The 255750-nt window shown below is 39.5% G+C and overlaps 4 protein-coding genes across 7 annotated transcripts; 3 read left to right on the top strand and 1 right to left on the bottom strand.

The window, feature by feature from the left end:
• Nucleotides 1-23179: 23179 nt before the first annotated feature.
• On the bottom strand, nt 23180-34946 carry tmem53 (transmembrane protein 53). 2 transcript variants are annotated; one of them, XM_073062989.1, is made up of 3 exons: nt 34811-34946; nt 29343-29434; nt 23180-24396 (listed from the first exon to the last, which is right to left on the bottom strand). In XM_073062989.1, exons 1-3 carry the CDS (start codon nt 34863-34865, stop codon nt 23707-23709), a joined length of 837 nt encoding a protein of 278 aa, XP_072919090.1. In that variant the 5' UTR covers nt 34866-34946; the 3' UTR covers nt 23180-23706. The 2 variants fall into 2 exon arrangements, with proteins under 2 accessions (XP_072919090.1, XP_072919091.1); XM_073062990.1 differs by lacking the exon at nt 34811-34946 and adding an exon at nt 33053-34779.
• A 96-nt stretch (nt 34947-35042) lies between these two features.
• On the top strand, nt 35043-84650 carry LOC140736941 (armadillo-like helical domain containing protein 1). Its single transcript, XM_073062988.1, has 12 exons — nt 35043-35167; nt 36999-37215; nt 40014-40082; nt 52393-52559; nt 53642-53838; nt 54235-54319; nt 61871-61990; nt 65045-65117; nt 69698-69827; nt 78550-78627; nt 84117-84198; nt 84300-84650. Exons 1-12 carry the CDS (start codon nt 35083-35085, stop codon nt 84320-84322), a joined length of 1326 nt encoding a protein of 441 aa, XP_072919089.1. The 5' UTR covers nt 35043-35082; the 3' UTR covers nt 84323-84650.
• A 7840-nt stretch (nt 84651-92490) lies between these two features.
• On the top strand, nt 92491-217353 carry ipo13b (importin 13b). 2 transcript variants are annotated; one of them, XM_073062986.1, is made up of 20 exons: nt 92491-92955; nt 113382-114115; nt 131509-131649; nt 132700-132841; nt 138864-139030; nt 143574-143694; nt 143858-144005; nt 145148-145329; nt 146135-146161; nt 148614-148748; nt 173882-174025; nt 174196-174276; nt 183432-183569; nt 186376-186472; nt 194369-194421; nt 195533-195599; nt 199487-199545; nt 201720-201809; nt 207199-207380; nt 215986-217353. In XM_073062986.1, exons 1-20 carry the CDS (start codon nt 92893-92895, stop codon nt 216080-216082), a joined length of 2868 nt encoding a protein of 955 aa, XP_072919087.1. In that variant the 5' UTR covers nt 92491-92892; the 3' UTR covers nt 216083-217353. The 2 variants fall into 2 exon arrangements, with proteins under 2 accessions (XP_072919087.1, XP_072919088.1); XM_073062987.1 differs by lacking the exon at nt 173882-174025.
• An 8272-nt stretch (nt 217354-225625) lies between these two features.
• On the top strand, nt 225626-252550 carry LOC140736938 (AP-1 complex subunit mu-1-like). 2 transcript variants are annotated; one of them, XM_073062984.1, is made up of 12 exons: nt 225626-225799; nt 227071-227227; nt 227333-227400; nt 235352-235482; nt 238016-238163; nt 241800-241932; nt 243618-243757; nt 244256-244327; nt 246864-247022; nt 250473-250598; nt 251573-251648; nt 252220-252550. In XM_073062984.1, the coding sequence occupies exons 1-12, from the start codon at nt 225758-225760 to the stop codon at nt 252237-252239; spliced, it is 1272 nt and encodes a 423-aa protein (XP_072919085.1). In that variant the 5' UTR covers nt 225626-225757; the 3' UTR covers nt 252240-252550. The 2 variants fall into 2 exon arrangements, with proteins under 2 accessions (XP_072919085.1, XP_072919086.1); XM_073062985.1 differs by lacking the exons at nt 227071-227227; nt 227333-227400.
• The last annotated feature ends 3200 nt before the right edge of the window (nt 252551-255750 follow it).

Genomic DNA, 255750 nt, shown 5'->3' with positions numbered 1-255750 from the left:
AAATTACATAAAGACAGACCGTGCTGGCTACATTCCGGAGACCAAACAGCACTTGTGGGAGGAGAGGTAGTTTATCTACAACTCAGTACTATTTATTTTTTATTTACACAAATTGTCTTTTGCACATTGCTTGTCTGTCAATCTTTGTTTAGATAGTTATTTTAAAAAATTCTATCGTATTTCTTTATTTTCCTGTAAATGCCTGCAAGAAAATGAATCTCAAGGTAGTTAATGACAACAAATTTTACTTTGACTTAACTAACCAAGCCTCACCCTTATGAGAATATTTACTTTATCTGGAAGGAAAATAGTGGAATTCACCAGAATCCGGAAGAAAGAGAAAAGATCTCATATAAAATGATACAAATCTTACAGAACTAGGCTACATGATATATGAACATGTTCCTGATGACTAAGGAGTCCAGAACCAAGGTCACAGTCTCAGGGCAGAGGGCGATGTCTTTGTGAAGGACAAGAGCAAATTCTACATAAGAGGGTGGTAAACCTGTGGAATTCTCTACTAAGGAGAAGACAGCGGAAGCTAAGTCATTAAATATATTCAAGAAAGAGGCAGATATTTCTGAACAGTAAGATGTTCAGGAGGAATTGGGAGAAAGTAAGAATGTATATGATAAGACCATAAAACAGGAGCAGAATTAGGCCATCTGGCCCATTGACTCTGCTCTGTCATTTGATCATGGTTCTTTTAATATTTCCTCTCAACCCCATTCTACTGCCTATTCCCTTTAATCTTTGACTCCACTACTAATCAAGAACCTATCAACCTCTGCTTTAAATAAACCCTGTGGCCTCCACAGCAATCTGTGGAAATTAATTTCATAGATTTACCACTTTTTGGCTAAAGAAATTCCTCCTCATCTCTGTTCTAAAAGGATGTCCTTTCATTCTGAAGCTGTGCCATTTGGCCCTAGATTCTACCACTATTGGAAATAACCTTTTCACATTTACTCCATCGGCCGTTTCAATATTTGCTAGGTTTCAAAGAGATTCCCCTCTCATCTTTTTGAACTCCTGCATTTGTAGCTCCAGAGCAGTCAGGTGTCTGACATGTTCCTTGAATGTTAACTATTTCATCCCTGGGATCATTTTCATACACCTCCATGAGACCCTCTCCAATGTGAACATATCTTTCTTAAATAAGGGCACAAAATTGCTCTCAATACTCTAAATGTAGTCCGACAAATCCTATAAAGCATCCAGCATTACATCAGTTTACATTCTAGTACTCTAAAAATGATGGTAACATTGCATTTGCCTGCCTAACCACTGACTCAACCTGCAAGTTAACCTTGAGGGTAGGGTTTCCAAACCTATAGCACACATGCCCAAGATGGCATGTGCAAAAGTTTTGGCATGTGGCACGCTGTTCCACCATAATAAAAAGGTACATAATTATACCTTTACCGCCAAATGGAGCAGCAAATTATATTTTTTGAAGAGCAGCGAGATATTTTAGATGGTTATGTTATGTGTGAGCAAACCATGGGGAGATGGGGTCCAGAGTTGACCCCCCTGCGAACTATGTTGCTAACGAGAGAGAGAGAGAGATAAAGAGGGAGAGAGGCACCATGCTGCACATGTTGATAATGAGAGAGAGAGACAAGGATTTATAGTTATGGCTTCTTCGCTAATTGTTGACTTTACTTCCAAGCACTTTGCCTGCTTGTGTGAATCCCTGCTGACACAGCAGAGTGGTACCAGGTGCCTGCTGAGACAGCAAGGAGTGGCCCAGTTTGATGGACGTGGACATGGTCAGTTGATGGATGGCTGTTACCCTGGCAGGGGAGATAAAAAGCAGGTCTGTTCAGACACAGGCAGACACACCACTGGACACTGAAAGAGTGTTGTGCACCCACAGGAAGGTGGGGGCTTGGAGGATCGATTTGGGGGAATCGGTCAGAGGCTCACAGTGTGTGAAGGCAGGCCGGTGGGGGCTTGTGTGTGTATGTCCACCCTGTCCTGAGTGACAAGCTCATCACTGAAGAACGGTCTGGCCTGGAATGGAGGGGTCATAATCGGTGACCACAACGGCACAACGGAACAAGAAGACAACGGAAGGTTTGCCTGCTGCAGCTGCTCATCTCTCTCTCTCTCTCTCTCTCTCTCTCCCTCTCGCTCTCTCTCTCTCTCTCCCCCCCCCCCCCCAACGGTACCACAGCAACTACCTCGACTTAAACCGAACTGAACTGAACTCTGCATCATCTTAAAACTATTCATTTACCCCTAGACTTTGATAGAGCTTAGTTTTGATTCTTATTTCTATACTTCTGTATTTATCATTGCTAACCTGTTTTATATGTATATTTGCATTTTTGATACTGGATTCCTTAGTTTACTAATAAACACTTTTAGCTACAGTACCACCAGACTCCAACGTATTATTCCATTTCTGCTGGTTTGGTAACCCGGTCACGGGGTACGTGACAGTTACAAGTACATGTGACGTTGGATGATACATTTTGAAATCCTTGCTGACCGGATGTTTGTATCAGTATTTTGATAGTAAATGGCAGGGCCAGTTGGCATTTGCTTCACTCTGCTTGTTGCTTCTTCTGTAGTTTGTGAGTGAACACTGGATATTCAGTGATAATAACAGTACCTACTGTACTCTGTGTAGTTTAGTGCACCATGAATATTCATGAGTCATTATTTTCAGTCAAGTTCAGTTATAGGGGTAGACTTACTGATGAAACAAGCGCTACATACATAGTTCTCAAAACAACCAAATACAATCCAAATATAAAATAATTGCGAACAGTATAGCAACAGAAGTTTCACTGGGAATAAAGTGTATTTATGTTCCTGTCTTTAGTGGATATATATATACACACACACACACACACACACACACAGTACGAGGTACAATAACAAATATTTTAAAATGATGTTTTTCCATTGTCTTTTTTAAAAGGATTGGTACTAATAATTTCTCACCAGGTTTTCTAGGATGCTTCATGTATTTCAATCTGTCTCTAATATACTTTTATTAATAGCAAAACAATAAATGCACATAAATAACCAACAGGACTCATACATTTTCCTTGAAGCCTTCCAGTTTAAGATGGCACTGGTGATACCCAACAACTACTAATCAGCTGTCAAAGAAACAAAATAAAGAAAATTACTAAAATACATTAATAACAATCTCTAACAATGGAGAGGTGAGTAGTAGTAGTGGCTGAGGTAAGCAAAAGTGGAGGCGGGGTTGAAGTGGAGTTGTGGGGTCCCCGAGAGTGAGGAAAGTCCCGAAATCTGATTGATTTAAGCACTGGGCCAAACTGGAGAGGTTGGGTACGGACTGAACTGTGGCTGCAGGATTCAGACCCCAGAGTAGTCTGAGACCAAGGTATGACCCGATGTTTGGACACTTTTAAGCACCAGGCCAGATTGAAAAGGTCAGGGAATCTGGACCAGAGGTGAGGCAAGGGCTGATTCTACCCCGTTCTACTCGCTGCTCTGTGTTGTTTACTGAGCTCCTCACTAAGCTAAGGCCGTGGCTTGCTCCAGCTGCAGTGGAAACCTGGCTTCACATCTGCAGTCTCACAACCTTTACTCGGCTTTGTGATGAACTGAGGCTGTGGTCTGCTCTGGCTGCAGTGATGCCTGGCTTCGTGTCTTTTGTAAAACTTCAGTTCTGAAGTTATTTGCTTACTTTTATTGTTTGCACAATTTGTAAAAAAAATTGTGCATTGGGTGTTTGATAGTCTTTTTTAAAATGAGTTCTTTTGAAGTTTCTTTGTTTTGTGAGTGCCTGTAAAGAGACGAATCTTAAGGTTGTATAATGTATTCATACTTAGATAATAAATGTACTTGGAACTTTGAATATTATAAGTTATTCATTAACATAGGACAACAAAGATTTTGCTTCCTGAATACTTTTGTGTGTATCTTATGCGAAGTCACCATGACATTTTTCTGTCACACACCATTTTTTGAAATAGCCTATGTTTGTTATTTCTATTCATAATTCAAGTCAGAATAACTGATGCCAAGATTAAGGAGGCATTTTTGTTGGTCCAGAAATGAACAGGTCATCAATGACAGGCAATTCAAAGAACTTCTAGTGGGTCCAGAGAAAATCACATGAAAGGCATTCAAGGATGTTGTTGAAAATTTTCTTGGCAACTACAGAGCACCAAACTATGTGAAGCCGGTTGACAACATGCTTCAAGCATACAAAACAATAAAGTGCAACATGTCACTAAAGATTCATTTTCTACATTCCTGCATCTTGGCACTGTTAGTCACGAACATGGTGAAAGGTTTCACCAGGACATTGCGGTCATGGAGAAACGGTATCAGGGCAACTGGAATCCATCAATGCTGGCTGATTATTATTGGACACTTAAGTGAGAAGCCTCAGACAGTACTGAGTACAAATGAAAATCATCAGCAAAACAATTTTAGCTTAGTTGAACTATTGCAAAGCGTCAGCAGCATTACACAATTAAACACATTATTCTGAATAAAAGTTAATTTCTTCTTACCCCAACTTTCTACATGTTACAAGTAGTCTGAAATTATATTAGTGTTCAGTTTTAAGTGGTCTATCATGAACAAAATGAAAATTCTGAGGAAGCAACACTTGAAAAAATTGTTGTACTGTGTAATTGATGATAATCTATTCTCAAAATTACCATGGCATGTGAGAGAATTTTTAAAGAAAATTATCGCTAATTTGGGTACATACTCTCAAGAAGGTTCACTACCCCTGCTTTAGGGAATCCTGCACTAGATCTCCTGGATCCCTTGGGAGTCCTAGAGTGCAGTATGATCAGCCATGGTCGTGTTGAATGGTGGAGCAGCCCCAAAGGACTGAATGGCGTATTTATGTTCCTACTTTCTGTTTCTATGTTAATATTTCAAATTGAAGGCCCTTTATTAGAACTAGAAGAGTAGAAAAATAAGTTTGTTTCAAGTTGGAGAGAGGGTGAGGGTAGAGGTGGATAGGATAAAGGAACATCTCCATTAGTGCAGAGTAGGGTGGTTGTGATAACGTTTACCAATCTGTACAGTTGCTAGGTTAATGAAGTATGTGGTGAGGAAAAAAGCAGACAGATAGAAGCTGTGAACTACTGATGAGAGCCACAGCAGAACATTGAAACCATTGCTTCCACCCTTCCCTTTCTCTCCTTTTTCAGTCCCTATTCTAGTTACCCTCTCACCTCTTCTGTTCTCCTCACCTGCTCATCACCTCTCTCTGGTTCTCATCTTTCCCTTTCTTCCATGGCACTCTGCCCTCTACCATTAGATTCTTTCTTCTGCAGCCCTTTACCTCTTCCATCTATCACCTCCCAGCTTCTTATTTCATCTCTCCTCCCTCACTCACCCACCCACCTTCCCTCTCATCGAATGTCACCTGCCAACTTGCAGTTCCTCCTCACCTTTTTATTCTGGATTCAGGCTTCTGTCCCCTCTTGATGAAGGATCTCAGCCTGTGACGTCAACTGTTAATTCTTGTCCATAGATGCTGCCTGGCCTGTTGAGTCCCTCCAGCATTTTGTGTTTGTTGCTCACGATTTCCAGCATCTGCAGAAACTCTTGCTTCAGCAAGTCTCATCTACTTCCTGTGCCTATATTCTTGGTCCCGCTGCTCCCAGGTAGAGCAAGGATAGAGTTCTCTGGTCCTCATTTTCCAACTCACTAATGTACAAATTCTTCAGAGCATCCTTCACGATTTCTGCAGGCTTCAATGTGTTTCAATACTAGGCACACCTACTCCAGCCTACCCCTTTCAATATTCCCATGGACCCTTCTCTTTTCAACTCTGGTATGTTTTTCTATGTGTCAATGTCTAGCCTTCTTAAGGCATTTTCCATGAAAATACAGATAGTGTCACAACTATGCTTTTACCTATTCCCTTCCCATCATCCAGTGTTTTAAATAGTCCTTTCCATTGAAGCAGCAATTAATTTGCCCTTCTTCCATTCCAACTAAATGTTCATGGTGCTTCCCCTACATTAGAGAAAGCAATTACAGATTGGGCAACTGCATTGATCAATTTGAAATGGTGTCTCCTGAGTTATCCATTACAAAATTCTGCCTTAAATATACACACAGACTTGGTCTCCACTGCAGTGGGTGGCAGAGCATTCCACAGATTTCCTACTCACTGGCTAAAAAATTCTTCCTTGCCTTTGTTCTAAAGGATCGCCCCTCAATTTTGAGTCTGTGCCCTCTAGTTCTGTATACTCCCACCATAGGAAACATCCTCTCCATATCCACCCTATCTAGTCCTTTCAACATTCCGTAGGTTTCAATGAGATCCCCCCCACATTCTTCTAAATTCCAGTGAGTACAGGCCCAAAGCTGCCAAATGCTCCTCGTATGTTATCCCCTTCATTCCCAGAATCATCCTCATGAACCTCCTCTGGACTCTCTATAATGACAACACATCCTTTCTGAGATATGGGGCCCAAGGCTGTTGACAGTACTCCAAGTGTGGCCTGACTAGTGCCTTATAAAACCTCAGCATTATCTCCTTGCTTTTATATTCTATTCCCCTTGAAATAAATGCCAACATTGCATTTGCCTTCTTGATCACGGACTCAACCTGTAAATTAACCTTCTGGGAATCTTGCATGAGGACTCCTAAGTCCCACTACACCTCTGATATTTGATGAGCTGTCACCCTATTTAGATAATAGTTAATACTATTGTTCCTTTTACCAAAATGCATTATCATGCATTTCCCAACACTATATTCATTCTGTCACTTTCTTTCCTATTTTTCCAAATTTGGCTAGGTCCTGCTGCAATCGCATTGCTTCCTCAGCACTACCTACCCCTCCACCTATCTTCACATCATCCACAAACTTTGCCACAAAGTCATCAATTCCATTATCTAAATCATTGACAACATGAAAAGTAGCAGTCCCAATACTGACCCCTGAGGAACACCACTAGTCACTGGCAGCCAACCAGAAAAGGCCCCTTTTATTCCCACTCACTCCCTTCTGCCTGTCAGCAAATCTACTATCCACGCCAGTATCTTTCCTGTAACACCATAGGATTTTATCTTGTTAAGCAGCCTCACGTGTGGCACCTTGTCAAGTGCCTTATGAAAATCCAAGTAAGTGACATCCACTGCCTCTCCTTTGTTCACCCTGCTTGTTGCTTCCTCGAAGAACTCAAACAGATGTGTCAGGCAAGATTTCCCTTTACAGAAACTATGCAGACTTTGACTCATTTTCTCATTAGTCTCCAAGTATCCTAAAACCTCATCCTTAATAATAAACTCCAACACATCCCAACCACTGAGGTTTGGCTAACTGGCTTATAATTTCCTTTCTTTTCCTTTCTCCCTTCTTAAAGAATGGAGTTACATTTGCAATCTTCCAGTCTTACGGGACCATGCCAGAATCAAGTGATTCTTGAAATATCATGACCAATACATCTGCTAACTCTTCAGCAACCCCTCTCTGGATTCTGGGATGTAGTCCATCTGGTCCAGGTGACTTATCCACCCTCAGACCTTTGAGTTTGCCTAGCACTTTTTCCTTTGTAATGGCAATGGCACTCACTGCTGCTCCCTGACAGTCACAGACCTCTGACACACTGCTAGTGTCTTCCACAGTGAACACAAGTGCAAAGTACCGGTTATGTTCATCTACCATTTCTTTGTCCCCCATTACAACCTCACCAGCATCATTTTCCAGTAGTCCAATATCAACTCTCACCTCCCTTTTACTCTATATATAACTGAAAAAACGTTTGGTGTCCTGCTATCGAATATTGGCTAGTTTTCCCTCATATTTCATCTTTTCCTTTCTTATGGCTTTTTAGTTGCCTTTTGTTGGATTTTAAAAGCTTCTCAATTATCCAACTTCCCACTGACTTTTGCTACATTATATGCCCTTTCCTTGGCTTTTATGTAGTCCTTAACTCCCTTGTCAGCCATGGTTGCCTACCCCTGCCATTTGAGAACAACAACTTCTATGGGACGTAGCTATCCTGCTCCTTGTGAACTACTCTCAGAAACTTCAGCCATCTCTGTCCTGCCGTCATCCTCACCGGTATCCTCCTCCAACCCACCTGGGCAAGCTCCTCTCTCATGCCTCTGCAATTCTCTTTATTCCATTATGATATTGATACATGTGAATTATGCTTCTCCTCTCAAATTGCAGTATCAATTCAATCATATTATGATCACTGCCTTCTAAGGGTTACTTTACATTAAGGTCCCTAATAAGATCTTGGTTATTACACAACACCCAGTCTAAGATAGCCTTTCACTGAGTAGGCTCAAGCACAAGCTGCTATAAAAAGCCATCTCATAGGCATTCAACAAATTCCCTCTCTTGTAATCAGACACCATCCTGATTTTCCCAATCCCCTTGCTTACTGAAATCCCCCATTACAATTGTGTTATTGACCTTATTACATGCCTTTTCCAGCTCCCTTTGCAATCTCAACTCCACATCTTGGCTACTATTTGGAAGCCTATATATGATTCCCATAATGGTTTCTTTACCCTTGCAATTTTCTTAACTCCACCCACAAAGATTCAACATTCTCTGGCCCCATGTCTCCCTTCTAAAGATGCAATTTCTTCTCTTACCAAAGGTCACATCATCACCTATGCCTTCCTGCATGTCCTTTTGATACAAAGCATATCCTTTCATGTTATAGAAGAAAAACAGTAAGACATTGTGACAAATGTTAAGGGGTTAATGACCTACTTCTAGTATGTGAATTCAAAGTCTGTAATCACTTATCTGTGACTAATGTACACTGTGTGACTGAAATGTCCTTCGTAGATGGGATGGGAAAATAACTATGTCTGTGCTTCCATGTTCTAAGAATCATCACATGTCTGCGCTTGGGAAAGCCTGATATACTGTCCTGAGAACTAACACTTAAGAAAATGTACAACCGCTCAAGGACATATAGTGCATCTTCGCTACTCTAACAAGTTGTAGTTGAAGTTCCCTCCTTTTTCAGATTTAAGTGCTTCTTGTCACGTACACCTGGGGTATAAATAAGAGTGTAATCCATTGTTGAGCAGTCTCAGAACTCCGCTTTAGGTGTCTGGGCTCTCCGTGATATCATGTAATAAAACCCTTTAGTCTCTGAATCAGCCTGATCTATTCTGCTGCTCCTGAGATTTTTTTTCCACAACACATGTTAATCTCCCAATGATGGCCTTCTTTCAGCCACGACTCAGTGATGCCCACAACGTCATACCGACCAATCTCTAATTGCTCCATGAGTTTGTTCACCTTATTCCGAATACTACGTGCTTTAAATACTGCACCTTCAGCCCTGCATTCTTCTCCCTTTTGAATTTTGCCTTTGTGGTACAATTTAACTTTTTGTTCTGTCTGCATTTGTACCCAATCATTGGCTTGTCCTTCCTTACATTCATGTTACACCCATCATCTACTTGTAAACCTGCTGGCTCATTTAATGCTCTACCATACTGGTTCTCATTGCCCCACCATATTAGTTTAAACCACTTTGTTTAAATGTACCCAAGACAGTTTCACATAATGCTGCCAAGAATCATTCTACCTTAGTCTGTTGTAGCTTGGCAAACAAAAACAAATATTTTTAAAGTGAAACCATTCACACTGTACTGCTGTCAAATAGCAAATGATAATATATTAGGGGAGTATATCAGAATTAAATGTAATGCAAACTTAATCTCGCTATCCGAAAATGTTACAAGTAATCAGTTACAAAAATAATTAATCATAAGGAACGGAGGAGGATAAGAGGTGACTTGATAGAGGTGTATAAGAAGGTAAGAGGAATAGAGTGAGTGGACAGAGACTTTTACCCAGAGCAGTACTGGCTAATATGAGGAGACATTACTAGGGTGATTGGAGAAAAGTATAGGGGAATGTCGGAGGTAGTTGTTTTTTTCAGAGAGTGGTGAGTATGTGGAATGTGCTTGGCAGGGTTGGTGGTAGAGTAAGGACATTTAAGAAACTCTTATAAAGCCATATAGATGAAAGAAAAAGTGGAGGTCTATTGCAATCTATGGATCTATTTCTTTCAGAGCAATGATCCTTAGCATTACGTATTAATCCGTCGTCCATGCATACGCTTTGTTTTCTCGCTGTGATGTGAGTACTTAAATTAAAGCCGTCCCCCACGTGTGTGCTTTTATTTAATTGATATTTTAGTTGTGTACAGACACAACTACCATGTAGGAGGGAAGGGTGATACTGATCTTGGAGTAGGTTAAAAGGTCAACACAATATCATGAACTAAAGGGCACATACTGTGCTATATTCCTCCCACCCCCCAAAAATAATTGTTCATGCAACAGCTGCTAAAGTTATCTAACTGTCCAAGATGCATCTCTGAAAAATTAAGGACACGCTGCGCTATCAGAGAATACATTGCAAGAAAAAGATTGTGAACCCTCTGCAATGTCCATTTTAAGTATTAATGGTTTGAGAGAGCTCTAGGTTTTTGATTTTATCTTGCTGAATGCTATAAAGTGGTTGTAATTCAAGAGACTTGGCATGCAGTTTGCATGTAGCCAGTTCCGACAAACATCAACATAATATTACAGAAGAATAATAGAACAGCTCTGATAATTGGAAATTAAAAGAGAATAATGGAATACTCGGGATGAGAAAGGAATTCATATTTCATGATAATCTGTTTTTAGTGGTATTTATGAACATTTAAATATTAGCCAGGAATTACTCCCTTGGGAAGTACAGTAGCAGGATTCCTCACCAAACAGGCTGTAGGTGCATTATAAAGAAAACTATTACTTTCAACAAAATAGATACCTAAAAGGTAGAGGGAAGGTTTCCTCCTGCATTGCTGTGACACACTTTAACAAGATTTTAACTACTAATGGGTTTAACAATGAATTATTTGCTTAAGGTGATTTAAAAACAGATAAAAAATTATTCTAATTTCTGTATCAGGACTTGAAGCAGAACAAAGTCCACACACAGAACAGAAATACTGATCACCAAATGTTTAGTTCCTGTTTAAAATTCGGGACATTTAAGATACCAAAGCTAGCGGACCTCAAATAGCAGCAGCTAAGGGAGTTAATAATAATTAATTAAAATGCTAAACATTAAAAGCAACACAAAATAGTAAAAAAAATCAAAGCACTGGTATTGACATAAAGGTCGGTTGAAAAACAAAATCAAGATGCCTTTCATCAAGATTGATGAAATTATATGATTTTAGTTATGTGCTAAAAGTTTGATGAATGCTTCTAAGTTATTCAGAATCAGAACAAAAATAACAACTTGCATTGGTATTGTGATTAACATTGAAAAACATCTCAAGTCATTTTACAGAAAAAATAAACTAAAATCAGCTATAGGTATTAGGATATTGAACTTATGGTAATGCCACCCCCCCCCCCCCCACCATTCCCCATCCTCTTTTCCTTCTCTTACCTTATCAGCTTGCCTGCCCATCACCTCCCTCTGGTGCTCCCCCCCCCCTTTTTCTTTCTTCAATGGCCTTTTGTCCTCTCCTATTATACTCCCCATTCTCCAGTGAATTGCTTTCACTAATCAACTTCCTAGCTCCTTACTTCACCCCCACCTGCCATTTTCACTTATCACCTTGTCTTTCCCTCCTTCTCCGTTACCCCACCTTTTAAATCTACTCCCCATCTTTTTTTCTCCAGGCCTGCTGAAGGTTCTTGGCCCGAAATGTCAACGGTACTATTTTCCATAGGTGCTGCTTTGCCTTGTGAGTGTTTTGCATGTGTTGCTTAGATATTAGGATTAGTGACCTAAAGCCTAGCCATATATTTAAAAAAATGTTTCACTTACCAGCTTATGAAGAGATTGAGAATTCCAGAGCAAAAGCAGCTTAAAGCACAATTTAAGATGGTAGGGGTATCAAAAAGATGCCAGGATCAGCCAAATGTACATGCTACAGGTGTGATAAAAATGGAGCTGAGACATGCATTTGTGATCAGGGAGAACATCACAGAAGTGCTTCAGGAGGATATTCTTGGGGGATCATTCAGTAAGGGCATCTGGGTGGAACTCAGAAATAATAGAGGATGAGTAGTCTGCTAGGGTTGTATTTTAGGGTTGTAATAGTAGGTAACTTTAACTTCCCTTATATTGACTGGAATTGCCAATTGTATAAAGAACTTGGATGTTGCAGAATTTATTAAATGTGTCTAGAAATGTTTTTGAAAACAATATGTATATTCACTCTTAATAAATTGGGGGGGAATATGGGACCTCCTACTGTAAAATGAGGGAGGGTAAGTGACTTAAATGTTGGTATGGGAGCACTTGGGATGAATGATCATAATGCTATTAATTTTTAAATTGTTACAGATTTAAGAGCTCAATTAAGAGGAAAATCAGAAGGGCAAAAAGACATGAGATAGCCCTAGTAAACAAGTTAAAGGAGAATCCTAAGAGATTCTACAAACAAAAAGGTTGTGGAATCACAAGGGAAGAGTGAGAATATAAATTAATATTTGTCATCTGTATTTACTGTGGAGAAGATAATAGAAGCTAAAGAGTTAAAGGATATGAATAGTGATGTTTTGGAACATATTCACATGACAAAACAGGAGTTGCAGGCAGACTTAAAGGGCCAAATGTATGCTAGGATTTTGTGGGAAGCTAGAAAAGAAATTACAAGGATCCTGGTAGAGATATTTGTATTTTTCTCAGTTGGGGGAGGTACTGGAAGACAGGAGTGCGCTAAAGTTGTGCCTTTTTACAAGAAAGGCTGTAAGGACAAGCTGGGAAAGTAAAGGCCGTTGAGCCTATTATCAGTGGTGGGAAAGTTATTGGAGGGAATTCTGAGACAAAGGATCTAGTATCTGAATTGGAAAGGCAAGAACTGATTAGGGATAGTCAACATGGTTCTATGCATGGGGAAATTAAGTCTCATAAATTTGACTGAAGAAGGAAAAAAGATGACTGATGAAGGCAGGATGGTAGACATGGTCTGCATGGGTTTTATCAAAGTTTTTGACAAGAAAGATTTCACGAGGTATACTGGTCTGGAAAGTTAGATAACAGAGCCAGTTAGATACAAAATTGGTTTGGTGGACAGATTCAGTAGGTGGGACTGAATGGTTGTTTTTCAGATTGGATGCCTGTAGCCAGCAGTGTCTACCATGGACTGATGCTCAGCCTTTTGTTGTTTGTCATCAATTTGGATGACAATGTTATCTATGTGGTAAGTTTCTGGATGACATCAAAATTGGTGGTGTAGTGAACAGTAAAGAGGACTATCCAAGTCTACAAAGGGTTGAAGACCCACTTGGGAAGTGGGTCAATGAAATTTGATTTGGAAAAATGAAAAATGTTGTACTTTGCTAAGTTAAACCAAGGTAAGGCTTAAACAGTAAATGGCACGGCCCTGGGAAGTATTGTAGAACAGCGGGACCTAGGAGTACAGATACATAGCTCCCTCAAAGTAGAGACACAGACAGTAAGGTGAAGAAGGCATTTGGCATGCTTGCCTTCATAGGAAGGACACTGAATTCAAGAGTTGGGATATCATGATGAGTTGGGGTACATATTGTATCATGTACAAGACATTGGTAAGGCCGCAATTGGAATACTTGCACAGTTTTTGTCTTGGCAGTAAATCAAGTTGGAAAGGGTGCAGAAGATATGAAGAAGGACTGGAGGATAAGCTGTAAGCAGAGACTGGATAGGCTAGGACTTTTTAATCTGGGGTGCAGGAGGTTGAGAGGTGACCTTAAAAGAGATTTATAAAATCATGAGGCGCACAATGAAGAGAATGGTCACAGCCTTCCCCCCCACCCCCCACAGGTTTAAGGAGAGGAAAGATTTAAAAAGGATCTGAAGATGGTGGTCATGTGTAATGAGCTGCAAGGGGAAGTGGTAGGGATATGAAAGAGACGGACAGCTGTCTAAATGTCTTACATGGATTAGAGGAATGTGAGCCAATCGTGGGAAAATGTGGCAAACTCCAGATAATCTAGTTGGCATGGATAAATTGAGCTGTAGGACCTGTTTCTGTTCTATGTAACTCATTAACTCAGTAACAAAGGGTTGAATGACTTCAGGAAGCTACTCACAATATGATTTGAGTAAGAAAAAAACATTGAATGACAATCAATCTGCAGACTACTTCAGTATCTCACCACAGCTATATTCACAGACATATTAAAATCCCTAACTTCCACTAGAACAATGAAAAGCAGGATATAGCAACTACATAGCATGATCTTGCATCTTCTCCAGTTCATACTTTTTTTTTCTGCTTTGGCATTCATTGCTAGGTTAAATTTTTGAAAATGCCAACCTGCCAACAAAGTAGGAGCACAGATTGCAGCACAGGGTTTGTAGTGGTCTGGGGGAAAAGACAAACCATCATATTCCCAATCATAGATAACAGTAACTGCTAATCTTGCTATCTTCACAAGTAGGGAATTAATTAGTTAGAAACCTCCTCAGTCTATGAATGATTCAGAATATTGAACTATTATTTTTACACAATATTAAATTATTCCTGCCTCAGAGAGTGATATATCTCTGGAATTCTCTGTCCCAATGGGTTGTGGAAGCTGGATCATTAGATGTATTTAAAGTGGATAGTTTTGCGATGAGGGCATGGAGAAATGGCACATTTAGGAGTTGAGGCCAGTAGAGATCATCTGGAGTCATATTAAACGATAGGGCAGGCTCGATGTGCCTAATGGCCTATTCTTGCCTCCATTTACTTCTGGCCTTGTGTGTAAACAAAAATAAGCTAATGCTTGGTTTACCATGTATATTCAGAGCATAAACTACATCAAATTCAGAGTGCTTGTTTGATCCGACTTCAAAAAACACTTACATGTTTCAAAATATTTGGGTACTAAAAATCATTACAATACAGGTATGAAGATGGCTTACAAAGAGGAGGTGAAAGAGCTAAGCCTTGGTGCCAGGAAAATAAACTCTTCCTCAATGTCAAAAAGACAAAGGCTATGGTTATCGACTTCAGAAGAACTCACACCCCTCCCCCCCTTTATTTTGATGACACAGCAGAGGAAACTGCATGCAGTTTCAAAATCCTGGGAATGCACATCTCACACAACCTCTCATAGTCCCAGAACACATCCTACACAGTCAGGAAAGCTCAACAACACCTCTACTTTCTGATATTGTGGAGAGCTGGACTATGCATGGCCATACTCATTGTCACTAACAGATGTGCAGTGGAAAGCATCCAAACAAGCTACATCACTGTGCAGTGGGCCAGTGAGTGAGTGGGTCAGTGAAGGAGTGGAGCTTTGAGGCTTTGGCTCGAGAAGTTTTGGCAGTTGGTTTGGGCAATCAAGTCAATCAAGATTTGAATAGCTCAGACTCAGCAGAAAGCAGACGATTGAGCAATCGAGGTCAGGTGACCAAGCAGTTTGATTGGGCAATCGAAAATTGAAAAGCTCAAACAAATAAAAAGAGGGGTAGCTCAAGCAGAGTGCCCAGTGAAGAAGTGGAGCTTTGACTTGAGAGGCTTCAGTGAGAAGAGGCAGAGGATGAGCTTGCTCCCACAGAGGTAAGGCCGGGTAAGTTTCTTTAATTAACTTAGGAGTTGGTAATGGAGGCAGTAGATAGGGAAGTCCAGTGCTCCGATTGTAGGATGTGGTAAGTCAGGGACAGCACAATTATCTCTGATGACTACACCTGCAAAAGGTGCATCCAGCTACAGTTCCTGTCAAACCAAGTTAGGGAGCTGGAGCTGGATGAACTTCGGATCATTCAGGAGGCAGAGGCAGTAATAGGTCGGAGTTTCAGGGAGACAGTCACCCCTAAAAGTCAGGAGACAGGTAACTGGGTGACTGTCAGGAGAGGGAAGGGGAATAGACAGAATGAGCAGAGCATCGCTGTGGCCGTTCCCATCAACAATAAGTATACTGTTTTGGATACTATTGGTGGGGATGACCTACCAGGGGCAAGTTGTAGTGATCAAGTCTCTGGCACTGAGACTGGACCCTCAGCTCAGAAAGGAAGGAGGGAAAAGAGGACAGCAGTAGTGATAGGGGATTTGATAGTTAGGGGGACAGATAAGAGGTTTGGTGGGAGAGATCGAGAATCCCGGATGGTCTGTTGCCTCCCTGGTGCCAGGGTCTGCGATATCGTGGATCGAGTTCTCGGTATTCTCAAGAGAGAGGGTCAGCAGCCAGATGTCGTGGTCCACGTGAGGACCAATGACATAGACAGGAGTAGGGATGAGGTCCTGAAGAAGGAATATAGAGAGTTAGGAAAGAAGTTAAAAAGCAGGACCTCAAAGGTGGTAATCTCAGGATTGCTGCCTGTGCCATGAGACAGAGCGGGTAGGAACAGGAAGTTATGGCAGATGAATGCATGGCTGAAGAGTTGGTGTAGGGGGCAGGGGTTCAGATTTCTGTATCATTGGGATCTCTTCTGGGGACGGTCTGACCTGTACAGAAAGGACGGGCTGCACCTGAATTGGAAAGGGACAATATCCTAGCGGGCAGGTTTGCTGGAGCTGTTGGGGAGGGTTTAAACTAGTTTGGCAGGGAGGTGGGAATCAGAATGAGAGTGCAGAGGTTAGGGTAGAAGGACAAGGGCATGATGCTATGTGTTCAGAGTTGGTGAGGAAGGGCAGGGACAAAACATAAATGTAGCCAGTTAAGAGGGGTTGAAATGTGTCTATTTCAACGCTAGGAGTATTAGGAATAAAGGGGATGAACTTAGAGCATGGATCAGTACATGGAACTGCATAGTGGCAGACAGGAAGACTCTGTAGTGGGTAGTAAAAACTGCCGGGACTTCCAGTAAGATGGCGATTGTTTAGTCGCTTCAAACTTTTGCTCCGTTATACTTCCTATCTTTGCACTATATGTCTCCCTTTTTAAACCTTAGTTTGTTATTTTATTAGTTTTCTTTTATCTGCCTGCGAATACATCTATCTCATAATGGCTACAAAAGGTACTAAAATTGGGAAAAAATAGAAACTTCCATGGCTCTGTCGGCTGAGATTCTCGCTATTTTGGAACAACATCGACAAGATACTTTAACGAATATCAAAACTGAATTTAGAACTTCTATCAATCAGCTGGAATCAAAATTGGATCAGATTAATGCCAGAGTGGATGACCATGCTGAACATTTATCTCGCATCAACCTAACCTCTGAAGATTTAGAACGCCGTGTTCAACATCTCGAAACTTTCTGCTCTAACCTAGTGGAGAAGAACAGTAAACTTACTTCCAAAATGGTGGATCTTGAAAATCGGAGCAGACGTTGCAATCTACAAATTCTTGGTTTGCCAGAGGCCACCGGAAAGGGCTCTTCCGTTGAATTTTTCTCTTCTTTTCTCTGTGAGATTTTCGGGAAAGAATTTCTTCCGACTCCACCTGAGCTAGAAAGGGCTCACAGGATTTATGTTCCTCGCGTAATTTTGGGTTCTCGTCCACGGCCAATTATTTTATGCTTTCATCGATACTAGGTGAAAAACTGTTTGATTATGGAGGCACGCCGCAAAGGTACTTTTGCTTTTCAAAACACGAATATTCGTTTTGTGGAAGATTATGCCCCCCAGGTTCTGAAGATGCGTGCTGAGTTTAAAGGCATAATGGAAGTGCTTTTCGATCGTGGATTCAGACCTTCTCTTCGAAATCCAGCCGATCTTCGAATTACGCTTACTACTGGAGAATATAAGTGGTTTAAATCAGTGAAGGAGGCTGAGTTGTTTGTTGGAAATCTTCCAGCCATCTTGCCTTCTTCGGAACCGGTCTGACTTTCTAAAATGGCTGATAAGTACTTTTCGAAGTAAAGTTCTTTTTTCCGAACTCAGACTTTACTTGCATAATTCAGACATTAACTATTGAGATTCTAAGGGCTCTAGTTAATCTCTCCCTGGACTTGGTGCGTTTTTCCTAAATAGATGATTTAAGTTTAATGTTTCCCTGCGGACTTTTAGATTTTACCTGTGTAATTTATTTTACTTCTGTATAACTTTATCTATAGAGAACTACAATTGATCTTAATTTGTTTTGGAGGCTTGGAGTTTTTTATTGAAGGCCTCCCTGTTGGTTGATTTATAATATAAGATTTGCTTTTTTTTGTAAACGGCTGATAAGTACTCTCTTTAAATTTATAATTTCCCCTTTTCTCCCCCCCTTTAAAATTTTTTTTTTCTTTCAATCTTTCATAGTTTCACGGGTAGGTTAGTTTTCTTTTCTGATTTTTTTTGTATTTGTTTTATACCTTTTCTGATGAAGTTGTTCCTATTTGTAATTTTGCTCTCTAGTGCATAAATTAGCTATTATTTGCTATATTATATATATGGAACCTTTGTTAACGATACGGAACTGGAAGTCATTTTTGGGTTAATATTTTTTGTAGAGCTAGCTGCTTTTTTGGGTAGCCGTCTAGTTTTGGGTTGCGAGGATGGGGTGGGTTCTCCAGTTCCAACACTACTCACTTTTCTTTTGTTTTCCCTTGTTATTCAGGACATGTCTCTGTCCTGATTCTACTGATTTATGTTTACATTTTTGCTCCCAGACTGTTATTGTACTGTTTGATTTTTTATATGCCTGCTACCTTCTATTGATAATGGTTAATACACTTAAATTTGTGAGCTGGAATGTAAAGGGATTGAATCATCCTGTTAAAAGAAGAAAGGTCTTCTCTCATATTAAACAACTCAAAGCTGACATTGCTTTCCTTCAAGAAACTCATATTCGTAGTTTTGATAATTCTTGGCTTTTATCAAAGTGGGTGGGTCAACATTTTCATTCATCCTTTGCCGCCAAAGCTAGGGGGGTTTCCATCCTTATTAATTCAAATATTCCTTTTGAACTCCATAAGATATCTGATACAAATGGCCATTTTATTATCGTTTCTGGTAAATTATATAATACTAAAGTTGTACTAGCAAACCTGTATGCTCCCAATTTTGATTATGTTAATTTTTTTGAAAGTTTTTTCTCCTCACTACCAGATTTAAACTCATATTCTCTTATACTGGGTGGCGACTTTAATTGTTGGTTAGATCCTAATTTGGATCAATCGTCCTCTGTTACTAGATCACCTACTAAATCTGCTTTAGCTATTCACTCTTTTTTTTCTAATTATGGTATCTCAGATATATGGCGTTTCCTTCATCCCACTGAGAGAGATTATTCTTTTTTTTTCACATGTTCACCATACCTTTACTAGAATTGACTATTTTTTACTTGATAATCATTTTATTCCATTTGTCTATTCTTGTGATTATCAGAGTATACTGATTTCTGATCATGCCCCAATTACTTTGTCTTTAAACTTTCCTGGTCTCCCTCAGAGGAATAAACACTGGCGTTTTAACTCGACTTTATTATCCGATGATGATTTTCTAAAATTTATTAAGGATCAGATAACTTTTTATTTTAACACTAATACATCATCTGAAATGTCATCCCAGATTGTCTGGGATGCCATGAAAGCATATTTGAGGGGTCAAATAATCTCTTATACAGCAAATCTTAATAGAAAGTCCCGTATAGATCGATTAGACCTAATTAATCAGATTAAAGAATTAGATCAATTGTCTGCTCAAACTACCGTAATAATCCTGAATTATACAAGAAGCATGTAGAACTTCAAACTAAATTTGATCTTCTGTCTACTCAACCTGTTGAACACCAACTTCTTGAAAGTAAGAGTCACTTTTATATTCATGGTGACAAATCTGGTAAATTTCTAGTTAATCAGCTGAGGCATTCTAAAGCTAAACAACATATTACAAAGATCCGGAAGGAGAATGGGGATTTTACATCGGATCACTTAGAAATCAATGACATATTTAAAAATTTTTACTCTCGGCTTTATTCCTCTGAATCTCTGAATGAGAATATTTCTGTTGATCTTTTCTTAAATAATCTGAATATTCCTTCGCTTTCATCTGATTTTAAAGCAAAACTTAATGAGCCTATATCATCAGAAGAAATATCTTTTGCAATTTCTGCATTGTCTTCAGGAAAATCTCCTGGACCTGATGGGTTCCCTGTAGAATTTTATAAATCATTCTCTTCACTCCTTTCTCCTCAGTTACTCTCAGTACTATCTGACTCGTTTAATTATGGTAAATTGCCACCCTCTTTTAATGAGGCATCTATTATTCTTTTATTAAAAAAGGGTAAAGACCCAACAGAGTGTTCCTCGTACAGGCTGATTTCTTTGCTTAATGTTGATGTTAAAATCTTGGCCAAAGTTTTGGCTCATAGATTAGAAACAGTTATTCCCTCTATTATTTCTGATGATCAAACTGGTTTTATTAAAAACCGTCTTCCTTTTTTTAACATTTGGCGTTTATTTAACATTTTATATTCACCTTCAACTGGGATTCCTGAATGCGTTATTTCTCTTGATGCGGAGAAGGCATTTGATCGTATAGAGTGGAACTACCTCTTTGCAGTTTTAGAAAAATTTGACTTTGGTCAAAGTTTTATCTCTTGGATCAAATTGCTGTATCTGTGTCCTACCACCTCTGTTTTGACTAATTTTCAGCAATCCCAGTTATTTAACCTCAAACGTGGCACCCGTCAAGGATGACCTTTAAGTCCCTTTCTCTTTGATTTGGCTATAGAACCTCTGGCGATAGCATTCCGAAGCTGTCCTGAACTGACCGGGATCTGGAGGGGGGGGGGGGGGGTGTTGAGCATAAAGTTTCTCTTTATGCTGATGATTTATTACTTTTTCTTTCAAATCCATCCACGTCCTTACCTCCAATGTTTTCACTTCTTGATCAGTTTAGCCAGTTTTCTGGCTATAAATTTAATTTACATAAGAGTGAACTTTTCCCAATTAATAAAGAAGCACAAGAATTAGCATTTCGTGACCTCCCCTTTAAAGTAGTTCATAATCAATTTACTTACCTTGGGATTACAGTTACAAGGAAGTTTAAAGATCTTTTTCGTGAAAATTTTGCCAATCTTTTATATACTACAAAACAGAGTCTGTCACAATGGTCACCTCTATCTATGTCCTTGGTAGGTCGTATTAATGTTGTTAAAATGTATGTTCTCCCTAAATTTTTATATTTATTTCAATCTATCCTAATTTTTATTCCTAAAACCTTTTTTGATTCCTTAGACTCTATTATTTTGTCATATCTGTGGAAGAATAAGCATTCTAGAATTAATAAAGTTTATCTTCAGAAATCTAAAAAAGAGGGTGGCATGGCCTTACCTAACTTTCGTTTATATTACTGGGCAGCTAACATGCGTTGTACTACCTTTTGGTCTTTTTTTCATAGCCAACCCGAGTGCCCTAATTGGGTGGCAATGGAGTTGAATTCCACTAAAGATTTATCTATTTGTGCACTTCTTGGCTCTGCACTCCCTAGTAGTTTGTCTAGACTAATTGTTAATCCTCTTGTCAGACACACTTTGCGAATATGGGCCCAGTTTAGGAAATTTTATGGTTTTTATGGTTTTTCCCTTTCTAGTCCTATCTTACATAATCACCTTTTTTTACCTACTATGTATGACTCAACATTCTATGATTGGTATAGGAAGGGCATTAGACATTTTGAAGATCTTTTTATCGATAATCGCTTCGCATCCTTTTAACAGCTCTCTGCTAAGTTCAATCTGCCTAATGCCCATTTTTTTAGATATCTCCAAATTAGACACTTTAGCAATCCTTTAATTCCTAACTTCCCTGAAATGCCCGAGAAAAATGTTATGGATTTATTTCTTTCTATTAATCCACTGGGTAAAGGTTTAATATCATTTATTCACGATAAATTAGCATTCTTACGGCGTGCCCCTGTGGATATAATTAGAATGGCTTGGGAGCATGATTTAAATATCTCTTTATCTGATGAGATTTGGGACTCCATTCTCAAATCGGTTAATTCAACCTCTCTTTGTGCTCGCCATTGCCTTTTACAGTTTAAGATTGTTCATAGAGCCCATATGTCCAAATCTAAATTATCTCGATTTTACCGATATTAATCCTCTTTGTGATAAATGCAAAAGGGGCGAGGCTTCTCTTATTCATATGTACTGGTCCTGTCCTAGTTTAGAGAAATTTTGGAAAGATGTTTTTATAACTTTATTCTGTATTCTGAATCACCACTTAGAACCTAACCCTTTAATTGCTCTGTTTGGTTTTTTGGGTGAGACAGATATACGTTTGAGTTCGACTAAGTGTCGAATATTATCTTTTGCTTCTCTCCTGGCTAGACGTCTAATCCTCCTTAGATGGAGAGATGTTGCCCCACCCACACATGCTCAATGGCTTAATGATATTATGTCCTGTTTAGACCTTGAAAAAATTCATTATTCAATTCTTAATTCGGATATAAAGTTTCATAAGGTCTGGGGACCTTTTATTGAGTACTTTCATAACTTTCCTCTTAATTAAGGTTTTTTTTTCATTCCCTTACTTTCAGCTCTTTTTTTTTTGGTAGTAGGCATTATTATCTTCTGTTTTCAAGTGTATTTACAGTTTTGGGGTTTGAATGTCCTGATTTATATTCTCTATATTGTGTTGTGGTTGGTCTGGAGTTTTTTTTGTTGTTGTGGGGCTTGGGGAGGATACTAACTTTACATGACTTCAATTTGGGTGCTTTCTCAATGATCTTTTTTGTATTATATTATTGTATGTTTATTTTGCACTGTATTAATTTTTTATTTTGGTTTGGGTTTTTTTAAAATTTGTAGTATTGTAGAAAATGCATTAAAAAAATCAATAATAATTTAAAAAAACTGCCCAGTACATCAGCGGCACCAGTCTACCTGCCGTCAGGATATGTATACAGAAAGGTGCTGGGAAAGGACTAGTATCATGATGAATCCCACCTACTCTACACATGGACTGTTTGTCCCACTTCCATCAGAGAGGAGGCTACACGGCATCCATGTCAGGACCACCAGACTGAAAAACAGTTACTTTCCCCAAGCAGCATGGTTGATTGACACCTCCGCCCACTAAACCACCCCTCCATGCACCCAACCACCACTACTTTATCATCTTTTGTCAGTTACCTTATGGACACACAATCGATCTATGTATACAAGCTATCTTATATATTTGTTTATTGTGTTCTTTATCTTATTGTGATTTTTTTTTGTGCTGCATCGGATCCAGAGTAACAATTATTTCATTCGACTTTTCACTTACGTACAGGAAGTGGTATTAAACCATCTTAAATTGACATATCTGAGCCAAGAGCTGTTGAGAACTGATGCACCATCAATAACTCTCGGAGACGTGTGGCGAGATATAGGCTTTTATTGGCTGGAAGAAAGAACAAGCAGCAATTGACCACCACACTACACCCTGGAGACTGAGGCCGGGGCTGTGTCTCCAATCGCCTTTCTACCGGGGTCCGTGGGAGGAGCCACAGGAGCAGTCAGCAGGGGTGGGGGGGGCGTGTCCAGACAGGTATATGTAGTCCACCACAAGAACTGAGAAGAACTTTAGTCTACCTCACTTTGTCACCCAATTCTTGAAGATGCTGACAAGCTGGCTGGGTGCTGAGAGCCTCCAAAACCTTAATAAAATAGCTTTTGTAAATCAGAATCAAAACAATAAACATCAGCAGCTTGATAAATTTGTTAAAATTAACATGGGAATGTTCCAGCAAATGTTAAGTAACAATTCTGGTATAGGACACTGATCTATATCATATCCTTTCTTTCTCCTTCCCTCTTGTGCCAACCCAACACCCCCACCCACCCACAAACCAAATGCACTGAAGCCAATTGGAACAACGTATTTGCTGCATTGGGCTATGACTTTCTCATTGCATTAAATTCTTTCTCAAAGAATCAATCAAATGTAGCTGAATGCATCTCTTAAAGAAACTGATGCACTTGCTGGAATACTTATCAGGAAACATTTTAAAATGGCTTACATGCTGTGAAGTGATAAAATCCATAGATTGCACTTCAATATTTAACAACTTTCTAGCTTTGATCATTCTCTCGATATCTTTGTAAGAAATTATTTCATCTGCTTTTGAATACAAGAAAAGTTGAGGCCATCTTGAAGGTTCTGCTTTCAAAGCATCATAGAACGACAGGGAAATAAATCGCGTGACTGGATAGAACAAAACCCGAAAGAATGCAGTCGATGTGAAAATAAGAATAGCAAAGCACCTTACAAAAATGTTGATGGAAGGACTCAAAACTGTATTCAGAGCACGAATACCACCTAGCAAGTTCTTATCTCCAGGTGCACTATCAAAAATAGCCCCTACAACATTTAACGTCGCATACTTAGTTTCAGTTTGGTTAAAAAGTTCAACAATCTGGCAATATAGCATGCTACCAGCATTACTAAAAACATGGAACAAAATCGGATGCTCTTCTATGCCGATGTCAAACAGAAGATCTAGTAGTTTTCTTGCTGTGTAATGGAGATTTTTACTGAGGATTCCAGGGAAAAATATCTGTTGCCATGGAGTAGGATACCTGAGAACTACACAGCCCTGCAACAAAAGTTTAAAAAAATATTTCAATAGATGACATAGAAAACATCCATTACAATTTCTTGGTGAATATGTTGTTTAAGAGATGAAAAGATGACACAACTTCATAATAACCAAGGATTTTCAATATCTCAGAAATAAAGCAAAAACGGAATGTTCATTGGTTTAAAATGCTCTAAGATTGAGCCTCTCAGATGCAGCTTGGAGAGTGGTGGGGGGGGGGTGGAAATAATAATGTGGTAAATAACTAATTTTTTTATTGTTGAAAAACAATTGAAAATAACTCCCACCATAAATAGCCTAATGAAAGAGTCATATCTGTTATACTATGGATAGTTTTATTCAAGTGATCAGCATCTTCAGTCATAGAATCATTGTGTTATATGGATAGAAATAGGTCTTTCAGCCCACCACTGACTATTTTGTCCATTTACACTAATCGCATTTGCCCACACTAGACCTGTATCATTTAAGGTTCGATCTAAGTGTCTCTTAACTGTGATGACTGTATCTGACACCACCACCTGCACTGAAAGCAAGTTCCAGATACCAACTATTTACTATATTTTTAAAAAATTCTCCTTAAATCATCTTCAAAGCTCCTTCTCACCTTAACCCATGTCCAATTGTTTTTGACACCACTATTGTAAATGGTAAAAATGATTCTACCTAACCTTTCTGTGCCTTGTATAATACATCAATCACTATCAGATCTCTCCTCAGCTCCTTGCCTCCAAGGAAACATACCCAGCTTCTCCATCTGTCTCCATAAATGAAGTTCTCCATTCTAGGATACATGCTGGTGAATTGCCACTGCACACTCTCCAGTTCACCACATCTTCCTATAGTGTGGTGACTGGAACTTCACACATTACTTCAAGTACAGTCTAACTGTGGATTGTAAAGTTGCAACATAACAATTTTTATACTTTATGTCATAAACTAGTAACTTGAAACCTAAAGTCTCTCTTTTCATCAACATTCTTTAGCACCTGACCATTTACTGCACATCTACCCTATGAGAGTTCCAAAATTTCATCACCTAACTTTTGTCAGGTTTTAATTACATCTGCAATGCTCCACCCAACTTTCCATCTGATCAATATCCTTGTCCTTGGCCAACCTTCCTCACTGTCCATAACATCCCTACCTTCCGTGTCATTGCAGACTTACTAATCATACCTCCTACGTTCACAAACAAGTCATTAATACAAACAATACACATGCAGAGTTCCAGCACAGCTTCTTTTGCAAGAACAGTGACCACAGACTTCTAATCAGAAAAGCATCTTCCCGCCACCCTCTGTCATCTATCACCATGCAAATTTTGGCTCCATTTAGCCAGCTCATCTTGAATTCCATCTGCCTTTATTCCTAGACCAACCTACTATTTGGAATCATGTTAAATGCCTTACTAAAGTCCATATGGACAATGCTTATTGCCCTGCCTTCATCATCTCAATAAAAGTGGAGTCAGGTGAATCTTTTAACAAGCCTCCTGGCAAATTTCTGGGACACAGATTGCTTTCCAATCTTCTGAGAAAACCAATTTCTAAATAGCAGACCAAAAGATGAAGAACTAGTTTAGAAACTTAGGTGCAAAAGGTCAGCTCTTGTTTTTATAAGATCTTTGGGGAAAACATAACATGGATAATGGGGAATGTTACGTTTTGAGGAGAGTTGCGATCAGGTGGATAAAAAATAAAATGAACAGGACTAAGAACATAAACATTAGAAGCAGGAGAAGATCATAGAGAAGCCCTTTGAACCTGTCTACTATTCTTTACAGCCTTTGCCTGGTTTTCTATGTCACTGCCATTTTCCTGTTTTCTTCACGTCCCTTGATTTCCATAATATTCAGAAATCTACACAAACCTTGTTTGAATGAATTCAATAACAGAGCCTTCACAGTCCTTCAGTGTAGAGAATTCCAAAGACTTGCCCATCTTCTCAATGAAGAAATTTCTTATCATCTCTGTCCCAATTGCCTATCTTTTCTCTAAGTGACTTACTGTTTCAGAACTCATCCTTCCTGCAAAATTTTTAATAGGTTTCCATAGCATCTCCTCTATAGAAGGTACACCTCTGTTGAAAGAATGTCCAGTAAATAAAAGAATTTCTGGAACCAGTCCAATGACTCTTTTGCTACTCTTCTATGGAAAATATATCCTTTTTAAGAAAAAACCCAAAACCGTAACAGTTAAATTCTTCCTCTTCTAATGTCCCTATTTTCCTTTGCAGGGTGGCTGGAGACCTGTTGGGGTATTTGATCTACAGTGACACTCAAACTGCGGTCCTGCATGATGACACGTTTCCGTACTTCTTGCTTGCCGATCAGCAGCGTTTTTCGATATGTCCAGGTTTGGCCTGAAGTCAGGCACCTTTGGGGCGCAGACTTGTGTGGCCCTATGGACATGAATTCTTGTTGGTGTCTTGAACTGAAGTATAGTGGGAGCTGGAACATGGAAGACAGTGTGAGCAGCTTTTGGAGGCCTTTGCACGTGATCTCTCTCTCCCTCTCACACACACACTCAATGGTGAGTAAGAGTTTGCTGCTGATTCTCAAGTTGGGAAGCTTGAAACAAAAACAATGCTTCAGACGACTGTAACATTGAAAGAGTGACTGCTCGTCCCCCCTCTTGATGCGGAAGGAGATATCTGCCTCTCCATCGTTAGTGAGAGAGAGAGAGACAGCGCCTATGGGATGCTGAAATGTTGGAGCGAACAGTTAGTTTTAATGTAATGTAGACCATGGTCTCTCTTTGGGGGCTTTGCTGTTGTATGCATGGTGGGTGGTGTGCATGCTGATGCTTGATACTAGAACAAGTGGGGGCAGGAGAAGGGGGACAATTGATGCTGCTTGTGCATGGGATGGGGTAGGGGTCTTTGGAGTTCTTATGGTTTTTTTGTCTGTCATTCATTCTGTTTAGAGGATGTCTGTGGAGAGTGAGAGTTTCAGGAGACCGAGAATGTATACTGTATACATTATATTAAATATATTAAACTACACTCCACCAAACCAAACCCCTTTACAGTTAGAGTATGACATCTTCATTCCTGCTACTTTCTCAATTACTACTAGAAAACTATGAGATAGGGGTACACATAATATAATTGAACAATCGTACTCCACAAAACAAAACAAAAATAAGTCAAAGTTAATGTCTCTGCTTTGATATTCCTCTATTTTCCCCTCAAAGCATATTATTGGATCTGCCTCATGGCAAAACATTTTATGCACCAATAACTGCCTAATATAAACATTAATGCACCTCCTCTTTCTGCATAACTGATTTCCATATGTAACCATCCTTGTGATTCTATCATAAAAGTACCTTAAGAATCTACCTTAAATGAGCAAGAACTTCAAATTACAGAGCAGGAGCAATATTAAAGGTTAGAATAATCCTACTTTTTTTGAAGAGGTTCCTTAAGGTTATCGTAGCTGGGGTTGGGGAGGGGGGAATGGAATAAGCTCCCACTACATATTAAATACTCCCAATAGCAGGTGTCTCAAATAGCCTCTGGCAGCCACACCCAGCTCCTGACATTCACGTTTTAGCTACTAAGCCCAGCAGAACTATTTCTACTGACATGCAACAGGTAATGATGGGTTACTGGCACCTTAAACCCAGTCGCTCAGGCAGATGAGGCTTGTCAGTTGTGCTTGGCAGCATTTAGGAGTGAGAAAACTCTGACCTCAAACCTCTACTGCCTTGTGGCTATACCCATTCATGGAGGAAGTTTTGGGAGTAAAGACAAGGAAAAATCCAGAGCTGCAGTCCTCAAGACAGTCCTACATTGGGTTGAATGCTGACTGGCATCTCTTGCTGATGCAAAACTGTATCAGCCTCTGCTGTTCCGTTGGATTCATCAGCTGCATGGAGAGGGGGAGGCCGCTGCATGGGTAGCTGATTGTCCTCAATATTGTACTGCCGAGTCTGCACACTGTCTTCTATATCGATTGATGGTGTTGCACCAACAACATACACAACTAGGACGTAACATTGATAGTTGACCAACCTATGGAAGACCTCATTTATGTAGAACAGCTGTAATTTGGAATTGAGCTCTATTTAAAGTGATACTCCAAATATAATCCAGTGAGGAATGGTTCACTCACAACAGCATAGTAAAAGTACAGAAAATGAAAATTTTGACATATGGTACCAAACTGTGAGCTGTCAGAATCAAATGAACACAGCAAACAAACATAATAAGTGTTTCAGTTGACTGTCAGTCTCTAGAAACTAAGGGCAAAATTCTGGTTGAAAATAACAGAAAAAAGCTGTAAATTCTTAGAATATTAATAATTTCAAATAATAACCTGAACTGCTTCCTTCCAATATTGAAAATATTATACCAGCACATAAAAATCAGTAAGATATCTTAATACCCCAAAATAGAGTAAATAAGGAGAGAGGGGTTATTTCCAAGTGGCTGTAAACAGAGGACACCAATTTAATTTAATTAGATAAAGAAACCGTGAAAACCTTTTGTGGAAACTTTACATAGTGGGAATGTGAATGATATACTCAATTCCTCTTCCTTATATCCCTAAAAAGGAAGCTGCTGCAGATGTTGGAACTGAAATGAAAACAGATAAACTGCAAATATTTAGCAGATTAGATTATATTGTGATGAGTGAAAAACAGGGTTAATGCTCCAGATTGATAACTACCCAGCTAACCAGTCACTGCCAGAGAATTTGCCATACATTACACTCATCACAGATTTTAACTGTTTGTTAGGGATTTCTGGAAATTTTGTTTGAATGTCAACAGTCATTGTAGGAAGGAAAAATGGATGTCTGTCTTACTTACTCTGAGGATTCAAATGTCTTACTTAGCTTTAAAATGTATACACATACGATCTGAAAAATATTGTCATACTAACTACAGGTGTACCTTGAACAATTTTGAAAAAACATAATCCACAACACCAACCTGATTTTTGTAGATATAGCTGTATTTTGCTAAATGCTTGTCTTGGCAGCCAGCCCAACCCAACAGAATTGTCACTGGGTCTTCTTTTAGGTCTAAAATACACAAAATCATATATTCTCTTTTCAACAATACAGGTATTAAAAAATGGAATCTGAATAGGTCTAGGTTTGTTAAAATGGACTGATACAGAAAATGTAATAGTAATCAATTGGTTACAATATTCTCTTCTCATTTTAAGCATTCAAACTGCAGTTGAACTTTTACTGGAATGAAAGTCTGTCCTGCTAATTGCAGGCTTTTGAAAGATATACTTGTATATTCTGTAACACTGTGCAAAGCAATCCATAATCAAAACAATCAAAAGGGTAGAAAGTAATAGAGAAATAGAGAGATATTGATTTAAAAAAACTAGATTGTGTTCAAATAGAGTACATACTCAAAAATTCTGTTTTGCCAAATCCTAATTTTTGTTAACTATCATATTACAAGGTGGTCAGGTAAGAAATACGAAAATGCAGTATCTGGAGCGAATGGATTGCTCAACTGACAAGGAAATTAGCAATAAGTACAAGATAAATCAAAGGGCACTACAAAAGGCAGAAAGTTTCTACATCTATGGAATGCTCTGCCACAGACTGCAGTGGAGGCCAAGTCCGTACATATATTTAAGGTGGAAGTTGATCGTTTCCTGATCAGTCAGGGGATCAAAGGATATGGCGAGAGGGCAGGTGAATGGGGTTGCGTGGGATCCAGGATCAGCCAAGATGGAATGGCAGAGCAGACTCAATGGGCTGAATGGCCTAATTCTGCTCCTATGTCTTATGGTCTAAGTGTACTGAACCATGCAATTTTTGTCCTGACAGTGAATCATTAGAAAATTAAAATGGATTGGATGGTGGAAATCCAAATTATATCCTGAAATTGCTGGAAATACTCAGCTATCTGCTTCAGTGAAGTTTACGTTTCAGCTCATTGATTTTTGTTAGTAGAATCTTAGTAATCAGGAGTTCCTGGCACAGGACCGTGAGGGTAGTTAAGATCTCTAGTCACCAGTTAGATCCGGTAACAGGAGCAGAATCAGCTGTACATCAGATTCTGGGAGGTCTAACACCTTTCCCTAAATGACTGCTTTTTCATCTGTTGGAACCCAGGCCTGTGATGGTGTAGTTGGTCATCTAGAATATAAGTTATGTAATTTTGTCTATACAGGATAATTTTCCCCCCAGTAAAATTCCATTATGCTAAATATATTGTTTCCTAAGTTGAATGCTTGAAACTTGGTGTAAGCTGAGCAGGCCATCGGTGAAACTGTTCAACATCACATCCATTTCCTCCAGACTCAGTTCAGTATTCGACTGAGGGGCCACTTGAATATACTAGAAGCTGAAGTCAAAGTCAAGATGGTTGTCATATGCAAAAGTACTGTACATGTAAAATTTTAACTTGTAGCTGCATGACAGGCACAGAGCATTAGACACAACAATCACAAGATAAACACAGATTAAACACTATATACAATTTTTAGAAGAAAGGCAATAATAAGAACAAAAAAATGACAAAGTCCACTGTATGCAAAGTGGTCAATGGGTTATGGTATTGCTATACTGGAACAGTGATTAGGGTTGTGCACATTGTTTCAAGAGCTGAATGACTGAAGGGAATTAACTGCGCTTGAATCTGGTGGCGTGGGACTTCAAGTTTCTATACGTCCTGCCTGATGATAGCTGCTAGAAGATGGCATGGCCTGGATGAGGTAGTATTAATCTGGTCTGCAAGCTTTCTTGGATTAAATAACTTAACTAGTGTTGTCTGGTTTGAAACCGGCCAATTAACATAACATTTCAACCAGCCCTGCGCTGTGGGCTAATAGTCTATGCTCTATAGAGTGCTGTTTATTTGCAAAGCTATCCTTTTAACTTCAGACTGACTATTGCTTGTCATTTATACTAAGAACTGAAGACTGGTTTCCATTTATGACAAGACACTGAACAAAGAATATTGTTTGGAAGTTTTAACTACTCAAAACAACCCTGATCTGTTGAAGCTCACAGCTACCGTGTTACAAAGCTGAGCTTGGCAAAAAGGCTCCCTGGCCCTGGACAATGAACTACATCTCCACATCCTGCTCAGTCAGCATTGGTGTGCCACAGGGGTGTGTTCTCTCCCCTCCTGTTTTCTCTACATGCTAATAAACATCTCTGTTGAACAATCAGTTATACTGATCAAGTTTGCAGACAATATCACTGTTACTGGACTAAAAACTTGGAGCTGAATGCCCTCAAAACCATGGAGATACATTTTGACTTTAAGAGAAATGTATCTCCTCTGCACCCACTCATCAACAGCTGTACAGTTAGCACTGTTTCAACATTCAGGTTCCTGACCATTATTATTTTGCAGGACCTCACATGGGAGAATGATATCTCCTTCATTAACAAAAAGGTTTAGCAGGGGATGTACTTTTTTGTGGCAGTTGGTAAAATTCTATCTTCCCCAGAATATATTAATTCAATTCTACACTGCCACCACAGAGAGCATCCTCACATCTGCCATTACTGTCTGGTTTGGTACAGCATCCTCTGACAATATACAAAACTACAGCAAACTGTCAGGTCAGCAGAAGAGGTCATGGGCTTTAGGTGCCATCACTGTAGGACTTGTATGTGTCCAAGGTAAAGAATTAGACAGGAAAAAAATTGCATACACTACCCACCTGGCAAACTACCTTTTCTAAAAGCTCCCTTATGGAAAGTACTATACAGCTATTCATCCAAAAACTTCATGGCATCTTAAATGTGTCTTCCCCCAGGCAGGTAATCTGATCAACCGTTCTAGTTACCCCCATTCCCCTCTAGCTATAACCTCAGTCACAACATGCAAACACTTTTTACAAGTGCTATTTTTGTATTTATACAAATATTATTCCTTTAGCCTCAAACTTCATTTTTATATAATTCTTTATTTTTTATAATTGTTGAATGTTGTGCCAACACTACTGCAAAATCCTAAAACATGTAAACGTATTTTGCAAATAAAAGTCTATCCTTGATCCTTGACTCTTGATTCATCTGGTAGGGCCGGGCTACTGCAGAAAATCGAAGTAAGTTGCAGAAACGTGTAAATTTAGTCAGCTCCATCAGTGAGTCAGCCTCCTTAGTATCTAATGACATCTTCAAGGAGTGGTGCCTTAGGAAGGCAGTATCCATCATTAAGGATTCCCATCACCCAGGATATATCCTCTTTCCACTTGTACCGTCAGAAAGGAGGTACAAAAGCCTGAAAGCACACACTCAGTGATTCAGTAAGTTTCTTCCCCTCTGCCATCTGACTTCTAAATGCACATTGAACTCATGAACACTACCTCACTACTTGTTTATTTTTTTTGCACTACTTATTTTAAATTTAACTATTTAATAAAAAGGTTCAAAAGTTCATTTATTATCAAAGTATACCACTCTGAAATTCTTCTTTTCCAGATAGCCGCAAAACCAAGAAAAGAATGGCAGCACAATCATCAACACCCAAATCCCCCTTCCCTGTGTATATATACACACACACACACACACACACACACACACACACACACACACACACACACACACACACACACACACACACAAAGATCGAGCAAAAAACACAGTATATTAAAAAAAACTAAATTACTGAAAAAAAGTCTAATATTCCAAGTCCATATCCAAAATGCAGAAAACCTGGATAACATTCTCTGGGCATAGCAGTTGGCCTTTCCCTCCGCGGCAGCAGGGCAATCTCCCAGCTATTAAAAGGCAGTCTCCCCTCTCCACAGCAGAACGATCCCACCGGCGATCAAAAGGCAGTCTCTCCTCTCCATGGTAGTGCGATCCCACCAGCGATCAAAAGGCAGTCTCCCCTCTCCATGGTAGTGCGATCCCACCGGCGATCAAAAGGCAGTTTCCCCTCTCCATGGTAGTGCGATCCCACCGGCGATCAAAAGGCAGTCTCCCCTCTCCACAGCAGAACGATCCCACCGGCAATCAAAAGGCAGTTTCCCCTCTCCATGGTAATGGGATCCCACCGGCGATCAAAAGGCAGTTTCCCCTCTCCATGGTAGTGGGATCCCACCGGTGATCAAAAGGCGGTTTCCCCTCTCTATGGTAGTGGGATCCCACCGGTGATCAAAAGGCAGTTTCCCCTCTCCATGGTAGTGGGATCCCACCGGTGATCAAAAGGCAGTTTCCCCTCTCCATGGTAGTGGGATCCCACCGGTGATCAAAAGGCAGTTTCCCCTCTCCATGGTAGTGCGATCCCACCGGCGATCAAAAGGCAGTCTCCCCTCTCCATGGTAGTGCGATCCCACCGGCGATCAAAAGGCAGTCTCCCCTCTCCACAGCAGAACGATCCCACCGGCAATCAAAAGGCAGTTTCCCCTCTCCATGGTAATGGGATCCCACCGGCGATCAAAAGGCAGTTTCCCCTCTCCACAGCAGAACGATCCCACCGGCGATCAAAAGGCAGTTTCCCCTCTCCATGGTAGTGCGATCCCACCGGCGATCAAAAGGCAGTTTCCCCTCTCCATGGTAGTGGGATCCCACCGGTGATCAAAAGGCGGTTTCCCCTCTCTATGGTAGTGGGATCCCACCGGTGATCAAAAGGCAGTTTCCCCTCTCCATGGTAATGGGATCCCACCGGTGATCAAAAGGCAGTTTCCCCTCTCCATGGTAGTGGGATCCCACCGGTGATCAAAAGGCAGTTTCCCCTCTCCATGGTAGTGGGATCCCACCGGTGATCAAAAGGCAGTTTCCCCTCTCCATGGTAGTGGGATCCCACCGGTGATCAAAAGGCAGTTTCCCCTCTCTATGGTAGTGCGATCCCACTGGCGATCAAAAGGCAGTTTCCCCTCTCCATGGTAGTGGGATCCCACCGGCGATCAAAAGGCAGTTTCCCCTCTCCATGGTAGTGGGATCCCACCGGCGATCAAAAGGCAGTCTCCCCTCTCTGACAGCGGAGTGATCAAAGGGCGGGCACCAACGTTCAGCTAAGCGGCTCACGCCCATCCTGCGGTCTTCTTGCCCTGAGTTTCGCTCACGTAGCCTCTGCCTCTCGGAATTCTCTTGGGAGACTACGGAGCGCTGTAATAGTCTCCAAACTTCAAATCACGGGGCTCCAACAGTTCCGGAAACACATTCAAGATGAAAGACAAACGTAAAAGACACAAAAGAAGTGAAATACATGGTTTCATTATCTATCTAGCGGATGTCGGCCGAAGGAACGTTGTACCCAGGCGCCATCTTGACCGTTGGTGTAAACTTAATGTAATTCAAATTTTCACTCGGCTGCTGCCATAAAGTTAACGAGTTTCACCAGATGCGCCGGTGATATTAAATCTGATTCCGATCCTTGATTAGCCTAAGGCTACTCTCTGTTTCGGCAAAACGCCGCATGAGGAGGTTCCCTTGTGAAAAAGATCTAAGTGAATCAGGCTGAATTACCTGAGACGGTGGGATCGGGAAAGACGATGGTGTACTCCAGCTCCGAGTCGCCCATGGTTGAACGGGAGGCCTGAAACGACAGTCAACCTGAAACGACCCAATTCTGACAGAAAGGGCTTCCGCTACTTCCTTAACGACAACTTCAAACAGACTCGTCAGCCATCAGGTCGCCGGTCACGCCCCACCCCCTCAGCTGATTGGTTTATTCCAGCCCAGCCCTCTAACGTCCTGCAGCCATTGGCTAATACAAGTGCCTGTCCATCTCCCCCTTCATGGTCGCTTGCACTTTTCCCTATCAACGGAATTGTGGAAATAAAATAAAAGCCATCTTTTTAAAATTATCAGCTTCTGAGTCAGGTAAACGTTTTCTCGAAACAGTTGCTTAATATCGGGAACGACGCTAACTAACATGAGAATTGTGTTGAGTTGTTTCAGGATTTTATTTGTATTTAGTTCATTAGTCCCTCTCGTTTTCAGTGTTAACATGGCATGGTATTCAAGCGAAATAACTGATAGTAAACAATTTTATGTACTGTACTACACTTTTTTACATAAATACTGGGAAGAGAGGATTGATCATTTAAACATATTCAAACATAAGTCAATGATCTGCCCGTAGCATCGTTTGTGCACATTTAAGTGACCATAAGTGTGTGTGTGTGTGTGTGTGTGTGTGTGTGTGTGTGTGTGTGTGTGTGTGTGTGTGTGTGTGTGTGTGGTGGTGGTGGTGGGGGGGGGTTTCTGAGGATTTACTGTTGTTGCTCTTCATGTTCCGAACAAGAAACATTCTTTCTGCCTAGATCTTTAGGTGTTAGTTTTTCTTTCCTCTGCTAACCAATCTAACCACCCCCCAACCAAGTTTATTGCTCTATTCTTCATGCATAAAGATGCTGTTTTTGCTGATTCTGTGCGTACCAGTGACCCTGAGATAACAGCAGGGAGAATTCCCGCTCTCCAGGTGCGGAGAACAGTAGTACTGTATACTGAACTGTCCGTGGATCGGTCTTCGTCAAAACTAGTTAAAATAGCAAATGTAATCATCGGCAAAATAGCAAATAATCTCTACTGTTTTTGTTCAGATTTGTATTTTTTTATTTAGGGAATTGCCGTGTTACTAATTCAGGTGAAACTTTTGTCTTTCAACGACTTTAGCTTGAGCTGGGTGGAGGTGGGGCAGGGCGGGGCTGGGAAAATCAAGATCAATTATCTATTAGTTTCAGTAGTTTGAACATCCTCCAGTTGAATATTGAGGTGGGCAGTGGGAAAGGCTGACGGATGGGTTGTCTGCTTATACAGTAAAATTTATGGGCATTATCATTAGTCTGCAAAGGGTTGAAAAAAGTTAAGCCAAACAAAGTTGCCTCGATACTGCAGAATTTGGAATCGAAGCGTTTAAGGAGACCTGATCTGTTGGTGGAAGTGTATTATAATCTCTAAATTCTGTAGATGGCGGGAATAGTAGTACAGTTTTGCTAGGTACTTGAGTTTGTGGGTGTATCGGATAATGAAAAGGCAAATGTTACAGCAAAACGGGCACCTACTAAGTCTGAGGTAGATATTATAGTTAATATGAGAAAGTATGAAGACAATTTTTTTGTATTGGGTTGGCTGGGATTGGGAAATGGTGGAAATAGTGGTATAAGAGCGGAACAGGGAGGCGCCCTTGGGGAGGGAAATGTATGGTTGGTGAGACTAGGGTTTGGTCGTACGGGTTTGCCTCCACTTCGGCGTTTGTTGGCAATCGTGCGACTGGGTGGGGTGACTTCTGTAAGGTCCCAGAGTTGATTGAACATGCTGTGCCACAGATATTCATTGGAATGTGGGAAGCTGTTTAGGCAATGATTGGGTAGATCTGGAGTGCCTAGTTTGCAGGATATTCTGGGACCCGAGGTAGGGACAGTTTAAGTCGTGTAGGGCCCTGGTGTGAACTTTTTAATTAAAGTAAGTTTGGGAGGATCCCCCGTCATGGCTCCACTTCATTAGGTGGCGGTACTGCAGCTTCCAGACAGGTAGCCCAAAAGAAAAAGTATTTTAGCTCCGACCTGTCGCTGTTATCGCAGAACTTTCAGATTCTGTTAATTAGCAAAACGGATTACTCTTTTCTCCTTTGATTTTAAGCTATAGTTTTCTGGGTTATGGACGTGTGAATTTAAAATACCCTTTTCCTCACCCCCCCCCCCCCCCCCAGCTGCTTGGAAAATGGCCTCATCAAAAGAGCAAGTAGAAATTTTCAAATTTATGGAGTTTTTGCAGAACTGGGACCATGGCTCCAAAGCTACCCGACAACATATACTGAATGATTTTATAAATACGAGTAGAGGTAAAACGAGTCCAGAGCTGGAGTTACAATTTGCTCAAGGAGCTAGTTTATTTCTCACTAGGTTGACGGCATGGCTCAGAATAACGTATCCTTTCCTTTAAACCGAGATTTGATAACTGTCTTGCCAAGGGAATATTTCATTGTTAACACTTAATTGTTTGGAATTAATCAATTAAATTTAAAATCAGAAGCAAAAGCGTAAATCCTGCTGAAGGGACTCGCCCAAAATGTCGGGTGTTTATTCCTCTCCAGTGGAGCCCTATGCTTGACCTGTTGAGTTCCTCCAGCATTTTGTGCTTGTTGCTCTGAATTGTTCGGCATCTGTGGAATCTCGTGTGAATGAGTCTTTATATTTTTGTTCCATATTTTAATTATTTGTTTAAATATATAGCCTCTGTTTCCAGACATACCACATCACTTCCTAAAAGTTCGTGCAGGCATATTTAAAAGTAGATTTCCAGCAGAAACAAAAGAAAATCTTAGGAATCTATGCTATTTGATTTTAAACACTGGCCTCAGCTGAGTGTTGTGTTCATTTTCTGGTTGGCACGTTATAGGAAAGCTGTGAGAGAGGGTCCTGAGATCTCACACGATCATTGACAGGATAGATCAGTGAGACAGAGGCTGCTTCCTTTAAAAGAAAAGGTTAAGGATTTGCTACACACATCTAAAATAATGAGGTGTCTGGTCAGAGTGGATAGTAAGAGCTGGCTCCTTTTAGCTTTGTGGTTAAGGTAGGTAAGTGAAGAAAATCATTAGTGGTATAGGGGAAGCATTTTACAGAGCATGTCAATGCACTGCCTGTAGACTTGGTGCAGGATTGTCCGACAGTGTCTTTCAAAAACTAACTGGGTAGATATACGGTGATGCAAAATGTGCAATACTACAGAGAAAAGGCTGGGTGTAGAACTAGGGAGCTACTCAGAGAGCTAGCATGGACAAGAGCTAATTGACTTTTCCTCCTTTGGTACTGATACTGGTTTATTGTTGTCATGTGTACCAAGATGCAGTGCATAGAGATAAATTCATCACACTGTGCTCCGAAATAGAACATGGTAAAACAACAAGAATGCAGAATAAAATGAGCGTGCAGTGCAGGTAAACGACAAGGTCATAACGAGGTAGATTGTGAGGGCCAGAGTCCGTCTTTTTGACCATGAGATGCATTCAGGGGTCTGACGAGAGGTGGATGGACCATCCTGTAATTTTACAATTGCTGTAACCATTCTATGGTTGATAGGGCTCTGGGTGAAGAGCAGATATATCAGTATGATTGTAGAGTTCCTTCAAAGGGCCAGAAAAGGATGAATGGACTACTCAAGCGCTGTGTAATTTCGTAGTAAGCAGATAGATGGTCTGCAGATAAGGGTGGGTGTCCATAAACGGTCAAAATGTTAGTCTTTGTAAGAGATTGCTAAAGGAAGTGGTGAGGTGATATGGTTTGGGCTGTGAATTCTTGAACATTGAGCCAAATGAATAGGATGAGTGATGGTATGCTGGAAGGGAATGCACAAGAGGAACCTGAATTCTTGTAGAACTCTAAATTATTATAGAAATGCTATGAGGTCAGCAAAAGAAATCTGAATTCAGAGAGAAACATTTAAATTTGAGGCCTTTGGACAGAGCTGCAGGATGCCATAGTATCAGGAGGCTGATTATGAAATTTGATAGCATTGTTCGTCTTGAATTGTGGAATATTAGTGGAGTGTAGGGAAATTCCAGAGTTTATGGTGGTGACAGAAACAGAGGAGAATGTAACCCAACTTGGTCCAGGGTTTGAAATACAAAATCCATTGCTACTGTGTTTCCTCCATCTCCCCCAAGCCTACTGTATGTCCTCTAGTTTTATCTGCTTCTGATATGAAGATGGCTTTCCCTGCATTCTACCCTGTCTATGCCCATCACAATTTTATATACTTCCTTGTTGATCTCCTCTGCATCCTCCCCAGTTCTGTTGTATCATTTCTAAACCTTAAACCCGAGAGATTCTGCAGATCCGGTGTAACACCGGAAGAACTCAGCAAGTCACGCAGCATTTCTAACCATTAGTGTTCTGAACTGCACACAGGAATCCATTTGGCAAGGTCTATAAAGATGATGTATGATATCTCTCTTCTGATGTCCCAACTAACTAAGGCTAGTACACATTCATAACCACACTGTCTATCTGTGCTGCCATTTTCAAGGATCTCTGGACTTGTGCTCACTTTTTTCCTCATTACACTCTAGGACCCTACCATTCATAGTGTGTGTCTTAGTCTCATTTATGCTCCCAAAATTGTTCACCTCACATTTGTCTGGGTTTAGCTCTGTCTGCTGTTTTTCAGTCCATTTCACCAAAACATGATAACTCTCTCCAACCTATGACTACCTACCACCAACAACTCGTTCAATCTTTATGTCATCCCACTTCTGCATCGAAGTCGACAACAAAGGTCCAGCACCAATCCTAGTCATTGGTACCAACTTGCGTAATTACTCTTTTTTTAAAATCTTGCACTCCAATTTTCCCATTATGTTGTCAATTTTTAAATTAATAAATTACTTTAATTTTGAGCAATGGTGTGAGAAGAATCTGGTCAGGCATTGTGAACTGTGAGAAATAGTTACTATGAGAGATTCTTCTACCTGTCATTTTGTTTTGCTTTCTTTCCCACTTTGTGTTGGGAAGGCTTGAGTACATAAATTAGAATGTCTTCATCAGTAAAATGACTTTTTTAATGGCAATAGTTATGTTTAGTAATAGTTTTAATTTTTCTGAGGTAACTAAGATAATTTTGTTCATATACATTATGTATTTTATGTGTTAGTGTGAATGGAAGTAATGTCCTGTATGTCATAAAGTTAAAGAATAATAAGTATTTTCTTAACATCTTTAAACAGTTACATGGTTGGTACCTGTGTAACAGAGCAATTACAGGCCATTGGTATATTTTTATCAGCAGCAAGTGGGTAAGTATTAATTTAATTATAGCAATTTAAAAATTAATTATATGAATATGTCTGGTTGCTTTGTATGGGCAAGGAAAACCTCACAGTTTAAGAACCATGAAGACTATCTTGAGCTGCTGCTTGGTGGTAAGAACTCCCATTACACAGGTTTTCCACGTTTACAGAAAGGTGCGCCCCCAAGCTTCTGCATGTATAGTAAGTACAACTTCTGAGAATTCAGAACAATCATTAATCAAATTTGCAGCTTCCAGAGTCTTGGTACAACATCTTCAAAATGGTTCTAATTCTTGTAAATTGAACAATAATTATGGCAACTCTTCATATATAGAGTCAATGTTAAGATAGTTCTATCTACTTTCATTGTTAAATTATAACCCATTTTTGTAATTTAATAGCAGAATACTATAGATACTTGAAATCTGAATATTCCAGAAATGTTCAACAGGTCAGTTAGCATCTATGGAGGAAGTAGTATTTCAATTTGGTGACATTTCATGAGAAGTGGGATAATTTAGAAATAAAATAAAACTGAAGCAGTTGAACGCTTTTGTGGATAAATGATAGACAGCAGACAGAAACATGGGAAGATGGAAGCATGTATTGAATGACACATGATTGTGGCAGTGCTGAATTAGTACAGTGAAGCAATGTCTGGAGGATGACGTGTAAATAGGAGCTGACAAATGACATTTGAAATGTCTGAAGAGGAAAACAAAACTGCTGGAAATGTGAAGTACAAGACAGGAAAGGCTGATCATCTGGAACACTCGAATTCAAGCTCCTATGCTGATCAAAGGATACTGCGCTGTTCTTTGAGTGTACATTTAGCCCTGTTCGAACAGTGTGGGAGCCCCAAGACGGAGAGTCTAGTGTGGCAGTGGATGGAGAATTAAAGCAACAGGCAAAAAATCGGTCACCTTTGCAGACTGGATGGTGATGTCCCCAAAGTGTCTACTTAATCTACCTTTAACTTCCTCCGTTGTAGAGGAGACCATATCATGAGCACCAAATGCAACTTGCTAAATTTGAAATACAATAAGTAAGTTAATGCTTCACCTGTACAACATTTCCTAATGAAGAAAAGTGAGAAAGCTACGTGGATGTATGAGGAAGTGTTGTAATAAGGGAAATAGGGACCAGAGTATTTAGGGGAAGAACAGATTCCTGAGGAAAGGAAGATGCATTTAATGTTAACATCACATTGGAGGTGTTGGAGATTATGAAGTTTGGTCTTTAAGACTATAAGATATCGGTGAATTCAGCCCAATCGAGTCTCCTCTGCGATCCCATCATGGCTGATTTATTATCCCTCTCAATCCCATTGTTCTGCATTCTCCCCATAATCTTTGGTCCCCTGACTAATCAAGAACCTATCAACCTTCTCCTTAAGTATACTCAATGACCTGCCCTTTGAATTATGCAGATTCACCACCCTCTGGCTGAAGAAATTCCTCAGTGCATGTCTCTCTATTCTGAGTCTGTGACCTTTGGTCCTGGATTCACCCACTGCAGGACACATCCTCTCCACATCCACTCTATCTAGGCCTTTCAATGTTTGACAGCTTTCAACAAGATACCCTCTCCTCCTTCGAAACATCAGTAAGGATAGGCTCACAGCCATCAAATGCTCCTCATATGTTAACCTTTCATTCCCAGAATGACCCTCTCCAATGCCAGCACATCTTATCTTGGATCAGGCGTCCAAAGCTGCTCCCCAGTGCAGTCTGACCAATGGCTTATAAAGCCTCAGCATTACATCCTTGCTCTTGGATTCCAGCCCCCTCAAAATGAATGCTAATGCTAAAAGTGTGAATCTTAAAAATAAACTTGATTACAAATCAAGTCAGAAGTAAAGAATTTAGTTGATGTTATTGACTCTGAACCAAATTTCAAATCACATATTACCCATGTTATTAAGACTGCATTCTATTTCATGTACATCAAGATGCAGAAAGAATTGATACATGCTTTTGTTTTTAGCCGATTAGTCTACTGTAATGCACTCTTTTCTGGACTGACTAAGAAAGATATAAATCATAGAAACATAGAAAATAGGTGCAGGAGTAGGCCATTCAGCCCTTTGAGTCTACACCGCCATTCAGAATGATCATGGCTGATCATCCAACTCAGAACCCTGTACCTGCTTTCTCTCCATACCCCCGATCCCTTTAGCCACAAGGGCCATATCTAACTTCCTCTTAACTATAGCCAATGAACCGGCCTCAACTGTTTCCTGTGGCAGAGAATTCCACAGATTCACCACTCTCTGTGTGAAGAAGTTTTTCCTCATCTCGGTCCTAAAAGGCTTCCCCTTTATCCTTAAACTGTGACCCCCTCGTTCTGGACTTCCCCAACATCGGAAACAATCTTCCTGCATCTAGCCTGTCCAATCCCTTTAGAATTTTATATGTTTCAATAAGATCCCCCCTCAATCTTCTAAATTCCAGTGAGTATAAGCCTAGTCGATCCAGTCTTTCTTCATATGAAAGTCCTGCCATCCCAGGAATCAATCTGGTGAACCTTCTCTGCACTCCCTCTATGGCAAGAATGTCTTTCCTCAGATTAGGGGACCAAATCTGCACACAATACTCTAGGTGCGGTCTCACCAAGGCCTTGTACAACTGCAGTAGAACCTCCCTGCTCCTGTACTCAAATCCTTTTGCTATGAATGCCAACATACAATTTGCCTTTTTCACCGCCTGCTGTACCTGCATGCCCACCTTCAATGACTGGTGTACAATGACACCCAGGTCTCGTTGCATCTCCCCTTTTCCTAATCGGCCACCGTTCAGATAATAATCTGTTTTCCTGTTCTTGCAACCAAAGTGGATAACCTCACATTTATCCACATTAAATTGCATCTGCCATGAATTTGCCCACTCACCTAACCTATCCAAGTCACCCTGCATCCTCTTAGCATCCTCCTCACAGCTAACACCGCCGCCCAGCTTCGTGTCATCCGCAAACTTGGAGATGCTGCATTTAATTCCCTCGTCTAAATCATTAATATATATTGTAAACAACTGGGGTCCCAGCACTGAGCCTTGCGGTACCCCACTAGTCACTGCCTGCCATTCTGAAAAGGTCCCATTTACTCCCACTCTTTGCTTCCTGTCTGCCAACCAATTCTCTAACCACATCAATACCATACCCCCAATACCATGTGCTTTAAGTTTGCACACTAATCTCCTGTGTGGGACCTTGTCAAAAGCCTTTTGAAATCTAAATATACCACATCCACTGGCTCTCCCCATCCACTCTACTAGTTACATCTTCAAAAAATTCTATAAGATTTGTCAGACATGATTTTCCTTTCACAAATCCATGCTGACTTTGTCCGATGATTTCACCTCTTTTCAAATGAGCTGTTATCACATCTTTGATAACTGACTCTAGCATTTTCCCCACCACCGATGTCAGACTAACCGGTCTATAATTCCCTGGTTTCTCTCTCCCTTTTTTAAAAAGTGGGGTTACATTAGCCACCCTCCAATCCTCAGGAACTAATCCAGAATTTAAGGAGTTTTGATAAATTATCACTAATGCATCCACTATTTCTTGGGCTACTTCCTTAAGCACTCTGGGATGCAGACCATCTGGCCCTGGGGATTTATCTGCCTTTAATCCCTTCAATTTACCTAACACCACTTCCCTACTAACATGTGTTTCCCTCAGTTCCTCCATCTCACTAGTCCCTGGGTCCCTTACTATTTCCGGAAGATTATTTATGTCCTCCTTAGTGAAGACAGAACCAAAGTAGTTATTCAATTGGTCTGCCATGTCTTTGTTCCCTATGATCAATTCACCTGTTTCTGACTGTAAAGGACCTACATTTGACTTGACCAATCTTTTTCTTTTCACATATCTATAAAAGTGTTTACAGTCAGTTTTTATGTTCCCTGCCAGCTTTCTCTCATAATCTTTTTTCCCTTTCCTAATTAAGCCCTTTGTCCTCCTCTGCTGATCCCTGAATTTCTCCCAGTCCTCAGGTGTGCCGCTTTTTTTTTGCTAATTTATATGTTTCTTCTTTGGACTTGATACTATCCCTAATTTCCCTTGTCAGCCATGGGTGCACTACCTTCCCTGGTTAATTGTTTTGCCAAACTGGGATGAACAATTGTTGTAGTTCATCCATGCGATCTTTAAATGCTTGCCATTGCATATCCACTGTCAACCCTTTAAGTATCATTTGCCAGTCTATCTTAGCTAATTCACGTCTTATACCTTCAAAGTTACCCTTTAAGTTCAGAACCTTTGTTTCTGAATTAACTATGTCACTCTCCATCTTAATGAAGAATTCCACCATATTACGGTCACTCTTACCCAAGGGGCCTCGCACGACAAGATTGCTAACTAACCCTTCCTCATTACTCAATACCTAATCTAGAATGGCCTGCTCTCTAGTTGGTTCCTCGACATGTTGGTTCAGAAAACCATCCCGCATACATTCCAATAAATCCTCTTCCTCAGCACCCTTACCAATTTGGTTCACCCAATCTATATGTAGATTGAAGTCACCCATTATAACTACTGTTCCTTTATTGCACGCATTTCTAATTTCCTGTTTAATGCCATCCCCAACCTCACTACTACTGTTAGGTGGCCTGTACACAACTCCCACCAGTGTTTTCTGCCCCTTAGTGTTATGCAGCTCTACCCATATCGATTCCACATCTTCCAGGCTAATGTCCTTCCTTTCTATTGCGTTAATCTCCTCTCTAACCAGCAATGCTACCCCACCTCCTTTTCTTTCCTGTCTATCCGTGCTGAGTATTGAATATCCCTGGATGTTGAGCTCTCATCCTTGGTCACCCTGGAGCCATGTCTCTGTGATCCCAACTAGATCATATTCATTAATAACTATCTGCACATTCAATTCATCCACCTGCTTTCTCAATCGACTGCAGTTTGTTCAAAATGCAGCAGCAAAAATCTTAACCAAAACAGAAATTTCTGTCTGAGCACATATCACCATTTTTGGCATCATTACACTGACTGTCTGTGTCCTTTAGGATCAATTTTTAAATACTCCTAATTGTATATATGGCTCTGAATAATCCAGCCCCTCCATATATTTTGGTGGTCTATCACCTTACATTCCTTATTGTAATCTTAAATCTGCAAATACAAGTTTGCTTTGTGTTTCCAGAACCGAGAGCTGGTGATGTGACTTTTTGCTCTTATACACCAAAAATCTGGAATATTCTACTGACTGACATATGCCAGGCTAATACTGTGGAATGATTCAAAACACTTGTGAAAACCTACTTTTTAAAAATATGGCTACTTATAGGATTACATGATGCCTGCTGATGTTTATATAATTTGGTATATTGGATTACTTTTTATTCTATAAAATGCTTGTCTTTACTTAAGTAGAACAGTCAATGTTTGAAGCCTTCCCCATTTATGCTCCCAACTCTTCCTCCACGACAGTGACAACTGCATTAAGGCTGCTTCATGCACCCAAGCTGAGCTCGTCAGTTTTATCAACTTTGCCTCCACCCTGTCCATAAATTCACTTGGTCCATTTCTGACACCTCTCTCTGCTTTCTCAATCTCTCTTTATCCATCTCTGGAGATAAATTGTCAACTGACATCTTTTATAAACCTACTGATTCCCACATTTATCTTGACTATACCTCTTCCCACCCCACCTTTTGTCAAAATGCTATTTCCATTTCTCAGTTTCTTTAGCTCTGTGGCTTTCCATTCCAGGACATCGGAGATGTCCTCAGGACAGGTTTCCCTCTGTCTTTTATTGATACTGTCCTCTTCTGTTTCCCGTTTATCCACGCTCACCCCATCTTCCCACTGCCTTCATACTGTCCTCTTCCTTTTCCTGTTTATCCACGCTCACCCCATCTTCCCACTGCCTTCATACTGTCCTCTTCCTTTTCCCGTTTATCCACGCTCACCCCGTCTTCCCACTGCCTTCAAACTGCCCTCTTCCGTTTCCTGTTTATCCACGCTCACCCCGTCTTCCCACTGCCTTCAAACTGCTCTCTTCCGTTTCCCGTTTATCCACGCTCACCCCGTCTTCCCACTGCCTTCAAACTGCCCTCTTCCGTTTCCCGTTTATCCACGCTCACCCCGTCTTCCCACTGCCTTCAAACTGCTCTCTTCCGTTTCCCGTTTATCCACGCTCACCCCGTCTTCCCACTGCCTTCAAACTGCCCTCTTCCGTTTCCCGTTTATCCACGCTCACCCCGTCTTCCCACTGCCTTCAAACTGCTCTCTTCCGTTTCCCGTTTATCCACGCTCACCCCGTCTTCCCACTGCCTTCATACTGCCCTCTTCCATTTCCCGTTTATCCACGCTCACCCCGTCTTCCCACTGCCTTCATACTGCCCTCTTCCGTTTCCCGTTTATCCACGCTCACCCCGTCTTCCTACTGCCTTCATACTGCCCTCTTCCGTTTCCTGTTTATCCACGCTCACCCCGTCTTCCCACTGCCTTCATACTGCCCTCTTCCGTTTCCCGTTTATCCACGCTCACCCCGTCTTCCCACTGCCTTCATAGGGATTCAGTTGCTCTACCACCCCATCCCCTCCACATCCAACACATTATCCTTTGCAGCTTTCACCATCTCCAAAGGGATCCTACCACTAAACATCACCTTCTCCCCACCACCCCCTGCTTTCCCAGGAATCACTCCCTCTGCGATTCCCTTGTCCATTCGTTCCCCCCCCCCCCATTAACCCATTAATCCCCCTCCAACCTGAAAGTTGTTAAATGCTACACCTGCATGTTGACCACCTCCTCACCTTCATTCAGGGCCCCAGAGAGTCCTTTCAGGTGAGGCAACATTCCACCTGTCTGAGGTGTCCGGTGCTCCTGATGCAGCCTCTTCTCCACTGGTGAGGCCTGTGGTAAATTGGGGGTCTGCTTCATCGAGCACCTTTGCACCATCCTCCACAAACGGACTTCCCAGCGGCTAGACATTATAATTCTGATTCCTATTCCCATTCTGAGACGTCGGTCCTTGGCCCCTTCTTGTGCCAAGGTGAGGCCACACTTTTGCTGGAGGAGCAACTCCTTGTATTCCATCTGGGTAGCCTCCAACCTGATGGCATGAATATCATTTTCTCTGTCTGTAAAAGAATTATTTCTTCCCCATTCCCCACACTGTACTTTTACCTCTTCTCATCAGCATTACACTCCCCCGGGTCCCCTCCTCATTCCATTTCTCCTCTGGTCCACTCCTCTCCTAGCAGATTCTTTCTTCTCCAGTCCTTGAACCTCCTCTTCCGCCCCCCCCCCCTACCCATGTTCACCTATCATCTGCCAGCTACTGTGAGGTATTCACCTCCCACCTGGAAAGTTTTCATGTTTTATTGTTTTACAACATTGAATCACAGTGGATTTCATTTAGCTTTTTTGACACTGATCAACAGAAAAAGACTCTTTCATGTCAAAGTGAAATCAAATTTCTACAAACTGATCTAAATTTATTACAATTATTAAACGCAATTGATTGCATAATAGATCCTCCCCTATTTTTCTGCATTCATTTTATCCTCTACCTTCACAAGCTTTCCAGGGCCTGCTGCAGTGAAGCATCCCCACAGCATGATGCAGCCACCACTGTGCTTCATGGTAGGGATGGTGTGTTTTTGATGATATGCAGTGTTTGGCTTACACAAAACACAGGGTTTAGTCTGATGGCCAAAAAGCTCAATTTTGTTTTCATCAGACCATAGAACCTTCTTCCAGCTGAATTCAGAGTGTCCCACATGCCTTCTGGGAAACTCTAGCCAAGATTTCATGTGAGTTTTTCTCAACAGTGGCTTTCTCTTTGCCACTCTCCCATAAAGCTGCAACTGGTGAAGCACCCGGGGAACAGTTGTATGTGCTGTCTCTCCCATGTCAGCCACTGAAGTTTGTAACTGCTCCAGAATTGTCATAGGTCTCTTGGTGGCCTCCCTCACTATCCCTTTCTTGCACAGTCACTCGGTCTTTGAGGACGGCCTGCTCTAGGTAGATTTACAGCTGTGCCATATTCTTTCCATTTCTTGATGATTGAATCCAAGGGATATTCAGTGACTTGGAAATTTTCTTGTATCCATCTCCTGACTTGTGCTTTTCAATAACTTTTTTTGTGGAGTTATGTGAAATGTTCGTTTGTCCTCATGGTGCAGCTTTTGCCAGGATACTGATTCGCCAGCATTTGGACCTTCCATTATACAGGTGTATTTTTACTGCAGTCAATTGAAACACCTCGACTGCATACAGGTCTCCAAAAACAGATCTCCATTTAACTAATGATGTGACTTCTAAAACCAATTAGCTGCGCCAGTTATAGTTTGGTATGTCATATGAAAGGAAGTGAGTACTAAACGCAATAAACTATTTTGTGTTTTATATTTGTTATTGATTTAGATCACTTTGTAGAGATCTGTTTTCACCTTGATATGAAAGAGTATCTTCTGTTGATCAGTGTCAAAAAGAGCCAAATTCAATCCACTGTGATTCAATGTTATAAAATAATAAAACATGAAAACTTCAAGGCGGTGGGGGAGGGGTTGAATACTTCTATAGGCACTGTATCTTCCTCTTCCCCACCCCCAACCTTTTTATTCTGGTATCTTCCCCTTTCCTCTCAGTACTGAAGAAGGGTCTCGGCCTGAACCGTCATAGCATAGCTGCTGCCTGACCTGCTGAGTTCCTTGTATGTGTTGCTTTGAATTTCCAGCATCTGCAGACTTCCTCATGTTTGTGTTAAAATTGGTTGTTTTTATGCTTTTAATAAGGTATTAGTTGAATTCATAAGGTTTTCATAAGATTAAAGTTGTGGCTTTTACCAACACACAATTTATATTTTTTTAATTGCCTTATGTTTTTCGCAATTTGTGGTAATTGTCGCCACCTACTGGCATAGAAGTGGTATAGCAGTTACATGATAGTTTGTCACCTTTTCATTTTTCATTGGCTAAGTGTTAGCACATTACACACGTGCTGTGACAGTTTATCTTTTAATTGGTCCTTCATTTATCTCAGAAATTTGTCTCATCTCTGTACCAAGTTATCAGTCTCTGCAAAAATCAGCATCTTGTCCTTGTCTTAGATTATTTATCTTTAGTTTCATATACTCTGCATTTGGTCCTTTGTCTAAGCTTTAAAATAAACGATTGTGAAACTATTTTTCACTCATTCTTGAACTCCTTTTAAAAAAAAAAATCTGGGAATTGCAATATTTCTAGATCCCATACATATGATTTTTAATTTGGTCTAATTTTTATATCTTTACAAGCTATGCAAAACACTTTTTGAGCCTGTATGTTAATGCATGAAAGGTGCTATATAAATAAAGTTATTATTATTAACATTGCATTTGCCTTCCTTACAACCGACTCATCCTGCAAGTTAACCTTTAGGGAATCATGCTCAAAAATTCCCAAGTTTCTTTGCACCTCTGATTTTTGAATTTTCTCCCTATTAAGAAAATAGTCTATGCCTTTATTCCTTCTATTAAAGTGCATGACCATACACCTCCCTACAATATATTCCAGCTGCCACTTTTTGCCCATTCTCCCAATCTAAGTCCCTTCTTCAGTCTCCCTGCTTCCTCAGCACTACCTCCTCCTCCACCCAATTTCATATCGTCTGCAAACTTGGTCACAAAGCCATTAATTCCATCTTCCAAATAACAGTGACATATAACATGAAAAGAATAGGTCCCAATACCAACCTCTACGGAACACCACTAGCCACTGACAGCCAACTAGAAAAATCCTTCTTCATTGCCACTTTTTGCCTCCTACCAACCAATTAATCTACAAACGTTTGTAATATCTATGCTGGTATCTTTCCTGTAGTACAAAGGGATCTTACTTTGTAAGCAGTCTAATATGCAGCACCTTGTCAAAGGCCTTCTGAAAACCCAGGTACACAACATCAACCAATTCTCCTTTGTTCATCTTGTCTGTTATTTCCAACAATTTCCAAAGAGTTCCAACAGATTTATAAGACAAGATTTTCCCTTATGGAAACCATGCTGATTTTGGCCTATTTTGTCATGTGCCCCCAAGTACCATGAAACCTCATCCTTAATAATGGTCTCCAACTTTTTCCCAACTACTGAAGTCAAGCTCTCTGGAGGATAATTTCCTTTCTTCTGCCTCCCTCCCTTCTCAAAGAGTGACGTGACATTTGCAATTTTTCTGTCCCCCAGAACCATTCCAGAATCTATTGATTCTTGAAAGATTGTTATTAATGCCTCCACAATCTCTTCAGCTACCTTTTTCAGAACCCTGGAGAATAGTCCATCTGGTCCAGGTGACTTTATACATCTTCAGCTCTTTCAGCTTTCCCAATCACCTTCTCCTTTGTAATAGCAATTCCTAAGACCGAAAAGCAAAACGCATAGAAACTACAAATCTGGAATGAAAACTGAAAACAACAGAATTTTTAACTCCCACTCCCACTTTGACATTCCTGCCTTTTGGCATTCCACATTGTTCCAGTGAAATTGAACATCAGCTCAAGGTATAGCATCTTACCTTTCATCTTGGCATATTGTAGCCTTCTAGATTCAATGATGAATTCAGCAATTTCAAAGGATCATCCATTCTAATCTGGCAACTCATATTTCCGGTCTCCACCTTCCTCTCTCGGGAGTTTAGATTTCATTTGTCATCTCCTATTTAGATCTCCACCAGACATTCTGTAAGAGAACTGACTGAACCAGCAACACCACTTGTGTCATTCGGACTATCCTGGTCTTCACTCAGTCATTGACCTTCCTACTTGTTTGATCACTTCCTCTGCAACTTAGTACTTATTTCATTTTCGACTTGTCCTAGTTCCGTTGAAGATGATGCAGCTGCTTTGCAGTCTGCTTTGCACAGTTTGATTTGCTGCTGTACAGTGTATGCGGAGATTGATCATTCTCTCTGTGGTAATGTGTGTTTTCTTCCGTTTCTTACAAAAACAGTGATAAGTTGGTTGGTAAATTACTTAGTTTAAATTAACTCCTGTGCATGCAGGTACAGGAAAAATCATCCAGGGAAGGATAAGTTGTAGGGAAATTAGTGAGGGAATGGGTTTGATCGGAGTGCTCTAGGAACTGACATTGACTTGATGGATGCAATAGCCACCTTCTATATCAAAAGAAAATGTAAAAATAAAATTAAGCAGAAAAAGTAGAAAAACCTGAAATGTCATCTAGTTCTCTCTGAACAGATGTCACCAGATCTGTTTTGTATTTCTTGTATTTTCCACTTTGAAGTCTGCGATTACAGTTATTTGGGAGCTTGTATGTTAATTGGCCTAATTTACACCTGCTGATAGACTCTGAGGGGAGTTGATGGGAAAGTTCAAATAAATAAAACGGGATTAGTGTGGGATCAGTATGAATGGGAATCTCTTGGCTGGTGAGGATTCAATGTGCCAATGGGCCTGTTTTCCAGCAGTCTGACTAGATTACTTTCTGGTTCCATTACTTTTCTGTTTTATCTTTGAATTCAGCACACCTAATAATTTCTATATATTAATTTTAAAATTCTATTCATTAATAGAATAATATTACATTCTATGTAATAATTTCTATTCAAAATGAAATTCAATAAAATCTGAAGTAATGGGAAAAACGTGTAGGGATCTGGAAAAAGAGGGGAGTGGAATAAACGAGATTACTCTAAGCAGATCATTTGAAAGGCCCCATTTTGTGTTTAACATTATATAATTTTATTATATCATTTCATATATATCTGAAAAATGGTGCCACAACAAGTTTTCTCAGATTTATGTTTTGAATTGATCTGCAGACACGAGACTCCTACCGATCCTCGCCTGGTCATCACATTTCCTTTTCCATTCCTCCCTCCAGCCTCAGCCTATCACTCTCAATACCCCCTGCCTATCCTGGTTCCACCCATCTTCCTCACCCACTGGAACCCCTTCGTCACCTGTTTCTATCTGCCCATCTTTGCCTTGAATGGTTTTCCTTATCACTTGCCTCGCAATCAGAATACAGCAGCCTTGTATCCCTGAATATCCACCCGCTGGCCTGTCTCACCCCTTTGTCCCTTCTCTTTATGCCAGCTTCCTTTTGTCTGCATCCTCATTATTGCTGCAGGGTCTCAGCCTAAGATGTCTACAATACCTTTCCCTCCACAGATGTTGTTCCTCCAGCACTTCGTTCTTTGTCTTTGAATTAATCTGTTTATTTTTGGATTGTGCAAATTTCATGGCTGCTTCCTCTACATTTACTGTTTACTATTTTTAATATCTTTATGAATATTATCTAAAATGTGGATTAGCCAATTATGCTGCATTTGACTGTCTTAATTTTTAATTCTCTTTCAAGTCATCGATATCTGGTAGAAGTTTTAGAAGTCGGCGGCCTTTTGACACTTCTGGAGATTCTGAGACTGAAACAATTGCAAGAGGATGCCAAACAAGAAGCATTAAAATTGCTTCAGATTATTGCAAATGCTGGAAGAAAATACAAAGAAATAATCTGTGAAAGCTATGGTAATCTGATTTATACTAGCACTGATTTTTGTCAGATATTGGCTGCACCTGCCCACATGATCAAACCTATGTGTATAGAGTGACAGGGATTCATTAACACAGTTTGATGCAGTTCTCAATATGTAATGCATGATCTCGAAAATCAGCCACTAACAGCCACTGAAAGATCAATTATATTTCCAGGGGTGGAATCTGTGAACAAAAGGCGGGCAGTGGAAATGAGCAAAAAAAAAATTGAGACCTCACCTGAGATATCTAGTCCAATTGCAGGCCATGCCGTTGAAGATGAATTTAAATGCTCCATTTATATTACAGAAAATTTTAAAGTTAATTTTCTGGGATTAAAAAAAAATCATGTATAATTTGCGCATGATTTTCAGGGTAGGAAGCTGGCACTTAATGTCCCTTAGTTTGTACATTAACCTAAAACCGTCTCTATCCTGCATAATTCTAAACAAATCAATATGTAAAGCAATAGTATATTTCAAGATGATGCATACTGGGATTGATGGCATGAGTTTGAGCAGAAAATAATGTTTAATACCTTTAAGTAATTTAAAGAGTTATACTTCTCTTGTAGGAACTTTGATGGTTTTAGCTGAAAGTGTCAAAGGTTCAAATTGAAAGTCCTACTGATAAGACAAGATTGCAATACATGAAATGAATGATAGAATCAATCTGCAGATGTACGTATGGGAGGCAAATCCTAAAGAATAATAGACAGTCTTCAAAACAAATCATGGAGCAGTTGGAGTATCTTTTTCACAGAGTACAAGAAAATGAATGAGTTGAATTATATAGGCCTCCATGATAAATTTGAGGACAACTACTAAATAGGTTATCCATAGGGAAGTGAACTGAGGTGGGGAAAATCAGTATTAATTATCTTCACAGTACTGGAATCACTGACTTGCTATCAATGGCAAACAGAAGTCATTTACCATCCTTCGGCAATAGTATCTTTGAATGCCAAGGTAGTCCATTATGACATGGTCTCACCTGTACAAATACTGCTCAATGCAATCTACAATAATGGTGGCAATAAATAATAATTTGGTATTACCTTCAAAACTTTTTTAAAGGTGTCAGAAACATTGCAGAATGTTTAGCCAACTCAAAAGTGGAAAAGACCCAAGAACAGGCTCAGATCTTATTAGAACAATTAGCTCAAGGCAATCCAAAATATCAACTGCAAGTTTACAAAGGACTAGTGGCATTATTGCCCTGCACCTCCCCGAAAGTTCAACAAATGGCTCTTCAAGCACTGAGGACTTTACAGGTGGGAACAAATAGTAATAATTATTTGGAATGTTATTATGAATAATAAGAACAGAAAATGAGTACTCTCTTCCAGGGTATCTCAAATGGACTTTGATTTAAAATTGGGTTCAGCTTTTGTATTTGCCAATATAATTCAATTTAACCAATTTGAATTAGGTGGAAATTCCAATAGAGAAAAGCTCCCAAGTTATTTAACTTACTTTTAAAAGTAACACAAGGGAAGTGGTCTGTACTGTAATGCTGAGTGGCCGGCTATTGTGCATTTACTGGAGAAGGGTGCATGATGGCACTTCACGTTGATAATGGAGAACCTTGGGATAAGTACAGTATTTTCTAAATTAACACTGTATTAAACTTGCAACTTAACTATATGCTAACACGTGCTCTTGTTTAGAGTGTTGTGAAGATGGTGCATCCTTGTATTGTGGAACCACTCTTGGACGTACTGCGATCCATACATTATGAAGTACAATATGAAGGTAAAATACTATTCATCTGAGAAAAGAATCTTCTCCCCTCCGCACCCCCCACCACGCACCAACCCCGCTGTGCATGCACAATCCCCACCGCTGGGCGCGTGCGCGTGCGCACGCACACACACTCTTTGTCCCATGTTACTACCTCTCCAGCATTATTTTAAAGCAGTCTAATACCCATTCTCGTCTCTCTTTTACACTTTACATATTTGGAAAAAATTTTTGGTATCCTCTGTTATATTATTGGCTAGCTTTCCTTCATATTTCATCTTCTCTCTCCTTTCTGCTTTTTTGGTTACCTTCTCTTGGCTTTTAAAAGCTTCACAATCCTCTGTTTCCAGTTATTGTTGCTATATTGTATGTCCTCTCCTTTGCTTTTACGCTGTCTTTGGCTTCCCTTTTCAGCCATTTTGCCTCATCCTCCCTTTAGAATATTTCTTCATCTTTGGGATGTACCTTCCCTGTGCTTTCCAAATTTTATTTATATATAAATTTCCAGAATTGCCTTTACCCTACTGTGCTGAAGCACAAGCTGCTTTGAAAAGCTATCTATTGGGCATTCTACAAATCCCTCTCTTGGGATCCAGCACCAACCTGACTTTCTCAATCTACCTGCGTATTGAAATCCTCCATGACTATATTAACATTGCCCTTTTTACATTCTTTTTAATCTTCTGTTTTATTTGTATCTCATATCCTAGCTGATATACGGAGGCCTGTATGCAACTCCCATCAGGGTGTTTTTAAAAACCTTGCAGTTTCTTAACTCTATCCAGAGGGATTCTACATCTTCCTATCCTATGTTACCTTTTCCTAAGGATTTGATTTCATTTTTACCAACAGAGCCACCCACCCCTCTGCCTACCTGCTTGACTTTCCGATACAAGGTGTATCATTGAATGTCAAGCTCCCAACTACCAGCCTTTCAGCCATGACTCCATGATGCTCGCATTGTCATACTGCCGATTTCTAACTGTGCTCCAAGATCATCTACATTATTCTGTATACTGTATAATATGACACCTTCAGTCCTGTGTTCATCACCCTTTTTGATTTTTACCCCCATGTTACATTTAACCTCATCCCACTGACAGCACAGTCCTTCCTCTCAGTCTCACTACAGACTGCATCTAGACTGATGGTTTTATTGAGGCAACAAGAGAAGTGGACAGTCCATGGAGGAGAGGCTGGTTTCTGTGATATGCTGTACTGTGTCCTCAACCCTTCAGCTTCTTGTAGCCATTGGCAGTTACCAAGCTGTGATAAATCCAGATGGGACACTTTCTGTGGTGCATTGACAAAACATTTATAAGGGGCAATGGGGACTTTCCAAATTTCTTTAGCCTCCTGGGAAAGTAGAGGCATTGGTGAGCTTTCTTGCCTGTGCCATCTCTGTGGTTGGACCAGGTGATGTCACTCCTAGGAACTTGGAACTCTCAAACCTTTCGACTTCAGCACTGTTGATGTAGACAGGAGCATCTGCCCCCTGCCCCCTTCTTGAATTTACTGACCGGTTCTTTTGTTCTGCTGACATTGAGGGAAGAGTTGTTGCCGTGACACTATGTTATTAAGCTCTATCTCCATTCATACTCCGACTCATCTGCAAATTTGTGGATGGAGTCAGAGCAGAATCTGGCCACCCAGTTTTGAGTGTGTAAGGAGCAGCTGAGGATGCAGCCTTGCAGAGCATCAGAGCTGAGAGTAATCGTGGTGGTGTTCCTGCCTATCCTTACTGAAGGTGGCCAGTTGGTCAGGAAGTTAAGGATCCAGTTGCAGAGGGTGATATGACTCCCAGGTCTTGGAGTTTTGTGATGAGCTTACTTGGAATTACAGTATTGAAGATGGACTGCAGTCAATAAACGATAGTCTAATTTAGGTGCATGTATTGTCCAGATGTTCCTGAGGTGAATGTAGGTCCAGAGAGATGGCATCTGTTGTAGACCTGTTTGGTGGTTGGCAAATTACAGTAGGGTTAGGTTTGCTGAGAGGCTGGATTTAATGTGTCAGCTTCATGGTGGTGGATGTCATGCCACTGGGAAATAATTACTCAGGCATATTACCTTGTTTTCCTTGGGTTCCAGGATATAATGGTCTTCTTAAAGCAGCTGAGAACAGGAAGCAAGGAGGTGTTAAAATATCTGCAATAACTCCACCAGCTGATCTGCATTGGACCTAAGGATATGGCCAGAGATACCATCTGGGCCAGATGCTTTCTGTGGATTCACTCTCTGGAAATCTGATGGAAAGCTTTCCCATTAAGTCAAGGCTACCCAGAGTCTGCTGTTTAGTTTGTGTGTTGAATTGAGCCTTCTGCTGAATCCATCAGGAACAATGCTGACATAGAGCGTTGGCGATGTGGGCATTTAAGCTAATCCTTCGGAGACGGATGATATCACCATCTTCTATTTGGAGCCATTATTGATCCACTAATTAATCACCATTTGCAACAGCCTGAACTAGGCTTGTGGGAAAGAATCTGGCCATCAGGTTCGAGGTTCTCTCCATCTTGCTGTGCATAAGCACGTGTGAGGCATATGTAGCTTCTGCATTGTGGCCCTCAACTGCATCACTTCTGTTTTATCTGGCCAGCTAGAAGACTGCATTTGTCACATTGTGCTATTCAGTTGTGCATAGAGTTGAATTACACCCGGACTAAGAGTCACAGAATGCTGGAGTTCTGCCTGTCCTCGGTGTCTTGATAGGTAGGTTTGGCCTCTTTGCTGCACAATGTTTCTTTCAATTGCACCTTGCTGCACCACCTGCCCTTTGCAGAAAAGTTCCTGTTTCTGGGGAGCTGGCCACGCCACTGACATTGTCCCACAAGTAAAGGGAAATTGGAAGGTGAACTGCACGTCGACATCAACCAACAGTTGTTGACCCCGTAAGATAGTTTTGCTTCTCTGTGCTTCATTTTAAGGTAAATTTCTGTGTGTGGCCTCCAAGCAGCAAAAAAATGAGCATTTTCAGATAAGTTTCTTGAACAGGTAAAAGGCATTTCATTATTTATGTATGAAAACTGAATGGCCATTTAAAGCAGAGCCAGACATCTGATTATACTGAATATTACAATCCTGATGGATTCAATGTCAACTTTCACCATTTGCTTGACCCACAGAGTTCTGTATAATATTCATATAACTGGCAGAGGAGTTAGTGACATGAGAGCTTCAAGTATTTGCAAACAATTCTCATTATCAAGAATTCCAGAACATATACTTAGTGGCCACTTTATTAGGTACACCTGTACACTTAATTAATACGAGTATCTAATCAGACAACTCGATGCAAAAAGGCGTGCAGACGTGGTCAGGAGGTTCAGCTGTTGTTCAGACCAAACATCCGAATAAGGAAGCAAGGTGATCTAAGTGATTTTGACTGTGGAATGATTGTTGGTGCCAGTCAAAGTGGTTCAGAAACTGCTGATCTCCTGAGATTTTCATGCATACCCTGTCTCTAGAGTTCACAGAGAATGGTGCAAATTTTATTTTTAAATCCAGAGAGCGGCACTCTTGTGGACAAAATAACTCTGTTAATGAGAGATATCAGGGGTGAACGGTAAGGCTCGTTCAAGCTGACAGGAAGGCTACAGATACTCAAGTAACTGTGTTGCAACAGGCCATCACTGAACATACGACTGATTGAATCTGGAAGTGGGTGGGCTACCGCAGCAGAAGGCCACAAGCACACATTTAGTGGTCACTTTATCAGACACAGGAGGTACCTAATAAAATGACCACTGAGTGTGCCTTATGGTTTGCTGCAGGACGCGTAACTGAGCTTTTAATGCATAAAAGCGTAATCCTAAAGATGCTGAAAATCTGAGATAGATACTGTTGGATATGCCTGGCTTGTCAAGTGGTGCCTGTGGGGAGTGACTAGCATTTCAGGAAAATTACAAAGGAAGTACGTAAGTAAAGAAGTTTAAGATGCTGCGAGAGGGGTCAGGTGGGAAGAGAACAGGGAATAGACCAGATGCCTGGTAACAGACCAGGTATGCAGAAAAGAGAGAATTACTGAAAGTATGTGTAAGGTGAAAGAGAGTGGTAATTGGACATCAGCAGATCAAAAGATGTAAAGCACAGGAGCAAAATTACCATCTTTTTCAAAAGAAATTTTAACGTAGCTGCATGCTCCAGATTTTGGGACTCTTACAAAATTAATACATGCTCCTTAGGTTCCCCAGACTTTGGGGAAATCTGCTTGCTAAAAAGTGGCTGACAGCACTGTGTTAAAGGGACAAATGTTTTTCCAGGGTGTGGTAGTCTTGGCCTTTTCATTCAAGGGTTCAAAATCAATTTATTATCAAAGTAAATATATGTTGCTTCATGCATTTTCTTGCGGGCATTCACAATACATGCAAAGAAACGCAACAGAATCAGTGAGAAACTGCATTCAAGGCGGGGAACAAACTGTGCAAATACAAAAAGAAAAAAATAAACAGTAATAATAAAGAAATAAGCGATAGATATGGGGAACACGAGATGAGGAGTCTTTGAAAGTGAGTTCATAGTCTGTGGATGCTCTTCTGCACACCACTGTTGTAACTCACAGTTATTTGAGTTACTCTCACCTTCCTCTCACCTTGAATGAGTCTTGCCATTCATCTCTGTTATCTCTCATTTTGTTCGCAAGAGTGCCACTCGTTGGATTTTAAAAACATTTTTGCACCATTCTCTGTAAACTAGAGACTGGTATGCATGGGAAATACCAGGAAAGTACAGCAACTACTTTCAAAATGAAGTTGGTCTGGATTGGAAAGGCTCAGAAGAATGAGAGGGGATCTTATAGAAACATACAAAATTTTGAAAGGGATAGATAAGATAGAAGTAGAAAGGTTAGATAGATAGATAGATAGATACTTTATTCATCCCCATGGGGAAATTCAACTTTTTTTCCAATGTCCCATACACTTGTTGTAGCAAAACTAATTACATACAATACTTAACTCAGTAAAAAAATATGATATGCATCTAAATCACCATCTCAAAAAGCATTAATAATAGCTTTTAAAAAGTTCTTAAGTCCTGGCGGTAGAATTGTAAAGCCTAATGGCATTGGGGAGTATTGACCTCTTCATCCTGTCTGAGGAGCATTGCATCGATAGTAACCTGTCACTGAAACTGCTTCTCTGTCTCTGGATGGTGCTATGTAGAGGATGTTCAGAGTTTTCCATAATTGACCGTAGCCTACTCAGCGCCCTTCGCTCAGCTACCGATGTTAAACTCTCCAGTACTTTGCCCACGACAGAGCCCGCCTTCCTTACCAGCTTATTAAGACGTGAGGCGTCCCTCTTCCATTGGTAGATGAGACTAGAACTAGGGGACATTGCCTCAAGATTCAGGCAAGAAGATTTAGGACAGAGATGAGGAGAAACTGTTTTTCTCAGTGAGTGATGAATCTGTGGAATTCTCTGCCCAGGGAAGCAGTTGAGGCTTCTTCACTAAATATATTTAAGATACAGTTAGATAGGTTTTTACATAGTAGGGGAATTAAGGGTTATGGGGAAAAGGCAGGTAGATAGAGCTGAGTTTACAGACAGATCTGCCATGATCTTATTGAATGGTGGGGCAGGCTCGATGGGCCGGATGGCCTACTCCTGCTCCTTTTTCTTATGTTCTAGAAGGTGAATGAAATGCTGGCAAATAGTCCTAACAGGGTTGGGCCAAAGGGCCTGTTTCCCTGCGGTATTCTTATTATTACAAGACCATAAGATACAAGAGCAAATTAGGCCATTTGGCCCATCTAGTCTGCTCCACCATTTCATCATGGTTGATCTATATTCCTTCTCACCCCCAATCTCCTGCTTTCTCCATGTATCCTTCCATGCCCAGGCTAATCAGGAATTTATCAACCTCTGCTTTAAATATACTTACTATCTTTCCTTTTGGTTAGTCCTGACGAAGGGTCTCGGCCCGAAACGTCGACAGCGCTTCTCCCTATAGATGCTGCCTAGCCTGCTGTGTTCTACCAGCATTTTGTGTGTGTGTTGTTGTTTAAATATACTCAATGACTTGGCCTCTATTGCCGCTCATGGCAATGGATTCCACAGATTCACTACTCGCTGGCAAAAGAAATTCCTCCTCATTTCCGTTCTAAAAGGACACCCCTTTATTCTCAAGCTGTGTACTCTGGTCTTAGACTCCCCCATCAGAGGGAGCATCCTTTCTGCATCCAGACTATCGAGGCCTTTCAACATTTGATATGTTTCAATACGATCACTCCTCATCCTTCTGAATTCCAGTAGCAGAGGCCCAGGCCCATCGAACACTCCTCATATGACAAGCCTTTAAATCTCAGGATCATTTTTGTAAACCTTCTTTTGAGCCCTCTCTAACAGCAGCACATCTCTTCTTAGATAAGGGGCCTAAAACTGCTCTCAATGTTCCAAGTGAGGCCTCACCAATGCTTTATAAAGCCTCAGCTTTATATTCTCGTCTTCTCAAATTTAAAGCTAACGTTGCATTTGCCTTCCTCACCACCGACTCAACCTTCAAATGAACCTTTAGGGAATCTTGCACAAGAACTCTCAAGTCCCTTTGCACCTCAGATTTTTGTATTTCTCTCCATTTAGAAAATAGTCTATGCTTTTATTTGTCCTACCAAAGTTCTTGGCTATACTCTCCCTGACACTGTATTTTATCTGCCACTTCTTTCCCCATTCTCCTAATCTGTCTAAATCCATCTGTAGCCTCTCTACTTCCTCAAAACTACCTCCACCTCCACCTATCTTTGTATCATCCGCAAACTTGGCCACAAAGCCATCGTTCTGTCATCCACATCATTGACATATAAAGTAAAAGGAAGTGGTCCCAACACAGACAGCTGTGGAACACCACTAGTCACTGGCAGCCAACTAGAAAAGGTTCCCTTTTTTCCCACTCTTTGCCTCCTGCCAATCGGCCAATGCGCTATCCTTGCTACAACCTTTCCTGTAATACCCTGGGCTTTTAACTTGTTAAGTAGCTTCACGTGTGGCATCTTGTTAAAGGCCTTCTGAAAATCTAAGTACACAATGTCCACTAATTCTCCTTTGTCTACCCTGCTCACTTTGTCTTACTCTATGACTATGACTCACTGTTTTTGTTCTAGATTCCAGCACTTGCTGCCTCTTTTGTCTGAATACTATTTGACCAAATTGACATCAGATGGATGGCAAAAGCAAAACATTCACCTACAGTATTATCTATTTCCCCTCTGATTTTTACAATAGTAAAATGGGGGGTGAGGGTGGAGGCCCATTATTGTTTCGAGCTGTCTTAAGAGCTCAGAATGTTATCCATGTACAATTTAAGTTGTATGAAAGAAATGGCTGTGTTTTGTCAATGTTAAGGATGTTGTCATTTTTTTGCCATGCAATATAAAACCTGGAGGCATTTAATCTTCTCATTTGTAAAGAGCTGCATTATATCATGGCTTTTTCATGTTTGAGAGGTGATGTTTCCAAAGATGATATGAGAATTCAAGATTAAACACAAACACTATATACCCTAATGTCACAAATCAGCAAAACATCAGAAAATATGTTATTATGCTGTAATAATTTCTGTCCTTTAGTAATTGAATTCATCAAGATACTCCTGAATTATAAAGTACGTCCAGCTTTGCTTGAAGGATTAGTTGCACGACTAACTCCATCAATGGACAACATAAAGAATCGACCAAAAATTCTTTACGGTAAGAAAGAAAAAATAAAATGCCTAATTGTATAAGTGTTGAATCATAGTTAAACAAATATTAATCAATTTCATTTGTTCCATGTGTTAGCTAGTACTGGAATGTGTGGTGTTGCTCCCTATGCAGCCTTGTGAGCTAGCATGAAATAAAACTGACATGAGACCAGGGCTGTATTCAGTCAAAAAAAACTTGCAAGATTATTGTCAAATAGTCTTTATTAGTATTTAAACATTTATTGTAGCATTTCAAAAATGCAGCAACATACTATGCAGTTTTTTGATACGTTTAGTTTTGTTTAGTATTAGCCTTTCCAATTGAGTTATCCATTCATTGCTATTGACCCTAGCCAAAATCTTGAACATATTCCAGTTGAAATGAGATGTTCAGCTAGTTCTCCATTTCCTGTGATGATTTGTATAAAAATAACTGTTATTGACTGTTCCAATAAATAGTGTAACATTAATCAACAACTTAGTTTTACCTCCTATTCACAGTTTCTGCTGGCTCTGCAAACATCCTTGAGCTCACTTAAAACAGCCTATACACTGTCAGACTTTATCTTCCTTCATTATCAACTAGCCCTCAATAGGCATTTTAACATATTGCCGTCTCTTTCTTCCTTCAGTTAGGTAAATATCTTACTTAAGCCTTCAACAAGAACACATAATTCATAGTGAATCAAAAGCAGACTACGTTGCCTGACTCAGAATGCTGTGGGGAATCTGGGGCTGTGTTGAACTTTTTAAACTAGCTGTAAACTGGAAAGGCAACCCTGAAGAACTTACTGATGCAAACTTGAGCTTCTCTTCTGGATTCCTGGAATATAACAATGTCACCAAAGTCATTGCATAGAAAGCAAGTTTGCTGTAAAATCTGCCCTTACAGGCAAGTATAAATATCAAGAGAAATACTCATAAACAATTTTAAATGATTGACAATGGTTGGACAGCAAATATTTCTCGATTGGACAAATAAGGAGAGAAAGCATAATCAAAAGATCAAATTGTCACTGGTGATATTTTTGAATTCAAAGTAAAGAGAGAGGGGAAACCTGTTGACGGAGCATGATGAGTGATGACTATGGTGACCTCTGTTTATAATCACTAGCATCAAAGATGAAATAATATTTGGAGTTAAAGGGTGGTCTGCGAGGGGATCTGCAGACAGATTGACCACCCGACAAAGGAAGAGATTCCAGGTGTTACAGTTATGGGTTAACATGTGGAAGGTGCAGAACACACAAATCCTTTTGCAGTAGAACAGTATAGAGTATTTTATATCTTGTGTCTTGTGTCATTGTTAGTGTTTAGTTGGCATTTTAATAAACTTTTTTAAAGAGTACTGGGATATGTTGCTCTGTGAGCCTCAATTAATTTTCTCCATTCAGACAGGCTGAAGCAAAACTCAAAGAATAACTGTAAACTTTGATTCTTCTCTACACTTTCTAGTTCACCTTTTCCTTCCTTTTACAAGTTCATCCAAAAAACAAAATCAGCTCTGCCTCTTCTATCTTAATGGCTCTCATCGTCACCTGGGCTCATTGTTCAATCATGTATTCAAATTTTTCACATTTGGAGTAGCTGAGGATTACAAATGGTGGAGGTTTGTAAATGTCAGGATAACATTACTCATTAATTCAAAATGGCAGACATATGGATGAGGAACTCATCAAAAGATTTGATAAAGCACAGTTGGACATGTACATGATAAAAGATAGACACGGGAAGACCTTGAGAGCCGCAAACAAGAGAAAATCTGCAGATGCTGGAAATCCGAGCAGCACACAAAACGCTGGAGGAACTCAGTAGGCCAGGCAACATCTGTGGGGAAAAAAGTATAGTTGATGTTTGGAACCAAACCCTTCGGCAGGACTGGAGAAAAAGCTGAGGAGTAGATTTGAAAGGTGGGGGGAGGGGAGAGAGAAACACAGGGCAATCGGTGAAATTTGGAGGGAGAGGAATGAAGCAAAGAGCTAGGAAGTTGAATTGTGAAAGAGACAGAAGGCCATGGAAGAAAGAAAAAAAGGGGGGAGGAGCACCGGAGGGAGGCGATGGGTGGGCAAGGAGTCAAGGTGAGAGAGGGACAAGGGGGATGGGAAATGGAGAAGCAGGGAATGGGTGGGTGAGGGCATTACTGGAAGTTTAAGAAATTGACGTTAATGCCATCAGGTTGGAGGCTACCCATACGGAATATAAGGTGTTGTTCCTCCAACCTAAGTGTGGCCTCATCACGACAGTGGAGCAGGCCATGGATGAACATATGGGAATGGGAAGTGGAATTAGAATGGGTGTCCACTTTGAGAAGGATGTGGAGGTGAGTTCAGCATAAATGTGATGTTGCCAAGATGAAGCATGGAGTAGTGATAGATCCTGGTGGTACCTGGGTAGCAATGATTTGGGGGAGTCATTACTTGACTCTGACTAGTAAGATTCGAACTTAATCAGCCTAATGAATTGATTGACAGAGGCACTGGACGAGTGATGTAGTCGACTGTCACCAAGTTCTGAAGCCTGTAGCATTGCTGACCAAGAAGGTCAGGGAGAAGTAGTGCACCATGGTCACGTAAACAGGGAATATAAATTGTGACTTTTGACCAATGACATTTCAAAGCTCTGTTAAGGACAGAAATCTGCTTGGAGATATTTGTAGCAGTAATCACCAAAACCATGCAACTGCAGATAGGATTCTATCATGCAAGAAGTGCCTCTGTTCAGACATCTGCATGTTTCAGCAGAATTCACTGGGAACTCTGATGTATTCTTGCCTGATTAAATAATACTCAGGTGAATTATATTCCCCTACTCAGTTCCACAAATTCAATGTAAAATCTGGGATCTACCAGTCTTTGTAGCTCATTATTTTTCTCAGCTGAGCCATATAGGCTGTAATATGCTGATAGCTGGCTGCAGAGAACTGTAGCTAGTTCTAATGACTAACACATAAATTTAATTTACTTCAAGTTATATATTAAGACCATTTAAAATATCAATATATGTAATGTTATTATTAAATAAAAGCATCTAAACTTTCCTAACAGTTTTGTTTTACATTTAGATGAACCCACATCAAACCTTCTGGAATCCTCACCGTTATACGTACAACAGGCTGCAGCAGCAAAAGTTATAGGGTAAGTCATGTGGCAACTTATTTTGTTCAATGACAAAATCCAGAAGTGGATCTTGGTATTTCTAATAATTAGATTTTCAGAAGGCCTTTGACAAGGTGCCACACATGAGGCTGCTGAGCAAGGTAAGAGCCCATGGTATTACAGGAAAGATGATAGTATCATGGATAGAAATCTGACTGACTGGAAGGAGGCAAAGAGCGGGAATAAAGGGGGAAGGGGACGTTTCTGTTTGGATGCTGCTCTTCAGGGTTCTGTGTTGGGACTGGTTCTACTTTCACTGCTGAGTTGTTAATTAACTGCACTTCCCTTCGAGCACGCAGTGGATCCTCGTGCGGTTTGTTAATCAGGGTACGTCCTCCTCCTGTTTGATCAGCAGAAACCTGTGAGAAGCAGACTGTTCAGACTGGGTTCATTTCACACAATAGTTACCTGAACTGCCTGCTGTAATATGTAAATCAGCCTCTCAGAGACAAAGCTGTGACATAGGATGCCCCTTATCACCTCAGGTAGATTTAGTCTAGTTTTTTAGTTACTGTTTCTAGTAATGTTTCAGTATCCTTGACACTTTAGTGGAGAAATGTATTTCACTTGTAAGTGTAAAAATGGACCAGGTGGGACAAGAGCGCTTAGTTGTTGTAGCTGCTGCAAGATTAATTTTCTGGCGTCGTCATGCATCTTTCAAGCATTTGTCAAGCTTGTGCCCTGAACTTTGGATTCCACCATCACTGTGAGAATCTGTTGATCACCTTTTGCACTCCAATGTGCCTTTGGGAATGTATTAGCTGTGCCATATGATCTTGAAGTTCGTTTGTGATGCAGAGTTCTTCTTCATTTCCAGTTGTTGGGTTCACTGGTGCTTTTACTCTTTGCTGTGCTGCCTGTTTTGCGATTTCGTCTACAGCTGCATCTGTGCATTGTATTCATTTTGGAGTGGTTTTTACATTTTACTACAGCAACTTCTAATGGCAGGCTTATGACATTCTAACTCCTTGGACTAGTTGGCCATTCTTGATTGGGTTTCCTGCAGCTGTAAGAAATCCTCTATGGCTCCATTAGTTTCTAAAATGATGAACAACTCCAAAAGCATATTGAAAATCCGTGTAGATATTAGTTTATCTTCCTTTTGCCAATTTACGGGCTCAAGTTAAAGCTATTATTTCTGCCTGTTGTTTAGAGGTAACAGGAGCCGCGCTTGCTGAAGCCAGCAGTTCAGTTCCAGAGATCTCCACCCATCCAACCATTTGAATTCCTCTCTCAGTCATTGAGGAGGCTTCAGTGCACAGACCTTCGGCAGAGTAATAACCAACAGGACGCTGTCAGTCACCATGTTCTTGAGTTAAGACTGCCATAGGGTGTTTCTCATTGACAAACAGGATAAATGGTTTATTTGTATCAGGGATTCTTAATGCAGGTGCAGAATACAATGTTACCTTTAAAGTTTGAATACTTTCAGTTGTTCTTCGTTAAGAGTCGCAGAGTTATCTGAGCACTCCCTGCCTTTCAGCACAGTGTAGAATGGTTGAGCAATAGTTGATGAATCTGTCACTAAGCTGTCAATACATCGATTAGCAATGGTTTCATCTTCAGTCCTGCCTGTCTTCCAAGTCCCAAAACTTAGTAATCACACTCACCAACTATGCCTGTTGTTGGATTCTGGTGTTTTTTTGATCCAGGGTTCTTTCAGAAGTCAGGAAAGAGGTACAAAACTTGATGTATCACTATTGTTTTATTAAGTGTTGATGGAACAAAGGAAACAGAAGCAGAAGGTTTAAAGACAAAAAAGGTTCAATGGTTCATTTTATTGTCAAAGTTTGCATGTAGAATAAAACTCTGATATTTTTCTACTCCTGCTAGCCATTAAATACGGAGAGACCCTGGGTGGGAATGAAAGCAAAATTATCAACTACCCCAGTGGCACAAAAAAGAAAAGAAACAGAACTCTCGGACTCCAAAGTCCCTCCTCCCCCACAGCAAATGAACAGCCCTTGACCCCCTCAGTCACAGAAAAGAACAGTGACAGTGGTACCAAACCCCCAACCCCCACCACCACACACAAGAATTAACAGATCAACCACCTGCCAATCACCCACAAGAAAGAAAACACCGCAAACTGAAGGAAACCAAGTTACAGTCCAATAATCATATAAATGTCAGACTATGGGAAATGGCTTTTTGTCTGCATATAAGGAGACCAGCCACACAAACTCAGAACAAAAAACTGAAATAATAAGAAATTAGCACAACTCTGTGAGCTATTTTATACCCATCGATAAGGAAAATTTCTATTCAAATTTATAAATAAAAGTTAACCAATTAGAAAGTCATTATTCAGAAAATGCAGTAGAAAGAAACTTGCAGAGCTTTCCAGAATTGTACTTTGTGCAGCCACTAGAGGCATATTAAATCGTTGTATGCATACAAGAACTACTTAAAATACAGGCAGATAATTAAATGTTAAACTTCAAAGAAAATGACAATTAAACAGTCTAATCAAAGAATTAAACAGTCGGTTCCAACAGCACCTTATACAAGTAGTTCATAGTGAAAGCTAATAGCACAGTGTATATTTGAATTAATTTGTGGCAGGAAGCACAGTGGTAAATGGTCACATTATGTATTGGAGCAGTGTGGGGAGGTTAGTTTTACATTCAGTCTAGTTAACAAAGAAGTCATTTCCCCAAGCAATCTAAAATAGATGAGCTGTTTCACTCAGATTTTTAACTATGTGTTCTCTCTATGTCTTTTCACATTTCACAGAAGCAGTTCCCTCCTATCAAACATGGCAGTATTTATTAATCTGAACAAGCTGTAGAAAAAGGGATATGGTTAAACTTCCTGGCACCAAGATTCTTGGTAGGAAATGAATAGGAAATGTCAACACATGTGGTAGGAATCAAAACCAGGTTTAATATCACCTGAATGATAGACACCGCCTTCCTGAGACACTGCTCCTTGAAGGTGTCCTGATACCTGTGTATCAGGAAGGTGTGTCAGGAATGGACAGGCGGAAGAGTATAGGAAACTGATACAGGACTTTGTGATATGGTGCAACTCAAACTACCTGCGTCTCAATATCACCAAGACCAAGGAGATGGTGGTGGACTTTAGGAGATCTAGGCCTCATATGGAGCCAGTGATCATTAATGGAGAATGTGTGGAGCAGGTTAAGACCTACAAGTATCTGGGAGTGCAGTTAGACGAGAAGCTAGACTGGACTGCCAACACAGATGCCTTGTGCAGGAAGGCACAGAGTCGACTGTACTTCCTTAGAAGGTTGGCGTCATTCAATGTTTGTAGTGAGATGCTGAAGATGTTCTATAGGTCAGTTGTGGAGAGCGCCCTCTTCTTTGTGGTGGCGTGTTGGGGAGGCAGCATTAAGAAGAGGGACACCTCACGTCTTAATAAGCTGGTAAGGAAGGCGGGCTCTGTTGTGGGCACAGAACTGGAGAGTATGACATCGGTAGCAGAGCGAAGGGCGCTGAGTAGGCTACGGTCAATCATGGAAAACCCTGAACATCCTCTGCATAGCACCATCCAGAGACAGAGAAGCAGCTTCAGCGGCAGGTTGCTATCGATGCAATGCTCCTCAGACAGGATGAAGAGATCATTACTCCCCAATGCCATTCGGCTTTACAATTCAACCGCCAGGGGCAAGATATGTTAAAGTGCCGGGGTTAGGACTGAGCTTAAGTTACCATTCAAAATATTTTAGTAAACTATTTAAGAACTTTTTAAAAGCTATTTATTAATTTTTTTTGAGAGGGTGATTTTAGATGCATATCATATTTATACTGAGTTAAGTATTGTATGTAATTAGTTTTGCTACAATAAGTGTATGGGACACTGGAAAAAATGTTGAATTTCCCCATGGGGATGAATAAAGTATCTATCTATCTATCTACCCATGATGGAGCTGACTAATTTAGCAACTTCCTGCACCTTACTTCGATCCTGTGCAATAGCCCCCTCCCCTCTACCCCCCCCCCCCCCCCACCCCATGGCAGACAGTGATGCAACCAGTCAGAATACTCTCCATGGTACATTGTAGAAATTTTTGAGTGTATTTGTTGTCAAACCAAATCTCAAATTCATAATGAAATATAGCCATTGTCTTGCCTTCTTTATAGCTGCACCAATATAGGTCCAGGTTAGGTCCTCAGAGATATAGATACCCAGGAACTTGAAACTGCTCACTCTCTCCACTTCTGATCCCTCTATGAGGATTGGTTTGTGTTCCCTCATTCTACACTATCAGTTTGTTGGTCTTACTGATATTGAGTGCAAGGTTGTTGCTATGGCGCTACTCAGCTAGCTGGTATATCTCGCCCAAAACTAAGCTAGCAATAATTTGATACTAATCAATGCAACTGTTAGATTGAATGAAATGGATTGGAAAAAAAAACACCACTGCTCTTTTAATGCTTTTGCTGTGTTGCTCTGCCTGTGATTTAGAATGCACGATCACGGCCACTAGAGTACACTATCTCTCAGCTTTGACATCTGGATAAAAACCTTTTCAATTTGTTACAGTGCCAGAGTTTGTGGCTGACTTTTCTGTCACTTTCCTTTGACTTTCACAGCATAATAATGAAAGAATCTACTGAGACAGCCGAGGAACTGCTGCATCTGCGAGTGGTACACCGCCTCTTGATTGCCATGGGGAACCTGGAATATGCAGACAGCCAGAAACAAGCTTGCTTGGCGTTGGAAGTACGTATTTATGGGAACAGATTTTCAAGTCTATGCTGTACACAGAATGACTTATCAGTTTGGATAATCCCAAGAAGCAAGCCTAATGCTGGGCAAAGGTCATTGCCACTGTAGTGAAATCAGTGGTGGTTTAGTGTTGAAGTGATGCTGTGTTCAGTAGTTGTACATAATTATCTTCATTCATGGTAAAATGTTTTATGGCTACGCAGTACTGTTTGAAAAATTATGGAATCCAAAGACTGCCAGTATGCATGCTGCAGGAGGAATCGACAACACAGGCAAAAACAACACCTAGGTTTAAGGAAACCTGTTTATAATGGCATCATCCCAGCTTCATTGGGTCACAGACTCAGATTCAAGATGGTCATCTTTGAAATGCACGTTTAAAGAATGGAAGCCATTATGGTTGATAAGTACATTTCATTTGCACAGTTGTACGTGTGTGTAAGCACCTATAATCTTAACAATTTGATCCAACATTTCCTCCATTCTCCATTTCCTGGTCATCCACCCTCATCCCATCTTCTCTCCACCGTTACAGTGATAGAGTTCCACCTATCACCCCACGAGCTTCCGCATCCAGCAAATCATTCTCCACAACTTCCGCCACCTTCGGTGGTGCCTTACCACTAAACACATCTTTAGCACAGCACCCCCCCTTCACTCTCCACTTTCCGCAAGGATCACTCCCTCCATGTCTCCCTTGTCCTTTCATCCCTCCCCATTAATCTCCCTCCTGGCATTTATCCATGCAAGCCGAGGAAGTGCTACACCTGCCCGTTCACCTCCTCTCTCAGACCCTTCCAGGTGAAGCTACACTTCCCGGTGTGGCCCCCTCTATGTTGGTGAGACCCGACGTACAATGGGGAACTGCTTTGTCATCCGCCTTCACTCCATCCACAAAAAGCAGGATTTCCCTACGACTAACTATTTTAATTCCAATCCTCATTTCTGTTCCGAAATATCAGTCAAGTCGTCTTCTGCCACGATTCACCACTCTCAGGTTGGAGGTGCACCATCCCATATTCCGTATGGATAGCCTCTAACCTGATGGCATGAACATTTCCAACTTCCCGTAATTCTTTCCTCTTCCCCCTTCCCTCTTCAATTCCTCACTCTGATCTCTTGCCTCTTCTCCTCACCTGCCTATCACTACCCACTGGTGCCCCTCCTCCTTCCCCTTTTCCCAGGGTCCACTCTCCTCTCCTATCAGATTCCTCCTTCTCCAGCCCTTTATGAATGAATGAATGAAATTAATTTATTTCTGTCAGTACAAATATAACAAAAAGCATCAATTGCAATGATGATTTCATAATGATAAGTTCATAGGTCAAAATTACAACAAAAAATAGATATTCTTTAAAACAGACTGTAGGCTGAAGCTACAGCTTATTACACCCACCCCTCTTACTTATAAACAACATATTTGGCGTCAATCATCACATCAAAAATGAAAACTTTCAAAATCTTTTAACACAAAATCCAATTCCAAATATCATTTATTTACATTACTCCCATTCATTTTAAGTCATGTATTTTATATTTGTTCATTAAATAATTTTAAATAATTTTTTAAACCTGTTAAGTGTAGTGCATGTTTTTAAATTCTTACTACAACTGTTCCTTAGATTCACCCTCTGACTGAAATATAATGGTTTTTTACATTTGTTCTTATCCTTTGTGTTTGAAATATACATGTTCCTCTCAAATCATGTTGACTTTCTCTCATTTTAAACAACCTTTGGATACTTTGTGGTAACTGTCCATTTTTTACTTTATACATGTATTATCTTTTCCACCTCTAACCTTCCAGCTTCTAACTTTATTACCCCCCCCCCCCCCCAACACCCACTTGGGTTCACCTATCTCCTTCTATCTTGTACTACTTCCCTTACCACCACCAGCACCTTCTTCAGGCGTCTTCCCCCTTCCTGTCCAGTCCTGATGAAGGGTCTCAGCCTGAAACATCAACTGTTTATTTATTTCCATAGATGTTGCCTGACCTGCTGAGTTCCTCCAACACTTTGTATGTGTTCAAGTCAAATCAAGTCAAGTCACTTTTTATTGTCATTTCGACCATAACTGCTGGTACAGTACACAGTAAAAATGAGACAATGTTTTTCAGGACCACGGTGCTACATGAAACAGTACAAAAACTACACTGAACTACTTAAAAACAACACAGAAATAAAACTACACTAGACTACAGACCTACCCAGGACTGCATAAAGTGCACAAAACAGTGCAGACATTACAATAAATAATAAACAGGACAATAGGGCAGTAAGTTGGTGTCAGTCCAGCTCTGGGTATTGAGGAGTCTGATGGCTTGGGGGAAGAAACTGTTCAATAGTCTAGTCGTGAGAGCCCGAATGCTTTGGTGCCTTTTCCCAGATGGCAGGATAGAGAAGAGTTTGTATGAGGGGTTCATAATGCTGTTTGCTTTGCGGATGCAGCATGTAGTGTAAATGTCTGTAATGGTGGGAAGAGAGACTCAGGTGATCTTCTCAGCTGTCCTCACTATCCGCTGCAGGGTCTTGTGATCTGAGATGATGCAATTTCTGAACCAGGCAGTGATGCAGCTGCTCAGGATGCTCTCAATACAACCCCTGTAGAATGTGGTGAGAATGGGTGGGAGATGGACTTTCCTCAGCCTTCGCAGAAAGTAGAGATGCTGCTGGGCTTTCTTTGCTATGGGGCTGGAGTTGAGGGATCAGGTGAGATTCTCCGCCAGGTGAACCCCAAGAAATTTGGTGCTCTTAACGATCTCTACTGAGGAGCCGATGTTCAGCAGGGAGTGGTCACTCCGTGCCCTCCTGAAGTCAACAACCATCTTTTTTGTTTTGTTCACATTCACAGACAGGTTGTTGGCTCTGCACCAGTCAGTTAGCCGCTGCACCTCCACTCTGAATGCTGACTTCCCTGGACTTTCAGCATCTGCAGAATGCCTTATATTTATAACCTTAACAATCCTGGGATAGGTAGCAATTTGAAAAAAAAATGAGTACTCAATCTTTTTTTTCCTGGTGCAGGGTTATCAAAAGCAAAGCATATAGGTTTAAGGTGAGAGGAAGGAGTCTTGGGGATTTGAGGGGTAGGTTTTTATACAGAGAGTGATATGAAAGAATAGATGCATGTTAAATTTTAGGATGGAGACAACACACCGTCCTAACAGTTTCAAAAAGCAGTCAGTGTAATCATCAACACACACAAAAAATGCTGATGGAACACAGCAAGCCAGGCAGTATCTATAGGGAGAAGCGCTGTTGATGTTTCGGGCCGAGACCCTTCGTCAGGACTAACCGAAAGGAAAGACAATAAGTATATTTAAAGCAGAGGTTGATAAATTCCTGATTAGCCTGGGCATGGAAGGATACATGGAGAAAGCAGGAGATTGGGGGTGAGAAGGAATATAGATCAACCATGATGAAATGGTGGAGCAGACTAGATGGGCCAAATGGCCTAATTTGCTCTTGTATCTTACGGTCTTGTAATAATAGTGTTATGAACCCAGTAACTGGGTTACTTACCAGCAAAGATAGAGACATCCGTTGAAGTCTGATGATACTATTTTTAACAGTATTTATTAGTAAAAATACACAAAAATAATATCAATGCAAATATACAGATAATATACGTTGTCAATACTAAATCTAAAAATGCGGGTATAATAATAATCAATAAGAAATAAGCTCTATCGTTGTCTAGGGGATAATGAATTGTCCGATGGAAATATACAGTTCACTGCAGTTCCACAAGCTGCCATCTTTTGGTTGTCGCTGTGTTGTACTTTGTTGGAGAGAGAGAGAGAAATAGGCATAGAATGGGAACAGTTACCGCTGCGGGTTTTCCAACCTTTATGATTTCGATCCGTCAGGTGTCTCTTTGTCGTGGCCGTTCAATGGTAACCTCTCCTTTAGCTAAACTGTTCTTCCGTGGTGAGCCCGCCACCCCAGGCAAGGGAGGACGCACATGAGCCCCCACCGGCTTTCGCTATCAAACGCTGTCACAGGATTTCTAGCGTTTCTCCTGGTGCGTCTAAAGGGGTTGTTCCCCAGACCCCTCTTTTATCCTTACTCACGGGGTCTCAGATGTCAATCAGGTTGGGATGATGCAATCCTTCAACCAGACCACTCTGGTTGTCCCCTGAGGGGTTTCAATGAATAGTACAGTACTCAATACACAATTCCTTCTCCAAGAAACAATGGCCGTTATCAGTGGTTCTGTTCCGATGAGGTCAGGACACATTCCAAACCTTGTGTATTCTGAGTGTCTCTCTCTCATTTCCTGGGTCCCAGACCCGAATTAATAGCGATCTTGCAATTCTCAAAAAGGAGGGGGCGACTTTGTACCCTTCGGCCCCTCAGAGTTGCTACACATTCATAACACCACCCTATCAATTTGCATGGCAAATTTGAGGAATCTGTAGTCATGGATTCCAAGGTCCCTCTGTTTTCTACACTGCTAGGAATCCTGCCATTATCCTTGTACTCAGCTTTCTAGTCTGGCCTTCCTCTCTGGATTGAACTGCATATGCTACTTCTCAGCCCAGCTCTGCATCCTATCAATGTTCTGTTATAACTTATGATAACCTTTTACACTATCTTCTGCATCACCAAACTTTAACTATGATTATTTCTGTATCCCTTCTAACCAATCTAATCTTGAATGCTAACTCTGTGTGCCTTAGCCATTAACTATCAAAGTGAATTTTGAAGTTTTACAATAGAAGATTGATTCTTGGTTTCTGTTATAAACTGTTTAGTCACAAAATTTTATTTCTCAATTAGAATCAATCCGCTTACATTTACTCTGCAACATTTTGGTCAAATTTAAATGTCATCATATTGTTCCTGAATCTATCTTGTTCCAACAAAGACACTCAACTTCATAAAGTCTTCCCATTTACACTCTCAGTATTCACACTTTCTTTCCTCCCGTACAGAATAATGTGGCCACTCAGTGCACGTTCGTGGTCTTCTGCTGCTAACATTTCAAGGTTTGACTTATGCGATCACTTATGGTGGAGGCAGATACGTTATGATAGGGTCTCTTAAGAGACTCCTGGATAGGTACATGGAGCTTAGAAAAATAGAGGGTTATGGGTAACCCTGGGTAATTTCTAAAGAAAGCACATGTTCGGCACAGCTTCGTGGGCTGAAGGGCCTGTATTGTGCTGTAGGTTTTCTATGTTTCTAAATGCTCTTCTGCACACCTCTGTTGCAACGCCTGGTTATTTGAGTTAATGTCACCTTCCTGGCCATTCTCCTCTGACCTCTCTCATTAACAAGGTATTTTTGCCCACAGAACTGTCACTCACTGGATGTTTTTTTTTACTTTTTGTACCATTCTCTGTAAAACTCTAGAGATGGTTGTGCATGAAAATCCTAGGAGATCAGCAGTTTCAGAGATACTCAAACCACCCTGCCTGGCACCAACACACATTCCATGGTTAAAGTCACATTGATCACATTTCTTGCCCACTCTGATGTTTGGTCTGAACAACAATAACCTCTTGACCATGTCTACATGCTTTTATGTATTGGGTTGTATTTAGTTGGACCCAGCAAGTAAGTGTCATTACAAAGAAAACAAGGTAGCACCTCTACTTTCTTAGAAGTTTGCAAAGATTTGGCATGTCATCTAAAACTTTGTCAAATTTCTATAGATGTGCAGAGGAGAGTATATTGACTGGTTGCATCACGACCAAGGGTGGAAACACCAATGCCCTTGAATAGAAAAGCCTACAAAAAGTACAAACGTTTGTAGTTACCTATTTTGTCTTTCTTTATTTGTTTCTATATTCTTTAAATTTTGACATCAGAATTTTCTTAAATAATTTTTATAGCTTAAAGTAAGGTACTTCAGTTTTATTTGTAATTATATCCCCAAAGACTTCCACAGTAATATCAATTGGTTTATTTTTATAGCTTGTGTCTAATTTGCTTAAGCTATAAAAATAATCTAATAGACGTTATCATTGAATTCCATCCTGTGCTGCTGTAATTCTTTTCCTCATTTCATAACTATACCTTTGTCGTGTTTGATCTAAAGTGTAAGCTATTTTATGCTGTCATGGTATTGTATGTAAATTTTCACATTCTCCTTGTTTATACATAAACATGATTTTTTTATATGGTAAGAATTAGTTACTGTAAAACTTACAAGCACTGTTAAAAAAAAACCTGTCCTTTTTTTGTCATTTTGTCTCTTTGGTCCATTTTAAAAGTCTAGATATTATCCTCTTTTCAATTCTACATTTGTTGACTTTCTCTCTAGTAATGTCACTTGGTATCTACATCAAGCATCACTAGTTTAGAAATTAAAGTTGGCTGGTTGGAACTAATTTTCTCTCCATTTTGGTACAGACAAAAATTCATTCTTTAAAGAGGCAATTGGTAAAGAAACTGGCCTGTAACTATAGAGACAGGCTCAGCTTCTCCTTATAAGATTATTTACAATATTTAAGCTTTCTCTGGCAGTAGTAGTCTTCGGGCAACAGACTACTGAAATATAGATTTATTAATTTTCTTTGGATTCAAGGGGATATAGGCAGGCTAAGTGAATGGACAAGGAGTTTACAGATAAAATATAATGTGGGAAAAATGCAAGTTCATCCACTTCAGTAGAAAAGTAGATAGGCAGAATGGTTTTAAATCTTGAGAGACTGAAAAGTATTGGTGTTTAGAGGGATCTGGGTGTCATTATGCACAAATCACAAAGTTATTGTGCAGGTATGACAAGCAATTTAGGGTTTTATTGCAAAAACTAAATCTGAATATTAAAGTAAATACATCCTACTGCAATTGCATAGTGCCCTGGTGAGACTGCATTTTAAATATTGTATATTGATTTAATGTCCACATCGAGGGAACAATGTACTTACGACAGGAAAAGTGCAACAAAGGTTCACCAGCTTAATTCCTATGATGTGGTATTTGTTCTTTGAAAAGTGATTGATCAGACTCAGCCTTGCTCCCTGAATTTTGTACCAGTAAAAAAATGTTATCTTTGAGAAGTACAACGTTTTTACATTGTTTGACATGTATTTCAGTAGTCTGTTGCCAGAAGACTACTACTGCCAGAGAAAGCTTAAATATTGTAAATAATCTTATAAGGAGAAGCTGAGCCTGTCTCTATAGTTACAGGCCAGTTTCTTTACCAATTGCCTCTTTAAAGAATGAATTTTTGTCTGTACCAAAATGGAGAGAAAATTAGTTCCAACCAATCAACTTTAATTTCTAAACTAGTGATGCTTGATGTAGATACCAAGTGACATTACTAGAGACAAAGTCAACAAATGCAGAATTGAGAAGAGGATAATATCTAGACTTTTAAAATGGACCAGAGACAAAATGACAAAAAAAGGACAGTTTTTTTTTACAGTGCCTGTAAGTTTTACAGTAACTAATTCTTACCATATAAAAAAATCATGGTTATGTATAAACAAGGAGAATGTGAAAATTTACATACAAGGATGGGGAAAGTTTATGCTGGATGAGGTCTCTAAAATTAGTACCGGTAATATAAATTATCCAAGTAAAGGTTTGGCTATTTAGGACAAAGGTGAGAAGAAATTTCTTTATTCAGATGATTATGAATTTTCGATATTCTTGACATGAGAGCCCAAGAGCTTGGTCATTGAGTTAAGTTAATAGTGATTGACAGATGTTTAGATGTTCAGAGAATCAATGAATATAAGACCATAAAACCAGAAGATATAGGAGCAGAATTAGGCCATTTTGCCCAGTGAGTCTGCTCTTCCATTTCATCATTGCTGATCCATTTTTTCTCTCAGCCCCAAACTCCTAACTTCTCCCTGTATACCTTCATGTCCTAACCAATCAAGAACCTATCAATCTCTGCCTTAAAGATCAGGCCTCTACAGCTGCCTGTGGCAAAGAATTCCACAGATTTACTATCCTGTTGTTTAAAAAAAAAATTCTTTAAAGGTGTAATTGGTAAAAGTAACTGGCCTGTAACTATAGACACCATTCTAAAAGGGCGCTTTCTATTCTGAGTCTGTATCTCATGGTCTTGGACTATCCCACCATAGGAAACATCCTCTCCACATCTACTCTATCAAGGCCTTTCACCATTCAATAGGTTTCAATGAGACCCCACCCCTCATTCTTCTGAATTTGAGGCCCAGAGCCATCAAATGCTCTTCATATGACAAGCTATTCAATCCTGGAATCATTTTTGTGAACCTCCTTTGAACCCTCTCCAGTTTCCATATGTGGTTATACTTTAAAAATGTACTGAAGTAAAAGATAAGCCATGATCTTATTGACTTTCAGAGCAAGTACAAGAGTCTGAATAGCCTACTGATATTTCTTACGTAGTCTTGAATAAAGAGTAAGAAAAAGGTAAATTGGAATTCCAATTGGAAGATTAGTTGATTGAAGGATGTTCTGAATTATTATCAATTTTACTCCTTGTCCCTCTCAGTTGCACAGTTCATACTAACCTTAAAATGCCCAAGAAATTTCTGGTGCAATTAATTTGTGAAGTCATAAAAAAAGGCCATAGGAGAAACAATCACAGCAAAGTAAATGCTCTTAAGAACACAGCAAAATGAATTTCATTCTTTTGAAAAGAAGCATTTACAAATGTGCAATCGTCCAATGAAGCATGATAGAGGGAGTTTCCATGAAGTGGTTTTAAAAATAATTTCATTGTGTTTGCAAAATAATGAAAAATTATTGCATTTCATTTTCAGTACCTGATTCATACATTTCCAGTCGTGGAAGAACATGTACGAAAAGCAATGGGAGAGTCACTGTATGAATTATATATGGTAATTCTTTAATCAACTTTATTATATTAACATGACAGTAATAGATGATTTTTGCCGACTATGGTTAAAATATAAAAAATATATAAGAAATTTACTACCATCCAGTGAATAAGCTGTTTTATAAATAGCAACTGTTTTCAAGATTTCATTTGTAATGTGTATCTTGTTGACTCCCCCTTGGCTTAACTATTTCTAAATCGGTGAATGATCGGGGACAGGATGGCATGACTGCAGAAGAAGCAAGTAGAGAGATCCAGAGGATAGTTTCAATGGAACCTCAATCCTTAAACTTGTCAATAGATATGAGGTTCTTGCAGTGGAAATACTATTAAATAGCTGTGAGCTGACATTTGATGAGGAGAAGATATACTGTATATCAGTTTTACTCAGTTCTATGAGGGACAATATAGTAAAGGATCTTTAATCATTTTGTCATACGTTTTGCTCCAGATCAAGTATCTTTGTCTCTCTTTCCTCAACGTTTGCTCAATCCCTTCAAAAGCCCCTGCTGTTGACCTAAAGGTCTTCCTAATTGCCTGAGATCTTCCACAAGAGTCCCTAGTTTTAGCCTGTGCTGGGTTTCTATGACCACCATCAACCACATTCCTTCCATACTGGGCTGTTAACTTGAGCAGTGGGAATGGAACAAAAAGGTCAAGGGCTTACTGTAAAGCAGGGGTGTCAAACTCATTTTAGGTCACGGGCCGGATTGAGCAAAATGCAGCTTCATGCGGGCCGGATCAGTCGGACGCGTGCGAACGCAGCTTTTGTTGCCTCTGTTTTTTCAGCCTGCTCTCATGTGTCGCAGTCTCTGCTATAACTACAAAGTGTTTCACTTTACAAATTCCGTTTCTTATGAAGAAGACTGCCGAGCAAGACTGCCGAATAAACACTAAAAACCCTGAAAACCTGGTACCTGAATAAACTCAGCATTAGCCATATCATACGCCATAGGCGCTTCGATTACTGGGGCCAGCTTTAATAGTAATTAGATATTATCTCGCGGGCCAAAGATAATTCCACCGCGGGCCGGATTTGGCCCGCCGGCCTTGAGTTTGACATATATGTTGTAAAGGTTTGTAGGACCTGCACATCCCTTATCATTGTTTTTCCCCCCTGAGTCTTAACCTTAAAAAAAAACTACAATGTTGACACACAAAATGATAGAGGAACTCAGCAGGCCAGGCAGCATCTATAGGAAAGAGAAAACAGTCAATGTTTTGGGCCCAGATATTTAAGGAAAGGGAGAAGTCAGAGCAAGAAGGTGCGGGCAGGGAGGAAGAAGTACAAGCTGGCAGGTGACAAGTGAAACTGGGTGATGGGAAGGGGGTGAAGTAAAGAGCTGGGAAGGTGATTGGTGAAACAGTTGCTGAGTCATCCGAGAATTTCTGCAGATGAGATGACTCAGTGTTGTATCTAGAGTACAGTACAAGGTGTACTGGGTAAACAGGAAGGGAGCCATTACAGTGCTGCTTATGGCCACGTTTGACACACAGCTCTGAAGTCGTACATACTGTGATCTGCCAGTCAGATAGTCCATTATCCTGGATACAACGGAAGTGCCAATCTGTGCTGAACAGAGCTTTTCCCCCAGCACGGAGAGCTGAGTGATATTGAAGGCTCTTCAGAAATCAAAAGACATGATCCTCACAGTGCTGTCCTGCTTATCCAAACGGGAGTAGACTGTGTTCAGCACGTAGATGACAGCATCATCGACTCCAATGTGCTCCTGGTAGGCAAGCTGCAGGGGATCAGGAGTTGATCTGACCTCGAAGGAGAGCCAGGACCAGCCTCTCTTAGATTCTTTGGGCAGATGTTGGCGAAATGGAAGAGATGCGGGTGTAGCAGTGTTGATGGTGGAGGATGTCCCAGTAGTTCTGGAATGAAAAGCTTTATCCTGAGAGCAGATGTGGTGGAGGTGGAGGAACTCAGAGAAGGGGGATGGCATTTTTACAAGTGACATGGTGGAAAGAGGTATAGTCCAGAATATTGAGATTGTTCTTTTTGTGGAGAAACAGTTTTAAACTTGCCTCCCTATAAATATTAGGAATCAGGACATGGAAGGAAAACCTAACCAAACTACATATATAATCCAAAATTACTCAATGAAGAATGGATGAAATAATAAAGCCATATTGAAAAGAAAGAGGGAGATCAATTTCAGTAAACTGAACTCTGCTGATAAATTACAGCATCCTCATAAATATAATTTTTTACTACACTTAATGCAATACTATTGTATGTCTGGGGAACACTGGGACTGGAATAAAATAATGAGTGAGGAGGCCAAATTTTGAAAACATGCAACCATGATTTAACAACATATTGCCTGCAGGCACTATATTTTAGTATTGGCAAGAGAAATCCAGTGGAAATTTTATTTTCATTTAACCTATTGTAAATGTATTGTTACGAATGTGCCACAACTCTGAGGGGCCGAAGGGTACAAAGTAGCCTCCTCCTTCTTGAGAATCGCAAGATCGCTATTAATTCAGGTCTGGGACCCAGGAAATGAGAGAGAGACACGCAGAATCCACAAGGGTTTGGAATGCGTCCTGGCCCCCAGAAAGCGGAACCATTGATAACAACCATTGTCTCTTGGAGACGGAATTGTGTATTGAGTACTGTACTATTCATTGAAGCCCTCAGGGAATGACCAGAGTGGGCTGGTTGAGGGATTGCTTCATCCCAACCTGATTGACATCTGAGACCCCGTGAGTAAGGATAAAAGAGGGTTTGGGGAACAACCCCTTTAGACGCACCAGGAGAAACGTATGAGACCGGTGGGGGCTTGTGAGTGTCCATACTTGCCTGGATGACAAGTCTTCCATGGAACGGCCTCGCTAAAGGACAAATACGGATCAAGATCGGATAAAGGAAAGCTGGCAAGTTTCAAAAATCTGTCTCTTTCTCCAACCAAAAAGCTGCAGCCTGAATGAACTGAGTGACTTTTATATTTCCATCAGACAATACATTATCCCCTAGACAACGATAGAGCTTATTTCTTATTGATTATTATTATACCTGCACTTTTAGATTTAGTATTGACGACGTATAGTACCTGTATGTTTGCATTGATATTATTTTTGTGTATTTTTACCAATAAATACTGTTAAAAATAGTACCATCAGACTTCAACAGACCTCTCTATCTTTGCTGGTAAGTGATCCAGTTACGGGGTTCGTAACAGTATAAAATGCAGCATTTATTCTATCAACTAAAGTTACTGTACATACTTTTCTGACAATACAAATTTCATACCCTATTGGATTTGTGATTATAATCCCAAAATTCCAGGAACCAATGAGATATTTGGCCTCTTCACTCATTATCCAGTGACACTCAGCACCGAGTGTAGCCACAGATCCCTTACATTTGGTGTTGGTGAGGATCAACATTTGAAAATCAGTTTCTTGAATAAAATTGATTGCAGTATAGTTTAATGTGTTTTACGCCAATTGTAAAGTCCCTGAACACCATGCATGGGCATGAAGTACTTCTAGCTAGCACAGTGCCTAGAGATGATGTTTCTTTAACTGAGTGCATTGGATATCAGGAATAATAACAGATAACAAAATAACTTGTAATATGTAATAGCAACTGCTCAATCAGTGGGCAAACTCATTAACATGAAATCATAGTAATAAACACCGTGAAGAATAATGAGTTTAAAAATAGGGCATAGCATAGTGTATAAGATTAATTCTGAACCTAACCTGAGAATTCAGTATTTTGTCTGTACCCAACTATCACCATAAACAGAACAATTTCAACACTTTGGTCACTTTTTTCATATTCATTCACGAGATGCAACCTTCATGAGCTGAACCAGCAATTAAAGCCCCCATCCCTAGCTTCTCCTGAGGTGGTGGTGGTGAGCTGCCACCTTGAGGTGTGGGAATACCCAAGATGCTGTGAGAGAGCTGCAGGATTTTAACCCAGGTCAGGATGGTGTGTAACTTGGAAAGCAAATTTCAGCTGTGGTGTTCTTGTGCTTTTGATGCCCTTGTGGTCTGGCAGGTGCTGTCTAATGAACCTTGGTGAGTGCATGCTTTACTGGTACAAATTGCTGCCATTGTGCATCAGTGGTGGAGTGAGTGAATGATTGTGGGTATGGTGCTTATCAAGCTGGGTGTTAGGTCCTATGAAGTGAAGAAGCTGCTTCGGAGTTATTGAAGCAGAACTCGTCAGGCAAGTGAGGGGTACTACCTCACATTGCTGACTTGTGTACTTTAGATGCTGAACAGGCTTCAAGGCATTAGGAGATAAGATCACTTGTGTTTCTAGCCTCTGACCTACTTCAGTTCTGTTTTTAGTCAATAGTAACCCATGATATCGATGGTCATGAATTCAGTAATAGTAATGCCATTAAAAGTGAGGAATTCAATTCAATGGCATTATTGAATTGATGCTATTGATGTTGTGGTAATTTTATGCTGCTTCCCCTCTGCTATCAGATTTTGGAATGGACAATGAACCTATAAATTCTACATCACTTCTTTTCCCCTCTTTTGTGCACTACTTATTTAATTTACAGTAATTTTAGTTTTTATTATTGGGCATTGTAATGTACTGCTGTCGCAAAACAAGAGATTTCATGACATATACCAGTGATATTAAACCTGATTCTGATTCTGAATCATATCATTCTGGCAACATCAAGCATATTAATAGAAATGAATTTTTTTATTGAATGTACCTGAACCTAACCTTATGACATGTATGTTTGGGTCCAGATGGAACCAATTCAAAAGCCAGACATTCAGCAGTGTGGTGCTAATGATAGTACACGTCAATTAAATGTCAGAAACTTGGACAAATTAGCATATTCTTAAATATTTGCAGTGCATGAAAACCTAGTGAAACAAAATGGTAGGTTTGAGTTGCGTTTCAAATATGATATCATGTTTTAGATCTGACTGAACTATATACCGTTCAAACTGCCCAAGGAACCATTCTAATCTAAAAATTGAGTCTAGATTGATTAGATTAGATTAGATTCAACTTTATTGTCATTGTGCCGAGTACAGATACAAAGCCAAATGAAATGCAGTTAGCATCTAACCAGAAATGCAAAGAATATTGCTATTTACAAAATAACTGCAAATAAAAAGTAAGTGCTACAGCACACAAATATAAAAGTACTGAGACAGTCCAATACTGCTTAGCGCTGTGATGTGAGGTTCAGCAGGGTCACAGCCTCAGGGAAGAAGCTCTTCCTGAGCCTGCTGGTGCAGGAGTGGAGGCTCCTGTAGCACCTACCGGATGGGAGGAGAGTAAAAAGTCCATGGTTAGGGTGAGATGCATCCTTGATAATGCTTTTCACCCTGCCCAGGCAGTGTTTATGGTAGATGTTCTCAATGGTGGGCAATTGATTTATATATTTCTTGAAAATACAAATCCATCTTTATAAAACAGTTGAGATATGCAACCATAACCAAGATCTAATTTTTTGTATTTTATAATTTGTACTTTTCAAATTAATACAGAAAAATCCGGAGGATTTGTACTTGAAAATGGACTCGATCCAAGCTGTTGTTTTAGTTGACAACAAAGTCAATATTCCAGCATGTAAGACAGTGCTAATTTTACACTTTAGAAATACTGAAAATTTAATTTACATTTTTATCATTTAAATGATTGCTTTAGCACAATGTAATGTTTTATCTCAGCAGTTGAAGGAGAAACAGAATAACCAAGTTGTCTGCAGCAACACAATAAGATGAAGCTATTTTTAAGCAAAATAAAAATGTTCTGAATTTACATTTTCAAACAAACATCAGAGACAAAGAGTTGTAGTGCTTGGACTATTTCAAGATATTTTCTGTTCCATTGTAAAACTCCATTTTATTGACAAGACAATGCATGATCAACTATCAAGCTACGGCTGTTGAACTGTTTTTAACAATGTGAAAATTCATCAATGGTCTAAATCCACATCTCTTCACAAACAGATTTGTCTATTAATAAAAAACACTATTTTTGCAAAATGTATAAATATATTGTCTGACTTCTCTAAACATCACATGATTCCTGTATTGCAACTTGCTAATAAAATTGAGCAATCTTTGGTGAATCTTGACATCAATCCTGCCTTCTGAATTGCACATAACCTTTAGAAAAACAAATAATTTATTCATGGCTTGTAATTTTTCAAATCATTTCTGGCTGAGGAAGTAGTTGTACCCTCTAAAATGCCTAGTTGCTGAAATCAGAGTTGTACTGCATAAGTTAAGGAGAAAGGCAGACTTGATGAGGAAATTGCACATTCAATGTACATTTTGGAGTTGAAAGTACTTCTGTTCCTTGCAGCTTTCAATTAATTAAAAAATGACAATGTTACTGTCCACAGTTCTACTCAAAAAGATTATTTCAAGTTCAGTTGCCATCCTTGAAAATTGAGTATGAAATTTTGTCGGAAATTCTAGTGTAGTTCTGAGGGAATGATGGATTTTAAACCAAGATTCTCGCTGCTTTCACATCATTTTGAAAATCCATGTGTTTGGCAATCAGTATTATTGAAAGCAGTTGTACTGTGTATCATTTGAGTATAACAAGTTTATTTGTGCCGACAAATCTAGTTCAAATGAATTCCTGTGCCATGAACTCCAAGATGCTCAAAGAGCTGCAGTTAAGAACATCTTCGAAGTTCTTCCAGCAAATGTTGACTACTTCATTATCCTTGATGAGTATACTCAAGTGTTAGCCCTCAGTGGAGTGAAGCCTTGGGTATCTGGACCATCACTGTTAGCAAGTTGCCGAGGCTTCTATGCTCTCTATTCACAATCTGTGTTTTTCTGTTTTGCTGGATGACTGTTCACTACTACTGCTTCACCCTGGAACTATGCTAGAGTTTCCACACCAGGAATGCCTCATATTTGCAGTTTACTAGCTACCACAATATTTACATCATTTCATTAAACTAGTCCAGATTCTTCTTTGCTGAGAAGCCAAGTGTTTCTTACCGAGGGTCAATTTTGGGGTACTTTAGGGCAGCCTATAAATAGTTCTATACTCAGTTGCCACTTTATTAGGTATGCCTGCACACCTGCTTATTAATGTAAATATCTAATCACCCAATCACATGGCAGCAACTCAAAGCATAAAAGCGTGCAGACGTGGTCAAGAGGATTAGTTATTGTTCAGACCAAACATTAGAATGGGCAAGAAATGTGATCTAAGTGACTTTGACTGTGATAGTTCAAAGTTCAAGATACATTTATTATCTAAGTACGTATTTGTCATCATCTGCCATTATGGACATATTTAATAAATCTATAGAATAATAACCAAGACATAATTGGCAAAAGATTGCCCAACTAGGGTGTTAAACCAGAGCGCAGAAGACAACAAACTGCAAATACAAAAGCAAAGAAATAATAATAATAAATAAATAAGCAATAAATATCCAGAACATGAGATGAAGAGTCCACGAAAGTGACAAACATGAGAAAATGATGATAACTCCATGGAAGTGAGTCCATAGGTTGTGGAAACATTTCAATTATGGGGCAAATGAAGTTACCCCCTTTGGTTCAAGAGCATGATAGTTGAGGTTTAGTAACTGTTCCAGAATCTGATAGTGTGAGTCTTGAGGCTCCTGTACCATCTTCCTGATGGCAGCAGCAAGAAGAGAGCATGTTCTGGACTGTGGAAGTCCCTGATGTTGGACGCTGCTTTCCTGCGACAGTGTTTCATGTAGATGCGCTCAGTGGTGGGGAGGGCTTTACCTGTGATGGACTGGGCCATTTTTGTAGGATTTTCTGTTCAAGGACATTGGTGTTTCCATATTGGGCTATGATGCAGCCAGTCAATATACGCTCTACTACATGGGTATAGGTTCATCAAGTTTTTAGGTGTCACGCCAAGCTCTGCAAACCCCTAAGAAAGTAGAGGTTTCTTTATGTGCTTTATTTGTAATTGCAGTTATGTGCTGGGTCCAGGACATGTCCTGCGAAATAATAACACTGAGGAATTTAAAGTTGCTCACCCTCTCCACCTTGATCGTTTGATGAGGACTAGCTCCTGGACCCCAGCCTTGAAGTGGATGGGCTACAGCAGTAGAAGATCTCACCAGGTTCCACTCCTGTTGTCTTGGTATTGTCTGGGAAGGGCTGTCTGTTTGTTTGTTGGGAGCTTTGATCGTCTTCTGGTAATGTGTTTGTCGACTTGCATGTTTTGGAGCCAGATTTATAGAGACAATAGATTTGCATAGGCAGTGACTAATCCATCAGTCAGTAGTGCCTGTCGTGGTGTGAGTGATGTGAAGATACTTGTATCTCCTTACTAGAATATAAATCATCCCAGGTTACAGCAGGGTTTCATTCCTGTGTACTATTTGTAACCTGGATGGTTTGCAAGTCAGAAGCTCAGCCATAAATTGAGTTCCCAAATGGCAGATATCTGCGGCACCCTAACTGCTGGCAAATAATCCCATCAGGAAAGGATCTTCAGAGGAAACATGGGTAGTGGGACTAGCTGGATTGTTCTTAAATGGAACAAGAATGCACTCAACAGGCTGACTGGTCACCTTCCATGTTGTAACCATTCTACGATTCTGCAAACACTTAGGTGTTATGGTCGAGGATGTTTCAGAGCGGCTGCAGAACATTCTCAAGGGAGATGGTGAGCAACCAAATGTTGCGGTGCACATTGGCACCGATGATATAGGGAGAAAGGGGGAAGAAGTGTTGGGCAGTGAGGATAGGGAGTTCGGACCTCGAAGGAGGTAATCTCTGGATTACTCCCAGTGCCATATACTAGTCAGGACAGGAATGGAAAGATAGAACAGATGAATGAGTGGCTGACGAGCTGTTGCAGGGGGCAGGGCTTCAGGTCCTTGGATAATTGGAACCTTTTTGGGGGAGGGTGATCTGTACAAGATGGCTTGCACCTTATCTAAAGGGGAGTCAATATCCTGGTCAGAAGGCTATTCAGGAGGGTTTAAACTTTTGGCAGAGGAATGGGAAGCAGAGCACTAGATCAGGTGTGTTTGTATGAAGTGTGTGTATTTTAATGCTCGGAATATTATGCACAAGGGTGATGAACCTGGGGCATGGATCTGTACATGGAACTATGCTATTGCGGCCATAACAAAGACTTGTTTGAAAGAGGAATAGGATTGGATGCTCAGTGTTCCAGGGCTTTGATGTTTTAGAAAAGATAGATAGGGAGACAAAGTGGAAGTGAGGTTGGGAGGTACACTATTAATCAGAGACAATATCACAGCTGGACTCAGAGGGGACTGTGTTTATATGGGTAGAACTCAAAAGTACCCACCAGGAATGGATGTGAAAGCAGAGTAGATAATTGTTTTTTACGCCAAGCGGAGAGTGCCTGGAATAGGCTGTGTGTGAGCAGATATGAGAGTGACAATTAAGGAGTACTAGCTAGAATATGTTGGGAATGGATGGATATGGATCATGTACAGGCAGAGGGGATTGTTCAATGCAGCATCATGTTTGGCATCGATGTTGAGTACCAAAGGGAATGTGGTGTACTATGTTTTAGACGGGTAAGAAAGGAATTGAAAACAAAGCAAGAGCTCAATCAAACCAGATCATGATTTCACCCTTTACTTCATAACATAACAAACGAGCAGGCTCAGCTTTGCCATCTTCTCTCTGCATGTGGAAACTATTGTGGACTTCAGGGCAGTCCGGATTAAGAGTTTATCCAGTGCTTAGGTAGGGGCTGTTGGCGTGAGGTTGTCGGTTTGACTTTGCTGGCAAAACAGGGTTTTGATACGAAAAGACAGCCCTTCAAATATTTTGACAGAAGGATTATATTGGCATTTACTTTTTGGATTCCCTTCTTACTGCTCACAGCTTGCCAGAAGATGGTGTCTTTTCTGACTCTGGCATTGAAGTTGCCTGGGAGAACTTGTTTGTTTCTCTGGGGACATGACAAGGTATTTTTGAAGGTTGTAATATAAATTCCCCTAGGTATGTTTTAAATCTTCCATTGTTGGGGTATAAGCATTGATGGTCATGTTATGGTATTCCCATGCTGCAGTAAACTGGAGGATCACAAGAAGCTTATTTATCCCACAGTGATATCATTGAGACACTAGACTAGTACATTATTCAAGGTAAAGCACAGTCTGTGAAGTTTTGCTCCCTGTGTGCCATTCAGAAGAATATCAAAATGTCTGAGTTTGTGGACTATGATAATGTAACGATGTTCTGGTCTGGCACTGTTGGCCCTTTTCAAGAGGGAGGATGTCTCCGAGTTCTCGGATAGAGTCATGTGATTCATCCGGAAGTGCATCGAAGATGTTGTCCCCCAGATGTCGGTCAGGATCTTCCCAAACCAGAAACCCTTGATCAATAGTTCTGTACGAGCAGCACTTGCCACGCCACACGGAGCTTATGCTGCTGGCAATCAGCAGGAACGCAAGAAAATCAGCAACGATCAAGGCAGCGAAACAATACAGGGACAAGATTGAGTCAAGATTCACAACAAATAGCACACGTGACTTGTGGCAAGGGTTGCATACTATTGCAGGCTTCAAGGACAAACGTAGTGGTGCCGCCAACATCGTGGTCTCTCTCCCAGATGAGTTCAATCACTTTTACGCTCGGTTCAATGTCACTAACTCTGAGCCTCCGAGCAAAGCCATCGCTACAACCTGCAACCTGGTCATCTCTGAGGCTGAGGTACGCAGATGTTTCCAACGAGTGGACAGTCACAAGGCTGCGGGACTGGACGGCATCCCAGGGTGGGTACTCAGGATGTGTGCAGGTGTGTTTACTGACATTTCTAATCACTCTCTTCCCCCAGTGCAGGGTGCCCTCCTGCTTCAAATTATCCACCATTGTCCCTATACCAAAAAAGACGAAGGTAACATATCTGAATGACTGGCATCCTATCGCACTCACCTAAATTGTAAGCAAATGCTTTGAGAGGCTGGTCAAAGACTACATCTGCAGCATGCCTCTACACAAACTGGACCCCCTACAATTCACCTACTGACACAACCGATCAACAGACGACACAATAGCCACTGCTCTCCACACTGTCCTTACATATCTGGAGAAGAAAGATGCTAATGTGAGAATGCTGTTCTTGGACTACAGTTCAGCATTCAACACCATAGTTCCATCCAGGCTCGACAAGAAGCTCAGAGATCTCGGCCTTCACCCTGCCTTGCGCAGCTGGATCCTGACCTTCCTGTCAGATTGCTGGCAGTCGGTAAGAGTGGACTCCCTCACCTCCATCCCTGACTCTCAACACAGGAGCCCCTCAGGGCTGTGTCCTAAGTCCCCTCCTTTATTCTCTGTATACCCATGACTTGTGTCGCCACCCACAGCTCTAATCTGCTAAATAAATTTGCCAACGACACTACATTGATTGGCCTAATCTCAAACAATAAAGAGGTGGCCTACAGGGAAGAAGTCATCACCCTGACACAGTGGTGTCAAGAAAACAACCTCTCCCTCAATGTTACAAAATCAAAGGAGCTGTTTGTGAATTACAGGAGGAATGAAGTTGGGCTAACCCCTATCAACATCAATGGATCTGGGGTTGAGAGGGTAAACAGCTTTAAGTTCCTCGGCATCCACATCACTGAGGACCTCACGTAGTCTATGCACACCAGCTGTGTGGTGAAAAAGGCACAACAGCACCTCTTTCACCTCAGACAGTTGAGGAAGTTTGATATGGGCCCCCAAATCCCAAGAACTTTCTACAGGGGCACAATTGAGAGTATTCTGACTGGCTGCATCACTACCTGGTATGGGAACTGAGCCTCCCTTAATCGCAGGATTCTGCAGAGAATGGTGTGGACAGCCCAGCGCATCTGTAGTTGTGTACTTCCCATGATTCAGGACATTTACAAAGACAGGTGTGTAAAAAGGTGTGTAGGATCATTGGGGACCCGAGACACCCCAACCACAATTTACTCCAGCTGCTACCATCTGGGAAACGATACTGTAGCATAAAAGCCAGGACCAACAGACTTCGGGACAGCTTCTTCCACCAGGCCATCAGACTGATTAACTCACACTGATTTGAGTGTATTTCTATATTACATCGACTGTTCTATTTATTATAAATTATTATAATTACTATGATTGCACATTGCACAATTAGACAGAGGTGTAACGTAAAGGTTTTTACTCCTCATGTATGTGAAGGATGTAAGAAATAAAGTCAATTCAATTCAATTCTTTGAGGTCCTGAACTTCACACTGAACAATAAATGTTTCCATACATGGTTTCTTTCAATTGTATACAGATATGGATTTAAATCAGAATGACTGAATTTGTGAAGCATTGAATGATTTGCTGCAGGTAATATCCAAAAGGAAAACATGTGAAGGGCACATATTATACAAATATTTAACTGTCATCTGCTTTTGTGTATAATAAATTATATCACCCAGAAATCTAGAGAGCCAACATCATCCAAAATATTGGACCAGTAGACCACATCTTCTAGTTTGTGTGCAGTTTTGGATGCCATACTACAGGAAGGATGTGAATGCACTGGTGAGAGTGCAGAGGAGATTCACCAGATTGTTATCTCAATTAGTCCTAATGTGGGTAAGTGGTTTTAAATGTCAACTGTTTATTCATTTCCAAAGATGCTGCCTGACCTGTTGAATTCCTTCAGCATTTTATGTGTGTTGCTCTAGATTAAAGGAGTTTTATTATAGGACGAGATTGGATGGGGGAGGGGGTTATTTTCTCTGGAACAAAGGAGATTGAGGAGAAATTGAATGGAAGTATATACCATGGAGAGATGCTTTATCTCCATAGTAGGAGTATCAAAATATATTTATTAATTTAAAATGAGGGGAAGGAGGTTTAAAGGGATTCTGAGGAGTTTTTTTTTACACAGATGTTGACATTTGGAAAGTACTGCCAGAGGAGGTGGTAGAATCTGTGCAATTACTACATTTAATAGGCATTAAGACATATTCTTAACCTGGCCAGGATGGGAAAGGTATATTCCTAATGCGGCAAATGGGATTAGTGTAGATGGGTAAAAAGGATGGCCTGGGTTTGGTGGGCTGAAGGGACATTTCTGTGCTGTATGGCTCTGTGAGCATACAGGGAGGCCATCAGTCTACGACATCCAGAACAAAGGGAGGAGACAAAGTTGGTTGTGAGTGAAATCCAATGATGACAGTGGAACCTGTGTGGGAGAGTTTTTAAAGTGGAAAAGCCATTGCACCAGGATAGTGCACTCTTGACCTCATAAGTCTGGGTCCAGCAGATGTCACAACTGGGGTCTTCCTTGGATGTAGTGGATAATGTCCCTATCTCACTGGAGTTCAGCGTGCCTTTTGAAGCGGTGTACTGGGATGTGGTCTCTGTCACACGCAAAAAGCTACTTGGAGTCACAGGTGAGAGCTGAGTGTCCGGTGGGGCCCAAAGTGAGTGAGCTGCCCCAGAACGGACACAAGCTCCTTCACCAGAGGTTCTATCCCTCCTTGAAGAGGTCAGGAGACTACATCAAACAACATATGAGGCTAACAGACCACAATATCCAGAATACTGGGACTCCAGCTGTCTCTCTCCTCTGGGATGCTAGCAGACTACATGTACTTCATCTAGCATACTGGGAGGCCAATAGACTACGTCATTGAGCACGCTAGGAGGCAAATAAGAACTACATTACCCAGAATGCTGGGAGGCCCAGTGAAGAATTACGTCACTTAGGTGGCCAATCGCTTTCTGTGGCAACGCCCAAAAAGTAACTCTGAAATCTGATATCGTTGCACTGCTTCGTAAGGTCGACTGATAGATGTGTTATTGGAAGTGATTAAAAAAAACTTGTTACAGAATACAGAAAACTTGTTACAGCTTCATTCATTGATTTGTTTAAAAGGTCATTTAAAGCCGGCGGTTGCACGGCCGCCTTGAAGTGGCAAAGACCCGCGGACCTGTCACTGGAGGCCTGCGGTGTCTGCAAGAAATCTGGAGCGGGAGCGACGCCGTCTGTGCAGCTCCGAGCCTCCCGAGCACCGCCATCATTATCGTTAATGTGTGCGTGAGATTTTTAAAGGTGAAAGATGGGTCGCTCTCTTGCAATTTAGCGTAAAGTGGGAACGGGTGATCGAGGTTGTGAGGACGAGGAGGCGGACACAAAGGAGACTGGAGAGAGCTGTTATCCTGAGTTGGAGGGAAGCGAGAGCTGGAACAGGGTCATCCTGACTGTCATCAACCCCTCCATCTCCAGCTCTACAGGGCTATTTCTAAACTGAAGAAAGAGAGAGAGCAACAATAGTGATATTTTTCTTTCAAAGCCCGGTTAAGATGGATCGTGAAAGAGGAGAGAGCGAGGATAATTTGGATTACTCAGTTGCAAATGTAGAAAAGGTAAGGTTACACAACATTTTCATTTATTTATAACGCTGTACCTTTCGTCATCCTATTTTGATTTCAGTGATCTCGCCGAGACGCAAGAGCATCATTTGCTGCCAAACATACAATCTATCAGTGGTTGTCATTAAATGAATAATATAAATAATAATTGTGTTTGACATTATTAGAAATGAAAATGGATTGCAACCTTTTGTGAGTATTTTGTAAGTTAACATGCATTTTTTCAGTTTATCAGAGAAATGGTGGGTTATGCCTAATAAACCAGATAAAATTCTTCGGAGAGATAGTGACAGGTATGTTTATAGATATAATTTAGCTGGATATACAGACTAAAGACTGTTACTAAGTGATTGCAAGCAAGAGTTGAAACTTGCAGCTTTGAGTTTTTAAAAATCATTGTGGAACATTGGTTGAATTGCAGAACACAAGGAATAGTGCCAAGGACAGCTCAAAAGTGGGCACCCCTATAAGGCACTGTAGATCATCAGCAGCAGAAATAAACACCTCCACAATAAGTAACTCCATGGCCTGGCATATCCTTCACTCAACTTTTAGTATATTAAACTGTGAATCAATTCTAGCTTAGTGATGAGTGCAGATGGTCATGTTGGGATCAGGACGTGGCATACCAAAAAGTGGGTATGACTGATTTTTTTTCTGAAACTACAAAACCTTTTTTATCATCTAAAAGGCACAAAGGTGGGTTCAACTCCAAGAAGGTTGACCATACGCTATCCAGGACAAAGCAGTTTGCTTGAATTGGTACTCCCAACAATAACCTTAAGCATTAACTCCATGTGCACAGTGCCTGCAAAGTATATGATCAACAAAATGAACTGCTATTACTCCAATAGATTACTGCAGTTTCTTCTACCATCAAAAGCAACAGGTGCATGGGAACACCAACATATGCAATTGCCCTTTTAAAGTTTCACACCATCCTAATTTTGAAATGGTGCCATTCCTCCTTTTATATTACAAGTCCTAACAATAGCACAGTGGGAACATCAGTCAGACAGACTGCAAGGGTTCAAGAAGGCAGCTCACTACTGGCCTCACAGAGCATTTGTAATGAACAATGAATGGCAGTTTTGCTAGTGACATCTGAGGGTCCAAAACTAGAAATTAAATTTTCAAAAAGCTGCATTACTTTACATTTTTGTGTAAAAGATGCCACAGTTTGCTGATTGCAAGTGTTGGGATATAAAATCAATCATTCAGATTTGTTACGTGTACAAGTGGTATAGAAGCATCATTAAAGGAACCATTAGATAATATCTTTTAAGGCTAATAGTTTCTTTAATTCTGTTCATATAGCCACTTGTGCTACTTTAATAAGTGCATGGGCAAAGTTGTGGTAAGAATGAAGTCATCCATTTTGTATGTAAACAGGATATACTGTGTACTTTCTAAAAGGTGGAGGGATAGAAGCAGTATCACAGAGGATTTGCAATCCATGCATACAGAGCAACAAAATGCCATTGAGAAATGATAGCAATCACCTGTTAATAGAACAAAGCCCTTTTATATTTGGAAGACTGAAATATAAGGGGTAAAAATTATGATACAGGTTTATAAATTCTGAAACCAGTCTGTGCATTATAGCTTAGAAAATATATTATTCTCAGAGAGAATTTAGTATTTGGCCTTTGAAGGATTGGTATATGGGAGATTGCACAATTGGAGTTGTATTTCAGGAATGAGGAATATTCATATATTAAGGAAAACAAAATAATTACATTGCTTGTTGATGAGTGACGTAGAGTCTGAAAAGTGAGCAAGCCTGCAAAAGTAGCAACAGAAATTTAGAACTTCCATTTTGAAATGTACATCTGGTGCTAAATCAATTGCTGATTTTAAGGTTGAAGTTTAAATATTGATGTTGTTAAGAAATTTAAAAGTGGTTAGACAGGTATTGGATCTCAGAAAATGAATGATAAATGCATTGAGATGGTTAACTTGCATTCTCATGTTATTATTAATGGCATTGCAATCTTACTTCAGTTTATTATTGGAACAATTATTGCAACTAATTTAGGTAAAACAAAAGTTCTAAAAAATTTTGTTCCACTTTATTACAATGATAAAACTTTATATATTGTTAGTATTTTTTCTAATGCTTGTATGAGTTTCAGGCTGGGGCTAAAACACTTAGCCTGGTTTACCTGAGGAGAAAATACATATTTGCCCCTTTCTTAGAAAAACAACATTTTTTTTGTAAAGGGACAATGCACAGTAATTGTTGATTTGTATGCCTGTGCATAGATCAAAACATATTAAATATATTGAACGGTGGGCTATTCTTTAAGATATGAATTGATTTGTCAATTTCACTAGCACTTTTTGTGAATTGATCCACTTCCAGTTTATAAGTTAAAATAAAATCACTTGAATTTTATGATTGCTGACAATGTTCTCCAAAATCAAAGGAATTTTATTAGCTTAGATGGCATGGTCTTACAGCCACTCAGAAAATTGTAAAAGCAGAAAATGGGGTAAATGTGATCCAGGCCAGGGGATGTGAAGCAGTGGGAAATTGAGTTCTGGTATGTTTTTAAAATTGGGAAAGTATACTGAGGCCAGAATGAATTTTAAATCCCTCTCAAGTGTCTACAACTTCCCTTTGATCATCATTCTACACTTCTGTTTGGTGCTCGGACTGTTGAACTGAGTAGGCTTGCTTTAGAATTGCACTTGAATTCAGAGTCTGAATAGAATGAAATAAAAATTGTAAATACTCAGCCGGTAAAGCAGCATTTGCAGTGAGAAGCAGATTTCTTGTTTTTGGTCAAAGTACCGTAAATATTGGTCAGCTGAAACTCTGTTTAAGGAGAGTCTTTAGAATTGACCTGTGGAAGTGTTTAGCAAGGGAGCTCCAGAGTGTAAGTGGCTGAAGGCATTTAGGAGGGATTGAGGCTAGTGTTACAAGAGCAATTTTTTGTGGTGTGTACATATTGGGTAGATATACATGTTTACAGGCTGTTGGGTTCTTTGGAAGTCTCTGTTGGGAATGCAGCCAATTTGATTATACATTTATGACTCGGTTTTGGATAAAAACTTTCAGATTTGTGAAACACATTAGGGAATATGGCATTTCATGAGGATTTATGATCTAGATTAAATGACATACAACTAAAAAGATTTTCATGTTCAAGTTCAGGTTTTATTTAGATAAGGTAAATATAAGGAAGCTTTTCCCAGTAGCAGTTATTTCAAGGATTGGAAGGTTGGGCAGCCAGGCAGTATGTGGAGAAAGAGTAGTTGTGATCTGGAATACACTGACTGTGGAACTGATGGAGGCAGAATCCTTCCATTCAGAAAAAACTATATGATTCTATGACTTTTGGATCCAGTTTCATTTAGTCTGATACTAAGCCCATTGTGATTGTGTTGAATAGCAAAGCTAATTCAGTCCTGTTTCCTGGACTAAACTATTGGAACTACAATCTGCATATTCTTCAATACCAAGCCATCCAGTGTCCCTTTTCAAAACCTCAGTATTGTTCTCTCAAGGCTAGTTTTTCTCTAAACTAGACTGCTTTACAGAGCACCTATATTCTGTACAGAATGGCCATCTCAAGCTCCCAGTTGAATGCTATTTCAACTCCCCATTTTCACATTGATCTACCTATCCTCAGTCTCCTCCCTTGTTAGGGTGAGGTCAAATGCAAGCGAGAAGAATAACACTTCATATTCCAACTGTGTAGCAATGGTGTGGATGTTGAATTTTCCAATTATAGGTAACCGACAGTCTCTATGTTGCTTTCTTCCTCTCTTCTTGTATGCCAGATGGCACCAGGGGACCGACGGCGGAGCTTTGCAGAGAGCTCACAAAATTACTGGATATACTTCTGAACTGCGATTGCTGTAGTTTGCAGCCTGTAATTTCCCTTTTAAAGATGTACTTTGAACCAACCAAATGATCTGGCACTTTTGCGATCTCCTGGGGGATACGGTGAATTAGATTCCCAATGTTGGGGGTGGATACTGCTTCATGGCCTCATAGTGGAAGATGAACCTTGGTCAGCTCCATTATTCCATGCAAATTAAAGCCTTGAGCAAGATTAAAATCATCAAGGACAGGAACAGAAAAGGAACAGGTGTTTGGTGCCATCTGCCAGTGTTTGACCTGCCTCACTCTTCTCGCAGTACTATTGGATGGGAGGTGCAGGACTCTTGTGTCCCATGCTGCCAGGTTTGGAAGCAGTTGTTGCCCTGTGGCCATCGGCCACCTGGACAGGCTTCACTCGGCGCTGACCGGGCTCTGCAGCTGAGGACTCACTTCCGGGGACTCTGCAGTTCATGTTCCATCTGTTCTTGTTTACTTTTTGCGCTATTTATCCTCTTGCAAATTGGGTACGTAGCAGTCGTGTGTGTTTTTAGTGAATTCTTTCTTTTGTGTGTCTGCAAAAAGATGTATCTCAGGGCTGTATATGGTATATATACTTTGATAATAAATTTGAACTTTGATTCACTTAAATTCTCTCAGCTTTCCTCCTCCTCTTGCTTCTATCTACCCATTGCCTATATACTTTATCGACTGGATCTTCTGGCTCCTTCACTGACAAACTCCATCTGCCCATCATCCCTCCTTATCTAGGTCCCCTTTCCTTATTCCAGCTACTTGACCTCTATCCTTTCCATCTATCCCCCCTTTTCTCTTTTGTTCTTGTCTATTTCTAGCTACAGCCACCTGTTATTATCTCCCAACTGTGCCTCTCCCCCTCCACATTCCTTCAGCAGGTTCTGCCATCATCTCCCTCCTCAATTGGTTCTACCTGTTGCCTGCCAGTCCCTGCCTTATCCCCTCTGTACCAGTTAAACGATTATAAAATCAAAACAAAGCGATTGCTGCTGGCCTGCGACTGCCACACAGAGCTGCACGTGACATGCATGTGACTGATGTTAGTTAGAAAATATTCGGCAACAGTATCCTGCCCAATTAAGCAACATTGTGCCCCAAATAAGCAAAGGGAATCCTGGCTACTTCCTTAGTTTGTTTTTGTTGTTGAAGAGTTGTCCCAAATAAGCAGCTGCCCTGACTAATCACTGACCCAGTTAACCAGAATCCATGTTTAATTTGCAGAGAGGCATCTCGGGTGTAGAGCACAAACATCTTGTGATAAAGTGGTTACCAGGAAGGACAGGATAAAGTAGTTTCCCAACTTTTGATGAAGTGGTTATTAGGCTTTGAGGCAGTTGATAGGTTTGTGGAAAAGATCAAAATGAGAGGTGTGGGGTTAGAACATAGAACAGTACAGCACAGGAACAGGCTGTTCAGCCCACAGTGTTGTGCTGTACCAGCTGAAAAGAAAATCAAACACCCAAACACTAATCCCTCCTATCTACACAATGTCCATTATCCTTTCATCCTCCTTGCATCTATGTGCTTATCAAAACTTCTCTTAGAAACCTCTAATGCATTTGACTCTACCGCCATAGCAGGTAGTGTGTTCCAGGCACCCACGACTCTGAGTAAAAAAAAAACAACTTGCCCTTCTCATCTGCCTTGAACCTGTCCCCGCTCACCTTCAATGCATGTCATCTGGTAATAGATATTTCAAACCTGGGAAACAAGTACTCCCTGTTTACTCTATCTATGCCTCTCATAATCTTATAAACCTCTATCATGTTTCCCTCGGCCTCTGGCGCATTGGAGAAAACAACTTAACTTTATCCTGGCTCTCATCATAGCACATGCCCTCTAAACCAGGCAGCATCCTGGTAAGCCTCTTCTGCACCTTCTCCAAAACCTCAACATCCTTCCTATTATGGGGGTGATCAGAACTCTAGACAATATTCCAGATATAGTCTAACCAGTTTTATAAAGTTGCAACATAACTACTTTGCCTTTCAACTCAATGTCTTGACTCAAAAAAAATCAAGCATTCCATAAGCCTTCCTAATTACCTTACTGACCTGTGTAGCCACTTTCAAGGACCTTGCCCTTAACTGTTTACTGTCTCCTTACAAGGAGCCAATCCTCATATTTATCTTGGTTAAACACCATTTGCCGTTCCTCTGTCCATATCTGCAACTGATCTATATTGTGCTGTATTCTTTGCCAGTCTTGTACACTCTCTACAACTCCACCAATCTTGGTATCATGCACAAGTTTACTAATCCACCCATCTACATTTTCGTCCAGGTCACTGATATACATGACAAACAGCAGAGATCCCAGCACAGATCCCTGCGGAACACCACTCATTACAGACCTTCAGTTCCTACCCACTGTCTTCTATGCATAAGCCAGTTCTGAATCCAAACAGCTAATTTGCCACAGATCCCATGAATCTTAATCTTCTGGATTAGCCTCCCATGAGGGACTTTGTCAAGTGCCTTACTAAAAATCCATGTAGACAGCATCCACTGCCCTACCCTCATCAATCTCTCTCGTCATCTTGTCAAAAAACTCAAATCAGTTTGGTAAGACATGACCTACCCTGCACAAAGCCATGCTGGGTCTCTAATTAGGCCATGAGTTTCCAAATGCTCATATCCTATCCCTAAGAATTTTCCCTAGTAATTTCCCCACAACTGACACGGGACTCATCGGTCCATAGTTGCCAGGATTTTTCTTTGTTCCCTTTTTAAACAGAGACACAACATCAGCCACTCACCAGTAGCTAGAGAGGAGATGAAGATACTGGTCACATAATAATGTTGGTTGGACTGTGTGATACAGACATATTGTAGTGGAAATTGTCAGCAGATTGGGCTGTATCTGTGGAGGATGAAATTTTAATTAACTGCTCAAGTCAATCAATGACCTTGCATAGAAATGGCCTGTTCTCATAGAAATAGTAAAGGTTTGAGTTCGACAATTTTGATTGATCAGTATGAATAATAATATTGGAAGAAGAGATACTGAAAATATGCTAGAAGTCAGAGTGAGATGGAGAGTAAATGACTGGTTAAAAATCTACCTTGCATACTAAATGTAAGCATTTTGCAAACTACAGGCTGTCCCCGGGTTACGAACGAGTTCCGTTCCTGAGTCCGTCTTTAAGTCGGATTTGTACTTTAAGTCAGAACAAGTACATCCGGTATTATTTAGTGTCAGTTAGTCAAATGTTTGTCTCAGTATATAGTATATATTTTACTTTTCTTTGCATATAAAACACTTAAGAAATGTATGTATTCCACTAATTAAACCACTGTGTGCTTAGTAATAATTGTAGCTTTCATCGGGGCAGGGCCTTTCACATGCTCCATTATTCTCACTTTATCCTTTAAAATTGTTCCGATTGTTGACCAACTGTAGCCTAATGCTTTTCCAATGACCGATGGCATTTCACCTCTTTCTAAACACTATTATTTCCACTTTCTTTTCAATCACGATCGCTTCCCATCAATGGAACGGAAACACTGTGGGCAGTGGGTCCCGACCTCCGCCGGCTCCCAAGGTCCGCTGGGTCCTAAGGACCATTGCACTGAATTCCCCGGGTCCTAAAGTCCACCACATTGAGACAGGTTAAATGGGACAAGTGGGGGCTGTGCTAGGTTCGCGTATTTGATCCTCCACAATATTCCGTGTAGGAATTTAAACTGGAGGTGGCAGTGTTTTTTTTACAAGGTCGAGTTGCGAGCTCGACATCAATCCGGCATGGATGGTACGGGAGTCACTGGATTGACATCAACCTGGCACGGGAGCGGTCTGTCACTGGATAGAACTTGGGAACCTCCGTTCTTGAACCCGGCGCTGATCTCACTGCACCACCAGCTGACCGGAACGGGGGGAGGGGGCGGGGTCAGGGTGAATCTTGCTAAGAAAAATTTAAACCAAATACAAAGTTGCACACTCAACACAGTGTCAACGGCAACGACTTAAAATGGTGGATGGCGTTCTCCTTCTTCAGTTCGTAAGTACGAGTTGTCTGTAAGTCGGACGTTCGTAACTCGGGGACTACCTGTATTTGTCCAATTTATGTTTGTTTTCTTCAATCTTGAGATGACCATATTGTGACTTGGATCTGCTATGCTAAATTGGAATTTATAGAAATGTAGATTCCTGCTTCACCAGGAAGGACTTCTCTAAAATAGGAATAAGGTTCTTTTGCCTTCACATTTCAACTGAGCACTCTATATTTTCAAGAATGATTATCTTTAATTTCTGTTCCTTAGGACAAATTTTGCTTTGCCTCTTCAGCAATATGAAGGGTCTCTTCCTCTGTAATTTCCTGGTGCATCATCTCCATCGGCCACTCTTTTCACAGCATTTTTGAGATGCCACACATGCCCTTTTGTCTCTTTTTTATCACTATCCAAATTATTTGTATATTTAAAACATGGTACACTTTGTTAACCGTGTGGAACACCATCCTTTGGTTTGAAATGCAACAATTTGCAACAGCTGACCTGGTGCTGTTGATTTTATCCTGTCCTCATGCCGTTTTTAATTCAAGCTGTTGCCAATTAAACTCAATTAAATGCAGCATATAAGAAACCACACCAGGCTAACTGTGTTTCTTTATTAATTGTGTTGAATTTCAACAACTCAAAAGTTTCACTATGTAGTGCCAAAAGTAAACTTAATGAACTCTATAGTTACACAACTCTTTTAGTGAGTTTCAACAGTTTCTAAAACTCTCTAATTGTATTCAGATGATACTCTGGATGAATCTGGCCAAAGTAAAATGTGGCAAGTACTTCTGAGTTAGAGACTTGGGGGTCACCTTGTGCAGTTGTTGGTTTTTGAAGTTATTGCTATCAGTCATCTCACGGGGCATCTTTTTATATTTTTGTAAACTTTACAGATTTAAGATTTAAAATCCAGTTATATAGCTTTAAGTCAGCTCCTTTTCCATGCAAGTAATTGTTGTTTTGATATATATCTATTCCTTCTGGTTTCCATAATCAACTTAGTCTTCTGGTTCATAATTATCAGAGAGATTAAATTTACATGGTACTGTCCCTGGTATACAGTATCTCAAAATCCTTTGTGTTTCTTAGTATCAGAAACAGTGGGGTGGAGGTGTAAAGCTTTCTCAGGTGGAAAATAATTGCTTCTACATTCTCACAGTGACACTAACCAGATGTCTCTATCCAACAGGACCCCACTTCACATGGTCTAAGTCTTTCTTGTTGATTTCAGTTCTTCCATTTAACTCTTTCTTCTCTCCTTAACTGTCCACAAAGCTGAGAATGACTTTCTTATTTCATGGGACACAGTTTTGTAAACCTTTTATGAAGTACTTGGTCAAATACTTCATTAGAATCTGTATAGGCAATGGTACTTTGGATTCTGAACTTTTGCCCAGCTTTCTGTGATAATTCATATTTTGGAAAGATTTGAAGATTATGGGAAGAACCTTGTTATTTCCACTCCTCTTCTCTATTTAGGATCCAATTCTAAACCAAGTGAGACCCATTTTAATTGTGCCAAACCTATCTATTGCCATCTCAGGATTGGGAACCACAGCAAGAGAGCAGCAGGAGGTAGGGTTGAGAGCATGAAATATGGAATGGTAAGTAAGACTGAAAGGAATGATAGCTAGGGGTAAGCTAATAGACAATAGACAGTAGGTGCAGGAGTAGGCCATTCGGCCCTTCTAGCCAGCACCGCCATTCATTGTGATCATGGCTGATCATACACAATCAGTACCCTGTTCCTGCCCTCTCCCCATATCCCTTGACCCCGCTATCTATAAGAGCTCTATCTAACTCTCTCTTGAATGCATCCAGAGACTTGGCCTCCACTGCCTTCTGGGGCAGAGCATTCCACATATCCACCACTCTCTGGGTGAAAAAGTTTTTCCGCATCTTTGTTCTAAATGGCCTACCCCTTATTCTTAAACTGTGGCCTCTAGTTCTGGACTCACCCATCACCGGGAACTTGCTTCCTGCCTCCAGTGTGTCCAATCCCTTAATAATCTTATATGTTTCAATCAGATCCCCTCTCATCCTTCTAAATTCCAGTGTATACAAGCCCAGTCACTCCAATCTTTCAACATATGACAGTCCCTCCATTCCAGGAATTAACCTTGTGAACCTACGCTGCACTCCCTCAATAGCAAGAATGTCCTTCCTCAAATTTGGAGACCAAAACTGCACACAATATTCCAGGTGGGGTCTCACCAGGGCCCTGTACAGCTGCAGAAGGACCTCTTTACTCCTATACGCATTCCTCTTGTTATAAAAGCCAGCATGCCATTAGCTTTCTTCACTGCCTGCTGTACCTGCATGCTTGCTTTCATTGACTGATGTACAAGAACACCTATATCTCGTTGTACTTCCCCTTTTCCTAACTTGACTCCATTTAGATAGTAATCTGCCTTCCTGTTCTTGCCACCAAAGTGGATAACCTCACATTTATCCACATTAAACTGCATCTGCCATACATTTGCCCACTCACCCAACCTGTCCAAGTCACCCTGCATTCTCATAACATCCTCCTGACATTTCACACTGCCACCCAGCTTTGTGTCATCAGCAATTTGCTAATGTTACTTTTAATCCCTTCATCTAAATCATTAATGTATATTGTAAACAGCTGTGGTCCCAGCACCGAACCTCGCAGTACCCCACTGGTCACAGCCTGCCATTCCGAAAGGGACCCGTTAATCACAACTCTTTGTTTCCAGTCAGCCAGCCAATTTTCAACCCATGTCAGTACTCTGCCTCCAATACCATGTGCCCTAATTTTGCCCACCAATCTCCTATGTGGGACTTTATCAAAAGCTTTCTGGAAGTCCAGGTACACTATATCCACTGGCTCTCCCTTGTCCATTTTCATAGTTACATCCTCAAAAAACTCCAGAAGATTAGTCAAGCATGATTTTCCCTTCATAAATCTGTGCTGACTCGGACTGATCCTTCTACTGCTATCCAAATATGTCGTAATTTCCTCTTTTATAATTGACTCCAGCATCTTTCCCACCAATGACGACAGGCTAACCGGTCTATAATTCCCTGTTTTCTCTCTCCCTCTTTTCTTGAAAAGTGGGACAACATTAGCCACCCTCCAATCAGCAGGAACTGTTTCTGAATCTGTAGAACATTGGAAAATGATTACCAATGCGTCCATGATTTCTAGAGCCACCTCTTTAAGTACCCTGGGATGCAGACCATCAGGTCCCGGGGACTTATCAGCCTTCAGACTCAACAGTCTATCCAACACCATTTCTTGCCTAATATAAATTTCCTTCAGTTCATCCTTTACCCTAGTTCCTTTGGCCACTATTACATCTGGGAGATTGTTTGTGTCTTCCCTAGTGAAGACAGATCCAAAGTACCTGTTCAACTCATCTGCCATTTCCTTGTTCCCCATAATAAATTCACCCGTTTCTGTCTTCAATGGCCCAATTTTGGTCTTAACTATTTTTTTGCTATTCACATACCTAAAGAAGCTTTTACTATCCTTCTTTATATTCTTGGCTAGTTTACCTACGTACCTTCATTTTTTCTTGGCGTATTGCCTTTTTTGTTATCTTCTGTTGCTCTTTAAAAGCTTCCCAGTCCTCCAGTTTCCCGCTCATCTTTGCTATGTTATACTTCTTCTCTTTTATTTTTATACTGCCCTTTACTTCCCTCATCAGCCACGGCCGCCCCTTACTCCCCTTAGGATCTTTCTTCCTCTTTGGAATGAACCGATCCTGCACTTTCTGCATTATTCCCAGAACTACCTGCCATTTTTGTTCCACTGTTTTCCCTGCTAGGGTATTGTTCCATTGAACTTTGGCTAGCTCCTCCCTCATAGCTCCATAGTTCCCTTTGTTCAACTGTAATACTGACACATCCGATTTTCCCTTCTCCTTCTCAAATTGTAGGTTAAAACATCATATTATGGTCACTACCTCCTAATGGTTCCTTTACCTCGAGGTCCCTGATCAAATCCGGTTCATTGCACAACACTAAATCTAGAATTGCCTTCTCCCTGGTAGGCTCCAGTACAAGCTGTTCTAAGAATCCATCTCGGAGGCATTCCACAAACTCCCTTTCTTGGGGTCCAGTACCATTCTGATTCTCCCAGTCTACCTGCATGTTGAAATCCCCCATGACAACTATCATTAACACAGTGGGACAGATGGGCTGTTTATTTAAATACTGAAGGTATTATGGGTAAGAAGGATATACATAGAGCATGAATCAGTACATGGAATTATGATTTTGCCATGAAAGAGACCTGTTTGCATGAAGATATAGGACTAGCAATTCAGTGTTCCTAGGTTTTGTTGTTTTAGATGTGATAGAGACAGGAGGGAGAACGTTACTGTCATAGTCAAATTGGACACACTGGAAGGCTTTTCCACAGAAGCAATTTGGGTGGAGCTCCAAATTTATAAAAGGCACAATTATGATGGCATTAGACTAAGACCCCCAGTAAACACTGAGCGATAGAGGAACAGATATGTAGAAAGACTATGGAAGCAACGGGGTAACAACAGGGTTGCCCAATATTGATTAGAACTTCCTTAATACAAGAGACTTTGAGTAGGATTTCTTCAGTGCACCTAACAGGTGTTCTTGAAACAGTATGGGTAGAGTCCATCTAGAAGAGAAAGCATACTGGACCTGGTTTTGGGAATTGATCCAGGCCAGGTGACTGATCTGATAGTGAGTGAACATTTTGGGAATAGTGACCATAACTCATCATGCTTTAAGATGTTGTAGTCATAAGTAAAGATAAAATTGGATAGTTACTAAATAGGAGGAGGGAAAAATTATGATAGGATAAGATGTTCTAAGCAACATAGATTGGTGCAGCTGCTGCCAGACAAGTCCGTATCAGATATGTGGGAGTTGTTTAAAGACAAGCTGATCGTTGTCTAGGATTAGCATGTTCTAGTAAGGATGATAAGGTAAGGGAATCTTGGATGACCTGAGAGGTCCTAAGTTTGGTTAAGAAGGAAAAAGAAGAATATATAAGGTTTAGGAAACTAACATCAGACTGGACTAACTTACAGAATATAAAGACAGTTGGAAAGCGCTCTAACAGGCAATTGGGAAGGCCAGAAGGGGCCATGAAATGTCCTTGGTGAGCAGGATCAAGCAAAATCCTGAGGTACTTTACACCCAAGTTAAGATAAGGAGACAACTAAGGAGAAGGTAGGTCTACTCAAGGATAAAGAAGAGAATTTGCTTGTAGCCAGGGCTAGTGGGTGAGGAACTGAAAAGAGTACTTACCATCAGTCTTTACTGAGAGAAGAATTTGGAGAGTAGTGAACGCAGAGTAAAGAATGCTGATGTGCTGAGACATTTGAAAAGGAGGTAGCACTGGGTCTTCTTTGCTAAGACTGCTTTGCCATTCCATCATGGCTGATATATTATCCCTCATAACCCTCTTCTCATAAGCTTTGAGGTCCTGACTAATTAAGAAACTATCAACCTCTGCTATAAATATACTAATGACTCAAAATACACAGGTGTCTGTGGCAATGAATTGAACAGATTCACTACCCTCTGAAATTCTTGCTCATCTCTGGTTGAGGCTGTGCCCTGTGGCCCCAGCTTCCCCCATTATAGGAAACATTCTCTCCATCTTGGCCTTTCAGTATTTGATAGGTTTCAGTGAGATCCCCCAATGCCCCCCCCCCCCAATTATAAACTCCAGCAAATTCAGGCCCAGAGCCATGAAATGCTCCTCTCATGATAGCCCTTTTATTCCTGGAATCATTCTTATGAACCTTCTCTGGAGCTTCTCTAATGCCAGCACATTGTTTCTTAGATAAAGGGCCTATAATTGCTTAAAATACTCCAAGTGCAGTCTGACCAATGCCTTATAAAGCCTCCGCATTACATCCTTGCTTTTATATTCTAATCCTCTTGAAATTAATACTAACATTATATTTGCCTTCCTTACAGGTTGAGTCAGTGGTACCTTTAGCGAACCTTGCTCAAGGTCTCCCAAGTCCTTTTGCTCTTCTGATTTTAGAATTTTCTCCCCATTTAGAAAATAGTTTACACCTTTATTACTTCTACTGAAGTGCATGGTCATGCACTTCCCTACACCATATTCAATCTGCCACTTCTTTGTTTATTCTCCCAGTCTGTCTAAGTCCATCTACAGACTGCCTACTTCCTCAACAATACCTGCCACTTCACCTATCTTCATATAATCAGTACTTTGCCACAAAGCTATCAATTCTGTTATCCAAATCACTGACATAATGTGAAAAGTAGCGATCCAAACACCAGCCCCTGCGGAACACCGCTAGTCACTGGCAGCTAATCAGAAAAGGCCTCCTTTATTCCCACTCTTTGCCTCCTGCCAGTCAGTCTAATCTTCTATCCATGCTAGTATCTTTCCTGTAATACCATGGTCTCTTGTTGAACAGGCTCATGTGTGGCCTTCAAAAAATCCAAGTATACACCATTCACTGACTCACCTTTGTCTGTGCTACTTGTTATTTCCTCAAAGTATTCAAACAGATTTCTCAGACAAAATTTTGCCTTAAGGAAACGTTGGTGACTTTGGCCTATTTTAGCATGTGCCTCCAAGTGCCCTAAAACTTCATCATTAACAATTGGCTCCAATGTACCCAACCACTGAAGTCAGGCTAACTGGCCTATAATTTCCTTTCTTCTGCCTCACTTCCTTCTTAAAAAAAGTAGAGTGTTATTTCAATCTTCCAGTCTTCTAGAGTCATTCCAGAATTTAGTGATTCCTGAAAGATCATTATAAATGCTTCTGCAATCTCTTCAGATACCTCTTTCAGAACCCTGTGATGTAGTCCATCTGGTCCAGGTAACATCTCAGACCCTTCAGCTTCTTAAGCACCTTCTCCTTAGTAATAGTAACTACACTCACTTCTGCCCCCTGATATGCTCAAATTTCTGGCATACAGTCTTCAGTGTCTTCCTCAGTGAAGACTGGCACAAGATACTTGTGTACAAATACATAACTTTATCCGCGTATCCCATTATTACCTCTCCAGCTTCATTTTCTGATATCCAGTCTTGTCCTTCTTTTACTCTTTATATATCTGAAAAACTTTTGGTATCTTCTTTGTTTATGTTATTGGCTAGATTACCTTCATATTTAATTTTTCTCTCCTTTGGCTCAACACATTTCTGTAACTCCTTCCCAATATCTAACATTTATTGATTTTTTCCCAAGATGTCCATCAGTCTTGCAAAACAAAAGCCATATATGTTATTGTTCACAGAATTACAAGTACAGTCGGCCCTCCTTATCTGCAGGGGATTGGTTCCGAGACCCCCCGCCAATACCAAAAAACGCGGATGCTCAAGTTCCTTATTTAACCTGTCTGAGTGTGGTGGTCTTTAGGACCCAGCGGAACCCCAGACTTTATTTAACATGCTCAGTGCGGTGGACATTAGGACCTGGCGGTGAAGCTCTGAATCCGCGGTGTTTCTGTTAACGAAAATAATCACGATCACGATTGGAAAATAAGGTGGAAGTAATAAAGCGATCGGAAAAAGGTGAAACGCCATCGGTCATTGGAAAAGCGTTAGGCTACAGTTGGTCAACAATTGGAATGATTTTAATGGAGCATGTGAAAGGCCCTGCCCCAATGAAAGCTACAATTATTACTAAGCAATGCAGTGGTTTAATTATTGAAATACGTATGTTTCTTAAGTGTTTTATATGCATAGAAAGGTAAAATATGTACTATATACTAAGAAAAACGTTTGACTAACTGACGCTAAATAATACCGGATGTACCTGTTCTGACTTCAAATCTGACTTAAAGACGGAGCTTGTTAATAACCCGGGGACTGCCTGTACTTTTTAAGTCATTTCTAGATTACTTATAATACCTAATACAATGTAAATGCTATGTAAATAGTTGTTATACTGTATTGTTTAGGGAATAATGACAAGAAAAAATAATCTGTATGTGCTCAAACAACGAGTGCTGGAGAGAGAACTTCTGGGTTTTCCTGATCCGTGGTTGGTTAAATCCGCGCATGCAGAATCCGCAGATAAGGAGGGCCGACTGTATCCCAAACAATCTGTCAAACTCTTCCGTTGCCATCTTGGAGAAGATTTCTGTTTCTCTAAGAGATTGAAACATTCTTACAGTATATATTTGGATGGAAGTAGTATGGGATTCCTCCTGAATCTCATAAAAATGCATAATTACAAAGCAAATAATCAAGCATCCAGGTCCAATCAAAGTAGTTGAAAAATTGGGCTTGTGGCAGGTGGTAATTGAATCAACTTGAACATATTTTGCTGTGACTTCATTTCTAATATTATTACGAGTAGCAGTTGAATGGTTCTTCTTGAGAACGATTCACTTTTTTTTACTGTGAGAACACTATTTTTGGCACAGTTGTTATGCTAAGTGGAACATATTAAGAATTGACTTAGTGGCACAGAACTGGCCATCAAGAGTGGAATTATCACCTTCTGTAACATGTAACCTTGCAAAAAATAGAAAAAAAAAGTCACTATCAGTTATCCATTCTTATTGTATGCTAGAATTCATCATCATGAATATAACAAGGCACATAAAAATGGAAAAAGTATGTTTAATATACCCTGAAATCTTGTCAAGAATGTTACCAGCAGGTTGCATAAAGAGGTACCAGTGGACATAGCTTATTTCAATTTTCAGAAGGAATTTGGAAAGATGCCACAGAAAATTTATGTAAGAATCTGACATTGTTAATGTGATAGTAACACAGAAAAAAAACAGTGGGAGTACATAGATAAATTTTAAGTTGGCAGGCTGTTATTAATGGGATGCTGGACCCTCATCCATTCACAATGTATGTTTTTTATGCATTAATACAATGCGTAAAATATTCAGGTTTATTGATGATGAAGTGAGAGAATCTTCAAAAGGAATAGAGACAGATTAAAAATGTGCATGTACCTCTTGGCAGATGGACTGTAGTGGGAGATCATGAAATATGGAAGGCAGATGTACTGCTTTTCATATAGAAAGTCTGTAGGGGTCATCTGTTGTATCTAATGCTCCCAGTGCGACCTCCTCTACATCGGTGCGACCCAGTGCAGATTGGGGAACTGCTTCGTTGAACATCTTTGCTCTGTCCGCTGCTAAACACAAGATCTCTGGGTGGCTATCCATTTCAGTTCTACTTGCCATTCCCATTCTGCCATGTCTGTCATGGCCTCCTGTACTGCCACAATGAGGCTGTAGAGGAGCAACACCTCATATTCTTGTCTGAGTAGCTTCTAACCTGATGGCGCGAACATTGAATTCTCTAACTTCTGGTAAGCAGAATCAGAATCGAGTTTATTATCACTGGCATGTATCGTGGCATTTGTTAACTACCAGCAGCAGTTCAATGCAATACATAATATAGAAGAAAAGTAAATACATAAATAAGTAAATCAGTTACAGTATATGTATATTGAATAGATTAAAAATCATGCAGAAACAGAAATATATTAAAAAACGTGACACAGTGTTCATGGGTTCAGTGTCCACTTAGGAATCGGATGGCAGAGGGGAAGAAGCTGTTCCTGAATTGCTGAGTGTGTGCCTTCAGGCTTCTGTACCTCCTACCTGATGGTAACAGTGAGAAAAGGTGAAGCCCTGGTTGCTGGGGGTCCTTAATAATGGACACTGCCTTCCTGAGACACCGCTCCTTGAAGATGTCCTGGGTACTTTGTAGGCTGGTACCAAAGATAGAGCTGACAAAATTTATGACCCTCTGCAGCTTCTTTCAGTCCTGTGCAGTAGCACCTCCACCCCCCCTTACCAGACAGTGATAGAGGCTGTCAGAATGCTTTACACAGTACATCTATAAGAGTATATGAGTGTTTATGTTGACATATCAAATCTGTTCAAACTCCTAATGAAGTATAGTCGCTGTCTTGCCTTCTTTATAGCTGCATCGATATGTTGGGACCAGGTTGGGTCTCAGAGATCTTGACACCCAGGAATTTGAAACTGCTCACTGTTTCCACTTCTGATCTCTCTGAGAATTGGTATGTGTTCCTTTGTCTTACCCTTCCTGAAGTCTACCATCAGCTCTTCCGTCTTACTGACGTTGAGTGCCAGGTTGTTGCTGCGACACCACTCCACTAGTTGGTGTATCTCACTCCTGTACACCCTCTTGTCTCTATCTGAAATTCAACCAACAATGGTTGTATCACAGCAAATTTATAGATGGTATTTGAGCTATGCTTAGCTGCACAGTCGTAGGTAAAGGGAGAGTAGAACAGTGGGCTAAGCACACACCCCTGAGGTGCACCAGTGTTGATCATCAGCGAGGGGGAGCACTCCCTACCCTTGACCCTTCTCTCTTTTTCCATTCCCCATTATTGATACCCTCTTTCCCTTTCTACTCACCTGTCCATCACTTTTCTCTTTTCCTCCCCTTCCCTGTTTTCCATTGCCTCTTAAGTTCCTTCTTCTTCAGCCCTTTATCTCTTCCACCTGTCATCCTCCAGCTTCGTACTTAATCACCCTTCCCTCTCCCACCCACCCACCTTCCTCTCACATCACCTGCCAGCTTATACTCATTTCCTCCACCTCCACCTCCACCTTCTATATTTGGCTTCTGCTGTTTTCCTTTCAAATCCTGATCTCATCCTGAAATTTCAGCTGTTTATTCCCCTCCGTAGACGCTACCTGATTTGCTGAGTTCTTCCAGCAGTTTATGTGTGTTGCTCAAGATTTCCAGAATCTGTGGAATCTCATGAGTTTACCGTAAACTTGTTGATGAGACTGTCAGTCCACATTGCAGTTAGTTTGTCTACACAATCCTAAATAATTTTCCTAACGTATCTTGGCGCTCAGTAGTTCCAAAGTAATTAAGTTGTCAATTTAGTTTTCTGTTGACAGCATTGCATTTTCATTTGCCATTTACCGTTGGTCTCTGAATCCAGTTGAAATAGTTTTACTTTTGGAGCTTTTTCACATTTTCAGTATATTTTGGGGAATTCTTGACTGTTTTGTTTAGTCCTCTGATCTTTCTAAAGCATTATGTTTTATAGGAAAGCACTATATCTTATTTGGACTTGCAACAATTCAGTTTCTGCCACCAGCCAAATATTATAGATAATACAACATGAAGCTTTTGCTTTTTTGTACTTGCAAACCTACTCAAATAACTGTCAGAACTTCCTAATGTACAAGTACCAAACTGATATGTAACATTAAATTGGAAGCCTTGTTGATAATTTCCTCTATTCTCTATCACAAAATCTTCATTCATCTTTCAAACAATGCTTGGACTAAAGGGTCTGTTCTTGTGCTGTATTATTCTAATTCTAATCGGGATATTTAAGTCCATTCTTGGTCCCGACTTTATTTTTGATCCCGAAGTGTATCCTGATTTGCACTGCTAAATTCAAACTTGGTAAATTGGTTTAGTATTTTCACACACCAAGGTACAGTAAAATAAAATACAGATCAGTTACAGCAGTGCATTGAAGTAGGACAAGGTAAAACACAAACAGAATGCAGAATAATGTTGAAAGAGAAAATGCAGTGCAGGTAGGCAATAAGATGTAAAAGGCATAATGAGGTTTACTAGAAATTTCAGAATAGATATCCTTCTCATTGGTATGTAGTTTTAAGAATTGTATTTTGCATTAAGGTTAGAATATTGTTATGTTCCTTTCAGTAATCCTAATTCCCAGATCCGCTGGAGGCCTTCACCAGCATTTGGCTGACTTCATCGACCACTTGCTTCCATAGATATTCAGCATTGCCCTCTTTCAATTTCTTCAATGTCACTTCCTTATCAGTAGCTATCATTGTCTTTATAATTTTGTCCTTAGACAGTCAGCCCTCACTCTGAAAATTCAAGACCTTCCATAAATACTGTTGTCAAGAAACTATCCAAGATTTATCCTGCATCCTGAATTTACTTGTTTTTTCTAATGATGCTCTTGTATACTGAGGACTTTCAGAGGTCATGTTATTACAATGATGTTTTATTTTGTATGAAGCATCACTTTAATCTTTCCTTGGTTCTTTCATCATCTCTGAGTGATTGTGCAGATGTCTGTTATTTTTCACCTGTTTCTTGTAATTTTATCCATCTTTCAAAAATTAGACATCAGTTTTACCCATCAAATTGTTTCTTCCTATTGAGTTCTTGTGCAATAATAAAAATTAATATAGTTAAGTGTATACCAATTCACCATCCAGCTTTGTTCCCATAGCAATCTATTCCATTACTATCATTAATTACTTTCTTATTTGCAAAGACTAAATTATTTTCTTTCTTTCTTCGTGGTATCGAAGAGACTTGAGAACAGTCCACACGTATTTTAGATTGAAAAGTGAAATTACTTTACATTAATTTGCATTTTATTTTCAAAGTTGGTCCTCCCCTCCCCCTCTCTCATAAATATTTTAAATACATTGTTATTGCACATTGTTTGAGCAGATACTTTTAATATTATTTTAGTATGTTAATAGTAAACTAGATAGACAGATTTAGAGTGATTTATACCTATTTTCTTTCTCTTTCTCTCTCTGGGTAGGGGATGTTCTCATATTTTCTCCTCTTTATCTTTGCAGGCATTGCATCAGTTGTACTATGATCCGAACATTGATAATAAGAATTTGGCTCAGAAATGGCTGATGCAGGCACAGGTCTCTCCTCAAGCTTGGCAATTTAGCTGGGCACTGCTCAGTCCAAATAAAGTCCCTGAGATTCAATACTTTGGAGCCAGTGCTCTCCACATCAAGATCTCTCGATACTGGAATGATATACCCTCAGATCAATATGAGAGTTTGAAATCCCAACTTTTTAATCAGATTGCATGTTTTGCCTCTGGCTCCAAGATTGTGCTCACCAGACTATGTGTGGCATTAGCATCACTGGCACTCAACATGATGCCTGAAAGATGGCCAAATGCAGTAGGTGACATGGTGAAGATGTTCCAGACTGAAAGTTCAGATGTGGATGGCAAAGCTAGATGTATGGCTTTGCTGGAACTATTAACTGTCCTCCCTGAAGAGTTCCAAACAAGCCGTCTGCCTCAGTATCGGAAAGGTGAAGTACGAAATGCTCTAGCACAAGAGTCTGGTGCTGTCTTTCCTCTTCTTCAACAGTTGCTACAGACAGATTCCCCTGTGTTCATCAGCCAGAAGGCTCTTAAGTGCTTCTCAAGCTGGGTGCAACTGGACATTCCTCTCCTGGATTGTGAATCTTTGATGCAGGCTTCATTTTCATCACTACAAAATGCTGAACTCTTTGACACAGCAGTTGAAGCTCTTGTCAATGCTATTTCCCAACCTGATGCTCAAAGGTAAGGGAGTCTGCTGACCATAAGCTAATATTGCATTGTGTCTGCATCCTTAGACAGACCCAACCAATTAATGTTTTGAATCACAATGATGAGAAAATCTGCAAATGCTGGAAATCCAAGCAATACACACAAAATGCTGGAGGAACTCAGCAGGCCAGGTAACATTTATGGAAAAGAATAAACAGTTGACATTTCAGCCGAGTCGTTGACTGTTTACTCTTTTCCATAGATGATGCCTGGCCTGTGGAGTTCCTGCAGCATTTTGTGCATGTCACTAATGTTTTAAATGCTGTGTTCTGTGTCAAATTCCTTTTTGCTGCATTTAAGTACCTTTATATTAGTTTCAATTGTGTGCCAAAGCAGAAGAGAAGGAATTGTTAAAAACTGACAGTGAATTAGTTAATATTCATATAATGTCAATTTGCTTTTGAATTGTTCAGAATTTGCTCAAGCTAGAGAGAATTATTTCATTAAGTTAAATCAGTGGTTACCAAAGTGAGTGATATTGACACCCTCCCCCAGGGTAAATGAGAGTTTCTAAGGGGGCAGTAAAGATAAAGGGGGCTGTGGGGGGCACTAGGTGGTAAGGGAGGCAGCTGAGGGATTACAGGCTTAATTTAAGAAATGAATTACTTAATATTAACATTTTGGTCCTCAGTCCCTAATAAATTATTAAAATAATCACGTAATCACCTCATCTCTTGCTAACCTGCCATTCTCTTTGACTTTATAGCACGTTATAGTTTGCAAAGTAATGTGACACTTCTGTATTTGGCATATCATGAAAAATATGGAATGAAGAAATCACTTTATTTCCTGGCCGAGCCTGTGCATTATTGCCACTAGTGTTGTAGTAAAGTGTTAGCTAGTACAATTCCCATATTCTTACTGTGCAGTGATGCAGTTCCTGTGAATTAGGGTATGGCATTCAAAGGGAAAAGTTCAGAAGATGCCCTTTTGAATGGCCCAAGGCTCAACTGAAAAATTGCTACTCCACTTTATGTACCTTCAGGCAAAGAATTAGGTTTTCCCTGAGCTATGATGACATCATAACTTTCCCTTTTATTTTTTGGATTGGTTATTAATCCATAATGAAAATGACAGAATCAGAACAAATGAACCAGAAGTGTGACCGGTATAGTGTGGAGTTCTGAAATAAGAATGCTTGTGCTGGTATAAATCCAACAGCAGCCAATGTGTGTTGTGTGAAGAAGTTTTTTCAAATGAGGCAATGAAACTGTCCAGGCTCCTTGAACATTTGAAGAGAATACACTCCGATAAAGTAAACAAGAACTTGGCTTATTTTCAGTCATGGAAGACACTAAAACAAAACATGATGGTTTGTGTGCTTCATATAACCTATCATTGCTTGTTGCTAAATCTTTGAAGCCCCATACAACTGGAATAACTATGTGGTGGAGAGCACTCAGTAAACATACTTCTTATATTCTGTTGTCATGCACTGAGTGTACTCACTTCAGTGCCTTCTCTGGTATATTCTCATAATAGCTTGGGTCCCAAACCAAGCTAATGTGCTCGGGTTGGCTTTATGGTGCCTTTCTCATCACACACATTGGAATATTCCATTTCTTTAGTAATGGAGATGTGTATATGTTGCTTGTATACTGTATTTAAGGTAGATACTTCTGTTTATTTTCTAATTCATGTGTAGTCTTAAATTAACTTAGTGGGTAATTAAAGATGATATGTCCTGGTGCTTAATAAAACAGGGCTCTTCATCCTTAGTAGGAAAGAGAGATCAGGGCTGCCAGGAGTCCACATTGCACAAAAATAGTATGGAGCTGTTACTGTGTTTTCTGGTAGATATCTTTTTGTAAGTTTGTGTAAGCCTAGTAAACACCCTTGCACTAAAGTGCTAATTGACTCCAGCCATTTTTCCTTTGGTCATAACCCACTTATCTATAAAACTGATTCTGCCAGCAGTAATGAGGTTCTGAGTACAGTTTTGTTTAAGTCACCAGACCAAATAATTGAAACAGTTCCACTTAGCAACGTCTCTGTTCAAAGATGCATAGATGGAATGAATGCGAATATAGAAGACATTGTGCGACGTGTTGGTGGGTGGCCAAGTGGTTAAGGCTTTGGGATGGTGATCTGAAGGTCGTTAGTTCGAGCCTCAGCTGAGGCAGCGTGTGTGTCCTTGAGCAAAGCACTTAACCACACACTGCTCCTGCACGTTTATAGCCCAGTGGCGGTGGTTGGTGCAGTATGGACAAGACAAGACATACTTAGGCCAACAGAAATTGCTCTCAAAGATTCTAACTCAAAGATGAGTCAACTTTGTCTCCTCAAAGGAGTCAACAATGAACCTTTGCTTCTTGTTCACTTCATAAACAGATAAGAATGTGGAGTCATTATTTAGGGATGTTGAGCAATTTTTCAAAGAGGATATTCCACTTACCAACATTCTTGCTTGTGCATCTGATGGGGCACCACCAATGACACCAAATGATAGGATGCTACCATGGGGTTATTACTTTCTTGAAGCTGTACCCAACATAATTACTGTAAACTTTGTAATTCACCGACAACATCTTGTTGCATAAATTGGCTGTACCTATCATTAAATACTGTCATCATAGTGGTAAATAAATCAAGTCCCATGCTCTCAATTCTTGACAACTTAAAGAGCTTTGTGTTGACAATGATGAGCAGTTGAACGCTTGCTGTTGCACACAGAAGTCAGATGGTTCTCAAAGGAGACTGCTTGAGAAGCTTTTATGTGCTTTTGGAAATTGTAATACAATTCTTGGAAGGCTTGACTGCTTCATTCAGTAATTAACTCCAGAATATAAGGCATGACATTGCTTATTTGTAAGAAATATTCACAAAGTTTAATGAAATCAATTTTCAATTGCAAGGAAATGATGTAAATCTTATCAAATTCAAATCTGTTGTCTCCACGTTCCTGTCTGAGTTAACCCTACTTGAGTGCAACGTTGGCTGTCATGACCTTTTTTCAATTTACAAGCTTTTCTGAGTTGGAAGAGAAAGAAAGAATAAATGCCTACCTGAGTGAGCTGTATAAAGATGTGTCAGCGAGATTTCAGAATTCAAATTGCAGATTGGGTCATAAATCCATTCCTGCACAGTTTTAATGAGGAATTAACAGGAACGATGGAGGAAGAACTGATCTTGCTACAAAATAACTGAGCTGATGCCAAGATTCAAAAAATCATCTCAAGACTTGCAGAAAGAAATGTCTGCGTGCTGTCCTGAACTGTGGAAAAAGGTCGAAGTGTTCTTTATTGCCTTTCCAGCATCATATTTAGTGGCGTGCGGTTTCAGTGCGATCCTCCAACTTCTTTCAAGGCAATGAAACAGACGGCAAATTCACCAAGAGAGATTGAAAGTAGATATCCCTGGGCATGGCAAACAGAGTCTTTCAAATATTTGGGCATCATTATGCCAAAAGATTTGGCAAAATTATCAGAATGCAATTATCAGCCTATATATAAAAAAAAATTCAGGAAGATATAACAAGGTGGAACTGGATTCCTTTTTTCAGTCTCAGTTCAAGGATTGACTCTATTAAAATGAATATACTGCCCAGACTATTATATCTCTTTCAGACCCTACCAATAGAGATTAATCAGAATCAATTCAATGAATGGAACAAAATATTATCAAGATATATTTGGCAAGGTAAAAAGCCTAGAGTTCATCTCAAAACTTTGCAATTAGTCAAGGAAAAGGGGGGATGGGGCCTACCTTCTCTTAGACATTATTATTTTGCAGCACAGTTGAGAGCTGTGATATGTTGGGCAACCCATCATATGACACTCAATGGAAAAACATTCAGGAGGGGATATTGTACTTCCCATCCCCATACAGGCAATTTTGGCTGATAACAACCTACATAAATACTATTGATAACCTGTGGGTGAAATAGACTCTTAAAATATGGAAAACTATTATAAAAGAATATAAACTAGAGGGAGATATTGCAGTTCTTAAATGGCGTGCATATGACTTGGAATGTATACCGAATAAACTGGATGCTAGATTTAAGGACTGGACAGTTAAAGGAATAATAGTTCTTTGCAATATAATGAAAAAAGGAACACTGTTCAGTTTTGAAATGCTTAAAGAGAAACACTTATTAGAAAAACAAGACTTTTATTGGTATTTACAGATGCGACAATATGTTAATAGGATGTTTAAAAATGTAACCAAGGCAAGAACATGTTTGATAGAGCTATTTAGAAAAGCATATAATTCAGGTAACAGTAGTAGAATCATTTCAAGCGTGTATAAGGGCTTGTCAAATCTTAAAACACATACATTAAAACAAAATGGGAGAAGAAAGGAGGGATAATTATATCTAAGGAAGAATGGACAATAATATGGTATCAATGGAAGTGTACCAGTTCACAGAAATGGAGGGAGTTTGGATGGAAAAACTTGATAAGATATTTTATTACACCCTCTCAGAAATCCCATTATGATAGTAACCTCCCTGTTTGCTGGAGAAATTGTGGAAATCAAAATGCAAACCATTATCATATTTTCTGGGAATGCCCCATTATCAAAGACTATTGGAGTGGGATACACAATGCCCTACAAGACATCTTTAAATGTGAAATACCCTTAGAAAGTAAGACCATATATTTTGGGTATATATCTCAAGAATGGTTAAAAAGAGATAAATATTTTATGAATATACTGCTGGTGGCTTGTAAAAAGACTCTTAATAGGAAATGGCCCAACTTTAAATGCATGGATGGAAATTACAATGGACATTTACAAAATGGAGAAGATAACAGCATCTGTTAATCATAAGTTGGAACAATTTGATTCATACTGGGGAAAAATGGTTTAACAACATAACACCTCATAGGCCTGATTTTATCCTCACAAATCAATGAATATGTTGTAAAAAAAAATCACTCCCTACTTGTACACAGTTTTCTCCTTTCGCTTGTTCTTTCTTTCCTCTCTTTTATGTAAGTGGAGACCTCAGATAAATATTATGTGGAGATTTGTGGCATATATGACTATATGATATATATGTACAATATCTGAAATACATTTTATGGAAATGTTTGTTTGATGAACTTCAATAAAAAAATAAATTACAAAAAAAGCCAGACGGCAGATTATTGATTGTGGGATTTGAGATTCTTTCTGACTGATATTCAGTCTGATGTTGAGAAGCTCATTTCACTGCACCGAGCCCATCCATCTCATTGAAATGTGAAAAAGCAATGTAGTGAATAGCTGGACTACTAATGTATGCTGTAATCTTGTTGATGAAAATTGTTTTTACTGTAATTAAATCATTTTATATGTAGCTTTAAATAGAATTGAATAATGTTTACAATTATTTGTCACTGCTTTGAATTTATAGTCCCTATTTATTCACTGTGCATCATAAAACAAAATTCTTCATAGTTTTTATGTAATAGCTGGAACTCTAGTGTCTCGAGCTGCAATAGCATTGTGCAAACTGCTACGCTACCGTAGTGCTGTAATGAGTAGAACATTTCAGTTGAATGCTTACTTTGAGAGTCGAACCATCATATCTGGGACACCCAGTAAAATAACAGGTGAGGCTCGAACTCACAGCCTAGGCATTTCCCCAATGTGTACTTCCATTTAAGTACCACTCCCTAACCAGTTGCACCACTAGAGCTCTAAATATCTGAATAGTTAACCATTGATTTCTTTTGATTACATTGGGGAACACTACAAAATAACTATAGCCCAGTGGAAGAGGCCTGAAACATTGACAGCCAGTTTTCGATGTAGATGTTAAATTAAAATTATGGAAAACTGAAAACCTTTGTCATTTCATTGTATGATAATGGCACACTCTGTCATCACAACTCCTGAGGCTATTATTTTAAATATTTTATCTTTCATTCCCTCTGATCAATGGGGAACTTAAAGAGTACATCATTGTTTGAAAATACACTATTTGTTTTATTTGTCTGAAGCTTGTTCTATAGATGCACCTGCAATAACTTGCATTTAAACAGTGCCACCAATGTATCAAGACATCACATCAAGTAAGGGCATTATCAAACTAATTTTCTCCCAGTATTATTTTATCAATACAAGAGAATCTTAAATACTTGACTGTAATATTATGGTGCTGTGAAAGCAAAACAATAAAACATGCAATTTTGGAAGACAAGCTTCCAAATCACTTTAACACTGGTGAGGACAGCTTGGGGGAGGGAAGAGGAAAATTGCTGCTAATCATTTTTAGATATATATTCCTGTAAAACTGAATTGAGCTGGTGAAGCATATGGATATGTTTTCATACCATAAATGCTTGTTATGAAGAAATTATTTTGTGTTTATATTTTTGTCTCCACAGATACTGATAAATATATTTGCCTCAATATTTTTCTGTTTTTATTTCATATATTGAGTTATTGCAGTATTTGCCTTTCAATAATTAATTTTGAACGTAATAGTAGCTGTGCATCATGGCATTAGCAGTGTGTTTTTTTTAATCTGGAAAGCATTCTTGCTTGCTCAAATCCATTTAATGCTAAGCATATAGCCTATACTGAGTTGCTTCTCTGTGAAGTTTCTTTCACAGGAAATATGAATTACAGGTGTCCCCTGCTTTACAAATGGTCGCTTTACGCCACTTCGCTTTTATGAAAAACCCACATTAGTACCTGTTTTTGCTAGCCGAACAAGGATTTTAGCTTTTACGAAAAGTGATAATAGTGCTCAGTGTTTGTTTTGCAGCGAGCTGTTATAGAGAAAAACTACCGTGACAATGAAGCCTTGCATGGGCAGGTGTGTGCGCATGCGTGTATGTGCTGATTTTTTTTCTACCAGTCAGTTTTTGGCTAAATCTTCACAATTCTAGTAAGTGAAACTACACTGCACATACATTATTTCTACTTTATATAGACTGTGTATTTGTCATATTATTTCTGCTTTTACTATATGTTAGTGTTATTTTAGGTTTTATGTGTTATTTGGTATGATTTGGTAGGTTATTTTTTGGGTCTGGGAACGCTCAAAAATTTTTCCCATATAATTTAATGCTAATTGCTTCTTCGCTTTACACCATTTCGGACTAAGAAGGGTTTCATAGGAACACTCTACTTTCTTAAAGGGGGGGGCCTGTATTTTCTTAATGTTTTTTATGATCAAGGAGATAATGTGTGAAAGACAGTGCAATTCAAATTGGAGATCTACTTTCCCTTAAGTGCTAATGCATAATGATTTTCCACCACTGGGCTCTTGTTAATTGTCTGTTACCTTCTCCCTCATTACCAGCGCATTTCTTTTTACTGATCTACAAGCCTGTAGAGGAAATGGGGAAAAATTCAATGTATATTTATTATCTAAGTATGTATACTCTTTACAACCTTGAGGGTTGTATGCTTAAAGGCAGCTTCAAAACAACAAAACCCCATAGAATACATAAAAAGACTGTCAAATGCACAATATGCATAAAAAAACCAAATCATGCAAACAATGAAAGATACAAATAACATTCAGAACTGAAAATCACAAAAGTAAGCCCATAGCCATAAAGGCAGTCACAGCCCATTTAGCCCATAATTGACCTTTCCAATCTGGCCCAGTGCTTAAATTGGTCAAACATTGGCTTGATCTTGCATCTCTTGTGCCCAGGCTCTGCCTCCTCAGCACTGCTTTACCTCTGTTCTGCCACTTAGAATTCTGATGGCTGACTTCGAAAAGTGCATAAAACTATATTTCTGTTTGAAACTCAGCAAATTTCAATCCTTAATGTCAAAGACATACAACACCACAGCGCAGAACCAGGCCCTTTGGCCCATCTAGTCTATGCCAAACCACCAACCTGCCTAGTCCCCTTGTTCTGTACCCAGACTTTAACCCTCCATTTCCTCCCATCCATGTACCTATCCAAATTTCTCTTGAATTGTTGAAATCAAGTGTGCATCTGCCACTTGTGCTGGCAGCTCATTCCACACTCACACCACCCTCTGAATGAAGAACTTCCCACTCATGTTCCCCTTAAACATTTCAGCTTACACCTTTAACCTATTTACTCTAGTTCTAGTCTCACCCAACCCCTGGGAAAAAACCCGTTTGCATTTTACTCTATCTATACTCATAATTTTGTATATTTCTATCAATTCTCCCCTCATTCTTCTACATCCTAGGGAATAAAATCATAAACTGTTCAACCTTTTCCTATGACTCAGGTCCTCGAGTTCCTGCAACATCCTTGTAAATTTTTGCTGCACTCTTTCAAGCTTATTTACATCTTTCCTGTAGGTAGGTGACCAAAGCTCCAAATTGGACCTCACCAACGTCTTACACAATTTCAACATAACATCCCAATTCAATACATTGATTTACGAAGGCTAATGTGCCAAAAGCTTTCTTTATGACCCTATCTACTTGTGAGGCCACTTTCAAGGAATTATGGACCTGTATCTCAAAATGTCCCAGCATAGTATCACGGCCCACTCTATTTTCAGTATTCTCCCCTTTCTTCTCCTCAGTAAACACTGACACAAAATATTTACTTGTACCTCAGCCACTTGCTCTGACACTAAGCACAGATTCCCTCCTTTATCCTGAGTGAACCTACCTTCTCATTAGTTATCTTTTTTTCCTCTTAGTCTAAGTCTAAAATACCTTGTGTCTTTCCTTGATCCTGCTCACCAAGGACAGTTCATGGCTCCTTTTGGCCTCTCTGATTGCCTCCGATCTTCCCTGCCTACATACAGGCAGAGGTTAAAGTGCAGAGCTCCAGAAATTAGGGCAACAAAGAGGGCAGCTACAGGATTGCTGCGTTGGTGGACTGGGCCATATTCACAAACCCATCTGTTTATCTGAATGATTACACCATGGTTATCACAGACTTGGAACAAAAAACTGTTGTAGATGGGTGTGTCCCAACAACATCATTCAGAGCTTTCCCCAACCAGAAGCCTTGGATGAACCATAAGATCTGCATTCTACTGAGGGCCAGATCAGAGGCATTCAAACCCGCTTCAAACAGACTTCACTTTACCGATACTTGAGCAGAACATGGTAACCTGCCTTAATGACTATCGTTCAATAGCACATACATTCTCTGATGAAGTCTTTTGAAGGGTTAATGCTGAAACATATCAAATCCTGCCTTAGATGTGACTTGGATCTGCTCCAATTTGCCTACTGGTACAGGTCCACAGCAGATGCCATCTCTTTGGCTCTTCATGTAACCCTGGAACACCTGGACAACAAAGCTGCATACATCAGGATGTTCTTTATCAACTACAGCTTGGCATACAATACCATCATCCTCTCAAAATTAATCAATATGTTTCAAGACCTTGGCCTCAATACCTCCTTGTTCAATTGATTCCTCAATTTCCTCACTTGCAGATCCCAGTCAGTAAGGATTAGCAACAACATCTCCTCCCTGATCTCCATCAGCACAGGTGCACCCTCCTCTTATGACTTTGTGGCTAAGCACATTTCAATTCCATATCAAGTTTGCTGACGACTGTATTGTCGTCAGCCAAATCAAAGGTGGTGATGAATTAGCATATAGGAGGGAGTCTGGAAACCTGGCTGAGTCGTGTCGCATTAACAACCTCTTACTCAATGTTAGCAAGACCAAGGAGCTGATTATTGACTTAAGGAGGAGAAAACAGAGGTCCATGAGCCAGTCCTCGTTGGGAGGATCAAGGGTGGAGAGGGTCAGCAACTTTAAATTCCTCTGTGTTATCATTTTGGAGGACCTGTCCTGGGCCCAGCATATAAATGCAATTATGAAAAAAGCACTGCGGCACCTCTACTTAAGAGTTTGCAAAAATTCGGCACGACATCTAAAACCTTAACAAACTTATATAAATGTGTGGCGGAGAGTGCATCTGCAGCTCTCCTGGTGTGGAAAACACCAATGCTCTAGAATGGAAACTCCTACAAAAGTATTACTCAGTCCATCATGGGTAAAGTGTTCCCCACCTTTGAGCACATCTACATGAAGTGTTGTTGCAGGAAAGCAGCATCCATAGTCGGGGATCCCACCATCCTGGTCATGTTCTCCTCTTGTTGCTGCCATCAGGAAGAAAGGACATGAATTTCAGGACTTGCACCATCAAACTCAGGAGCAGTTATTACCCCTCAACCATCAGGCTCTGGGACCAGCGGGGATAAATTCACTTGCCCCATCACTGAAATTTTCCGAGGACCTATGGACTCACTTTCAAGGACTCTTCATTATTATTCTTTTTTTTTATTTGCACAGTTTGTTATCTTTGCACACTGGTTGAGCACTCAAGTTGGTGTAATCTTTCATTAATTCTATTATGGTTATTATCCTATTGTAGATTTATTGAGTATGCCTGCAACAAAATGAATCTTGGGGTTGTATATGGTGACATATGTACTTTGATAATAAATTTACCTTGAACTTTAAACTTTATCTTTAAAGAGCCCAGTCTTAAAGCTTTTTCTTCCTGACTAAATTAAGGACCTCTCAAATCTTCCAAATTTCCCTTGCCCTCTTTTCCCCTCCTTGCATCTTCCAGTAAGAAGTAAGGACAGATCCTGAAATTTGATTAGCTGGTCTTTAAACAACTGCCACATTTCAGATGTGGACTTGTCCAGTAGCTGCTACTTCCAATTGATGACACTTAGCTTTTTTCTGATCATGTTGTAATTTGCCTTCCCTCAACTTAGTACCTTCCTGCAAGATCCGATTCTATCCTTATTCATAAGTATTTTAAGACATAATGAGTTGTTGCGTGGAGGTTTTTCTGGCTGCTCGCTCTGCAGAACCTACTTTCTCGTTGGCATAAAAGGGGCTGTAAAGAGAAGAACCATCAGGAGCATCACAGAAGCTGCTAAGTGTGCCTCCAAATGGCTGTGAATCCAGCGGTGTGACTGTGGACCAGTGCTACTAGGACAGTGGTCCCCAACTGCTAGATCTGTGGACCGGTACTGGGCCGCAAAACGTGCTACCGGGCCCCGAGAAAACAATATGATTTGACGATATGAAACGATATGAGTCAGCTGTATTTTTCCTCATTCCCTGTCACACCCACTGTTGGAACTTGAATGCATGCGAGGTCATTACCCACGTGTCATCCATGTCAGCGTGGGAAGAAGATCAACTCCTCGAGCTTGCAAATGACGGTGGGCTGAAAAGTGTGTTTGACATAACATCCCTGCTGGCATTCTAGATCAAAGTCAAGGCTGAATATCCTGAGGTAGCCATAAAAGCACTGAAACCGTTGCTTCCATTTCCAGCATCATATTTCTGTGAAGTGGTCGTTTCTGCAATGAATACAACGAAAACTAAATTGCGGAGTAGACTGGACGTAAGGAACCCTCTTCGAGTATCGCTGTCTCCCATCACCCCTCGATGGGACCATCTTGTTGTGGGGAAACAAGTCCAGGGCTCCCACTGATTCAGTGATATTGGTGTGTTACAATGACTTTATATGTTCATATGGGGAAAATATGCGCTTTGTGTTTAATATTAAATTCGTTAGATGAACCCTTTTAGAAACGAAATTGAGTGTATTAGCCACTTATAAGTGACTTAGTTGACTTATCACCTATATTCCGGTCGTGATTAACATCCCCCCCCCCCCCCCCGCCACCGGTCAGCTGGTCCGCAGGAATATTGTCAATATTAAACCGGTCCGCGGTGCAAAAAAGATTGGGGACCCCTGTACTAGGACACAAGCTAAGGGCTGATCAATCATGGCTGGGGGTGTCTGGTGTTGAAATACCTGATGACCCCAGATAACATCACTGATGATGTATCTCAGCATCAGTTGTGACCATTGTTCCAACTATCAGGTCTGTCACCTGGTCTGGCTCATTTCCCAACATCAGACCCAGTATGTTTTCTCCTCTATTTGGACTCTACATACTCCTTCAAGAACCTCTGTTGGGCGCATTAATGAAATCCTGCTAACATAACATGGCCACAGCCTACTAACCCTAACCATTATGTCTTTGGAATTTGTTAGGAAAGCAGAGCGCCTGGAGGAAATCCACACAATCATAGGGAGAATGTACAAACTCTTTACAGACAATTAATCCTGGAGAAATTAAGATTCCCTACAATGACAATCCCATTGTTTGTGCACTTTTCCGTTATTTGTCTATGTATTTGTTTCTCCACCTCATGGTGCACATTGGCATCAATGACAGGGAATAAGGGGAGGTATAGGGAATTTGGAAGGGGCTGAAGAGCAGGACCTCTGTATTTCTCCCAGTGCTATGTGTTAGTTAGGGCAGGAATGGGGTAATAGTACAGGTGAATAAGCAGCTAAGGCAGGGGGCAGGTTTTCATGTTCTTGGATAATTGGAACATTTCTGGACCTGTACAAGAGGGCAGTTTGCACCTAAGCTGGAGGGAAACCAACATCCTAGCTGGGAGGTTAGCTAGTGCTACTTGGGAGGGTTTAAATTAGATTGGTGGGGGGTGAGAATGCAGAGCACCAGGACTTAAAGTGGAGAGATGGAGAGGAAGGTAATGTCAGGGGCTAATAGAAACAAACAGAAGTAATGTAATAGATATGATGGGATGGATAGTTTGAAGTGTGTGTATTTTAATGCTTGGAGTATTGGAGTTGTTACGTACCCCGTAACTGGGTCACTTACCAGCAAAGATAGAGAGGTCCGTTGAAGTCTGATGGTACTACTTTTAACAGTATTTATTGATAAAAACACACAAAAATAATATCAATGCAAACATACAGATAATATACGTCGTCAATACTAAATCTAAAAGCGCGGTTATAATAATAATCAATAAGAAATAGCTCTATCGTTGTCTAGGGGATAATGTATTGTCCGATGGAAATATAAAAGTCACTCAAGTTCATTCAGGCTGCAGCTTTTGGTTGGAGAGAGAGACGATGTTTTTAGAACTTGCCCATTTTCCTTTTTATGATGTCGATCCTTCGAAATGTCGTCGGTGGTGATCTCTTCTTTAGCTAAGCCATCTTCCGTGGTAAGGCCTCAGTCCCGGGCAACGGGAAAGGACACACGTGGACCTTCCACCGGCTGTCGCTATTAAACGCTGTCACGGGATTTCTAGCGTTTCTCCTGGTGCGTCTAAAGGGGTTGTTCCCTAGACCTTCTTTTATCCTTACTCACGGGGTCTCAGATGTCAATCAGGTTGGAATGATGCCAACCCCCAACCAGCCCACATGGCTCATTCCTTGAGGGCTTCGATGAATAGTCCAGTACTCAATACACAATTCCGTCTCCCAGAGGCAATAGTCGTTATCAATGGGCCCGCCTTTCTGGGGGCCAGGACACATTCCAAAAACGGTGTATTTGGGACAGCTCTCTCTCATTTCCTGAGTCCCAGACCTGAATTAATAGCGATCTTGCGATTCTCAAAAAGGAGGGGGCTACTTTGTACCCTTCGGCCCCTCAGAGTTGGGGCACAGTCGTAACAGAGTAAGGATGATGAATTTAGAACATGCATCAGTAAGTGATGTTGTGGCCATTACAGAGACTTGATTGAGAGAGGGACAGGAATGGGTGCTTAATGTCCCATGGTTTCAATGTTTTAGAAAAGGTGGAGAGGAAGGTAAAAGAAATTGGGGAGTTGCACTACTAATCAAGTTCGACAACAGAGCTGCACTCAGAGGGGACAAGATGGAGGGCTTATCCACTGAGTGGGTAGAACTCAAAAATAGGAAGGGATTATACTACAAACCTTCCATTAGCCACTGGGACATTGAGGAACAGGTAGGCAGGCAGATTAAGGAATGGTGTTAAAAACACCAGGAGCTTCACCTTCCCTAATATAAACTGAGACTTTCTGAGTGTAAGAAGTTTAGATGGTCAGAGTCTGTTAGGTGCATCCAGGAGATCAATGTAAGAGGAGAGGTGGTCCTAGATTTTGTATTAGGTAATGAACCTGGCCAGGTGACTGACCTTTCAGTGGTTGAACAGTTACAGGACAGTGAACACAACTCCTTAAGTCTAAGATAGCTATAGATAAAGGTTAAGTATGGACCTTGTGGGAGAGTGTTAAATTGGAGCAGGGTAAATTATGAGACCATTAGGCTGGAACTAGAGAGGGTTAATTTGGAACAGCTGTTTTTAGGCAAGTCCACATTGGACACGTGGAGGGTGTTTAAAGGCCAAATGCACAGAAGACAGGACAGAAAGAAGGAAAGAGAAGGATGGCAAGGTAAGACAACCTTGGATGTCGAGGGAGGTGATGAATTTAATGAAGAAGAGAAAGAAGTATGTAAAGCTTAGGAAGCCAGAATCAAATAGAGCCCTTGAGGATTATAAAGAAGCCAGAAAAGAACTCAAGAAGGGAATTAGGAAAGCCAGGAGGGGCCAAGATAAGTCATTGGCAGGTGGGATTAAAGAGAATCCCAAGGAATTCTATGCATACATTATGAGCAAGAAAACAGCTAGGGAAAGAGTAGGACTACTCGAGTAGAAAGGGCTTGGATGTGGAGGGTGTGAGTGAGGTCCTTAATGAGCACTTTGGTATTTACCAAGGAGAGGGACATACTGAGCGTATTGATATGCTAGGGCACTTTGAGGTTAAAGAAGAGGTAGTGGTGAATCTCTTAAAGAACATTGAGATGGGTAAGTTGCCAGGGCCTGATGGGATATGCCCCGTGTTATTGAGAGAGGCAATTGAAGAGATTACTGGGGCCCTGACCAAAATCTACATGCCCTCTTGTGCCATAGTGAGGTTCCAGAGGACTGGCAAGTAGCCAATATTGTTCCATTATTCAAGAAGTGTAGCAGGGATAATTTTGGAAACTATTGACTGGTGAGTCTCACATCGGTGGTAGAGAAGTTACTGGAGAGGATTCTAGGGATGGGATTTATGAACATTTGGAAAACCATGGCCTAATTAAGGAGAGTTGGCATGGCTTTGTGTGGGGCAAGACATGTTTTACTAACTTGATTGAGTATTTTGATGAGTTGACGAGGGTGCTTCATGAAGGTAGAGCTGTGGATGTTATTTACTTTGATATTGTTTACATCGATTTTAGTAAGGCAGGCCCCTCATGGGAGGCTCACCCAGAAGATTAAGATGCATCTGGTGCAAGGTGAATTGGCCGTTATTCAGAACTGGTTTACCATTAAAAGACAGAGAATAATAGTCAAAAGGACTTGCTCTAGTTGGAACTCTGTGATTAGTGGTGTTCGGCAAGGATCTGTACTGGAACCTCCACTGTTTGTCATGTATTTAATGTAGCTTGGTGGGTTAGTAAGTTTGCAGATGATATGATGGTGTCGTGGATAGTGTAGAACACTGGTAAAGAATACAACTGGATATAGATCATTTTCTGATATAGGCAGAGAAATGGTGGATGGATCTTAAACCGACCAAATGTGAGGTGTTGCGCTTTGGTAGGTCAAATGCACAGAGGCAACACACAGTTAAGGGCAAGATCCTTAAAATTGTTGATGAGTCTAAGTTCTTATCTCCCTGAAAGTAGCTGCATAAGTTGATGGGATGGTTAAGAAGGCATATGGAATGCTTTGAGTCCTGACGAAGGTTCTTGGCCTGAAACGTCGACAGTGCTTCTCCGTATAGATGCTGCCTGGCCTGCTGCGTTCCACCAGCATTTTGTGTGTTGTTACGAATGAGGAGCAACTCTGATGGGCAGAAGGGTGCAAAGTTGCCCCCCTCCCCTTTTTGAGAATCGCAAAATCGCTATTATTTTGGGTCTGATGCCCAGGAAATGAGAGAGATAAACAGCTCATGTCAGTAATGAGAGAGAGACAACGCAGGGATACACAAAGATTGGAATGTCTCCTATTGACAAAGAGAGAGATTACTGCTATTGTCTCTTGAAGAAGGAATTGTGTATTGAGTACTGTTCTATTCATTGAAACCCCTCAGGGGGCAACCAGAGTGGTCTGGTTGAGGGATTGCATCATCCCAACCTGATTGACACCTGAGACCCCGTGAGTGGGGATAAAAGTAGGGTCTGGGGAACACCCCTCAGACGCACCAGGAGAGACGTTACGAGACTGGTGGGGGCTTGTGTTTGTGTCCGCCCTTGCCTGGGTGACGAGTCCTCCACGGAACGGTCTAGCTAAAAGACGGAGGGGGTCATACGTGAATGGCCACAAAAACAACGCATCGACGGATCAAGATCGTAAAATGAAAGTCAGCAAGTTACTCTCTCTCTCTCTCTCTCTCTCTCTCTCTCTCCAACAATTACAACACAGTGATCAGCAACTACCGCAGCCTGCATGAACTGAACTGAACTTTATATTTCCACCGGACAATTCATTATACCCTAGACAACGATAGAGCTTATTTCCTATTGATTATTATTATACCCGCACTTTTAGGTTTAGTATTGATTTTGTATATTATCTGTATATTTGCATTGATATTATTTTTGTGTATTTTTACTAATAAATACTGTTAAAAATAGTATCATCAGACTTCAACGGATACTCCTATCTTTGCTGGTAAGATACCCAGTTACGGGGTTCGTAACAGTGTGTTGATATGGAATGCTTGCCTTTATTAGTTGAATTCAAAAGTCAGGAAGTTATGTTGCAGCTTTATAAAACTCTAATTAGGCCGCATCTGGAGTGTTGCAAACAGTTCTTGTCACCTCAATATAGGAAGAATGTTGAGGCTTTGGAGAGGGTTGAGAAAAGGTTTACCAAGAAGTTGTCTGGATTAGAGGACATGCTAAAATAAGAGGTTGGACAAACTTTTTTCTCTGGAACGGTGGAGGCTGAGGGAAGATCTGATAGAGGTTTATAAGATTATGAGAGGTATAGATAGAGTAGGACAGGGTTGAAATGTATAGTACCAGAGGGCATGCACTTAAGGTGAAAGGAGGTAATTTCAAAGGAGATATGAGGGGCAAGTTTTTTTACACAGAGCGTGATGGATACCTGGAATGTTCTGCCTAGGATGGTGGAAGAGGCAGTAACATCAGAGACTTTTAGGAGATATTTAGATAGGTATATGAATGTGTGGAAAATGAAAGGGTATGGACATTGTGTAGGCAGAAGTGATTAGTTAGCCATTAAATGATTTATTTAATTAGTTCAGTACAACATTGGACAGAGTTCATTCTGTGGGTTCTGCCATCAGTAAGATACTAAGCTGCTGACACATCTCTTTCAGATTGAATGTTTTGCTTTACTAGTTTGCCCTACTTTTTGTAGTTTAGATGTTTACAGAGGACTGGCATATTATTGGTAGATAAATTCTAAAAATAAATATCAAACTTTGTATCAGTAGTTTGACTGTATATCCTACTTAAGAGAATTAGTTGATTTGAATGTTCCTGTTTTCATTTATCTATTTTGAATGTGTGGACTACTCCTCCTAGAATCTGCCAGATTTGAGTACCAAAATATTATCATATATCATGGTGGATTTTCTCTTCCTTAGTTTTAATGCTTGCTCCTTTTTGGGAACCTACAGATATGTAAACACATTACTAAAGCTGATCCCGCAAGTCTTGCAGCTGCAGGAACAGCTGAGACAAGCTGTCCAAAATGGAGATATGGAAACATCACATGGCATCTGCAGAATCGCTGTGGCACTTGGAGAAAATCACTCAAGGTTTTGTAGTATTGTTATTTACCTTTTACATTTCAGTCTTGTTTTGTCAGTTATTACAATGCATTCAGCTCATCTTCTGGATAATCATGTGAAACTAAAATTAAAACCTACTAAATTTTGCTTTTCTTGAACAAGTAATTGCTTGGGTTTCAAATATTTAGAGAGAGCTTTTTAAATATGTATCATCACATCTTCCTATGTTGTTTAATCCAGCAAGTGGCAAGCTTATTATACAAGTCTTAACATTTGGGAGAATTTGTGTTTAAATAAACAAAAGTAGTCTAAGTGGGAAACCCTTTCAGATCTGCTGATGTGAAAATGTTGGGAATATTCTGAGTTTTTGGGAGTATGAAGTACAATGTGTATTTCAGTGTGATGAAATTTTATCACTAGATAAAGCAAATGTATCAGCACCTCAACCAATGAATTAACTTTTGCCAAAATAACTAGAGTAATAATTTATCAATTTGATAATTAAAAGATTTGAAGAGGGAGTAGTTAGGTTTGGGGACAAAAAGAGAGTAAAACTCCGTGTTTTATTTTTCAAACTAATCAAAGCATGGCCATTGGAAAAATAACAAAGTGTAAACTTTATAACATAAAGAGTATGGGCTGGAGGCAAGAGCCTACCCAGTCAATTTGTTGATTACTACTAGGTAAAGTTAATTACTGTATTGTCCAGTTGATTGTACAGGGAAAGCAATATTTTTTGTTATGCAAATTTGAATGTAAATTTTTTAAAAATATGTATATGGAAAGATATGTAGATAATTTCTGTGAACCTACTGATGGTCTATATATTTGGTATAAAACACTTTTTAAATAAAATTGCTTTATTGTACTGAGCAGTTTGGTTGCAACAAGACCTGAACCATCTATCAGTAATCAAATGGTAATGATGTTAAAATACCAGTTTTAAAATATTTACTATTACAGTCAGTGAATGTAAAGCTTTCACAGTCTGTGAATTACCTTTTTGTTTTTTTTTGCCGCTTCTGAATTATGTTTATTGATAATGTTCTTAACCAAAGCTGCTTGCTTTCTGTGCAGAGCGTTGTTGGAGCAAGTGGAGCACTGGCAGACCTTTCTTGCACTTGTCAACATGATCATGTTTTGTACAGGAATACCAGGTCACTACCCAGTGAATGAAACTACCAGCTCTTTAACCCTTACCTTCTGGTATACTCTACAGGTATGATGAATATACTTATGGTCTTGTATAAACCAAACATATCATGTGAACTGCTGTTGCATAATAATGAATAGTGTGATTCTTCTCATGGTTTTGCATTGTTGTGTATAGAGAAGTATTTGAGTTTTGAATTTTACAAGAAAAATCAACTTTGCTTTTCTTTAAAAGCTACCTTAGTGTGCTTCCTAACCTCTTGATTATTTCTTCATTTACTTGTTTCAGAATGCCAGCATGTAGATTGTTTTGCTTTTAGTTTTAGATTATAAATGTTTCTTCAGAACCCTGCAGAATAGACCTTCTGAAATCAGAATCAGATTTATTATCTCTAACATATGTCTTGAAATTTGTTGTTTTGCAGCAGCAGTACAGTTTAATATACTGTATATGCATTTTATTATAGACCACAATAAGAAATGGGTATAAAAATAATTAGTGCAAAAAGAGAGTAAATAGTGTGGTGTTCGTGGTCTGTTCAGAAATCTGATGGCAGAGAGTAAGAAGCTGTTCCTAAAACTTTGAATGTGAATCTTCAGGCTTAATGGAAGGGTATTTGTTTCATGTGTATTCCCACTGTTTCCTCATAAATGGCCTCCAATAGCTCATTTATTACTTCATGGGTAAGTCCATGATTCCTATCTACTTGGGCAGGATCATCTTTCTCATGCAGCTGAAATTTGTCTTTTTCCAGAAAAAGTTAGCATTTCGTTTTTCTTCACTCTTATTTGTAACTACTGTGAACCTGAAGATATGATCAGTTTCCCATACGCTCTTCATTCTTTGGTTCAGGGTTTAAAACTACATTGTATTTTAAAATTCTGCTTATTCCACAGGTTATGTGCAGTTACAACAATTAAAAAAAAAAGTTATTTGTTACACATCAAGTCAGGAAAGGTAAAAAATAACATCACTGTGGTGAATTTCTAATTATTGCCTTTCTGCTTGAAATTGGTGATATACTCATTACTGGTGCCTTGTGTATCTGGAGTACAGATTTTTAACTATAATTAAAAAGTGGAAAGGTGCACCATATTTAATTATCACATTTTGATACAAAGACACTTGGTGAGATTCGTTTTTTTTCTGAAATGCCTTTCATTAAATACACACTCCTGAGTGAATTAATAATTAGAAATTTTGCACAGTGAACTGTTATTTCTTACCTTTCACTGTATTATGCAGCTAGTGATTTGTGGATGCACTGAAGGTTGAGTTGGTGGTAATGAAGATAAATACAATGTTAGCATTCACTTTGAGGGGACTAGAGCAAGGATGTGATACTGAGGCTTATGAGGCATTGGTCAGACCACACTCAAGAGTATTGTAAGTCCCTTATCTAAGAAAGGATTTGCCGGCATTGAAGAGAGTCCAGTGAAGGTTCATGAGAATGACTCCAGGAATGAAAGGATTGACATATGAGGAACTTTTGATAGCCCTGGGCCTGATCTTGCTAGAGTTTTGAAGATTGGCGGGGGGGGGGGGGGTGGTTCTAATGGAAACCAATTTACTGTTGAAAAGCCTAGATAGATTGGGTGTGGTTGAGTCTAGGACCAGAGGGCACAGCCCAGAATAGAGGGATGTTCATTTAGAATAGAGTGAGGAGGAAATTTTTTAGCCAGAGGGTGATGAATCTGTGGAATTCATTACCACTGACTGTTGTGGAGACCAAGTTTGAGTATATTTAAAGCGAAGGTTGATAGGTTCTTGATTAGTCAGGGGGTCAAAGGTTACAGGGAGAAGGCAGAAGAATGAATTTGAGAGGGATAATAAATCGGCCATGATGTAATTGTGGAGCAAACTTGATGGGCCTAATAATTCTGATCCTATGTCTTATGGTGTACGAGTTTCTTAATTGCCTCTTCTGAAGTATCTTCCTCTACCAGCTCCCCTGGCGGGCATTCCATGTACTCACCACTCTTTGTCTAAAAAAAACCCAAACAAACATACCTCTGACATCCCCCCGATTCTTTCTTCCAATCAATTTAAAATGATGCCCCCCCGTATTCGCCATTTCAACCCTGAGGGGAAAAAGTCTCTGGTTATTTACTTGATCTGTGCCTCTTATCATCTTATATACCTCTATGAAGTCACCTCTCATCCTCCTTTGCTCCAGGGAGAAAAGCTCCAGGTCATGGTTCAATTTATGCAAGTGTTTGTATCTGAGATACATACGAATAAGCTGCCAGTTAAATTGTATATGTACATTACTGATCTACCCTCACCTAAGGAATTGAAATCTCTTAATTTGTGTTTTCTTTGCTAAAGGAGATTGCAAAATCAGGCTCTAATTTTGAACTGTAAAAGTTATAGTTACAGTTTATAATAAGCAATTGTTGAAAGTGACATAACAGGGATCTTGAAGTGCTATTAATTTTGCATGACAAAGATAAAAATTATCAAAATAAAATTAACATTAGAAGTTTAGTCAGTATACTGGCAGTAGTTAAGGATTTGTGGTAAGACTTTAAAAACCATAAACATGAGAAATTCTCCAGATCCTGGAAATCCAGAGCAACACACACAAAATGCTGGATGAACTCAGCAGGTCAGGTAGCATCTATTGAAATGAATAGACAGTTGATGTTTTGGGCTGAGACCCTTCTTCAGTATAGGAAAGGAAGGGGTAAGATGCCAGAATTAAAGTTGGGAGGAGGGAATGGGGATAGCTAGAAGGTGATAGGTGAAGCCAGGTAGTTAGGAAAGGTAAAGGGCTGGAGATGAAGGAATCTGATAGTAGAGGAGTGTGGATCATAGGAGAAGGGAAAGGAGGAGGGGACCTGGGGGAGGTAATAGGTAAGTGAGAAAGAGGTAAGAGGCCTGAGTGGTGAACAGAAGAAGAGGAGAGTGGGAAGGGAATTTTTTTTTTGCCAGAAGGAGAAATCAATATCAATGCCATCAGGGTGGAGGCTATCCAGACAGAATATAAGGTGTTGCTCCTCCACCCTGAGAATGGCCTCACCTTGGCACCAGAGGAGGCCATGGATTGACGTGTCAGAATGGGAATGGGAATGGGAATTAAAATGTGTGGTTACCAGGAATTACCGCTTTTGACATATGGAACAGAGATTCTTGACAAAGCAATCCCAAATTTGCAAAGGTCTCACCAACGTCGAGACTGCATCGGGAGCACTGGACACAACAGACGACCCCAGCAGATTCGCAGGTGGAGTGTTGCCTCACCTCAAAGGTCTTTTCGGGCCCTGAATAGAGTTGAGGGAGGAGGTGAATGGGCAGGTGTGTCACTTAGGCTGCTTGTAGTAATAAGTGCTGGGGGGGGCAGTGAGATTAGTAGGGAGGAATGAATGAACAAGGGAATCACAGAGGGAGTGATCCTACGGAAAGCAGAGAGGTGGAGAGGTAAAGATATGTTTGGCGGTAGGATCCCTTTGGAGATGACGGAAATTGTGGAGAATGATGTATTGTATGCAGTAGGTCTTGGGGTGGTATGTAAGGAAAAGAGGATCTCCATCACTGCTAGGATGGCAGGAAGATGGTGTGAGTGCAGGTGTTTGGGAAATGGAGGAGCGCTGTCGGTGAAGGTGCCAAAGGGTTTCGGCCCGAAACTTCAACTGTACTTTTTTCCATAGATACTGCCTGGCCTGCTGAGTTCCTCCAGCATTTTGTATGTGTTGCTTGAAGTGCTGGGCAGCATTGCTGGAGAAGACTTTGAACATGAACTGTTCTACGTAGCCAGCGAAAAGGCAGGCATAACTGCGGCCCATGTGGGCGCCCATAGCTACTCCTCAAGTCTGGAAAAAGTGGGAGGAGCCGAATGAAAAATTGTTGAGGTTGAGGACCAGTTCTGTCAGACAGGGGAAGGTGGTGGTGGAGAGGAACTGGTTGGCTTTTTATTGAAAAAGAAGCATAGAGATTTAAGGCGTTATTCTTGGGGAATGAAAGCATATAGGGACTTGACACCCATGGTGAAAATGAGGCAGTAAGGGCCAGGGAATTGAAAGCTATTGGGGAGGTTGAGAGCATGAGGAGTGTTGTTGGATGTAGTTGGGAAGGGACTAAGTCAAGGGGGATAGAATGGAGTAGAGGTATGAGGACACAACTTTTATTGCACCGTGCTCTGAGTAGAAGGACGTGGGAGTGCTTGTTCATGTATCACAAAAGGTTGGTTTGCAGGTGCAGCAGGCTATCAAGAAGGCAAATGGAATCTTGACCTTCATTGCTAGAGAGATTGAATTTAAAAGATGACGTTATACTGCAACTGTATAGGGTACTGGTGAGGCCTCATCTGGTGTACTGCGTGCAGTTCTGCTCTCGTTATTTGAGGAGGTTCACCAGGTTGATTCCGGAGATGAGGGGGTTAGACTATGTGGATAGATTGAGTCGCCTAGGAGTGTACTCACCGGAATTCAGAAGAATGAGAGGAGATCTTATAGAAACAAATAAAATTATGAAAGGGGTAGATAAAATAGAGACAGGAAAGTTGTTTCCATTGGTAGGTGAGACTAGGACTAGGGGACATAGCCTCTAGATTCTGGGGAGTAAATTTAGGATGGAGATGAGGAGGAACTGCTTTTCCCAGAGAGTGCAGAATAGTGGAATTCTCTGCTCAATGAAGCAGTGGAGGCTACCTCAGTAAATATATTTAAGATAAGGTTGGATAGATTTTTGCATAGTCGTGGAATTTAGAGTTATGTGGAAAAGACAGGTGTGTGGAGATGAGTCCATGGCCAGATCAGCCATAATCTTAATGAATGGCAAAGCAGGCTCAATAGGCCAGGTGGCCTACTCCCATTCCTATTTCTTATGTTCTTATGTAACCACTGATGTCAGGCTAACTGGTCTATAATTTCTTCTCTGCTGCCTCCTTCCTCCTTTCTTAAAGAGTGGGGTGACATTTGCAATTTTCCAGTCTTCTGGCACCATACCAGAGTCCAATGATTTTTGAAAGATCATTAATAATGCCTCCACAATCTCTACTGCCTCCTCTTTCAGATCCCTAGGGTGCAGTTCATCTGGTCTGGGAACTTGTGTATCCTTAGGTCTTTCAGCTTTTTGAGCACCTTCTCCCTTGTAATAGTAACTGCATTCACTTCTTTTCCCTCATACCCTTCAACATCTGGCACACTGCTAGTGTCTTCCACAGTGAAGACTGATGCAAAATACTCGTTTAGTTCATCTGACATCTCCTTGTCCCCCACCATTATTTCTCTGGCCTCATTTTCTAGCGATCCATTATCCACCCTTATCTCTTGTTTATGTTTTACATACTTGAAAAAGCTTTTTACTATCCACTTTGATATTGTTTGCTAGTTTGCTTTCATATTTCATCTTATCTGTACTTTTTAGTTGCTCTGTGCAGGGTTTTAAAAGCTTCCCAATCCTCTGTCTTCCCACAAGTTTTTGCTTTGTTGTATGTCTTCTCTTTTGGAAGGAAGTATGGGGGAGGGGAATATCAGAGGTAAGTTTTTTACACAGAGTGATGAGTGCATGGAATGTTCTGTCAGGGGTGATGTTAGAGACTGCTGTGTTAGGGGCATTTAAGAAACTAGGCATTTAGACACTAGGAAAAACACCTACATTTAACTTCCACTCTATTAGGCTATTCCTCAGCCTAATAGAGTGGAACTCCATCATTGCAATCTGACAGGGAAATAATGATTTTTTGTTTAATTTTATGTTTCTAGAAACTCCTATCCTCTAGAGCTAAAAGACACTTTTTGGTACAAATTTGATTGTTTCCAAACACCGTTGACTGCGTAGAAAGTAACTGAGATGAAAAAGAGAATGAAAGTTTACTTTGATCTGTTTTTAAAATTAGAACTACTTAGCTGTTTGTATGTCAGAAGTGTAATTCTCAACAAAAATCATTAGTTTCTGAAATTATTTCCCCTTGCATTTATTTTAAATGAATGAATTACAATTTCAGATGTGTACTAATTATCCTTGAAAAGCGAAGGGGAACCTGCATGTTGTGCTGAAGATTCATTAGCATTGTTCCATTTCATTCCAATTCATACGTTTTAGAAGTTATTAATTAATGTATATCTTTTTCTTGTCTGTCTTGTAGGATGATATAATGTCATTTGAAGCTGAGAAGCAGGTTGTATATCTACAAGTTTATCGTCCTGTTTACTTTCAGTTAGTTGATGTTCTGCTCCACAAAGCTCAGTTCCCTTCAGATGAAGAATATTCCTCTTGGTCGTCCGATGAAAAAGAACAATTTAGAATATACAGGTAAGAAAATAATGCTCCACAGGAAAAATATTTAGGTGTTTACAGTCCAGTAAGCGTCTTGTTCTTTTTTTCTGCTTGTTAATTGTTGAAACTTGATATTGAATAGATGATAATGACACTTTACAGATTATTAATCACATGCAGTTTATTTTGTCACTTTGCTCAAAGGAAGGAACTGTGCCCAATTCTACACTACAGGAAGGGCATGGAAACCATAGCAAGGGTGCAGAGGAGATTTACAAGGATATTGCCTGTATTGGGGAGCATGTCTTATGAGAATAGGTTGAGTGAACTCAGCCTGTTCTCCTTGGAGCGACAGAGGATGAGAGGTGACCTGATTGAGCTGTATAAGATGATGAGAGGCATTGATCGTGTGGATAATCAGAGACTCTTCCTCGGGGCTGAAATGGCTAGCACAAGAGGGCATAGTTTTAAGGTGCTTGGAATTGGGTACAGAGGAGATGTCGGGTAAGTTTTTTACGCAGAGAGTGGTGAGTGCGTGGAATGGGCTGCTGGCAGCAGTGGTGGAGGCGGAAACAATAGGGTCTTTTAAGGGACTCCTGGATGGATACACGGAGCTTAGAAAAATAGAGGGCTATGGATAAGCCGAGGTAACTCTAAGGTAGGGACATGTTCGGCACAGCTTTGTGAGCTGCAGGACCTGTATTGTGCTGTAGGTTTTCTGTGTTTCTATGTTTTTGCAGCTGGCTGTTTTGCTCTATACTTATGATTTTGCGAATTCCCGAATTCACCCTTATAATGAGGTGGTAGTTTCTATGTATTCTTTCAAGGGCACAATATAATTTAGTCTTGAACAGAGGACAGATTTTTAGTTTCTCTTTATAAATAACTTGCAATGTTCACCATTCACTTGGTAGATATAGAATGCAGTGTGATTTAGAACTCCATTCTAAGTGGACTAATTGTATTTGGAGGGTTGATCATTCTAGTGAATGCTATAATTGGAGTTATCACAAGGATAGGGAAGAGATTTTTCACATTTTGCACTTCTGGACAACATGGGTTAACCCCACTCCCCCTCCCCCCCGACACACTCCGCTTCCCACACTGATCACTCCCTCTGCGATTCCCTTGTCCAGTCGTCCCTCTCCACTAATCACCCTCTTGGCACTGGAAATGGAAGAAGTGTTACATCTGCCCATCCATCTCTCTCAACTCCATTGCTTTTACAACTTTAATGCTGTACCAAAATAAATATAAAGTTATTGCCAGAGAACTATTATTGCCAGTTATTGCCATTGTCTTATGAAGAGAATTTAAACTGATACACTCAGCTTTCTGAGCTGGATTTAACCCCATGATATTATTTGAGGAGCAGATACTTTAACTGAAATATTGCTCAATAAACATTGCAAGATTATCTTGTCAGTTATCTCTTGTGTGCTATTTATCTATGATGTTTATGTTACAACAAAAATTACATTCTGATACCAATTCTTTGACTTAAAGAGCTTTTGTCCTGTTAGGATATCAGCATTATTCAAACATTTATAAATCCCTAAACTCAGAGTTACTGAAACACTGTTCAATCACTTAAGTTCAAAGTAAATGTATTATCAAAGTAAATATACAACCCTGAGATACGTTTCTTTGCAGGCATACTCTTTAAATCCATGATAGAGTAATAACTATAATAGAATCAATGAAAAACTTCACCAATTTGGGCATTCAACCAATGTGCAAAAGACAACAAATTGTGCAAATACAAAAAGAAAAAGAGTAATATAATAATAATAATAATAATAATAATAATAATACATATCAAGACCATGAGATGAAGAGTCCTTGAAATTGAGTCCATAGTTTGTGGAAACATATTTCAATGATGGGATAAGTGGAATTGAGTGAAGTTATTCCCTTTAGTTTAAAGGGCTAATAACTATACTTGAATCTGGTGGTGTGAGTCCTGAGGATTCTGTACCACCTTCTTAATTGCAGTAGTGAGAAGAGAGCATGACCTGGGTGGTGGGGGTCCCTGATGGTGGATGCTGCTTTCCTGCAACAATTTCCTGTAGATGTACTCAATGGTGGGGAGAGCTTTATCTGTGATGGACGGGGCTGTATCCACTACTTATTGTAGGATTTTCTGTTTTATGAGTATTGGTGTTTCCATACCAGGCTGTGATGCAACTAGTCAATATACTGTCCACCACACATCTGTAGAAGTTTGTCTGAATTTTAGATGTCATGCTGAATCTTTGCAAACTCCTAGGGAAGTAGAGGTGCTACCGTACTTTCTTCATAATTGCGCTTGCATGCTGGGCCCAGGTCAGGATCCCCGAAATAATGATACTGAGGAATTTAAATTTGCTGACCCACTCCACCTCTGATCTTCCATTGAGGACTGGACCATGGACCTCTGGTTTCCTCCTCCTGAGTCAATAATCAGCTCTTTGGCCTTGCTGACACTGAGTAAGAGGTTGTTGTTGTGACAGCACTTGGCCAGATTTTCAGTCTCCCTCCTTTATACTGGTTCATCAACACCTTTGACTCGGTTTGCGACAGTGGTATCATTAGTTAATGTGGCATTGAAGCTGTGCTTAACCACACAGTCACAAGTGTAAAGCAAGTAGAGTTGGGCTAAGCACACAGTCTTGTGGTGGCTTCTGTGTTGATAGAGATTGTGGAGCAGATGTTGCCAATCTGAACTGACTGTGGTCTGCAAGTGTGGAAATCGAGGATCTGATTGCACAAGGAGGTATTGAAGCCAATGTCTTAAAGCTTATTGATTAGTTTTGAGAGGGTGATGGTGTTGAATGCCGAGCTGTAGTTGGCAAAGAGCATCCTGATGTATGCATCTTCACTGTCATGATATTCCAGGGTTGAGTGAAGAGCCAATGATTTAGCACCTCCTGGGACCTGTTGTGCCGGTAAGCAAATTGAAGCAGATCCAAGTGGTTTCTCAGGCAGGAGTTGATATGTTTCATCACTGACCTCTCAGAACACATCATCACAGAGGATGTAAGTGCTACTGGACGATAGTCTTGAGTTAGGTTACCATGTTCTTCTTAATCACTGGTATAAGTGAAGTCTGAAGCAGGCGGATACCTCAGACTGCGGAAGCGAGAGCTTAAAGAACTCAGTGAACACTCCAGCCAGTGATCAGCACAGATCTTTAATACTTTGCTAGTTACCTAGTCTGGGCTGGATGCTTTTTGTTGTTCTACCCTCTTGAAGGTTGCTTGTAGAAAGTATTGAGCTCATCTGGAAGTAAAACCCTGTGGTTGCCTAGGTCGCTTGATTTTACTTTATAAGAGGTGATAGCATTCAAGTCCAGCCACAACTGTTCAACATCCTCCTTTGATTCAAGTTCAGTCTGGAATTGCCACCTTGTACATGAGATGGTTTTCTGGAGATCGTGCCTGGACCTTTTGTAACTTTCTTGGTCACCTGACTTTGATGCCTTTGATCTGGCCATCAGCAGATTGCAGATCTCATAGTTCACCCAGGGCTTCTGGTTGGGAAGAGTCTGAATGATTTTGTAGGGCCATAGTCGTCTAAACTATTTTAATAAAGTCTATGACAACTGTGTATTCATTCAGATCTACAGATTTGAACATGGCCCAATCCACTGACTCAAAACAATCCCGTAGCCACTCTTCTGCCTCCTGCAACCACTTCTTTGTTGTCCTAATCTCTGCAGCTTTGTTCTTTAGCTTCTGCCTGTACGCAGGGAGGAGAAGGATAGCCACATGATCAGATTTACTGAAATGCACTGTGGGCATAGAACAGTAAATAGTATGATGGTGGTCTAGTGTGTTGGGACCTCTGGTGCTGCAGGTTATGTGTTGATGCTAATTGGGCAGGGATTTCTTCAAACAAGCCTGGTTAAAGTCCCTGACTGTGATTTGAAATGAGTCAGGATGGACTGTTTCTTGTTTGGAGACAGCATCATCAGGTATCTCAAGTGCTTGATTGTAATATAAACTGCGGTGAGGATTATGGAGGAGAACTCCCTAGGTAAATAGAACGGACAGCATTTAATCATTAGGCGTTTCAGGTCAGGGGAACATGAGTTTGACAAAACTGCCACATTGGAGCACAACCTAGAGTTTATCATGAAACACAAACCTTCACCTATTGCCTTTTCCAAATCAGCAGTTCAGTTCATCCTGTGAATTGAGAAGCTTTTGGGTGTGATTGCTGTATAGTTAAAATTTAATAGAAATTTAGATTCCTGGCAAATCTTCAGGTTTGTTTACAAAATGGAGTAGAGATTGTGGATTAGCCATGATGTTATTAAATGGTAGAATTGTGTCTAGTGGTACCTTTGGCATTATCCTGCTTCTATTGTGGAATCTTCAGTTCCTTCATTATAGCTTCTTCCATTGTGGATTATGCACCTGTAAATAGTGGTATATAAATGCTCCATTTCATTTGATGAAACAAAGAATTCTGATACTCTTTAAGTGTTAAAGGGGTGAATTTTCAATTGTATGTTTTAAATGTTTGAGTAATTTTGATGTAAATACATTTATAATTTTGCTTAATTATTTTAACAAATTGTATCTGTTCTTGGCAGAGTTGATATCTCTGACACTCTGATGTATGTATACGAAATGCTGGGAGCTGAACTGCTAAGTAATCTGTATGATAAATTAGGAAGACTTTTAACTAACTCTGAGCAACCAACATCATGGCAGGTGAATACAAGTTTGTTGTACTACAACTAATGATTTATTTATGTTCAATTTATTGTAAATATAATTTTAATCTTCATTTTAGAAGTAATTATATCCTCATTAATTTATAAATGCAGAAATTCTGGACTTGATGTATTGTAACACTTTTCTCCTCTCTGTTTAGCACATTGAAGCCTGTTTGTATGGGTTTCAATCCATTGCAGAAACCAATGATGTCAACTATTCTGACGTAATTCCAGGATTGATTGGTCTTATCCCACGGATAAACATCAGCAATGTGCAGTTAGCTGACACAGTAATGTTTACAATAGGTATGCATTATAACTTCTGAGTATATTTATTAATGAGGCAGCTATTCCTAATAACTATGGTTTGCTTGCTCTTGGTCTGATAACCTCATAGTAATATTTATACAGCACAGAAACAGTCTTTTCAGCCTATCATACCGATGCTGATCATTAAGTGTCTTTGTACACTAATCCCATTTATCAGCACTAGCTTTTAGCCATCTGTGTTAGTGACTCAAATCCTCATGTTGATATTTTATTGAAGTTGAGAGTACACACCTCCACCACCACTCATTCAGGCAGTGCTTTCCAGGGCCCAGCCATCTTCAGGGTAACCACATGCTGCTTTCACCACCTTATCTACCACTTTAAACATCCATGAATTTGTACACTGAGGTCCCTCTGTTCTTCAAAATTGCCTTAGGTTCTGCCATTCATTTTGCGTGGCCTATCCTTATTCTTTATATCCAAGTGCACAGTCTTGTATTGATCAGGATTAAATTCCAATTGCTATTACTCTGCACATTATATCAACTGATAATACTCCTTTTGGATGAGGGGTTCAGAAACAGGTTCTTTGGCCCATCATTTGCTAGTCAGGACAGATTTCAGGTATTGTATCATCCACTTGGGCAATATGTTTAAATTCCATTTGCTCCCTGCATGAAAAGCTTCTTCCTCAAATCCCTTTTAATTCTCTTTTGATCCCTCTGACCCTAGTTTTGTGCCCTTTAGATTTTGCCATCCATGTTTTGAGGGGAAAATCTTTCCACTTACCAAAGGGGTAATCCCTGGCTAATATTTATATTTCCATTAAAACCACGTAAAGCAGATTATCCTGAAATATGAATTTCTTTCTCATAAACACTGCTATCCAGAGTATTTCTAGTATTCTCTTTTTAAATTTCCTGTCAGCAGCAGCTGTTCTATTATTATTCTGTAATATGTTGATTTTTGTCGGCGCTGGCTGCATGCAAACTGCATGCTAAGTCACTTGAATTACAATCACTTGGTAACTTGCAGCAAAATAAAATCAGATACCTAGAGCTCTCTCAGACCATTTGTACTTAAAATATGGAAATTCATATTCTTTTGATGATTGCTGTGATTGTCATTGCAGTTTGAGTGCCCTTTTTGTTCTAAATCTATTCTAATTTCTATTGTAGGTGCACTAGCCGAATGGCTGGCTGACCACCCTGTGATGATCAACAGTGTATTACCACTGGTACTGCATGCTTTGGGCAACCCAGAGCTTTCCATATCCAGTGTTTCCACACTGAAAAAGATCTGTAGAGAATGCAAGTATGACCTACCTCCCTATGCTGCTAATATTGTGGCTGTTTCTCAGGTAATGATCACTGACACTTATTAACTATACTTGCAGTAGTGAGTAATTGTATCTCCTTACATTTAGGAGACCGAACTAAAAGTTTTGCTGATACTTTAGAAATAATGAGCAGTATACTTTAGTTATTATAGAAAATTTAATTTCTCAGTTATGAGTACATATTGTGAATAATATCACTTATTTAGAAAAATATTTTTTTAAAGTTACTGATAAAATAGTTGATGATATTTTGTGTCTGAGGATGAAAATTAATTGAGAGGTACAACATGTTTGTATGGAAAAGGGTTCTTGTAAAAGTCCTTTATTAACAATGGTCAAATGGGTTTTTCTCTGGATGGATTTTGCATATTATGCTCATTGATAAAGAGAAATTTGGACATGCAGTGATCTTAGATTTGCAGTGCGAGCACAGATTATTCTAATGATAAGGTCGAGGTGCACTTTGATGTATTTTTAATCTGACATTCCTGTTATATTACAAACTGAAATAAATAAGTACAGAATTGGAAACAAGTAAAAGTTGACTATATGCTGTTGAAAGTTGTATTTGAAATTCAGTTTTGGAGAAGTTGAAGTTTTACTGAAATAGATTAAATGAGTATAATTTTTTTGTGAACAGTTCATATCCATTTCCCACCTTAACATCTTTAACAGTAAAATTAAATAATGAAATATTTTTATTTAATTGAATTGAAATTTTCATGAGACTTATCAGGGTTGAGGTTAAAGGATAGGTAGTTGTTGTGTAGAGTGTTGTAATTTAACAGATGATAATTGGTATTTTCTGTTTTGTTGTTTTCCACAGGAAGTTTTAATGAAACAAATTCATAAGGTCAGTTGATTAAAATTTATTGATATTAAAACAAATATATCAATGAAGTACTTGTATTCACATCTATAAAAAATATTTTTTCACTCTTTATAAAACTAGTACTGAACTGCTTCAAATTTTAATTGGAATTGCCTTAAACATCTGCACTACATATATAGACCATAAGACATTGGAGTGGAATTTGGCTGTTCGGTCCATTGGCTTTGCCCTGCCATTCAATAATGGATAGTTTTTTTCAACTTCATTCTCTGCATCTTCCCTGTAACCCTTAACCCCCTTACCAATTACAAACCTGTCAATCATTTGCCTTAAATATCATACCAGAGGATCTGTTCTGGGATTAGCATGTAAGTGCCAAAATAAAGAAGGCACGGCAGCACCTCTACTTTCTTAGAAGTTTGCTCAGATTTGACATGTCATCTAAAAATTTGGCAAACTTCTGTTGTTGCACAATGAAGAGTGTCCTGATTGCTTGCCTCACTACCCATTAAGGAAACACCACTACCCAAGAATGGGAAGGTCTTCTAAAAGTGGTGAATACAGCATAGTCCATCACAGGCAAAGCCCTCCCCATCACTGAGCACATCTACAAGGTGCGCTGCCACAAGAAAGTAGCATTCATCATCTATTCCTTCCACCATTCTGCCCATGCTCTAACATCGGGAAGGAAGTACAAGGGCCTTAAGTGCCACACCACCAGATTCAGGAACAGTTATTACCCTTCAACCATCAGGATCCTGAGCCAGCATGGTAACTTCAGTCACCTCAACTCTGAAATGCTTCCACATCTTATGGATTCATAGCACAATCTATGGACATGCTTTCAAGACTCTACAACTCTTGTTCTCAGCATTATTTTATCTATCTATCTATCTACTCTTTCTACGTATCTTTGTGTATCTGTAGTCTTTTTGCACGTTGGTTGTCAGTCTTTGTGTGTGGTTTTGTATTGATTCTATTGTACTTCTCTGTTCTATTGTGAATGCCTGCAAGAAAATGAATCACAAGGTAATATATAGTGACATATGTACTTTGATCATTTGCTTTGAACTTTGAACTCAATGACTTATCCACTACAACACTCTATGGGGAAGAATTCCACAGATTCACAACCTACTGGATGAAGAAATTCTTCCTCATCTCAATTTAAAAGGGATAGTTCTTTATTCTATGGAATTCTTTATTCTTTATTTCCCCTCAGATCCTAGACTCTCCTACTATTGGAAATGTACCTTTATATGGATTCTAACTTTTGTATATAATTAATCTTAGTGCAAAAAAAGTGTAAAGTTTATCCTTTTACAACGTAAATAATGCCACTGGATGTGGAATGAGTTGTTAGAAATTGCATAAGATATAGAGTAAGATTCTATCTGCAAGTGTATTTTGGTCACTGTTGCTGATGTATAAAAAATGAATGACAATATAATTTCAGTAAGATGCACACTGATTAGACTGTAGATACAACTGATAGAAAGGAAAAGAGTAATCTAAGTGAAAATGCTTTAGAAAGGAATACTGAAAATCACAAACACCTTATAAATGTTTAGTATGTGTTATTCAAAGCTCCCACAGGAACATAGGAACGTAAGAAATAAGGAATAAGCCATCTAACGCTTTGAGCCTGCTCCACCATTCAATAAGATCATGGCTGATCTGACCATGGACTCATCTCTACTTGCCTGCCTTTTCCCCATAACCCTTAATTTCCCTACTAGGCAAAAATCCATCCAGCATTGTCTTAAATATATATACACTGAGGATGTCTCCCCTGCTTCATTGGGCAGAAAATTCCACAGATTCACCACTCTGGGAAAAGCATCGTTCCTGCTTCTAACTTATCTATCCCTTTCATAATTTTATGTGTTTCTGTAAGATCTCCTCTCATTCTTCTGAATTCCAGTGAGTACAGCCCCATGTGAATCAATCTGTCCTATTAGTCTAACCCCCTCATCTCTGAAATCAACCTGGTGAACCTCCTCTGCACCACCTCCAAGGCCAGTATATTCTTCCTCAAGTAAGGAGACCAGAACTGCATGCAGTACTTCAGATGCAGCCTCACCAATACCCTGTATAATTTCAGCATAACCTCTCTGCCCTTAAATTCAATCCCTCTAGTAATGAAGGCCAAGATTCCATTTGCTTGCTGCACCTTCAAACCAACCTTTTGTGATTCAAGCACAAGCACTCCCAAGTCCTTCTGCACAGTTTCTGAAGTTTCAGAATGTGATTGTTTATGAACATTTATACATATTCCAAAATCCAGTAGGGTTGCCCAGATTATATAACGTTATTTCTTGTCCAATTTTTACAGGTCTTGTTCTGATGTTTTTTGTTTTAAAACAATTTTCTTTTCTTTGGTGTTGCAAAAATGTGATTAATTTTGATTACTTCTGTTTTCAAATATAAAAGATTTATTTTCACCTAAGCTTTTTTTCCCTCTTTATTTTAGACAAGTCAGTGTATGTGGCTGATGCAGGCACTGGGATTCCTGCTCTCTGCTCTTCAAGTGGAGGAAATCCTTAGGAACCTGCACTCCCTCATCAGCCCTTACATCCAGCAACTGGAGAAACTTGCTGAAGAGCCGGTATGTACAATGAAAAGCCAGCATCTTTACAAGATGCATATAATCCTGAAACCAAGATTTCAAGATTATATGCAACTATTTGAACTCCTTGTTCGTGTCATTCCTCCAGCAGTTTTATTTTCATCTTTGATCTTTTCTCTGTAGTAAGGTGTTTTATGCAGTTTCCTTACATCCTGAATCTCAAAACATTGCATCCTCTATGTCAATTTCTTTAATTCTAAGAATTATAAACACCATAGAAATACAAGGGCATGGATAAACAACTATTTGGCACAATATTCATTTGTATTCAAGCACATACATTAAAACGTTATTTGATTTTTAAAGTGTGCAATTAAATTTGACCGCAATTTAATTATTGGCACTGATTAAAATACTTGAATTCCCTGCACCAATATGTATGCAAATAATATTTCCTGAAAGTCAACACTTCCAATCTTAGCAAGCACTTTCAAAAGAATAAATAAATGGTTAATGTTTCCTGAAATATGATAAAATCAAAGGCAAGGAAAGCAGATTTAATCAGTTGAAACTCTCACAGTTAATGTTCAAGACCTCTCACTTGAGCAACCTACTGAATTTTAAGCATTTCTGCTATTTTTCTTGATCACAAATGTATGTGGCATATTATACCAAAGATTTATCCTTCATTAAAAATATCCTATCATTCTCATAAGGCTTCTTTGTAAGTTTTAATGTACTTCTATCTTTTTCTTTTGTATTATTTTCAGTATAATTTAATACATACCATTTAATTCTAAGTCATTTTTTTACTTCCTCCTCACATTATTTATCTTGCTGCTTGATTTTATTTTCATAGTTCAGCCATTTTTCATTGAGAAATAAGCCTAAATTGATTTCGCCATACCTTATCCAACACCTACCTAATTTTGGCACATGTACTTTATAAAGCCTGCAGGACTGTCTTTTTGATGTGATTTGCACAACACAGAGGACCATTGGATTCAAAAAATAAAAAAGAAGACGTGTTGAACATGTACAAATGCTGGTTAGCCACTAGAGTAATGTGTCCAGTTCTAGCTGCACACTTTAGAAAGAGTGCACAACCTTTTTACAAGAATATTGTCAGGAATACTTACTTTTACTTGGGCCCTTAGCTCCGAAGTGGAGCATAGGCCATTGATACCTTCCGTCTCCATCGTCCTTTGAGGTTGATGGTATGATTGGAGTTCATCAATGATTCTTGCAATCCATTGCATCCACTGTACAGGGCTTTGGCCTTTGCAGCTTCACCACAGCTCTTTTCCGTCTCTCATGATGGGGATGTAGGGTTGGTCTTTTGAGAGGCTTTTTTAGGAATGAGCATCTATAAAGATGGGGGAGTTGGGATTGATGTCTTGGAGCGTAGAAAACCTTTGAAAAGACTTAGTAAAGAATGTACAAGTTTGTGATTGGTGTAGATCTGGTAAATAAAGGGAAGCTATTCTCAATGGTTAATTGTGTAGTGGCACGTAAGGGAAAACTTTTCTGAGGAATGGTTAGGAACTAAAATTCAGTATGTGTAAAGGTAGTGGAAATGCAATCAGTTAATGCTTCAAAAGGGAGTTGATTAGTGTGATGAGACAGATGGGAAGCTGGAATTTCTAATACCCAAAATTGGGTATTAACAGTTAGATATCTGAAATAAAAACTGATTAAAATCTGGGAATGCTCAGCTGAACTGATGAAAGGACCTCTTAAGTATATTCAGCATTCCAGCATTTTTGAGACTGATGGGAATGCTCTTCTAGTAGCTGACATGGACCTAATGGGATAAATCATGGTGATCACATAAGAAAACTGTGCCCTATTCATTATACTACACTACCATGCTGCCCCAAATGATTTAATTTATTTTTTACTTGAATGTACTACATGGGCTGGAAAGGCCTGTTCTGTGCTGTATTTCTAAATCCAAAAAAATTTTGGGATGACACAGTAGTGTAGTGGTTAGCCCTAAGTTTTACAGTATCAGTGACTCGGCTTCAATTCCCACTGCTGTCTGTTAGGAGTTTGTATGTTCTCCCCATGACAATGTGGGTTTCCTCCCACAATCCGGTTAGTTGGTGAATTGGTCATTGTAAATTGTCCTGTGATTAGGCTAGGGTTGTTGGGTGGCACAGCTCAAAGGGCCAGAAGGACCTATTCTGCACTGTATCTCCATAAATGAACAAAACATTTTTAAATCCTTAATGCCTCATCAGTATTACTATTTGAATTATGTTTCCCAGTATTTTGTCAGTTCAGACATTAAAATTCAAAAGTCTTGTTGCTGCTTTTTGATCCTCATCTGTGTTTCTCATTAATTCCACTTTTCAAGTTGTTGTATTTTATCGACAGAAGAGAGCCAGGTATTGCATAATTGTATAAATGTTGATTATCTGCCAGTCCCTATTCTTTCTTTTCCCACATCCTTTTTAAAATTGGATATCTTCATCACTTCTTAGAAGACTGGTAATAAATTTTACCTTCGGTGCTGATTGTAGTGTCCAAATAAGCCAATGTGATTTAAAAAAAAATTAACTCCTTATTCCTTTTTGATCTCTATGCAGACTTTAAGGATTTTGCAATATTTTGTATTTTATCAATCTTAAATTTATCCTCTGCAATTTCTTTTCAATTTCCTTTGCTCCCTGTTATAATCGAAAGTCTGGCAAGCTTGTATTTAGTTTTAAATATAAAACTGTTTATATAGATGAGACATAAAAACTCTTTTCTTTAGCCAAGTGAAATCATATGTCAGGTGACCCATGATTCAGATTTTTAATAAAGCTAGATTCACGTATGATTTCTTTTTTGCAGCTTATAGCTTATAATGGAGTATTCCACATAGACGTGCAAGATATCTTACAAGTTCTTGCAGTTGGCACCCTAAAATTCTCCAGTCCACTTACAAAGTCACAGAACATTTTTAATGTTATCAAAAATAAATTTGTCTCCCTGTCTTTCCTTTCTATGTTCATGCTCTTTGTTTTATTAAAAGCCATAATTAATATAATACTTTAAAGTAGTGGCTTTTAAAGTGGGGATTTGTGACTGGGTATATAGATCAAAATCCACTAAATAGGCTTGGAAAAGATCAGTAATATGTGGCGCAAAGAGTACAAATAATAAGCAGGAGCAATGTGCAAGGGAGAGCAAAGAAAAAGCGAGGTTGGGGAACTACATACCCTGTGTAAAACTTGGTTGTGCTCAATACACAACAATAATGATATGTGATATTGAAATAAATATGAAGGGTAATTTTTTTTAATAACACTGCCTTTTAAGGTTTAACCAAAGTGGTTTTGTTGCATCTTCAGTTAGATTTATAGTTGATTGTTTATTGTTATTGAATGATGTTGGTTATTGAGTGACACTGGAAAAATTATAACTAGTTCTTTGAGTAAGTTTACTTATATTCATTGTTAATTGACTATTGTACTGGTCATACTGTTTTTTTAAACATGAGCCCTATATTTTCTTCTAATACTGTGGAGCTAAAAATATACTTTCATAAAAATATATAAATAAACTCACTGACTTTCTCCAAATTATTTCCAAATTATTCTAGGATGAGTATAATTAAGGTAGAATAATTTGCTAATTTTTAGTCTTGTTAGCTGCTTCAGAATTTATCCTATTGACTCTAAAATCTTCTAAGATATTAACAACTTAAAAATAGTGTGGCAAATAAGCAATATTCTAACCAATGAATATTCTGTCACAATGGTTATTACCTGAGTTAAAGCTTTGTATTTTTGGAAGCACCTTTAATGTAGTGCAGTGGCTTAAAATGATTCACTAAAGCATTCCTGAACAAACTTTGCACAGTCTTTGTGAAGAGATTGGCTCTAAAATAAATCTTGCAGGAAGAAAAGCCGAAGGAGATGTGGTGAATTTTGTTTGGTTTTGGGCTGACGTTGGAAGGAGTTACTGACATTTAAAGTCCGAGAAGTTTTAAGACGCAGCAACTAATGGCGGAGTGATTAAAGTGATGAATGCTTAAGATTTTGAAATTGGATAAGTACAAATATCTTTGGAAGAGATCTTTATAAAGCCACCTTCAATTTATAAAATCCAACTTGCTTAATATCTCCCTCCTAATGGATGAATATTAGTATTGGGATTAGCAGGATTTTCATTGCTCATCTCCCTAATTCATTTTGGTACATTTTTATACTCCTAAACTGTAGTTAATTCCTGTCTTCCAGGAGGTTTTGCTACATTACTTTTTAATTTTCATTTTAATTTTCTTATTTATCCATTTTGGTTTATTTGGATATCTATTTTGCAAATTTTCTCTTGCATTCTACAGAACTCTTGTGACCCATTGGTTTAATAAGCTAAAGTCTATGTAATCAGAAAATATAACAACAGTTTTTAAATTGGGGGAGAAAATGTTTTCACTGGCTGCTTTATCATTAACTGGAGGCCACAGAATTAAAATAAATTTTAACAGATTGGAGGGGAAGACAAGGATGATAAAAAATCTTAATGCATTTCCTGAAAGGATGCCAGTAGTGGATTTATTTGTATCTTTCAAAAGAACTCCAGTATGTAATTCAATGGGTAGGGTTACAAAGCTGTAGGGAAAAAATATGGGTAATTAATTGCATACTACTGGCAAGGGTAAAATGGCTGAGTATGCTCCTTGTGTATATGATTGACTGCAGTCAACTTGAGAACTTTTGTCCTCTTTTGACCCATAAAGAGCTCTGTTCTTTTAAAGGCTAGAACTTTCAAATCTCTTGGTATCTTTCCTTTCGATTAGTCCTGACGAAGGGTCTCGGCCCAAAACGTCGACAGCGCTTCTCCCTATTGATGCTGCCTGGCCTGCTGTGTTCCACCAGCATTTTGTGTGTGTTATTTCCAGATTGTTGCATTGAGTATTCATGGCCTCAAGTTTCATAGTCTGCTTGCTACCCTTTGTACTTTTGCATTGCAGTAGTGACTATGCTGTGTCTTGTGTTTTCCATTTGTTAAGTTGCTGTATCTTCCATTCATTCAGACCATTAGCAAAATAAATGACATTTATATTTAAGATGGTATTCCATTGTTGCTGTCTTGCAGTTCCTCCTTGCTATTATGCATACTCTGACCAACCTGGATGCATGGTTATCCTGTCTAACTTGCCAAACTGTTGAATGCTCTTCCTCTACTTAATTTCATTTTCTGCAGGCTTCAAGTCATTTATGACTTTTAAAATTCTTCCTTAACAGAATATGGATTTTTATTTTATTTGTGATCCTTGGGTTTAAGTTCTAAACTATCAATTACTTGTCCATTTTGCCCACTAGAATTCTGCTTCTTTGTCTTATGGTCTAGAATTGAGTGAAAACTGAAGAAAATGGAAGGTAATATGAGAAATGTATGTGTGCTTCGAGGACCCGATCAAGTTGTATTTAGTAACTTTACAACCTCAAAGTGTCCTTTTAAATGTTCCGAAAAACATTATGCAGTTAAAATTAATTGCTACTACTTAAATTGCCTCCAAATTGAGGCTACTGTAAAATGAAGCTGAAATTCAAAAAGTGCACATATAATTGTTCATTTAAAATTTAGTCTCAAATGTTTTGTATGTCTCAAATATTTCATATTTTGCAATCAAATAACAGTGATTATTATCTAGAAAAATGCCCTAACTATTTTGTGGTAAATAGAATCAATCGAAATTGGTTAACTAATTTGCAGGACATTGGGGAAATAGGTTTTTTTGTAGTCAAACAGTGTCTTGAAATCTACAACTGGACATGCCTTTTAACATATCTCTGTAACAAACCAGCACTATCTTCTTTCTGGATTAAAGTATCAGGATGGATACACAAGTGAGACTGAAAGCTATATTTTGATTTAGCAGAAAATAGCCTATGCTGTATCAGTAGAGAGAATAGATAAGTTATGTCAGCTGTTGTGTGATCACAGTATGATTTTGTAGGCAGTTGCTTCTGTTTCAGATATGAAGTATTTTTTCCACAAGTGGTACATCCTAGATTTGGATACTGTGCAGGCAAAAATCCTTAATGTCATGACCGAGAGTTCTGTAATAGCGAATATGTTTTGTACATTGTTATTGATGCTATACTTAATATATGCATGAAACGTGATTGAAATTGTACTTGTATTTTCTGTGCATTATACCAGGGGTGGCCAACCTTTTACATTCCATGCGTCAATTTTTTCATACACGAGTTCAAATGCGCCATACAACTCATATACTCCCATTCAATTCTTGTAAAAATATGTTAATATAGACATATTTAGCATTTTTACATGATATATTGATTTAATATAAAAACAGGTAAACATTCCTTACCTTAATGAGACTTTTAACAAATATATTTTGTTTCCTTTTGATTTCTTAATCACATATTCTTTCTGTAACTCAGACCCAAGCACTAGCTTCAGTTTTACTTCTATTTCAGTCTGATGTTGTGTTTTATAGTGTCTGTTAAGATCATGTCTTCTATTATGTGAGAAAGTGTTTTCACAAGCAATGCACAATGGTTTTCCTGATGGACCCGCTTTAAATAAGAACTAATTTTCCCACTGTTCATTGAATTCACACTTACTATCACTTTCTGCTTTTCTTTTGCACTGTGATGGGTAACTGAATGTAAAAACAAGGCTTGATTTTCGAAGAAGTACAAAACTGCAAATGTTCACAAAGGACGAACAAAGCACAACTCCGTAGCACATGAGTGTCAATTGTAAACTGACTGGCAGAAACCTGCAATGCACCGCTGGTGCAGGCGCCTGGTGCCTCGGGATCAAACAAGTATCAAACGTGTATTGAACAGTTATGGAACGACTGCAGAACAGAAGTCCTTCTTTCCTAGTTTGACTCATTGAACATTTTTTTAAAATTGAAAACAGATTAATGTGAAAGAAGATAACATTCGTCAAAAGATGTGCACGAAATAATAAAATCGCTAAAAATAATTGCTAAGTTTTAGATTTATTCTCGGTAAAACCCATTTCTAGCTCTAAGCTACTTGAATTCCTGTTATAGATTTTTTTTCCTACAAATCGGTTTTTGGTTAATACTTCTTGCATAAGTAGGCTTACTTTTTTATTATCACTGGGGTGCAATGCGCCACTTCTAATCATCCAATGCGTCACTTTTGGTGCATGTGCCATTGGTTGGCTATCCCTGCATTAGACAGTTGGATGTATGGCTTATAACTTCACTCATCCCAACATTGAACTGACTCCATAATCTATAGACTCACTCTTAAGGACATTACAACTCATGTTCTCAATACTTATTGCTTATTTACTGTATTTATTATTGTATTTGTATCTTCACAGTTTGTTGTCTTTTACACATTGGTTGTTTGCCTGCCTTTGTCATGGACGGTTTTTCATTGACTCTTTTGTGTTTTTTTTATATCTACTGTGAGTGTCCACAAGGAAGTGAATATTCCCTTGATAATAAATTTACTTTCAACATAGTTCAACTGCTTTAAATACTTGATGTAAATTTATATCAGTAAGCCGTGCTGACTCTGCTTCTGGTAGGGTCTTTGTCTTATTTTCAATTCTGCTTATGAAAATTTAACCTTTGTTAAAGTATCTTGTCATGCAATTGCATACTTTCAAGTTCAAAAGAATATTTCTGCCAGTCAGCTTCAAGAAAGCTTGGTAGGCTCCAAACCTTTCAAATAATTTTAACTATTATGTTGCTCTAACACAGGTCACTCACTGATAAGTACCCAGCTAATAGAGTTTAATTGCATGTATCTTGTAACTGCACTGGTGAAATTTTGTTTTGATGTGCTGGGAAAATTAAAAAGAATTGCTACCCAGGGCTCCAGTGTCCTGGGTTCAGCCCTGACCTGTGCAATCTATGTGAAGTTTGCACTTTCTCCCTGTAACTGCATTGGTGTTCCAGTTTCCTCCCATGTGTCAATGGTCAGCACCATGTTGGTGGGCTAAAGAACCTGTTTCTGTAACTTGAGTTTAATTCTAGGTTCCCATTGAACCTGCAAACTGGATTTTGATCATCACTTTCTTGAAATCTGTTATTGTTATAATACTCACAGTAATTTCTGGTGTCAATTTGATTTAATTAATTTTCATAAATAACAAAGTAACTTGGATTGCATTTATTGTTGTTCATTTGTAGATGTGTATTTAGAAAATTATTTATTCACATTGCAAAATTAATTATGTTTGTTATTTAAGCCTTAAATTAATTGTGAGTGATTTTTGGATGTTTCTAGGCAAGTGTGCAGGAGGAGGTAGAAGAGATTATTGGCACTGTGGTGCTATTTTAATGTTCTATATTCATTTAGAGGAAATACTGACTCAACAATGAGTAAGTTTGAGTTCCAGTTTAATTGACATTCAAACAGTTACATGAATATGGCCAAATGAAAGAGTGTTCTTTTGGAGCCAAGGTGCAAAAACACAATACCAACAGTTAAATACAGCACATATAATTATGATAACAGAAAAACATAATTACAAGAAATAATAATATAGCCCGTCCCTGAGTATTATAGCTGTAGATGATTGTGCATGGATGTTGTCTTAGAGCCAAGTTTCTACAAGAGCAAGTAAATGTCGTAGATCGTTCTGTGACAGCTTTGGTATTCCTAGCATTGAGACAGTTCTGAGCTATTGTTGGTTGGATTTTCTGATGCACAGTGGGAAGTTGCTCCAGAATTTGATGCTAATACTCCCTAGAAACTGGGCATTCCAATACCAAAAGTTAAAGCACCATCACTCCAACTCACCACATTCATTTCCCGAGGGGCAGTGCTGGTGTGCTGAGGCCGTGGTTATTAATAGGCAGTGGAAGACCAACAGAATGGAAGATTCTCCAAATTCTGTATGTATTGTTGCCCTATAGAAGATTAGTGAGTGATAATTTGAATAAACTGTCAATTGCTCTTTTACAGTAAATGATATTGTTGCTGGCCCCACCGCATCTGTTAGAATCATAGGCTCCTGTACAATATAAACCAGATATCTATGCAAGATCTTCACAGAACCTCCCTTTCTGTACATTAACTGAATTGTGACATTGTTTGATTCAGTTATTAAGTTGTTTCATTCCACAGAAGAATGTTAAATTTGACACAAGGCTTTTGGTACAATGGTACATCTTCTGTGCATACTGATCCAAGGTAAATATATACACATTGTCCACTTAAGTTTAACAAAAGGGAGTGGAATTGCTTTAGGACAAGATTCATGTTTTGAAAGGGTATTAGGGGCAGAGTGTGTGCTCCAGTTGATATGCCCAAGACAGGGTAAAGATGCATCATTTTTAGTGTGAGCTGTTGCTGCTTACTGACATTTCAAAAGTTGCAGGCCTGACTTAAAATGTTAACTTTCGTTTGCCACTTGAAGACAAATTGCAAGTCTCAGGGTAAGTTAATGGGGAAAAAATTGGTGGCAAAATTTATCCCCTTTGACATCTGATAAAGTTGCTGGTGTTAATAGTAGTAGCTATTAAGGATATTCAGGAGCGGAGTTAGCCAGAGGCCTGGAAAGGTTCTGTGCTCAGCTGGGCATTGTGATTCTGATGGCAGTTGAACATGGACTAGGGAACCTGGCCTCCAAACCAGTTTAAATCTGAGGCAAATAAAACAAATAAATGAAAGAAAGTGGCTGCTAGGAGGGAGGTAGTAGATGCACCTTTTTATAATTATTAGTTGAAATGGCTTTCATTAATTTTAGTGCTTTTAAATTTTTTGAAAAAATTCACAAGGTTTCAATAACACTGATAATTTTGACAATTGGTGGCAGCTCCCTCCTGCTGTCAAAACCATCCTGTGACAGCAGCAAGCTGTCTGCTGGGTATGCCTTGGCCTCTGCTGAATAAACTGCAGTTCAAGACAGGGGCAAGGGGAAATCTTTTGCATTGCTGTATTATAAATTGTAAATGGTTGAAGACCCAGGATAATCCATGGGTCCTTCTAATAGTAATAATGTGCCAACCTTAAACTGATCCATTTCTATTCTTTCCTTTAGTATTACGTAAATGAATAGTTAGTTCTGTGCAAGGGAGAAATGCTTCAAGACTTGTCAGTTGTGGTATTGAGATCATAGGGAGTACCGGTTTGAAAGTTGGGGAGACCACAGGATCGTTAGGGAAAGTTGAGTCATAAAGTGATGGATGTTAGAATTAGGACCAGGGGAAATGTTGTTAGGAGATGGTGGGAGCCACAGTTGGGGTTAGACACTACTGACACTGGTTCCCAGAACCAGACCAAATCTACAAGGAGCTACTCAGACCCGACTCTACATGCCTGCCCCCTTGTCATTCACAGATCACACACATGCCTGTAAATAAGAGGGCATGTATGAAATTTATGAAAGTTGCACCCAGACATGCAATGCATACTATTGAATGTAACTATGGATGTCTGAGTTCCTAATGCATTGATGTATTTGTTCAACACGTGTTTGGTATATTGAGGAAGAAAGTCATTGTAATGTGGCACAACATAAACTTGAACTACTTTACCTTACTGTACAGACTGAGTTTCTAGGCCAAAGACTTTATGAATGCCTCTGATAAGGTATTAGATGGAGATTGAGTGCAGAAAAAGGAATGAGGAACTTTAGAAATTATAACAAAGTATTTATTGCCGTTTCAGAGTTAGGTGAGTTTTACAGTGTGGTTGAGAGGATTGGAGATAATTGCTTATCTGGCTGTGTTAGATGGAGTTACTTAGATGTAATGATGGCTCCAAAAATAAAAATAAAAATAGAGTAAGACTTGAGACCTGAATTATAGGGAAAGGTTGAATAGGTTAGGACTTAATTCCCTGAGGCATAGGAGAATAGGGGACATCTGTTGGAGGTATACAGAATTATGAGGGATATAAACAGAGTAAATACAAGCAGGCTTTTCACTGAGGTTGGGTGAGAATAGGACTCGAAACCTTAAGTTAAGGATGAAAAACAAAATATTAAGGGGAACCTGAGGTTGGATGCCAGTGGATAGGGTGGATGCACGTTTGATTTCAACATTTAAGAGAAATTTGGATAAGTACGTGGATAGTTGGGGTCTGGAGGGCTGTGGTCCAGTTGCAGGTTGATAGGACGAGGCAGAATAACAGCTTGGGATGGACTGTTTCTACATAGAAACATAGAAAACCTACAGCACAATACAGGCCCTTCATCCCACAATGCTGTGCTGAACATGCATTTACTTTAGAAATTACCTAAATTTCTCAGATTTTCTAAGCTCCATGTACCTATTGTATCCGCCTCCACCACCGACGCCGGCAGCCCATTCCACACACTCACCGCTCTCTGTAAAAAAACAAAAAAACTTACCCCTGACATCTCCTCTGAACCTACTTCCAAGGTCCTTAAAACTGTGCCCTCTTGTGTTAGCCATTTCAGCCCTGGGAAAAAGCCTCTGACTATCCACATGATCAATGCCTCTCATCATCTTACACACCTCTATCAGGTCACCTCTCATCCTCCGTCGCTCCAAGGAGAAAAGGCCAAATTCACTTAACCGATTCTCATAAGGCATGCTCCCCAATCCAGGCAATATCCTTGTAGATCTCCTCTGCACCCTTTCTATAGTTTCCACATCCTTCCTGTAGTGAGGTGACCAGAACTGAGCACAGTATTCCAAGTGGGGTCTGACCAGGGTGCTATATAGCTGCAACATTACCTCTTTGCTCCAAAACTCAATCCCATGGTTGATGAAGGCCAATGAACTGTATGCCTTCTTAACCACACAAACCACCTGTGCAGCAGTTTTGAGTGTCCTGTGAACTCTGACCCCAAGATCCCTCTGATCCTCCACACTGCCATGAGTATACCATTAATACTATATTCTGCCATCATATTTGACCTACCAAAATGAATCACCTCCCACTTATCTGGGTTGAACTCCATCTGCCACTTCTCTGCCCAGTTTTGCAATCTATTGATGTCCCGCTGTAACCTCTGACAGCCCTCCACACTATCCACAACAACCCCAACCTTTGTGTCATCAGCAAATTTACTAATCCATCCCTCCACTTCCTCATCCAGGTCATTTATAAAAATCACGAAGAGAAGGGGGAAGTACAGAACCCCGAGGCACACCACTGGTCACTGACCTCCATGCAGAGAATGACCCGTCTGTAACCACTCTTTGCCTTCTGTGGTCAGGCCAGTTCTGGATCCACAAAGCAAGGTCCCCTTGGATCCCATGCCTCCTTACTTTCTCAATTAAGCCTTGCATGGGGTACCTTACCAAATGTCTTGCTGAAATCCATTTACACTACATCTACTGCTCTACCATCAGCAATGTGTTTAGTCACATCTTCAAAAAATTTAATCAGGCTGGTAAGGCACAACCGGTCTTTGACAAAACGTACAAAAAAGCTGGATGAACTCAGCAGGTCGGGCAGCATCCATTGAAAGAAGCAGTCAGCGGATGCTGCCCGACCTGCTGAGTTCATCCAGCTTTTTTGTACGTCTTGATTTGACCACAGCATCTGCAGTGCACTTTGTGTTTACTGTCTTTGACAAAGCCAAACTGCTATTTTTTTGTAATCTATTTTTTTAATTGAAGTTCATCATCAAACAAAGATTTCCATAAAATGTATTTCAGATATCGTACATATATATATATATATATATATATATAGTCATATATGCCATAAATCTCCATATAATATTTATCTGAGGTATACACTTATAGAAAAGAGAGGAAAGAAAGAACAAGCGAAAGAAGAAAACTATGTACAAGTAGGGAGTGTTTTTTTTTTTACAACATATTCATTGATTTGTGAGGATAAAATCAGGCCCATGAGATGTTATGTAGTTAAACCATTTTTCCCAGTATGAATCAAATTGTTCCAACTTAAGATTAACAGATGCTATTATCTTCTCCATTTTGTAAATGTCCATTGTAATTTCCATCCATGCATTTAAGTTTGGGCTCTCCTTGATAACCATTTCCTAGTAAGAGTTTTTACCAGCCACCAGCAGTATATTCATTAAATATTTATCTCTTTTCAACCATTCTTGAGGAATGATTTCTATTTCTAATCATGTTATGCCTCTCCAAATGTTAATAAATCCTACCTCTCAGGATCTTCTCCATCAACTTACCAGCTAACCACTGTGGCTGTAGTTTCCTTTGACTCTAATTAGAAGAACAAAGGAAACTATAAAAACATTTCCATAACATGGTGAAATGTGATTTAAAAAGAATAATGTAAGGGGGATGTCAGATATCAAAAATAAAGCAGCATTTGAGTCGGTGCAACTAGGGAGAATATATTTAGAGTTTTAAAGACAACACCTCCTCTTGATGAGACTATATAAAACACTAATAGAATTGTAGTTTTTTATTGCTTCCAGTGATATAGTGGAATTATTGAATATTCTAATAGTCTCCATAGCAGGACAGATGTTAGGAAGGGTATAACATAATAGGATGTTTGATAAAGTTTTTTTTAAAAACCCATAAGAATAAAAAGAATCTTCTTTTATTCATTGATGCAGATTATGGGGTGATTTAGAGATTTGATAGAAATTATGCAACCATCAGACCAACAGATAAAAGTAGACCACTTCTAGTGATTGGAAAGCATCAAGAAAGCAATGTGAGACTGGAATTCACAGCCATGTTTAAGGGGTGAGGAAGAGAATTGATGTTCATGGTTAGTTTGGATAGTGTTCTAGGTTGAAGGGACTTGAAACTGCTGGATTAACTATAATGCAAGCTGTTTACTTGCCTGCAGGTAAATAGTGATGTTGACAGGCTGAGCATATGGTTTATTTCTATGTAACATCAGTGTTATTTGTACATTCGACAATGAATGCTTTCACTGTAAGGGGAACTCATTTCTGTAGTGAATGAAGCAAAGTATTTGTTGCTAACAGGCCATGTTGAGTTCTGGAGGCTGAGGTATCGATAGACAGGACATACAGGGAGGTGGTTACACTCAAGCTGTAGGACATAGGTAACTAGGTGAGCATTAGGACGGAGAAAGGAGATAGACAGCTAATGCAGAGTACCTCTATGGCCTTTCCTTGAACAATACGTATACTGCTTTGAATACTGTTGGGTTGATGACCTAGCAGAGGAAAGCCACAGGCACCTGGTCTCTGGTACTGAGCCTGGCTCTGCGGCTGAGAGGGGAAGGAGGAGAAGACATGAGCTGTAGTGATAGGAGGTTTGTTGGTTAGGGAACAGAAAGGATGGTTTGTTGTCTTCCAGGTGCCAGAGTCAGGGACATTTTGGATTGAGTCCAAGCATTCTTAAGTGGGAAGATGAGCAGCCAGAGATCATGGTTCACATTGGTGTCAATGACATGGGTATGAAGGGTGACAAATCTTGCAAAGTGAGTTCAGGTGCTAATTTAAAGGTTGTGATCTCAGGGTTACTATCCATGTAGGGGGATAGGAACCAGAGCACCAGAACCGATAGCGAAGAGGTTGTGGAAAAAGATGTTGTTAAGCCTACATACAAAATCAGGAATGGAAAGGTTGGGACTAATGTTCTGAGCTGCATATCTTTTAATGCGAGTAGTATTGTAGGAAAGGCGGATGAGCTTAGGGCATGGATCAGCATGTGGAATTATGACATTGTAGCCATTAGTGAGACTTGGTTGCAAGAGGGGCAGGACTGGCATTTCAATGTTAGATGTGATAGAGTGGGAGGGATTAAAGGGGGAGGGGTGGCATTGCTAGCCAGGGAAAATGTCACAGCAGTTCCTAGTCAGGACAATCTGGTGAGTTTGTCTAGTGAGGCTTAATGGGTAGAATTGAGAAATAAGAAATGTATGACCACATTAATGGGATTATATTATATGCCACTCACTAGACCACAGGATTTAGAGGAGCAAATTTGTGGAGAGATTGCAGACTGTTGCAAAAAACAGAAGGTTGTAATAGTAGGTGATTTTACCTTTTCACATTGATTGGGACTCCCATACTGTAAAAGGCCTGGATGGGAAAGAGTTAGTCAAGTGAGTTCAGGAAAGTTTCCATAATCAGTACATAGAAGCTCCAACCAGAGAGAGAGATACCAGATCTATTAGGAAATGAGACAGGGCAGGTGACAGAAGTTTGTGTAGAGGAACACTTTACATCCAGTGATCCTAATGCCATTAGATTCAAGGTAATTATTGAAAGGGTCATTGGGTTGAGGTTCTGAATTGGAAAAAAGACCAATGTTGATGGTATCAGAAAGAATCTGGCAAGTGTGGATTGGGATAGGCTGTTTTGGCAAAATTGTACTTAGCAAATGGGAGGCCTTCAAAAGTGGAATTTTAAGACTACAGAGTTTATGTGTTCCTGTCAGAATAAAAGGCAAGGATATCAGGTATAGAGAACCTTGGTTTTTCAGAGATATTGAGGCCCTAGTTAAGAAAAAGATGGAGGTGCATAGCAGGTATAGGCAAGCAAGAAAAAATGAGGTACTGAGTATAAGAAATGCAAGAGAACATTTAAGAAGGAAATCAGGATGGCTAAAAGAAGGCATGAGGTTGCTCCAGCAGACAAGGTGAAGGAGAATCTTAAGGGGTTCTACAGATATGTTAAGAGCAAAAGAATTTCATGGGACAAAATTGGTTCTCTGGAAGATCAGAGTGTGGAGCCAGAAGCGATGGGGGAGGTCATAAATGGATTTTTTGCATGCTTATTTACTTAGGAAATGGAAACAGAGCCTACAGATGTGAGGCAATGCAGCAGTGAGGTCATGGACCCTTAACAGATTACAGAGGAGAAGGTATTTGTGTCTGGAGGTGAAGTAGGATGGATAAATCCCCAGGGCCTGATAATGTATTCCCTCAGGCCCTGTGGGAAGTTTGTGCAGAAATTGCAGGAGCCCTAGCAGAGGTATTTAAAACAACCTTGGCGATGGGTGTGGTGCCGCAGGATTGGAGAATAGCTAATGTTGTTCCATTGATTAAGAAAAACTCAAAGAATAAGCCAGGAAGTTATAGGCCAGTGAGCCTGACATCAGTAGTGGCTAAGTATTGGAAGGTATTTTAAGAGACTGGATATAAAAGGACACATTAGAGATGGTCGACATGGCTTTGTGCATGTTAAGTTGTGTCTAACCAATCTTATAAGGTTTTTTGAGGCAGTTACCAGGAAAGCTGATGAAGGCAAAGCAGTGGATATTGTCTACATGGACCTTAGCAAAATGTTTGACAAGGTCCAGCAGGGGAGTTTGATCAAGGAGCTTCAGTTGCTCAGCATTCAAGATGATGTAATAACTTGGATTAGTCAGTAGAAGAAGCCAGAAAGTGGTTGTAGATGGTTCCCTGTATGACTGGAGGCCTGTGACTAGTGAAGAAACTGCAGGGATCAGTGCTGCATCTGTTGTTTTTTATCATCTATATCAACAATCCAGGTGATAATGTGGTAAACTAGATCAACAAATTTGTGGATGACACCAAGATTGGAAGTGTAATGGACAGCGAGGAAGACTATCAAAGTTTGCACTGAGATCTGGACCACCTGGTGAAAATGGCTGAAAAATGGCAGATGGAATTTAATGCAGATAATAGTGAGGATTTGCACTTTGGAAGGTCAACCAGCGTAGGACTTGCGTGTGAGCAGCAGAGCTCTGGGGAGTGTAGTAGAACAAAGGAATCTGGGAATACAGATCCATAATTCTTTGGAAATGGTGTCACAGGTAGCTAAGGTTATAAAGAAATTTTTTGGCACATTTCCCCTCAAAAGTCAAAGTATTGAATACAGGGGTTGTGTTGAAGTTGCAGAAGATGTTGGTGAGGCCTAATTTTGAGTATTATGTTCAGTTTTGGTTGACTACATACAGGAAAGATGGTAAATTGTGGTAAACTATCACCACAAACAATAAATATACGAGTGAAGGCAAGGCTGATTCGAGAGTTGAGCTGTGCAGGTGCAATGCAAGTCAGAGCATGGCATGTTTGAGGAGAAGTGTTCAGAGTGAGGTCGAGGCATAGTTAAGATGGAGTTGCAGCGAGCAAATCAAGAGCCTAAACCAAGAGCGAGGTTGGATCAATCCAAGCACCGAGCTGCTTTGGAAGGGTTGAGTATGGGCCAGTACGCGGTCTTGAGCAAGGTGGTGGGGTACGGGCCCAGAGCATATTGCTGTGGCAGAGCCTGGGTCCTACTGCAGAGGACGGCCTGGTGTTTGGAGATTTAAACGTCGACTCAGATAGACTGGTAAGGCATGGTGTCGGGAATGGAGACAAGAATCAGGCCAACTCTGCCCACTCTTCAGCACCATTCACTGCGCTCTCTGTGGTGCTGAGGCTGTAAGACTGCTATGTGCTTTGTGTCTGCGAGCTTCACAGCAATTTGCCCTGTTTTGTGATGAACTGAGACTGAGGTTATGGGCCTACTCCTTCTCTGTGCTCCGGGTCTATTGACTCAGTGCTGAATGCTGTTGCTCTTTTTTAAATTGGATTCTTTCAGGTTTGTAGCTTTGTGGCTGCCTGTAAACCGAGGGATCTCAAGGTTGTATAATTTATACATACTTTGATAATAAATGTACTTTGAACCCATTGAATAAGATTGAACGAGTGCAGAGAAAATTTACAAGGATGCCGCAGGGACTTAAGGACTTGAGTTATAGGGAAAGGTTGAATAGTTTAGGACTTTATTCCCTAGAAATGAGAAGATTGAGGGGAGATTTGACAGGGGTATACTAAATTATGAGAGGGTATAGATAGAGAATGTCCCGCTTGGTGGCACAATAATATCAGCGCCGGACTCCAGAGCGAAGGTTCCCAAGTTTGAATCCAAGCCAGGTTAAGCGTCGAGCTAGCAACTCAGCCTCATAAAAACAAGAATAGCTTGCTACGGAAACACCGTCAAAAGTCGGTGCTCCGATAACTCCACTGCCGTGATAAGGGCTATTCTTCTTCTTCATAGATAGAGAATGCAAGCAGACTTTCTCCATTGAGGTTGGGTGAGACTAGAGCTAGAAGTCATGAGTTAACGGTGTAAGGTGAAATCATTAATGGGAACATGAGGAGAAACATCTTTACTCAGAGGGTGGTGAGAGTGTGGAACAAACTGTCAGCAAAAGTGGTGGATGCAGGGTCAATTTCAACATTTAAGTGAAATTTGGATAGGTACATGGATGGATGGGGTATGGAGGGCTGTGGTCCAGGTGGAGTTCAATGGGACTAGGCAGATTAATTGTTTGGCACAGACTAAACGGGCCAAAGGGCTTATTTCTATGCTGCAATGTTCTGTGACTCTATTGAATTTGACTACTTGCCCTTGTGCTATTGTATGTGAAATCAGGGACAAATTCCTATCTATTTAAATCTTTAAAATTTGTGTTTTATGCATGGCAAGAAAATTAGCATTTTTTGGCAATTTTGCATTTTTCTTTCTTTGTCTTTTGTAAAAATTAGTACTTAGAATACTTTATAATTTAGAGGATTTTGAATGAATCACAACATAATGTTATGAAAATGATTCAACTATTGAGTCCTTGCAATAGCTCATGATGAGCGATTGTTGGAAATACTCAACAGTTTAGGCAGTACCTGCTGAGAAAGAAACAGTAATTCCTAACCATAATTCCTTATTTATTTAACCTCCTGAAGAGTAATTATTTACAGTTACAGTACCTATAAAAAGTATTCACCCCCTCTTTAGAAGTTTTATTATTTTACAACATTGAATCACAATGGACTTAATTTGGCTTTTTTGACACTGATCAACTGGAAAACTCTTTCACATCAAAGTGAAAACATCTCTACAAAGTGATCTACATTAATTACAATTATAAAACACAAAATAATTGATTACATAAGTATTCACTCCCTTCAAGTCAGTATTTAGTAGATGCACCTTTGGCAGCAATTACAGCCTTCTGTGTGAATAGGTCTCTATCAACTTTGCACATCTGGACACTGCAGTTTTTCCCCATTCTTTACAAAACTGTTCAAGCTGTGTCATGGGGATTGTGAGTGAACAGCCCTTTTCAAGTCCAGTCACAAATTCTCATTTGGATTGAGGTCTGGACTTCGACTTGGGCCACTCCAGTACATTAACTTTGTTGTTTTAAGCCATTCCTGTGTAGGTTTGGTTTCATGCTTGGGGTCATTGCCTTGCTGGAAAACAAATCTTCTCCCAAGTCACAGTTCTCTTGCAGACTGCATCAAGTTTTTCTTCAGAATTTCCCTGTATTTTGCTGCATTCATTTTACCCTCTACCTTCACAGCCTTCCAGGGCCTGCTGCTACTTGAAGTATCCCCACAGCATTACGCAGCCACCACCTGGTAGGGTAGTGTAAGGTAGGGATGGTGTGTTTTTGATGATGTGCAATGTTTGGCTTATGCCAAACGTAACGTTTAGTCTGATGGCCAAAAAGGTCAATTTTGCTTTCATCATGCCTTCTTCCAGCTGACTTCAGAGTCTCCCACATGCCTTCTGGCAAATTCTAGCAGAGATTTCATGTGAGCTTTTTTTTCAACAGTGGCTTTTTCTTTGCCACTCTCCCATAAAGCTGTGAATGGTGAAGCACCAACTAACAGTTGTTCTATGCACAGTCTCTCCATCTCAGCTACTGAAGCTTGTAACTCCTCCAGAGTTGTCATAGGTCTCTTGGTGATCTCCCTCACTAGTTCTCTTCTTACATGGTCACTCAGTTTTTGAGGACGGCCTGCTCTAGGCAGATTTACAGCTGTGCCATATTCTTTCCATTTCTTGATCATTGACTTAACTGTACTCCAAGGGATGTTCCGTGACTTGTAAATTTTCTTGTATCCATCTCGTGACTTGTGCTTTTCAATAACCTTTTCCTGGAGTTGGTTGGAGTGTTCTTTTGTCTTTGTAGTGTAGCTTTTGCCAGCATACTGATTCACCAGTAGTTGGACCTTCCACATACAGGTGTATTTTTACTGCAGTCAATTGAAACACATTGACTGCACACAGATCTCCATTTAACTAATTATGTAAATTATAAAACCAATTGGCTACATCAATGATAATTTGGTGTGTCATATTAAGGGGGGTGAATACTTACACAATCAATTATTTTTTGTTTTATATTTGTAATTAATTTAGATCACTGTAGAGATCTGTTTTCACTTTGACACAAAAGAGTCTTTTACTGTTAATCAGTGTCAAAAAAGCCAAATTAAATAAACTGATTTAATACTGTAAAACAATAAAACATGAAAACTTCGGGGGGAGGGTTGATTACTTTTGATAGGTACTGTATGTCTCAGCATAAATTTCTGCTGATGAATGCAATTCCTTTCACTTTTGTGCCTAAAGTAGTTTGTATTTTGGAAAATAGATCTTTGTGTTGAATATTTATTAATATAATATTGTCTTTCTGTAATCTGTTAAAATTCAGATTGAATTGAAATCACCCTCCATTCATTAAACATCATGTGTAATCATCAGAAGGGGGGAATAGAAGATGAACACCAAAGCTGAATGTAGGTTGCATGCTGTTCAGAGGACAAGTTTGATAAATGCTAACTATAGCCTGGACTAGAAAATATAATTGCCAGTTACATCTTCATTCTTAGTATTTTCTTTCCCACTGTATTTAAAGTCTTTCCTTTATTTGTTGAAAGCTCTCTTTTTTTTGATAGCTTTCTTTGATGACTCCTTAATTGTGCAGAAGAGTGTCAGTAATAAACTGCTTGTCAGAGTGCCTTGTAATTTAGGGGCAATAACAGATTTACGAAACCAAGAACTTGTCACTACGTTGAGAGTTTTATTATTGGTTGTGTTATACCAATTGGTTGCATGTAACTTTTCTCTTTGCAGAAGCCTGACAAACTTCTGATTTTTCTTCAGTTACCGGGTAAGTCCTTTTGAGAGCAGAGGGGCTGGAGTTAATTAATCTAACTAGAATATTCAAAAATACTATTTATAATCTGGCTGCTAAATATTAAATCATTACATTCAGTAAATGGCAAATTTCAAATTGTATCTCAATTTTGAAATTAATGCTCTTATTAAATAAGAATTGATTATAATTTTTTCATTGGTCTGAAGTTAACAATTTCTCAACCAGTATGGAAAAAGATTGAACCAGTGTACCAATAGCTCAAAATACATTGAAAGAGTCCCATTGAATTCAAAGCTGCCTTTTCTGCAACCATAAGCATCACTTTCAGCTGTTCCATTCGATTTACGCTTTCAAAACATTTAAGATGGTTTAATTGCCTTGGGGAAACACCACTTTGCTGCTGCTTTTTTGGGAGGTTGCACCAATCATTCTTGCAGATAGATTTGTTCACCTTTTGTAACTCTAGACACAATGAAAATAAACAATCTGGTTTGTATTAAAAGGCAAAAGGATTATGAGGATCTAATGTTTGGCAATTGAGTTAGGAAGAGTGAAAATAGAGTCCAAAACAATTGTGTTGCCATGGAATGATGTATGGTCTCTGGCAATCACATTGAATATGTAAGCCTTGTATCTTCAGTTTCTTAGTTTCCTGATAATTGATTTGGGAATGCCTGATGAATTCCTTACCATCATTGCACTATCATAAGGTGATGAAGTCCAGTTATAACATTCTGAATGTCTTCCTGCTAAAATTAGTTACATTTAACATATAGAGTAAATCTTTCTGAAATGGGAGAGGAAAGTAAGGCACTAGTTGCTTACATTGTAATAGTTGGAATAATGATGCACGTTTATTCATGTTTTTGCTAAAGATTTATGTTTTAGTTGGCCATTTCTTATGACCATAAGACATAGGAGCAGAATTATGCCATTTGACTTATCGTATCTGCTCCACCATTCCAACTTGGCTGATTTAGTGTCCCTCTCAATCCCATTTGCCTGTATTCTCCCCATTGATGGGCCTGATTAATCAAGAACCAATCAACCTTTGCTTTAAATATACTCAATGACTTGACCTCCACAGTTGTCTGTAGCAATGAATTCCACAGACTCACTGTCCTCTGGCTCAAATAATTCCTCATCTCTGTTCTAAATGGACATTCCTCTATTCTGAGGCTATGCTCTCTGGTCCTAGACTCCTCCAGTAAAAGAAACATCCTTGCACATCCACTCTATCTAGGCCTTTCAATATTTGATAAGCTTCAGTAAGATCCCTCTTCATTCTTCAAAATTCCAACAAGTACAGGGCCAGAGTCATCAAACACACTCCATACATTAGCCCTTTCATTCCTGGAGTCATTCTCATGAACCTCCTCAGTGCGAGCACATCCTCTCTTAGATAAGGGGCCCAAAACTGCTCACAATACTCCGTGCAGTCTGACCAGTGCCTTATAAAGCTTCAGCATCACATCCTTGCTCTTGTATTCTAGTAATTTCAGATGTATACTTTTGTTGAATATTGCAGATTTTTTTGAGAGCTCTCTGAGTCATATTGGCTTATCTATTTGTACTTGTCTGACTTGATGTGTACGGCAGATTTGGAGTTAGTGATTGGTTAAACATGTCTCCCATGGTGGTTAATTGCATGTAAGAATCAGGTGAAATTATAAGCCTGTTGTTCAAAAGTATTAAGCCTTTAATGCTTTTAAGATTCATTTGCAATTTATTAGATTGAACATTACATTAATATCAGGTTAACAATTATGAATGTATAAATAAAATTTAAAAGATGTGTGAAATTGAAGGTGCTCTCCAACTTCATGCCTGTATAGGTGAACATATTTTTAACTGATAAGACTACAGTTCTTTATAACTGAGAGCTTTTAAAGGTGAGTTGTATACACACTGAGACTAAGTGGTTGATACTAAGGGATGAATGTATGGAGCTGTATTTTGCATTTCATGTGAACAAGTGGAACTCCTGTTAGATGCATGTATTGGTGTAGTGGGATGTGAAGTGGGAAGAATACTCAGAGTTAAATCAAAATAAGTGATACCCAGTATGTGCACTAACAGTTTTCATTTGTAATTGTATGAAAATATCAATACATGCCATTAAAATTAATATTTATGTAGCCTGTAATGGGAAAGATTAATTCTGAGTAAACTAGGTTGAAGATTGTAAAACAAAACACAAAATATTGGAGCAAACACGAGGAAATCTGCAGATGCTGGAAATTCAAACAACACACACAAAATGTTGGCCTGGCCTGCTGTGTTCCACCAGCATTTTGTGTGTGTTGTTCACAAAATATTGGAAATACTCAGAAGGTCAGATAGCATCTCTGGGGAAAGGAAACGGGTTAATGAATCATCCTTAATTAGAACTGGAAATGAGGATGTTTTAAGTTGCAGAGAGGTGGTGAGAACAGAGAATATTTGTGATAGAATGCTGACTAAACTTAATACAATAATTACCTTAAACCTGGGTACGAAAGAAAAGAAGAAAATGCTAAGTAGAAACGATGGTTGAGTCACATCTGTGGATAGAAGAAAAAGGTGGTTATTTAAAATTGATAAACTTAGTATTAAGTCCTGAAGACTGCAACATTTCCATATGGAGGAGAGGGCCATTACTTGTGCCTACTTGGAGCATCGTTGGAGAAGTGTAGGTTACTAGAAATCAAGAGGCCAGAGTGGGGGTGAGACAAAGAATTAAAATGACAGGTTAATTGTAAGCTTGGATACTCTTGTGGATCAAGCAGAGATGTTTTTCAAAGCATTTATCCAGTCTATATTTGGTCTGTCCACAGTAGAGGAAGCTGCATGTCATTAGACTGGAAGAAGTGCAAATTCATTATTTCTTCACGTGGAAGGACCATTTAGGTCTCTGGAGGGTGATTGTTGGTGATATTAAAGGAAAGTGATGTATTTCCTCCTGTTTGTTACATAGAATAGAGGAAGGGCGTGTTTAGCGATGGAAGAAGAGATGAAGGATCCATGGAGGATCTAAGCTCTTAGAAAACTGAAAGGGGAGGAGAATATATATCTGTTTATGAAATCTTGTATAAAGTGATGGAAATTCTGAAGATGTCATCGAAGTTGTGGTTGTTAGAATGGAAAATGGGGACAAGGAGAACCCAATCCTTGGTCTATGTGTGTGAGCAAGTGCAGGAAATAGACAAGGTGTGATTGAGAGTCTGGCCATCTGTGTTGGAGGGGAAGCTATGGTTAATGTGAAAGGAAGAAATCTTAAGGACATTAGAGTGGAAAGAATCATTGTGGGTGAAATGGAACTCTTACAGCAGGGTGTCTGTAAAGATGGGAGTCGTTGGCTTATAATAGATATTGGTCACAACCTACTGGGAATGAGGTGGAAATGTCAAGAGAGGGGAAAAAATTAGAATTATAGCATATGAAAGTGGCTGCAGGCTGCAGTTTGGCAACAAAGGTAAGAAATTTTTGATTATGAGTACAGAAAGAACCACGAGTACAGTGATTAATGTAAGAGAAATGAAAAGTGAGATGTCAGTAACTCGTGCTTTCCAGAGTACTCAGGAACTCTATTATCTAGCACTTTAAAAAAAAGTCCCCTCAAGATTAAATATCTGATTGAAAGCGCTTGCATGTTAATTGTGGATTGCTACCATCCTTGCCCACTTGCTAAATTTCCTGGTGTCACTCTGCATAAGTTTGCTTTCAGTAGGATGGGTAATAGCTTGCTGCATATCTCTATCTTTGGCTGTGAATGCTCAAAGCAACTAAAATAAATTTTAATCTCCATCCACTGCACGCAATATTTTGAAATTTAAAATATAAACTTCATTAAAAATTTGAGAAGCTGCTGGGGAAAGGTTCTTTACTTACGTCTATCCTTAAACAAAAATATCACTATCATTTTCCTTCACTCTTTTGTCCGTTCCCCTTTTCTGCTTTTTCAGGGTCATGGACTTTCTTTGTGATTTTACTCAATTTACATTGTTTTCCTGTTATCTAGTTTTGTTTGCCACTGAGCAGGTATATTTTTTTAAATCTTTTTTACAATCAGTTTGAATATTTTTTCAGTAATTTGTATTCTTGTTGTGCAATGTAAATTTGATATTACCTCTTGAAAATTTTAAGTCTTTTATGTAACTTGTGTAATGAGTATTGCTGATTTTGTTTTGTATAAAATTTGTTTCTAGTAAAAGTAATTATTTCAAGTTAATTACTATCATTTTTCTTTGTATTAGATTTATTTGTTTATGTACTTGCCGTGATACTTATACTCATATTAATTATTATGAATTGTTATGGCCATTATGAACATACTTAAGTTTTGATGCTGTAAGTATCGATCATTTAAGTTGCTCATAATTCTGTTCTGTTTTCATGCAATTATAGCTTTGTTTTTGACCTTCCCTTGCAGCCAAATCCATCAAATAAACTAGCAATAATACATATTTTGGGTCTGTTGTCCAATTTGTTTACCACATTGGATATCAGTCACCATGACGATGAGCCTGAAGGCAGTGAAGCAAAGAAAAAACCCACCTTGCAAGGACCTAACCCAGTAAGTACTAGCAGTGGTACTAACATGGGATTCTCATGACTTGATCTTACTCTTTTTAGAAAAAAAGAATGCTGTTTATGTAAACAGGGACTTGTTTGTGGGGAATTTTGTGTTTTATAAATTCAATCTAAGATTCAAAATAAACTACAAACTGTGATATTTCCCCACAGGTTGTGGTGGTTCTCCAACAAGTCTTCCAACTAATACAGAAAGTGCTGTCTAAATGGCTGAATGATGCTCAGGTTGTTGAGGTAAGATAAATCACGTAGAGTAATGTTAGTTCTGTGATTTGTTTTCAATGTTGTCTTAAGACTCATATTTTTGTATATACATCATGGCTTTTAAAAGGAAAGGACATATCAGTCAGCTGTGTTTCTAAGCCTTTAGTTTTTCTGTACCTCAGATAATTTTCAGTGTTAGGGTGTTATGTTTCCAAGTCATGTTAGTGCATCAGCACAAAATGTAATTTGAATTTGTATTTATATTTTTTTGGTTTGTTGGAGTAGCAGTTTACATTTTTGTAGCACCTTTTTGCATTCAAAATATTTTTGGTATGATCAGTCAAAATGCATGTCAGATAAAGGACATTGGAAGAGTGACCATCTTTGGTCAAAGTGTGAAGAAGAAAAGTTGAATTGGAATTGGTTTATTGTTGTCATATGTATTGAAGCACAGTGCTTTTTGTGAACCGATGATACAGATCAAACATTACATGGTGCATTGAGCTAGTACAATGTACCATAATAAAAGAATGGCAAATAATACCTATTAGCTATAGAAAAAGTGCAGAGCAGGTAAACCATCTAATTGTTCTAGAGAATCATTCAATAGTCTTACAACAGTGGGATGGAAGGTGTCCTTGAGCTTCCTGGTACATGGTTTCAGGCTTTTGTATCCTCTGCCCAATGGATTTGGGAGAAGAGAGCATGTCTGGCATGGGTGGGTCAGTACAGCTGTGTGCTGTACTGAGGCAACAAGAATAAACAGAGTCTACGGAGGTGAGGCTGGTTTCTGTGATGTGTTGAGCTGTGTCCACAACTCTGCAGTTTCTTGTGGTCATGTGCAGAGCAGCAGCTGTACCAAGCCATGATGCATCCATATAGGACTCCGTGTGTGTAGCGATTAAAAATTGGTAAGGGTCAATAGGGACATGCCAAATTTCTTTAACTCCCTGAGGAAATCGGAGCGTTGCTGAACTTTCTTGGCTGTTGCACCTTGGTGGTTGGGCCAGGGCAGACTATCAGTGTTGTTCACTCCTAGGAACTTGAAAGGAAAGTGAGAGACTTCATGGCTAGATATCTTAAACCATGACTTCCATGAGGAGGTGGGGAATTACATTGTGCTGTATGAGTACAACATGAAGTTCAGGATTTGTACGGATGGAGGAGAATGTAGGTATAGAGTCACACTTTTGATTGCCTGTCCAGACGTCGCTTTCGTTCTCCAAATGGTTTTCTACTTTACTTTCTAGTATGGGACTTTAATTTGCATGAACCACTTTGTTACTGCAGGTTAACTTTAATGTTGATCTCTCAGAATTACCTTAAAAGGAAGATGGTATGCAGTGATGAGCTAGTTACCTGGTAACAGTCAATATTAAATTACTACTTGTCAACTTTGGTGTTGTCTGTTTATCTGCATTTACTGTAGCTATAGCATTAGTTGGTGTATATGTTTGCCAAATTAAATCACTTTTAAAATTTATTTGGTGGCAAAATTCTTTTTAAACTATTAAAAATCATTTGCCGTTTCTACATATGAAAAATCAAACTCTCCGGATATGGTATAAACATTACATTGTCGATTATCTCTTGATTAGTCAGACAGTAATTCACTTTACTTTTTCCGCTTTGTTGGCATTGAAGATTATGATACATAGATGCTTTTAGATCTGAGGACATAGAACTGTTGGCCTGCAGAAGTCAGAATTGAAGCTATTTCTTATATATGGCTTAATTTTGAGAATGGATGCTGAAGGTCGAAATTTCCAGACAGTATTAAATTGAAAAATGTTCAGGTAAAAGGATTAGACAACAACTCTAGGGAACCTTGGCTGGTCAGATAGAAAACAGATGAAATTTAGTACAGAGGAATGCGAGGAGGAAGACAAATAATGGAACTGATACAATACATAGTAAAACCTCCAAGGTATGGGAAGTTGGAGAAGATCTTAAAAACCTCACTCTGCATAAAGCTCTAGATTGTTTAGAATGGTGTTCTACATTTTAGCTAATGTTACTCATCAGTGACTTAAAGTGAAGTTAGAATTTGACCTCTGACATTTTATCCTCTGCTGGATTCACGCCTTCAACCGCCGGTTCTTCACCTTCCTCATATCCAGTAAGGATCAGAAGATTGCCCCTCTCCAGACAGTAGATTCTACCAGCCCCACACTGCAATCTCCGCTGCCTCCTATTCTGCCCTTGATTACTTTGGACTCCCCCAGATTACAGATCTTGCTGAATCCTTCCCTGACCCCCACAGCTCTGGGCACCCCCAGACCAGTGACACCGCTATTGCCAACACCAGTTTCAGTGATCTCAGGATTCCACTACCATCAATGCCGGTTCCTTCGACCCCAGACACCTTCAGACTGCTAATTGTACAGCCTGTAGCTCCGGCTCCAGCCTACTTCAGCAAGTATTCCACACAAAGAAGCAGAGAGCTTTGAGGACTTCTTGATGGGTGATAGAAGTGTATAGTGACTGAACATCCATGGTGAAGATGAGGTGGTCAGGTTCAGGGAATTGTAAGTTATTTGGGCAATCGAGGGCAAGTATTCCACACCCTGTGCTGAAGTCTTCTCCTGCCTTCAACTCTCTTCCTCTTCTTAGACACCCTGCTCTGGTTCTTTTCATCTTATATTGCCAATGAGACATCAACTGTCTCGACTTCAGCTCTCCTCTCTCCTCCTCCAATCTTACTCCCATTGAGCATACTGCCATCCACTCTCTCCGCACCAGTCCCAACCTTACCATCAAACCTGCAGACAAAGGGGGTGCTGTTGTAATGTGGTGCACTGACCTCTCCCTTGCTAAGGCCAGGCAACAACTCTCAGATACCTCCTCATTCCTACGCCTTGAAGAGGACCCCACTCCGGACTATCAGAAAACCTGTCTCTGACACCATCACTGACCTAATCAACTCTGGAGAACTCTCATCTACTGCCACCAAACTCATAGTTCCCTTACCCGACACTGTTTGCTTCTACCTCCCATCAAAAATCTACAAACCTGACTGTCTGGGTAGGCCTATTGTCTCTGCATGCTCTTGCCCCACTGAACTCGTGTCCTCATATCTCAATTCCATTCTATCCCCCTTCATTCAGTCCCTTCCCACCTACATCAGCAACACTTCTCATGCCCTCGATTGCCCAAATAACTTACAATTCCCTGAACCTGACCACCTCATCTTCACCATGGATGTTCAGTCACTATACACTTCTATCACCCATCAAGAAGTCCTCAAAGCTCTCTGCTTCTTTCTTGACAAAAGAACCAACCAATCTCCCTTCTCCACTACCTTCCTCTGTTTGGCAGAATTGGTCCTCATCCTCAACAATTTTTCCTTTAGTATCTCCCACTTCCTCCAAAATCGAGGGGTAGCCATAGGCACTTGCATGGTCCCCAGCTATACCAGCCTCTTCATTAGCTATGTAGAACAGACAATGTTCGAAGCCTTCCCTGGTTATACTCCCCAACTCTTCCTCCACTACATTGATGATTGCATTGACGCTGCTTCATGCACTCATGCTGAACTCATCAATTTTATCAACTTCGCTTCTAACTTCCACCCTGTCCTTAAATTCACTTGATCCATCTCTGATACCTCCCTCCCCTTTCTCAACTCTTTGTCTCCATCTCTGGAGAGAAAGTGTCAACTGACATATTTTATAAACCTACAGTTTATAACAGTTTATTCCCACAGTTATCTCAGCTATAGCTCTACCCATCCTCTCTTTCATGTACATACGTGCTTACCCTATCTTCCTGCCATTTTTATAGTGATAAGAGCTCCTCTTGTCCTTACTTACACCATCAGCCTCTGCATACAGTACACTGTCCTCCACAAATTCAGCCATCTCCAAAGGGATCCAACCACTAAGTACAAACCCCATATCCAGAAAAGTTGGGATATTTTCCAAAATGCAATAAAAACAAAAATCTGTGATATGTTAATTCATGTGAACCTTTGTTTAACTGACAAAAGTACAAAGAAAAGATTTTCAATAGTTTTACTGACCAACTTAATTGTATTTTGTAAATATACACAAATTTAGAATTTGATGGCTGCAACACACTCAACAAAAGTTGGGACAGAGTTAAAATAAGATTGAAAAGTGCACAGAATATTCAAGTAACACCGGTTTGGAAGACTACACATTAAGCAGGCTAATTGGTAGCAGGTGAGGTATCATGACTGGGTATAAAAGTAGCTTCCATCAAAGGCTCAGTCTTTGCAAGCAAGGATGGGTCGTGGCTCACCCCTTTGTGCCAAAATTCGTGAGAGAATTGTTAGTCAGTTCAAAAGGAACATTTCCCAACGCAAGATTGCAGAGAATTTAGGTCTTTCAACATCTACATAATACTGTGAAAAGATTCAGAGAATTCAGAGACATCTCAATGCGTAAAGGGCAAGGTCGGAAACCACTGTTGAATGTGCGTGATCTTCGAGCCCTCAGGCGGCACTGCCTAAGAAACTGTAATGCTACTGTGACAATTATAGCCACCTGGGCTTGGGAGTACTTTGGAAAACCATTGTCACTTAACACAGTCTGTCACTGCATCCAGAAGTGCAACTTGAAACTGTATTGCGCAAGGAGGAAGCCATACATCAACTCTATGCAGAAACGCCGGCAAGTTCTCTGGGCCCGAGCTCATCTCAGATGGACCGAAAGACTGTGGAAACATGTGCTGTGGTCAGATGAGTCCACATTTCAGCTAGTTTTTGGGAAAAACGGGCGTCGAGTTCTCCGTGCCAAAGATGAAAGCGATCATCCTGATTGTTATCAGCAAAAGGTGCAAAAACCAGCATCTGTGATGGTATGGGGGTGCATCAGTGCCCACGGCATGGGTGAGTTGCATGTATGTGAAGGTACCATTGACTCTGAGGCGTATATTAGGATTTTAGAGAGACATATGTTGCCATCAAGGCGACGTCTCTTCCTGGGACGTCCATACTTATTTCAGCAGGACAATGCCAGACCACGTTCTGCACAGGCTACAACAGCGTGGCTTTGTAGACACAGAGTGCGTATGCTTGACTGGCCTGCTGCCAGTCCAGATCTATCTCCTATTGTAAATGTATGGCGCATCATGAAGAGGAGAATCAGACAACGGAGACCACGGACTGATGAGCAGCTGAAGTCTTATATCAAGCAAGAATGGACAAAATTTCCAATTGCAAATCTACTACAATTAGTATCCTCAGTTCCAAAACGATTAAAAAGTGTTATTAAAAGGAAAGGTGATGTAACACAATGGTAAACATGCCTCTGTCCCAACTTTTGTTGAGTGTGTTGCAGCCATCAAATTCTAAATTTGTGTATATTTACAAAATACAATTAAGTTGGTCAGTAAAACTATTGAAAATCTTTTCTTTGTACTTTTGTCAGTTAAACAAAGGTTCGCATGAATTAACATATCACGGATTTTTGTTTTTATTGCATTTTGGAAAATATCCCAACTTTTCTGGAAACTGGGTTTGTATATGTTTACCTCACCCCACCTGCCTGCTTTCAACAGGAATTACTCCCTCCGCGATTCCCTTGTTCATTCGTCCCTCCCTCCCGGCACTTATCTCTGCAAGTGTCCCATGCTACACCTGCCCATACTTCTCCCTCATCTCCATTCATGGCCCCAGGCAGTCTTCCCACTGAGGCAACACTTTACCTGTGAATCTGCTGGGCTTGTTTATGGTGTCTGGTGCTCCTGATGCAGCCTCCTCTACTTAGATGAGACCTGTTGTAAATTGAGGGACCACTTCATTGAGCACCTCCGCACCATTCGCCACAAGCGGTACTTCCCGGTGGCTAAACATTGTAACTCCGATTCCCGTTCCCGTCCATGGCCTCCTTTCGTGCCAAGATGAGGTCACCCTCAGGATGAGGACAACACCTTGTCTGGGTAGCCTTCAGCCTGATGGCATAAATATTGGTATTTCCTTTCGGTATCAAAAAACACCCCCCACTTCCTATGTTCCCCTTTTACCTGTTTTCACCTCCCTATTACTTCCACCTGGATCCCCACCCCATTCCCTTTTTCCTATGTCCCACTCTCCTCTCTTATCAGATTATTTCTTCTCCAGACCTTGATCTTTTCCACCCACCTGGTTTCACCTATCACCTTCCAGCTAGCCTCTTTCCCCTCCCAACATCCTCCCCCTTCCTTCTCAGTCCTTAAGAAGGGTCTCGGCCCAAAATCGTCAACTATCTATTCGTTTCTATAGATGCTGCCCCAACTGCTGAGTTCCCACAGCATTTTGTGTGTGTATGTGTTGCTTTGAATTTGATAGTATAAAACTAGTATTGTACACTGTCTTTGTTCTCAGGGTGAGTATTGTAAATAAATGTGTCTAACACAGTAAAAGCGCAATACTAAACATTTCAATGAATGTTTGTTATAAGGGGGGGATATGTTGGAGTAGAGTAAGTAATAAAGGTGAAAGAGAAGAATAATTTCTACTTGTTGATAAGTAGAAGGCTACCAAGTGAACAAAGGCATCATACTTGCACAGAGGCATGTTTAAGACAAAAATAGATCAATATTTAAAAAAAAATTAAACAATGGTTTTTGTAAGGAAAGATCAGGGCTGTTAATGTGGTAAGTGCAGAGAATTAGTGTTGCTGGCAGGAGCTACTTGGCCTCCAGCCTACCAGATGTTGAAAGGACTAGATAAGGTGGATGTGGAGAGGATGTTTCCTCTGGTGGGGATATCCAGAACTGGAGGACACAGCCCCAAAATTGAGGGGTGACCTTTTAGAACAGAGGTAAGGAGGAATTTTTTTCAAGCCAAAGAGTGGTGAATCTTTGGAATGCACTGCCACAGGCTGTGGTGGAAGCCAAGTCCGTAGGTGCATTCAGAGTGGAAATTGATAGGTTCCTGATTGGTTGGGGCATCAAGGGATATGGTGAGAGGGCTGGTATGTGGGGTTGAATGAGATCCGGGATCAGCCACGATGGACTGGGCTCTATGGACTGAATGACCTAATTCTGCTCCTATGTCTTATGGCCTTGTGGCCTATTGTAAAGTTATTTTTTTCTACTATAGGATATGCTTCAATTTCACCACATTGACCATTGCAGTTACACCCAAATGATCCATTGAATCCATTTGTAGAAAACTTTTTTCTCTGCAAGGTCTGTAAGTAATTCAAAGAATGATGACTACAGGTCTGCAAATCTAATGTCAGTATTAGGGAAATTATTGGAAAACATTCTGAAAGGCAGAAATCTGCACCTAGAAAGGCGGGGACTAATTTAAAGTGGTCACCAATGAGATTGAAATTTTTGATGAGCTAGCCATATGTTTTAGCTCATGGAGTTGATGTGAACTACATGGCCTTCATAAGGACTGTGACAAGGTCTTGTGTGGGGAAACTAGCAGTTCATGGAATCCATGGTAAATTAGCAAATTGGATGCAAAATTAGCTTTGTGATAGATGGGCATGGACATGGCAGGTTGAACAGCTGGTTTCTATGCACTGTGACTCTGTATAGTGCTAGCAAGCAATTCATAACATGCTTTACAAATGTTATGAAACATATTTGAAAATCGATGATTACACTGTTACTCAGTAATTGAACTTTGATATTTATGAATGATACAGAAGGAAATGCTTTAAAACTGCCTACCACAAAACTTAAAATTCTCGTTGTGTTCATGTACCTTTGCGGGCTTGACCCCATCTTGGTAACTTTCTCTGGGCATCTTGAAACCTCTATACATCTTACTCACAATTTGCTCTGCCCTCTGACTTTATTTCATTGCCAGCATCCTGAGACTCTGTTTCTTTCCCCTTTGGTTACAGCCCAGCATTCAATAATGACATGTCCATTGCTAATATTTTCTGTCCATTAACCAGTCCTCAGTCCATATTGCCACCAGAACAACCTCTCACTCATTGTCAGCAAGACCAAGGAGCTGATTATTGACTTCAGAAGGAGGAAAATGGAGATCCATGAACCAGTCCTTCTTGGAGGATCAGAGATGGAGAGGGTCAGCAACTTCAAATTCCTTGGTGTAATCATTTCAGGGGATCTGTCCTGGGTCCAGCACACAAGTGCCATTACGAAGAAAGCAAGGCAGTGCCTCAGCTTTCTTGGAATTTGTGAAAATGTAGCATGTCATCTAAACCTTTGACAAACTTCTTTAGATGTATGGGGGAGAGTATGTTGACAGGTTGCAACACATTTTGGTATGGAATCAGCAATGCCCTTGAATGGAAAATCCTCAAAAAGTAGTGGATATGGCCCAGTTCATCACGGGTAAAGCCCTTCCCACAATTGCATACATCTGCACAGAGCACTGTCGCAGGAAAGCAGCGTCCATCATCAAGGACCCCTGTCATCCAGGCTGCGCTCTCTTCTCGCTGCTGCCATCAGGAAGGAGGTACAGGAGCCTCAAGACCCACACCACCAGTTTCAGGAATAATTATTACCCCTCAGTCATCAGGCTGTTGAACCAGGGGATAGCTTCACTCACCCCATCATTGAACTGTTCCTACCACAACCTTTGGACTCACTTTCAAGACCTGTACATCTCATGTTCTCAGTACTTATTGCCTATTGATTAATAATCATTATTATTTTCTTTTTTATTTTCACAGTTTGTTGTCTTTTGTATGTTGGTTGTTTGTCCATCCTGTTGCGTGTGGTGATTGATTCTTGTTGTGTTTCTTATATTTACTGTGAATGCCCACAAGAAAATGAATCTCAGGGTTGTATCTAGTTACATATAATACTTTGATAATAAATTTACTTTGAACTTTTGATCTTTGAATTTTGTTCAGTTATGCCACATTATAATCTACTAGATGCAGTGCTAAAATCTTAAAGAGATCTGTTAACGCAGGATGTCCTTTTATAAATTATTAGTTTTAAGTGTTCTCTCATATCTTTCCTACCAAAGTCAGGTAAATGTTCGTAGTTCTCAATTTTGTCTCCCTTTCCTTTCTTAAAAAGAGATTTTATTTATTTTTCACTCTTTGCTCTAATATTGTATTTGCCCTGTTAGCTGGGAAGGTTCTCGGTTGGGTTTTTGCACTTTAAAGCGATATTTATTAGTTGTAAAATATTTATTCTTTAAAGAAAGCTTCTATTTGGCTTTGTTTGTCAAGATCTTTATTGTAAGAAACATTCTAATTTGACCTTTGCTGTTTTAATAATTGAGGCTATCATTTTTTTAGGCTGTTTGCGCAATCTTCGAAAAGTCTGTGAAGACTCTTCTGGATGATTTTGCTCCGATGATCCCACAGCTTTCAGAAATGCTGGGTCAGATGTACAGTACAATTCCACAGGCATCTGCATTGGAACTAACACGCCAGGTAGAATCAATGCTTTTTTTTAATAAAATAAGATCTTCTATTTAGCCTTTTTTTTAATTCTCTAGAATTAGAGAAACATTTAAGTTTTTTCTGATAAATACACTTTTCCATTCCTTTCGCTGGTTGTCTGCCATATGAACAGGCAAACATTTTGATTTTTTAAGTGAATTAACACGAGCACGTAATGAAATAACTAACCATTATGTGGACTAAAACAACTTTCAAGCTGTAGCTTCAGTTTGTGGTTCATGCAGGTTCTAGAGGGGACTGAAGGAGTCATGAAAACCTGAAATATGAATTTTAAGCACCAGGCTCTTGAGTATACTTCTGTTGAATTCTTCTGGATTCACTACTGTTCAATACAAATTTTCACATCCAAAATATGGTGCTTCTTTGGTTCATCTGAAATACAGCCCAAAGTACTGAAAAAAGCAGAAAAAATATAAATGAACCAAATATCACTGATGAAATTTGATTAAATTGAACTGAATTTTTAAACTGAACCTTATGAGGAAAGATTGAGCTGGAGCTTTTCTCTTTGGCGTGAAGGAGAATGCGAGGTCACTTGTTAAAGGTGTATTAAGATTATGAGAGGCATAGGTATGGACATCCAGTGCCTTTCTCCCAGGGTGGCATTGGTCAATACCAGAGGGCATCTATTTTAGGTGAAAGGACTAAAACTTAGAGAAGTCGGAGGTAGGTGCCCGGAATTCTGCTATGTCCTGTCGTCTGTTGTGTGTGTATTCAGAGATGCTGTCCTACACACCACTATTGTAATGCATAGTTCATTTGAGTTACTGTTAGCTTGAACCAGTCTGGCCATTCTCCTCTAATCAATATGATTATATTCAAACAAAAAGATAACAGTTAACATATTAAAAACAATTAAGGTGAAGATTTTCTAGTAAAATGTAACTTAACTTTCTCTTTGCTTTCTTAAACCAAGCTGTACAATCTCCTTTGAGATCAGTAGAATGACAGCTCTTCTGGTATAGAATCCTACATCAGCTTCTGTGTTAGTGTAGGTTCTCAACTAAAAGCTCAATGTATCCCTGCCGTTTTCACAGATACTGGTTGATCTGCTAATTTTTCCAGCAGTTTAATTTTTGTTCCAGATTCCAACAATTCCAGCCTTTTGTTTCTCAGTAAAATTTGTATCAGTAAACTGAATCTGTTGCCGTCTAGAATTTCTGCATTTGACAGTGGCTGAATGCTAATTGTTCCAACTGGAATCTCAGGTGGTAGCTTTTGAGATGGAGGCCATTCACATTCTTTCTGTTTTGATGTGCTATCTGAACCACTGAATATTTTCCACATTAACAATGATTTGTTTTTGCATAGTACAGACTTGGTGCAGGAACCTAACTGCCCTAAACTAGCATGTAAAGTATAATGACTTATTTCTACAGTAGTGTTTGTCATATCCTTTATAGAAATCTAAGTGTAGCATATAGATTAGTTCCCCTTATCAACAGCATATCTTTTTTTTAAACAATCCGAATAATTTGTTCAAATGTAATTTGTGTCTTTTGCAAGTAGAATTCTTCACTCTCGTTTGAAGATGAATTTAGAACGCATGGTTAAGTAAGGCCATATATTAATCAAATAAGTGGATTGAATAAGCACTCAGAGCAGCATTTCTAAATGGCTTCACCCAACCATGGCAATGTCTGTAACCATTTCTAAATTGATTAAATTCTTTGTGGCTCCATGGGATAGTTATTTATTAACAGAATCATGGTTATTATCACTGACGTATGTCGTGAAACTTGTTGTTTTGTAGCAGCAGCACAGTGCAATACATTTAAAAATTACTATTTTAAACTAAATAGTGAAAAAGAGGAATAGTGAGGTAGCGTTCATGGGTTCATGGACCATTTAAAAAAACAGATGGGAGAGGTAACTGTCCAGTTGTAACCTGTTGAATGTGGTTATTCATCTGTTTCTGCTCGATGATAGTAATAAGAAGAGGGCATATACAAGGTGGTGAGCATCCTTAATGATGAATGCTGCCTCTTTGAAGCGTCGTCTTTTGAAGATGTTCTCAGTGGACCAGACTGAGTCCACAACCCTCTGCAGCCTCTTTGATCCTGCACAATGGAGCCTCCATTTTAGGTGGTGATATAACCAGTCAGAATGCTCTCCAGCATACATTTGTAGAAATTTGCTAGAGTCTTTGATGACATATCAAATCTTTGTGATTTCATCAATTTGTTGGCCTAGAATGGATCCTCTGAGATATTAATGCCAGAAACTTGAAGCTGCTCAACTTTTCACCACTGACCCCTTAATGAGGACTGGTGTGTGTTCTCCAGACTTTGCTTTCCTGAATTCCACAATGAGTGCAAGGGAATTGTTGCAACACCTTTCAACCAACTGATCCATCTCTACGTCTTCCAATGCCATCTGAGATTCTGTCAACAACTGTGGTGTCATCGGCATATTTATAGATGGTGTTTAAGATGTGCCTAACCACGCAAGTCTTTAGAGAGAAAGGAGAGTGTGTAGTGGTCAAAGATACTTTTAGAAGGAATTATGAAGCCATGCCAGTGAAAAAACAGTTAAAAATAATTAGAAGTGTGCCATTATCTTGGTGAGGCACCCATTGAATTGACATTCTTGATGTATTCTGTTCTACTCCAATCCCAATTTGCATAGCGTGCGGGATGTGCTCCAGATTAATATTTTCAAGGTCGCTGTTTATTAATGGTTTTTATTGAGTTTCTGTTTTTTGTTTGATCTAGCTCCTTTATTTTCCTTATGTGACTACAAATGTATTGTTTACTTGGGTTATTATCTTTTTCAGCTAGTGCACATATTTGCCACTGATTCAACTCATTTTGTCCCAGTAAAGGCTCTGTTCCTCCTTGTCACTTCTGTGACCCTCTCAATCTTCCAACAAGGTAGGTCATCATACTTTTAAATTTGAATCATTTTGACATACCTAATGTGTGCTGCTGTGTTTTTTTTTGCTCGTCTTTCAACCATTGTGATCATGCTGGTGGTTTTCTTGTATGTTTCCTGGTTTCATTGCTATTCAGTGAGGTTTATGCAGCCACGTAATCCTCCCTGAATCTTAAAGTTACTTAATTAGCAATGAAAAATTACCATTTTACATGTATGATGCAAAAATAAAATGTTTAATTCTTGTAAAATCACGTCTGTTTGTCTCATGACCTTGGATTTCCAATAAAACAACCGAATGTGGATGAGAAGATGATTTTCTGTTGGCAGTTTCCATATGTGGTGCATTAATGATTTGTGTACTCACATGCACATGAAGAGAATGTTTGTATTCTTTCTGGGATGATTAAATCTCAAACCACTTTGAGGTATTATTCTTACGGTGATAGTTTGCTGTGCAGGTTGTGAAATGGGTTGCCTATGGATGAAGAGTTAAATCCAGCCTCCTCAAATTGCATATCAGCTTAGATAAACATTTGAAAAATATGTAAAATTTATTGATTTTTTGGTAGGTATGGAAAACTCAAGATAATAAGATTGGAGTGGAGAAAACAGATGGAGTTTTATTTTGGCTTCATTTTTACCTAAAAATGACTGTCTAAAAAAAATTCTTATTTATTTTTTAGGATATAGTTTACAGTGTAGGTGAGGGAAATTAGTAGATTTTAAAAAGGCATTTCAGACTCATTCTCATGGTATGTTATTAAGAGATCATAGTATTGGGATTAATGTAATAGCATGGTTCGAGGATTAGCTAAAGAGCAGAAAGTGAAACAGGGATAAGTGCATAACTTTCATATTGGTAGAAGTTTACTGTTGGGTACCATAGAATCAATGCTAAGATGCTTTACTGTTTAGAATCTGGTATACTGATTTAAGGGACTGAATGTTATTTACTCAGTTTGTTGATAATGTAGAGTGTGGTAGGGAACTAAGCTGCAAGGAAGATGCAGAATGCCTGGGAAGATGCATGTACTTCCTTGAATAAGTGAACATGAAGATGGAAGCTCAAGTGTAACATAAAATTGTTTTTTTTTATTTTTGCAGTTGGATAGAATATTGTAAATGGTGATAGTTTTTAAATATTTGTTTTTACTGTTTTACCATTTGCATATCTATGAGCACAAAACACAAATACAAATATTTATGGTGGCAAATTGGATGTTGATTGTTATTGCATAGGCTATTGGGATGGTAGAATGAGGAAGTCTTGCAATAAATGTACAGAACTTGGAGACAAAACCTAGAGCCATCTATACAGATCTTATCTCTGAACCCAATGAAATATAAACGTAGTATAACAAAAGTTTGGCAGAGTGATTCCTGGAAAAATGGTGCCATCTAAATTATTGAAAGATCAAAAACAAAACAGTAAGCACGACATGTAGATCTGGAAGCCTTTAGCTGAACAGTATTTTCAAAAAAAAGGAGCATGTCCTGTAGACCCCTAAGTAGGTCGAGCATAATCAGCTGAGGATACTAAGTATAGAAGAAAGTTAAAACTTTCATATAGAAACATGAATTACCTTGGCATCAAAGCCATATTTGAGCAGAATTAAGTGCTGGATGTGGATTGAAAGGTCATAAATTTAACATAAATTTAAGGTCATAAATTTGACTTTTTTAAAGGATATATTGTACTTTGGTTCTATGTTTGTAATAAGTAACTTTCTTTTTTTGTAATAATTTGCATAGCTGTTAATAGTTTTTAATTGTCAGGAAACATAGGTTTGACTAGGGGCAAAATCACAACCCTAGGTTTGGCTTCTGTCAAAGACTGATAAGTATTTCAGAGCAGGGCCATCAAACTCCCTCCATTTGATGACGACTTGCCTTGCTGGACACTACAGGACCCATTAATCTAGTTAAGATACATCAGTGCAGTTTAGAATGGTTATTGAGTGTAATCATCTGGTTGGCAGATTGAATCTGACACAATTTGACCCATTCATTTTAGAAATTTAAAATACAAGGAGTAGAAGTAAAAGAAACTCAGTCTACAGGCTCTGGAAATCTGAAATAAAATCAGAAAGTGCTTAAACACTCAGTAGTTCAAACAACATCTGTGGAAAGAGAAACAGCATTTGGAACTTTGATAAATAAGATAATTAAGAAAAAAGAGTACTGCTAATGTATGGTTTAATAAGGTACCATTATAGAAAATTAAACTTATTATTTATTTTAAATTGTTTTTAGCAAAGTACTTTTTAAAAAATCTGTGTGAGGCTTTTCCTTAATTTTCCTTAAATCATAGGAACAGACATAGGCCAACAGACATATAATGAGTGTATAATCTATTCACTATTTGATGGCTATATACCTGTAATTTCTCTGTTCCTCATTTCTTAATGCTTTTGGCTGCAATAAATTAACAATGTTTGATTTCTAAAATTAACATCAATGGCCAATTTGTTCAGAACACCTATCTCCTATTTATTTTAATCTTATTCCACTAAACTTTGATCTTCTGATTTCCTTCCTGGCCCCTGTGAAACTTCTATTATCAATGGTCTTTCAATTTTATCTTTATTTGTTTCACCTTTGCCATCCATTCTATCCTATTCCATTTGCAGCTTTATTTCAAATTCTCTCATCAGATTTCTGCCCTTGCTGCAGAACTTTTCAGTCAATAATCATTTACACAAGTGATATGCTTTATAACAATGATCATTAAGCATTATCCTTTACAACCTTCCTTGCCTGCCTATATTATTATTAAAAAAATCAGATTTTAAATGTTTGAACAATTATTTAGTGTCACATTACTCGTGTTTTTTGAAGTTTAGCGCATTATATTGGATTTAAATGTTCTGGATTTTCATGATTGAGTGTAGGGAACTCTGTGCATGTGTCTGGACAAACTAATTGCATCAGAGAAGCTGAAACACTCATTGAGAATTGAATCCTACCAGTTAAACATGTTTGTAGGTTGCAGTTTTCCTCTTTGTTTGCCAAGAAGATAAACCCTGTGCGTTATTTTGCTTCTATTTAAAAGTTTGAGATCAATGGAAACTGTTGCTTCTCTGAAATGCCAATCTATTTAGTTTGTTTGGCATAGGTATTTACTACAGTCTGTTGAAATATCCAAAATCACTTTTAACGCAATTGTAATAAATATTTAATGCACTGTAAGTATTTTTCAGCAAGAAGCTCTAGGTGCTCTAAATCTGAAGGACAGGTAACAGCTACGGAGAGAGAACAGTTAACATTTCAGGATGGTGACTTACTATCAGAATCTTTTGCCAAATTGATGAGAGGAAGTCAGACTAGTAGATTAACTCCTGTTTTACACTGCATAAATACACCCAATCTGAATACTTACAGAATTTTCTGACTCTAATATCAATATTATAGTATCTAGAACAAATGTGGCGAGTAAGTTTTTAAAATCTTTTCCCAGGGTGCTTTACTTTTAAGGTAATCAATGGTTAATTTGAAATGGTGAAAATGATTGCACGTCACCCTTAGTTTCCTTAATTTATTTCTTTATCAACATGTGGTGTTCAGGAGGTTTTAAGCTGGCCTTCGGTTCTGGTCTTATCTGATGCTAGTAGTAGAGCTTCCAGTGACAAGATGGAAATGCTCATCTTGCTGCTCTTTTACACTACTTTCAGATTTTCTTATGCTTTAGAGAAGTGTATGATAATAAGGTGTGTCTGTTCACATATTTCAAAAAATATTTGTGATATTACTACTACAATAATAGTACCAGATGCAGGGGCTCAGCATTTAATTGGTAACCTGTGGTTGCTCCAGAGTTAACAGTTCTGTCCTTGTTAGTTCCCTGGAGTTTGATCTGTCTCCAGGGGCTTGAGGCTTAGTTCCCAATATAAATTTTCCAGATTATTTGGATGAGTGATTTGTGTTCAGCACACAGCCAAATGTCTGCTCTACCAGAGAACCATAGGATTTGTGCATTGGAAAAATTGTAACCTCCATGGTATGATTTCATGAATGTAATTTTTTTAGTATTTGCTACAGAATTTGTATTATCATTAATTTATTAAATTGTGAAAGTTAGTAATTTTCTTGCCTAGGCCACGATATGTAGATGGCAATCACATTTTCGTTGCCATCTTTGCTGAAATCAGGTTATTCAGTATAGAGGAACTGTAATTTTCTGTCCTAGGTGGTAGTTTAGAATATTTAGTCATGGAAAAAGATAGCACATATTCTATATGATTGTGTTGGTGCTGCCTGTGTGTCTGTTATGCCTTTGTGAACCTTTGCCTGTGAATGAATTGGAGGGTTGAAGGTTCAATCACACTCCAAAGAAATGAGCATATTATCAAGTTTGAGATGGAGTGTTCAGCTGTTGGAGGTGCCATCTTTCAGGGACCCTATTCGATCTTGGCCAATAATTATCTCTCTGCCAGTAGTATTAAAATAAGTCCATCTGGTGTTCATTACATTTTGTTTGCTGAAGCTTGTTGTGCCGCTGTGTTTCTCACCTGACCACTGTGATTGCAATTCAAAAGTACTTTGGCTGAAAAGCACTTTAGGATATCCTGGAAGGCTTGGTAGAAGATTTATTTTGTAATGTTATCAGTTAGCAGCATACGGAATTTGTGATGTAGAAATGTGGGTTTTTTTTTGGCATGTGATGCCATAGTGAGTAATAATGTTAGATTAGTAATTGGGAACACTGGGTTAATAATCTTGAAAATATTTGTTCTAATTTACAGTAGCAATTTTAACATTTGAATGCAACTGATGTGAAGCTGTCAGATTGTCACAAATAATCTCAGTCACACACACAAAATGCTGGAGGAACACAGCAGGCCAGACTGCGTCTATGGAAAAAAGTACTTTCAACATTCTGGGCCGAAATGTTGACTGTACTTTTTTCCATAGATGCTGCTTAGCCTGTTGAGTTCCTCCAGCATTTTGTGTGTGTTGCTGGGATTTCCGGCATCCACAGATTTTCTCTTGTTTGTGATTTGACAAATAATCTGACATTTTATTATTTGATAAATTAATTTTTATTGTCCAAGTATGCATGTACAATACAACTCGTGACATTTGTCTACTCCAGACAGACATGAAATAGAGAAAGACCATGGATGTTGATGAAGGAAAAGACATCAATTCCCTCACCAACCACCCCACATGAAAAAGAAAAGAAACAAAACTCCCAGACCCCAAAATTCCCCCTTCCCTGCAGCAACAAACAGCCACAATAACAATCACCGACCCTCTACACATAACAATCCCTGACCCCCTCAGTCGCAGAAAAGAACAGTGACAGTAGCACCAAACCCCCAACCCCTCCCCCTTACATACAAAAATTAACAGATCACAGGAAAGAAAGCACCGAAAAAACTGAAGGAAACCAATATAAATTACAGTCCAATAATAACAATAAATCTCAGAATATATCTTCTGATGGCTGCATTAACTCCTGCTCCACAGCAATGTTCCCTTTATGTTGCCTTTGGAAATAGTTTAACAAATCAGGTATTCACATCAAACACCATCTAATGTTAGACTTGGTCTCAGGGTAACAACAGGCAGTTGGGGCATGAGAATGTGGTCGTTGTGATCAATTGAATGGAACATTTGAGGCTTTGGCAGAGATCAAAATGATTATGCCGAAGTTGTTTTAATTAATAATTTAATATTAAAGAGCTATGATATAGAATGGAGTCAGGAGCATGAATCCACAGTTTAGGCAGCAACTTAAACAAGCAGGGTGTGATTCCATACCTGACCCCCCCCCCCCCCCCCCCGCAACCCCAAAAAAGCTTATGATTCCTAGTGGTGCATTTTATATAGTATTTTGAAGAATTTACCTTTTTAAAAAATTCTCATCCTTTGTTTATCTGTGATTTTAGAACATTTTTTGACATCTAAACATGACATTGCATCCCATTAAACTTCCTGCTAGTGATAGTATAATTGTTTGCATTTGTACATTTTCTGGTCAAACCCTGCAGATTACTGATGTGTTATAGTATTCTTGGTTCTTGAAGAAATGTCACTCAGGGTGTGTGCTGCGAGGCCAGGATGCTCTGACTACTCTGCTAGGGAACCAATACTGATTCTTGCCTGCCACTGGCATTCTTGCACCAGTCAGTTACCCATGACTTTGGAGAGGATGCCCATGAAAGTATTGGGTGCGCAGAGTGAATGTTTTAGCTGCTCATTAATGAAATACATGTCCCTGGGTTGTAGCATATCTTGCACAGTTAGTACTGGTCGTAGCGGGCAACTAACAGCATTGTCCATGTGTTGGCATTCCTTTCTTAATGGTAATAAGCTCAATGACCAGTGAGCACTGTCAAAATTACCTCTGAAATCTGTGAGCCGGGAAAGGGTTGTGCAGCTAAACGGAGAAGACAACAGCTTCCATCCAATCCAACATAAGGCGATGAGAGAATCGAAAGTTTCAGGTGGACAGTCAATACATGGAGCGAGTATTTGCAGTCCCCAGCATTGGCTTACTAGTCGTATGTCTAAGATGAGTAACCTGAGCACTTGTCCCAGGCATTGCTGGAGCACTGGCCGGGGGTGGGGGGTGGGGGGGGGGGGAAGAGAAGAGAGTGTGTGTGTGTGTGTGTGTGTGTGTGTGTGTGTGTGTGTGTGTGTGTGTGTGTGTGTGTGTGTGTGTGTGTGTGTGTGTGTGTGTGTGTGTGTGTGTGTGTCTTCATGTAATGGATGATTTTCTGACTTGGCAACTGTACTAATGTCTTCCATAAGAAATTCTGTGTTGAAGCATCTAAGAAGAATATATTGTACCAGAACTATGTAGTATCTTGTTAATTGATTTCTTTTGAAGGCTGCAGTGTGCTGAATGCTGTTAGATCACAATAATATGAATGGAAAAATAATATAACATGATAGGGTCTCAGTATATTTAAGGATTGGAGTAACTTGTATAAGCAAAATTAAGACATAAAGTTCTATACTAACAAGTATTATTATTATACTTCCTACATTTTAAAGACTATTATTTGCATGACTTCACACACAAAATGCTGGAGGAACTCAGCAGGCCAGGCAGCATCTATAGGGAGAGAAAAAGTACAGTTGATGTTTCAAGCTAAAACTCTGCCCAAAATGTCAACTGTTCTTTCTTCTATAGATGCTGCCTGGCCTGTTGAGCTCCTCCAGCAGTTTGTGTGTGTTGCTTGGATTTCCAGCATCTGTAGATTTTCTCTTGTTTGTTATTTGCATGACTTTGAAGTCTTTCAGAAATTCTGTGTGACAGTGACCAACAGCTACTTAATTTGTTGGACCTTGGCTGGTATTAGAAAAAAGAAATTAGTTCATAGGAGATGTGTAATTTTTTTAAACTTTAAAAGTGAATTTTGGATGTTATCTGTCTGGATCAGGGGCATACCAACAGAAATTAAAACTTTAAATTTTTAAGATGTCTGTGAATTTTGTGATGTCAAAATCTTCCAAAAAAAAAGTGTTTTTCTAACATTTTCAATAGTGCAGACCTTTTTCAAAAAAAGTCAGGTCAGACATCCCTAAGTGATATAACGTTTTAGGTTATAGAATTACAAACTTTTCCTCTTCAATCCAAAAATACGTATTGCACAGTCTATTAGAATTTCTGTTAAGTTTCCAGTTCTTTGAAAATTGCCTTGGGTTCTTGACAAAAAGCACATTTTTGATCGGTTATCTCTATACCTGGGTTTCAATCTTCTTTGCTGTTTATTTATTTTGGGTTCTGAAGTTTCATATTTCTGTACATTCTTTTGTTTAACTGCTTTAAGCTATTCATTGTACCCCCTCACTGTAACTGTTATGTAGAGTTCATGAGACAATAAGAATATTGATTTGTTGTTTGTATATTATTTCTTAAGTTACATCTTATTATATTTTAGGACCCAGGGATCATCCTGATATTGTTGATTCATTTATGCAACTCCTGGCACAGGTGTGTTTTTGTTTCTTATTTCATTCACTTTCTTTTTTTTGTTTAATTAAACCTGAAATCAGCTTTTTTTTTTGTTTACAAGCTTGCAGAAATAAATTGTAGGTTAATTTGAGGTTCTTAAGGCATGTTGAATGACTGAACGCAGCTGTTTTGTGGATTTGTAGTAGTCGGCATTGGGAGCAGTTTTGATCACTGTTCTTCACTGACAGAAAAGGTATCTTACATCAGCAGTCAGACCACTTTGTGAATTCCATGTCAAGATTTGGTGTGGTTTCATAATGTTTTGTGCTGTTTGTATTTCATAGCCAGATGGAGTTTAAGCATGTGCCAAGTGACTAGAAGGTCATGAGGAAGTATTGGAAAGGATATTATGGACGAGATCTAAACTGAATTAGTTTATGACCTTGTGCAGCTAAACTAATCATGCGACAGTGTGGACAGCGGTATTGCTTGGGGGGTTGTATTTACTACACCCATGAGTTAATTGTGTCCTTCAGAGTAATAATACTATTGAATATCAAACCAATCTGCCATAAAGATTACAGTACTTTCAGAATATTGTTGTTTCTTTCATATATACACAATTCACTTGTGCCTGATTGTTATTGGTCATATATTCTACACTGAAGTCAGGGATGGCTTCATCAACTATTCTCTCAAACATTGATGACCTGTGATGTATTTCCATTTATGTGAAATTCCTGTTTATTTATCATTCATATTATGTACTATTTCATAAAATATTTTGAAATTTGTAATCCCACTTCAATTTTATTTTGGGGAATAATTCTGATCTTTTTATTTTCTTCCAGCTCATTTGTTACTCTGTGCATAGTCCCTATCATAAACAAAGATTTCACTCCTTTCCTGTGCAGAAATGTGTCCCTAGATTGGATTGATTGAGGACATGCTCCACAGGGCATCAAAGACAAGAGTTCAATATTATCACTGCCAGGCTTTAGTAGCATGGCTCTCTAGTGCACTGCCAAGCTACCTGTGTGGAAACTGAGGCACCCAATGAAGAGCATTCTCAATATTGAGGATTTGGTAGTAACCTGGAGTTATTACCAATTTATGAATGATTTAATTAAGCTTTGTATCTAATTCTTAGGCTCTCAAAAGGAAGCCAGATTTATTTTTAGCAGAGAACTGTGATGTGAAGGCATTGTTTCAGTGCGGTAAGTAACAAAAGTGTCTAGTACCAGCTTCATAGTTCTTAAGCTTTTAAATTTCTGTTTATGCTGTTAGTGTTGTTGAATAAGATTAAACTTAAGAAACCAAATTTTAACAGAAGTGGAATGTCCTTCTGTATATATAATGTTGACATCTTGTTCTCTTTATTTCCCCAAAATGCTTTTTATTGTTTTGCATGTCTATGAGTGAAGCTTTCCAGAGTTCCCACTGGCTTTTCAGACATCTCCAAGGAATAACTTGGAAATTATTATCTCTTTAAATTATTAACCATTTATTGGATATGCACATTAAAAGTACTTTTAAACAATATGATTTTAAAGTAACAAGATGACATGACAAGCCGACCAGTGATTTATAAATTTAATATATCCTTACTCATAAGAATGATTTAATTTTCTCCTATTTTCTTATAACATTCTTTTCCACTTGCTTTCTTTCTCCTCCAGAAATGGTTTTGCTAGTATTTCTGTGAACTTCCACTTGTAGACTGGTTCATTAATCTCTGTGAGGGCAACATTCAGAACTTTGAAAGTTAAGATGCCTTCCTAGAGAAAGAAAAGATAGTACCCAACCCCTCTTTCAAAATGGAGGGGTGGTAAAACGATGCTTTAAGCAGCAGTGTGCTAAAGACTTCCCAAAGGTGTTGCTCTAACGAAAAAAAAAACACTTTAAAAGTTAATATAGAAAATTAAACATGTTAAATTGCTCAGTGGTGTGAAAAGAGTTGAAGTTGTATTGTGCTGGTGTCAGGTTTCACTTCCAGACACCAGCACATTTTGTTTCAGTATATCAAAGAACTAGTCACATTGATAAAGTAATTTAAATGTCCAGGTGAAATGAAATATTCTTTAGACCACAAGGAAAGCTGCAGACCTCTATTGATAAGGTGATGGAACTGGATTGATGAGTGATGTCTGGAAGGATTTAAGATTAGGTTTATTTGTCACATGTACGTTGAAAGATCAAATCAACAAGGCATGCACACATCTCACTAAAACTAACTAGTACATCTTTGGAATGTGGGGGGAAGCCATAGCCATAGCACATGGTCTTACAGCTGGTGCTGTAAACTGAAGAGCTAGCAATCAGAAATAAAACCAAACAAAAAAAATGCTGGAAATACTCAACTAATGAGACAGCATGCAATGATTATTTGAATGAAATTACTTCAGTCCCACTTGGTTATTAAATGTTCTTGGGGCACTGATGCTATACTTCAGGTTATTAAGATAAAGCATATAAAGAGTAGGAATTGAAGCTTTCTTGAGGTGAGGTGTAGAATATACAGTATATGCCAAGAAATAATAGGGAACCTGTGGTACAATTTTGAGTGTTCTGTGAGCCATACCGATCACATTCTGTGGATAAGGAGAGAGAATGCAATGTGTCTGGTACGTAGAAAGACTTTTTTAAAGTTCTATGCAGTGATACTGATTCCAATTATTAGCTGTGTAGCACTGCCTTTGGAAGCTCATAGGTAGGGAAAGTTAGAATATTGTTTCACTATTTGTTTAGGATTGAATGACATTGTAGTCTATTCAGTTGACCATAAGCTTACCAGTTTTTTGAAAAAGGTATCTATTTTGTACACCACTGATCATTCCAAATTTCTTTTTCAAAAGAGGAAAAGGATGTATATTTGAAGTTATTACTGCATCTGCTTCCATTACCCTCAGGCAAAGTCATTCAAATCACTAGTCATTTACTAATACATATTATAAAATACAATTGCAGTAATGTCTTATCTGTTCCTCTCTAATTCTTTTGCCAATTGTCTCAAATGTGTATCATCTGGTTACTGACACTCAAGTTTGTAGAAACAATTTCTCCTTATTGAATTAAATTCTTTGATAAATGTAAACACCAATAATAATCCATTTATTTATTTTTGCTGTAAGGAGACATTCCCAGCTTCTCTAGGCTTTCCACATAATGGGTCCTGTATGTCTGGTACCAGTCTCCTTTGCATTGCTTTTGGCTTTGATGTCATTTCCTAAAGTGCAGTTTACTGAAATAAGGACAATTTTTTTTAGCTGAGGCATTGCACATGACCTAAAACATTTTTCAGTTTCCTTGGTCTTGTATATCATTCCTTTAAAGCCTACAATCCTATTGTTTAGGTATTCTTCAGTTTTGTGGTTTTTTTGTGTGTGCTGTTCCCTCTCTGAACAGGTAGTTTAGTGCAATTTCTTAATTCCACTGTGTTGTAAACTACTAAACAAACAAATGTAGAGTAATTTACAAGAGCACCAAAGTATTGCAGGGATTTTCTGTGTTTTCACAAGTCTGACTCATTTCAGCACATGGTTTATCCACAATTCTGCCATGTTATAAACTCTTCATGAGAATATAAAAAAAGTAGGAGAAAGTCACTTGGCTTCTCAAGCCTGCCCTGCCAGTCAATAAGATGATGGCTGAACTGCCTGATCTGCCTCGGGCTTCATTTCTCCTGTGGCAATTTCACCCCCCCACCCCCACCCCACCACCTTCCACACAATGATCTAACCTCCTCCTCCTCCTCCTCCTCCTCGTCCTCCTCCTCGTCCTCCTCCTCCTCTCTCCCCCTCCCCCCCCCCCCCCCCCCAGCCCTCTTGGAAGAATTCCAGAGATTGACCACATTCAGAAATTCCTGTATTCCTTGGTTTTAAATGCCAGCCCCCTAATTTTGTCTGAGACTCTCCCACCACTGAATAACTTTCAGTGCTGTCTTCATAAAGATATTGTGTGTTTCAAGAGTATCACCTCATTCTCCTTAATTCCAAATAATGAAGATATTTCTTAAGTCATTCATGATAGGACAACCCCCTTCTCCTGGGATTAGTCTCGTGAATCTCTTCTGGACTACTTCCAATGCCATTATATTTGTTTTTAAATCATCATCATCATCATTTGCTGTGTTGTATGATGTATGTGATCATGGTCTATGACCATGATTGTTCTAGGCAAATTTTTCTACAGAAGTGGCTTGCCATTGCCTTCTGGGCAGTGTCTTTACAAGACCATTATCAATACTCTTCAGAGATTGCCTGGTGTCAATGATCACATAACCAGGACTCGTGATATGCACCAGCTACTCACAAGACCATCCACCACTGCTCCCATGGCTTCACATGACCCTGATCGGAGGGCTAAGCAGTTGTTACACTTTGCCCAAGGGTGACCTGCAGGCCAGCGAGGGGAAGGAGCGCCTCACACCTTCTTTGGTAGAGACGTATCTCCACCCTGCCACCCATCATTCTTAAAAAAGGGACCAAAATTCTGTACAGTGCTCTAGGTGTGGCCTCACCAGTATTATATACAATTGTAACAATACTTTCCTGATTCTAATCTCCAATTCTCTTGCAATAAAAGTTGATATTTCAAGCTACTTGCTGTACCTACTTGCTATCATTTTTCATGTAGAGAGCAGCTGGCATTAATGAAACATCTCAATACTGAATTCAGTGTGACCACAGCCACAGTATTGTCTGGAAATGCAGCTTTTAATTTTGCATTAGGGTAAGAAGTGAAGGTCTTTATTAACGAGATTGCTGTAAAATGCAGAGATTCATTTAATTCTTAACATCTATGCTGGCCACAAGTTTAAAACTCAAGACGTGTACTTGCTGCACAGAACTATATATTCTGTGGAATAAAGCAGGAGAGCATGGATAAAGCTAATATATTCCAGGATAACTGCTATATCCAGGCTGTAGTACTCAGAAGTAAAATAAATTATATGTGTGATAAAGACAAACAGTAATTAAGACATGTCTTTATATAGTGGGATGAGCTTTCATAAGTATCATCTTTCTACCACTGACACTTTATACATATGTGTGTGCACAGTAAATGATGATTGTAACCTACAATTAATTAAATCTGTTCTTAGGCATTATCTCGTTGAAATTTCCAGAGGCTCCAACAGTCAAAGCAACATGTACATTCTTTGTAAGTATACCTTATGTTGCTATGTGTATGGGGAGCAATGTTGACATTCGTTGAATTCATCTAAATGTTCAATTATAGCAGCTTTATTCTACAGTAACTGCAATTTCAATGAAATTGTCTCTGTACAAAAGACATCCTATGGTGCAGCATGATTTTTGTCAGTGAGCTAATACAATATTATGTAACTACCATCACAAATATGATGACTTAAAATTAATAATTTCATCTGTAATGTTGTATTGAAGGCAATTCCTTTTTTTAAGATTTTCATTTCCTTGTTAATGCATTATGGTGACTGGACTTTAATTGGCAAACAACAGATAATTCTCTCTATGTACCCCAAATGATGAGTTTGACCGTGGGGTGTAAGTAGGACCACACCTGACCAAGCCCTGTTGGAAGAATTCCAGGGATTCACCATCCTATGAGAAAGTCCTATATGCTTTGGTTTTGGAATCGGAGATGCCTCTTGAAAGAATTTTCAAAAGGAAATATTAGTACATTAAACAGATTTTTTTCCCTGAGTTTTATAGATACGAATATTTATTTAATATATGAAAAGTTTAAGTTCAGTGAAAAGATATGTAAATCAAACATATTTTTCCCATTAGCTTTAATGCATACATGCTGATTGCACTTCAGAGCTCAAGTATTTTGGTCAAAGACAGGAAAGCACTTAATATATTAATACATTTATAAGAAATAATATATTTTATTAATTGAATATTCAAATAAATTAATAACACATTAAGTGCCAATCTAGAGTACTCACTAAGTGCACCATGCAAGATTTCTTGCTTTCTTCCTTTGGCTTTCACTGACCTCTTTCTTTCTTCCCAGTCGCTGAACTCTTGCTATTTTCTTTCTTCTGCTTTAATCCTTGTATCTCTGCTCTCTTCTTCCATTCCCTTCCCCACCCCTCCATCCCTACTCCCTTGACTCTGTTCCGGTACTCTCGCCCTCCTTGATTTCACATACTGGCATGTATGTACACATATTACACACAAGCATCACATGTATGCATGTGTACATATAGCCATCCTGTGAGGAACCTGTAAGTTCACTATTTTAACTGTATTTTTTGACAAAACTAATCTCCACTGAGCTGGGATTTTCATTGCCTGATTAAGGGTTGTTAACCTGAAATGTAAACTCTGTCTGTCTCTACGTTGGATAGGTATATGGACAGGAAAGGAATGGAGGGTTATGGGCTGAGTGCAGGTCGGTGGGACTAGGTGAGAGTAAGCGTTTGGCATGGACTAGAAGGGCCGAGATGGCCTGTTTCTGTGCTGTAATTGTTATATGGTTACAGATGCTGTCAACCCTGCTGAATGTTTCCAGCATCTTCTGTTCTTATTTCAGACTTCCAACATCCACATTATTATTTTCCAAATCATGATATCTGGCATATTTGATCAAGATTTGTAGTTAACCAAAATCTTTTGGATGTTAGTAAGAACTATAGTGTGATTAACCATTTGAATTTGTTTATGCTACTTCTATAAATTGTGGATTAACAATTTCCACAAGCTTGTGGTTCTGTTGAATTCAACATTATATATTTCAATTCAAACTTTAAAATACAAATTTCTCATAAATGTTTTGCGATACTCCAAGTGGCAAGTTGCTTTTTGTAAAATTGTTTTAAAAATGTTAATTTCACAATTGTTTAAAATCTTTTGGTAAATTAGAAACTAATTATATACAAGCAATTTATGTTAATAACATACATTAAATGTTCTTGCATATTTTAACCATAATCATTATGGCTAGAGTATATATATTTTGCTGTTTCATATTTCAAAAGCTCTTTGTTGGTCAAGGTATACCATTTGGAAGAATATTTAATGTCTCTACCCTACAGAAACTTGGTTTAAAATGAAATATGATTGAAGTAGGAAATCAATGACTCTGACGGTGTCTATTCTGCTGAATTACCATTTATCTAATATTATTTGTCATTTATGTTCGTAATAGCACTCCCAGTCTTTCAAAAATATGCATAAGCATACTGTTCATGGTTTTCCATATTTATCTTTACATTGGACTGATCTCAGTGATCTTAATGATGACTTGCAAATTAATATAGAATTCAAACTAACAACAGTCCTACATGTTATTGAAGAATTTTAATTAATTTTTCTTCACTTGTGATTTTCTGTTTACTTTGTTAGACTGAGCTACTGGCACGTTGTCGGGAGATACAGCCTATTGGCTTAGTCGTCCATGAGAATGGAAAGCTGTTGCTGCAAGCTACTCTAGAAGTATGTAATCATGACAAGTTATCTAAAATGGCAATAGGAAGAAAACTGACACCAGCAGGGACCAAATCGTATAAATTAAATTTAAAGTTAGTTGTTAGATTCACAGCATGAAGTGATGGGTCTTAAATGCATGATGAAGTGTTAGATAATGTATTTTGTTGTGGAAAAATAAAAAAACTAGCATCAGCTTGACAGAAAGTTACTGATAGTGGTTTGCAATTTTCACACGTACTGAGGTACAGTGACAAAATTGTCTTGCATACCTTCCATTCAAATCAATTCATTACAGCAGTTCATTGAGGTAATAAAAGGGAAAACAGTAGCAGAATGCCGAATAAAATGGAATAAAACAGTAGAGAAAATGTTTAGTGTAGGTAGACAGTAAAATGCAAGGTCACAACGAGGTGCATATATTGTAAGATCAATTGTGTTTGAAAAGATGGCCATCAGTGTCCAAGAAACTTGACGCTATCTAGTACAAAGCAGTTTGCATCTATTACTCTAAACAACCAACCATTCCACAATTGTGTACTGAAGCTCTAGTGGGTACTATCTACAGGATGAAAGGAACTGGCATCTAAACAAGAGAACTTCTTAACCCAAGAGCAAAAGCCCTATGAAATAACTGACTTTTCCAAATTTGCCTACAAGTTGTATATGATGTTGATGTACTCTACATTCCATATTATGCAATCTTTTACTTAATAGGGTTGTGAAAGAGCACATGCTATGTAAACAGCAATATTTCTGTAAGGCACATAGCTGATATCTCAAGTACAATTTCATTTTGAAAAAAGTACGCTATGCTCTGAGTAAACAGCAGGATGGTGGAAGTATATAATGGACAGTCCTGGCAAGAAATCAGTAAACTTCGCAATAAGGTTTTCTTTCTAAGCTGTAAACATCCAAGATTCATTAGTTCCATGACAAACTAGATAGCCCATATTTCAGGAGAACAAAGTTTTCAATGCACAGTATTCTGCTGATGCTGGAAATCTTGAGCAAAATACTCAAATTGCTGAAGAAACTCAAAGTCAGGCAGCATTTATGGTGGGGATTAAATGTTATGGGCCAAGGCACTTCATCAGGACTGGGAAGGAAAGGGGAAGAAGCTAGAAGAAGGTGAGGAGAGGGGAAGGAGTACATGTTGGCAGGTGATGGGTGAGAGCAGTTGAGAGTGAAGGTGAGTGGATGGGGGAGGAGAAATGAAATTTGAAAGTCTTCATTGTTTCTCTGCTATTCATTTAGTTAAGAAAACAACCTTTCCTAATCCACACTTGGCAGATAGTTTCTGGTGCTATCAGATTGGCTTTTCTCTAATTCAGAATCTCAACCTGAGGACCAGACCAATCCTTTTCCATAATTCTCTTGAAACTAAAGGCATTATGATCTCTAGATGCAAAGTGTTCCCCTACACAAACATCTGTCTTCTTTCCTGTCTCATTCCCTAGCAGGAGATATAGTATTGCACTCTCTGTAGTTGGGACCTCTATGTATTAAGGAAACCTTGGTGAATACACTTAAAAACTGTCTCTTTCAGCCCTCTTACAGTTTGCAAGTCCCAGTCAATATGTGGAAAGTTAAAACTTTATACTTCTTGCAACAGTCTGCAGTCACTCTACAAATCTGCTTTGTCTAAATCCAGCTGACTGTTGAGTGGTCTATAGTATTATTGTGTTAATGTGCTCATCCCTTTCTTATTCCTCACCTGAGTAGAAGAGGTCTCCAGCCTGTCCAGTCTGTGCATTGCTGTAATGCCACCCTTCCTGTTCTATCATGGCCTAAACAGTGGAACCTGGGGACACTGGGCTGCCAGTCCTGCCCCTCCTGCATTTAAGTCTCCCTAATGGCTACAGGGTCTTAATTCCATTTGCTGATCCATGCCCTAAGCTCATCTGCTTTCCATAAAATATTCCTTGAATTGAAATATACACAGCTCAGAATATTAGATCCACCATGCTCAACCTTTTGATTCTTTACTTTTTATGGATTCCTAACAAAATCTTTCCTCACAACCACTCCACTATTTGCTCTGGAAGGTGCTTTGGTTCTTATCCCTGCAACTCTAGATTAAACTTCCCATGCAGCATTTGCAAACCTTCCTGCTTAGGGTATTAGTCCACCTTCCAGTTCAGGTACAAATCATCCTGCTTGTACAGGTCCCACCTTCCCTAAAAGAGAGGCCAATGATCCTAAAATCTGAAGCCCTCCCACCTGTACCATCTCCTTAACCACTTGTTAAACTGTATTATCTTCCTGTTTCTGGCTTCACTAGTATGTGGCATAGGTGCAGTCCTGAGATCACAACCCTGGAGGTCTTGTCCTTTAACTTAGCATCTAACTCCCTGAACTTACTTTGCAGGACCTTGTCACCCCTTCTACCCATGTCATTGGTAGCATCCATTATAGAAACATAGAAAATAGGTGCAGGAGTAGGCCATTTGGCCCTTCGAGCCTGCACCGCCATTCTGTATGATCATGGCTGATCATCCAACTCAGAACCCTGTACCTGCTTTCTCTCCATACCCCCGATCCCTTTAGCCGCAAGGGCCATATCTAACTTCCTCTTAAGTATAGCCAATGAACCGACCTCAACTGTTTCCTGTGGCAGAGAATTCCACAGATTCACCACTCTCTGTGTGAAGAAGTTTTTCCTCATCTCGGTCCTAAAAGGCTTCCCCTTTATCCTTAAACTGTGACCCCTCGTTCTGGACTTCCCCCAACATCGGAAACAATTTTCCTGCATCTAGCCTGTCCAATCCCTTTAGAATTTTATACGTTTCAATAAGATCCCCCCTCAATCTTCTAAATTCCAGTGAGTACAAGCCTAGTCGATCCAGTCTTTCTTCATATGAAAGTCCTGCCATCCCAGGAATCAATCTGGTGAACCTACTCTGTACTCCCTCTATGGCAAGAATGTCTTTCCTCAGATTAGGGGACCAAAATTGCACACAGTATTCTAGGTGCGGTCTCACCAAGGCCTTGTACAACTGCAGTAGAACCTCCCTGCTCCTGTACTTAAATCCTTTTGCTATGAATGCCAACATACCGTTTGCCTTTTTCACCGCCTGCTGTACCTGCATGCCCACCTTCAATGACTGGTGTACAATGACACCCAGGTCTCGTTACATCTTCTCTTTTCCTAATCGGCCTGTTTTCCTGTCCTTGCAACCAAAGTGGATAACCTCACATTTATCCACATTAAATTGCATCTGCCATGAATTTGCCCACTCACCTAACCTATCCAAGTCACCCTGCATCCTCTTAGCATCCTCCTCACAGCTAACACTGCCGCCCAGCTTCGTGTCATCCACAGACTTGGAGATGCTGCATTTAATTCCCTCGTCTAAATCATTAATATATGTTGTAAACAACTGGGGTCCCAGCACTGAGCCTTGCGGTACCCCACTAGTCACTGCCTGCCATTCTGAAAAGGTCCCGTTTACTGCCACTCTTTGCTTCCTGTCTGCCAACCAATTCTCTATCCACGTCAATACCATACCCCCAATGCCATGTGCTTTAAGTTTGCACACTAATCTCCTGTATGGGACCTTGTCAAAAGCCTTTTGAATATCTAAATATACCACATCCACTGGCTCTCCCCATCCACTCTACTAGTTACATCTTCAAAAAATTCTATAAGATTTGTCAGACATGATTTTCCTTTCACAAATCCATGCTGACTTTGTCCGATGATTATCAAAGATCCCCAGCACCCAGGCCATGCTCTTTCCTTGCTGCTGCCATCAGATAGAAGGTACAAGTGCTTTAGGACTTGCACCACCAGGTTCAAGAACAGTTACTAACCCTCAACCATCAGGCTCTTGAACAAAAGAGGATGACTACACCTATTCTGTTTCTGGTGTTCCCACAATCAATGATCTCACTTTAAAGACTCTTTATCTTGTTATTTCATGCTCTCATTATTTATTGCTATTTATTTATATTTGCAGTTGCACAGTTTGTTGTTCATTGATCTGTTTACAGTCTCTGTTCTATAGATTTGCTAAGTATGCCAGCAGGATAAAGAATCTCAGGGTTGTATGTGGTGACACGTGTACTCTGAAAATAAATTTTACTTTGAACTTTAAACTTTGACCTCTGGCTGCTCACCTTCCCACTTGAGAATTCTATGGCTTTGATTGGAGATGTCCCTCACCCTGGCACACAGGAGGCAACATATCACCTGGAAATCTTTTTCCCATCCACAGAACCTCCTAATCAATTCCCCTATCCAATGAATCCTCTATCACTGCAGCTTGCCTCCTCCGCCCTTCCCTTCTGAGCTTCAGAATTAGACCCAGTGTCCAAAATCTGACTGCTGTGGTTTGCTTCATTCCTTCCCCCACCCCGCAACAGTAGCCAAAGCAGTGTACCTGTTATTGAGAGAAGGGGTACTCTGTATTGACCGCCAATCTCCTTTCTCCCTCCTGATCATCACTCAGTTATTTATGTCCTGCACCTTGAGTGTAACTACACACTACCTCCCTGTATTGTTGATTGATCTCTCAGTATCCCGAATAATCCTGAGTTCATTCAGCTCAAGCTCTATTTCCTTAATAATCGCTTGTAAAAAGCTGCAGGTGGATGTACTTCTTGCTGGGTCAACAGGGCAAGTGGAAGTCTCCCTGCCTTCCCACATCCTGCAAGAGGAGCATTCCATTATCCTGCACTCTCCTGCACCCTTTCTGAAGCCTCCACATTCTTCCTATAACGGGATGATCAGAATTTAATGCAGTACTCCAAATAGAAGGGAACACAAATGCCATAACTAATTGGATTGATTCCCAAGACCTTCAATATTTTCCCCTTATTCTCAATTATCCTCAAAATTATGCTACCATGGCAACATATGAGGAGTGGGCCTGTAGTTGCAGGAATTTAGAAGAATGAGGGGGATCTCCTTGAACCTTCCTGATTATTGAAAGGCCTAGAAAGTGGATGTGGAGAGGATGTTTCTATTCGTGGGACAGTCAAGGACTAGTGGGCAAGGGGGAATTTCTTTATCCAGAGGGCGGTGGATCTATGGAATTTATTGCTGCACACAGCTATGAAGGCCAGTCATTGGGTGTATTTAAAGTGAAGGTTGATGGGTTCATGGGGGCATGAAAGGTTCCAGGGAGAAGGCAAGGGAATGGGGGTTCAGGGGGAAAATATATCTATCATGATTGAATAGCGGAACAGACTTTTGGGCCGAATAGTCTAATTCTGCTCCTATATTTTATTGTCTTATTATTTCTTTTCTCGTACATACAATTATTGGTATATTGCATATTTTTAAAATGCTTATTTGTAAGTGCAATTTAAGCTCCAAATTATTACGATGCATCTGAATGGAAGTTCTGATTTTGATTCCTCCACTGATGGCATTAACTTGTGTACTTGCCAGGCTATTGGTGGCCAAGCCCCGAGGAATCTAATGGATCATTTTGCTGAGATACTGTTTGCTTTGAACAAGCATTGTGTTGCCTACTTGAGCATTTGGTTAAAGGAAGTGATGCAGCAACAGAATTTTCCATCAAGTCGCCTTACTCAGATACAAAAAGAAACATTTAGTCAACAAATTTTAAGGTATGTATGTTCAAAGTGCATGAGGGAAAGCTAGTCCTTATTTGGGGAAAATTAATTGAAAGTAAGTTTTGTAGTATCTCTTTGCATGCTATTTCAGTATGTATACACTCAGTAGCCACTTTTTAGTGGCCACCTGTATACCTGCTCGTTAATGCAAATATCTAATCAGCCAATCATGTGGCAGCAACACAGAGCATAAAAGCATGGAGACCAAACATCAGAATGGGCAAGAAATGTAATCTAAGTGCCTTTGATTATGAAATAGTTGTTGGTACTAAATGAGCATGTTTGATTATATCAGAAACTGCTGGTCTCTTAGGATTTTCATGCACAACAGTCTAGAGTTTATAGAGAGTAATGTGAAATATGAAAAAAATATCAGTGATCGGAGGGGAACGCCAGACTGTTTCAAGCCGACAGGAAGCTGACAATAACTAAGTGTTACTAAGTGGCATGTAGAAAAGCATCTCTGAATGCACATGTTGAACCTTGAAGTGGATGGGCTACAGCAGCAAAGCACAAGAATTCGCTGGAGATGGATATTTCAGGAGTTACATCATTGTGTCGGAACAAGGCGAGTGAGGAACATTGTAACCAGTCCATCTTCTGACCCTTTCACTCCAGCCCCACCAAAGAGTAAGGCCACTCTTTAATTTTTGGATTCCTGTTATTTTTTTTCTCCCTTATTCACAGTAAAGTCAAGCATTGTGATCGCAGTCCTGGATACATGGGCTAGAGATCTGTGTTCAAAATCCGGGTCAACTTTGTCCCATAGCTTTATGATCACAGTTCTGGATGCACAGGCTAAAGATTTGTGTCCAGGCTCCAGAAACTATGTCCAACTTCATCGTCACACATGCAGGGATCTACGTCCACATTCTGGAATTGAATTGTGGTCAAACTACCTAATGCACGGTGCAGGGATGTACGTGCACACTCTGGAGCTGAGTTGCGATGACTGTATTGGATGCACAGTGCAGGGATCTACGTCTGAACTCTCGAGCCAAGTCCCGGTCACAGTACTGGATGCACAGTGATCTATGTCTGCACTCCAGAGCCGAATCATCAAACCGGTTTCAGCAAGGCTATTTTGTGAGGAGGGAGACATGACCCAGGGTAAGGAACTAAACTCCCCACAGCTGACTTACTTCCTTCAGGATAATGACTGCTGTCTGTACCACACAACTTCCAAAGGAGCCAGAGCTGCCTTCAGTCAGTGAGAGGATAAGGATGAGAGGTGTACAAGATGATAGGAGGCATGGATTGGGTGGACAACCAGAGTCTTTTTCCCAGGAGAGAAATGATCGACTCCATTTCTTGCCGATCAAAGCGCTGAGAAAGATTGAAATCATCAAGAGTACGCTATTTAAACATTTGCAGTCTAGTTTCAAAAAAGTATGTGAACCTCTGGGTTAATGCCGTCTACAAAAGCTATTTGGAGTCAGGTGTTCCAGTCAATGAGATGAGATTGGAGGTGTGGGTTGTAGAGATGCCCTGCCCTATATAAAAAAAAACACACACACACAAGGTCAGGTTACTGATGGAGCCTGCTCTTCTCAATAATGATCTGTTTATGTGCACCATGTCTCGATCAAAACAACTTTCAGAGGACCTTGGAAGAAGAATTGTAGAGATGCATGAAGCTGGAAAAGGCTACAGAAGCATTTCTGAAGACCTGAGTGTTCATCAGTCTTCAGTAAGAAAAATTGTCTACAAATGGAGGAAATTCAGTACTGTTGCTACTCTCCCTAGGAGTGGGCATCCTGCAAAGATCACACCAAGAGCATAACTTGCAATGTTGAAGGATTTGTAAAAGAACCCAAGGGTAACAGCAAAGGACCTGCAGAAATCTGTAGAACTTGCTAAAGTTTCTGTTCATGCATCCACTACAGGTGTTCCCTGCTTTACAAATGTTCGCTTTACGCCACTTCACTTTTATAAAAGACCTACATTAGTAACCTGTATTCGCATTACAAAGAGGATTTTTGCTTTTATGAAAATTTTTTCCATATAAATTAATGGTTCTTCTTCGCTTTACGCCATTTTGGCTTAAGAAAGGTTTCATAGGAACGCTCGACCTTTGTAAAGGGGTGGGACACCTGTATAAGGAAAACACTGAACAAGAATGTTGTTCGTGGAAGGACACCACAGAGGAAACCACTGCTCACCAAAAATAATATTGCTGCACCCCTCAAGTTTTCAAAAGACCACCTGGCCGTTCCACAATGCTTCTGGGACAATGTTCTGTGGACAGTTGATACATATGTTGAGCTTCTTGACAGAAGTGCACACCACTATGTTTGGGGGAAAATAAAGGGCAATGCACACCAACACCAAAACCTCATTCCAACTGCAAAATCATGTTGGAAGGAGCATCGTGGTTTGGGGCTGCTTTGGGGCCTGGATAGCTTGCATTCAATGAGGGAACAATGGATTCAAAATTTACAGGAGAATGTCAGGATAGTGATCAGTCACCTGAAGCTGGATGATGCAACAAGACAGTGATCTGAAAAACAAGAGTATATCAATGACAGAATGGTTTAAGAAGAAGAAAATCTGTGCTTTGGAATAGCCAAGTCAGAGTCCAGACCTTAACCCAACTGAGATGCTGTGGCATGACCTGAAGAGGGCTGTTCATGTAAGGTATCCCAGAAAAACTGAAAAAGATTTATATGGAGGAATGGTCTAAAATTCCTCTTGGCCATTGTGCAGGTCCCATCAGCAGCTCCTGGAAATGATTGTTAGAGGTTATTGCTGCTAAAGGAGGTTCTGCCAGTTATTAAATACAAGGGTTCATATACTTTTACCAAGCAAAACTGAATGATTAAACAATGTGTTCAAATAAAGACATGAAAAATACAATTGTTTATGTGATACTTATTTAGGCAGATTGTGTTTGTCTATTCTTGTGACTTAGATGAAGGTCAGACCACATTTTATGAGTAAGTAATGCAGAAAACCAAATAACTACAAAGAAAGCATCTGTGATGACTTTCTTGAGCAGCATGTTAGTGGACCTACAAGGGAAAATGTTATCTTAGATCTAGTCCTGTTCAATGAGACAGGTAAGATTAATGATCTTGTAGTCAGGGATGCTCTTGGAAAGAGTGATATAGTATGATTGAATTTCGCATACAAATGGAGGATGAAATAGTTAGATCTAAAACTAGTGTATTATGCTTGAACAAGGGACAGTACAATAGGATGAGGGAGGAGTTGGCTATTGTGGATTGGGAGCACAGGCTATTTGGTAGGGCAGTTGAGGAACAGTGGAATACTTTCAAAGAGATTTTTCACAGTGCTCAACAAAAGTATATTCCAGTCAAAAGTAAAGACAGTAAGTGTGGGGAGAGCTACCCTTGGATAACTAAGGAAATAAAAGATAGTATCAAATTAAAAGCTCGAGTACAAAGTTGCAAAGAGTAGTGGGAGACTAGAGGATTGGGAAAACTTTAAAACTTTAAAAAGCAACAAAGATGAGAGGCATTGATTGTGTGGATAGTCAGAGACTTTTTCCCAGGGCTGATATGGTTGCCACAAGAGGACCCAGGTTTAAGGTGCTGGGGAGTAGGTTCAGAGGAGATGTCAGACATAAGTTTTTTACTCAGAGACTGATGAGTGTGTGGAATGGGCTGCCAGCAACGGTGGTGGAGGCGGATATGATAGGGTCTTTTAAGAGACTCCTGGATAGGTACGTGGAGCTTAGAAAAATTAGAGGGCTATAGGTAAGCCTAGTAATTTCTACGGTAGGGACATGTTCGACACAACTTTGTGGGTCGAAGGGCCTGTATTGTGCACTAGGTTTTCTATGTTTCTAACTAAACAAGAAATAAGGAAAGGGAAGATAGAGTATGAACGTAAATTAGCAGAAAATATAAAAACAGATAGCAAAAGTTTTTATTAATATATAAAGCAGAAGAGGGTGGCTAAAGTCAACATAAGTCCTTTGGAAGATGAGAAAGGGAAATTGATATTGGGTGATAAGGAAATGGCTGAGGCATTGAATGACTATTTTGTGACGGTCTTCACAGTGGTGGATACGTCTAATATGCCAAAGAATGATGTTATGGATGAAATGGGAGGTGAGGACCTCGATAAAATCACTGTCACTAAAGAGATAGTGATGAGCAAACAAAAGGGCCTGAAGGTAGATAAGTCCCCTGGTCCTGATGGGATGCATCCCAGGGTGCTGAGAGAATTGGCGGAGGTTATAGTAGACGCATTGGTAATCATTTACCAAAACTCTCTAGACTCTGAGCAGGTCCTGGTGGATTGGGAGACAGCAAATGTCACGCCACTTTTTTTAAAAGGATGTAGGCAAACGATGAGCAACTATATAAATTATAGCTTAACATCTGTAGTAGAGAAAATGCTTGAAGCTCTCATTAAGGAAGAAATAGCGAAACATTTAGAAAGGAGTGGTTCCATTAGACAGATGCAGCATGGATTCAGAAAGGGCACGTCCTGTTTGACAAACTTGCTGGAGTTCTTTGAGGACATAATGAGTGCAGTGGATAGAGGGGAACAGGTCGATGTCATATACTTGGATTTCCAGAAGTTGTTTGATAAGGTGCCGCACAAGAGACTTGTAAATAAGATACGGATGCATGGAGTCAGAGGAAGTGTATTGATAGTGGATTGGTTAACGAATAGAAGGCAAAGAGTTGGTAGAAATGGATGTTTCTCCAGTTGACAGTCAGTGGTGAGTGGGGTGTCGCAGGGGTCGATGCTGGGCCCGCATCTGTTTGCCATTTACACTGATGACTTGGAAGAGGGGACTGAGTGTAGCGTAGCAAAATTTGCTGATGACACTGAAGTGATTGGAAAAGCAAATTGTACAGAGGAGGTGGAGAGTCTGCAGAGGGATATAGATAGGTTAAGTGAGTGGACCAAAGTCTGACAGATGGAATACAACTTCGGTTAATGCGAGATCATCCACTTTGGAAGGAATAATAGAAGAGCAGATTATTATTTAAATGGTGAAAGGTTGCAGCATGCTATTGTGCAGAGGGACTTGGGTGTGCTTGTTCATGAATCGCAAAAAGTTGGCTTGCAGGTACAACAGGTTATTAAGAAGGCAAACGGAATGTTGGCCTTCATTGCTAGAAGGATTGAATTCAAGAGCAGGGAGGTTATGCTGCAACCGTACAGGGCACTGGTGAGGCTGCACCTGGAGTACTGTGTGCAGTTCTGGTCTCCATACTTGAGGAAGGATATACTGGCTTTGGAGGCAGTGCAGAGGAGGTTCACCAGGTTGATTCCACAGATGAAGGGGTTAACCTGAGGAGAGATTGAGTCGCCTGGGACTTTATACTCTGGAACTCAGAAGATGAGTGGGGATCTTATAGAAACATTTTGAAAATTTTGAAAGGGATAGATAAGATAGAAGTAGGAAAGTTGTTTCCATTGGTGGGTGAGACTAGAACTAGGGGACATTGCCTCAAGATTCAGAGGAGAAGATTTAGGATAGAGATGAAGAGAAAATGTTTTGCCCAGAGAGTAGTGAATCTGTGGAATTCTCTGCCCAGGGAAGCAGTTGAGGCTTCTTCACTAAATATATTTAAGATAAAGTTAGATTGATTTTTACATAGTCGGGGAATTAAGGGTTATGGGGAAGAGGCAGGTAGATGGAGCTGAGTTTACGGACAGATCAGCCATGATCTTATTGAATGGTGGGGCAGGCTCGATGGGCCAGATGGCCTACTCCTGCTCCTATTTCTTATGTTCTTATGAGATCACGAACATTTTCTTGCAACTGTACCTGTTCATCTTTTGTAAGTAGTTATCAAAACTCCAAATATTTTGCACCTCTCTATAATTTTGGTAAATGTCAATCCATTCACATATTGAAATTTTGCGAAATATTTCAATTTTTGGGGTTGAGGACTTTTATTCTTCTTGACTTGGCTTCAATACAGTCATTGTAAGGAGTGTTACAAGAGATGTTTCTATTCATTATATCTGTACTTCATCAATTTGCATCTGGTATATGCAGCACCATGCGTGTAAGTAAATATGAATTTGGGTTTAAACAAATTAATTGCCAATTGACATGTAATTGATCCAAGTCCATTTGAACATTTTTTAAAATTTAGCTATTATGTCCAAAAAAGCCCTTTTTTATATCGTGTATCAAATTGTCACTATCAGTATGTGTTTGGTAGACAATAGGGCGATAAGCTCAGGCTTTCTAATAAGGCAAAATACCTTCTCATTTATTGGGAATGAGATCTGAATCTTATGGGCAGCATTCATGTTAGCAATCTTCACCTGAGTCTTCACTATAAAAGCTTTTAATGATCTTGTTTGTCTTTCTGCTAAGAAAATGATTTTTGCTTCTCCAGTTACCCCTTAAATAAAATATGGCATGCAAAATGAACAACAATTTCCTTGAGATGTAGTGAAATTCGCAACACCTGTAAAAATAGTGTTAGCTTTTCTGTAATGTTTCAAGGATTTCATAGGTTGAGAAGAACAGGCAATTCTTCCTACCCAGGAGGTGCCAGCCTATATAATTGGGGTAAATAAGCAAAATTTAAAGCACCAAAGCAATATTTTGTGGATGCTGGAGATCTGATATGAAGTCAATAATTGTTCAAGTGGTTATTGTCTGAAAGCGTTGATTCTGGAAATATGTAAAGATAGGAAGCTGGGGTACTTTTCTTAGAGAAATAATGCTGGAGATATTCAGCATTTCATATAACATCTGTGTGTGTGTGAATGAGGGAGACAGACAGACAGAATAAATGATTTGGGTCACTTTCATGCACTGAAGGGCATAGCAGCATAGCCGTGAATGCTTCTGCCCGATATCTCTAATGGCCTGGGTTTGGTCATGACCTCTGCTGCTATCTGTGCAGAGTGTGCATGTTTGTCCGCTGACTGCATGCATCCTGTGATACAGGGAGGGTGTTTGGCTTTGGGAGAGGGTGCAGAGGAGGTTCATCAGGATTAAAGAGTATTAGCTATAAGGAGAGGTTCAACAGATATAGATTGCTTTCTTTGGAGAGTTAGAGGCTCAAATTTATCTGAAGGAAGTATATAAAATTGTGAGAGACATAGGTGAGGTAGATGGAGTCTGTTTCCACAGGTGAGGCAGATGGAGTCTGTTTCCCAGGGTGAAAATGTCAAATACTGGATTACATGAGTTTAATGTCAGGGGGAGAATGCTTAAGGGATATTCACAAAGGAAGTTTTGTTACACAGAGATCGGTAGGTGTCTGGTAAAGTGGTGGAGATGGGTATGTCAGCAACATTAGAGGTACTTAGGCTGTGAAAAGAAGGATATGGACTATATATGGGCAGGTGCAATTAGTTAGATTGGCACAGGCATTATGGGTCATAGGGCCTGTTCCTGTGCTGTATTGTTTTATGTTCTAAAGGTACTGAAATTCTCAAATTCTGGATGAGAACAGGAAGCAGGAGGAGGACTAAAATCTAAATAAATAGATGAGGGATTGGCCTGGAAATTTTAACAAAATAGAAAGGCTTTATCAATCTTGTAAGAGCCCAGTGGTTTTCAGCCACTTTCAATACCATAAATAGCTATGGAGTCAATTATGTATTGCATGTCTAAATGGAAACAAAATGCATGCACTTAAAGCCTAAAATATGAAAAGGATACTGAAAAAGCCTAGACACATTTCAGTGCCTGGAAAAAGTCATTAAACAGATGGTGCACCATAGGCCAACATATTGATTTTTGTTTAGGGTTCAACATTACACAGTTCTGCAGAATTTGAGGCTAGTGTAAATGTTTTCAAAAGTGGAGGGTGATCGGGTTAAGAGGGGTGGGGCTTTGTACTGTTGTTCAGGTGCTGGAGTGTCAGGTTGATGTGATGGAACTTGCTGGGATCTTTAATGGGAAGCTGCCACAAAATAGCTGTCTTTAATGTGGACCTACCTGTTTTCAGCACCGGGCTCCATGGCCTGAAATCTGCTCAGGCACATTCCCCTTTAAGATAAAGCATGATTTATTTTCTACGTCACTGCTCTAACTTGATTAGGTGCTTGTAGGTTATGTATGCAAACATAGAAGGAAGGGGTCTTTGCTACATGCTTTAGATACCATGGTGATGTACAAATGCCTCAATGCATTAAGGGTCTGGAAGGAAAATTGTATATTTTGGGGAACAGGCAATCAGACTTTCATTGACCTTCACAAGTGATTTTCTCACAAAGATATTTTTGCACAGCACATTTTAACATAGAATATCTAAAATGTTGCACAGACCAGGACCAGCTGAAGTGTGAACTGCCATTATTATGATTACAGCCTACAAAATGTGAGCGGTGATTATTTTATTGTCTTTAGATACTTAAAAAAAACTAAGTACTTCAAGTAGATTCTATGTAATTTGACTGAGAGTTGGCTTTCAATAACAAAGTGCTGTAGTACTAAAGGTAATAATATCACCTTTGCAACCAAAGTTACAAACCTTTAATTTTAAGCAGATCTTCATTTCCAATGTTTAGTATCAAAATGTATGCTAGAGTCATAAACAGGAAGTTAAAGCAATTCTGTACTGTAGGTGAATACATTACAAATTGATTGTTTTGTGCTTTTGGAATAATGCTGCAAAATAACTTTATTACTATTTTACAGAGATCGAGTAAATAAGAGAAGAGTAAAGGACATTGTTAAGGAGTTCACATTACTGTGCAGGGGTCTTCATGGCACAGAGTATGCAGCCGAGTACTGAAGCTGAGTATTTATGTTGAAGTGTCACTCCTTATTAGCATGCTTCCTGCATTCTCAACACGTTTGCACCGTTTCCTTCTGTAAAAATGCATTCTAGTGTAAAAGATGTGTTTTTAAAGCATCAAATGGGCTTGTGTTTGCACCCCACGATTTGAGAAGAGAAAAGAATACCTGCTCTCATACGTAGCCATATTATGAGGCATTTTTTTAAGTGACCTGTCATAGGATTGGGTCATTTAATAGAGGGAAATGTGCCAGGGAATTTATGGCATAAGCTGCCCCTGACTTGTAAGTAATTTGTGTACATGTTTTGTGTCATAATTAAAGCTTTATGGAAGCAATATAACTTGCTGCTGGAGTCCTGTGATTTTTGGCACTTTGTAAACACAACAATATTTTGTTGAGGGAGCTAATCCCAGATGATTCAACTGTGGAATATTACTGGTGATGCTGCTACAATGTCTCAAACCATTTTAAACAAATTTAGAATTTTAGTTTATTTTTTCATTTTAATTTAATTATGGATGTGATGTGGATTCCTGTTGTAATGTAAAAGTTGAGGATGGTGCAACAATCTGAGAGTTTAAAACATTATTTGCAACTGTAACAACAGCTATTTGAGTTTCAAAACTTTATATCCTAACTCTAAAGAAGCTCACTGGAGAAATTTACTGGAACTTTCAGTCATCCAGTCTGTGTGAGAGAGAGAGAGAGAGATTTGGCCTAGGTAAAGGATCTGATTAAACCCCACAATAGGGATAATTAAATCAATAAACTGACAAAAAGCCGTAAAACTGCTAAAGCTTTGAGGCTCTGAAAGCTTTGTTACAGCACTATTTCATTTTGCATCTTTTAAACCTTTGTAATGTACAGTACATTCTCTGTGCTACTTTCTGTCAGAAAGGGTATCACCTTGATGTAACTCCAAGCTATACTTGTGTTCATGTAACTTATTTATCTGTTCTAGATTTTCTAGAAGATCCACAAACATGGTATCTAATTTAGTCTGGAAATAATATAGGAAGCCCACTAGTGAAATCTTGATGAGAAATTACACTGCAGCCAATTTGTTTTCTATTGTGAAATAAAGCTTCACTTAAAAATGTGTGACTTTTTTCCTTCCCATGTTTTTTTAGCTCAAATAATCATTGTGGTTCCGATAGAAATGTATGTCTTCTAACATTTTCACCAATTGACTTGTAAAAGAGATATTGTGTAATATACACCTATATGCAGATACCATAGTCTGTAATAAAGTATAATCAATTCTGAGTTGAGATGCTCTGATTTAAAGCTGAACTGGGATAATGTTCATTTATAAAACCAGGTTTTAAGAATCATTAAGAAATAACTTGCATTAATAAAGTGCCTAACAAGACATCAGAATGTTCAAAAGTATTTAAGAATGAAGAACTGTTTGGTGAGTGGTCAGTGTGCTGGAGAGCGATGTTTGTTTTGTGCACAACTAGATCCTGTACAGGAAAGACAAGTGACCATTTTAAGTGCCTTTGGTTCTGTTTGTTAAGGATTAAATATTGCTCAGGTCACCGGCAATAGTCACTGGTATTTTTGAGTAGCTGTGTGGAATCCTTATTATGTTCACTTGGACATAGATGAGTTGACAGAGGAATAGGATATGGAATTTAATTTTAATTTTTTTAACTTATTAATTGAGGTACTGCGCAGAATAGGCTTTCCAGTCCTTTAAGGCAAGCCACCTTGCATTCCGCTAATTTAATCCAAGCCTATTCACGGGACAATTTACAATGACCAAATAACCTACCAACCGGTAGGTCTTTGGACTGTGTGAGGAAACCAGAGCACACGAGGAAACCCATGCAGTCATGGAAAGAACATGCAAACTCCTTACAGGTAGTGGGAGGAATTGAACCCAGGTTGCTGGTACTGCAAAGCATTATGCTAACCACTGCTACCGTGCGGTCTCAATAGCAATCTTACATAAGAATGATCTGTAAATCCAATGGATTATAATTGTTTTACACTACACAACGTGCTGTTCCTCTCTGGGAACTAAATTAATGTTTTTTCTGAGTTGGGTACTTGAGATTTCACTTTAGAAACCTGTGATATTGATCTGTGGTAGACCAATGGTCTAGGACTTCTTGGAGGTAAGAATCCCAAATATACAATAGCCTATAAAATTTGAACATAAACACAGTGCCCAGTTTATTAGTACCTCCTCTACCTTAAAAAAAAAGTGGCCATTGAGTGTATGTTTATGATCTTCAGTTGCTGTGGCCAATCCACTTCAAGGTTTGACATGTTGTACATTCAGAGATGCTCTTCTGCACACCATATAGCTACTTGAGTTACAGTCATCGTTTTGTCAGCATGAAGCAAACTGGCCGTTCTCTGACCTCTCTCATTAAGAAGATGTTTTTGCCCACAGAACTGACAGCTCACTGGATGTTTTTTTTTGTTTCTTGCTCCATTCTCTGAAAACTCAAGACTGTTGTGCATGAAAATCTCAGATTAGCAGTTTCTGAGATATTCAGACTACCCCCACCTAGCACCAATAATTATTCCATGGTCAAAGTCATGTAGATTGCATGTAGTTCTGAAGTTTAGTCTGAACAACAACTGAGCCTCTTGACCATGTCTACATGCTTTTTTACATTGAGTTGTTGCCACATGATTGGCTAATTAGATGATATTTATTTTAACAAGCAGGTGTACCTCTTAATGTGGCCACTGAATAACTTCTGCTTGTTGGCATGTGGGCAGAAATAAGTTCCTTTTGCAATTAAAAACACTGAAAACTTTCTAGAAAATTGTTCTTCTGAATTACTCTTGACACTGTTTCCCCACCATTGGTTTACCTCCTTACATTCAAGCTATTGGATCTTAGTTTGTTCTGGCAATTTCTTGGCTGGACCAATCTTTTCCCAGCCTGTATGTGCCTGCCTTTGATTTTCCTGTAGTGTACTTGTCTTGTGTAACTTTGTTAAGTGCCAATCAGCCTTGAGCCTAGAAACTGCAGCCGGCCTATCGAGAGAAGCTGGCTGCCAGTGACTAGGGCCAAGGTGGTGGATCCTGAAGCCCCATCCAGAAGCACACTGATGGCATTTAACAGGTTTCAAGTATCTCTGATCATCACAGACATTTACACACAATTCTGTGAAACATAAATTAAAAAACTTTAATGTAGATAAGTGATTTACTGATGTTTATGTATAAAGTTGATAACCACATTGAAGTAAATGGGGTTCTGCTACTCAGGCCTGGCTGGTGCCAATATAAAAGACAACCTATGGCACTCACACAGTTCTCTGTCTCACCACAGACTGCATGCTGAAGTCCTTCAGAGTACTTCCACATTTCAAGGTATGGTAGTGAAAATGAACTGTCAGGAGGATGTCACTGGTGCTTGTCCAGGGAACTGCTGGTCAGAGGTGATTACATAGCAGCCAATTATTTCCTTTGTTTCAGAAACAGGATGGCTCAAAATGCCATCTGCAATTGAAATGTAAGCCCAAACTATGTTTAAGATTTTAGTTATAACATTTATTTTAATAGTAATAACTATTTCAGAAAATTTGAGATGCACATCCATTTTACTTGACGATTAAGGCAGTTTACATTTGTGTCTTGAAAATGCAATTAAGTTGCAAATACAAAGGTCTGATTTTGAGACAATTTGCAGTTATCTGGATAAGGTAAACAAAATTAAGAGAGTATGCATTGATTCTAGGGACTAAGGGAAATGATGTACTATGGCAAAGTGCCAGTGACTGCATGAAATGGAAAATGTGTCTGGGAAGAAGGGGAGGGCAATAGTGATTGGAGGGCTGATCAGGATTGTGGTCCTTTATATTAAGTTCCTAGAATGGGGCAGGGGTGGGAAGAGGTATTGCATTTTTGGTGTAGAGATGAATGCTGGAACTTCTAAGGACAGGAAGTTGGTGATTGGATAGTTTGGGCTGGGGCTAGTGATATAAAGGTGGTGGGACACCACATAGATCAGTCATAGAATTTTTTAATATTTCCATTTCAGTATAGAAAGAATAATGAATATTATTCAAAAAGTGCTCTTAAATGGCTACTCACAAGACAGCATAGACTAGTTTCCCGTAGGGTACCAAAAGAAGCTTTGCACAATTAATGTCTATTGACTTGCAAATGTGACAAGCCCCAAGATATATTCCTTCTAATTTTCTGAGTGTTATGTAACAAATCATACCAGGTTATTAAATTGCTCTGGAGAAAAGTCCATTTTCAGTTGTATGTAGCCAAATCAGGAGTGCTTTGCAATTAAATGTCTAGATCCCAATTTATTATTTTCAGCATTTTACTATGTAAAAATATGAACCAATTTTATTCTATTACAAATTGATTACCCAGTATCTAGGCATATTATTAATCCCCAAATGATCTGAGTTATTACAAATATGAAAAAATATACAAATAAAAATTGAGATACCTTGTACATGTGAGAGCTTGAAGGTAATAGGGATTACTAGAATACAATAGAAAAATGTTGAAGATATGAGAATATGTTTGGAATAAGTTTTTGCATTATTCAAAATCTGCCATTGCTTGATAAGACCATTAATTGCTGATCCCTAATTGTCCTTGAAGATGTGAATGAATTGCCATGCTAATCTGCTGTTCTTTATTTGATGAGTTTATTCTCAAAATTCTTGAGAGATTAATATTATTACTATGGAATAATATTCCCAAATTCAGTGGTGTTTGACTTGGACAAAGCATACAACAAACTAATGCTGCTCTCTTGTACCTGTTGGCTTTGAATGTAATGGTAGAGGTTAACAGGTTTGGGAAATTCTGTGATTATAATCTGGATCAGTAACTGCAGTAAATTTGTTGCTCACTGCAATTATATGTGCTAGTAGTGAAAGTACTTAAGTAAGGCCTTTGATTAGGTCCTTCTGGGAGAAAATGGTGGGGGGGGGGGCGGAAATGGAATTTAATAACCTGGAATTATTTGTTCTATAGCACTGTGAAAATTAGAAGGAATACATCTTGGGGCTTGTCACATTTGCAAAAACTTGAGAGTTTATGAGACCAAAGTAAGTTAGTATATTTGAACCAAAATTGGCTTGACAGTAGGAGGTGGAGACTGATGAACCAACACAAGGAACTAAAGTACGTGCTTGCCAGTGTATGTGTGGAAGATGCATCTGCCCATAATGGCTCTAACAGTGGTGATATTTCTACAAGGACTGTTTATAATTTTTATATTGAGGCCAACCTCCATCGCGTACTATTCACTATTTATCTTAAGCACTTTAAATACAGGTTAGTAACAATTTCACAGGTTCAGACTCGGGTATAGCCAACCTAAAGGGATTGACCAGATTCACTCCTGAGTGATTTATCTTCTCTGATTCTTGGACTTGTAACATTCCCCTTAGCAAAAGCTGGTCTCGAGTCATCGCTGCTTATGTCTCCAATATTCTCTTTTTATATATTTCTTCCAGCCTTCCAAAAAGCTTACTGTATCTTTGTAATAGCTTGTACGCCTTCCTGATGACCTTTTCCACTTGCGCCAACAGGCGATGGACAAATCCATGGCAGATGTAAAGATATTATTCCGTAGCCTTCAACTTACCACCAATCAACATCAACACCTACAGACTCAATAATCCATGGTACATTTATATCCATATTGTTAATATATGTAATTAGTAGAGATTTAAAGATCCCCGCCTTTACTCCCTGTATACCCATGACTGTGTCGCCACCCACAGCTCGAATCTGCTAATTGATTGGCCTAATCCCAAACAATAATGGGGTGGCCTACAGGGAAAAAGTCTTTTCTGTCACAGTGGTGTCAAGAAAACAACCTTTCCCTCAATGTCGCAAAAGCAAAGGAGCTGGTTGTGGATTACAGGAGGAATGGAGGTGGGCTAACCCCTAATGAGATCAATAGATCTGGAGTTGAGAGGGTAAACAGCTTTAAGTTCCTCAGCATCCACATCACCGAGGACCTCACGTGGTCTGTACACACCAGCGGTGTGGTGAAAAAGGCACAACAGTGTCTCTTTCACCTCAGATGGTTGAGGAAGTTTGGTATGGGCCCCCAAATCCTAAGAAATTTCTACAGGGGCACAATTGGGAGCATCCTGACTGTTGCATCACTGCCTGGTATGGGAACTGTACCTCCCCTAATCGCAGGACTCTGCAGAGAGTGGTACAGACAGCCAGGTGCATCTGTAGATGTGAACTTCTCACTATTCAGGACATTCACAAAGACAGGTGTGTTAAAAGGGTCCATAGGATCATTGGGGACCCAAGTCACCCCAACCACAAACAGTTCCAGCTGCTACCATCCAGGAAACGGTACCACAGCATGAAAGCCAGGACCAACAGGTTCCAGGACAGCTTCTTCCACCAGGTGATCAGACTGATTAACTCATGCTGATCTGAGTGTATTTCTATGTTACATTGACTGTTCTATTTATTATAAATTACAATGATTGCACATTTAGATGGAGATGTAAAGATTTTAACTCATATATGTGAAGGATGTAAGAAATAAAGTCAGTTCAATTCAAGATTAGTAAAGGAACTCAGCAGGTCAGGCACCATCTATAGGAATGAGTAAGCAGTTGATGTTTCGGGCAGAGACCCTTCATCAGGACTGGAAAGGAAAGGGGAAGATGGGGAGGGGAGGAGAAGCTAGAAGGTGAAGCCTGTGGGTGGGAGGAGGAATGAAGTAAGAAGCTGGGAGGTGATAAGTGGAAAAAGTAAAGAGCTGGACGTGAAGGGATCTGAGAGGAGAGGAGACCATGGGAGAAAGGGAAGGTGGAAGGGCACCAGTGGGGAGGGGAAATAAAAGGAGGAGAAGAAAAAAGTTATCAGAAGATGGAGAAATCGATGTTCATGCCATAAGGTTGGAGGCTACCCAGATGGAATATGAGGTGTGGCTCCTCCATCCTGAGAGTGGCCTCATTGTGACAGAAGAAGAGGCCATGGACTGAAATGTTAGAACGGGAATAGGGATAGGAATTGAAATGGTTGGCCACCAGGTGGTGATCAACAATGTGGTTCACCAATCTACATCAGGTCTCACCAACGTGAAAGAGGCCGCATTGGATACAGTAGATGACCCCCACTGAACTCCATCTGCAAAAAGTGGGATTTCCACCCATCACCTCCTAGCTTCCTATCTCATTCCCCTCCTCCATCCATCTGGCTTCACTTATCACCTTCTAGCTTGTCTTCCTTCCCCTCCCCCACTTTGTTCTGGCTTTACCCCCCTTTCCTTTCCAGTCCTGATGAAGGGTGTCAGCTCAAGATTTTATTTGTTTCCATAGACGCTGCTGGGTTCCTCCAGCGTTTTGTGTGTAGTAAGATATGATTCTATCAGGACTCCTGTCGGGTCATTGCTTGACTCAGCTCTGGGATAACAAGTCCATAGCTCCCTCAAGTGGGTGGGATGGTAAAGAATTGGTCTGCACATTACGTATCACATTGTGATCAGAAGGCATTTGATAAGGTCCCACATAGGAGATTGGTGGGTAAAATCAAAGCTCAGGGCATCGGGGGGAAGACATTGGCATGGCTAGAAAACTGGTTGGCAGATAGAAAGTAAAGGGTAGCGGTGAATGGGTGTTTCTCGGAATGGCACTCAGTCTACTGTCTATTGTATACTTTTCCCAATCTGATGATGGTGTGTTTTGTTTTATTCCTCTGCTTATGGTACAACATGGGTTTTACTAGGCATTTTTGCAGGGCATTTTAGAATTGTATTCACGTATCCAACAATCATATGTATACAAAGAGAATTTGGAAAAGAAGCCAGTTCTATTCTGAACACCAGTCCTTTGGAAGGAGGAAGTTAAACCAAACTACTGATTCAGTCAGTGTCTAAGGTGCTAAGGCTTAGCTAAACCTTTGTGACTGCAAGGTTTCTACATAGAGAGACTGAAAAAATGAACAGCAGAGCATGCTGGTCCTGTTTGCACCAGAATCCTGGTAAGCATAAGGTGATGACTAATGAAAGTAGGATATACCCTATGAGTAGTTGAATTCTAGGGTTCTATTTGAGGAACAGGGCGACCTTGTACAAGGATCCCTGAAGGTGACAGGAACAGTAGATAATGTAGTGTGAACGTTGTTCGTGGTATTACAAGTGCACCCAGAAAACTTTTAGTAAGATTGTAAGCAGCCTGTAATATACAGCATATTGGTCAAATGAGCAGCAATGATTTGTGTAGAGCATAGAACAGTACAGTAGAGGAGCAGGCTATTCAGCCCACTATGTCTATGCTTACCATTATGCCAATCTACACTATTCCGATTTGCCTGACTCTGTTCCCTGCCTGTTAATATGTCTACCGAAGTGCCTCTTAAACATTGCAATTGTAGCTGCACCTGCCACCTCCCTTTCTCCAAGGGAGCCCTTTTTGTGCCCCAAAGACTTGATTGCAAATCATGTTTTAAACTTTCCTCCTCACTTTAGACCTGAGTTTTTGATATTTAACTTGTTCACTTGTTGCATATATTTGTCTTGTTAATGGTTCCCAGCATGCAGCTGACCTTGTCTTCACAACAAACACCAAACCCCTCATTTAGTCTGTCTAGAAATACTTTCCAGTTATTTAGATGTACAGGTTAAATGTACTATTGTTGACCTGTTCCAACAGGGATCAGATTTCTGCATTTTCTTAAGTGTGGAGTACCTGAGGATTTGGCACAGGTGCTGTAAAGAAACTAATCATATTAATTTTAGGAGTTCCGTACAGGAGAACAGATCCTCAAAAGGAGGGAAGAATTCAAAAGGCTAGCAACTGTGTGACTTTAAATGAGCATTTTGCCAGCTTTATGCAAGTTCTCTGGGAGCAAATAAATCTTTTGAAAGGAATCCAAATCATTGTGCACAATAGAATAACCCACAATTCTTTGGTCCTTTTTCCCTATTTTGAAATATTTTTCCAGATTCTCTATCTGAGCATTAGAGGCAAAATAAAATGTCTTTGCCATGTATACACCTTCTCTCCAGCATTAGAAAAGTATTGGATTACATTTAACCTGGAGGAATGAGTCTGAGAGTTGGATTTTGAAGCCTGTAATTAAACATTGAAAGCATTCAATTTTGTTTTGGTGATACAGCGTTTGCATATAATTTTACATAGAAGATTCTCTTTTCCATACACATCTTTTTTTTGATTGTCTAAATGATATTTATATTTAAGATGCAAATAAGTTCAGCACTAAAATGTCTAATTTCCATATTTGGAAATTTGGTTAATTGCTTCTGTTTCTAATTATGTTGTTTTCCTATTAAGTTTATATTGGTGGTCTGAGTGATAAGTTGTCCAAACTTTTTAATGTACTTTAGTTATCCAATAAACTATGTATCAGATTTACCAGTTGAATTAAACTGTGAAATTAGTGATGAATTAATGAAATTAGTGATATCAGCCATTAATTTGTGATGTACTATGTATTATGTTATCAAACATTACAAAACTTCTGTTTCAAAACCTTGCACATTCTGGTTAATCAATAGGCCAAAGTACCAATGTCCTTGTTTCGATTTGTATTTACTTTTATTTTTGCCCTGTCCAGTCAGTGTCCTATTGATTTTGAAGCTTAGAAGTGAGAGCTTTCTTTGAGGTTTGTGTTCTTTCATAGAATTTTATCCAATGTGATCACTTTTCTTGGATTATACATCTGGAAACTGGGGATGGCATTTTCTGCCATTTACTTTTTGGATAACAAAGGACAGGTGGGTTTCCGTTAAGATTGTATAGCTATAAAGTAAAGATATTTGTATCTTTCATCTACTTCATTATTTCCTCCTAAAGATTATCATATAAGTCAATCACCTGAATTAGAAATTTATGAAGTGTTACTGTATTTCTTAATTAGAGTGGAATTTTTATTTTGTAGTGTATGCATTAGTTGTTTTATCTGTTTTGATTGTGTAAGTCCTACTTATTCATATTTTAAAGATTGATTTCCTCTTGGATTTAACCTTAATTTTTGAAAAAAAAGTAAGTGAAGAATGTAACCTTACCATTGTGGTTTTTTTAATCACATAAAAATAAACATTTATTGCCTGAAGCAAGTGGTTACGAGCAAGACCAGATAGGAATTGTGCCCCAGTTCCGTACCAGAAGGCTAATACACAACCTGACATAATTGGTCCTATTTTACTTTTTATTTTTCTTAGTATTTTTCTCCACTACTTTCTCATTGAAGCACACTTCATATCTGAAATTTGAACTGTTGTTCAACTCAAGTGCAAAGTCATCAGGGGTGGATTTATACATAGCAGCAAGATTACCATAGAAATCGTGGACAACTGCAGACGAGCGGAAGCCTGGTATGGAGGAATGAGACCAAGCTAGCTGCGGCAATCTCAGAATTCGCATCCGAGTGGAAGGTAGAAAGGTCTTCCAGTAGAGCCATCAATAGTTTCGGCAGGGCAAGAAAAACTCAGGCAGGAAGCCATCAAGATTAGACATAAGCAACACGCACAAGTTGCTTTGACCCCAGCATCTGCAGAGTATTTTGTGTTTAGATTGGATTTATGTCTCCTCAAACCTCTATGTCAATATGTTCAAAATGATGTGGCATCCTGGCTGCTTTCCTGCTTGCTTCACAGTATAGTCAAAGATACGCCTATTTAATAATGTGAGATTGTCACAAACAGGCTGAGGTATCTAGCTAAAAGACCCACATACTGTACAATTAGGTTAATGTGCTGTCTCACAAATAAATCACAATTATTTGAATATAAACTATGTTTTAATGCATCCATCATTTATTTCATCACCCCCACTGTCCAATTTGGCTTAGTATTATTTTGATAGGAAAATATTTCAACAAAGTTAATCAAAACTTTGCATGCGGAGCATGAAGTTAATTTCTGAATTCATGTGGAGCAGAATTCACTATTTGGAATCATTTAACTATCAATACAGTATAAGTATTTTCAGGATTAAAATGACACAGTTTATGGCCAATGATAAATTTTGCAGTACTGATTTACAGGTTCTTATCTCACGCAATTACCGAGGAGATGTTGAAATGTCAGTGATTGAGAAGTTCATGCCTTTACTTCTAAACAATGAGGAGGATGGAGCCTTGTGTCCTATTTTAAATCAAGACCAAGTCTATTTTCTATGGATTAAGTACAAAGACATCTACAGTATCCTTGAATTAAATTCAATTTAAGCAATTTTATTTGATAATGCCAGAATTTTGTACTTGGGCACGTGCTATGGAAGTTACAGAACCTTAACCTGAAATCCAGTGATATGTACAATGAAGAGAAACACCAACATTTCGTTGTCATTTTCATTTCTCTTCAAAGTAAAGCAGGTAGGCACAACCTGTTGCAAGATGTATTTTTCAAGCTTTTTAACAAAAATATAGTCCTACCCCTTTTTAGTAGTGAAATGTAATTGTGCCATTAGGGTTGTTGCTTTCTTTCTCGGAGATGTCCAATTTAATAGAATTGTCAGATAAAATAGAGAGAAGGCAGGAAGTTTAATATTTATTATAGTAAATAAGCTGTTTGGAGAACTCGGTATTTTGTTGTATCACTAATAGTTTTGCATGGTCAAAGTCACTTGGATCACATTTCTGACACCATTCTGACATTTGGTCTGAACAACCGAACCTCTTGACCATGTCTGCATGCTTTTATGCATTGAGTTGCTGCTAAAAGATTGGCTGATTAGATATTTACATTAACGAGCAAGTACACAGGTGTATCTAATAAAGTAGCCACTGAGTGGAAGTGACTCTGACTGTGGGATGATTGCTTGTGCCAAATGTGAATATCTCAGAAACTGCTGATCTCCTGGGATTTGCAAGCACAGCGAGCTCTGGAGTTTACAGAGAATGGTATAAGAATTTTTTTTAAAAAAACATCCAGGGAATAGCAATTCTGTAGGTGAGAATGCCTTTTTAATGAGAGGAGAATGTACAGACTTTTTCGGGCTGACAGGAAGGCAACAGTAACTCAAATAGCCACTCGTTAAACAGTGGTGTGCAGAAGAACATCTCTGAATGCACATCACGTCAAACCCTAAAGTGAATGTGTTGCGGCAACAGAAGGTCACACCGGATTCCCCTCGTGTACCTAATAAAGTGTCCACTGATGCTGCAGGTGCCTTTCCAAGGAATGTAAGTGTCAAAGTTATGGAAAAATGTCACCTGTTACGGAAAAAAATTGATAACTTCTGCCTTCTAATTTTTCATTAAGCTGGTAGTTAAGTCAGACCAGATTTTTTTTACTTTAAAAAAAGAAAACATGGTAGGTTCCACCTACATGGGGATTGCCTCAAATTCATGAAATACGGCAGCTTCCCTTGACTTCTAATTAGAAGGCATATACTCATAGCATCAAAAATGGAATGTGAGTAACTTGTTACATGCCTCCTATGCTTTGTTCAGTTAATTGTAAAAGAAAACAAGTCTTCCTATGTAGTTTTTAATAAAATCTATTGCATTACTGATCTAGTGCATTACTGAGGCACTCATATTTCCCCAAGTTATGGTAACAAAAAATCCTCAGTGATCAAATCATACATACTATTTTAAAACAAAAGTTGGTTAATGGAGTTAATCAATGCCATTCTTAGTTCTTTCTAGAAGGTAATGATTAATATCAATGGTTACACTGCCAGGCATTGACTAATGTGTCCTTATTTACACAACCGAACTGATTAGAAATTTGGACTTTTTATAGCATTGTTACATTGATGAGTTTAATTTCCCTTTTTAAGTTGCTAACTATAATGTCATCTTTTTAAAAAAAAAAATTAATGGCATTTGCTCCAAAGATGGAATTAAATTCTGAATCATAACAAGTTGAGAAAATCAACTGATGAAGTGTGGATAACAGCTTCTACCCCGCCACATTGGATTACTGATCGGTCCATAAGCATGACCTCATTACTGTCATTTGCACTATTTAATTTTGTAACTTATAGTAATTATCATGTCTTTCTCTATACTGCTGCTACAAAACACCAAATTACATGACATATATCAGTGTTAATAAGCCTGATTCTGAATTTACATCAATTGTTGTCCATTAATTGTACAGTCCCTTTAGTTACCTGAGTGCATGATGGATGTTAAATTAACAAATTTGCCCTTCCTTTATTAACTTTGTGTCTCAGGGTAGTTTGCTCTAATAAATTAAAAAGTTAGACAGTATCTTCATGAAACATCGATTTGATTTAGTAATCTCTGTTGCAGCATTTGAAAATGATTGCTTTTTTTTGTCTGCCATTCTGGTACAAGGCAGCTGGTTTGCACAGTGCTCCTGGATGTTGCCCACATTTCCACACAAAATTAAATAATTGTTTATGTCCATGTACCAACATGTTGTTCCTTTGCTGTTAGTTGTTTTTTCATATGTCCAATAGTTTCTAAAGGAGTTGCATAGTTGAAACATGGAAATGTTTGAAACTTAGGTTATTGGGCATTTGACCATGTCATTAAAATGAAAGTCACATGTAAGTTAACTCAAATCAGCTGTTTCTTCAATGTCATCAGAGGTCAATTTTTTGTAGGTTTATCTGAAATATGTTGATCTTATCCCATTTCAATGAGAGTCTATTGAGTAGCAACAACAGAGATAAACTGATTTTTTTAAGTAAGCGTATTCTTATAATGTGAACACGAGGAAATCTGCAGATGCTGGAAATTTAAGCAACACACACAAAATGCTGGTGGAGCGCAGCAGGCCAGGCAGCATCTATAGGGAGAAGTACAGTTGACGTTTCGGGCCGAGACCCTTCGTCAAAGTGCTGCCTGGCCGCCTGCGTTCCACCAGCATTTTATGTGTGTTTCCTATAATGTGAATAAGAATGGTTCAAAAGGTTTCAACGGTATATTTAATGTCAGAGAAATGTATACAATATATATCCTGAAATGAATGCATTTTCTTCGCAACCATTCACAAAAAACAGAGGAGTGCCCCCAAAGAATGAATGTCAGTTAAATGTGAGAACCCCAAGGCCCCCCAGCTCCTCTCCTCCCTCCCACTCGAAAGCAGCAGCAAGCAACGATCCCCATCACCCCACCAGCAAAACAAAAGCATCGGCACCCGCCACTGAGCACTCAAGCGTGAGCAAAGCAACAGCAAAGACACAGACTTGCAGTACTCCAATGACTACTTGTTCACCCAGTATTCGACATACCACGGGCTCTGTCCCTCTCCCTAATAAGGGAGGAAAGAGATATCTCCGTTTAACAGCGAGAGTGGAGACAATCAACTCACTGGTTTATGATGTTAAAAGTCCGTTACGTCGCTTTTTCTGAGCTCTGAGCCCAAAGATCTCGGGTCTCTGGGCACACAGCCTTCAATCTTCCATCTACCATGACACACCGATCTCCTGCCCAGACACTGACCTTCGACCTGCCATCTCCAGAGCCACGAGGTCTCGGCCCTCCGAAGGTGAGCTGAGCTCTTAGGCCGCACCCTTGGCGTGCGGAATAACAGCCAGTCACGAAACCCTGAAAGTGGGTCCCATTCCTGCAAAGAACCGAAGTCAGCGTGACTCCAGGTCAGGGTCTTCAAATGAACCCTGAAAGGGAAAAATAGAGCTGTTTCAACAGATGCAAGCAAAGGAGTCAGCATTAGGCATCATTAATCCTCCTAAGCTCATAATTCATTGCTAGAAACTTTTGCATAACATAAAGAGTGAGATTTAGGAGTTACAGTATACTGCAGAATTCTAGGAAATATGGGAAGTACTGCACCTCATTGAAGGTTAACGTTGGATGATAAAGGATTTAATAATTGAAAGTTGATATATCAGCTACTTGCCCTTGTATAACACCTGGCAACATCAGATATCAGGTGTGAGATGGAAAAGGGAGAGGAATGGAAGAAAGGACTAGCTCAAATGATCGAAGCGGCAGCTCCTAGGAAGGAGCTTGAAGTTAGGAGCGATCAAGTAAACCATTCATAAATATTGCCAGTCCAGTTGTAGTTAATCAGCTACCTGCCATGTGTGATGCTGCATTTGGAATTTGTCCAATTTTTATTTAGCTGCTTTCAAAATCAAATAACAAATGTTGTGCTAAATGCAGACTGCCCTTTACTTAAGACATTAAATCTCTCCAATAGCAGCAAATGGCAAAACAAGATGAGGAATCATACCATATGATTGAGGTCTTAAGTTAGATCTTAAAGATCATCTTCTCAGGAAATTCCTTGGTGATGACTTGCTCCATTTTGGTTTTGAAGTGATAGGCTCATGTGGATACCCCAAACTCTTCCACAGATCATCCAGTAGCACTTAGATCCTGATTTAAGAATATGGTGATGAAACATACCAACTCCTGCCTGAGAAGCAACTTGGATCCACTTCAATTTGCCTACCATCACAACAGGTTCACAGCAGATGCCATGTCAATGGCTCCTCACTCAAATTGGAGCATCTGGATAGCAAAATACATACTTTATCGACTACAGCTCTGCATTCAACACTATCATACCCTCAAAACTAATCAATAAACTTCAAGACATTGGCCTCAATACCTCCATGTGCAATTAGATCCTCAATTTCCTCACTTGCGGACTCCAGTCAGTTTGGATTACTAGCAACACTTTCTCCAGTCTTCATCAGTACAGGTGTACCACAAGGCTGTGTGCTTAGCCCCCTGATCTACTTGCTTTACACTAATGACTGTGGTGCTAAGCACAGCTCCAGTGCTGTATTTAAGTTTGCTGATGATAACACTATTGTTGGCCGAATCAAAGGTGATGATGAATCGGCATATAGGAGGGAGATTGAAAATCTGGCTGAGTGGTGCCACAACAACAACCTCTCACTCAATGTCACAAGATCAAGGAGCTGATTATTGACTTCAAGAAGAGGAAACTGGAGGTCCATGAGCCAGTTCTTGTCAGGGGATCGGAGGTGGAGAGAGTCAGCAACTTTAAATTCCTCATTTCAGAGGATACGGTAACACTGGGCCCAGCATGGAAGCGTAGTTATGAAGAAAGCATGGCAGTGCTTTTACTTAGGAGTTTATGAATTTTGGCATGACATCATTACATAAGCAGCATCTATTATCAAGGATTCTCTCCACCCAGGCCATGCTTTCTTTCTTCCTTCTGCTGCCATCAGGAAGAAGTTACAGGAGCTACACCACCAGGTTCAGGAACATTTATTACCCCTCAACAACCAGGCTTTTGAACTATTTGGAAAGCTTTACTCAACTTCACTTGCCCAAGCTGTTCCCACAACCTATAGATTTACTTTCAAGGACACTTCATCTCATGTTCTCGATATTTATGGCTTATTTATTTATTATTATTATTATATCTTTTGTAGTTGTATACTTTGTTTTCTTTTGCACATTAGTTGTTTGACCGTCCTGTTGGGGGCCGTCTTTCATTGATTCTATTATGTTTCTTGGATTTACTGAGTAAGCACCCAAGAAAATGAACCTCAGGTTTGTATATAGTGACATATATGTACTTTGATAAAAAGTCTACTTTGAACTCTTGTGATGGAGTGGTGATTGCCTTATGGTGGGCAGGTAGATAGATTGAGATGTTGCAATGGTTAATGATTTCTATGGTTCCTTTACCAAAGAATGCAAACCTTAAAACTTCTATGTGCTCCCAGTGTATAGACTTGAAGTTTTCAATATAATTTTAACGCACCTTCTCCAGTTTGAGTGTCACGGTTTAGGGGTCCTTTGGGATCACTGGGGATGTTACATTTTTTCAAGGAGACCTTGCGTATACCTGTGAGCCATTTCCTTTGTCAGTGGTGATCTTCCCCTGTAACCGAGCTCAAAGTGGAGTCTATTTGGGGATACTTAGAGTCCAGTGTGCGGGTGACATGGCATGGTCTCAATGACAATGGTGCAGAACCTGGCCCGAGTCCACCATAACTCCGAGGCACTCTGACTATCCACCACATCCACTGCCTGTTGTGATGGACTCTAGTGATTTCAATAAACTGCTACTTTTATTTACACCACTTTGCTGTCCTGCTATTCTGTCAAGCAAGAATCCATCCACGTTACCGGCATAGGGTCTGTACCCTCTTTTATGTTGCTCCTTGAGCAGCAGGAGAGGAGGCATTCTTTACTGGGCAGTAACTTCTCAGTTAATGCCAATGTCTGATGTAGCAAATTACTTCAGTTATTACATACAATTTTCTGCATTACATGGCCAGATTATTTACTTCTCAGAAGGTCCATTTCAACTTATTAAGAAAAATAATCTTTTTTGTTCTGATGTTAAAAAAAGACTTGTTCATAAAAGAATCAACTGGTAATATAACTATTTCTTCTTTTTTACATTGCACTATGGAGGAGGAGAGTTACGATGGACTCTAGTGATTTCAATAAACTGCTGTCTGTGCACAGAGAATGGTCAAGGTCTCCAATAACTCAAGAACCCACTGTGAGGTTAATTATACACTGCAGTAATCACAAACAATTTTTACTCTGTCCCTCTTCAGAGGAACTTGTTCTTTCTGTTCTTCCACCCACCCAACCCTTGTCCAATTCTTGACTGGAAGCAGAGAGTAAAATGTATTTACTTTGGGCAGGAAATACGGCTCAAGTTAAGGTCCCACCAAGCACTTGTATTAAAAAAAAATGGCACAGAAAGGTGGTAAGTGAAAAGACATGGGTGTCAGGGGTGTGAGTTTTTGCCTCAAAGAGATTTGGTTAGGTGAGGGACGGACTCTACTACTCTCTCGCAGGCTGCATTCATGCAGAAGGGGGCTTCTAACCTTTGGGTAGGATCAATCTCAGATGCAGCCAGTCAAGTTTATTGTCTAGAGTACAAGTACAGTGAGGTAGGGGGCAATGAAAAACCCGCTGGCAGCAAGATCTCAGGCATGTGGGTAAACACAACACAAATATAAACTATAATTAAATTATATATAAACTTACACCAAACTGTGTGTGTGTGTGGGGTGGGGGAGGGGGTGGCTGGAATGCGAAAACAAGACCTTATTCTGTCGTGTTCTATTTCTGTTGTAATTCAAGGCTGTATAGGTAGATTTAAGAACTGAACCTGGTGGTATGGGACTTGCAGCTTCTGTACCACGTGCATTGACAGCAGCAGTGAGAGAGAGCATGACCTGCAAAGTCAGGATTCTTGATGATACGTGCTGCCTTCTCGAGGCAATGCTTTCTGTAGATACTGCGCTGGTGCGAGAAGTGAAGTTGGAACTTTTATTCTGGCGTCTCTCTTCAAACGAAATCCTGGTGTCTTTGAAACACCACCTATTATTATTATCTTTAAAACAAGACACTGGGACAGCTCGTGAAGAGGAAGCAATGTGTAGTGATTCCAACCTGGACCCATTGAAATTGGTACATTGCTAGTGAAGAATTTAAGTTCTCCAGAGGCCATTCTTCTCTGTCCATCTATTTGTGATTTGTTGATCTGAAATGAACTGTCGATTTTAGAATGATCTGCTAACACTGGATTGGATCTGGATCTGAATCAAGCTGTCCAAGCCTGCAGATATCTGGCTAGGGAGCGGGCAACAACTAAAACCAACCCCCGGCTCTCAGTTCAGGGATCTGAGTTTGTGTGTCTGATACAGATTCAAACACAGTGTAGTTTGTTGCACCTCTTTCTATCTATCACAAACCCCTCACCTACCCACCCCCACTTCTCCATCACTCTGCTCCCCACCCCCTTTCTTACCTAATATGTCCCAAGGGAGAAGTCATCAGGACTGAGAGCTGGTTATCTGGGTAGGACACACAGCGTGTTGCTGAACTGCCTTAGTTCCAGCACCTCTTGTGAAAGGAATGAAACCTAGCATCTAGTGTAACACACATGAAGTGCTGGAGGCACTCAGCACATTAGGCCGTGTCTATGGAGGGGAATAAACCATCAATGTTTTGGGCCAAGACCCTTCATCAGGACTGGAAAGAAAGGGTGAAGGAGCCAGGTGGCTTGCCCGGAAATCCCTCTCTGAGGGCTGGCTATCATTCACATGCCTGGAACCAGACTCTTGATCAAAATCCTCCATGTATTACTCTAGATTTCCACTGTCTGCAGAATCTCTTGTGCTTACCGTTAAACCTAGTATCTATCCAGAATTTAATGAAATAAATTGTATTTAGTCATGCCTGTTTCCTGTGCCATTATGTATCTGGAGAAATTATTTTTACAGGTATTTAGTATATGGTAAAATCATCAGAATTTTAAAAGCTGCATTACATCCTAAATATTACCGTAAATGAAAAGAGATTTCTAATGCAAAGCTGATACCATTGTTATTTATGTAGTTAAATATATATTTTTCTTTTTATAATTTAGATTTTGATAGAGTACTTTGGAGATCTTGAACAGGAGAGTATAAAAGACAATTTTATTCTAATCTATGAGCTGCTTGACGAGATTATGGACTTTGGCTATCCGCAGATCACTGAAACCACGATCCTGCAGGAGTAGGTATACTGTGCACACCTTGTGTACCTTTAGCATTTTCCATGAACTCGCTTTTGTGAAAGACGTATAATGCTGGGTAAATTTTTAATTTTGTATCTAAGTTTTCAAGATATTTGTTCAATAAAAGTATTGAGGAATATAGATAAAAGGGATTTATCATACAGATCAGTCATGATTTTATTAAATGGCAGTACAGGTTTGGGGACAGGCTAAATAGCAGGCTGTTCATTTACTGTGGTGCAGAGGATAAAAACTCAGAGAAAAAAAAAAGCACAAATCTGTATTGGTTCCTCTCTGAAATAACTTGAATGATTTTTCCTGCCTTCTAAATGGTGTCTTAAAATAATAGCATGTTTATTCATTTTGGTGGACTGTAAAAAATCCATCCATATTTTGTTAATTTATCACTAATAGAGGTATGCAGGATGATTAGAGACGTTGATCAAGTGGACCAACAGAGACATTTTCCCAAGGCAGAAGTGGCCAATATAAGCGGCATAGTTCTAAGGTGATTGGAGAAAAGTGTAGAGGGATATCAGAGATAGGTTTATTACAGAGAGAATGGTGGGTGGTGGTAGAGATAAATACATTGGCGGCACTTAAGAAACTCTTAGAGAGGCACATGAGTGACAGTAAAATGGAGAGAGATCCTGGAGGGAAGGGTTAGATTGACAGAGTAGTTTAAAAGGTCAGCACAGCATCGTAGGGATAGGACCTGTTCTGTGCTGTTCTGTTTTATCTGCTTCATCAATTGACTTTACTAATATTGAAGGACAATACCAATTGTGTAGAACACTTCCCCTAGTTATTTTTAATGTTTTTCTGAATTGGAATGTGCCAGTCATTTATCACACTGAGCCTCCTCCTGATTTTTAATTTATCATCCTTGTAATTGGACTTCTAATAGAAGTTACCACATGTTCAACCAATCTCTAAAATATCAGTTATCAGGCTTCTGGAGGCAGAAGATAGTTATGTACGCATAAGCTCGAGACCAAGTCCAGTCATTGTTGGCCCATTTGAGAAAGAACATCCATAAAGCAAATGTCTTCTGAATGTACCCATGAATAATACTGCCCTTCAGCAGTAAAGGTAATACAGAACTCACAATGAATGCAAATGTTGATAATGAAAACTTTCAAGAGACGCCATCAGTAGTGTCTTCTCAATATTTTCCATCTACACTTGGTGAACCATCAGCAGCAGCCTCTCCCAAGCCAGCAGTCTAGCATTGTCCTTCTCTGGTGGGCTGGCCGTATATTCGTATGCCCGGGACAAGACTCACAAACCAGACACATTTTTTTCAAGGTGCATCATGGCAAGAGATAGCAGGTGGACAGAGGAAAAGCTTTAAGGAAATTTTGAAAGGCTTCTTAGATAAAGTGCAATGGCTGCTGCAAGTCCCCACTTGTGGCTGAATTCAAATGGAGAACAAACATTCAGGATGACACTGAGAACTTTGACTCTATTTGGTGGAAGCATACAGGTGACTAGAGTAAATGTCAGAAGGAGGACTTCCCAAATTGCCATTTCTTTTCCAAAGTAGTCAAGATGATTCCTTTCTTTTCAAAACTGTTCTTTCCTAAATTATTCAAATATGTTGTAGCCTCTAAAATGTGTGCCCATCTTTCTAGTTGTCCTTGCTGAAATTCTTTTATTAGTTCTACCATGATAACAATAATGAAACGGCTCTAATTAAAGCCTGTTAGCTCATCATATGTGAGTGTGACAAAGATAACTCACTCCTCCTTGTGTTGCATGAGTGGTCTATAGTCTTTGAAGATATCAACGACACCATTCTCATTCAATTCTTTTCCACTGTTACCCAGTTGGATAGGATTGCAACACCTAATCGTAGACATTCACCAGCAATGGTTTCTCTTGTACCCATGTTATTGGTATTGTCAGAAAAACATTCTTGCTCCTCCTTTTTTCCCATCAATGGAAAATAAGGGAACTGTTTCAATGTTTGCTTATGACATGCTGTATTTTACTGCATAAACAGAAAACTCACCTGTTTAAATATTGGGAGAATCAAAGCATTGTCTATGATCTACATCTCAAACATTGTCAGTGAGCCAACATTTCCGTCCCTCTCCCAGAAACAGTTAAAGCCATTGACTTCATTTTTCCATGTGTTTTCACTTTTATGATCCCATGTTATTTGCATCAAGTGATGGATCTAGCCCAGTCCTCATACATTTACAGTCTGTGACAACTTCTCCCTTGCAGAGCCTTCGACCACTCCAGGACCAATCCTGAAATCTCCTTCTTAAAATCCTTAGTTATCCTCATCTATGCACATATGAACAAATTCTTATCAAAGCCCATCTTCCATCAGACTTTTGCCCCAGTTATCTTAATTCTCTTCATCTATCATTGTCTCATTGTGCTTCTTGTTCTTTTCTACTTTCTCTGCCTTTCTTCAGGAAACTTAAAGGTCCTAAAATACAAGTGGTTGTTTCAGTGTTCGGCTGTTATGTTAAAATTTACAAATACCATCTGTCTTTTTCCATCTTCTCAATGACATAGATATATCACACAGGAAGGCTACAAATTGAAGAAAGGGGCACCTAGACCCCCAGCTGCTGTAACCAATGCTGTATCCTGGAGATCAGAAGGAATCAAATATCGCAAGAATGAATTTTTCGTGGATATCATTGAATCAATTAACCTCCTGGTTAGTTTTCATTTTGAAGGCTATTTTAAATGTACATATAGTTTAGTTACTTGTGTCTGGCATTGCCAGATTTGCTAATTTTCAGTTGTAAAGAGTAAGGCTATTATGATGTGCCAGGAAGATTATTTATGTTTAATGTTCATGTTAAAGCATTATGGCTAATTTATATTTCTAATGCTCAAACATTTGATATTTTTTCTTTCAATATTTTATTGATTTCTTACAAAAAAGAATACAGAGTACAGGAGGATATATATCATATATCAATTACAATATATGTGAATCACACATTACCCCATATTCATGCAAATTAAATTGAAACATAATATTGAAAAGTAATAATTTTATTATTCTTTTTCAATACTTTTATTAGTTTCTGCATAAAGTAATACAGAGTACAAGAAGATATACATTATAAGTCAAAAGAAAAAAATAAAATAGTACCAAGTACATTGTATTAAAAATACAGTTAGAATCACAAAACCCTGTATTCATAAAAATTAAATTAAATCATAATATTGAACTATAATAATTTTGTTATACAGAAAAAATTCTAAACCCACTACCAATGTCAGGGTTGTTAGGAAAAGCAAGAAAAAAGGGGAAAAAACCCTTATCATATAATAAAATATATTATTAGCCACCATCTGTACTTTTACAACAAATCAAAGGTTTTGAAAATAACTCAAAAATGGTCCCCACAATGTATAAAAGTGATTAAAAAGAATAATGTTCTGCTGGCAAAAGCATTTCTTAACAATTGAATTCCTATTTGAGATTTGTTTGCTATTGTTTAAAGTTAAGACCAGTGATATATTAATTTAAACTAAGAACAGCAGCTCAGGAGGGGACAATGAACTATAACTCCTGCAGCACACAGAAGCTTCAATAGACATGCTAAATTATGTAGCACACATATCTGAAGGAAATGTCTTCATCTTATATTAATTAAATTCAAGATCAGCATTGAGATGAAATCAAACATTGTGATGGTGGTGTGGATCAGTGGGGGAAGGTTCAGTAAGAAATTTTAAGACAATTTAGTTTGGAATACAGTAGAATGAGGAAGTTACGTACTTTGAAGGATGAATACTGACTTTTGCAAGCTCATCCAAAAGTTCCAAATGCTAAAAGTCCACGAAGATAACACGTACCACCCTGCCCTTATCAAGCTTCTTGGTCATCTCAAAATCAAATGCAGTTACATTTTTGAAACACCATTTCTCATGCAGAAAACCATGCAATATCTTAATAATCTGTCCCTGTCTTTTCAAATGCAGGTATATCGTATCTCTCATAATCCCTTCCTGTAACTCTCCCCCCCCCCCCCCCCCGTGGAAGTTCTGTAGTTCCATAGCTTGTTCTAACAACCTTTCTTAAATAAAGGCACACAGATCAGTCTTCCAGTACCTCAACCTGACTAATAAGGATGCAAAAATCTGCTAGGAATCCAACAATTTCTTCCCTTGTTTCCTGCCTATACCTGGCCTACATCACCTTTTTCTTGAGTTCCTCCATCAGGCAGGATTCTCTATCCAGCCAGCCTTGCCCCCTCACTCCAGCTCTGAACTCCCTCTTTTCAGACTCCCACTTGCTTGACATTCCTCTGCACAATAACTCTCTGCAGAATCTCATACCAGCACATCAGGAAAATCAGCCGCCCCTCCATGAACTCCATCTACTCTTCTTGCTGCTTCAGTAAAACAGCCAGGGTAATCAACGGCACAGTCCATCCATTCTCTCTTCTTCTACTGGGTAAAAGATACAAAAGCCTTAAACATGCACCATTAGGTTCAAGGAGAGATTCTATCCCATTGTTATAAGATTATTGATTGGCTCCTTAGTATGATAGGATGGCCTTTTAACCTCAGTCTACCTTGGTATGAAGTTGTTTACCTACACTGCACTTCTCTCTATAGCTGTTATACGTTATTCTGCATTCTGTCATTATTTTACCTAGTACTCTTGTACTACCTCAACACACTGAGTAATGAATTGATCTTAACCAACTTTTCACTTTATCTCAGTACTTGACAAGAATGAACCAGCAGATCAGCCACAGTGTTTCCTAATGTTGGAGCAACTCAAGTTGCAATATGACCTTCTCCTGCTCCTATTCTGAAATTTCTGATCATTTTATAAAACTTGCTTGATCATAAACTGCAGTGCCAATAAACACAATCGTTTCTGTCAAAAGAGATAGGTATTATCAGAATCAGATGTGTTGTGAAATTTGTTAACTTAGCAGCAGCAGTTCAATGCAATACGTAATATAGAAGAAAAAGAGAACAAAAATAAGTTAAAAAGATAAATTACAGTATACGTATATTGAATAGATTAAAAATCATGCAAAAACAGAAATAATACATATTTAAAAAGTGAGGTAGTGTCCAAAGATTCAATGTCCATTTGGGAATTGGGTGACAGAGGGGAAGAAGCTGTTTCTGAATCGCTGAGTGTGTGCCTTCAGGTTTCTGTACCTCCTACCTGATGGTACAGTGAGAAAAGGGCATGCCCTGGGTGCTGGGGGTCCTTAATAATGGATACTGCATTTCTGAGACCCCGCTCCTTGAAGATGTCCTGGGTACTTTGTAGGCTAGTGTGGTAAACTATGTATACCTGTCTGGACACGCCCCCCCCCCACTGACTGCTCCTGTGGCTCCTCCCACAGACCGCTGTATAAAGGTGATTGGGGGCACTGCTCCTCCCTCAGTCTTGACATGGTCGTGGTCCCTTTTTCGCTGTTAATAAAAGCCCATCGTTCACTTCCAGTCTCCTAGAGCTATTGATGGTGCATCAGCTAGTGCCCAAGATGAGCCAACTAAATTTACAATCCTCTGCAGCTTCTTTCGGTCCTGTGCAGTAGCCCCTCCATACCAGACAATGATGCAGCCTGTCAGAATGCTCTCCATGGTACACCTATAGAAGTTTTTGAGTGTATTTGTTGACATACCAAATCTCTTCAAACTCCTAATGAAGTATAGTCACTGTCTTGCCTTCTTTATAACTACATCGACATGTTGGGACCAGGTTAGATCCTTTGAGATCTTGACACCCAGGAACTTGAAACTGCTCACTTCTGATCCCTCTATGAAGATTAAAAGGAGGAAGAGTGATAGTATTGTTGAAGTATGTGACACAATACCTATTGACCGTTTAAAACAGAGTCTGGTGTCATACATGGGAATATTTAATAAAGTTAAAGGCTGAGAATTAGGAAGATAGTATCAAATTGGAAATAAAATGGGTCAGAGTGAGAAACTGAGGGGTTCAGGACAGTTTCTTGTACAGGTTTCCTGTTTTGGGACTGGCTCTGCTCATTTTATGTATCTCCGTTGAGATAATTCTCTGTGCGATGATGGTTCTCAAAACAGCTGTTCATGGAAACCTGTACAAGAAACTGTTCCACAAACTGTTTGTGGAAACCTGTAGAAGAAACTGAGTTCTTGTAATGCTATATCATGTACTAGGAAAGGTGGTTGCCTTCTTTACATTTCCTAAAGCTGTATGGTTGGAGAAGTGGAATCTGTCGGATGCTGCATCATTAGGAAATGCAGTACCAACAAAACCAAAGCTACAGATTAAATCATAGAATTTTTCCAAACTTGATCTTTCTGAAATTGTGAATTGTTGCAGGTTAATACACGTGGCTGTATTGTCCACAGTGAGATTCTGGGACAAATTCTGATTAATTGCTGCCTGAGCGGGATGCCTGAAGTCAGCTTAGGCTTCAATGACAATGCTCTTTTCAACCAGAATTCAAGTACCGGTAAGTACATAAGCTGGGAATGGAGGAAAATGACTGGAGTCCTGAGGATGACTTAACGATCAGGCCAGGTTCACTTTGAACCTACCTATCTGGCCTTGGCAATTTTATTAACAAATAGCAAAGGCCATTTTACTATTTTTGGCAGAGTAAACGCAAGCACTTATGTTAGTTTTCCAAACAAAGATAAGAGCACCAATAGAAGCTTTTCATACCAATGTGTTTCTGAATGACCTGGTATTGTTTCGCTGTCCTAATCATTGCTAAAGCACTGCATCTATTTTGTTTTGTCCTATTCCGTTACATATCTTGGTCCTTTTTAAAAGTTACCATTGACTCTGCTTCCAGCATCATTTCAGATACTACAGTGAAAATTAAAACAAGCCTCTACTATCAAGCAACAAATAATGCTCTCGGGCATCATTTCAGAGTTTACCCAATTACCTTTTTAAAATGTGTCATCCTGGAAAAGATTGTTAATGTGTTTGTGATCTTACACTGTGGTTTATATGGCAGCATTCTTGAATCTGTGGACCTCTTTAGTATCTTGGTTGCTGTTGTCAAAGTATTGAATTTGCAAGTTGATGGTATGGAGTGTTAGGCACTTCTAGAGTGATAATGCGGAGAAATGTTTTCTCTGACCTAAATTGCATCTGTATTCAATGACTAGTATTTGCAATCAATCTGTTCTCTGCAACTAAGAATGAATTCAGAATCAGAATTGCAATCAGGTTTAATATCACTATCATGAAATTTGTTGTTTCCTGGCAGCAATACATTGCACTACATAATAATCAGAAAAAAACTGTAAATAACAATAATATATATATCTGATGGTGCAGGGGAAGAAGCTATTCCTGAAACATTGATTGTGTGTCTTGTACCATCTCCTTGATGGTAGCATGATAAGAGGGCATGTCTTGGGTGATGGGGGTCCTTAATGATGGATGCTACATTCTTGAGGTAGCTCCTTTTAAAGGGATCCTTGATGTTGGGGAGGCTGCTGTCCATGATGGAACTGGCTGAGTTTACGTCTTTCTGAAACTTTTTCCAATCCTGTGCAGTGGGTCTTCCATATCAGACAGTGGTGCAACCAGTTAGAATGCTCTCCATGGTACATCTGTAGAAATATGCCAGAGTCTTTGCTCACTTGCCAAGTCTCCTCAAACTCCTAAAGATATATAGCTGCAGTTGTGCCTTCTTTGAAATTGTATCAGTATGTTGGGCCCAGGATAGATCTTTAGCAATGTTAGCACCCAGGAAACTAGCAGACAGCAGAGCCTGCTATAATAATGTATATAATGTTATACCATATGGTACATTTTGTACACATGCCTAAATACAGTAACACAATCAGGTACAAATATCAGTGCTTCAAGCTATAACATCAAACCTGAATTTTATATCAGAAAATAAATAAATCTTTCCTTTCTCATGCATTCATTGTGAAATCAACATACGAAGGTATGTTTCCAAACTTGAACTCAGATAAAATATTTCCAAACTTGAATTCAAATATATGTGCATTCTCAGGATCAAAATCAAGAATGTATTTCTGCCAGAGCAGCTTAACATCTCATTTAATTCATTTTTATTATAACATATTAAGCTGACCTGCATTTCATTTAAAGTTGAAATAGGTGAGTGTCTCAAACCTAGTTAATATTAACTTTCTTGTTCCAATGCAGTAAAAGCTAACATGGTGGACTTTGAAGATATAAAATTCCATTCGTCTGTTCGGCTATCTCGCTTTGAGAATGAACGCGTCATCTCCTTCATCCCACCAGACAAGGAGTTTGAACTGATGTCCTATCGAGTTACCAACCGAGTAGGATATGACGACTTGTATTAATGTATTATCCTGTATTGTGTCACTTGACAAAAGCTTCTCAAGGAATATGAGGCATAAATTGGCCACTTGAGTGAACTTATTGTATCATCCTTGAATCATTTAACAAGCTAAGTACATAATTCAATCAGATCTCTAAACTATATACATTTATTATTCTAAATTCAATCTCTTTCATGTGATTGATCACTTTGAGTACATTATTTCAATAACACGTTGCTAGGCAGCTCTCGCATGATAGTTAAAGATAAAACTAAAAAGGGCTGATTTCTAATTATGGATTATTGTTTGAAGAGCCTCAGTTTTTCAGTAGTTTCCATTTAGAACAATAGTCATTCTTTTGTTGCAAAGTTAAATTGAAAGGAATGTCAACTATGAAAATAATGTTCTAGATTTTATTACACATAACAAGTAGAGGAAAAAAAATCTTATAAATTGAATTGTGAGATAAATGACTGTGGGTACATTTCTATTCAGGTCAGACCATATATAGTGGTTGAAGCAGCTCTACAGAAATACTCGCATAGCAGAATGGAGATCACAACAAAGGTAAGGAAGCGACTAGGAAGATGAGGGTGCAACGTTCCCTCTGAGGTGAGTGCATGCACACATCTTGTGCTACTAGCACACACAGGGGATTTAAACTGCACACAAAAGGTTGTCAACCTCTACCTCATTGGCATGGTAAGTATATTTTACGATCGTACACAATCACATTTCCTTTTCCGGTTCTGATGGGGGCGGTGTTGACAGTGTTGAATTTGCGATGATTTGTCTGCAGATTTTAGGACTGGTTTATTTTTACTGTTCTTATTTGTTACGAACCCCGTGACTGGGTATCTTACCAGCAAAGATAGGAGTATCCGTTGAAGTCTGATGATACTATTGTTAATAGTATTTATTAGTAAAAATACACAAAAATAATATCAATGCAAATATACAGATAATGTACGTCATCAATACTAAACCTAAAAGTGTGGGTATAATAATAATCAATAAGAAATTAGCTCTATCGTTGTCTAGGTTTGATTTGATGAATTGTCCGATGGAAATATAAAGTTCACTGCAGTTCATACAGGCTGCAGTAGTTGTTGTTCACTGTGTTGCAATTGTTGGAGAGAGAGAGAGCGAGAGAGAGAGTAACTTGCCGACTTTCCTTTTACGATCTTGATCCGTCTCCGTCCATTAGCTAGACCGTTCCATGGAGGACTCGTCACCCAGGCAAGGGCGGACACACACACAAGCCCCCACCGGTCTCGTAGCGTCTCTCCTGGTGCGTCTGAGGGGTGTTCCCCAGACCCTACTTTTATCCCCACTCACGGGGTCTCAGATGTCAATCAGGTTGGGATGATGCAATCCCTCAACCAGACCACTCTGGTTGCCCCCTGAGGGGTTTCAATGAATAGAACAGTACTCAATACACAATTCCTTCTCTAAGAGACAATAGCAGTAATCTCTCTCTTTGTCAATAGGAGACATTCCAACCTGTGCTGTGCCTCTCTCTCATAAATTTGTATGAGCTGTTTATCTCTCTCATTTCCTTTGATAACAGCATCGGAATAGTAGCGATTTGCGATTCTCCAAAAGTTGGGGGGCATTGGCGATTCTGTACCCTTCTGCCCATCAGAGTTGCTCCTCATTCGTAACATATTAAAGAAATTATTGATTCACTATGTCGAATTCCGAAGAAGCAAAGTGCAAGAGAACCTTTAGTTCATTTAAAGCAGAATGGCTTATTATCCTTAGAATAGCTTCAGCCTTACTTCCACTTAAAAATTCAGTGTTTACATGTTGTCGTCACTGGGCAAAACATTGCACAGCACAAGGCTTTTGTGCAAAGTAGTCATTACAAGTTAGAAGTAGCAAGGGTGGTTATCTGTATAAAAATAGATTGAATGATTTAGTGTTTCTTATGAATATGTAAACAGTGTCAAGGATCCTGTTAGCATAACAACTATCAAGCATCTCCTGATAAATTATTCTAATTTCCCCTTACTCTTAATCCACTACCATTCTGCCATTTTGTATTAATCACTGGGTATTTGAGTCGACAAGTGAATTGTCTCAATATCTCAACCAATCTCCTTCATGGAAAGAGGCAAGACATGAGGCTAAGGGATTTGTCCTCCAGTCTTTGGCTTCAAACCTGATGCTGTGAAAAGACGTTCACTTAAATGCCATTTATTTCTCCTCCTTAGTGAATTTGACTGTTAAATAGAAATATGTCTCAAAGATGCTTCCAATACATCATTTTGGAGATCTTTTATTTCCTCTAAACATAGAAAAGTGTCAGCATCAAGGCATTGCATCTTTCTACTTTATAACTTATTTCTTCATTGGGTGATTAGAGGACAAACAGAAATGGCTAGAATTTTTTTACTCTTCCCTTGCTTGGTAAATTGAGAGTATTTATATTGGTCCAGTTGTGCACTAGGCTAAGATAGACAATCATAGAACACTTGTGTAACAGGAGGCCATTCTCTCCATTTTACCCATGATAGATGACAGAGTTATCAAACCTAACTTATATTTCTAATAATTGGACTGTACCCTACAAACTCAGCTTACTGTGTATTGTTTTGCATTGAAGTCTTTTACCCCTGCGTTTCTTTCCAGCAGTGACCTTCAGTCTTTACTGTCCTCTGTAATCGTTGTTCTTCTTGTCTCCCCACTAATCTCTTACCATTTACTTTAAAGTTATGCCTCATGATTTTTGACCCCTCTGCTAAGGCAAATGGGCCTTTTCTTATTTACTCTGTGGTAACACACAATTTTATACAGTTCAGTTCAACCTTCCCTTGATGCTCTCTATTGCCAAAAAGAAATATTGCCAGCTTGTTCTATCTTTCCTCATCACTAATGATTTCCTAGCCCTGCACCATCCCCCTAAATCTCTTTTGTAGCCAGCACAGAACAAACATAACTAAGAAAAAGTGGTTCAAAGCAAGTACCTTACTGCTGTATGGGTTGGTGTCATTCTAGACAGTGAATTGTACTGTATGTGAAGATGTCACATTACGTCTATATACATTTGTAAAAAATAATTATAGAAATAGGTATTCTATGCAACTCTGTGATGTCGCAGGTTAAAGGACAATTCAAGAACAACATTATGGCTACAGACGTTGAGATTATTATCCCTGTCCCCAGTGATGCTTCATCCCCAAGATTCAGCACTGTTAAGGGTTCTGTAGAATGGGCACCTGAGGCCAGTGCCATCATCTGGACTATAAATTCAATTAAAGTAAGTTAATGTTAAATATTTTTCCAAACAATTGCATATGAAAATCTGGGATGCCCACAAATGATCTATTACAGCCGAAAATTTTACACTGTTATGTTTGTACTTGTATTTTTTAATATTTACAGAATTAAAGTGGTTCATTTGGGCTTAAACTGCTGCAGAAACAGTGCTTCAGGTCTTCATGTGGGTAATTTCAATGTATCAATTAATGACAGATGAGAGACCGATTAATTAATTAATGACACAGAGAGACCAATCAGAAGAGTCTAAAGCAAATATGCCTTTGATACTTTTGCAATAAGACCATAAGACACAGGGACAGCCACCAGGCCAGAGTTTTGCATTCAGAAATCCTTTATATTTCTAAGTCACTATTGGTCCCTACTGAACATGTACATTAACATGTACACATACAGCTAACATGTACATTAGCTAGAAGAAATCGACTATGGTAATCATTCAATATTGAGTTCCCTTGTAAGTTATTGGTTTCATGATTCTTTACTAATTCTAAAGGAAAACAGGTATATAGAACATAGAAACTTACAGCACAGTACAGTCCCTTCGGCCCACAGTGTTGTGCTGACCCTTTAACCTACTCAATCTGACCCTCCATTTTTCTACAACCCACATGCCTATCTAAGAGTCTCTTAAATGACCTCGGCATTAAACTACAGTGCATCACCCACAGTCCAATGGTCTGCGTGAGTGGTTTCACTGTTCATCAAAGGCTGCTCTGAGGGCCTCCTGATGGACAATATTGCACGGTCATCTTCCATGGGTCCTGTTGGGACTTATAATGGCTCCAAAAGAGGAACTTGCAGTCCTCTGCAGATGAGTTGGTGTACGGGCAGCTGCTACGGGTGCTGGGTGATGCCATGTCTGCCTTGTCAGTGTCTCAGCAATGGCGCGCCCTACTCAGTAGACTCAATACTTTCACACCTATTTGTACTGCACATCAGGCGGTACAGCACCCTTGGGTTCCATTTAACCTACATTCTACCTCCTTCATCTTTCTCCGCCATGGTGCACATCAACGTCCCTTTTAAGCCCCCTTACGATGGTCCATTCTGTGTACTGGAAAAGGATGCAATGACTTTTATTGTAGATAGGAAGGGCAAAGCTGAATGTATTTCTGTAGATCGCATTAAACCGGCTCACCAAGACCTGAATGGTACCACGACCATACCCCCTGCATCATGACATGACCATGCGCATGTCAGCACACAACTGGACGAGCCAGTGGCACCTGCTGTTACTCCAACAGTTACTCCAGGTACATAGGACCTAAGTAGGGAGGCTCTTACACGCTCCAGACAGACTCACACTGCCGGTTTTGGTGAATTCTGGATTGGGGGGGGGGGGGGTGTACCTGTTTAAGGTAATGTAATGGGTGACAGATGACACATATTGTCTATAATAGAAATTGTTCTACATTATTCACAAACACTGTCATTGAATTATTATGTTCACTTTAAGAGACGGTGTCTGATGTAATGACATCAGTGTAAGTATAAGCTTGGTTTTTAAAATAAAACCAGATTTCCACAGAGTGCTCTTATTGAAAAATATCCTAACCATTTGTACATCTATCAATTGTTATAAATTAATTCACTGCTATGTACCTGAAACAATTAAACTGAAATTACAAGTACCATTAAGCATCTTTCCCTTCAATATTTGATTCTTGGTAGAGTTTTCTAATAGCACAGCCCTTGTATTTTCTTTATGGTACCCTGTGCTCTAACAACATAAAGCACAGTCTGTAGATTAAAGGCTGAGCACTCCTCGCTGACAATCAACTGTTCACAACATCACGCTGACAATGATGTCCTCTTGCCCTGGAAATAATGGTGTGCCCCCACATCATTGTCTCACGTAGCAGTGGAGGGAGGAAACCTGAAGCCTCGAAACTCCTCAGTGTCATCTCCACCATTAAAGCTCATCTGAGAATGTAACATGCCAGATGAAATATTTGAAGGACTGAAGCCATTCTCTCTAGCTCTAGCTCAAGTGATGATCCTTATCCGGAATTTTCATCTTTTTCTGGCCACACACTGAAACTGAGCCTTGCCTTTCAGTGTTATTTTTAACCTGGTTATGAGTTATAAGGATGCAGTTTAACTTACTGACCATGTATACATGACATCACGTGGCCTTTCTAAACAACAACTTCTGGAACTCACTCATAACTTTGTTGTATTCTGAGTTGATATTCCATCTTCAGCATAATCTGAACTCATCCAGACCTCTGCAACTCATTTTCTCTCATGTACCAAGTCTTGTTACCCACTTCTCATGTGCTTGTAGGACTATTCTAGGTCCCACTTTGACGAATTCTTAATTTAAAAGCCTTATCATTGTTTCAAATTCAGTTGTGGTTGTAACCATTCTACTTCATCCTTCTTCAGTTCTCTATCCATTGAGACCTAGGCACTCTTAATTCTGGCATGTACAAACAAGCTGGAGGAACTTAGCAGGTCCGGCAGCATCCGTTGAAACGAGCAGTCAACGTTTTGTGCCGAGACCCTTTGTCAGGACGAAGGGTCTTGGCCCGAAACATTGACTGCTCATTTCAACGGATGCTGCCCGACCTGCTGAGTTCCTCCAGCTTGTTTGTACGTGTTGATTTGACCACAGCATCTGCAGTGTACTTTGTGTTTCTTAATTCTGGCACAATTGCACTATTGACCTTAGCTGGAGGAACTCCACAACTGACCTATAGAACATCTTCAGCATCTCAATGTGCACTATTGACCTTAGACACTGAACCATTGACGGCCGTGCTTCAGCTGTCTCTGTTCTATATTCTGTAAATCTCTTCACTAAACCCCACCCCCTCTTGTTTATTTCTCCTTTACACTACTCCTTAAAATTTCTCCATCAGCCAAACTATTTACATCTTGGTAATGTAGCTTCTTTAAAATGCTCTCTTTAGCTCCTATTGCAGTGTTAAATTTGCCTTAAAATTACCATATTGTTCTTCAGCTGACAAAAGCTATAATTAGCTGTCATTCATTTTGTGAAAAAGACAGCTTATTTGAAACACTGGAAATCACAATTTTCTCACTACTGAATTCCATTACATTAGCTTTGCTCTGAAGAGTAAATGGAACAATCAATAATTATTGACAAATTAAAATAAACTAAAAAAGTCTGTGATTTCCATGTACTTCCTATTCGTCATACTAACTTGCAGGAACAGAGCCAGACTGAGAATTATAAATCATAAATGGTTGGAAGAATCTTACAGCATAGAGATCACTCCACAAGATACCACAGCTTCCCTCCCTCAATAACTTGAACACAATCTCTTTTACCTGTAGTTATACATCAGTGATAGGTGCAGAGAATAGCAATCCAAAAACTTCTGGGTTTTATTTTGAAGATAAAAACCTTTCTAGAATATTTGATTGCTGATGATGTTTTATCATTGCTCAATTGTTTAAGGGAGGGAAAGAATTTGTAATGAAGGCACATCTGGGATTACCGAGTGTGGAGGCCGAGGAACCTGAAGCGAAACCTCCAATCAGAGTGAATTTCAAAATCCAGTACATTGCCGCATCCGGTCTACAGGTATAGTTCATTCATGCTTAACACCATTAGGTGGCATGTATTTAAATAATACTTACATCTTTACAAAGGTGAATAAAATAGCACTGCTAAACCTAGACCAGAAAGCTCAATTCTTGCAGCTTAATGATTTACCCATGCTTGTAGAGAACATTATCCTATTTCATATTGGGTTAAGTGTAAAGTCTCTTTCTGTGTTTGATGCCACTTACTTCAAGTACCTGATGCACAAATCTTTGACTTTGAAACTGTGATCTTATAATGACCTAACAATGAGGAACCCTGAGCTTAAAATTCAATCTGTGCACATTTAAGGTACAAGACAGCTGGAGATAAATCCAAATTTTAATCAAATCTATTGTTCTTTCACTTTGAAATTGTGACTGGAATCCCTGTGAGACTGATGTAATGAAAATATTCCTCATTTTCTTTCTCTCTATTGCTGTTAAACATGCCCCCCCCCCACCGTGCCATTCTCCCATTCCAGCATTTTCTCCCCCTGTACTTCAACCTATCCATAACATTCTTTATGAACTGAGCTTTGTTAGTCTTGCTCCATTATAAATATTGTTTCCTCAAATTAGCAGTTTTCTTTAATAAATCCTAAAGAATGGTTGATCTATGAAATAAGTGTTATTTGTTAAGTAGGTGTACCATTAACTAACTTATGTTTTATGTTGAATGAATGTTACAACAAGCTCCAGGAAACCATGATTTTTCTTACACTGCTGCCCTGTACCAATCGCAAACAAGAGAAAATCTGCAGATGCTGGAAATCCGAGCCACACGCACTCATTATGCTGGAGGAACTCAGCAGGCCAGGCAGCATCAAATAAAGATCCTTTCCTAGATGCTGCCTGGCCTGCTGAGTTCCTCCAACATTTTGTGTGTGTTGGCCAGTACCAATAGAATTTTCTTTGATAAAATATTAGGTATTACATCAAACAAGCACCTGAATAACAGTTTCATTTTTATAGATCAAATACGTGCGAATAATAGAAAAGGGATGCTATGAGGCAACTTCCTGGGTTCGATGCCTAACAAAAAGTGGAGGTAATGCTTCGTCGAAAAATTGCAGACATTATTTTATGAAACAAATTTGTGGAGTTTAGTGGTGTACAAGATGAAATTTTGATGCACGTGGAGAACTCCTGTTTTAATTGTGTTACAAAGAGGGGGGGTACCAAATAAAACCATCAAATTCAACAGGAAGTGAAAATAAAATCCTGATTTACAATCTTACTGATTGGCCAGATAGTTATACAGACTGAGACTGTATAGTTTATGTGTATTGTGATGAAGCTGGGAATAAATCCACAATCACAAGTTCTCAGCCTGAGGAGGAACAGGATTCAAATCACTGACCACTTATTAAGTGTCCACACTTGACAATCCAGTTCCAGAAGAATAAATCTGTCGGTACATATGACTGTATGATTCCACATGGGGCAACAGTAACATTGCTGCACTTTGGAATGGCCATGGGTGATGTAATAACAAATCTATTGCTTTTTTTTGTTTTTTGGTGGCTGCCTGCAAGAAAATGAACCTTAAAGTTGTATATGGTATATATACTTCAATAATAAATCTACTTTGAACTTTGAAATCTCTCATTTGTCCCTAGATTTTCAGATTCGCATATAAAATACAAATTTGACAAGTTTCTGAAGAAGATTGGGAGGATTCCAAGCCTGGACGTTGTTCATTAGAAGTTCACTGTTGTCTGAAACTCGGATACAAAGGTCCTTGGTACATGCTTCATTTTAGATTAAGTATGAAACAGTACAGATTTTAAAAAAATAACTTGAATAATTTTATTTTGGAGAAAGGATAGTCATTTCATCTAGTTCTGAATTACATGTCTATAGGCCACCAGGATCTGAATACAGCCTCAGGTTTGCACTACTTTGACAATGTGAAAATACTTGTTCATTAAACAAGTACGCATGCACACGGCTATTGCTATCTGATGGTGTTTTTTTTATGTTAGTTGCCCTGGTACGATGTTGCTTTACCACTTTGTGCTTGTTCTTCCATTAATAATGATGGTGTTCTGAAAACGTGTGTGTTATGCCTTCTGGGTATGTACAAAAGGCAACAGTGGGAGCAGCACTTGTTTTGAAGAGGAACCTGTTTAGATCTTACCGCAGCAGTACAAGGTAGTAGCTTGTTTTCAAAGTGAAATCAGGGATGGGGCTTAGTAGTGACACCAACATGCTCTAAAAGTGCAGCATTGTAAAATAGTACAATTCCCTGCTATAACTACACGACCTTTGAAATGACACACACAAAATGCTGGTGGAACGCAGTAGGCCAGGCAGCATCTAAGGAAGAAGCACAATCGATGTTTTGGGCTGAGACCCTTTGTCAGGATTAACTGACTAACTTCTTTCCATTAGTCCTGATGAAGGGTCTCGGTCCGAAATGTCGACTGTACTTCTTCCTATAGTTGCTGCCTGGCCTGCTGCGTTCCACCAGCATTTTGTGTGTGTTGCTTGAATTTCCAGATCTGCAGATTTCTTCCTGTTCCCACCTTTGAAATGTACAGGTGAAACTGTTAACAGGGATGGTAAATTGTGATTATAATGCACTGAAACTACATGCAGGGAGTTGTGGGGCAACACAGCTGGTGGGAAAGATTGGATCATCTACAGGACTGATGAATGGGTTTGCAATTCCCAGACTGACATCTGGTGAGTGGTGATTTGAAGCTGCCTATCATGTCGCAGATATTATCAGTGGCCCTACTGTCTTCATTGTGCAGGGGTAAAGTTTTAGCATTTGTGTTTGGGAGAGAACTGGACCCACCTCAAATGCAGTTGTATTGCTGTTAGGGAGTGCAAAACTTTCCACCTTCCTCATAAATCAGTGACAGTTTAGATTTCCTGCTATTGGTTTGGACTTCTCTCTTGTGTCCCATATACTTTGGCTGCTATCCAGTAGATTCCCTGCTCTCTTTCAACAGTGGTTTGCAGTGCGTAGACTAACTGCAATATTCAGTAATTGCACGTACGCAGGGCATAAGAACTAGATCACAAAGACCCATGTGTATCTGCTGCTTGTCATTGAGGTTAACACCCCTATCGCACAGGAAGAAGCAACACACACAAAATGTTGAAGGAACTCATGGGTCAAACATCATCTATGGAAAAGAGTAAACAGTAAACATTTCGGGCCAAGGCCCTTCATCATGACTGGGGGAGAAAGGTCAGAGTAAGAAGGTGGGAGTAAGGGAGGAAGAAGTATGAGGTAGGAGGTGATAGGTGAAACCAGGAGAGGGGGTGGGGTGAAGGAGAGAGCTGGGAAGTTGATTGGTGAAAGAGATAAAAGGGCTGGAGAGGGGGGAATCTGATAGGAGAGGACATAAGGCCATGGAAGAAAGGGAAGGGGGAGGAGCACCAGAGGGAGGTGATGCGTAGGTGAGGAGAAAAGGTGAGGGGGGAAATGGGAATGGGGAATGGTGAGGGGTGGGGGGCAATTACTGGAAGTTTGAGTAATTGATGTTCATGCCTTCAGGCTGGAGGCTACCCAGACGGAATATAAGGTGTTGCTCTCCAGCTGAGTGTGGCCTAGTAGAGGAGGCCATGGTGAAAGGAATAGAAAAGGTATGCTAAGATGAAGCAAAAAGGTGGTGGATTTGTGTGGACAGCAGGGGAGAACAGATAGTCTTACTGTGCTGTAAATTGGGGTCTTGGTCAAGAGTACCTCCTATGTCAATCTTTAACTTTTCCGTGTATTGTTCAGCTTTTCTAACAGAAGAATCACATCTTGCAGGATTAGCACCAACATACACATAGAAAGTCTATCAGATTTAATAACAATTGACAAGGTGTTATGCTCAAACATGTACACTCCAAATATTTCAGCTCAGTTTCAATTCTACCAGTGCTAACCGAAAGAAATACTCACTAACTCATAATACTGTACTCACTGTTACTATTTAACCGCGTAAAGTGCAGCTTCTGCTCGAAGCGGGTGCAATTCCCCTGCTGTTTTCTGCATCATCATCTTCTTTGGCTGTCATCCAGAAGTGAAGCTGGCTTGTTTCAGCTCTAGTTTTACGGCTGATGGGAAGCAGATGCTCTTCCATTGAGGAAGTATGGAGGGTAGTTTGAGAGGTGATGAGGTGTGGTACCCCTTTCACTGTTTACATGAGGCCTTTATGCATGGACCTGAGATTCTTGATACTATTCCAAATTCTGCTTCTCCACTGGGCCAGGGTAAATGTTGGGTACTTGTTTTCAAAAGAGGCTTTAAAAAGGAATGTTATTGCATCTTTTCTTCTGTCCACCTGGTAATTTCTCCCCTTGCCTGAGCTTGGAATAGAGCAGTTTCAGGTGTTTGGTTATGCAAACAAATCGGTCTCCAAAAAGGTATCGATGAGTGTAACAACAGACTTAATAGTGGTGGGCATGTTGGCCTGGCATCAATTTTTTTCTCACCAGTAAATTTGGAGGATTTTACAGAGCCAGAATTGGTGGCATCCTTCTAGTCCCCTGAGGTGTCTGCTGTATGTAGATTGTCCAGGTATCTTGAGTATACAGGAGGGTGGAGGTCACTCTTGCTCTGCAGACACACAAGTCTGAAGTCTTAATCTTCAAGTACTGTTCTCTCAAATGACCAAAGCCTGTGCTGCTGTTTTGAATTTTGCCAAGGACACATGCCTTTGCTGAGAGATGGCTCCCACACAATAAGTGGTCCACATTTTTCATGAGCTTAATGCCAGAAAGCAGTGTTTTACAGCAGGAGCAAGTCTGTAGAGGAACTCAGCCCTGCAGATGCTGTGGAAGGTCCAACTTCATTTTGCTAACTGTACAGCTCAAACACATTTCAGTAACTGTATTTTTTAAAATTTATTGAGATACAGCGCAAATAGGCACCCTAGCCTAATCATGGGACAATTTACAATGACCAAATAACCCACCAACCAGTACATCTTTGGATTGTGAGAGGGACCCAGAGAACCTGGAGGAAACCCACATGGTCACAGAGAGAACGTACAAACTCCTTACAGGCAGTGGTGGGAACTGAACCCAGGTCGCCTGTATTGTAAAGCGTTGTGCTAACCGTTACGTTACCATGCCACCCAATAATGACTGGTAGTTAGCCAACTTGCTCCAATAGAAAAAGAGGTAGATGGACTGTAATGGCACAT

The sequence above is a fragment of the Hemitrygon akajei genome, chromosome 12, assembly GCF_048418815.1.
Source record: "Hemitrygon akajei chromosome 12, sHemAka1.3, whole genome shotgun sequence".
Taxonomy (NCBI): domain Eukaryota; kingdom Metazoa; phylum Chordata; class Chondrichthyes; order Myliobatiformes; family Dasyatidae; genus Hemitrygon; species Hemitrygon akajei.
This window is presented reverse-complemented; position numbering and strand designations above follow the sequence as displayed.

Bases quoted from the DNA above. Each gene is read 5' to 3' on its own strand.
- tmem53 (XM_073062989.1), bottom strand. From the start codon at position 34,865: ATGGGCGACTCGGAGCTGGAGTACACCATCGTCTTTCCCGATCCCACC. The intron at 29,435-34,810 runs GTAATTCAGCCT...TGTGTATTTTAG, and splicing joins TCCCGATCCCACCGTCTCAG to ACCTAAAAGAAGACCCAGTG. The intron at 24,397-29,342 runs GTTGGTGTTGTG...CTTTTGTTGCAG, and splicing joins GCTATATCTACAAAAATCAG to GGCTGTGTAGTTCTCAGGTA.
- LOC140736941 (XM_073062988.1), top strand. From the start codon at position 35,083: ATGGTCGCTTGCACTTTTCCCTATCAACGGAATTGTGGAAATAAAATA. The intron at 35,168-36,998 runs GTAAACGTTTTC...CCCCCCCCCCAG, and splicing joins ATTATCAGCTTCTGAGTCAG to CTGCTTGGAAAATGGCCTCA. The intron at 78,628-84,116 runs GTAATTCTTTAA...AAATTAATACAG, and splicing joins CACTGTATGAATTATATATG to AAAAATCCGGAGGATTTGTA.
- ipo13b (XM_073062986.1), top strand. From the start codon at position 92,893: ATGGATCGTGAAAGAGGAGAGAGCGAGGATAATTTGGATTACTCAGTT. The intron at 174,277-183,431 runs GTAAGATAAATC...TCATTTTTTTAG, and splicing joins ATGATGCTCAGGTTGTTGAG to GCTGTTTGCGCAATCTTCGA. The intron at 199,546-201,719 runs GTAAGTATACCT...TTACTTTGTTAG, and splicing joins AAGCAACATGTACATTCTTT to ACTGAGCTACTGGCACGTTG.
- LOC140736938 (XM_073062984.1), top strand. From the start codon at position 225,758: ATGGCATTTTCTGCCATTTACTTTTTGGATAACAAAGGACAG. The intron at 227,401-235,351 runs GTAGGCACAACC...TTTATAATTTAG, and splicing joins TTCTCTTCAAAGTAAAGCAG to ATTTTGATAGAGTACTTTGG. The intron at 250,599-251,572 runs GTATAGTTCATT...TCATTTTTATAG, and splicing joins TTGCCGCATCCGGTCTACAG to ATCAAATACGTGCGAATAAT.